General features: G+C 39.9%; 4 protein-coding genes and 5 pseudogenes across 10 annotated transcripts; 6 read left to right on the top strand and 3 right to left on the bottom strand.

Annotated features, from left to right (window-relative positions):
- Positions 1–32,489: 32,489 nt before the first annotated feature.
- On the top strand, positions 32,490–45,676 carry COCH (cochlin). The gene is made up of 11 exons (XM_075531628.1): positions 32,490–32,523; positions 32,616–32,663; positions 34,820–34,976; positions 35,629–35,762; positions 37,836–37,898; positions 38,668–38,712; positions 38,798–38,945; positions 42,959–43,062; positions 43,634–43,860; positions 44,030–44,546; positions 45,501–45,676. The coding sequence occupies exons 1-11, from the start codon at positions 32,490–32,492 to the stop codon at positions 45,674–45,676; spliced, it is 1,653 nt and encodes a 550-aa protein (XP_075387743.1).
- A 5,254-nt stretch (positions 45,677–50,930) lies between these two features.
- STRN3 (striatin 3) lies at positions 50,931–137,892 on the bottom strand. Its single transcript, XM_075532067.1, has 16 exons — positions 137,380–137,892; positions 109,955–110,058; positions 109,479–109,552; positions 105,890–105,971; positions 96,182–96,355; positions 92,452–92,581; positions 90,504–90,645; positions 73,187–73,320; positions 71,628–71,803; positions 71,407–71,454; positions 71,030–71,151; positions 66,977–67,144; positions 65,255–65,395; positions 59,656–59,763; positions 51,660–51,746; positions 50,931–51,576 (listed from the first exon to the last, which is right to left on the bottom strand). The coding sequence occupies exons 1-16, from the start codon at positions 137,659–137,661 to the stop codon at positions 51,407–51,409; spliced, it is 2,142 nt and encodes a 713-aa protein (XP_075388182.1). The 5' UTR covers positions 137,662–137,892; the 3' UTR covers positions 50,931–51,406.
- AP4S1 (adaptor related protein complex 4 subunit sigma 1) lies at positions 137,010–183,095 on the top strand. 2 transcript variants are annotated; one of them, XM_075532068.1, is made up of 6 exons: positions 137,010–137,261; positions 166,707–166,917; positions 169,702–169,788; positions 170,692–170,760; positions 173,203–173,214; positions 182,645–183,095. In XM_075532068.1, exons 2-6 carry the CDS (start codon positions 166,780–166,782, stop codon positions 182,771–182,773), a joined length of 435 nt encoding a protein of 144 aa, XP_075388183.1. In that variant the 5' UTR covers positions 137,010–137,261; positions 166,707–166,779; the 3' UTR covers positions 182,774–183,095. The 2 variants fall into 2 exon arrangements, with proteins under 2 accessions (XP_075388183.1, XP_075388184.1); XM_075532069.1 differs by lacking the exon at positions 137,010–137,261 and adding an exon at positions 137,272–137,375.
- On the top strand, positions 142,732–142,831 carry LOC142427028 (U6 spliceosomal RNA; annotated as a pseudogene).
- A 2,120-nt stretch (positions 183,096–185,215) lies between the features above and the next one.
- Positions 185,216–278,620, bottom strand: HECTD1 (HECT domain E3 ubiquitin protein ligase 1). 6 transcript variants are annotated; one of them, XM_075532063.1, is made up of 43 exons: positions 278,252–278,620; positions 276,730–276,996; positions 257,676–257,910; positions 249,294–249,521; positions 248,014–248,295; positions 247,651–247,921; positions 246,949–247,025; positions 246,743–246,841; positions 245,882–245,996; positions 244,910–245,084; positions 239,714–239,852; positions 239,378–239,548; positions 237,444–237,666; positions 236,665–236,928; positions 236,497–236,573; positions 230,425–230,559; positions 229,777–229,923; positions 228,983–229,077; positions 221,948–222,053; positions 218,170–218,304; positions 215,885–216,024; positions 215,003–215,326; positions 213,524–213,690; positions 213,247–213,423; positions 209,895–210,731; positions 208,954–209,175; positions 205,651–205,778; positions 204,691–204,813; positions 202,443–202,599; positions 201,150–201,372; positions 200,261–200,315; positions 199,861–200,043; positions 199,259–199,466; positions 199,086–199,171; positions 198,744–198,871; positions 194,216–194,417; positions 191,664–191,801; positions 190,811–191,418; positions 189,666–189,744; positions 189,422–189,515; positions 188,554–188,704; positions 186,277–186,421; positions 185,216–186,161 (listed from the first exon to the last, which is right to left on the bottom strand). In XM_075532063.1, the coding sequence occupies exons 2-43, from the start codon at positions 276,867–276,869 to the stop codon at positions 186,024–186,026; spliced, it is 7,827 nt and encodes a 2,608-aa protein (XP_075388178.1). In that variant the 5' UTR covers positions 276,870–276,996; positions 278,252–278,620; the 3' UTR covers positions 185,216–186,023. The 6 variants fall into 6 exon arrangements, with proteins under 6 accessions (XP_075388178.1, XP_075388179.1, XP_075388176.1 ...); XM_075532064.1 differs by having other exon boundaries at positions 205,645–205,778; positions 247,693–247,921; XM_075532061.1 differs by having other exon boundaries at positions 205,645–205,778; positions 278,252–278,619.
- Positions 192,508–193,477, top strand: LOC142426093 (WD repeat domain phosphoinositide-interacting protein 4 pseudogene; annotated as a pseudogene).
- On the top strand, positions 208,019–208,138 carry LOC142426964 (U4 spliceosomal RNA; annotated as a pseudogene).
- LOC142426092 (NADH dehydrogenase [ubiquinone] 1 alpha subcomplex assembly factor 8-like) lies at positions 260,020–268,790 on the bottom strand (annotated as a pseudogene).
- LOC142426246 (E3 ubiquitin-protein ligase RBX1 pseudogene) lies at positions 268,865–269,196 on the top strand (annotated as a pseudogene).
- Positions 278,621–288,358: the final 9,738 nt, after the last annotated feature.

The raw sequence follows: 288,358 nt of genomic DNA, 5'->3' as shown, positions 1-288,358 counted from the left end.
AGACCCAATGTCTATCTGCTACCTTGTACATAGACCTACATCCCTATTTTTATATATTAATATCTTTACAAATATACATGCATATATATATATAGACCTCTATAAATGTCTTTTGCCTTCTAGTTCTTTCCTCTATTTCCTGTCCCACTGTCACGTTTGACCTTCATTCGGCTCTCAGTAATTCCTCTAGGCTACATTGCACTTGATCACACACCCCAGCATCTGAGTGCTTCTTTCCACTTCAGAGAACGAATTTATAATCAAGACGTCTAACTGGTTTAGATCGGAGCATTCATGGCTGACACCGTTACATTTGAAAAATGTGGGTGTGCTGGAATGATCCTCGGAGAGGAGGAATTACAGGTTGAAGCCTGGGAATGGGAAACTCGGAAGAAGTGGAGGGGAACAGATTGCTACCAGACTGTAGCGCGTGCCCAAATTCAAAGTAGCAGAGTTGAACGCCATCTTTGAGCCAAAGCCTGCTGTGTCCAACCCTATCTGCCCGGAGGTGGGCTTGCCTGCAATGTGAGTGCTGCCATGTCTGCTAGGAGGGTGATTTCCTTCCCAGCAGGCCCCTAGCCCATACTTTTTCCCATTTGGTTATTATTCCAGTACACCATACCTTACAAATGTGGCTCCCTGCCAGCTTACACCCATGGCCATGAATGAACCAAGAAGAACTGGTTTGAAGCACTGTTGACAATACTTTTTTTCATACGGAGCATGGGGAAGAAAAGAAAGAGAACCTCTTTAAGGAAGACCGATCGTGTGGCCTCCTCCTAACAGTTTGGAATCTGGGGTATCTGTGTATATTCAGGAACAAGTACCCAAGTGTTTCCATATAACCCTTTCTCAATCCATACAGGTGAGGAACAGAAGCATCCTGCGTGTCGTGTCATTTACACATGAAACAAAATGCTGCCTTTCCCCAAGAGTGGCAACTGAATTGAAGTATTTCTGGACAAAGACATTTCATTTGCTAAGTCATATAGTCAACGTCTATATTATATATCAAAACAGAATGCCTTTTCCAAGTTAAAAAAAATCACAGCTACTTTGTAAACAAAACACTAAGCAAAAACAAACTTAAATATCTCTGAAGGGTGGATCTGAGACCACATTTGGAGGGATTAAATCTATGTATGTTTTAATTGATAAAAGTAATGGCAAAGATATGACTGAAAGTTCTTACATAGCCATAGATTATTCCGCTTCTTGATTATTCCACACAAGGTAATGGATACGAGCAAAGAGAATCACAGTCAATGACTACACATCTACAGTCTTGTGGAGAAAATGCATGAAAAGCAAAACAAAAGAGCAGACAGGGGAAGCAACCCTGCTAAGCACCAGAGATTTAGAATCACTTCATTTACATAAATTTGTATGTCAGGTGTTTCCTTAATTAAGTGAAATGAAAATTGATGCACATGACCAAGATCACAAAAACTTGAATTCAGATATTTCAAAATGCCAGACCTCAAATAGCCAGAATGTACAAGCTTGTCTACTTCCCTAACTCTCCCAGTTTCTTTCCCTCCCTCCATACTCACACCCTCCAGTGTCAGGTAATCTCACAGGACAAGTTCTTTCCTGTTCAGGACAACTGACTCATTTTTTAAATACTTTCATTGGGGGCTCTTTTCATATTGCGATAGTTTGTGCCAGCCTGGCAGATAAACACAAGTAGGATTAATTGAAGGGCGGAGAGATAAATGGCTCGGTGAGCCTCGCCTTGCTTGTCTCTCGTTCTTTAATCATCGGACCTGCGAGTGGCTGCCTTGCTTGTTCTGTGCCTCAATTTAAAGGGTACACTACCTGTGGGATGCCTAGCCTGTGGACTGTGTCACTATAAGTTGAGGTCCCTTTAAGCCCACACGATTGGAATGTTCATCTCTGGAGCTGGGGACTGACAGTTGGTGACCTGCCTTGCTGTTTGCTGCCTGGGTATATATAGCCCAGCTCTCTCTACAGAAAGGGACTGGCAACTGGCGGCTCTCAAGCCTTAAAGGACTGCTAGTGTCTCACTGCGTTATAATTTAACTGTCAATTTCTTGTATCATCTATCTGTATATAATGTAACGGTTCATTCCTTGTGTTATATATCTATCTTTATAAATATATTTATAATTACTAGCAATCTGGTTTTGTCTATCTAGAGAACCCTGTCCAACACACATCTCTTATCACAATCCATACATTCATCCAGTGTGTCAAGCACATTTGCATATATGCCGCCATCATTTTCATTTGAGCCCTTCATATCAGCTCATTCCCCCCACCCGCCCCCACCCATCCTCCCTCATGAACCCTTGATAAGTTACAGAATATTTTTTCCATATCTTACATCACCCTCCATCACCCCTCACCCACTTTTCTGCTATTCATCCTCCTGGGAGGGGGTTCTAGGTTGATCTTTGTGATAGATTTTTCCTTTATTCCACCACCCTCCACTAATCTTCCTGGTATCTCTACTCTCCTTGTTGGCCCTGAGGGGTTTAATCTATCCTAGATTCCCTGTGTTGCTTTTATCTGTAACAGTGTGCATGCTCTGGTCTAATCCAATTTATAAGGTAGAATTGAGGTCATGATAGTGGGGGGAAGGAAGCACCAAAGAGCTAGAGGAAAGTTGTGTGTTTCATCGGTGCTATACTGTACCCTGACTGGATCATCTCTTCCCTATGACCCCTCAGTGAGAGAATGTCCAATTGTCTATAGATACACCTTGGGTCTCCACTCCATGCTCCCCTTCCCCCAATTCACCCTGGGTATGGTTTTATTCTGGGTCATGCCTAATACCTGATCCCTTTGACACCTCATGATCACACAGGCTGGTGTGCTTCTTCCATGTGAGCTTTGTTGCTTCTGAGATAGATGGCCACTTGTTTACCTTCAAGCTTTTAAGACCCCAGATGCTATATCTTTTGGTAGCCGGGCACCATCAGCTTTCTTCGCCACATTTGCTTATGCACCCATTTGTCTTCAGCAATTTTATCAGGGAGGTGAGCACACAATGATATAATTTTTTTTCTTCTGTCAAGAAGGTGAGCATCACAGAATGCCGGATGTTAGAACAAATGTTAAGGGAATATTTTGAGTTGCAGCCCAATGTCCATCTGCAACCTTAATTCTTAACATATTGATATGAGCACATAGTTCTATTCCTCTCTCTCTCTCTCCATATATATATCATATTACATGCCTGTATTTAGGCCTCTATAAATGCCCTCTGCCTCCTGGTTCTTTCCTCTCTTCCTTTTTACTTCCCTCTGTCCCACCATCATGTTTGGCCTTCATTAGGGTTTAGTAATTCCTCACTGCTACATTGCCCTTGATTGAGCCCCACTAGGCATCCCATGACCTTGCTTCCATTGATTTTAGTTCACTAGTTGTTCCCTAGTCCCTGGGTTGGTCCTCCCTCCCTTTCTTTCTCAAACCTCCCCTTCTCCTGCATCTCCCGGAAGCATTGGTCCTGTTTCTTTTCATCTCCCAATTGTTTATCCTGCCTATCTTATCTAGATAGACATGCAGATACATTAATAAGTGCAAAAAACAGGCAAAGACAAACAAAACAAAGGAAGTCAAAACCAAAAAAACCCAGTAACAAAAGCAGAAAGCAAGAACAAAATAATAACAAAAAGAAAGCCACTGACAAAAATGGAAAAACCTATAAATAGTTCAAGGCCGGCTTGTTGGCTTTTACGAGTGTTTTCCAGTCAAGTCTGATGGGGTGTCACACTCTGTCTCCCAAGTCTATTTTTGGTATTCCCCGGGGGTTCTTCAGTCTGCTCCCCCTGTTGCATGCCCTTAGTGCCTCACCCCAGTGTGATGGGGCCAGACTGTGCACTATTCCTACCCTGTGTCTCCAGTGCTGTCCCCCACAGAGCCATGGTTCAGTGAAGGACACCATGTCCTTTTGTGGGGTCAGCCCTATGGTTTTCCATATACATTGTCTGCTCAGAGCAGAAACATCGTCCTTGGGACTGGTGGGCCAGGATGTTCTCCCCTCCCTCTCCATCCCTTTACATTTCTCCCATGTGCTCTAATCCCACACGCCCCTCTCCCCAGGATTACAACTCCCCAAACTCTAATCCCATGCACCCCTCTCCCAGTGCTATCCTCTGAAGTGCATTCTTCTGGGGGCCTTGGGGGGGGGGGGTCCACATACTCACTCACCTTTTCTTTTTGCTTAGGAAACTCTTCCCCCCACTCTCCCTAGCTGACTCTTCCTCTATTTCAGGTTCTCAGCATTAGCAGCACTCTCTTCAGAAGTTCCTCCTCGGGGTTCCAATCCAAAATATGGCCCTTATTATACGTCTTCAAAGGACTCAGTTATTTCCATTTCATTTGTCTTTTTTAAATGTGTGTGCGTGTGTGCGTGTACCCTACGGAGCAGTTCTATTCCATCCTATGTGGTAGCCATGAGTCAGAATCAACTTGCCAACAATTGGGTTTGGTTTTGGTAGTCCCCAATGAGATGACCTGGCACAAGAGTCACAGCCATATACCTCTGACCATGAATATAGCACAGGACAGCTCTCATATATATGGTCACGATGGCTTGGAGTCTGGTCAACAGCAGCTAACAGCCTGTCTTATCTTTTCTACCTCTAAAGCAGTGATCTGACAGAGCACTGCTGGCCTGAGAGCTGTGAGCAAACTTCTCAACCATACCTGGGTGAGTAACTAACAGTTGCTCTAATTCTGTAAGACCTAGAAAGGAACGGGACCGGCTTTGCAGGCCTATGGAGACTGAAGATTTAAAAGGGGGTTGAGTTCATACTTGGATGTCTTATAAACACATCAGCCCCTGTGGTCATATTATATAACAGCAAAATTAACAAGGCCATCCCTGGCATAGATGTGGTCATAAACATTCCACAGAGTTTGGGAAGAGGGTGGGGAGGGCGGTTCTGCCACTGAACAGTAAAACTTTCCACAAGTCCCATTGCAATCCTTACTCACGAAGACATAACCATGTAAGATGGAGTGTCCACCATTGAAGCCCCTTCAGGGAACCCAGAAGTGTAAATACCTTGCTGTGTCATAACAGACTGTTCCTGATATCTCAGCTGTGTGTTCCAATTGCACCTTTTCTCTTATGAATCCTAGAAATAAATACACTTGACTCATTTCCAAGGTAATAGCTGTGTCTGGCCTCTACACCAGTCAGAGCCTACTATTCATTGCTTGTCAATATAATTGTAGAATAGGTTCAGATGTGCTTTGGACTCATACAAGGCATTCCATAAAGATGAATTAGCATAGCCAACTGCTTACAAAGATGAATGAATCCTACATTTTCCTTCTGTAAGAAATGCATCCAATATGGCATTTGCTTTATTTTCAACTTACCCTGTGCCCACAGGTTTTGTATCTTTCAGGGAATTGCCATCTATCAGAAGTGGGTTTTCTGCATTCAAATTTTCATTTCCAAAAATGGAAGTTCAACAACAGCATCATTCTCACAAGGATGTATAAGAACAAAAGAGGTACCTACAGTCTGCCAACACCCTGCAAGCGGTAACTCCTCACAATGAACAGAAGTTCTCAACCATGCAGACCTCCGACTGAGCCTTGGGGCCAGGCAAATGCCATGTTCTGAGCATGCAAAACCCAGGAGATGGAGCAGGGAAGCTGCTATACGAGAAAGGCTGAAAATAAGGCAGTAAAAGCAACCACAAATGTCCGCCATGGTTACGCAGGAAATGCTTCGGGTATGCCAGTGCATTCCGAGGTCTTTTTGCTTTGTTTTTAAGAAAATACTGATAAAGAAACACTGAATTCAGAGGTTTCTAGGATTCCAATAAGTCCAGAGGACAGGGAACATCTCCGCTCCCCACCCCCACACTATCATGAGCCCAATTCTACCTTACAAATCTGGCTAGACCAGAGCATGTACACGGGTACAGATAAGAGCTGGAAACACAGGGAATCCAGGACAGATAAACCCCTAAGGACCAAGGGGGTAAGTGGAAGGTGTGGGGAGAAAGGGGGAACCAACAGCAATGATCTACATATAATCCCCTCCCATGGGCATGAAGAACAGAGAAGTGGGTGAAAGAAGACACTGGTCAGTGTAAGACATGAAAAGATAATGATTTATAAATTACCATGGCTCTGCCCGGCCATCGAAAGAGATAGTGTCTGGGGTCTTAAAGGCTTGAAGGTGAACAAGCGGCCATCTAGCTCAGAAGCAATAAAGCCCACATGGAAGAAGCACACCAGCCGGTGCGATCACGAGGTGCCAGAGGGACCAGGTATAAGGCATCATGCAAAAAAAAAGAATATATATGTGTGTGTATATATGTATGTATGTATATATGTGTGTGTGTGTGTGTGTGTATGTGTATACCATAGTGAATGAAGGGGGAAGTGCAGAGTGGAGACCCGAGACCCAAGTGTCGGCCACTGGAGATCCCCTCACAGAGGGGTTAAGAGAGGAGATGGGTCAGTCAGGGTGCGATGTAGTACCGATGAAGAAAACAGCTTTCCCCCAGATCCTGGATGCTTCCTCCCGCCAACTGCCATGATCCGAATTCTACCTTGCAGGACTGGATAGGGCAGAGATTGTACACTGGTGCATATGGGAGCTGGAGGCACAGGGAATCCAGGGTGGACGATACCTTCAGGAACAAGGATGTGAGGGGCGATGCTAGGAGAGTGGAGGGTAAGTGGGATGGAAAGGGGGAACCCATTACAAGGATCCACATGTGACCTCCTCCCTGGGAGATGGATGGCAGAGAAGAGGGTAAGGGAGACTCCGGATAGGGCAAGATATGACAAAATAACAATCTGTGGATATCAAGGGCTCATGAGGGAGGGGGGTGCGGGGAGGAAGGGGGAAAAAAAGAGGACCTGATGCAGAGGGCTTAAGTCGAGAGCAAATGCTTTGAGAGTGATTAGGGCAAAGAATGTACGGATGTGCTTTATACAACTGATGTATGTATATGTATGGATTGTGATCAGAGTTGTATGAGCCCCTAATAAAATGTTTTTTTAAAAAATAAATAAATAAATTACCATGGCTCATGAGGGAGGGAGGGTAGAATGAGGAGGGGGAAAAATAAGGAGCTGATACAAAGGGTTCAAGTAGAAGGAAAATGTTTGAAAATGATGATGGCAACATGTACAAATGTGCTTGACACATGGATGTGTGTATGGATTGTGGTTAAAAACTCTGAGCCCCAATAAAATGATGCATGTCCTTGTAAAGAAAGAAATGACGTATCCATGGCTTAAGAGGGACTAGATCACGTCAACTAGGAAGCGACTTTTATCTTTCTCTCATGACTAGTTTTCCCAGTTTAACGTTGCACCTGAGTCAGTCTGGCTTTTTATCTCCTTCCTGAAGAGCAGAACACGGAGTAGTTTCTATGAACCAAACTCGTATTTCAAGCAGAAAGTCCGATTATCCTACCTGTGGTCATATGCCTATCCCCTGGCCGATCAATGTGATTGGGGAGACGGGCTCATGCGGTCAGCTGCACACCTAGGATGGGTGCATCAGGAAGGGTGCAAATCAGAAAGGTCAAAACGACCAACGTGCTGATGTTGCTGAACACGTTAGTCCTTGCTTCACCTAACGAAGATCAGAGTTCATGCTTTCATTTTAAGAAAATCACAAAAAAGGAACCTAGACTCCAGTAACAGTCTCGATCGATAACTAACTTAACTTTGTTACCTAACCTAGTTAGTTAACTCCTAAGTAACCTAACAGGTCCTAACTTGTCACTTGTCACACAGAGTCCTAGAGGCATAATGTGCTATGCATTGAGCTATTACCCACAGTCAGCAGTTCAAAACCAAGAGTCACTCCTCAGGAGAGAGAAGACATTTTCTACTCCTGTAAAGATCTGAAGTCTCGGAAACGCACGCGAGCAGCTCCTGCTCTGTCCCTCCGGGTCGCTATGAGGAAGAATGGACTGGATGTCAGCGAGTTAAGATCTTCAAGTGTTTAACCTGTGACCTCATACCTACCCCTCACCCAGCACAACATGGAAGGCCGCACTTTTTCACCTGTCTTCTAAGGACAATCAGACTTCCCCTGTCTCTCACGGGTTTATGGAGAAGATGAGATGTTAGATGTGAGGCTGCATTCATGGTGCTACTCATCATTTGCACAAAAGACGCATCCCTTCTGAATTCTAATTCAGCTCCCCCACTGTTTCTATGGAAATACAAGTGAATGCAAGGACTGCTTGTTGAAACAGATATGTTGGGCTAATTTCCCGAGGTGAACGAGATCGTGTCTGCCATGTCACTACAACACTTTAGAAGCTACATGGTCACACAGCTTGCACAAGGTGGCCCACAGAGAGGGACGTTTCAAGGTGACAGATGAAAATGAACCAGAAAGAATTATGAAAGCAACCTTACCTGAGAAAAGAAAGCCCACTGACGTTAGTAAAGTCTACAGTTCCATGCATCCTCATCCACTAAGGACTTGGAAAATGGGGGAAGGTATCAAGTGGAAGAATTTGGGTTAGATCAAGGGAGAACTTCCTCAGAATGGAGATTGTGAGACATCCCCTATTAACCGTGGCATTCCGATACTCCCTCCCATGCAGTAATACATACATGCTTTGAGAGATGAATTTTGCTGTATTCATCTTCACTTCCCAGGGTCCAGCAGGCACCTGCTAACTAGGTACTCCATGAATGTCACTGAGGACATGAAAACTCAGGCTGTTGTTGTTAGGTGCCAGTGAGTGGGTTCCAACTCAGTCTCTGTACAACAGAACAAAATGCTTCCCAATTCTGAGTGCTGTGTGTAGTTATATAATCTGGTGTCAACTTGAGACTATTAAGAGTGAAGGGGTGGAGTTTAGCCTGCCAATCAAGTCGCAGCATGATGACCTCATTTCTAGGCACAAAAGAGGTAAATAGCTCACTGGAGGCCAAACTCACACTCTCTGCTCCGTATTCCTGTTGGCAAGACAGAAGGAACCATGCTAATGGAGCCAGAGCCCTGGAGCTGGAAGAGCCACATGGAGACCCACACCAGTGCTGAGATGCTTCCACTGCCACTGGATCCACAAGACTTTCTACCCACTGGCCTGTGATCTTCCTGTAGTCAATGTCATTACATGTTTTCTGTGGGTCTGAAGAGGAATGTATGGACTAGTATCAGACATATGAATTAATATCAGACTTATGGACTTGATCCGGACAGGGCTGGGGTGTTTTCTCAATATACAATTGCTCTTATATAAAGCTCTGTCTTATACGCATCAGTCTCCTTGGATTTGTTTCTCTAGTCTACCCAGACTAACAGTCATCTTACAGTCGTTACTATGCTTAAGACCATTGCAACATTCACTGTGTCATCCACCTCATTTAGAGCTTTCTCTTTTTCAATGACCCTCCTCTATTAAGCATGCTGTCCTTCCAGGGACTGTTGCCTCCTGATGACAAGTCCAAATGCGGAATGCAAGCATCACCATCCTCACATCTAGGGAGCATCTGGCTATACTTCTCTCAAGGTTGAGAGTTTGGACTTCTGGAAGTCCATTCAGTATTGTTGGCTAACACTAATTCAAAGACATCCATTCTTCTTGGCATTCTTCATTCACTGCATATGAGGTGACTGAAAATAGCAAAGCTTGGACCAACTACACCTTGGTCGTCAGAGTGACACCTTTGATCTTTAACCCTTTGGAGACGTTAGCAATAGCCATTCTTGTCCCTTCTCTGAGCAAGGAATCAATTCCTTGGTACCAAACAGGAGAAGGTGCCATCTTCTTTACCCTTCTCCTTTCTGATATGCAATGAACTACTTGTGAAAATATGGTTTCTGTGCACCTAGAAGTGGTCCCCCAGTAGCAAATGCTCCACTCTGCATGGTCAGCTCTCAGAGCAGCAGAACACAAAAATCTTACCAGCCAGCTAGCTGTCAGTTTGGTTTGTAGTATGGCTTGTATGCTGCTATTACGGCGCCATCAGTATTTCAAATGCCAGTAGGGTAGCTCGTGGTAGACAGGTTTCAGTGGATCTTCAAGACTAAGACACACTAGGAAGCAAGAACCAAAGATCTCCTTCTAAAAATTAGTCCAATAGAAACTGTATGGATCAAAGCAGGATGGTTTCTGGTATTGTGCTAGAATATGAGCCCTTTAGGTGATAAGGCAGGAGCCCTGACGGTAAGGTCAACAGTTCGGAAACACCAGCAGATCCATGGGGGGAATGAGACTTTCTGTGCCGGGTAAGATCTGCAGTCTGAGAAATGCACAGAAACAGTTCTACCCTGCTCTCCAGGGCTGCTGTGAGTCCACATCAGCCCAATGGCAGGGAATTAACTTTGTTTTCAGGTTATAAGGCACACCCAATACCCCATGGCTGGAACAATAGTCTCCACCTCACCAATAATTCAGAGGATGGTTCAGGGCCAGGCAATATCTTGGTCTGTTGCACATAAAATGGCTGTAAATAAAAACCAATCCAATCGCAGCAGCAGTGCAAAAAGCAGGTCATCTCCCCAAAGCCTCTACCATTTGTTTCAGGTCTCTTAATCTACTCATAAGGGTTGGGCTTAAATTTGGCGATAAATACAGCTCTGTCCTGTCTTCAGGAAAGAGTTTCAACTCCTCACGCATGAGGCACTACGGCTTTCTAGGAAGTCTCCAGAATAATTGACTAGTGCCACCTTGTCATAACTAGTCATCTAACCTGAGGCACTTCATTCAAGTTCATCTGGCCCATTTTCCCATCTGCGACATCAGGGCGTTCAACTACACAGCTTCTACCACACCTCTGTGCCAGCACTTCACAGTTCCATATGGGGCACCAAAGTCCCAAGGAGTTATTACACCTAGAAACATGAAGATATTATTCCGAAGAAATATCAGCAGCAATCATTCTTTTTTTCTTCTGAGGACATTTAAAGTCTGGGTCTTATTCAAAGCCTAAGGCAACACGACGTTAGCTCTGGGGAGGTTGGGTCTATCTTCTCCAAGACACAAGTGGCAACAGCAAAATCATGTTTTTTAATGCAGAGAGAAATGCAGGCTGAACAGGTATAGGACTGCACCCATGAATATCTACAGGTTTGACAGAGGATCCTTCTACATGTGTACTCACCTATTATTGATAGATAGATAGACAGACAGACGGATATTCAGGAGCCCTATTATCCTAACTTGAAGGTCAGCAGGTAAAGCCCACCAGCCAATTCACAGGACAAAGCTGAGTCTTTCTACTCCTATAAATATTTAGTCTCAGAAACCCACAGGAGCAATTCTACTCTGTCCTACAGGGTTGGTAGGAGTTTTAAAGTCCTGGATGGCAGTTGTTTTTGTTTGGAAATATATCCACAAATGTGGTAGAATGAAGTTATGAAATGGGACAAAGTTACGAACATTTGTTGAGACAACCAAGCACCTTGAGGGAATGAGGGGTTGGCCTGTGGACTCGAGCCCATCGAGTTGGGGGGCAACATAGCCAACTGGCAGAGCGTCATCCACAAAGGCAGCTCCTAGATTCTACTTCAGTGAGTAGCGCTAGGGTCCTGAAAGCTCACGAGAACCTCGTATGTGCGGTCTGCCACTGTGACTAAATATTGTTGAACGTTTTCTCCCAACACCACCACCATTGCTAACGGAAATCAGTGTCGTCACTCAAGAGTTTAATCTGTACAAGTCAGCGATCATGTACTGCGGTTCATGGCTCACCTATACTTGTGTAATTTCCTTTTCTTAACATTTTAAATTCTATACCACGGGCTAAATTACTGACACTCTCAATAGAATTACCTTATGTCAAGGAGGTGGGAACGCAGAGGGAGGGGAAAAATGAGGAGCTGTTACCAAGGGCTCAAGTAGAAAGCAAATGTTTTGAGAATGATGATGGCAACAAATGTACAAATGTGCTTGACACAATGGATGTATGTATGCTTTGAAAATGATTAGGGCAAAGAATGTACGGATGTGCTTTATATAATTGATATGTATATTAATGGATTGTGTTAAGAGTTGTATGTGCCCCTCATAAAATGTAAAAAAAAAAAAAGAGTTGTATGAGCCCCCAATAAGCCGATTTTCAAAAATTATAATGAAGTCTTTAAAGTGAATCAGAGACATATAAAAACCATAAATGCATTAATATATTTGGGGCTTGCACTTAATTCTAGCCCCAGTTAGTTCTTACGATGTAGCCCTGCTTGATGCTCGCCCTCATGAAGAGATCACTGAAGATAAGGGTGCCATGGCAAAGTGTGGTGAACAAACTAGATGGTGCCCCGCTACCAGAAAGAATAAAGCCTGGGGTCTTAAAGGCTTGTTTTCAAACAAGCAGCCATCTAAAGGAGGCATCAATCAAGTCCACATGGAAGCAGCACACCAGCCTACGTGATCTAAGGATAATAAACAATAAAATCTGAAGATGAATAAAATCGATGTTTAAATTCTGAAACACCTGGTTTACAGGAAGCTATAGATGACAATGGAAACCCAAAAGTCCATTTGCAGGGTCCACAGATGGATTAAGCCTCTGGTGAATCCCTCTGATCCTAGTGCAGATACGTGAATAGCCTTATCAGACAGAGAACCTTGTTAAGTCAATTACAGTAGAAGTGGTTAGTATTAGGTTAAAATGTATTAACATTTAATCTTCCCTTTGATCCATTTTAAATGTGTTCTAGTTTTTAATACTTTGTTTTCTTTTCTATTGAGATTTTTCTATTTTACTTTGTTGTTCTTGTTAGCTTTTGTTTTTTAGTTTTTTTCTGTGTATGAAATCCAGGAGAGGTAACCTATAGCAACAGTAACCAGATGAATGGTTCCTCAAGTGTATGGCAGGGGAGGTTAGGGGGAAACAGGGAGCTAATAACAATGGGTACAAAAAGGAAGAAAATGTTCTAAAATTGAGTGTGGTAGCAAATGTACTCTTCTTAATGTGAATGAACTACTGAATTGTATGGTTTGTGGATTAGATGCCAATAAAACTTTTTTTAAAAGCTCACGAACACCTAGGATATTGATCTTTACGTGTTCTATAATAATTTATGAAAACTTTCAATTTTCCTAGATCCATACTTCCTACACTCCAGGTTTCATTAATATTGACAGCTGGGTCTCAGCAGCAAAGGAAGGTCCCGGAAGCTTGACTCACGTAACTTTCCTCTGTCACTGTTATTATGGTAGAATCTACTTCGAGAGGACAGCCATCGCCCTTTAATCTGCAACTGCACCTCCTATTGCTCAATTTCCAGCCAAACAACAGACAGGGTCAGATGGAGAGCAATGCTGCTAGGGATATACACACGATTTAGAATAGCAACCATCTGAGATCAAGAAGGTAACAATGACCCACAGGCACAGTTAGGAGTGGAGGAAGAATGGAAACGGGAAGCACAGGAATGGTATAAGTGATGCTACATCATGGAGATTGTAAGGAATGATATATGTATATACTGATCTGTACTGAAAACCTTCACTCAATTCATAATAAAATGTGTACATGTATATATCTGTACTATATATATTTAAAACAAACTTTACTAAACAGAAAAACAGAGCAAAACTCTAATCTATAAACACAGTAACACATGAGCATGAACACACCACAGTTGAATTACTAAAAATTACTAGCAAGGCTAAGCAAACAGACATCACTGAATATAAAAATTATCAATTATGCTGAAATCCAAAACAAAATTTTAGGTGGAAAGAAATGTATTCCCCTGGAAGAAGCACACCAGCCTGTGTGATCACGAGGTGCTGAAGGGATCAGGTATCAGGCATCAAAGAACAAAAAGTTGTATCACTGTGTGTTCACCTCCCTGATATGACCGCTGAAGACAAATGGGTGCATAAGCAAATGTAGTGAAGAAAGCTGATGGTGCCCAGCTATCAAAAGATATAGCGTCTGGGGTCTTAAGACTGGAAGGTAAACAAGCGGCCATCTAGCTCAGAAGCAACAAAGTCCACATGGAAGAAGCACACCAGCCTGTGAAATCACAAGGTGTCAAAGGTATCAGGTATCACCAGAACAAGAAATATCATTGTGAATGAGGGGAGAGTGGGGGGTGGATAACGAAAGCCCACCTGTAGGCAGCTGAACATCACCTTATGGAAGAGTCGTGGGGAGGAGATGAGCCACTCAGGGTGCGATGTAGCAACAATGAAACATACAACTTTCCTCTAGTTCCTAAATGCTTCCTCCCCCACGGCGCTCCCCCCCCCCCCCCCCCACCGACTATCATGATCCCAATTCTACCTTACAAATCTGGCTAGACCAGAGGATGTACACTGGTACAGATAGGAACTGGAAACAGAGGGAATCCAGGGTGGATGATCCCTTCAGGACCAGGGGTGAGAGTGGTGATACCGGGAGGGTGGAGGGAGGGTGGATTGGAAAGGGGGAACCAATTACAAGGACCTACATATAACCTCCCCCCTGGGGGATGGACAATAGAAAAGTGGGTGAAGGGTGATGTCGGACAGTGCAAGATATGACAAAATAATTTATAAATTATCAAGGGTTCAAGAGGGAGGGGGGGAACAGGGAAGGTGAGGGAAAAATGAGGAGCTGATGACAGGGGCTTAAGTGGGGAGCAAATGTTTTGAGAATGATGAGGGCAATGAATGTGTAAATGTTCTTTACACAATTGATGTATGTATGGCTTGTGATGAGAGTTATATGAACCCCTAATAAAATGATTTTTTAAAAAACACAAGTTTATAATAATATTTAAAACTAAGCAGATAGGAATAAGCAAACTTAGCTTTAGAGGATGCAAGAGAACCAACCTACTATTCTGAACTGCTAAATAAGGGTTAAAAAAGGATTCATCCTGCTTCCCTACTGATGATGGCTGGTGAGGGAATTCTCTTTTCAGAAGTATTCCAGCTAAGAAATGAAGAATTATAAAATTCAGAAAATCTCCATTTTGGTTGAGCAATGGCTGGTGACATTGCAAAAGGAGATGTTTTATACTGTGTGAAATTTCAGAGTACAAACTGCTACCCATAAAGTAATCTACACACCAAACCAAACACCTCACTGCCATCAAGTGGATTCTGACTCACAGCAGGCCTGTGCACATAAACACAAACAAAACCACTGAGTCTGAGAAAGCCTCCACAGCTAGCTCCCAAGTACATAACAAGTATAAGAACCAGAGGAACATCTTAATTGACACCATGAAGAGGCAGGCAGCAATATACAGACCATGGTGAACAGAACAATGATTGATGAGACATTTTCCACAAAAATCAGAACAGAGAATGATGATGGCAACAAATGTGCAAATGTGCTAGATACAATGAATAGACAGATGGATTGTAGTAAGAGTTGTACGAGCCCCCAGTAAAATTATTTTTAAAATATCACAGAATAAGAGAAACATTTTTTGAACAAATGAAAGTATAATATTCAGAGCAAAAGAATCAACTGGCACATCAGTCAACTGCAATGTATATACCTTAATCCTGATTCAAACATACATTAAAAATTTTTTTCATAAGATAAATGAGGCAATGTAATCTCTGAGTAACTGAGAATTTAGAGAATTGCTTATCTGTTTTCTAAAGGAGAGTCATTGTGGAGAGAAATCTTTTAGGGATTGAAAAATGCTTAGGATTTGCTTTAAAGGAATCAGGAACAGGAAAATGTAAGTAGTTAAACAAAAAAAAAAGGTCTTTAATTGATAATTTATTGATACCCATCAAGCTGGATGATAAAAAAAGCTCAGTATGCTTCTCCCTCCACCACTACTTTTGTCTATGTTTGAAAACTACTATAACAAAACATCCTCAAGAATGAAAAAAAAATATGAAAACCCGAAGTGCAACTCTGGGACTTAATGTGTCGTTCAAATGAGCTATCTCCATGTAGCAGCTCTTACTCCAGTGTAGAAACTGCTGGTCTTAAAGACGGCTGGAACCTGTGCTTTCCTCCTGCCCCCTTGAAAACGATTTCTAGTACCAGTGACGTCTCAAATAACCGTGCCTTTTCAGGGGGATTCAAAGCTCAGGAGCTCTCGCTGCTGTATCCGTTAGAGGTGCACGGCATTCCCACTCGCGACGCTCTTTGGTATAAAATGTTGGCTATGCAATTTAAGCCAATTCAGTTTCATTTTTCAGTTCCTAAAGATATTAGCCAGATCTTTGCTTCTGGTTGCTCCTTTCAAGCGCTGAAGAAATCAAATGAAAACAATTCTCCTGTATTGTCTTTAAAACTGGTAGAAAACAATGCCTTTTATATTGCCTAGAGCTATTTACGTTCCAGATAAGCAGTTTATATAATTTGGTTCCAGGAAAAAAAACTTATCTTCCCAGAGGGAAATAAATCCTACTACTCATGCAATAAGTACTAACATCTTCTTTGCCTAGCCTTCCAGGAAACTCAAAGTTATGGTAAATTTAATTTTTGTCCTGTTATTTCATGGGTTTCCCCTGACTTTTTATATAACTGACATGTTTTATTTTGTTTCTCATTTTTATTTGGGTTATTCATTATAGAAATGAACTAGGGAACGCATATGCCACTGATTCCTTATCTTATCCACATATTCAGTGCTTCTGAAATTGGGGACCCATCTTAAATCAGTCTTATTTTACCAGGAATATTTTCTTATTTAACATTACATAAGATTCTTACATTTTATTATAGTTTAGATTTGATTGAATATAGTAAAACAGGAAAGGTTAGAAAAGAAGTAATTTGTTACTTTACGTTATTGACAAGTCAATTCCAATTCAATGCGACCCCGTGTTAAAGTACAACTGATCGTACTGCTTTCTTGGCTATAATCCTGGAAGTAAACCACCAGGTCTATCTTTCATGTCACTGCTAGGGGGCATGGAACTGCCAACATTGTGGTTTTCTGTTAAGCGCAAATCGTTTGTGCAACCTAAGGACATTCAGAGATGAAATTATGGTTGTGTGTCACAGAGTAGATTCCAATCAGCAGTGGTTCCCCATGACACAGGAGAACTGCCCTACAGGGTTTCCTAGGTTGTAATCTCTACATGAGTAGATCGCCAGGACTTTCCTACCGCAGGGACTGACAGATTCCAAATGTCAACCTTCAGTTAGCAGCCAAACACTTAAGTATTACGCCATGAGGGCTTACATCTTATTAAACACTTTAATTTCTATACTTTATACTTCAAAGTATCTCATTACATACATGTTCCATAGACTCTTCATAAAATATCTTCAAGGTGGTATCATCTACTTTTAAAAAAAATTATATTATTGGGGCTCATACAACTCATCATAATCCATACATATATCCATTGTGTGAAGCACATTTGTACATCTGTTGCCATCATCATTCTCAAAACATTTGCTTTTTGCTTGAGCACTTGGAATCAGCTCATTTTTCCCCTCCCTCCCCGCTGTCCCCCCTTCCTCATGAACCCTTGATAATTTATAAATTATTTTGTCATATCTTACACTGTCCAATGTGTCCCCTCACCCACTTTTCTGTTGTCCATTCCCCAGGGAGGGGGTTATATCTAGATCCTTATAATCGGTTCCCCCTTTCCAACACACCTTCCCTCCATCCTCCAAGAATCACCACTCTCACCACTGGTCCTGAGGGGTTCATCTGTCCTGGATTCCCTGTGTTTCCAGTTCCTCTCTGTACCAGTGTACATCCTCTGATCTACCCAGATTTGTAAGGTAGAATTGGGATCATGATAGTATGGGGGTGGGGGTGGGGGGAGGAAGAAATATTTAGAAACTAGAGGAAAGTTGTATGTCTCATCATTGCTACACTGTACCTGTCTCCTCCCCGCAACCCTTCTGTAAGGGAATGTCCAGTTGCCTACAGATAGGTCTTGGGTCCCGAGTCTGCACTCCTCCTCATTCACAATGATTTGATTTTTTGTTCTTTGATGCCTGATAACTGATCCCATTGATACCTCGTGACCACACAGGCTGGTGTGCTTCTTCCATGTGGGTTTTGTTGCTTCTGAGCTAGATGGCCGCTTGTTTACCTTCAAGCCTTGAAGACCCCAGACGCCGTATCTTTTGATAGCCAGACACCATCAGCTTTCTTCACTACATTTGCGTATGTACCCTCTGTCTTCAGCGACCATGTCAGGGAGGTGAGCTTCACAGAATGCCGGATTATTAGAATAAAATGTTCTTGTGTTGAGGTAGTACTTGAGTCGAGGTCCTATGTCCATCTGCTACCTTAATTTTTAACATATAGATATAACATGGATCTATTTCCCTAGCGTTATAAATATATTTACACATGTACATACCTGCCTATATTTAGACCTCTATAAATGCCCGTTGTCTCCTAGTTCTTTCTTCTATTTCCTTTTACTTTCCTCTTGTCCCACCATCTTATCCCACCTTCATTTGGGTTTAGTAATTCCTTGCTGTCACATTGCCCTTGATTAAGCCCCAATAAGTATCCTACATCCTTCTCTCCATTGATTTTTGTTTACTTGTTGTTCCTTTGTCCCCGAGTTGGTTGGCCCCCACACCCCCTTCTTTTTTCCCCACCTCCCCTTCAGAGACTGTAAGTGCAAAGGGAGTAGAGAGCCCCGTCTTTCTCACGCAGAGCAGCTGGTGCATTTCAAACTGCTGACATTGCAGATGTCAGTCCAGTGCATAACCGTGCCCACCACCGGGGTTTCAAACCAACTCACTCAGCAACGCTCAGTAACCACACACTTCAAAGAACTGCTTCTCATGCGCCTGCCCTTTAAAATTAACATGCCACTTGTTACAGCTACTTGGAAACGTTTTGAAGTCAGTTTATATTGTATCTCAAAAGAATTATGTGAGGTTCACATTTTCCCAGCACCATTAAGATCTAATTCTCTAGAACCACCTGTACTTGATGCTTCACTTTAGAGCCCAATAGTTCAACATGAGAGAGTTTTCTGGCTCAGTAACTGCAGATAACCTCTAATGTCACCATCCACTGAACAACATATAACCTCTAATGTCACCACGCACCGACCAACCACACACGTCAGCAAAGACCATAGAGTCCCGCAGCATGTGTATCATGAAACTGATTCCTAGAGTAGACGCTTTGAGCAAAGCATCTGAGATCAGCACTCACCCCCATTTACCAGGTATGCTCCAGTATAAGCCGACCCGAGTATCAGCCGAAGCACCTAATTTTACCACAAAAACTGCATTAAAAATGTGCTGGAAAATTCGGCTTATACACAAGTATGTACGTATCTTAGAAGTCAGCTCAGTCACATTAGGTTTTTGCTCCACGTGAACATTTTTTTAGAAATTGAACCTGAATGTGAATATGAGAACTTGCTGTATTTCTTATTGGAATGCATAATACTTCCTAGTTGTCTTGTTATGCTAACCTAGTATTTACATGTTACAGACTCCAACTTCATAGCAGAATTCAGGGCCTATGTGTCTAAACATCACCAGCCATTCTTCATTCAGGAATGTATTTCTCCTTCTTGAAACTCTTATCCTCATCATTTGCATCCCTTCCTGGGACTTACTTAAAATCCTCTGTGGCATTACGTGGCTATTATGAAGAAAAACACATTATAGTCTGTTGGCTAAAGGTAAAGATATAGTAACCTAAATTTGAATCCTGGCTCTTTTTCTGCTTTCTAGCTATATGATCTGGACCAAGTCTCTTAGCCAACTTGGGCATCAATTTCTTCATTTATAAAGTAGATCTTCATCTTGCAGCTACTTTATGGAGAGTCGATGGAACAGGTATGTAATAGGCAGGCAGAGAGTCAGGATCACCACTGTATTAGCATCTGTAGTACACCTATGCCGAGAGCCACACCAATATAACCTCCAGTCCCACATACTGCAGTGGGAAACGATATGCCGTCAGAAACCCTCCGTGACTGAAAGCTATGGAAGGCCCCCGACCTCAGTGACAGAGCACCTACTCTGCACCTTCAGGCACTGTGCCAGTGAATGGGCACAGAGAGAAGTATATGAAACTGCTGTCTTCAAGTAGAAGCATCTGTTGGGGAAACATGCCAGGTGTCACAAAGACCAAGAAAGAGTAAATACGTAAGATGGGTGACAATACAATTCCATGAGTCGAAGATCAAAAGTAATATATGTAGATGCTTCATCTTCAAGGAATAGACCATAGCTCCCTACTCCTTTATGTGGGCTTTTAAAAAAAAGTCTAAATTTACAGTGGGGAAATTGGTAATTTTGTTCAAATTATTAAGACCAATATTAACAGCAATAAGTCATGTCAACAGTCTTAATACAGTTCATATGAGGGGATGAGAAAGTTACATTGTCTCTTTGGTCTTCCTTCCAAAAACACACGTGGTGGCTCAGTGTCCTTGAGTCGGTTCTGACCCACATCGATCCTACGTACGCAGAAGGACACACTGCTCGGTCTGCACCAGCCTCAGTCTTTGCTGTCTGAATCCATTCGAAGCCTCACTGAAGGGCTCCTCTTTTCACTGACCGACTAGTCCACCACACAGGTCTTTTTCCATGAATTGGTCCCTCCTGATAATATGCCCTAAGTACCTTAGAAAGTCTTGCTAGCTTCCTTTCTAAGGCACATTTTGGCTTTGTTTTATTGTTGTTAGTTTTCTGTTGGTTGTTTTTTTAGATCATTTTATTGGAGGCTCTTACTGCTCTTATAACAATTCATACATCAATTGTATCAAGCTTATTTGTACATATGTTGCCATCATTATTTTCAAAACATTTATTTTCTACTTGAGCCCTTGGTATCGGCTCCTCTTTTTACCCTTTGTGCCTTCTTCTGGCAGTGTATGGTTTATTCAGAATTTTTCACCAACAGCATGATACATACGAAACAGCTCTTCAGTCATCCTTATTCATTGTCTAGCTTTCTCATTCATGAGATGGATGGAAATAGCATGACTTGAGTCAGCTGTACTTTAATCCTCAGAGTGCTCTCTCTACCGTTTAATAACTTGTAGAGGCCTTTTGCAGCAGATTTTCCCAATACATTGTTTGACTTCCTGACTCTTATTTCCATGGGCATTGATTGTGAAATGAAATCCTTGATCATTGCCATCTTTTCTCCACTGATCATGTTATCAAGTTGTGTAAATTTTTCTGTCTTTATGCTGATGTGTAATCCATTCCTAGAGAGCCATGACAAGTAAATGCAATCTGACCTCCTAGATGGGACTGGGGAACAAACACCAGGTATTAGACAGGGCCGAAGGAAAGCTGAATGAAGTATGGGCCGTATTTAACTCATTATCATTGGTTTAACTAATTGTAACAATATGCCATGCTAGCTTGAGGTGTTTTTGTTTTATGTTGAGGTATATTCCAAATTAAAGGCTGAACTCTTTCACACCAGGGAATCCTTCAAATCCTCTTTACTTTCAGCATGCAAGGTTGTACCATCTGCCTGCGTATCACAGGTTAATGAGCCTTCCTCCAATCCTGATGCCATGCTCTTCCTCTTATCCAGCTCTAGTCATGTGCTCAGCATACAGATGGTTTGCATGTGGTGAAGAGATACAACCATGGTGCCTGCACCCTTTCTGACTCAGGACCATGCTCTGTGGGAATAACGGATCCTCAGTCTGTGCATAGGTTCTGCACAAGAGCACAATTTACCGAATAAATTCACATATAAGCCGACACGAATATCAGCCGAGGCATCAAATGTCACCACAAAGACCATTAAAATGTGCTGGGAAAGTTGGCTTATACGCGAGTATATACGGTAAGTCTTACAGTCCTATTTGGAGAAACGATTGAAGCTGTCGAGGATTTTGTTTTACTTGAATCTACAATCAACACCCTAGAACGGACAAGTCAGGAAATCAAATGACATCTTGCACTGGGCAAATGTGCCACAAAAGATCTCTTCAGAGTATTAAAACACAAAGATGTCATTTTGAAAATTAATGTGCACCTGACCCAACCCATGGACTATCGTTTCGTGTGTATTATGGTGTTGGCGGAGACTCAAGTATACTACGAATTGCAAGAATGAAAAAATGTGTTGGGCAAAATACAGCCAAGACTGATTCTTGGAAGTGAGAATGGCAAGGTTTCATCTCCCATGCTGTGGACATATTATCAAGAGGGACTAGGACCTAGAGAACAACACGCAAAAGTAAAATGTCCGCAAAAAAGGAGACTCTCCAGGAGATGGACTGACACAGTGGCTGCGGCAATGGGCTCACCAAGGAGCCACTGTGAGGCTGACCCAGGAATGGGCACTGTTTGGTTCTGTAAACATGAGGTCTCTGAGTCACAGCCTACTGACCACCACCAACCACAGAGGCAGTGCAACACGTTACAGGGACACTTAAATGGGACAGGGGTCATAACAGAAGAAGTATTACTGAAAATAGGAAACAAACACTCCAGTTAAAACAGAAAAGACCTATAAACTGAGACCTTATCTGCGGAGATAATGAGCCACATCCAGCTAACTGTGCTATTCCTGAGAAATCAGAATGGTCAGTAGCACGTGACACGGAAGTTTGAAGACGCCACCCGGAGTGCCAGTGTTAGAGACAGTGCCCGCACTCCGGTATCAATGCCAGCCCATTCTGCACTAAGTTAGAACTAGACCCCATACTCAGGGAACATTACTTTTGAAATTGAGTTTTCAACTTTTCTCTTAGGGGTCTGTTTTTAAACGACCATCAGGGCAGGCAATGTGACCGAATTTTATCAAGGGGCCAGAGTAAGCACACTGAAGGTGAAATTTTAATGAAAAGATAATGAAAGAAGAATGAACAATTAGGGCTATTAGTTTAACCTCTAACACTGAGCTAAGTATCATGCGCCCTGAGCTCCACATTAGAATCACCTGGAGAGTTTCCTAATGTCTTGGAACTCTCTCAGATCAATAGCATTAGAATCCGGGGGTGGGGGGGGGACAAGGCAGCGTGGGTACTTCGTCCCAGCCGCATGGGTTCCAGTGTGCAGCCCAGTTTGGATCCACTGCTCTGCAGTCTGAATGCGGAGTGCCCAATATTCGGACTGAAAGCTGCACAAACTGATCAAACACTCGGAGTGCAAGGCCGTGAGAGTGAACCAGCTGAATGCAAAACGGTATCACTGTAAGAGCTGGTCTTTAAGTGTAGGCACCCAGAGTCCTCAGACAGTCCCGTTGTTCTTCAGAACATTCCACGGCCCAAAGAACCATCTCCTACATCCACTAGCCTATGGTGAACGTCAGTCATGAAGAGTCCATTCCTCACACTTCACTCTCCTTCGGCCATTCAAAATAGGAAAAGAAGGGGAAAAGCTAACATCTCTTAACGGCTTCAAAACAAAATAATTAAAATATGTCCTTGGATAAACAACCGTGACACTCAATGAGGCATTTCCTTCATTTTGTTTAATGGCCACAGACTTATTTATGGTTTATCATGAAAATAGCTGCAGTTTGGACCCTGCCAAGTTGTCTTGCGGTATTACACCACAGGAAGGTTGGGCCCCATGGGAGTTCGGAATAGCACAGCCTTTTGGCCATTTGGGCACTAGCCTGCTGATCTGTGGAATGGCAGCCTCCTCCAGGATATGAGCGCTCCCTAATTAGACAGTACGTTGATAAAGCGCCAGGCCTAATTGGTGGAGGTCATCCAACCCTGATTGAGGACACTCAGTAAACAATCATGGAAAAGACAGCTTGAATAGCCCTGAAATCGCTCCCAAGGAAAACATCCAGGGTGGGGGCTAGATGATGGAATTTCTATGAGAGTCAACAACACAAAGTGCCTTTCAGCATCTCATTTTGGAGGTTTATGAAGGATATCTGGTTCTCAATTCCAACAGTTTAATGAAGCTCTAAATAAAAATGCTAGATTCTACCTTAAAAAAGAAAAGGAAGGGTCAACTCTACCAAGTAAGGAATTAAATCTTTAAAGCACCTAGGAAAATAAGCATCTACAACTTCCCAGCCTACAAATATCATTTAATTGGCCTCTTTCCTTTCAGGAGCCACACAGGTAGAAAAGAGAAAGAAATTAGCACTCAGTTGCCTCCGATAAACACTACGTCATCCCCAATCAAAAAGATAGTGGCAAGCGAGAACCAATTGGTTGCCAAAAGGTGGTGGTAGGTTTGTGCTCTAAAGTATGAAAATACTATTCATGTGTAAGAAAGTACTAATATGTAGTTGAATCTTGAACTTATTAAGCAGTTTCAGAGAAGCCAGTCACACACACTGAAACATTCTATTGCTATTAAATAGCAACTCTACTAAAGCATAGAGCCCGGGGCGAGGAGGCATTGCTGATCTGAGTCTGTCGCACTGTGGGGCTTGGTGTTGCTGTGATGATGGGCGAGCTGTCACCGGCATCGCAAATGCTAGTGGGGTTCACCTGTGACGGGCAGGTTTTAGCAGAGCTTCCAGAGACAAATGAAAGAGGAAGACACTGGCCCAAGAAAACATACCACAAACCAAATTCACTGCCACTGAGACAATGCTGACGCATACTGACCCTGGAGGACAGAGAATTGCCTGGTAAGTTTGCAAGACGAACTCTTACAAGAGTAGGAAGCCCATCTGTCTTTCTCCCCCAAACATTATGAATTGTAGCAACAACAATCTCAGATATGCACAGTGAGGGAAGATGAGCCCTCAGTTGAGGAAACAATCAGAACACAACCGAGCAAGAGCTGCTTCCTCAGGGTAGAGTTGGCTTTATGACGCAGTGAACCTCACAGATCCTTTTTGTGAAGCGCTACTTAATGAAAAGAAACAGCTACAAATACACATTAATAGTCATAACATGATTATTGTATTAAGTATGTATTGATGAATAATGCATGAAGTGTATTAAGTATGAATCTAATAAAATTGGCTTTTGTTTTAAAAAAAGCATAAAGATCAAGATCCAAAGTATTAGTGAGATGCTATGGACTAACTGGCTATTTAGAATTAGGCAATCAGATGGTGCCAGGAATAACACATCGAAACAAACAGCATCACATCAGTGATCATGAAGAACATAGCAAGAGCCATCCTGAAGTACAATTCTGTCAGTGAAAATATCAAAACAAACAAACAAAAAAGGTAATATCGATAGGCCTACCAGGAAGGCCAGGCAATCAATATAAGTATTATTCAAATTCACACACCAACCATTAATGTCAAAGAGATAAAGTACTGAAGATTTTCACCAACTCCTGCTGTCTGAAATTAATCAAAGTCACACATCCGTGGACCTCACCAGCGAGCTTACACAGAAATCAAACGGAATGTGGGAAGAGTTGATGGAGAAGCTGAGTGTCGGCAGCCCAAATGAGGCCAGAGCCAAGTGTGGGGCAGCTGCTCACACGCAAGTTTTGGTGGAAGCTGAAGAAAAGGAACCAAATCCGCGAGAGCCCCAGTATGACCTTGAGTACATCACACCTGAATTTCGGAACATTTCAAAAACAGACGGACAGAGGAGCTAAAACACATGAATGAGGAAGCAAAAGCTGAATCAGAAAACCTCCAAGGATGCTGACTGTATAACCCCACTCGAGGGGAACAAGTAACAGACTTGGAGGTGAATGGCTACATTGGATGGAGTATGATATGGCAACACATAAATAATAACAATAATACATAATCAGGGTTCATGGGTGGGTGGGGAGGGAGGGGATAAAGGAGAGCTGGTATCAACCAGTTCAAGAAGAAAGAAAATGCTTGACAATGAGGGTGGCAGAGATTACACAGCTATGCTTGTTCTGAATGAATTATGGATTGTTATAATACCTGTAAGAGCTCCAAATAAAATGATTAGAAAAGAAAAAAGGAAATTTCGACGCACAGCTCTAGAAGACAAAGTTTACAGTGAAGTGTGCAAACTCCAAGAATTAGAAGACTCAAATGGAAGGGCACATTCAGCATTGCTCCTACTGAAAGAACTAAAAAAAATATTCAAGCCTCCAATTACAAAACTGAAAACGTGTCTGAGTAAAATGACACAGGAGTTTTAAGAGAAGATGCGGGGAATACAGCATCTGTCCCAGAAAGAGTTGCTCTACTTTCAACCATTTCAAGAAGTATAAGCAGGAGCCAATGGTACTGAGGAAGATGTCCAAGGTTCACTAGAGAAAAACAAGTACCCCACAATTGAAGAAATAGCAACTACCGTGTTTTAACCAACTGATGCAGCACTGGAAACAATCAAGAGTCCATGCCAAGAAATGTGGAAGACGGTTCCCTGGCCAACTGACTGGAGGAATCCAGATTTGTGCTGATTCCAAAGAAAGATGATCCAAGAGAATGCAGAATTTATCAACCAAGATCATTAATAACACACACAAGTAAACCTTTGCTGAACATAACTCAAACATGGTTGGAGCAGTACATTGACAAGGAGCTGCCACAAAGCCACGGTGGATTCAGAAGAGGATGTGGCACAAGGCCCATCATATCTAACATCTGTTGGATCTTGGCTGAATGCAGTGAATCTGAAAGATGTTTACTTGTGTTCTGTTGACTGTGAAGGCACTGAACTGTGTGGATCACAATAAATCACAGATGACATTGCAAAAAAATGTGAATAATGGGTAACTTGAACATAGACAATAAGCTGACTTACTATTCTAAAAGTTATCTCCAGGTTCTAATATCCATTGCAATGGCTACATAGAACCCGCCGAAAGGCAAATAGATGTTAAAGGGTTTCCTCAGGAAGTTGTTATACTGATGAGAAATGCTCAGAGTTGAGCTGTGAATCAGGATATGTTACAAAGTTCTCTGGGGTTGCCAATAAATGGTCAAAGGGCATGCCACTTCTCTGTAAATCTCAAAAGCATTCATCTCAAGCTCCAAAGGTCAGCAAAGCCAGCTCCCTGAATTAAGTGCCCAGAGGCACCCCCCCCCCTCCAGTAAGCCTCAGCCCAAGACACTCAGTTCCACTTCCATGGGTCAGCAAGTCCAACTTACCCAATTAAGTGCCTGAAGGCATCCCACTCCAAAAGCCAGTGCCCTGAACAAGAGTACACAGCTTTACTAGCTCCTTGGCTTGAAAGTCCGTCATGCTCTGGTTCCTGGTTCTGCTGATGCTCCTTTGATGCTGTAGCTGTTACTGGAATCTAGGAGGTTCACTGCTCTATGTAGGAATCTCAGGTCCAGACGATGTGCTCCACTCCTGGTTCTTGCTGGTAAGAAGATCCTGCCTTCTGTTTCTCAGAGGGCTCATTTTAAACACAGCAGAATGATACTCCAGGGAATCTGGTCTGCATTTACTCACAGGAAAATCCTATCAGTGCCTTCCCTAACCTTTTAACCAGACGCATGCAGGGAAAGGTCGTTTGATTGGGAGGTAGAGACTGTTTGATTGGGAGGTAGAGATATTGGCTGTAAGAGCCACACTGAAATAATTCACTGCCCCTGCAGACAGTACATAAGCAGTCATTTGAACAGGAAAAAGGGGGATAGTGAATGGCTTAAAAACAAGAAAGGTATGAATCAGGATTATATCCCTGGACAATATGAAGCATAATGCAGCATCAGGACTGCAGGAAGATTCATTAACAACCTGTGATATGCAGAAGACACAACTTGCTGAAAATGAGCAGACCTTGAAGCCCTGATGAAAATAGAAGACTATAGCCTTTCGTATAGATTATAACTAAATCAGAAAACAAAAATCACCACAAGTGGACCTATACATAACTTGATAAACTGAAAAAATATTGATACTATTTAAGGCTTCAGTTTACTTGGGTCCACAATGTTCACAGAACCAACATTCAACAAATCAAATGACAGTGCATTTGCAAATGTGCTGTACAAGATCTCTATAAGGTATCCAAGAGCAGGGATGTCATTTGGAGAATTAAGATGTGTCTGATCCAAGTCATAGTATTTTCACTTGCCTCATAGGCATGTGAAAGCTGGACAAGGAGTATGGAGGTATGTGGGGGATTAGACTAGCTATCCCGCATCAAGCTGGGTTCGAAATGAGGCATGCGGATGAAAGGAAAAGAGATATGTACAATCTGATAGACTGAAGTCCCAAGTATATTCGAAGCTTGGTTTTTATACTCTTAACACGGGATTGGTTACAGAACAAACATTCCTAAACTCTTATCTATGCAAATGCTACTTAACTAGTCACACTTTATTAACCTTAGAATAGTAAAAGCACTAAGTTCAAAGACAATCACAGGGATATGCAAGATTCAAAAGAACCTTTAAAAAGATGGTAAATAACTGAGTTATCTCTCAATGCTTTTAGCAGCAAGATCACAAATGAGAGTCATTTTGCAATGTTTTTGTCTGCAAAGGCACAGAGGCACAGGGGACTAATTGGTCACCCATAAATAAACACCTTGATCAGCCAATGCCTCCTACATATCCCTTTTTATTACTAAAAATGAGCAAAGTGGGACTGCGTCTGTCTTAGGTTGGGAGAGGTTCTGATGATCTTACCCGTCATTGGGTCTACTGTTATTTAAAAACAGTGTCCTGTCTTAGGTTGATGCATCAGAACTCAATCCTCTTACCCGTCATTGACTGCCAGTCCTTCAGACTTTGCGGAGGGGGTAACTCCACGAACTCAATTCAACTCAAGGCTGTTCAAATGAACTTGTGCAGTAATATGTGCTAGCATGGTTTGAAGACATTGCAGATAACAAGGTAGTAAAATGCAAAAATCTCCAAAAAATTAATAATAATAACATAGTCCTTATATTCATGCAGAAACAACCCAGGGTCAATTATCTTATTGTTAAGCAAGCACATTAGATACACATATTAACTCTATCTTCTGCCAAGTTAGACATCCTTGAGAAAATTAAAACACCTGTTTTTCCAGACCTTGCGTACTTTCCTGTTCTTGAGTCACAGAAGGAATCACCAAATACTGACACATAAGTCATGAGAATTTTCATCTGCTTGGAGGCTGAATCTTATTGGCCTTCAACATCGCTCCCCTTTTTTTATTTACTGAAGACGTTTTTACTCAAAACGTCGGCAGATGACTGTGTCTGGCTTAGGTCGTCGAGTCCTGAAATCTCCCTTACCCGTCTTCAGTCACAGTCCTCCAGGCGACTATGACCTGTCTTAGGTTGAGAGACTCAGACTCGATCTTACCCGTCTTTGACTAACCAGCCTCTGCCTTACACACCTGTTTGGGGAGGGAGCAAAGTGCACTTCATGAAGTTTTGTTCCTAAGGCCAATTATTTAACCATAACCTTGCACAGTATCATAGGAAGTATGCATAAGATCAACAATACACACACTTCTGATGTGACCATGTCATAAAGAGCGTTAACTTTTTGTTCTTTCTGTCTATATTTTCTTAAGTATCCTACACATTAGTCACATTTTTGGATAATTAATTAACAAAGTGGGAAGTTTGTATGTTTAGTGAAAGTACAATTGCTGCAGTAATAGCAGTAGCAACTAAACTTAATATAGCTAAAATACTTGCTATAAGCAAACCTACAAAACACTTAGGTCTGGTTAATGCTTTCTCAATCTCTTCTAATAACTGTAACCCTCTTTTTGAATACCAACGCCCAGTAATATTCACTGGCAGCTCAAAGCTCCAACATTGGGCGTGATTAATGCGGGGGATTACACCAGCTATCCCGAATCAAGCTGGGTTCAAAATGAGGCGTGCAGATGAAAGGAAAAGAAAGAGATATGTACAAAGCATGGAATTGGAAGGACGACAGTCTGATGGACTGAAGTCCCGAGTATATTCGAAGCTTGGTTTTTATATTCTTCTTAACATGGGATTGGTTACAAAACAAACATCAAAGAACTTTAAAAACATTCCTAAACTCTTATCTATGAAAATGTTACTTAACTAGTCACACTTTATTAACCTTAGAATAGTAAAAGCACTAAGTTCAAAGACAATCACAGGGATATGCAAGATTCAAAAGAATCTTAAAAGAGATGGTAAAGAACTGAGTTATCTCTCAATGCTTTCAGCAGCAAGATCACAAATAACAGTCATTTTGCAATGCTTTTGTCTGCAAAGGCACAGGGGACTAATTAGCCACCCATAAATAAACACCTTGATCAGCCAATCCCTCCTACAGAGGTATAGACATTAATCTAGGGATTTCCATGAATGGGTTGGTGATGAATGTTAAAGGTACCATGGACTGCAAGAACAAAACTCTGTCTTGGAAGAAGTGCGGTTAGAATGCGCCTTAGAAATGAGAATGAGGAACCTTTGTCTCACATGAACATCATCAAGAAGAACATTAGTCCTTGGAGAAGGATGTTGTGCTTAATAACAAAGGTCAGAGGAAAAGGTAACTTTCAGTGAGATGGATTGACACAGTGGGTGTTGAGACCCAACAATGGATTCAAATATAACAATTGTGAGGATGGTGCAGGACCAGGCAACATTTCAATCTGGTGCTATGAGTTGGAACCACCAGGAAGACATCTAACAACAATGTACTCATACACAGAGACCACCAGATAGACCACACAGGAGCCGAATCAATTACATATGTGGAAAGACGATGGAGAAGCTCAATATATCATCAGTCAGAACAGGCCAGGTGCTGACTGTAGAACAGACCATCAATTGCTCATTTGTAAATTCAAGCTGAAGCTGAAAAGAATGAGAGAACCTAAGTACTGCCTGGATTATAACCCACTGAATTTAGAGACCATCCTGGAGTGGATTTGACACTTTGAGCGGGAATGACTCAAGACTAGACAAACTGTGGGATGGCAACAAGGAAATCATACACGGCAAAAGGAAAAGATCATTAAAAAGAAAAGGACTACAATGGATGACAGATGAGTCTCTGAACTGTAATCTTCAGTGTAAACTGACGGTGGGGGGCGTGGTGGAGGGGTAAGAAGTAAAAGCTGAAAAGTTTTTAAAAGCGGGTTCAAGAAAAGAATGTATAGTTAACCCTTGAACAACACTGGTTGAACTGCAGGGAGTTCAGGTGCTTCTTTCATGGGGTAGCTCGGAGGATGAAACCACTGGACAGCATGAAAGAATGACTTGGAGTTGAACGAACATTGGGTTGTGGTCATGGTTGCAATATTCTGTAAAGTTTCTGAAAATCATTGAATTGCACACGAAAGATGGACGAACTTCAGGGTGTGCAACGTGTCAATGAAGCCTCTGTACACCCCTAGATTGTGGCATCTCTCATCATCTGAGGGCTGGCTGCTCAACTGTCCGGACGTTGTTTGTAACCTGCACTCCTCCCTTCTCTCCACCCCCCTCCTACATGAATTCAGGTGTGTTTCTTTCCCATTTCCACCTGTACCAAGTTGAGAGCCTGAAAGAAACAAAACAAAAAACCCACATCTGAGATTCCTCAAGATCACAACCAACACCAGACCCTGACTTTGAAACGGCAAACAGGCAGGCACAAGTCATGGGGGGGGGGGGGGAAGGGTGGCGGAGGCGCATAAAACGCAAATGTAACTGTGGCTTGGGGGTCGGGGTCACCCTAGCTCAGTCCTACTCATTAGCACCAACCGAGCTCATTTGGGAGAATCAGGCTCCAGCAGACACCAAGACCAGGGCCAGCGCCCTAAGACCCAAAGAAAAAGCAATCAGTTCACGGAGTTTGCAACAAAACACACACACACACCCACACACCCACACACACCCACACACCCACACACACCACACACACCACACACACCACACACACCACACACACCGAAAAGGCACGTGTTCACGAAATTAGGGTTGGCTTCACTGGTAGGGTTGGTTATTTCACAGGTAGGAACTGTATCAATGCCCTAAGTCGGGAAGTGTCCCGCTCTGAGCCGCGTGCAACGACCCGTTCACTTTCCTGGGGCCGCGTGAGGGAAAGCCCAGATGGACTTGCGGGGCCACAGCTCGGACTCTGGGGGGCTGTGCTCCGAGCGAGCGCATCACTCCCGGCTCGGGGTGGGTGCCGGCGGACGCCCAGCCTGCGCGCCCTGAGCCCCGAACCTAGGTCTCACCAGAGTGTCTTCCGCGTGTCCGCAGCAGTGCTCCCGCGCCGGTCCCGACGCCGGCCCGTCGGGCCTCCTGGACTCGCACCAGGACCTCCTCGCCGCCCTTGGGGACCGGCCCGCGCCGCGGGGGAGAGGCGCCTCCGTGCCGGGCCCCCCCTTCTCGCGCGTCCCAGGGCGGGGTGGGGGCCTCGGGACGAGCCCCCGCCCAGTGCTCATGCGCGGCGCAGCCTTTATAGCGGCCGCGGGCGCGCGCTCCGGGCACTCGGGCGGGCGCAGCCGGGCGGCTCCCAGCAGGTGCAGACCCCTGACGTCCAGGGCGCGCCAGCAGATTCCGGGCAGCTGTAGGTCCGTCCGCTCGGGCGCTTCCTTTGTCTCTCGCAGTTCCGCGCTCTGCCTTTAGATGGATCCCCCCAGCTCCTTCCCGCTTCCGAGGAGGGGCTGCACATCGACTCCGGGTACCCTCGCCCCCTCTTCTCAGACCGAGGAGGGCGCTGGACCCGGAGCGGCGCCCCGTTTGGCCTCCGGCCGCCTCCCCGGGGCGCCTGGTTTCCGAGGGGCGCAGGGCGGGCGCGGCTCGCGGGGTGCGTGGGGACCCTGGTCCGCCCGGAGCTGCGCTCGCATTCTCACTCTCTCCCAGGTCCAAGCAGTCTCGCGCCCGCCATGTCTGTGGCCTGGATCTCGGTCCTCTGCCTCGGTGGGTACGCGCCCCTCCGCCGCCTGGGCTGCGGCTCCCAGCGGGCGGGCGGGCGGGAGCGGGAGCAGCCTGGCGCTCTCTTCTCTCCGCAGGGGCCGGTCTGCTGCTGCCGGAGCCCGCGGGCAGCGAGGGGGGCGCCGGTGAGTTGGGTGCGCGGGGTGGCTCGGGTGCGGCGGGGGAAGGGGCTGAGGGGGCGCCGGTGGAAGCGAGCGCACATCGAGCCCTGGGACCGGAGGTGGACGGAGCGGTTGCCTGGCGCGCCTGCCGTCGCTGGGAGTGTTTTATTCGACCCTGGGGACCCGTTATACCCTGCCAGAGGACTCCGGGGTCGGGTGGGGCCGTTCCACCCAAGACCCTTCCCTCCCCTCACCCCCACCTCCACGCCCACCCCGGATCGAGGGGCTCCTCCGACGGCGCTTCCAGATCCCCGGCTCTTTGGCCACATTCGAGATGCGGTCGGGTGGGGAGAGGCTCCCGCACCCGGCTCATAACCTGCAGAGCCAGAAGCTAACTTCGCGGTCCCACCTTGGCTGACACCCTGGCCGTGTTTCTTGGAGAAGCCCTTTTAAGGGGGCCTTTGCGGCTAGGTTGCTGTGCGAGAAAGTCTGAGAACAGTTTGTTCCACGTGTAGGTCCCCGGCATGGGTGTGTGCTTAGGACTAGGTGTGCTTTCTATAAAATTCGAAAAGAAAACCTTTTCCTTTCTTTCTTTTAAATTAAATGATCATCTTATTGGGGGCTCTTGCAGCTGTTATAAAAATCCATACATCAATTGTATCAAGCATATTTGTACATATGTTGCCATCATTCATTTCTAGACGTTTACTTTCTATTGAGCCCTTCGTGTCAGCTTTTTTTCTCTCCCAACCCCTTGTGACCTCTTGATAAATGATAAGGTATTGTTTTCATACCTTACACCGACTGTTGCCTCTCTTCCCCCCACGGTTTCTGTTGTTCGTCCCAGGGGGCTGGGGGGGTGGTCGGGGGTGGTGAAATGTTGATCATTGCGATCGGTTTCCCCTTCCTCCCTTCCCCTGCCCACCTTCCCCAATCGATTGTCGTCTTGGGAGTAACAGTGAGAGGGGGTAAATATTCCCCACCCCAGGTAAATCCGCTGCTCCCGGAGACGGTGTTGGCAGTTTCTGGGGCAATCTTTGTGCTGCCCTCCATCCGCTACCCAGCCTACGTCCCCCCATGGGAGGAAGGATTAAGGCTGTTGGATAATGGTATGATTACCATAGCTACTGGTTTTGGCAAGAACCGAAACTTGCTGGAATGTTTCGGAGCTGGTCCTTGGCGCGGTGCCCGCGCTTCCTCCGTGTCCGGGTCAGGGATTGCAGCTCCACACAACGCGCCCCAAGGCGCTGCGCTCTTCCCGAGGTCCTCGTCCGGAGGTGCTGCTCAGATGGAATGCCGCCTCCAGGGAAGGAAATCAACGTGTTTCCAAAAAGCTAGGAGAGCCAAAATTCCCTTGTTTGGGAAACTGTTTACTAACATTCGTTCCAGTTGACTTTTCACTGTACATCGATGGACTGACATGTATTCATGTTGCCCAGGGCTGGTCTCTACCCCCCGACCCCCAAACCCAGCAGCATCTTGCTCAGTGAAACCTTTGATTCCTTCCTCCGTTGCCTGTGTGTAAAATGTGAGCATCTTAAAACTGACATCTGTGTTTCTGAACAGGTCTGGAGCAGTGTAGTGAGGTTTGACTAGGGGAAACGCTCCCGTTCTCTCTGTTCCCGTGGTGCAGGCTTACAGCAGGCTGTGTGACCGCCAGCAGATGAGCCCCAGGCTCTCATGCCCTCGTCTAGCACCTGAGTGCTTGAGCTAGATGGCATTGGGAGAATTTACATGCAATCCGGAGGCACTGCAGTTTGCTGGAGAGAGTAGGAGAAATGGTCCCCCAAAGCTAAGGCCGGCTTAGAGAGGTTTGGGTATGTGGCTCCTAAAAATGGTCCCCAAAGAGTCGCTCCAGACTGACATCTATCTGTACCGTGGACAACTGTACGCAGTGTCATCAGAGTTGAGTTTTCTGCATTTCTTGAACGATTATGTGATCACTGATGAATGCTACTTTCTAGTTCTGAGGTGAAATTCTCATCTAAGACATTGACAGAGTCTGCAAACTAGATGAAATGAGAGAACTAACTTTGGCTTCTTGCTATGAGCTCATATTCTTGGCTATAGAAGTGTAGAAATGAGGGAAGTAAAAGTTATATTGCATACCCTAGTTGCGCCCCCCCCCCCCCCCGCAAAAAAAAAAATTCCTCAGAATGCTTATCACATACTCTCTTCAGTCCCCGTAGCCATCACGTGCTTTACCCGCGGCCTGGACATCCGGAAAGACAAAGCAGATGTGCTGTGCCCAGGGAGCTGCCCTCTTGAGGAATTGTCCGTGTTTGGGAACATCGTGTATGCGACTCTATCGAGCATTTGTGGTGCTGCGCTACACAGGTAAGCCCAGGCCAGGATGGAGAAAGGTGAGTTTCCCCACTTTCGCTATCCCAGATACTAGCACAATTCTCCAAGGTTGGTACAGTGTCACCCCACTGTACAGATGAGGAAACAGAAGTCCAGGAGTTGTCAGATACCTTTTTCAAGGGTAGTTAGCAAAGTCATCCTCATCATCGTCCGCCCCCTCCCCCGCTGGCTCTGAGAGCCTACGTGTGCCTCCATCACCATTTTGCAGTGCCACTATCGAATGGCCAGGGTGGCATTTTAATTTTAATGAAGTCCAAAAGCATGCAGTTAAAGCCGCCAGCTTAGAAAACCAGGGACATTGTTCAGAGCTCTGTCAGTAACCCTGAATCTGAGTTGTCCACCATAGGGTCATTAATTGTATACCAGACTGTTCTTGTCAACACTTACCAGGTTTGACAGTGCAAAACCGATTCCCTGGACAGTTAGTTTGGCCCCACTGTAGGCAGGTTTTTGTTGTTGTTGTTTTTTCAGTAGGCAGGTTTTTAAGAGGCTGGCATCCTTAGCCGGCTTCCCTGCTGAACCATTTTCTTGATCAATCAGACCAGTCAATGCATCCTAGCACAAAACGCCGGCTGGGCACCCCTGGAGAGTGGGGAGAGAGTCTCTGCCATTACTCTTGTTGCAGGGGGGTCATCAGCAGCTCGGGGGGACCGGTGAGGGTGTACAGCTTACCAGGCCGAGAAAACTACTCCGCAGTAGCTGGCAACGGCATCCAGTCCCAATCGCTTTCCAGATGGTCTGCTTCCTTCACAGTGACTAGTAGGTACCACTACTTTGTTCTCAGTTTTGTGTAAATTTCCACCCCCACCCCACCCCACCCTCACCCCAAATAAATGTTTTCTGCCTATCTTAACCCCACCGCCTTGCTCTGATGGCAAAACCTGTGGCCTGAAGAGGTCAACTTTGAGTTGAGAGTCAAGTGCCCACTGGAGCCAACTTTGGGAGAAGGCTGATCTTACCATCAGAACATGGGGATAGAAATGTGAAACTTGTCTGCACTGACACTGCACCCAGTGCAGGCAGCCCCCGGGTTACGAACAAGTTCGGGCCCTGAGTCTGTCTCTAAATCTAATTTATATGTACGTTGGAACAGTTAGATGTGGTTCATATCTAATTTACTCAAATGTACCTTTCTGTACATAAAACATTTGGAAGAAACATTTGTTCTCGTTTTGTTTTTTGTTCATTTGTTTGTTTTATAAATCACTTTAATGGGGGCTTTTTTCCTTTTCTTTTTTTTACATTTTATTAGGGGCTCATACAACTCTTATCACAATCCACACATATACATACATTAATTGTATAAAGCACATCCATACATTCTTTGCCCTAATCACTCTCAAAGCATTTGCTCTCCACTTAAGCCCTCTGCATCAGGTCCTCTTTTTTTTTCCCCCTCCTTCCCCGATCCCCGCTCCCTCATGAGCCCTTGATAATCCACAGATTGTTATTTTGTCATATCTTGCCCTGTCTGGATTAATGGGGGCTCTTAAAGCTCTTTTTTATTTCATTTTTTTCTCTTACAGCTCTTATAACAATCTATACATCAATTGTATCAAGCTCATTTGTACATCTGTTGCCATCATCATTTTCAAAATATTTTCTTTCTTGAGCCCTTGGTATCAGTTCCTCTTCTTATCCCTCCCTCCCCACCTTTGTGAACCCTTGATAAATTATAAATTATTATTATTTTTATATCTTACCCCATCCGCTGTCTCCCTTCACCCACGTTTCTATTGTTCGTCCCCCTCAGGGTGTGTGTGCATGTATGTAAAAGAAAAATTTCTAGATATACTAAAACATATTTAACATAGTACCATGTATACAAATAATAATAATGTTTTGACACATGTAAAAAAGGAGCACTGGATTGTTATTTTGAGTTGATAATGTAATAGGCTTTAAGGCAGCGGTTCTCAACCTGTGGGTCACGAGCCCTTTGGAAGTCGAACAACCCTTCACAAGGGTCGCCTGATTCATAACGGTAGCAAAATTACATTTATGAAGTAGCAACGAAAATAATGTTATGGTTTGGGGGTCACCACAACATGAGGAACTGTATTAAAGAGTCACAGCATCAAAAAAAAAATTAAAAAAGAAAAAAAAATTTTTTTAAACAAAATAAAAAAATTTTTTTTAAAAAGAGTCACAGCATTAGGAAGATTGAGAACCACTGCTTTAAGGGGTTAGTTCAGAACTTCAAATTGTACATAAGCCAGGTGCTCAGAACCTGGAGATTGTATCATGCAAGCAGAAAACTGGTAAATTCTCATTTGATGATCCTCACTGTGTGTTTGGCTGAGCATTGGCATGCTGGCCCCAGAGTCTGCAGCTGAAACGCCCCCAGCTGAGCTGTGAGAGAGAGACTACCTGGTCCTGCACAGGTGCACAGGTTCAGAAACCCGAGGGAACCGTTCTCTGCTCTCCTATAGTTGCTACAAGTTGGAATAGGCTCGGTGGCAGTGTGATTGATTGATTAATGTTTATAAAAATAGCCTCTGAAACTAGCATGCAGCAACAGGTTTTACTCCTGCAGTTACGAACACCCTGTGACATTCAACATCCTCCACTCATGACCGTCAAGTCTACCTTATGGTGACCCCAGAGGACAGAGCAGAACTTCGGCAGGGTCTCCAAGACTGACATTGTCAGGGGGCAGACTGCCACGTCTGTCTGCCACACAGTGGCTGGTGGGTTGGAACTGCCCACCTTTCGGTTAGCAGTCAGGCACTTATCCAGGACTCCTCCATCGGCCTATGGAACCATAACTACACCAAGAAAGCTCAGATCCTGGAGAACCAGGGGGAATTAAGCATCTCTTTGTTTTAACAGAAGGCAAAAGCAGCTCCCAAGAAGCCACAGGACGAGCAGTATCCACAGCACGTCCACCAACAGGTATGGAATATGGAGCCTGTCTCCTAGTTATCTGCCACAGCCTGGGGAAAAAGAAATGAAAAACGGATCTGATAGAGCAAGCAAGTCACCTTAAATTTACTGATATAGGGAAATGTATGATGTTTTATTTAGATGTCCGTAGTCTATTTTAAATTATAGGCTCTGCTAACAATCTTTCTCCAGGTTCAGTGTGTTTATTTTGTTGTTGTTTATTTCTAAAAGAATCCACTTGGTGCTCTGAAACCAACATCAGGCAGGTTTACTCCTGCAATCACCAAACTCCTTGTGACCTTCAGCTTCCTGCATCTGTGACTGTGTTGATATACCACACTTAGGAACTGATCCAAGTCCCGTGGATATGCTTCCTTTGATCCCCTGGATTAGTGCTCTGTCGCGTGAATAAAAAGAGTTGCTGTAATCCAACTTTATTAGCCAGGGACCCCTATTCTAAGACTACTGGTTCAAGTCACAGGAACGAAGAGCATTAGGCTCTCGCTGTTTTCTTTCCATGTCTGCCCCATCACAGGTTGGCGCTTGCAGAGTCCTGGGCTGCAGGCATAGCCAAAGTGTGGAGCTCCAGGAGCCTCGCTGGTGTGAACGTGTTAACCTTGTTGAGCCATTGTTATCCCCATCCAGGAAAGGGTGAAGGAATTTTAAGAAGTCTTTTCAACAAAGACAACAAAGGCTTTTTATGGGCTATTCCCATGAGGGGTTCTTGTGGAAGAGGAAACCCCTTGGCTAATGCCACTCGGTGCTTCCTTTGTTGCAGGTAAAAGACAAAAGAAAACACCTGAGAAGAAAGCCGGCAATAAAGGTGAGAGTCCAGATCATCGGTTTGGGAAAAGGCTCGCTCTTTCAGTAAGACCGATCACAGAAAATTCTTGTTTGAATGTCCGCAGACTGCAAAGCAGACATTGCTTTCCTGATTGATGGAAGCTTCAATATTGGGCAGCGCCGATTTAATTTACAGAAGAACTTTGTTGGAAAAGTGGCTCTAATGCTGGGAATTGGAACAGAAGGACCACATGTGGGCCTTGTTCAAGCCAGGTACCGATCTTGCTTGTTAAGATGGGGGCAAGTTGTTGTCTTGAGGGATGGCAATTGATGGCTCCTCCCTCCTGGGTGCATTCACAGCAGTTCCATATCCAGCTCCATTGAGTTGGGAGTGACCCTTTGTAACTTTATCGAGGGTTTGGGGGCTGTAAATCTCTACAGGAGCAGAGTCTCCTTTTTCTCCCTTTCAGTTCAATATAAACATGTGAACAATCCAGATTACCAAACTAGAAGGTCGGGTTTTAAGACTTCCTGAAAGACAAGGCAGCTGTGCGGGCCTCCTCTTTTGAATGAAGGGATTTAGAGGACTGGATGTGATCTGTTTGAGGACCAGATTAAAAGGTCCTGTTGCTCACACAAGTTGCCTTGGCATGAATTCTCTGCTCACTTCCCAATTTCTCTCTTCTGAAAAGAGCACTGATATGTCAGTTTCCCCTCCCAATTCCAATTTTTAAAAGTTAATTCCATATTAATTTGTTTAGCGACCTGAAGCCTGACCTTTTAATATTAATTTTTAAAGTTTTTGATGTTTTTAGAAATTTAAATAGGCTTAAAGAAGAAAAGAAAACTCAAACTAATAATAGTTTAAACCACCAAGAAAGAAAAAATTTGCATCACAATCTTAAGAGATAAGGAAATGTTTTCTTTCCTTCCAACATTTTAAGAACATATTAGATGGCAGATATATACGTCTTTTCCAAATGCTCAGACTTCAATCATGTATCCTGTTTTTCCTTCCCTGGGGACATGAAATATTATCTCATATCAAACATGACCTTCAAAAACATGTTTCATAATAATCCATTTCATGGTAGTTTAACCATTCAATTGTTTGTTAGCTTGGTTTTTTTTTCACTATCACTAACAACACTGTTAAATATCCTTATGTCAGGTTTGTACATATCATTGATGATTTAATTTGACTAGATTCCTAGAAGTGAGATCAGTGGGTCAAAAGGTTCTGGCATTTTAAAGGTTTCTGAAAGTTAGGCAAATTTAGGTTACCATCAGCAATATATAAATGTCACCAATATTATCCTAAATAATGTATAGATTTCCTTATTCTTATGTTTTAGAATTGGTTTAGTCCAGATTCACTTTTTAAAAAAAATTTCTTTTTTGTAAGGAAAGCCTTTTTTCCCCCCATTTGTAACAATTTATCCTCTTTTTTTTCTAACAGATGTGCTACTTATTCTGATTTGTGATATCACTTTTATATACAAGTTTAGACAAGTCTGTTTCTTTAATGGATATGCTAGTTTTTAGTATCTTTGATTATTATAGCTTTATTCTGCAGTTTAACATTCAATAGGGAAAATTCCCCTGAATTATTATTATTCTAACATTTTTCTTGGCTAATTTTTTTATTTTTCAGTATTTGTGAATTGAATGGAGGTGTAACAGAGTAGATCCATTCATTTCAAACATATTTTATTTCATGTCATTGATGGCAATCTCACAATGTATAACGACCAAATGATCCACTTCCTCTCTGTGCTTCATGTTTCCATTTGTCCTCTGTTCCCAACTTCCTGAACTTTGTCCTTGGGGAAATATTGTCCTTTTGCTCTTAAAGGGTTGATCATAGTAGGGAGTGAACACCTCCCTAGAGTGATTCCCGGGGAGTAACGAATGAGTTCAGGTCCAGAGAAGGGTGGTCTTAGTCTCCAGGGTTTCACTGGCCTCCATCTGAGACAGGATGACTGGCCTTTGAAAAATGATTCAGAATGTGGCCTCACCATCCCGCCCACTCGATCAAGGACTCTCATGTGAGCCCTTTCAGAGCAGTTACTTGGTAGTGGAGGCAGGCACCGTCTAGGTCTTTGATTTCAAAGTTGCAGAGGCTGATCTTGGTTCATTAGCTCACTGGGCTAATTGTTTCCATGCACCTTTGATATTCTGCATCCTTCTTTTGCTTCACACAGGGAGGGAATAGTACACTTCGAAGGTGTACTAAAACCCCACGTCTGCTTAGCAAAGTGCATGTGGCGCGTTGTCTTTTGGATTATGTATTCCATACCCATTGACTTTGCTGTCGCCCAAGACCGTGGTCCCTGAGCCTCCAGGCCCAGCAACTCAATTCCCTCAAGCTGTTTCCGAATTTTCATAACGCTGTCCCCTCTATGCTCTACCACATTTGTGGATATTTTTACAGTATAGGTGAATACATGTATAGAAATATCCTCTGGCAAACTTATATAGTTGTGGGTACAGTCCCACTGTCCCTCCCACACGCAGTCAGCCTGTAGGTCTATCCATGAGACCACCCTTAGATCTCCAGTAGTGCAGTATTGAACATATAGCAGGGTTCTTCTCTGTTGCCTTTAAAATCATTCTTTTTCAAACGAAAGCTATATACCTTTGTAGATGGATACTCTTTCTAAGCTTTGTATTAAGTCCTTTTGTTTGAGGAGGAATTGTTGTGTCCAGTGAGTCACTTCCAGCTCATTGTGGCCCTAGAGGACAGAGAACTATGCAAGAGAATTTTCTAGGCTGACGTCTTTTTCTTTTACATCATTTTCCTGGGCTCTGATCACCATCCATCCATCCACGTGTCAAGCACATTTGTTCATTTCTTTAGGCTGATATCTAAACGGGGCAAATAGATTGTTCTCCTGAGGAGCACCTGGTGGGTTTGAACTCCCAACCTTTCGGTTCACAGCTGAGTGCTTCCCCACATGCCACGAGGTCTCCTTAGGACAGTGGTTTTCAACTTTCCTAATGCTGTGACCCTTTAATTCTTCATGTTGTGGTGACCCCCAACCATAAAATTAATATCGTTTCTACTTCATAACTGTAATTTTGCTGTGAAAGGGTCGTTCCACCCCCAAAGGAGTCGTGACCCACAGGTTGAGAACCCCACTCCCGTAGGCAGAGTAGTAGAATAGATGAACTGTTTGGAGGATTTTCTTTAAGCAAAATAACAGGCTTTATGAAGGTTTCTGCAAAACAGTGACTAATCTCATAAACTGTAAGTTGGGTAGTTGAAAAGTGAAGATTCTCAACTCATGAAACCTGATTTTGTGGCCTAACGTTCCACTAGGCATGCAGAAATCTGACAGAATAAACAACCCATGCAGCACCCGATCCTCACGAACCTTCCCTTAATAAGATGTCAAGATTTAAAATTTTTATATGTATGAAATACTAAGCTAAAAAACAAAACACAACAATTTTTTCCTTAATAGGTTTTACTCAGCATGGTCTCTAAAGAACACAAATTAATTTATAAAAGCGAGGTAAATTGTAATATTAAATATGGAAAATCAAGTCCCAAATGGCTTATACATCATTTTAGTATCAGCATGTGCCAGTGTCACAAAACACCTCAGCTCTCAAATACAGTTCTGTATCATATATACTGCACTGTCGTACTTTTTGTCCTTTTAAAATGCTGGCCCTCGTGTCATTGAAATTTCATCATCTGATCAGAGACAAGAGTTAATACATCTAGGCTGGTGAGTGCTTCTGAGTCTTCCATCCAAGCAGAATTCTTACAGCTTAGTCGGCCTCTGAGAGTAGCAGGTGCTCAATTCTGTAGCCTCCCGTTAGGCAACCCTCCTTTTCACTGATCCATGTAATCTAGCCATGTACTTTGGAGTCAGGCAGACTTAACATTTAAAATGTGGCTATGTTTTGGCGGGTAAATTGTCTTATCTAAATGTTGAGATTCTCAGTTCATTTACTTATACAATTCCTACCTTGTGGCTCTACTCTGCACACATGAAATGAACCCAGAATTGGAGCAGACACAACAGTTAGGGTGACCTGAGATTATGCATTTTCTCAGAATACATTAAGCCCCCTGTCTAGCAAGTGGCCTTGTTATATGGATTTCTGGAATATGCCCAACAACCCAAATGGGGATGCAGTATCTTAACTGATTTTATGAGATTAAGAAACCTTGGGTGTTGTCTGACTTAAAGATATATTTTAAAAGGTATGTGATGCTGCCTGCTTTGCCCTCTGAGTATTCCCTGATTAATATTTCCTTATCTTTCCACTAGTGAACATCCAAAAATAGAATTTTACTTGAAAAACTTTACATCAGCCAAAGATGTTTTGTTTGCCACAAAGGAAGTAGGTTTTAGAGGCGGTAATTCCAACACAGGTATGTAGATGTAAGCACTTGGGGTGTAATATAGAAGATGGGCTATCAGCGACGAGACATGTAAAGCAGTATGACATGATTTTATGTAAACAGGTTTTCATAAAATGTCATTTTAGAAAAGTATCCTTTTACAATGTTAACAGAAGCTAAGATCAATAGATGTATTTGAAGAATACAGATATGGTGGGGGTGGCCTAGAGCAGTGCTGACCCTCTTGTCTGGAGCGATCTTGTCCTGAGTCCTTAGAGGTACTTCCTAGTCCATCCCCAAGAGCATCAGCTAGAGAGCATGTGTACAGAAGTCAGTTTTGTGTTTTTGACTTTTGATTGACGTGAGAAAAAGGAATTGTAAAGTTTCTGGGAGCAGGGAGGGGGGGAAGTAATGTGGATTGTAGACAAAAAGTAGCCTGACGATTAAATTTTCTTGTCTGATGCATCCATTTATTATAGAGCCAATTCTCTACAAGTCAGATCTTTAGATCGGTTGCATCAAGTTGCTTCAGGGAAGTAGAAGTACCATTTCATCAGTAGCAAGTGTTGCTCCCGTTGCTTTTTTGTTTGTTTGAATCTAGGGAAAGCTTTAAAGCATACAGCCCAGAAATTCTTCACAGCAGACACTGGAGTGAGAAAAGGGATCCCCAAAGTGGTGGTGGTGTTTATTGATGGCTGGCCTTCTGATGACATTGAGGAAGCAGGCATTGTGGCCAGAGAGTTTGGCGTTAATGTATTTATAGTTTCTGTAGCCAAGCCTATCCCTGAAGAACTGGGCATGGTTCAGGATGTTGCATTTGTTGACAAGGTAAGGTAGTACAAAGGAGGTAGGGGCTATGGGGTTATGGCACGGACTCAATTCTACACCTTTGAGTGCTTGCTGGCCTGTATCTGGATTAACTGAATAGTCAAGACTGAATGCTCTGTTTTAAAAGTAACTTCTCTTTTTGGATATTCTGTGTGTTCTCGCCCACTAGGCTGTCTGTCGGAACAATGGCTTCTTCTCTTACCATATGCCCAACTGGTTTGGAACCACCAAATATGTGAAGCCTCTAGTACAGAAGCTGTGCAGTCATGAGCAAATGATGTGCAGCAAGACCTGTTATAACTCCGTGAACATTGCCTTCCTAATTGATGGCTCCAGCAGTGTTGGAGACAGCAATTTCCGTCTCATGCTTGAGTTTGTTTCCAACATAGCCAAAACTTTTGAGATCTCTGATATTGGTGCCAAAATAGCTGCTGTACAGTTCACCTACGATCAGCGCCCAGAGTTCAGTTTCACTGACTACAGCACCAAAGAGAATGTTCTAGCTGTTCTCAGAAACATCCGCTATATGAGTGGTGGAACAGCTACTGGTGATGCCATTTCCTTCACGGTCAGAAATATTTTTGGGCCCATGAGGGAGAGCCCCAACAAGAACTTCCTAGTAATCGTCACAGATGGGCAGTCCTATGACGATGTCCGCGGCCCCGCTGCTGCTGCACATGACGCAGGTAAGTCCTTTGCAAGGAAATGGAGTTGAGGAGGAATCCGGGGGACTAAGAAAGAACTTAAAACATGTACTTTACTGAAATATACAATGTGACAGGCACTGTTCTAAGGGCTTTAACCAGTATGAACTCATTGTCATAGCAACCTTACTAACCTCCATTGCAGATAACAAAGAAATGGTAGCAATTTCTCTAAAATCATACAACTAGCGAGAGTTGAGGTCAGCCGGGGCAAGGGGGATGCTCTTAGACTTCATTCCTGGGAGAACTGCTATGAAAGCCAACCACATATGAAGTTGCCGTTCCAAGTACCCATGTTTGGTCCAAACCCGGAACACGCCGAAGTGTCTATAGAACACACATGAAGACCAGAGTGGGAGGGCTAGCTATCACTCGTTTGCAGACTAGTCCATTTCTGCCAATTCAGCCATCTTGGAAAATGTAAACGGCATTTACTTGACATTCTACGGCATCTTTATTGTATACCCAACTCCAATAGAGTAATTGAATTAATGATAATTGGCAGTCTTGTCTTGTACGTCTCAGATCAGATGTTTTTCATTTCATTTTTGAGCCCCTTAACCTGGTAGGTGGTGGTGGGCCTCTGGGCAGATGGGAGACGGGTAGTGGTGTAAGCGATACATGCTCAATCACAGCAAGAAACTTGCAATCCAGTCATTGTTTAGAGTGTGTGCTAGCGGGAATGGTGTTGAATTTTTATCCAATATTTTTAATCAACATGATCCTGATTTTTATGTTGAATTCAGATGGCAGGCTTCCAGTTTTCACAAAAATGAGTTTTTGACAGTCACTGTGATGAGTAGCTTCACCAACTTAGTGTGGGGTTTCTTCAGACATTAGTAAGCAGTCTCTCTGCAACTATGTACGAATGTTTAGAAAACAATTTTATGTGTGAACTGGGACATTTCGATTCACTTTACAATGTTTCCATTGTAGGCATCACCATTTTCTCGGTTGGCGTGGCTTGGGCACCTTTGGATGACCTCAAAGATATGGCCTCGAAACCAAAGGAATCTCATGCTTTCTTCACCAGAGAGTTCACAGGACTCGAACCAATCGTTTCTGATGTCATTCGAGGCATTTGTAGAGATTTCTTAGAATCTCAGCAATAAGGGGAATGACTATTGTGAAAACTGAAAAAGTAGCAAAGGGCTCTAATGCTTAGGTTGCAGTCTTACTTCTGAAAGTGCATAGCCTATTAGGGTCAGACAAAAACCATTAAGAGCTGTTAAAGCAAGTAAGCATCACTAAAAGCTACTACATTCCGATTACTATAGACTTCACTGAAAACACTGCTGAGGCTTTAATTATAACCCTTAGAAACTCAGAAAGAGGGAGTGCCCCAGATGTCAATCTATTTTAACATGCTTACTAAATGTATAGCTCAATAAGGGAACCTGATGCTGGACCGAATGAATTCTAATTATTCTGTATTAAAAAAGAAAAAACTCCAATAGAAATAGGTCCTTAAAACAAACATCCCAAATAGATGTTTTCTTAAAATCAATGAACAGTAAGTTACAAATTCAAGAATTTACAACTAAGAAGTTAAATTTTCGATATGGAAGGGAATGGTGTTTCAAGCTGCTTTGTAGTGTATTTTCACAATAATTTATGATGGAAAGTATCATATTGAACATGATGGCAGGATTGCCTGGTATTTTTCTATTTATATCCTTAATTTTATATGTGTGTAGATATATTTAGCTTCTATTCTAGGAGTCATCCATGTACTGAAAAAAAGGTTAAGTTGGTAAAGCTTTTACTTATCACATGTATTTTAAACATTTAACTTTAAAGAAAAATCAAGCAGCTTTTAAACAATTGTAGTCCGAATATTTGAATAAAAACTAGTAACGTAATGTATGCTGCCTTTTATTATTGCATTTCTTCCCATCTAAGAGGGTTTTACCACATAATCACAAATTCATGTGGAAAGATTCAATCTGGTTTCTTAAAATCATGTTAACGCCAAGAATTTTCTTTTCACTATTTGTTGAACGTCTACTATGTATTAGGAATTATATACAATCAATACCACTAGGTTAACATATGAGAGTGTGAAGACATGCTTCTGTGTATTCAACAATAACATTTTGGGCTGGATACTGTTTATGCTTATGAAATTGATTCCTAGACAGACTAGGTTTCCTAGGACCGGATCTGCCATCACCCCCATCAAACTGGAGAGGCTGACAACTAAATGTTTGGCCCAAGATGTGTTAAGGGTGGAATACAAGGGGTCTACAAAAAGGTCATGGACAATGTGAACTAAATAGTAATGGAACTTTCCCACAACTTTTTGAAGTCCCCAAGGATGTGTACTCTGGGTCTAACAATAGGAAGGCTACACAAAGGGAATGATAGGACTCAAGAAAAGGGAAACGGAATTTGCCCCCAAAACTACATAAAAATTTGGGAAGACAGTTTTCCTGACACAGGAGGGTAGAGGGAAGCCTGTAAACACAATGTAAACAAATGGGTTTAACGTGACAACCCCTATTAGACCACCAGTTCTTGGCTGGAAATAGCCCTTAAAAAATGTATCAATGAACACAACAGCTTCAGCTCTTCAAAACACGTTTTCCTTAATTTTAATGGCTAAAGCTTTAAGGTACTTGAGGTAGCCTGGACAAATGTATTAAGCAGTAAAAACACTTTAGAATTTACTATTTTTATATACTGAAAGGGGGTCAGAAAAATGTTTTAATAGATTACAATCCAATTTTAATTACAGAGTAAAAAGCCCCATCTTTCTCTCAAGATGCAAGTGGTGGTCTTGAACTGCCAACCTTGCAGTTACCAGCCCAACTCCAACCCACTATATCCATATGCATTTTAATACATTCCAAAAGAGGTGACTGTTTAGGCTTTACCAGGTAATCCTCCCTAGAGAAGCAACATCAGAAACCTTGGTGTCTCGTGTGTTTCAGCATGATAGAGGGTCATGTGACCAAAAGCAGCTCCAGGAAACATTTGAGAACTTGCCTCTGGGTGATGGGAGGATTGTATGGACACAGTCTGCAGGACTGTTCACTGTCTGGGCAGGAGATTCCACTTTGCCCTTTCCCCGACTGCCAGCCCCAGCAGACAGGTACGTCCCAAAGTGCGAGAGGAATTCCTTCCCACCACGTCGGCCATGCCTCTCAAACAAATGCCCTCCACGTTTGTTATGGTTTCCATTCATGCAAGTGGTGGTATCAAACCCACTTCCTGGAACTGTAAAAGTGCTGCCAGAATAAATGGTCTAAGAAAAAAAAATTTTTTAAATGATAATCCTATTTGCATTGGACTCTTGAATAAATTAAAAGGTTTGGTATAATTCCTGATGAGGTGTGTGGTTATTTTTCATGTCTCAGTTTGTGAATTGTTATTGTGGTTTCCCATTTAATTGTTAACTGGGGAGAAATTTAAAAAAATCAAAATAGGTCAATAAAAATACAAAGAAATGGTTACAAAGAAATGGTTAAGCCAAAACACCCCAGGAAATCCTAAATTCAAATACTCTTTGTTTATAATTTTCAACATGGTACATGATTAGTCTTTGATCTTCTTTGTGCTGGTCTTAAATCAGTGACATGACAAACGCATTAAAGAGGCACAATCTGATTACATGCTGAAAAATGGTCAGTGTTATCAAGGGTTGTATATAAAAAGAGTAACGTTTATCACTGTATATGGCAGTATTTAAATCGACAAGTGAATCTATATATTTCCAAAAGGTCAAATGTGAAGGCAAACAAAATGAAAAGACATTCTTTTTCCATCCCTCGGTCTTTTTTTTTACATAATTTAATACTGTGGAGAAAATTATAACCAAATTAGAGAGAAAATAAACGTACTAATTTTTATCCATATTCATTGCAATACATTTCAGGTAAAAAATAATGCACTGGTTTGGAAAAGCCATTTTTTAAAGTGCCCCTTAATTTTGTTCTCTAGTTGAATCCTCCGTTTCGAAAACAAAAAATTGGTTTCCCTTAAAAATTTTGCCAATTATATTTTCTCTTGTTGGCTTCTAATTCCACTTGTAATTCCCACTAAAATCTTCAGGACATTATTACTTTGTTAAAGGAAAACGTTTGAAGATATTAATTCTTAATGTTATTTTTCAGGATAACTGAATGAAAAAGTTTTTTTTACTATACAGGTGTGCGCGCTTAAAAACAGGCTTAATGGCCTGAGAGGAAAGACAACTCTGCTAACTGAAATTTAGATATTTTAAAAAATCATTTTATTAGGGGCTCATACAACTCTTCACACCATACATACATCAATTGTGTACAGCACATTTGTACATTCACTGCCCTCATCATTCTCAAAACATCTGCTCTCCACTCAAGCCCCTTGCATCAGCTCATTTTTCCCCTCCCACCCTGTTCCCCTCTCACTCATAAACTCTTGATAATTTACAAACTATTTTGTCATATCTTGCACTGTCTGATGTCTACCTTCACCTACTTTTCTGTTGTCTGTCCCCGAGGGAGGAGGTTATATGTAGATCCCTATAACCGGTTCCCCCCTTTCCAACCCACCCTTCCTTCCACCCTCCCAGTATCATCACTCTCAGCACTGGTCCTGAAGGGATCATCCGCCCTGGATTCCCTGTGCTTCCAGTTCCTACCTGTACCAGTGCCCATCCTCCAGTCTAGCCAGATTTGTAAGATAGAATTGGATCATGATAGTGGAGGAGGAGGAAGCATTTAGGAACTAGAGGAAAGTTTGTTTCATTGTTGCTACATCACACCCTGACTGGCTCATCTCCTCCGAGACCCTTCTGTAAGGGGATGTCCAGTGGCCTACCAATGGGCTTTTGGTCTCCACTCTGCACTCCCACCCTCATTCACAATGATATGATTTTTTTGTTCTGATAATGCCTGGTACCTGATCCTTTCGACACCTCGTGATCTCACAGACTGGTGTGCTTCTTCTATGTGGGCTTTGTTGCTTCTGAGCTAGATGGCCGCTTGTTTACCTTCAGGCTTTTAAGACCCTAGAAGCCTTATCTTTTGATGGCCGGGCACCATCAGCTTTCTTCACAATATTTGCTTATGCACTCTAAAATTTAGATTTAATAAGGCAATATGACATCTAAGCAAATGGCTGAACTGCAGTGGCTTCAATTGCTTACCTTATTTTAATATAAAATTAAAAATCCCAAATAGGGTGATATATATATATGGAAAGGCATTCTTAATACTAGTGTTATCCTGCTTTAATCTTATTAGAATATCATTAAGCAACAAGATTTAAAAGAAGAGCATAAAAATGAAGGAATAAGAAATCATCTCCATTTCTTAGTTTGGAAATGGAGTGTAAAGTATTGCACTTTATTATTTAACACAAAATAATATAGCCAACAGTAACATACAGGTACACAATTTATTATTTATTATATGCATTTTATATACATTATTTTTCAACAGCTGTAGGTTTGCTATGTGGTACAATCTTAAAAATTTATTGATTCATAGTTTGTAAAACAAAAACCTTACAAAACGCATCAAAACTCGCAAACTGATCAGAAAAGTTTTTGGAAGACTAGAAAAAATACTGTATTGTCTTAATCATGCATTACACAAACAAAATCCTTAGTTACACCATAAAATTAAGCACATCTGAAAAAATAAAAACAGGGATGACTAGTCCAAACACAGCAGATTTCTGTCTCTTGATTCAACGATTTTTGTATCACATTTGTAATGCAAATAAAATTTTTACTCCGAATACTTTTAAACAAGATAGTTTGTTTGGAATCATGGTAAATCAAGATATTTCTCTGGGGGTCACCACCGTGGTTTACAACTTAAACTATAAAATATTCCATTTTTAGTCTATTTTAGACTATTCAGAGTCCCAAAGTAGATATACAGGGCCCTTTAGCACATTAATAAAAGGATATAAGGACCAACAAAAAGTGAAATAAATAATAGGCCATTAGCAAGATGGATAATCCTTGATAAATAAACTTGTAAATACAGTAAGATGTACAAAATATCACATAGTGATAGGATGCCAAGATTAGTTTGCTTCTTTTCTTTAAGAGTTCATCTGGAGTACTACACCCCACTGTTTCGTTTTAATACACTTGAATAGTCCTTGGTTTATGAAGACAGTTATGTGGTGATGAAGGTTAGCATCTTTATGGAAGGACTTAGTTGAGCTGTATTAGGTGAAAGAAGGAAAGTGTGTGGTTACACGGCAGCGGGTCAGTGAGATCTCTGTGTTTCAGGGTTGTATAATGCAGAAAAACTTCATACAATCTGAAGCACTGTTGTGACAGGCTAAATATATAAAAAGACTTATAAAAACTAGAATTTTATCCAAACATTTTGTGCAACTAATGCTAAAATATTTTAAGTTAAATTTTCTTTTTTTTTTTTAAAGCAAAATAAATTTAAAAGGGAATCTGGCATTCAACCAATAAACAGAAGATCACTAAGAGATGAGAAAAAGTTACTCTTGGAGCTTACTTCCCCCAACAAGAGCACCACATTCCTAACCCTAAGGCAGCACACAGAGTCCAAAGGAAAAGTCTTCTTGTAAGACCAGACTCCAAATTGGCTTAAAGACACCTAAGAAACAGACATATGCTCAGTCTTCTCCAGCACAGGCTGTAAATACCGGAGTCCTTTTTCTCTGTCCCGCAAAATACCGTAATTACAGCTAATGAGCCTGACATTATTTTTAAGATGTGATTCCCACCAATTTATGTCTGCCCCCCAAAGCCTTCACCCAGGCAAATCACATGTAGTGTCTTATCAGTAACTTTTCGATGGCAGTGATGCAGACCCTCTTTCTGTCCAAGCAAATCTTTCATAATGATACAAGTTTTTGGTGTATCACACAAATACTTTAGCAAGAGCATCAGCCCCTGCACTGGCGATATATGCTTTTGATGGGTGGAAAGCAACATCATAAATGGATTCATCCAATTTCTTCCTATGAGCTGTTATTTCTTGCACACATGTCTTGCTGTCTAAATTCCACAATCTAATGGAACAGTCATGACCTGTAAAAAAAACACCATAAATAAAGTTTGATATTATTAATTCTTTATAAACTTGAAAGGTGACATAGGAAATTTAAACTTACTTCCAGACATCAAATAGATTCCATTAGGATCGACTGCTAGACTTGTAACAGCATCCAAGTGAGCTACCATAGAATGGATCATTTTACCTAAATAAATAAATAAAAATACCGGAAATGGTTGTTTTCAAAAATTGACACGAGATCAGAAACCCAAACACTCCATTTTCAATATAAAATAGACAATCAGTACAGCAATCTACTTTAATTATGGTAAAATACAGGTAACATAAAATTCATTACCTAACCATTTTACAGTACACAAGCCAGTAGCATTCAGCACATTCACAATGTTGTGCAAGATCACAACAACCTCATTCCAGAACATTTCATTACTCCAAAAGGAAGCCCTATACCAGCGGTTCTCAACCTGTGGGTCACGACCCCTTTGGAGGTTGAAGGACCCTTTCATAGGGGTCGCCCATTGAATAACAATAGCAAAATTACAGTTATGAAGTAGCAACAAAAATGTTATGATTTGGCATCCTAACACAATGAGAAACTGTATTAAAGGGTTGCAGCATTAGGAAGATTGAGAATCACTGCCTTATATACCATTGACTCACTCTGGACTCCTACCTCTCCCCAGCACCTGGCAACCACCAATCTGCTGTCTTTTGGATTGGCCCACATGGTATGTTTCATATAAATAAGATCATGTGAATCATTTTCTTTGATGTCTGGCTTCCTTCATTTAGCATAGTCCAATATAGTGGTATTTTGAGAACTTTAATTCTAATATAGAACTTCCCGTACAGTTTCTCCTAAAAACAAGACATTTGGATCTCAAGAATTTGTCATGTCTGATAAATGATGAAAAATACAGGCATACTCCTTACCTAAAGATTCTTGGATCCACACATGATATAATAATCATTATGCTATGAACAAGAAAGGAACAGCGATACTCCAGACAAACCACTTTAGATTTCCCCTACAGTAACCAAAACACTGCTGTGGAAAATATCATTCAAATACCTTCAACAAACAACATTCCACAGCTAAATTTTAAAAGCTGTACTACACTACTTAAGTACTTTGAGAACATCAACTTCTGTAGCTGACAATGTAAGCTTTTGATAAATGGAAAGCAACATCATAAGGTGATTAATATAATCTGGGTTTATCATAGTAAATCCCGATACTTTTAATGACCATAGCTCTATTCAAATGCCTTGAATGCTTCTAATGGGAGATAGATGCCTTCTCCGAAAGTCTAGTTATAATCATTAGCCATGTTTCTGGCTCCCTATCATACTACACTGGAATAAGAAAATAGATTTACTGTAGCTACTCGTCATGGGGCCACAGGTGTGGACTTGAATACAAAACCACAACATACTAAAATGTTTAAAAGCACACTTTAAAAAAGTTAAGAACAAAATTATGCAGTCCCTGCCTAATTCAATTGCTTCTCATTAATACTAAGATTAATTGACAATAATTTTAGAAGTTATTTAGTGATAGCCAAAGAAACAAAAAAACCATTCAACACACACTCTGCTGAGTGCTCAAACTCAAAACTCACACTGCCATCATGGTGATGCCGACTTATCTAGACCCTATCAAGTGCTTAATCCAACATAACCATCTATTAACTTAAGAGTCCATTTGTCTCAATATATTCCTATAAAAGAACTCAGGATAAAACAATAGTTGACTTCCAGGAGGAAAAAACTTCACAAAGCTAATTACCAGGTACCATCAACACTCACTGCCATCAAGTTGATTTAATCCACAGCAACCCTATAGGGCAGAGAGCTGCTCTTGGGGTTTCTAAGACAGTAAGTCTTTACAGAAGCAGAATGTCTCATTGTTCTCCCGCAGAGTTGCTGAGAGGTTAGAACTGTCAACCTTCTAGTCAGCAGACCAATGTTTAACCCACAGTGCCACCAAAGCCCTTTTGGGAATCATTATCTTCTCTTAAAATATCAAATATATAATGCATACCGTAACTGTGGTGCTGTGAATCTTTTGACATGGCTCTTATAACCACATTCCTTTTAATTCATGCCCACATGACTGGTTCGAGACATGCACACTGGGCATACGGAGCTCTAACATGGGGAATGGCTAATTTTGCCACCCAGTGTGTGTCCAATGAGCCATCTGGAAGGCAGGTACAGGGATCTCACTACTATCAAGGAAGGATTACCAGGAATGGAGTGTATCCTTTGGATCCATGATTCCTGTGGGCTAAGACTCTTCAAATCAAGAGAAAGACGTTTGTAAACCAGAGGTGTAATGTAGATGTGGCAAAAAAAACAAAACAAAACAAAAAAAAAACCAGCAGGAGACAGAGCAGTGGGCTTCCCTGCAAAATGGGGTGCCAATGCTCAGGCACTTACTTCAGGGAGCTAAGTTTACTGACTCAGGGAGCCAAGTCAAATATCTTTCGGCTAAGGTTTATGGTGCAGTGCTGTGCCCTTTTGGGTAATTTCAAAGGAGTGCTAGCAACACTTTTTAACACATGCCAAGCAGGGCAGAGGCCAAGGGGCTACATGGCTAAGAGGGCAAGGAACACAGAAGATGTGCACACATATGGCTCCTGATTGGAAGAAATGTATCCTGACTATTTCTGGTTTTGAAGTGTAAGCTGTTAACACTCCTAATAAAGTCTCTAATAGTGAGATTGTCTGTGAGTACTTGTCACCACTGCAATTACCCATAAAGCACAGCAGAAAAGGAAGCAGTGCTCTGGGAGACACATGTCAAAACTGGTTTTAAAAAAACAAAGCGGGAGGGTGGAGGTGTGTCTGAGCTGTGCCTCACAGTAACTGGCTCGGTCTGACACTGACTCCCACCCTCCTACCCCCCTTGTCAAGTCGGAGAAGACCAGCCACTGCCTCGTGCCATTTTACAGTCACGCACATTCACCTACCTGGAGCTGACTTTGTTCTCCTGAGAATTGCTCGATTATCTCCTGTATCAAAACATCCATAGAGCCAAGCTTTCAACCTCTCCTAAGCAGTGAGCTAACAACTGTTCGTACTACCAACCCAGGAACTCCAATAAGGATATTCACAACATGGCAAACCAATCAATCTACATCCAAAGGCAGTTTTCATGGTACAGGAGAGCCACCTGTTTCTTTGAAGGGTGCTGTAATTTTCCCTGCTTCATGCAACCCTCTTGCCTGTGTCCTAACTAACTTCCCAATCTGATATCTTAAAATCAATTCAGAGTCTACTCTTCTTCAGAAGCAACTCGACAGCAGCTAACAACTCCTCCGCCATAAAGTCAATGACCCTTCCAGATGGGAACAGGGACAGAGATGCACGGGTAGACCAAGTGTGATGCTGGGCTTTCGCTGGAGATAACAGAAATAATCAAACTTTCGACTCTTTCATTACTATCACATACCTATAACTTAACACTTTTAACTATTTCACTAAGGATGAATAATTACTATTCATTTTATGGAATAAGATTGTATTAACAATGTAACGAACCAGCAACACCAGTTTATCTTACATACTAGAGTATAAGCCCACCTGAATATCAACCAAGGCACCTAATTTTACCACAAAAACTGCATTATAAATGTGCTGTAAAACTCTGCTTATAAATGAGTATATATGGAATGTGAGTTTATAGTTCATATTTTTAAATGAATTATTTTTCAAAGATAATCTTTGACATCCACATACGTAATAAACACAATTAACTGAATGTTGTGGTGTTTTTGGTTTTTTTGTTGTTTTTTATTACCCACCCCCACCCACCACTCCTGTTGTGGTGTTTTTGGAAGACAAATTGGTTAGTTCCGAATAGCCACTGCTACTACTTTCCTTCCCTGGTACGCCAATCTACCTCCCCTCAGAAAGAAAACACAATCCCATTGCGAACAGCCCATTGCAACACCATGTATTACACACTAGAACTGTCCCCTAACGTGTTCTCTGTTCTATCAACAGTTTACCTCTGTTGAACGGCCACTGATGGGTTTCAACTGACAACCTTTAGTTTGCCATCAGCTGAACACAAACTATATACACAATACTTGGGCTCCTTAAACCTTCCGGTATGGTATGTCTATTACTCAATAAATTGTATTGACAACGTTCCCTTAAGAATGTAAACCTTAATTTATAAAAACAACAACAACCACCTCTTTTTAGAAACACAGCAAGCACAGTGCTCTCTCTGCCTTGGCAGCAGAGACCATTGAACTCAAAACTCACTGTCATCCAGTGTCTCTCAACTCACAGAGGCACTGTAGGAAGGGACAACTGTCCCTGTGGGCTGCTTTATCAGAGTGGGAGGCCTCATCTTTCTCCCACAGAGCAGCTGGTGGGTTCACACTGCTGACCTTGCAGTTAGCAGCCTAATGAGCAACCTCCCCTTCATCGGGCACGCGATGACCCATAAGATCGACACCAGTCTGATTTATTTTAAAAGTGGTTCAAGAAATGATTTGATACGGTGTTAAAATTGAGAATATTCAGTCTGTTCCCAACTTGCTCTACTGAATTTAAATGTAATATGGCCTTAAAGCATTACTTGATTGAAAGGATATTATGTAAGATGCTAAGGATGACTATTTGTCATGTCCTAAAAACTTTCGAAGAGAAACCTGTAATTCTGATCGCCTTAACTAAAAAATTCATTGGCTAGAAATAATGCAGCATCAAACATTTAAGTTTCTTATATGGAACTCCTCCTTCAGTATTTCTGATTGCTTTAGGTTCCTTACAGAATCCTCTTTAGTGATAAACCTTCCCTAGTTAAGAGAAAGTAATATTCTATGTAGTATGCTACATGATTATTAACTAAAGCAGACCTAACCAGAAGGAAATCAAAACACTCCAAGGCTGACCTAAACCATGAATTGACATCTACAAAATTTCTTAGCTTCCTTATAAGAGAGTTAAGAGGGGCCGGCTCTAATCCCAACAACGTGGACACCTGCCCCTCCCCTCATAAGAATTTATTTCAGAGGACAGCACTGAATTGGCAGCTCAGGGAAAGGGACACGTCTGATCAGAGCACACAGGAGCAAATGAAGGGGGAGGAAGAGAGAATGGAGCACATCCTGGCCCACCAAGCCTTGAGAATGATATTCCCACTCAGAGCAGCCAATCCAAAAAAAAGACCTCATGGCCGGCCCCATTATGAGACACAACATGCCTCACTGACCCACAGACCTACGGGGACAACACTGGAGACATAGTGTAGGGATTCCGCCCGATCTGGTCAGACCACACTGAGGAAAAACTCTAAGGGTGTGCAACAGAACAGCAAGGGAACAGAGCAACGAAGTTCCCAGGGAATACCAAAAATACACCTTGGGGCTAGGGTTTAGCACCCCAACAGACTCTACTAGAAAACACTCCTAAAGACCAGCAAACAGTCCTTGAACTAACTACAAGCTTTTCTTTCTTGTGTTTTGTTTTGTCATTGGTTTGTTGTTGTTGCTTGGTTTTACTCTGTCTTGTTTTGTGCATGTTATTATCTCTGCAGGTCTGTCTATATAAGATAGGCTGATTGAACAATCTGGAGGAGAAAACAACAGGACCAACAGTTCCGGGGGGACACGGGAGAGGGAGAAAGGTACTGGTGTTAACAAACCCAGGAACAAGGGAACAACAAGTGATTCAATTCGGGGATGAGGAGAGTGTAGGAGGCCTGGTAGGGTGTGATCAAGGGTAATGTAACCAAGAGGAATTACTGAAGCGTAAATGAAGACTGGGCATGATAGTGGGACAAGAGGAAAATCAAAGGAAATAGAGGAAAGAGCTAAGAGGCAAAGGGCATTTATAGAGGCCTAAATAAAGGCATGTATATATGTAAATATATTTATATATGAAGATGGGGAAATAGATCTATGTGCATGTATTTATAGGTTTGGTATTAAGGTAGCAGATGGACATTGGGTCTCCACTCAAGCACTCCCTCAATGCAAGAATACTTTGTTCCATTAAACTGGTATTCTATGATGCTCACCTTGCCGATGCGATCGCTCAAGACAAAGCGGGTATATAAGCAAATGCGGGTGTAAAAGCTGATGGTGACTGGCTATCAAAAGAGATAACATTTAGGGTCTTAAAGGCTTGAAGGTAAACAAGTGGCCATCTAGCTCAGAAGCAACAAAGCCCACATGGAAGAAGCATACCATCCTGCATGATCACAAGGTGCTGAAGGGATCAGTTATCAGGCATCAAAGAAAAAAACATCCTATCATTTTGTGTTCACCTCCCTGATACGATCGCTGAAGACAAATGGGTGCATAAGCAAATGTGGCAAAGAAAGCTCATGGTGCCCAGCTATCTAAAGATATAGTGTCTGGGGTCTTAAAGGTTGAAAGTAAACAAGCATCTATCTAGCTGAGAAGCAACAAAGCTTACATGGAAGAAGCACACCAGCCTGTGTGATCATGAGGTATCAAAGGGATCAGGTATCAGGCAGGCATCATCAGAACAAAAAAATCCTATCGTTGTGAATTCGGGGGGGAGGGTGCAGAGTGGCGACGCAAAGGCCATTTATAGGCCACTGGATATCCCCTTACAAAAGGGTCTTGGGGAGGAGATGAGCCAGTCAGGGTGTGATGTAGCAACAATGAAAAATACAACTTTCCTCCTCTAGTTTCTAAATGCTTCTTCCCCACCCACTATCATGCACTATCATGATCTCAATTCTACCTTATAAATCTGCAAGTACAGTGGTACTGATAGAAACTGGAAACACAGGGAATCCGGGGTGGATGATCCCTTTAGGACCAATGGTGAGAGTGGTGATACCGGGAGGGTGGAGTAAAAAGGGGGAACTGATTACAGGGATCTACATATAATCTCTTCCCTGGGTGAAGGACAACAGAAAAGTGGGTGAAGGGAGACATCAGACAGTGTATGATATGACAAAATAATAATTTATAAATGATCAAGGGGTTCATGAGGGTAGAAGGAGCGGGGAAGGTGAGGGAAAATGAGGAGTTGATGACAGGGGTTTAAATGGGGAGCAAATGTTTTGAGAATGATGAAGGCAATGAATGTACAAATGTGCTTTACACAATTGGTATAAGTATGGATTGTGATAAGAGTTGTATGAGCCCCTAATACAATGATTAACAAAAAAAAAGATATAGAGCCTGGGGTATTAAAGATTTGAAGTTAAACAAGCAGCCACATAGCAGAGAAGCAACAAGCCCACATCAAAGAAGAACACCAGGCTGTGGGATCATAAGGTGTCAACGAATCAAGTAAAAGGCACCAGAAGACCCAAAACCTGTAGACAATAGGACATCCTCTCACAAAGGGTCATAAGGAAGGGATGAGTCAACCAGAGCACAGTATAGCACCAATGAAACACACAATATTCCTCTGGTTCTTTGAAGCTTCCTGACACCGCCCCCCTCATGACCCGTCTTGCCTCAGTTCTGGCTAGACCATAGCATTTACACTGGTACAAGTAAGAGTGCATGCACATGGAATCCAGGTCAGATATACCCATCAGGAACAAAGATGGGAGTAGCAATACAGGAGGGTAAGGGGAAAGGGGAGGAGGGGAGAAATGGAGAACCGATGGCAATGATAGATGTATAATACCCCCCACGTACCCCAGGGAATGAATAACAGAAACGAGGGGAAAGGGAGATAGTGTTAGGGTAAAATATGAAAATAATTTATCATGCATTGAGGTCACAGGGTGGGAAAAAAAAGGAGCCGATATATAAAGGGCTCAAATAGAAAGCAAATGTTTAGAAAATGATGATGGCAACATATGTACGAATATGCTTGATACAAATGATATATGGAATGTTATAAGAGATGTAAAAGCCCCCAATGATTTTTAAAAGAAGAAATGTGTTTAATGGGCCAAAAGTTTTTCTCTTGATTAAAAAAAATAATTTAACTCATTATAAGCATGTATATTATTGATTTGAAATTATTTTATTTGGTCACCTAAAGCTAAACCTCAATTAAATACAAAAGACTATAATTTTCTGTTGACCTCAGATTTATTAGTAATATGAAAAAGAATATTTAGATAACTTGCTTACCCGTTTTATTGTCAAAAAATTTGATATGTCTATCTTCATGGGCTGTTATTGTAACAGGAAGTGTGGGATGACTTACTACTCTGTTGATGTGATTACTGGATTGTAAACCTAAATAAAAAGAAAGACAATGCATTAAAATTCATACTTTCAATCAAAGGTTGAATAACTTCAGATGATTAAAAAATAATAATTCTTAAAAACTAAAGCATTAGAGTTTAACTAAATCATTTTACATGTATATAACTCTCATATATTAAATTTTAACACATGAATTTAATTTTATATGATACATGGCATTAGTTTAACTAAATCATTTTACATGTATACAAGAACTCTCATATATTAAACACATGAATTTAATTTTATGAGATACATGAGTGCTTCAAGAAATTCATGAAACCAGGACCAATGAGAACAGCGATACCAGGACGGTAAAGAGAAGGTGAGGGTGGGGGAGAAAGGAGGAACCGATCACAATGATCTATATAAAACCCCCCTCGGGGGAACAGACAACAGGAAAATGAGTGAAGGAGACATCAGTCCGTGTAAAATATAAATATATATAAAATCAAGGGTTCATGAGGTGGGGGGAAGTTGGTACGGATGGATAGATGGATTGTGCTAAGAGTTATATGAGCCCCAAATAACATGATTTAAAAAAAAAGAGAAAATGATGGCAACATATGTATAAATATGCTTGACACAATGGATGGATGCATGGAGAGCTGTACGAGCCCCCAATAAAATGATTTAAATAACCAAGAAATTCATGGAAAAATTACAGTATTTTTCAAATCTACTGTCCATTACATTTTGAAAGCACTTGACTATGTGTAAGGATATCTAAATAGGGTGAAGGAGGGATTAAGGGGAAGGAAACTTCTTGGAGGTTTAACTATGGAACTACTTAAAATTTTTATGTAATTGCAAAGTAACCTTTTTTTTTTTTTTAATGAAACTCTTGCAGCCTCTTTGTCAACCTCATCTCTAGAGTCTTCCCTTTTTTGGCAACCCTCAAAGTAGAGTATACTTTTCCATGCACTGGTCCCTCTTGATATGATGACATATCTAAGCACGTAAAATGTGGTTGAGTCTAAGGAACATTCTGGATGTAGTTCTAGAGGAGATTTGCTTCACTAGCAGTCCATTCAAAACCAAACCAAACCAAACTTACTGGCATCGAGTCGACGCTGACTCAGACGGTAAGTGTTTACAAGAGTACCCCATGTTTCTCCCAAGAAGCGGCGGGAGGGTTTTGGAACTTCAGGTTTTGTGGACTATAGTCCAATTTGGAACCACTAACAAAGTGTTCCTTTTTCAGTGCACGGTATGCTTTCAATATTCGTTGCCAACCCCATATATGTCATTAGTCATCCGTCTTTGTTGAAGAGTGTTGTCAAGGATTCCATTTTACATAGATTTATAATCAACGCTAATCAAAGCAATAGTGAAAAAGCCAAACCAGGTACCCCACTGGACAGATGTGCTGCAGAAGACTTCCTTAAAGTATTCAAGAGCAAAGATGTCACCTAGAGAACTAAGATGATCCTTCAATAAGTCGGAGTATTTTAAATCAGTCGTATGCATGTGAAAGCTAGACAATGCATAACGGAAGACTGGGGAAAACTGACATGTGAATTATGGCATCAAGAATATCCAAAAAGAACAAACAAATCCGTTTTTAAGAAAGTATAGCCAGCATGCTTAGACACAAGGATGGTGAGATTTCATCTGAAGTTCTTTGGACATGCTGTCAGGAAAGAGAACTCTGGAAAAGGACCTCGTGTTCAGGAAAGCAGAGGTTCAGTCAAAGAGAGAGGGATGGACCGACACACTGGCTATAACAATGCCTCAAACTAATTGTTAGACTGTTGTGAGGATGGTGCCACACCAGACGGGGGTCCATTCTGTTCAAGTACCACATGCACGAGGAGACTGAAAATACCAGGGCTTGTGTCAGGCACACTTTCCCCTTCGAAGTGACATCTTTGCAGCAAATCTGCCCAATGTACATGCCATTTGTCCAACATGCCGTTTTTATTGTTGCTTCTGTAAGCCATTGTGGATCCAAATAACATGACCCTGATGTTAAAGTTTACCATCATCTTTATCTAAAGGTTCATGCATATCCCTTCTTGGGAAATAAACAAATACAGTGAGTGCTTAAGTTGTTCAACATATTATTTATTACAAATAGGTTGCTGGTCTTGCAATTTGTCACTTGGCACCGTTTCTGTCAACAAGGCCAAAATTTCCACCTTCCCATACTATTCCTCTGTTTCCATCTTTCACATTTCAATCATGACCTTGACAGACTACAGAAGAGGGTAAAATATTCAATTCTTTATATTTGGCATTAGTGGTTGCTGAGTCAAGAGTCATACCAACTGATGGATAAGAGTATCATCTTATTGTTGGTAGCATTATACTTGAAGATAAATCTTGAAATATTCTTTCTGGAAATGATGGTGATGCCATTCCTCTTCATTTTGTCTTTCCTGGCAAAGTAGATCACATGACTGCCTGATACAAAATGGACAATACCAATGCATTCCATTTCATTTTTGTTGACTTCCATTTTTCCTATTATGTATACTTTTCACATTCCATGTTTCAACTATGCGTGGATGTCTCCGGTGGTTTCTTCTCATTTTGTCATGCCAAGCCAGCAAATGAGTATCCTAAATGTTTTACTTAAATTCATGGCATTAAAGTCAGCGTTACTTTCAGGAGGTAGTTCATCCCCAGTCACATTTTGATCATCCTCCAGACTATACATATCAGATATTGTTCTGTTGTAAGGTTTCACTACCACCTTTTTTCAGAACAAGATCTTCGGGTCCTTTATTCTGGTCTGTCTTAGTATGAAAGGTGCACACCACGGTGATCCTGCAGGTATTTAGAATACGGGCGGCATAGCTTTTGACACATAAGCTAACAAAGTACAACAAACAGAGATGAAGGTAGCATGAAACTTTAAAGCACAGTAATTGGATTGTACATCCTTAGTGGGTTATAAATCAGGTACAAACTAGTAATGCTAACTGAACTACTAGTGGTGATATTGGTTGCCATTCTTATTCTGAGAAAGTTGTACAAAAATCATTGGGATGAGTTAACATGAGAAATCGTTGACAGTTTTGTTGAGAATTAAATATTTACAGCATGCCTAAAAGGAGGTAAACAGTTATCAATGAGAGTAATCTGTAATGAATCCCAAATATTTGTATGAATTTATCAAGTGTCTTACTTTTATGAATTTATTAACTGTGAGCAACTGGAAAATATAAAATAGTGACCAGCCAGAAGTCAGGAGGGCCACAAGAACAAAGCAAACAGATTATAATCTCTAGTAACCACTTCCCAGTAAATACAATGGCTCCATCTAGATGAAATACATCAAAGCCCACATGGAAGAAGCACACCAGCCCATCTCACCACGAGGTATAGAAGGTACCAGTTATCAGACATCAAAGAACTAAAAATCATATCAGTGGGTGCCTACCTTCCTGATATGATCAATGAAGACAAACATGTGCATAAGCAAATGTGGTGAAGAAAGCTGATAGTGCCCGGCTATCAAAAGATAAAGTCTCTGGGGTCTTACAGGCTTGAAGATAAACAAGTGGCCATGTAGCTCAGAAGCAACAAAGCCCACACAGAAGAAACACACCAGCCTGTGTGACCAAGAGCGGTCGAAAGGATCAGGTATCAAGCATTAAGGAACAAAAAATCATTATCATTGTAAATGTGGGTGAGTGCATAGTGGAGACTTAAAGCCCATCGGTAGCCAGCCAATCAGACACCCCCTTACTGAAGGGTTGTGAGGAGATGAGCCAGTCAAGGTGCAGGGTAGCAACGATGAAACATAAAACTTTCCTCTACTTCTTAAATACTCCCCCACCCCCCATCATGATCCCAATACTACCTTACAAATCTGGCTAGACCAGAGGATGTACACGGGTATAGATAGCAACTGAAAACACAGGGAATCCAGAACAGATGATCCCTTCATGAGCAGTGGTAAGAGTGGCGATGCCTGGAAGAGGGTGGAGGGAATGTGGGAAAGGGGGAACCAATTACAAGAATCTACATATGGCCTCCTCCCTGGGGGATGGACAGCAGAGGGCGGGGGGAGACGTCGGACAGTGTAACATCACAAAATAATAATAATTTATGAATTATGAAGGGTTCATGAGGTAGGTGAGAGTGGGGAGGGAGGGGAAAAATGAGCAGCCGATATTAACTGGTAACTGGTACCTTCTATACCTCAAGTAGAAGGCAAATGTTTTGAGAATGACGATGGCAACAAATGTACAAATGTGCTTGACACAATGGATGTATGTATCGATTGTGATAAGAATTGTATGAGTCCCCAATAAAATGATTAAAAAGAAAAAAACAATGGCTCCTTAGTGAAATAGTTCATGCCAGAGCTGGGGCACAAAATGAACAAATGTGGCTAAAGCATCTTGTCATATTAGAATGCAAAGAAGCTATCAATGACTGCCAGGTCATGTATGTCAAAAGGAACCCAAAGCCAACTTGATTAAGATCCCACTGGGCAAAGATGAAAGAGAACAGCAATAAAAAACTACAACTGACTGAAACATTATCAAAAATACAAATGTACCTTTAAGAGATTATACTACTAAAAACCCAAACAATCAGTGATCATCTTTATAGGGTGCTTGGAAACCATTTCATTACTTGAAAACTGATAAACAAGGGATTGATCACTTTTCTAGCCTGTCATATGCAATTGCTAATAACTTCCAGAGTCAGATTATCGATAAGGGTACATTCCTTTTAATACAAACATCCCAGCTAATTAATGAAGAGAAAATGATAAAATAAGAAAATCCAAGAGCTAATGGAGCCAGGTAATTATCACCAAGACTCATAATATCTCAAAAAGATAAACTAGATAAAGTAGATATGATTTACATTCTCATAAAAGTTCACAAACTATGTAGTTTTGCCAAATACATTTTTAAAAAGCAAGGAAATACATAAAGGGGGAACCTACCAATGAAAGGAGAGACCTAATCCACCAACCACAATATACAGAACTAGCTAGAGCCCAATTTAAATGAACTGTAAAAACATGCCACACAACCCACCCGTACAACACTGGCCATTGGCAGAAAATTACTGGAACTAAACAATGAGTACATCCAGTTTACAATAGTATTCTCTTTATTTTCATATGTATTTCTATAAAAAGTACGTACATAATTACTGCCCTTGTTTTTACCTTTACATTGCTCCATCCATGGTGCCATCTCACATATCTACCCAAGCTTTAAAAAATGATCACAGGAAATGGCATAACATACGTAAATCCAATTATAATACAGTAAAACTCTGTCATACTAAATTCAGATAATAGCAATATTTAAATTTGCGATTAAGGAAAATCATGACAGAGTAGCTGCAATGATGAGCGCAGCACAGGAACCACTGTGAGCTAGCACAGGACCAGGCAGTGTTTTGTACTGCTGTGCACGGGGCCGCTATGGGTCCGCACCAACTCAAAGGCGCTGAACAACCATTATATTAGCTTTCTGAGGTGTCAACAAAGCGTGGGAAAACTCACCAGAATCTACTTGTGATGAAAGTACCACCAATGACTGTGATGTTTCTAAATCATAAATTATTGTACTACCAGTGTTGAAAGAGGTCACCATATGAGCTGGATCACAGCCTATAAAGTCAACTGACGTAGGTATTCCATGCTCTGAAAGGAGCACAAGAGATACAGTGTAAACATATAAAGTTTGAAATATCCATCTTGTCTTAAAGAAAATAATACTTTATTCTTGAAACAATGTTAATAGTAAAAAGGAAGAAACTATGCTAGGAAGGACATGATTATTTCCTGGCTACTTCAAAAGTGTTTACAACAATCATTTTTAACATATAAGGACAATATAACTAAGCAAAGAAAGGAAGGTGAAGCAGTTGGTAAGGGGGGGGGAACATATTAACTTGGGTTAAAGAAAACAACGTAATATACAAGAGGAAGAAGATCAATGAGAGGGGAGGGGGCAGTATAAGGTATTGAAGGTTTTAAGAAATAGTTTAACTTGATATGAAATCCCTATTCCATTTGCAATAAAATAAAAACTAAGACGAGCGTTCTTAAAGTGAGACTAGACATATGCAAAAAGTATGTTTTATGAATTTTTTTCAGAGAAGACAAAAATTGCTGAGTCTTTTAGTTACTTCTCAATTATAGATACTGAACAAAACCAAACATATACTATACTAACCTAAAATATCTTACAATAAAGCTTTGATTTTTTAAATCAAAGATAGTATTAATAATGTTTAAAAATTACTAAGAAATAAGACTAAACAATATATACATATTTCTTCACAAAGTAGATGCATGTAACCCAATTTGTACTACCTACTTAAGGATGCTATTTCAATGATTACAGCTGGACTTCACATCAATGTGCTTAGGGACATGGTGTGAAAATGTTAACAGGTGTGCTTGAAAAAAGTGATCTCTTCAATTTGGGGGCAGCCTTCGCCTGGAGTGAGTGGCGTGTCTTTCCTGCTGTCCTCAGTGGTAACCTCATTTGCCTACCCCACTAGTACAGCGGTTCTCAACCTTCCTAACGCCATGACCCTTTCAGACAGGTCCTCATGGTGTAGTGACCACCCCCCAACCAGAACATTATTGTCATTGCTACTTCATAATTGTCATTTTGCTACTGTTATGAATTGTCATGTAAATATCTGATATGCGGGTGTATTTTCATTGCTACATATTGACCATAATTAAAGCATAGTGATTAATCACAAAAATATGTCATTACATATTGTGAAATACTTATTTCTAATGACAAATAATTGAACTTTTGTCTTGAAGCATGGTGTATCATGAGTAAGTCTTCACGCCGAGTAATCATATGTGGGCCTATCTGCATGTAGGTGGACCCGCCTGGAGGTAGGTGGAGGAGCGGCATCTCAGTTCTTAAGACCATCGGAAATATATATTTTTCCAAGGCTTAAGGCGACCCCTGTGAAAGGGTCAGACAACTGTCGCAACCCAAAGATTGAAAACCACTGCACTAGTACATAGTAACAGTTTTATTTTTTATATGGGACATGACTGAAGAAGATATACTTGCAAAACACTTTTCTTGTGTAAAAACAACAACCTGTGAAGAAAGACTGTAAAGAGAACTGTAAAATTCATTCAAAATATCTCTTTGGAGCAGTAAAGAAATATTCATCTATTTTGTAATGTCTTTTCTAGTTTTCAAAATAAAAATTGCTGTTCTTCGTTATAGCCAAATTGACTTACCCCTGTTTGCATTGTAAGTGCAAATACATGGCAATTTTTCCTGTGGGTTCCATAACCTAACAGTGCCATCTGCTGAACAAGACAGTAACTGATTCTTTATGCCACTGTAAGCAAGACCCCAGACTGCATCTGTATGAGCAACTAAAGTGCCACCTAAGACATTTGGCTCTGAAAGAAAAACACAAATTAGTTAAAACTAATAATTAAAAAAACTGTAATTTAACACATAGTTAAATAAACATATCACACAATGCCATAAATAAGCCAAAATGTACAAATGATTGCATCTAAATGCTCTTAGTTATTCTTGCTTTTTAATATTTTCCTAATTTTCAATACGGAACACAGTTTTAAAATAGCTTTGAGATATATAATTCATGTATAATCCATACAATGTATAAAAATTAAATGGTTTCTTTACTATGCTCACATTGTGCAATTCAATCAATTACCCAAATCAATTTAATTTTAGAATATTTCTTTCTCCCCTATCACCCCACTACCTTCCCACAGCTCTAAGCAAAGTATGATCTACTACTGTGGTTAGACACTGTCCAGACAGTTCCAACTCATAACAACCACATGCATTAAAACATTCTTTAGGGTCGTAAGTGGGGGGCTAAAGGAGAGTCAAGTGTTATCTTGGGGGAAGGGGAAGGCAATATTCAATAAAGCGGTTGGCAAAAAATGATGGAGGCCAGGAAAGGCAGTAGGAGGAATGCAAGAGTTAGAAGCAATGAAGGTAAATGCTATCTAAGACATAATCGTGCAATAGTAGAGATCTACACGTGAATGCTTAGATAGATGCACAGGCTGCATAAGTGTTTGAGGGAGAGTGGATGGGGTCTATATCCACAGATATATGGCAGGATAGCTGTACAAGTGCAGTCATCTTTGCTGCAAATATGTCCATGAATGTGGTGGCACATAAAGGAGTTAAAAGTCAAGAAAACTTCTTAGACATAACAAGTAGTCTGGGGAGCAGGCAGGGAGGGGGGAAAATGAGGAGCTAATGCCAAGGGCTTAAGTGGAGAGCAAATGTTTTGAGAATGATGAAGGCAACAACTGTACAAATGTGTTTTAAACAATTGATGTATGTATGTATGGATTGTGGTATGAGTTGTTTGAGCACACAATAAAATGATTTTTTTTTAAGGACGAAGAAAAAACCCGCAAGTAGTCTAATGCATACAACTACCAGTCTCTACAACCCTGAAACCACAACAGCTAAATAGGGTTCAGGTACAACTGCCAATTGTGCTAAAAAGGATTACATCAGAAGGTCCTAGGAGAGTGAAAGGAAAATGTTGACAAGAACTCAAAATCATAAAAGCAACCACGCCTACTGTTCGAATGGAGACTAGCAGAGCCCTGACCATGTCCCGCAGCCACTCTTCAGGTCTGAATCACACTCATCTCAATGTGGCACGTATCGAAGAACAAAGTTCAGAGGGCTGAAAAAGGAGGAATGAGCCTCTCTGGGGGGTGGGCAATGGAAAAATGGTCGAAAGAAGGGAGACACCAGGCAGTGTAAGATAAGATAAAACAATAATTTATAAGTTATTAAGGGTTCCTGAGGGAGGGGGTACGGGGAGGGAAAAAAGGAAAACGAGGAACAGATTCCAGGAACCCAGGCAGAAGGCGAATTTTGGGAATGATGAGGACAATAAATGTATAGGTGTGCTTTGCACAATTGATGTATGTATGGATTGTCATTAGAGTTGTATGAGCCCCAATAAAATTATTTAAAAAAAAGAAAATTTATAAGCATACAGCTAGCTACCTTTGAAGGTTTGGCTGGATAAACAGATTTTGATGAATATGAAAATATACATTAGAGCTAATAGGTCTTAAAAGTAGCTTGACAAGAGGATTTCTCTCAGCCTAACTTTTTTAATTTACTCTGTTCTGCATTTAAAAGATGAGCAATTATTGTTACTTTAGCAATTTAGAGTCAATGTGTATTTCCAGTGTGTTTACTCAAAATGTTCAATATTTTACTCTTCCCAAAGGAAATAGCAAAGTGTTTTACAGATTTCCAGTTGTACAGGCTAAGTGAAGTTATACAGAGGGAACTGCTATGGATGAGCTGAAACAAAATGTGTATGAATTGCTAAATATAAAACTGGTGATCTTCCCTCTACACCTTTACCTAATTCACAATAAACAGTTTTATCCTGTCAACTATGTAAATAGGTAATAGAGTAAAGCAAGCACACACAGAAAAGCTTTGCCTACACCAAATTTAAATATATCAATTTTTTTCTGTTCTTCCTTCTGGTCCATACCATGTACATGCACGAGTCAACTGAAATCAATTTTGGGGGAAAAAAAAATTTTTGATAATGACAACAATGTTGCAAAAATGGCCTTACAAATATATATATTTAGAAATCTGCAGGACTTCTAAAACTGGCATATGTGAATCAGCGGGTTTTTATAAATCTAGAAGTTAAAAACATCTTACCGTCCAAAATGTTTTGATTTATACCCCTTACTGCCCCTATTTGTTCACCTTTCCCCTAAATACCACTGAAATGTACAAATTTATTAAGCCTAAAAGGTAAAATTTTTTCAATTTTTTTCTAAGCAGAACAGAAATTAACTTACCATATATACTCGTGTATAAGCCTAGTTTTTCAGCACAAAAACTGGGCTTCTGTGCTGAAAAACTTGGATTCGGCTTATACACAGGGTTAGTGGTACCCCAGGGAAGTGTAACATCTTGCACAGTGATTGCCATTTCTCCGCAGTTCATTCAAAGCCCCACTGACACTGCAGGGCTTTGAATGTTTGTTTACTCACATCTAACCACTGAGAGCCGTCCTATGACGTGGATGGCTCCAATTCGCAGAAGCACCCGCAGTGATTCACTTACGCTGGCAGCTGAACTGGTAAGGATGTGTCTGTGGCTGCGCTCTGTCTCTCCCCTCTGGTCTCTGTGTTAATTCACATCCTGCATTTCCCACCCTAGGCTTATATTCTAGTCAGTTTTTCTGGTTTCCCAGGTAATAATTAGGTGCCTTGGCTTATATTCGCGTACATACGGTATATTTTAAATGACATTTCCTTATTTGGATACCAGAGAGCAAGTTCCAACGCACAGGCGATATACTTACAACATGTAATTTTTCTCTTTAGAAAAGCCAACTGTCAGCAAAGGAAGTGAACAGGGAGACATATAAGTCTGTATAGCCCCTTGTAATAACTCTGTATGTCTAGAACAACAGATGCAGAAAGGACTCAGGAATAGGAGGAAGAAGAAATGAAATGCATGACTAACTGCTTCCATAACAACGGTCTCCTAGGCCAAAAGAACGGATGGTGCCTAACATTATTGAACAGTGTAATACAAAAAATTTTCAAAAAAGTATCTTCACTGAAAGGTTAAAATAGAGAACAAAACTTCAAATGATCATGTATTACAGACTTTTTAGAACCATGGAAGCTGGATGAGTCCCAAAACTACAACCTTTAAATAACCCTTTCAACCAGGGTTCTCAACTTGTGGGTTGCAACCCCTTGGGGGGGGGGTGGGGGGAGTTAATCAATCCTTTCACAGGGGTCACCTGATTCATTACAGTATCAAAATTACAGTTTAGGAAGTAGTAACAAAAATAATTTTATAGTTGGGGGTCACCACAACATGAGGGACTATATTAAAGGGTCACAGCATTAAGGTTGAGAACCACTGCTTTAAACCTTAAATCCAAAATAGTCCCTAAATTCTTCTTAAAACTGAATAGTTTAGCTTACCCAGTAAGAAATGGCTACCTGGTGAGCATCATGATATTTTAACAACTATTTTGATGGGCTCACACTGACAGCAGTTAATCAAAAGATATTAACATTGGGGTGGGACAGAGAGTTTATGTTAACAGAGGAAGAACAACTTAGGAAAAGTGTTTTCACTCAAAGTGAGAATTGCTGCAGGGCGGGGGGGGGGGGGGGGGGGGAGAAGAACCTGAACAATAAAAAAAAGACTTCCCCTGGCCCCCAAAAGAAAAAATCTGACAATATCTGAGGTTTCGAATTTTAGATTCCATCCCTTACCGTATGTATCATATGGATCCACATTCGGGCTCGGCATATTCCACCACTGAATGGTTGCATCAACACCACCACTAAAACACTGTTCCCCATTAGAGCTGAGGGCTAACGACAGGACAGGGCCACTATTACAAAAAGAAAGGGAGAAAGTATAAAGTGTAAGAAGAAATCCATCCTCCCACGTCCTCACTTATGTATGGCTAAAAAGCTTGAGGTAAATATTTATCATTGAATATTGGTAATATTCTCAGTAAGACAATTATGAGTCAAATATAGTATTAATCAACTAATCTGCCCTTTCTAATATAAAACATGAGAAAAATTTTAAGGTTTGTACGTACTTAATAATAACTAAGAATATTAAAAACAAAACAACTTACATGTGGGCTCTAAATGTGTAGATCGGTTCTACATCTAAAGAGGCACTCCTAAAAGGCAATTACACAGTATAAATCGCTGATTGATATTAAAAGTCACTGGGTAAGATCAAATATATACATAAAGACATGAGATTTTCTTTTTTAAAAAAAGAGCAGTAATTTTAGCAAAACTGAAGGAGGGGAAACATATAAAACAAACAGACAAACATTAAAATACTTACTTTTTGGCAGGAACCGTTTTCTGCAAGTTCCAAAGTTTCAGAGTATGGTCCTCAGAGGCAGTAACCAGCACAGGTTCTACAGGATGAAAAGCTAATGCCCGTACTCCATCAAAATGGCTACGTAGGGTATACTTGGGATTCCATGTCTTTCGAAAGGCATCTTTATTGGCAGGCAACTAAAAATAAAGGGAGCAAAACTTGGTGGTAAAAGTAATAAAATCAGCATGTGGAGTTCTTTTTTTGATGTCTTTAAAACATATAAAAACTAGTTTACTAAATTTAATGTCCAGTAAAAAGATAATGTACCTTAAAAACTTTGTAACATAGTGACACAAAAACAAAACAAACCCTCTACCGTAAAGTCAATTATGACTCACAGTCACCTTGTAGAACAGAGTTGAACTGTCCCGTCAAGTCACCAAGACTGTACATCTCTATAGAAAGTAGATTGTACATTCTCTTCCTGGGGAGTGAAGGTTGGAATCTAACCGCCAACTTTCTGGTGAACAGTCAGGCACTTCTAACCACTTCACCAGTAGGATTCCTCATGAAACCCAAACCTCCTATTTACCAATGGATGAATACTCTAACTACCACGGCTGCAATACTTTAAGTAAAAACATTAAAAATGACAAATTTCTATGAAAAACTCCAAAGATATAGTAATAATACTCCAGTTATCATTTGAGAAATCGGTATGAAAAAATTTTAGAGGCAGCAAGATAAAGCCTGAATTAAAGACACTAGGAATATTTTCATCCCACTTTCACTAATGCTGATATTGATAAGAGTGTATAATTTTGTCTCCAACTGTTAGGATAGGCTGTGCAGCCACTTCTAAAGCAGTCAAAATTTCATTGCTTATATATTGAAGGAAAAAAAATTAGTGAGAATAATCCAGCCCATCAAACCTGACCTTTCTCAGAAGCATTCTAACAAGTAAAAAATGACAATTGTTATTTAAAAACAGCCTGGTGAAATATCACAATTTACTACCATAAAATTCCAAACAAATATAGTTAACTCTCAATTCAGTGTTAATTTTCTAGGATAAAATTTCATTCAAGACTAACTTCCCCTAACATTGTCATTTCCCATTTTCTACCTACACCTAAAATGAAAAATTAAGGAAATGATGCAAACAAACAGGTTCCTTAAAAAAAATGGAAGTTAAAAAATAGGAAGTTCCAAAATAAAACATGCTTTTAAAGAAGTATTCTAAAGCAAATAACTGGTTATGTTTTTGTTTTTTCGTTAACAAAATATGACTTAATTGGTATAGATAATTTGAGAGTTAACTAAATATATTTATCTACCAAAATATTAAAGCAATCACCTCAAACTCCTACTTCATCCATCACAATACCTAAGAATAATTTGACCACAAAAAGTAGCTATTAAAAAATACAATATTTCACTTCAAATTAACACAGTGACAAGCTTATTTTAAACTTATCTTTTCCATGCACCTTCACATTTCTTTGTAAGTTAGAAGTGATTCCTAAAATAAGGAGCCTTCTATTAAATCATTAAAAGATTAAAAAGAAAGCTGCACTTACATCATAACTATAGTCTGCATCATTTGTTACCGTCAAGTCTGCAAGGTCTCCAAGGCCCAGTACACTTAACAAAACATCATCAGAACCCATAATAAATGACTTGCCTCCTCCAGATGGAAACGTCATTGGTTCAGCTAAAAAGAACATAACCATTTCTTAAATGCTGAAAAATCAGTACAAGACAAATCAGTACAGTATTGTGGGGGAAAGGTAAGTACTTAACAGTTACAATATTCAGTATATATAGTTTTATTTTCCCACTCTCCCCTCTTTATTCCACCCCCAAAATGCTACTGAGTGGTAATAAGCAAATGTATAAAACTGCACCTTAACCTTCCACAAATACAGAGTACGTATATTATTCTACAGGTGGGACACAAAGACTTTCTCTTTTAAACTCGCCCTCGATCTTCCTTATTTATACATTTATTTCTATGTTTTCAGAAATGGAACAAACTTTAATTGCATAAGGGAGCTGCATTATATTTAAGCGATTCAGATTTCTATTAGCATGACGTAACTGGCTGTTCCTAAATCCTTTTGCTTTGCATCCTATTTTCTTAGACCTGCTACATATGCTGCTGCCCCTTGACACAAGCATAAGCACTTTAACATACATGTTTCTAGAAACCTGCTACACAATGTATCAGCTTGTTCAAAATCCAATTTAGTGCCATCAAGCGATTCCCACTCCAAGCCCCGGTAAGAATGGGTAGAACAATATTCCTGGGCTTCTGAAACGTAAATCTTTACAGGAGTAAAAAGTCCCATTTCTCCTACCAGTTTACAAAAAGGAAGCCTTTAATTGCTCAGGTTCCTTCAGTGTCCTCCTGTCCATGTTATCTTTGGAATTTTTGGGGGGAGTGGGACGACATTTTCAACTTTAAAACTTTGTCTATGGTTTTTATATACACTCCTATGACTTTCACTCAAACAGCATGATACTAAATGATACTGCTAAAATGATGTTGAGTCAACTAAGCTAAAGTAATAAATATGAAGTTATCTGATGCAACACAAAGTATTGCATTTACGGTATGTACTCTTTCAATATTGTATGCGTTGAATCTGAATAATGTGTAATATTAGTGGCTAAAAATTATAAAACAGATTTAATTATGCTTAAAAATTACATAAACTTGATTCGGAACTACGTTCTCAAAACATTTTTAGCCAATACAGAGGATTATTTTCCCTTTAATGTCACAATTTATTTTCAAGACAAGTTAGAACAAAATGCCCCATTACCTCCCATTCACAATTATACAATCATTCACAAACTTAAATTTTTTATAAAGTCCAACAGAAAACATAATAAAATGTTTTTTTGTATTCTTATATACCATCAACCCGAATATCAGCCAAGGCACCTAATTTTACTACAAAAACTACATTTAAAATGTTCTGGAAAAACTTGGCTTATACACGAGTATATTCTTTTTTGCAAGGATTAATTCTGATCAAACTATACAAATTTAGAGGTATAGATTTACTAGTTTGGGTTAATCATATTAAACAAAAAATTAGTATCATACTCACTCCTAATTAATCATATGAATGCAATCTCACCCTAATGGTACCTATCGAAACCTAATCTACTGACCTCAAGTCAACTTCAACTCACAGTGATTCAACAGGAAGGCCTAGAACTGCTCCCACAGATTTTCAAGGCTATAATTTTTATGGAGGCAAATTACTACATCTTTCTTCCACAGAGAAACTGGTGGTTGAAACCACCACCATTTTGATTAGTAGCTTTAAACTATTGCGCAACCGTGGGTCATTATGTATTTATACATTGCAACTATCCTGAACAGTCAGCATTCATTATTAAGTATGTGAGTGGGCTTCAAAGGTTCATAGAAAAAGGGAATGAACTTTGAAAGATTTTGCATTTAAATGGGGGGAAAAAGCCCAATTCTAGTTCTGCTTTCTGTAATTACTAATCAATGTGGCATATGGTAATCACAGTACATACTTTGTTTTTGTTGCTGAGGGAATTAGCTTCAAGGGAATTCACTTCTAAAAAATCATTCAATTAATGTTAATAAAAAATCTGTACAACACAAGGTTACATAAGTTTAAAAACATCATTAGCCAACTTAATGAAAATGATTAAAAGTGATTTCTACTTCAATGATAGAAATTATGACTTTTTATTAAGTAGCCCACAAGCAATTAAATATTTTCAGATTAACATTACTCTTATGGTAATCTGAGGGTCTAAACTAAAGATCCTTTAACAGGTCCTTTTTGTAATTTTGTAACAAAACTTCCTCTGATGGACACTTTATGAGGATAGTATCCTTTCTCCTTTAACTTTGTCATATCTTATGAACCAATTAGCCCAATGATTCTATTTATGCCTGAGGTGCACTGAGATGTCTTAAGACTTTAATAACAATAGTGAAACACTGTAATGAAGAAGCATTCCTTCTTGAAAAGTGGTGTTTTTCTTTGTAAATTGAGGTGTGACGTGAACATCAACAGGAAAGCATAAAGTTGGGAGCTGTCACTGAAAATAAGAGGTCATGAACACGTTTTCCCTTCTTAGCTCTCAGAACTCAATTCTCTTTAAGTAATAAATACCAGGAAGACTTTCATATTTTCAAAAATGTAATCAGGCTCATGTTTACCAAATTCTCCTCTCTATCCTTCCTTCTTCTAACAAAAATGAGTTAGGGGATCAATTACTTAGGGCTTTTGCAAACATAAGGTATAGTGTTGCTCTGGTCTAATATCTCCCCTGTGAGTCTTCTTCAAGAACCTCAACTGTACGTAAACAAATGCATTTACTAGTTTAAAATGATTTCATATTTCCTACAGGAAAATAACTGAATCGTGAAAAAAAGATCTAAAATGGGCTATTTTACTTTTTCTGGTATCATCCATTCTGTAGAACTTTTTAGTTAGGTTTATTACATGAATGATTTTTTAGTTTTCCTTGTATTTCACAGATTAATGGAAAATCCTGTTAGCTTAAAATTCTAAGGAAAATATGCAACCAGGAAATCTTAAAAGAGAATGAGGAGTATTTGGAAAATTTTAATTGAAACATGAAACAAATCTCCTTATATAGCAATATATCTAAATCAATAAAAATCAAATTATAGATCTAAGTAGACAATTATCTAATATATTTCTCATCACATTAACATTTGGTAAGAATTCAATCTAATTATATGAGATTATAACTAGCTACAACTAGAATTATAAGCTACTCAAATATAGTTGGCCAATTTTCAGCTAAAATAAATTAAACAGGAAATACAATACTTTCATTTCCTAAACAATTTTGAACTTTTGAAAACTAATTTTAAGACAATATATATTACTACCATATATTGGACTCCACCCTGCTTATGAAATAATTACATTAGAAAATATGTAAAATTCCAAATACAATGCACAAAATGACTCCTATTATTCATCATTACATTCAAGTAATATGGCAAAATGACTTTTTTATGTTAACATTTTTCTATTTTTGAAATTTACTATTTTCCTGCTACTAGAGCTGCAAGCTAAAGATTAATTTTAAAAGATTTGAATTGACCTATGATAGAAATTCCACCTAAAATTTAAAAAAATGGAATTCCAAAATTTCAAATTGTCTGAAACAACTATGCCAACAGCTTTCACAATTTCTTTCAAGGTGATTTAAAATTCTACTAATCACACTCAAACAGCAGCCATTTGTAATATCGAGGTGTGATCTAGAACTAGCATCTGCAATGCAAATAATAGGGTAGCTAAATTGTGAGCCTTCCTCTGCTCTTGCAACTTCATGGTCAGTCATTCTAGTAAAGGGTGACCTAGACTGATTAACGAGTCTTGAAAAGATGTGGTCAGCTCATCATCTTCCAGATCAGCTATCATGTCGTAAGGTTTTGTCCTGCTGATCCCTCTAAATTAACGTCAGCAGTAGAGGTTCATTTAATGCCTATCATTTGCCTCACTAGCAATCTTTAAAACCAATTTATTAATAAGAGGCTATTTTTTAAGATGTTCTACTTATAAATGTATCCAATTAAGTACCAATGTCATAATTTTCTATACTATTCATCAAAAAAGCATTAAAGGGGTTTAAATATTGAAGTCATCCACTTTTTATAAAAGTACTAGGCTAACAACTGAATCTCCTATTCAACCGAAGTTCTATAAACTTACTGTAAAAATAAAGGAAATTGTTGGTGTTTAAGGTTAATGTTTAACAGTACTAAAAAGAATAACACATGGGATATTCAACTTAATTGACTTTTTAATTAGCAAGTAAATAAATAGAAACTTTTTATGAGGATGCAAAAAACATTTAACTTTCTCTGTGTGGATTTTTTTCCTGCCACATTAGCACAAAATTTCCATTAATAAATAAACCCCAATGTCTCTCAAAATGTTTTTAACTTTGTCAAATCAAAGAAATTGTGTTTGCCATAAACATTTTAATTTTTAATATTATACATTAATTGGTCCTATTTTATAGTAGTCCTTTACTTCTTAGTCACGCTTAAGCAACTCTGCTTCTAGTTAGAAATATGAAATATGCAGCCTGAATTTTCTGTAATCACATCAGAAAAGTCTAGTGCTGTCTGAGCATTTCCCTCTTAAAAATTAAGTAACTACAAACAAATCATTGAACTAACAACTGCCCGATGCACGTGCGGCAGCCATCAGTTAACTTCAACATGGGGAACAGTGGGGAGGCACCGAGGTATATCTTCAAAAAACAGCTCTCTCCTTTATAACTTTTCCACTTCGATGAATAAAACTGTGGCAGTTACATTCATTTCATGTCAACTTGATATACAGGAGTGGAGTGTAGCCTGTCCATCACAACATAGCTCGACACCTCTTGTCTCTCTGTGGTGGTCATCTTCTCATGAGAATTCTTTCTCCCTGGAGGTGGATCACACTCTCTTCTGCTTCACCTTCCTGTTAACAAGCCAGGTAGAGCCACGCTAAGAGACCTGCACCAGCCCTGTGATGCTCCCACTGCCATTGGATCCACAAGACTTTTCACCCCCAACCTGTGATCTTCCTGCATTCTGCATCATTACATGTGGCTGGGTAAGTCTGAAGAGATTTATGTACTAATATTGGGCTTAAGGGCTAATATTAGATTTATGGACTTGATCTGGACTAGGCTGGGATGTTTTCTTGACATGCAATTACTCTTTAATATAAAGCTCTTTCTTATACATACATGAGTATCCCTAAATTTGTTTCTCTAGGCAACCTAAATTTGTTTCTAACACAATAACTATTACTGTTTAAGCTTCTGTTCCTAAAATTCTGCAACTATATCTTACCAACTTTTCTTCTGTTTGTACTAAGGAGTAGGGGAAAGCATTTTTAAAAATCCTCCTTTATATCATTATATACTAATGAATCTTGCTCTCTGTTGACTTCATTCTGATAAAAACTTTAATTTGTATGAATTACTTCAATAGATTCTTAATTGGTGGTGATTATACAACTAACTCATTTTAAAGGTGATTTAATAATAGGGGGAAAAAGAAAATGTTCTAAAATGGATTGTAGTAATGGTTATATAAATTATTGATGTGACTATTAAATTGTGTAATATATGGAAGAAGTGCCAATAAACTGTTAAAAAATTTGAACTTATTAAATCAAATATAGTATATTTGATATGAGAAAAGGTTTTATGTTGAGACAATTTGAAGGCATAAACCTTTTTTACACATAGACTATCAGAAATGAAAAAAAAAAGGAAAATAAGTAACAACATGAAAGTCACTATTCAAATTGGGCATTTTCCCGTAATATACAATTGGGAGAGAGAGAGAGAGAGAGTGTGTCAAAAGGAAGACACACTAGCAAACATTAGTTTCATAGTGTCTAGCTTAGAAAAAGATAAAGCTTGCCTACTTTAATCCTAGTTTTTGAAAAAAGGCTAAAATATTACAGGGTAAATTATAACTAGAAACCAATCTTATGTAGTACTTGTTTTGTAGTTTATATAGTATATAGCTACCCTATATACTAGCTATATTAAATGTAACAAAATTTTAATGAATGTTGCAAAGTTTGATTAGTTATACAGGGAAAATGATGTTTTAATGGAATGGTATTCATACCAAAATTGAAGCATATATTTGAGCAGTCATTAAATATTAAATAAGTAAAGCGCAATTTCCAATCACTGCTAGACGCTTTCAAAAGACGAATACTATTCTAATTCTTATAGAACGTTTTTTACTAAGAATTACAAACTAAAACTCACTACATGTTAATCATGATGACCTATAAAAATGCACATCCCTGTAAAAGACAATGAACGCATACTAACTACACTATATGTAGGAGTCTCTGGGTAGTGGAAATGGTTAATGCACCCAGCTGCTAACAAATAGTTGATGGTTTAAGCACACACAAGAAAGGTGCCCGGATACCTTCAGTACCAGGGGTGTGAGGGGCGATGCTGGGAGAGTGGAGGGTGAGTAGGTTGGAAAGGGAGAACTGATAACAAGGATCCACATGTGACCTCCTCCCTGGGAGATGGAAGGCAGAGAATGGAGGGAAGGGAGACTCCAGATATGGAAAGATATGACAAAATAACAATCTATAAATTATCAAGGGCTCATGAAGGAGGGGGGAACAGGGAGGGAGGGGAAAACAAAGAGGACCTGATGCAGAGGGCTTAAGTGGAGAGCAAATGCTTTGAAAATGAGGGCAAAGAATGTACGGATGTGCTTTATACAACTGATGTATGTATATGTATGGGTTGTGATAAGAGTTGTATGAGCCCCTAATAAAATGTAAAAAAAAAAAAGAAAATGATTAGGGCAAAGAATGTACAGATGTGCTTTATACAACTGATGTATGTATGTGTGGATTGTGATAAGAGTTGTATGAGCCCCTAATAAAATGTTTAATATATATATAATATATGTTTAATATATATATTACATATATATTATCTATATAATATATAATGGATTATATATAATATATATAATGGATTTCTCCCCATGAACTTCTGAAGTACATTCACATATTCAAATGTTTAACATACACATATTTTAAATAAGTCATATTTTATAAAAATGTTAAATTTCGGCTGACAATCTGCCATAATATATAGGGGCCAGCAAATGACAAATACTACTAAGAGCAAGGGAGAAGTTAACAAGATGACTGAGAGGCTGAGGACCACAGAGAGATGTGGCTGCTGGCATGGCGGAGGAGAGGCAAAGAAAGAACTGCTAACTTTAGCCCTGAAATGTTCTTTGATCCTGGCTAGAAACCTGTCACCTTTTCTAATAAACCTCCCAAACTCTGAGTACACTTTGAGTTCTGTGGCCACTGCTAAGTAAATTATAATGAAGAAATGTATTTAATCTATTAATACTTCTCAAAATCAAGAAATGTGCTACAGAAGCTTGAAGAGTTACTTTGACCATCTATGTCTGTAGTGTGCCATCAGAGGGGCAGTTGGTGCTAGAGTAAGGGAAAGGGAAATACTTAGTCCAACTTGTACAAAAGTTGTTACTCAATAAAAGTTCTATCAGAAATAAAATCAGAATAAAAACCAACAAAGCCTGAGCAAGTGCTAAAATTGCTAAGAAAATTTGTGGGGTTATCTCTTCACTTACAATTGTTTCTTGGAAACTGCATGATGATCTACTAGGTGTAAGACCATCACAAATCATAAGCAAGAAACAATAGTGTTTGTATTTATCAAGATTCCATCTTGCTGCCTGGGAATAAGAGTCTTACATACAGTATTCAATAAAAAATTTTTAAATCTAATTTCCACAAAGGAAATGCATAAAGAAACATGGTTAACTATTTTATTTGAGATAATCTGCTGGAAACCTCATTATTATAGAATAAAAAACTGATGAAAGGGTAAGAACCTGAATATGATAGACATGTGTCACAGGTTCTGACTGACCAGGAAGTAGAGCGTTGAGTGCAAACATGCAGTGCTTTGAAAGAACAGCTCTGGGGCAACCCCAAAGTTTTTCCCAAGGTTATTACTTGGTGCTTTACTTACAACCCCAAAAGCAAGTATCAGTCAAGCCAGTGGAAGACACCATCGTCAATTCGCCCAAAGAAAGCTTGTCAAGTGAAATCAAAGATCAAGATGAAGCTCATTTGTTTTTTTGATGTGAGGGAGACAGTGAATTTAGAGTTCATTGCACCAGGTCAGACAGTTTATCAAAGCTTTCTGTTTAGATGTTCTGAAAAGATAGCGTAATAGGGTGCGTGACAAAAAAGGCCTGATATGTATGTAGCAGAGGGGGTGGGGTGAGGGGAGAACAAACACCAACTAACTGTGTTTTGCCACCATGATAATGAACCTGCTCACGCAACGACTTCAGTGTGCCAGGTTTGAGCAAAAAAAAAAAACAAAACAAAACACACCAGTATGCCTCTTGCACCTTAATCACCTAACCTCACTCTGTGACCCCTTTTTGCTTCCACGAATGGAGAGGGACATGAAAGGACAGTGATGTGATGATGTAGAAGAGTTGAAGGAAAAAAACAAGGAAAAAAAACAAGGTGGTCAGTCATACAAACAATTGAGTTTGAAAAATGTTTCCAAGGATGGAATTGCCGATTTGACTAATGTATTAAGCGTAATGGTGAGTACTTTGAAGGTGATAAGGTTGTTTTGTAAAAAAATTTTAAACACACAACTATGTGAGGGTATCTGTTTTTTGGGGTACCCCTCATATTTCTCATTAATAGATAGTATTACAGGCACAAAAAGGGAAACCTTGACATGGCAGCCCCCCTGAGTTTCAACTCTCACAGGTTACACTGCACCTGCTTATATAGGTAACCTTAAAGAAGAATGGAGGGTCGGTAAGAATGAACAAGTTAACCTTAGCCAGGATAAATCCACAAAGTGAAATTCTAAAAAACCATTATCGCATTACAGATACTTATAAAACATTAAGTGAAAACCATTTCAAAACAATATTATTCTTGAAACATTGTTTGGATGGGAATACATCAAATACTGAATGAGGTGTATCTAAGTGGAACGCTAAGTAATATTTACTTTTATCTTCACATAGAAATGTTATTTTTATGATTAAATAAAAAATGGTCCATTAAAAAATATGTAAATGCAAAATTAAAGGAAGAGGCCAGGTAATAAAGTAAATCTAGATAATAAAATAGTACTGAGCAATCTAAAGCCCCAAATCGTGACTCTAAGGTATCCAGACTCTCTGATACAATCATACTAGCTCCCAATGACCTGCTTTATTGCCTTGGATGAAACATCAGGGTTTCTGAGTTACACAACAACAACAACAAAACTGAAAACACATACATAGGAATACTTGTTGGCATAAAGTACAAAATATCTATGAACTATTAGCTTAGTAGACAGATTATAAAACTGTATTTAAAATTTAAATAAATTATTTTTTTCCGATAAGAGATTTTTAAACCAGTTCGTGTTTCTAGTTATTTTTACATCAATAGGCACACTTATAAATTTTTTAAAATATAGGAAAAAATTTAAACTTCAAACTAGGGAAGACTGGAATGATTCATCACACGTTTCTATGTTTCTAAAAGAGATACAACCCCTCGTCGTACTCTTATCAGAAAAACAAAGGGTGTTTCCATTTAAAATTGGAAGCAAGCGAAGACAAAGCGGGCACATAAGCAAATGTGGTGAACAAAGCTGATGGAGCCTAGCTATCAAAAGATACAGAATCTGGGGTTTTAAAGTCTTAAAGATAAACAAGTGGCCATATAGCTGAGAAGCAACAAAGCCCACATGGAAGAAGCACACCAGCCTGTGCGATCATGAAGTGCAGAAGCGTTATCAAGCATCAAAAACAAAAAATCTTATCATTGTGTGCTCACCTTTCAGATACGCTCACTGAACACAAATGTGTGAATAAGCAAATGTGAAGAAAGCTGATAGCACCCCAGCTATAAAAAGGTAGTGTCTGGGGTCTTAAAGGCTTGAAGGTAAACAAGGGGCCATCTAGCTCAGAAGCAACAAAGCCCACATGGAAGAACACACCAGGCTGTGTGATCATGGTGTAGAAGTGATATGGTATGAGGCATGAAAGAACAAAAAAATGCTATCATTGTGAATGACGAGGGAGTGCAGGGTGGGGACACAAAGCCCATCTTTAGGCAACTGGACATCCCTTTACAGAAGGGTCTCCGAAGGAGATGAGCCAGGCAGGGTGCGATGTAGCAATGATGAAAAATACAACTTTCCTCTAGTGCCTAAATGCTTCATCTCCCCGCATTATTATAACCCAATTCTACCTTACAAGTCTGGCTAGACCACAGGATGTACACTGCTACAGATAGGAAATGGAAACACAGGGGATCCAGGGCAGATGATCCCTTCAGGACCAGTGATGTTAGTGGAAATACTGGGAGGGTGGAGATAAGAGTGGGTTGGAAAGGGGGAACCGATTACAAGGATCTACATGTGATTTCCCCCCTGGGGGACGGACAACAGAAAAGTGGGTGAAGGGAGACTTCAAACAGTGTAAAATATGACAAAATAATAATTTATAAATTATCACGGGTTCATGAGGGAGAGGGGAAAGGGGAGCGGGGAGGGAGGGGGGGGAAATGAGGAGCTGATTGATGCCAGGGGCTTATATGGAGGGCAAATGTTTTGAGAATTATGAGGATAATGAATGTACAATGTGCTTTATACAATTGATGTAAGGATTGTGATAAGAGCTGTACAAGCCCCCTATAAACTGATTTTTAAAAATTTAGAAGCAACCAGTATCAAACACTTTCTTTTTTTAATCAAACATTTTCTAAAGAAAAGTCAGTTTATGAATAAAATACATAGCGAATCCAGTAAGCTTTCTTCAAAAAGAAAGAAGCAAACACTCAGAAATTCTAATGTCATTGTGTCATTATTAAGAATCAATTGTACAAAATTCCCATTATATTCAACATGCATAATAGGTAGGTGAGGTTAGAGCTGAACACAGCCCCATCTTTTTTTTCCAAATGCAATAACAAATGCCAGTATAAAAGAAAACTACATTAGAATTGTTAACAAACCCACCTACTAATTTCCTAAGATAAATCATCCAAAAAATGCTTGACTACATAGGAAGTCTTATAGTGCCCCTTTCCATTATAACTACAATTTATAAGTGAATGTATGACCTAAGAAAAATACGTGAAAATTGCCTATAGCTTTGCCTTTGTAATGCCCTTTTCCCACTTAAAGTAAGTTTACAATACAGCAGGACTAAATGAGTAAGTAGATCAAGGTAAAGTTTCCTGAAAGTAAGTTTCACATTCCATTAGTACCAGCATATTTAGTACCATCCAGGATATTTGAGGATGCTTTTCATAAAACTGGTTTTAAGCCTGAATCACAAAATGGAAAATATTTACTTCTTTGAGATAGGTCCAATAGTTGCATTTACACTTTTACAGCACACTGATCCAAGCACAACACAGGGAAAAGTGCATCAGTCACCAAAAGGTACCCTGCCTTTGATCAAACAACTGGGTTCCAGCCCCCATCAGAGGAGCCAGGAAGCTACTCCTCAGGAGGAGAAGCTTTTTTTGCTATTGTTTTGGGTGGGATTAATGCCAGAAAGCAGAAACCACAGGCAGGGCTTTCCTATTCACAGTATGCCAATATCCTCAAACTGAGAAATGCAACCACATTATGACCTGGTATAGCCATAAGATCATACAAATAAAATATAATAAAAATATGTATGCGTTTTCCTTTGGGACAAATTTCTTTTAGTTTTAATTCCAAATCCATTATGCCTTACAATCTGATAGATGTTTTAAAACTTCAGAAAAATCTTGAAATCTCTCCTTCACCCTATCCATATAGTTAAAATGGTTTTCTACTTGATCAATAGTGCAATTCTAAACTATATTCAAATAAATTTGAATTCTACAATAGACAAAGTTCAAAGATGGTTGCTCCCTTTTTGTAAAACAAAAAGGTGTTTGAAAAACAATTGATTTTTTTTCTCAACATTGATATACAAAATTATAATAGTCAGAATCTACACTTACTCTTCACCCCTTTCTTCCCCTTTCATTCCTTCTTGTACTGTTCCTTCAGTTTACCTATTAGTCCCTGGGCTACATCCCAAACCTCAGCAGTTGAGGAGAGGCCATCTTTGTCTACATGCAGCACTTATTAAAAGAAAAAAATCAGCAGTTGACAGTGAAGGCTGATGGCAGTAAACTCTTAAGAGCATCACAGAATAAAAAAAAAAAGAGCTAACAGCATATACGCAAAGTACTTTAAAGGTGCAGTCTCAAGTTTTGTTATTTACAACTCAACTCTAAATGCCCATGTCAAGGAGTTAATGCTAACAACAATTAAACGATACTTCATTTTTATGAATCTCAAATTTAAACATTATCATTCTTCAATAACATTCTTTCAATTGACTGACATTAGAAATGTAATGTTAGAAATATTAGATCACTGCATCTTTATTAAAATGTTAATAAAAAATTATTTGGCCAGCATTTAAAAAGTGAACGAGTGTATTCCATGCAAATTACTTATAAAAATGCAAGCTGGAAAGTCAGCTTTGTTTTATTAATGAAAATGAATATTCATGAAAAATGAAAATGTCAAACTAAATCTATATATACTAATAGTAACAATAACTCAATATAATACATACATACAAGAGGGCTTCAGAAATCTTGAAAAAATCCTACTAATTCTATTTTTCCACAAATTTTTGGAGAAACCTCATTTTATTTTCAGTGTACAATGTCTTTTTTTAACGTACACTGTCTTAAAAAATTCTTTAACAGTATTTATAGAGAACACAAGCTCTCTTCTCCATCCAAGAAGTTCGGTATCACATTATTGGGCTACAAAACTAAGATTAGCAACAACAAGTAACAAAAAAATCCTTCAAATTCCACGAAAGAATTTTATGACTGATTTTTTCAAGGTCAGACAATAGTTGTGAAAAGCACAGACACGAAAGCATATATTATTGGTACATCTGCTAAAGATGACACACTTTGGCTATATTAGTTAATAAATCCATTTGTTTTAATTAAATACTGTGCCAGGAAAATAAACTATACAGTGAACTAAAAGTGGGAGTGAGTATTAAAAAGAAACAGTATAAATCTTTTAGAATTATTTTAAGCATTACGGATTTTTCCTTTTTTTTAAACAGCAAAGTTATTAGGAAGTTTAACATGAGTTTTGTAACCATTATTAAAAATAGATATAGCAAAACACACAGGCCAAGTCAGTAATACATTAACAGTAAGATTTTAGGGGAGTCATTATATTCTTTAGCTTTTTATATTTTGACGTTTAAAATCTGGCAATTAGTCCCTAATAAAATGTAAAAGAAGAAAAGAGAAAAAAACGATTAGGGCAAAGACTGTACAGATGTGCTTTATACAATTGATGTATGTATATGCATGAAATGTGAAAAGAATTGTATGAGCCCCAATAAATTGTTAAAATTAAAAAAAAAAAAATGGAAAAAAAATCTGGCAATCACCTAAGTCTGATTGACAAGCTATAAAGGCAGTGTTTAAAAGCCTTTTATTTATATAGATTGATGTAGTATTAGTGTGTGTATTGAACAAGAGATTCTCTTGTTTGAATGATAATCAAACATTCAAATTTCTGAACCACAAAGTCCCAACTGTCATCTCTTTCTCCCTTATGGACTTACCTATGATCATAGGTAAAGGAGCCCTGGTGGCGCTGTCAAGTATGCGTTGGAAAGCTAACTGCCGGGTCGGCGGTTCAAACCCACTACCAGTTCTGTGAGAGAAAGATCAGGCTGTCTGCTCCCACAAAGATTTACAGTCTCAGAAACCCTATTAAGGGTCACTACTGAGCCAGAATTGAGTCAATGTCGGTGGATTTATGATCATAGGTAGTCAATATGTAAAAATTAAATCCAAAGCTTCAAGTTACTTTGCTAACTTGAAATTAGGTTATTGAAGACAGAAGTTTACAGGAGATTATTTGTCAAATCTATAATTGTAATGGTAACTTAAAGACAAAATATACTTTTTGGGTATTCTAACAATGTTTTTTCTGAAAATTATGTTTTATTAGGTACCTTCCTGTCAATTTATTACGTAAATACCCTTACAAAATGAGGTTTAAAGAATAAGTCATTTGCATTCATCTTAATAAATCTAACAATTCCTATCTTTTACTGATAACAGAAATTGAGGTATTATGAGAAAACATTTAAATCTCTGAGAGACAAAACAAGTGGTATAACCCTTATAAAGAAAAATCTTAACTAGATAACCATAGTTGTTAAAAACCTCTCTAAAAAGAATAAATCTGAGAAAATCAAAGGAGAGTAGAGTATTTTAAATAGGTAAGTTTAAGGGGGAGGGGAAAAATTTAGCAAGCCAAATACAAAAATAGAAAACAAAGGTTCAAATCTAGGAAATGCAGGAGCAGGTAATACAAAGATAATGTTGGTGATTGCTTATGTGAACAAACAATATCCTGAAACTTGCCTGAGAAGTACAGCTGACTGGATATTGATTATAAGAAATATGTAAGAGCAAGAGGGAAGAGGCAGCATAATCTTCCACATGTTAATTCTGCTTTTAAAAAATCTAGGGGGCAAAGGGGAAGAGAATCAAGAAATGAGGTTGAAATCAATTAAGGGAGCATTTTTGTTTAAAAGAAAACAAATATGCATAAGAAGTTGATTTTCAGTAATTCAAAACTACCCAAAAAAATGAAATTCTACTCTGACAATTCTAATTTACTAAAGCAGAATTATATAAAACTAAAATTTACATATATTATAACTAGCTTTATATGAATGTTCAGTGCTTTCTTTATCCACTGTATCTAAATACATTCAGACACTAATTGCACTTTTTGTCTTGTAAACATCCATGGATGACAGTTTCAAAGTGTAGACGCAATTAATGGATCATTAAAATGTCTGTTTTTATGAGAGTAACAGCAAATATCACAAATACTAACCAATATTTTTGGTTATGAGAATTATAAACTACTAATATTAAACTCAGGCTAAGTAAGCTGACAGAAGAAAAACCGGTATCCAAGAGGTTTCTAAAAAGCAGAGGTTTCACAGGAATGTTCAAAATCAGAGGTAAGTGGGCATAGTCCTAGTGTACAAAGTAAAAAAATAACATTAGGCAATGTAGGTAGGAATCGGAATGTTTCATTGGGTCAAGATCATTTATATTTAAGAAAAATTATCTATATTCTTCACTTAATTTTTAAAATCTGAAAACAGCCACCTTCTAGTTTCTAGGAAATAAAATTTTAATAACTTAATAAATATAAAGGTGTATTTGAGTATGTCTTTAATCTGGAAACAATATGGCATCTGTTTGGGGCATTATTATGAACATCAGGAATCCTGCATTCAACAGTTTTTCATTTCTAATGGAAAGTTAACAAGGTGAGCCATTTCATACCTAGAAAAATCCTTTTTTCTTTTCAAGAATTTAAGATGTTTTAAAAGTTGTGATTTGTAGCATATTTAAGCATTATTTGTTTTTTGTTTTTCAATTCTACTCTGTCTTATGTATCTGGGCAGAAGAATCAAGCATTTGTATATAATATGCTCTTTATATTGAAGAAATAATGCTATTACATACAAGTTAAATCCTTAACATTTTTGTGTATCTGTCTGGTAGTTCTTTTTTTTTTTACTTTCCCAGCCCCCCTCCCCCTGCCCCTCCCCGCCCCTCCTGCGGCCACTCTGTCTGGTAGTTCAACATAAAGTTATTTTAGCCTTAAAAAAGAGAAATGGATGTGCCAAAATTAAATTATATGGATATTTGATAAAAATTTGTCACTTTTTAAAAATGAAAATAATCTATGATGTGTGTAAGTAGAGACTTGGTAAAATAAATCGTAGCATAAAGCTATGTAGCATAAAGTTATGCTATTAAAATGATATTTCAAAAAAATGGGGAAAACTGATACTATATGATATGTCAAATCAAAAAAGTGTGGGTTATAAAACAACATATAGTACATTCTTTTTAGTTAAGTAGGTACAAGAGTATTCCAGATAGCTCATAGAAAAATGGAATTAAAAAGGAAATGTAATTTTACCACAACTTTTAAGTTTCCTTGTATGTACACAAGTGCATATGTAGGTACAAGATGGCATATTTTGTATTCAGGAAAAAAACAAGTAATTTAGAAGTTACTGGACATGGTATCTCCAACGTTGTATGAAGTGCACCCAGAAGCTAAAAGTCAGAACAATTTCTACTATCTCCAGAAGAAAGCTAATTCTTAAGAAGGGTCAATGTTCAAAATAACATATTCATCCTTCAAAAAGAAGGGGTACAAAGTCTGAATAGTAATTGTGGAGTTTTCTCTCATGTTTTGCATTAATGTACCTCCTCCTCCTCCTCTTCGCTTTACAAAATAGATGAAGTCAACAATACTTGAGAATTATAAGCAATGGTAAAGTTGTTAAGAAAATTCAGATCTTAAAAGCACTTGAACCATTTTTAAATCGAAGTTTCAATACACAAGTAAATGAGGATTTTGTTTTTAATCCAAGTGTCTTTCATTTCACCAAAGTAGTTTTAAATACCTGATGATAATTTATTTTTCTAGTAACTAAGCAACGTTGTTGTTCATGTGAAATAAGTATAGGTATATTTGGTAACCTCCTTCCAAAATAAAGCCACGTTAATGTGCTGATGTTAAAGGATGATTAAATAAAAACATTTAGTAGGGTTGATACACTGGACTTAGACTATTTTAAAAAGTTGGCAAACTTTCTTTTATTTTCTAATGGTATTTTTACATTACACAAATTGAACTGTTTTGAGCCTTTTTGTACAACTGGATTATAATTAGCATTACATCTCACTTCCAATGGCTACTCTCCAACATACACTGAATAGTATATGCAATAAAGCTTAGTATCTTCACTAAATCTCATATAATTCAGAACTAGTAGCTTTATTCATTTTTAACACTCAGATAACACAAGATGGGCAGGTATAAAAAGTTTTCCTCTTTAAAAGACTAGATGCTTAGTTTTTGTTTTGTTTTTTTAATTGCTGAGGAAAGGAAGTAAATTTCCAAGTCAATTAAATGCTTCAATTTTAAGACAAATTTCAAAAATCAAATCCAACAAAAGCTACATATTTAAGGTCATCAAATCTAAATAAGCTGGTAAAAGAATTTCCTGAAATTATTGCAATACCATGTCCCTTTTCTCTTTAAACTGTCATCACACATTCAGAGACAGACACCTTCCACACATTTGCTAATAATGCATCTGTGAAGACTAGACTCCCACCCCGAGTTCCCATTTCTTTATCACCTTACCCCATTCTGTGCCATCCCCTGAACTCCGCGCTTCTCCAGCTCCTTCCCCATCTTCGGCAGTCACTAAGAAATCAAATTCTTTCAAAGCTTCTTCAGTGTCAGGGTCATCAGTGAGGTCAGCAGCTAAACCTTCATTGCCTATCTGCAAACAACCATTAAGCAAACAATTACAGATTAAATTTTAAAGGTATCCTTCAATGTCTTCATATAATTCCCTTTACATTTACACATCCATTTAAAAAATTCTTTGGACATCAAAGTTTAGACTTTCCACAACGTTCAGAATTCCCAAATCATGTTCTAGATAATCAATTCAACAGTACTCTGCCAACATCAGGTATGATTAGTAATTTGGTATTAATATGATTAAATAAACTAACTTTTCTTCTTATAAATCATACTTGATTTACACTTACACCTATTAAGGTCTCATCATTCACTCACTTGCAATCTGATAATACTATCTTTAATTGATACCAGACACTGAAAATTATACACTTAGTTTTAACTTGTGGCCTGGATAATACAGATATGGCACACCTAGTAATAAATAATTAGCTAATAATAAATAATAAGTTAAAAATATAAAAATAATAAAAGTTAAAGACTGTGGTAATTACAATAGTGCATTATCTAAAAAGAAGTCCATAAAAGGGGAAAACCAATCCTCTATCCAATTGAGGATGCTAAACCTAGGAAATGTGGCAGGAAGGCTGCAAGTGTAGAATGGAAGCTTAGGAGAAAAAAAATGACATGTTCTCCATATTGCTGCAATATTCCAAAGAACTACAAATGACCCTAGCTCCTTTTACAGACTCATAATATACACTACTCTGATAATTTACAAATAATCCAACTGACTTTTGTTACTACGGCTATCCATTATGGATAAAATATGCTGATTTTTTAGATTATGAACAAATTTTCATCTATCCTTCTATACAGGTCTCTAACTCCCACCAAATGATTGGGTATGACTATGTATATTGGGCGTTTGTAAATGAATAGAAGGATTTGTCAATTTTCATGATCACCCCCTGGCTATTAGGATGATGAGCCCTCTTTAAAGCAGCAGCAGAAAAAGACCAAGCCAATGACCTGCTGAGACTAGATGCAGATGTGATGCGGAAACTCAGAGGAGCAGCACTGAGACCGTGGATCTGTAAGACACAGTGACAGGTGAGCTGCCTTCCTGAACCATGGAGGCAAAGGCTAAAAGACAGCATGACGGAGAGACTTTGCGTCTGACTGAAACCAATGACTGTATCCTCACTGTTTTCTCATTCTGACTTGTCTATTAGCTTCACTAATAAACCGCTTTAACTGTGAAGTTGTGACCTGTGTGGTGACTGCAAGAAATTACTGAACCCAGCATAGATGCAGAGTGCTGTGGGAAGAGCAGCGGTGTGGCAGTGGGTGAAGAAAGGCGGACATGGATGGAGGCTTGTCTTACCTAGGCCTCATCGCAACAGGGACACCTGAGGATGTCAGAAACGTCCCCCTCCAGTGCCATTGATTGCACATACAAACAAATGAGAATGCTAAAGCACAGTCACCATCGGAGTATTAGTTCCATGCTCTGTAGACAAGGTTTTCCGTTGAAGTTACAGCTAATTTATCATCTGGTTTATTATCCATGAAGTCATGGACTACAGTTGTGGCAGATGGATTAGGGGAGAGGATCACTTTTTTTTTTTTCAGTTTCGTAAATTTTCTTGCCCATCTAGTGACTATCGTAAATAAGTCTTCCTATATATCAATAATTCAATCAGTGCTAAATATATACACTTTTACAGAAAATTATCACATACAAAAGTCCATCACCCCCAATGGCCACTTAAGATACTTCAAAAATTCCTACTGTAATATATTATTTTAAATACATGCATATGTGTACCTCTCTCAATATATTATCTTAGCTAGTGGAAATACGAAACTGAATTCCTACTTTGTGTTTATTCATCCGATGCTTGTCTTTTCCTTCTGGGATGCCTTCAATCATATCATTTTCCTCATCTTCATCACTGTCATCAGCATTTTCTAAGAAATTGAATGTTTCAAGAACATCACCAGATGGCCTGTTGAGAAGAAAACTGTTAACCCACGTGTTTTAGCGGTTAAATCCAATAATAACTTACTGGTTCTTATTTTAAAGCAGTACTGAAAGTAGCTATAGACTGAAATTACAACTCATTTATAACATATTATTTATCCCACCCCAAAGAAGTTTGAAAAATTATTTATGTTCTAGGATCAATGTGATATTGATTGGTCTCTACAGATTTCATTTCCCTGATGTTTATTGCCAAAAAATGTTTTTGGTTTTAGGCAATAATCACATCACAAATTATCTTGTACTAACAGATACTTATATATTTTATTCTCTCTCAAAATAAAGTCATCATAATCAAAAACCACAAATTTAGCAATTCTTAAAACTTTACAGAATCTCCTAGATCTTCTAGTTTAGCAGCCAAAATGTCTAAAGACTAAACTGGTCTGAGTATCATACTGCCCAGATTTAGAGTGACAACAACAAACCTGCTATAAAATAATGCATGAAAATAAACACATACATACATACTCCACTTCAAAGGATGCCTCAGCTGTCTTTAAGTCATTCAGAACCACTTTCTTAATGAGGTTAACAGTAGACGATCTAATAGTAGGTAATCTATTCTAATTTGAATTCCTAGATGGGGTGTACATAAAGTGGTTTAAAAGTCTAATAGAAGCTACCAAGGGGTGTGGGGGAGGAAACTAGTAGAACATTACGCTGAACAAAGACTCTTAATATGGAGCAGCTCTGCTCTCTTCTATAAGGTCTTTATGAGTTGAAATTAACGAGACAATAGATGTGTTTTTTTTCAATAGATGATTATTTTAAGAATTAGGGAGCCTGGTTAGTTGACTGGTTGAATGAAAACTGCTTTATTTTTGTTTTCCCATATTCTATAAAAACTCTGAATACCAGATTAAAGAAAAAATGGACTTTAATACATGTGAAATTGTTTTGTTTTTTTAAAAAGCCTAAATAAAAGGCTATGTTAACTTCAAAGTTTATAGAGTGTTTTAGATAATTATGTCAAAATATATGAAATAATATTGGTTTAAAAACTGTATATATTACTAATCCCTTCAACTCTAAGTGAACTTGTGGTGAGTTTGCCTTCTCTTCGTATTTTTATTTTTATTCGTACTTTTATTTATTTATTAGTCATTTTATGGGGGCTCATACAATTTTCATCACAATCCATACATACATCCATTGTGTCAAGAACATATGTAATTTGTTGCCATCATCATTTTCAAAACATTTGCCTTCTACTTGAGCCCTTAATATCAGCTGCTCATTTTTTCCCTCTCTCCCCACTCCCCCCCACCTCATGAACTCTTCATCATTCTTAAATTATTATTTTGTCATTTCTTTATACTTGTAAACCTATATACATAAACTTAAAACAATGTCTACAGATAAAAAATGAAAAGGGTCCCACCTACTTGACTCATCTTAATCATGGCACTGGAGAATGAGCATTGTCCCCCTACTCAAACTGCAAAGTCTGAGATTCGAAACCCCAGCTGCTCCGCACAAGAAAGCTGTCTGCTCCTATAAAGATGTCCGTTTAGGAAACCCTATATAGCATTGGTTCTCAACCTGTGGGTCACAAACCCTTTGGGGGTTGAACAACCTTTTCACAGGGGTCGCCTAATTCATAACAGTATCAAAATTACAATTATGAAGTAGCAATGAAAATAATTTTATGGTTGGGGTCACCACAACACGGGCAACTGTATTAAAGGGTCACACATTAGAAAACTTGAGAACCACTGTTACATAGGATCACTGTTAGTCAGAACCGACTTATTGGCAGAGGGCTTGGGTTTGGGGATATGGTAGACAGACAATAACAAAGTGTTGTGGCAAAACCAAAACTTTCATATATTGCTGGTGGAATGGTACACAAGCTTTGGAAACGAGTATGGTAATTCCTCATAATGTTTAATAACGTTCTAAGAAACAGCAATGCGTCTCTTAGATGTACATACCCATGAGAACTGTAACCGTATTATTTCCATGTGAACACAAATGTTCAAAACAAATGCTCAAAAACTCATTATTCCAATGTGTGAAACCAACCTAAACATCCATCAACTGGTCAACCAACAAATAAGCAAAAATGTGCACATCCACAGACCAGAATAGTGTTTGGGAATGAAAAGGAATAAAGAGTGGAGGGAGGGTGGGGTGGAAAGGGGGGAACCGATTACAGGGATCTACACATGACCTCCTCCCTGGGGGACGGACAACAGAAAAGTGGGTGAAGGGAGGCATCGGACAGTGTAAGACATGACAAAATAATAATTTATAAATTATCAAGGGTTCATGAGGGAGGGGGGAACGGGAAGGGAGGGGGGAAAATGAGGAGCTGATGCCAAGGGCGTGAGTGAAGAGCAAATGTTTTGAGAATAAGGGTAACGAATGTACAAATGTGCCTTACACAGTTGATGTATGTATGGATTGTGACAGTTGTACAAGCCCCCAATGAAATGATTTTAAAACTTTTTAAAGTTTTTAAAGGAGTAAAGTACTGAAACATGGTACAACACAGATGAATCTTGAACATAAGTTGTAAATTAAGAAACCAGCCATGACTGACCAGTTCTATAAAACATGTGCATAGAAAAGAGAGTGATGGTGGCTTAGAATTGGAGAGCAGTAATAGGAGGAAAGAAATCCCTAGACAGGTGGCACAAACGATTATCATTTGCCTGTTCATCTTAAGCTTGGTGGTTCAGGTCCTTCTAGCTTGTAACACCATAGGCCTGAAAAGCTGCCTTTATCAAAACTACAGTAAAAAACAAACCAAAACAAATCCTATCAGTTCTATTCTGTAATGCATGGAATCGTCATAAGTCAGAATCGACTTGATAGAGACCAACAACAGATAGAGGCTGGCAGTTAATGGGCATGAAATTTCTTTTTGGGGTGATATAAGTGTTACAAATTGATTGTGGTGATATCAGCATTAACTCAGTAAATACCCCAAAAGATATTGATTAGATTGTATACTTTTGATGGGGCATTTTATAGTACCTAATACCTTAATAAATGTTTTTTAAAATATCTAACTGGAAACTTCCTGTGCTCAAACACAACACAGAGCTTTCTTTCATACTATAACCCAATCAATCATTGCTTATTTTAATTAGTATTTTAATTTCTTGAAAATACTGTACCCCTTTCAAAAATCATAATCAGTATGTTAAAATAGACTTTTTCCGCATGAAATCACCTGAAAAATTCTAAAATTTTTCACCTATTTCAAAACTATTACTATTCTCTTGGTATCAACATTATTACAGATAAGCTTAAAAGTACCTAAATATTAAATGAAGGGACATTATACAGTAAACTAATCCACATTAACTATGGAGGAAAAAAACAAACAATGGAGGCAAGACAATATAAAATGATTATTTTTACAATAATTTATATATTTTTAAAATGGCACCTAAGTAGAATGTGTATTTGCTCTTAACACAATAAGGGATGGGGAGTCCTTAAATCTGAACTCTATTTGCTTTAAAATTGCTAACAGTACCCAAAAGTCAACAAACTAGAATACAATGTTCTTTTATTTAAATTGTTGTTAATCTACAGATATAATCCATACCTTTTAATTTCTTGTCCTTTTGGTTTAGGCGATTCGCCTCCATTAAGGATCTGCTCTAAATTTTTTGTTTCTACTGATCCATTTGGCTCTGAATTGGACAGTCCGAGTAATGACCTTACCCGCTGAGATCGCACATCTAATATTGTATCTGTGTAACCTACTTCCTGAAGATATCTGTAAAAGAAAATTAAAAATATTAAATTCCACTTACTGTTATAGCACCTGCCAAGAATAAAAGTGTTATCAATTTTTAGAAAATATCAGAATTCTATAAAACTATTCTTTGTCTATTCTACTTCTAAGAGAACAATGCCAATTACAAACCAAAGTTTTAAAGAGCTTATAGTATTTAATATTGATTAAGATCCATTTTTTTCCTGCAAACTAGAAAACCTCCGGACCTTTAAAAAGGTTTCTGAAGTTGATTTTTTCCTTTAAAACATACAGAGAGCAGTAGTGTTTGAGTAGAACTACCCCTCAGAACAGGGACGAGCTACGTTGAAATCTGGGATTAACTGGTGCTTGATGTCCTGCTAGCATAGCATTCCTCTAGTTCTGTGATACTCAGAACTCCACATTTAAATTAGTGTGCACTAAGATCCAAATGAAGATTCTTTAAAAAGAGAAGGGGGATGGGAGGGCAGGGTGTCAGACTATGACATACAAATGAGAGGCACTAATGGCTTCATGTGACAAGCTGAAGAGTTTTTCCTCAATATTTGAGTGTCTAATAAAGAATCTCAGTAATGAACCTTAAATACTCCTAGTATTTTATACAGCTGATGTTATAGATTATGTCCACCAAAAAAGCTGTATTAAGTTCTAACTTATAAGTAGCCTTCAAAAGGTTTGTGAGAAAATTCTATTGCCTTTTAATTACATTTTCCCAGGAACTTTCTGAAGCTCCCTTTCGAAAGTGTGTGTGTGTGTGTGTGTGTGTGTGTGTGTGTGTGTGTGTGTTATATTACTGAGGTCATAAAAGAGCCGGGTGGTATTCCAAAGCTGCTTCCTCTGGGTGTTATCATTTAAAAGAGATAAAGACATCTTAGATGTCATGTAAAGATGGAGGCAGTTAAATCTATAAACCCAGAAATGCCAGAGATTATTGATAGCTACTAGAAGCTGAGATTTAAAAAGGGCTATCCCTAAGGCTGATGCTCTAAATTCAGATTCCCAAAGCCAATTAAGTATTAGAAATTAATGTTCTGTGCAAGACTGGATAGAGCAGAGATTGTACACTGGTGCATATAGGAGCAGGAGGCACAGGGAATCCAGGGTGGATGATACCTTCAGGACCAGGGATGTGAGGGGCGATACTGGGAGGGTAGAGGGTGAGTGGGTTGGAAAGGGGGAACCGATTACAAGGATCCACATGTGACCTCCTCCCTGGGGGACGGACAACAGAGAAGGGGGGTGAAGGGAGACGCCAGATAGGGCAAGATATGACAAAATAATAATCTATAAATTATCAAGGGCTCATGAGGGAGAGGTGAGTGGGGAGGGAAGGGAAGAAAAAAGAGGACCTGATGCAAAGGGCTTAAATGGAGAGCAAATGCTTTGAAAATGATGAGGACAAAGAATGTACAGATGTGCTTTATACAATTGATGTATGTATATATATGGATTGTGATAAGAGTCGTATGAACCCCTAATAAAGTGTTTTTAAAAAAAGAAATTAATGTTCTGTTCTTTAAATTCACTCCACTTCAAGTATTTTTTTATTATGTCAGCATCAGGAGGAAATTAAGTCAGCTGATATCAGGGATATTTAAAGTTATCTCTCAGATAACCAAAGAGCCCTGGTGCCACAGTGGTTAAATACTTAGCTCCTAACCAAAGGATTGATAGTTCAAACCCATAAGCCATTATGAAAGAAAAATGTGGCAGTCTATATCTCTAAAATTTTATATTCTTAGAAACCCATTTCAAGATGCTTTTACTTTATTCTATAGGATATCGCTATGGGTCAATCAACTCAACGTCAATGGGTTTGGTTTGGTCAGACAACCATGCAGTTTTTATTAAACAAGTGAGAATATTTATTAGGTACTACGAATTAGCCCAAATGGATGGTCTATTCCATAATCAGCTCCTGGCCTCTTTTTGGCAGCATATATTGAGTTTCTCTATCAATTGCTCACATTTAAGTGCTGGTTGAAGCTCAAAACACATAAAGCATGTCCACAAGAGCTGATTTTCCTGAACATCTCAAGAACAGACACGGCACAGTGAACACTATTGACAGAGACCTGATGAACTGTGAGATGACATCAAGAGCACCCACCATACATGAAGAAAAAAGGTATCAAAAAGACAAAAAATAAAAAAGTAATTGTCACAAGATACTCTGAAACTTGCTCTTGATCTACTAGTATAGCTAAAGTAAATGGAAGAAATAATAATAGAGCGGGAAAGAAAATTCCAAAAAGCAGCACAAGAAGATAATTATAATAAACTGTACAGGAACTGGAGTAAGAAAGCAAAAATAAATTAATAAATAAAAGCCAGGCTCCAAGTTACAGTATTGAGATTCTACAGGCAAAATACTAAATGATGCTGGAAGCATCAAAGATGGCAGGAATACACAAGAGTCACTGTACCAAAAATAGCTGGTTTACATTTAACAATTTCAAGAGGTAGCATCTGATCAAGAATCAACGGTACTGAAGAAAGTACAAGGTACACTTAATGAAGACATTAGCAAAAAACAAACTCCAGGAATTGACAAAACACCAATTGAAATGTTTCAACAAGCTGATGAAATGCTGGAAATACTCACTTCTCTATGCCAAGACATTTTGAAGATAGCTACCTGGAAGATATCCGTATTTGTGCCCGTTCCAAAGAAATGTGACCCACAAGAATATGGAAACCATCAAACAATATCATTAATATCACATGCAAATAAAATTTTGCTGCACATCATTCAACAACAATTACAATCATCCACTGACAAGAAATTGCCAGAAATTAAAGCTGGATATAGAAGACTATGTGGCACAGGATGTGTCATTGATGTCGGGTAATTTTTGGCAGAAAACAGAGAATACCAGAAAGAAGTTTATTTATGTTACATTGATTAGTCAGAGGCATTTGACTGTGGGGATCGAAACACGCTATATGGATGTCCATGGGGAGAAAAGGGATTCCAGTAGACTTCACTGTGCTCTTATGGACCTTACACATGGACCAAGAAGCAGTCATACAGAGAAAAGGAGTACTCCTACATTTAAAATCAGGTAAGCTATGTGTCAGGGTTGTATCTTTCCACCATATGTATTCAACTTGTATACTAAGTAAAGAATTCGAGAATTGGACTACAAGAACATGACATCAAGATTGGAGGAAGGCTTATTAACAACCTGCAATATGCAGATGACACAATATTGCCTGTTCAAAGTGAGGAGGATTACTAATGAAGATCAAGGACTGTAGCTATTCATATGGATTATAACTCAAAGAAAAGAAAACTCAGATCTCTCTTAACTGGACTATTAATAACTTCATGATAAACAGAGGATAAAAGTCAAAGTTGTCATGAATTTCATTTTGCTTGGATACATAGTCAATGCTTCTAAAAGTAAGAGTCAATCAATCACAGGATGTAGTGCATTGGGCAAATAGCTGCACAAGATCCCTGTAAAATGTTCAAGAGGGTTCTAACAGTAGCGGCCTGAGGTGACTTGCCTAGATGGTTCGCTACTCACTCGACCCAGAAAACCCTACAAAATCCTGCAAATCAAGAGGGTCGAACCTCCGGGTCTACTTCAAGAACACGCGTGAAACTGCCCAGGCCATCAAAGGTATGCACATCCGGAAAGCCACCAAATACTTGCAAGACGTCACTCTGCAGAAACAATGTGTGCCTTTCCGACGGTACAATGGTGGTGTTGGAAGGTGTGCCCAGGCCAAACAATGGGGTTGGACCCAGGGTCGGTGGCCCAAAAAGAGTGCTGAATTTTTGCTTCACATGCTTAAAAATGCAGAAAGTAATGCCAAACTTAAGGGTTTAGATGTGGATTCTCTGGTCATTGAGCACATCCAGGTGAACAAAGCCCCCAAGATGCACCGCCGGACTTACAGAGCTCATGGTCGGATCAACCCATACATGAGCTCCCCTGCCACATTGAGATGATCCTGACTGAGAAGGAACAGATCGTTCCCAAACCAGAAGAGGAGGGTGCACAGAAGAAAAAGATTTCCCAGAAGAAACTGAAGAAGCAAAAGTTCATGGCTCTGGAATAAATTAAGTTTAAAATAATAAAAGTTAAAGCACTAAAAAAAAAAATTGTTCAAGAGCAAGAATGTCACTTTGAAGACTAAGGTGCACCTGACCCAAGCCATGGTATTTTCAATCACCTCACGTGTATGTGACGATTAGACAATGAATAAGAAGACTAAAGAATAACTGATACGTTTGAATTATGCTGTCAATATTTCGGAATTATTTTTGAATTAATCTATTTTAGAATTAATCCAACCAAGTTGTTTCTCAGCAGACAGAGGATGGCAAGACGTTGTCTCACACACTTTTCTGACATGTTATCTAACAGAAGAAACCAGCCCCTGGAAGAGAACGAGCATGCTTGGTTAAATGGATTGGCAGAGAAGAAAGGAAGATGGCTAAAGAGAAGGATGTCACAGACAGTGCAACAATGCGCTCAAACATGACAATTCTGTGGATGCTGCAGGACTGGGCAGTGTTTCCTTCTGATGTGTGTAGTGGTTGCTATGGGTTGAAACCGATGTGATGGCACTTCATTAACAATAACCCAGAAAGAACTCTTGGGATCACAACATATAAAAGGCCAGAAGAGTTAAGAAAAACCTAAAAGGAAAAAAAAAAGAAAGGAAAGCACTGAAGAAAGAGAGGGTTGGGGACGCCAGTAGAGAATGGTGTGATTATCAACTGTGTTTTCAAAAAAATGTGTAATGTCAAATGTTTCCAAGAGAACAGGAATCCCCCCCCCTCCTACCAAAAAAAATCTAATGCACATGTTTGCGATGGTAGTTTTCAGAAACAGGCTAGAAGGCTGAGATAAGGATAGGAAGAAAATGTATAGGGATAAACTACTATAGAAGAAGGTTAACTGTAACGTAACGTCTGAGGAAATAAAAGATGGGAACTAAGTTCAAATGATAGGATTAGTCATTTCCTGAGAAAAATACTGCTCAGCAGTTATCTTTACTCTTCTAGGAAATACAATTCTCTTTTGGGAAAATCTATCCTATCACACATGTAACTGTGTGGCCTGTGTAAGGGGCCAAGATCTTACACAACCCAGGAGCAAATTATTTTCTCAAGAGTTATCATAAAATCAAATTAGGCCAAATACCTTGCCTGAAATTATTCTAACTAAAGCGGGAGATCTCATACAACTTGTTAGTGGTTTCTGTCAAGGATGACTGTGAGAGAGAAATGGGGAGTCAGTGCTTAAGGGGCACTGAGTTTCTGTTAACCAATGATGAAAAATCTGGATGGTGATGAGGAATTTAACTAATGGCACTCCATAGAAGGCATAAACATGGATGAGATGGCAATAGAAAAGTGTAATGCTGATAAAAAGAAAACTACAAAGCAGAGAAGAGAATGTATTTCCAGTCTCTGAGCTGCCCGCAGTGTTACTCTAACTTTCCTGATGCTCGGTTGTTTAGCACCTCCTCAAATCTACTCCCCATCCCAGTACTCTTCTAATGAATCATCTGTTTTATTAAACATTCAAGTTTTAATAATTGTTTCTAAGCTAAGATCCCTTTTAATGGAACATCAGCATCTAAGTTAATAGTTAAACAAGCGGCCATCTAGCTCAGAAGCAACAAAACCCACATGGAAGAAGCACACCAGCCTGTGCGATCACAAGGTGTTGAAGGGAATCAGGTATCAGGCATCATCAGAACAAAAAAATCATATCATAGTGAATGGGGGCGGTGTTGCGGAGTGGAGACCCAAAGCCCCTTTGTAGGCCACTGGACATCCCCTTACAGAAGGGTCTCGGGGAGGAGATGAGCCAGTCAGGGTGTGATGTAGCAACGATGAAACATACAACTTTCCTCTAGTGCCTAAATGCTTCGTCTCCCCGCTCTATTATAAATCCAATTCTACCTTACAAGTCTGGCTAGACCACAGGATGTACACTGGTACAGATAGGAACTGGAAACACAGGGGATCCAGGGCAGATGATCCCTTCAGGACCAGTGATGTGAGTGGTGATACTGGGAGGGTGGAGATAAGAGTGGGCTGGAAAGGGGGAACCGATTACAAGGATCTACATGTGATTTCCCCCCTGGGGGACGGACAACAGAAAAGTGGGTGAAGAAAGGCATCAAACAGTGCAAGATATGACAAAATAATAATTTATAAATTATCAAGGGTTCATTAGAGAGGGGAGAGCGGAGAGGGAGGGGAAAACATCAGGAGCTGATGCCAGGGGCTTGGGTGGAGAGTGGATGTTTTGAAAATGATGAGGGCAATGAATGTATAAATGTGCTTTACACAATTGATGTATGTATGGATTGTGATAAGAGTTTTATGAGCCACTAATAAAATGACTAAAAAAAAGAAACTAAGATAATAGATATGAAGCTTAAACACATTTACAAAAAGAAATGAATAAATTTAGGAAGTTGATAGGCATTATGTTTTCATTGAAATATGCTAATCAGAGAAAGAAGGAATGAATCAATATATGGTAAAAGTTTAGAATATCAACTGTGGGCAATGGGAGTGGGAGGTAACCATGGATTCGGAAAAGGGATACTTTTTTAATGTTTAGACAGGAACCTTCACCAAACTGTGTAATGGCATTTACTTCCATTTGTTTTTTAAATTAAAGAAAGAACATAAATAAACTAGAGATAGGAGTCTACAAAATGACCAGGGCAGGACAGGCAGTAAGAAGTGAGCAGAGAGAGCTGAAAGGTATTAGCAAAAGAGTAATGGTGCACAAGGTGTAAGCTGGAGCTCAGGAACACAAAACCAGCAGCAGGGAGAGGAAATACGGAGAAAAATAAAATAGTCACGGCCTAAAGATGAAGGTAAATAGTATGGGTTCTGGACTGGAGAGAGGAAGGATAAGAGATGACAATCCAATCACGGAATATTGCAGATGCAGAGTAATTCTAGGGCATTAACACGGTCAAGGATGTGACCACATTTTGCTGGGTTTCTGAAGCAAGGATGCCTCCAGTTAAGACAGCTGTGATAATTTACAATGGGGCTTCAAAAAATTGTGGAGAAATAAAATAAAGATAATGGAATAATAGAATTTTTTTCCTCAACTTTTTGAAGTCTCATGTAGAGACCAAGAGCAAATAAATGACAACAAACAAGATTTCCCACAGAACGTGCAATATAGCTAAGAATCTCAACATCAGAAAAGTTCCTTTAAAACTTGCTTTTATGCGTCTTTTTTTCCATATGCTTTCTCTTGGGAAAGGGGAGTTAGCTGGGGATGGGTTGACACAAGCAGATAATGGCGCAAGATCTTTATTTTGCTTAGTTTCCAAACCACATATAAGCAGGTAATACAGTCCCTGCAGTGGTAAAAGCACAGGGCGGTAGAACTGCCCGTGTGTACATATCTGCTAGGCATTTAAACAAGGCACTGCTCCTGCATAAGTGCAGGAATAAGGTGTGCCTCACTAGTGACTACTTTCTGACGGGTCTGTCCAGCCAAAGGATATAGTCCTTCCCCAGACTCAGTCTGCAGCCCAGAGTTGCTGAGGTGCTATCTACTGAGCAGCAGAGGGATTTTGGGAAACATCACATGGGCTAATTGTTTCTTCCTGCTCCCTGCTCCCAGCTACCCAGTGTGGGAAATGTATGACAGGTTCAGCTGTGCAAGACCCTAGGGTTCAAAAGAGAGGCTGCGTAACTGACATGGCTGCAACCTGCAGCCACTGGGAAATGTTTTTGTATTTGAGTTCCTGTGGACCCCAAACTAAGAAACCACCCTTTGAAAGAGTGCACTGCAGGGTCTCTGTGGGTGGAGCCTAGTGGCTGCAGAGAGGGCTCCTGATTTGGGAGTGGGGATACGTAGCGGGGAACACAGGGCCAGAAGCCACAGGAGAATGAAGGTGGCTCTGACAGAAGGTATTGAAGCCCTGCCTGGGTTCAGTCTGGGAGACAGAGGTGGGCTTGCTCTTTGGTGAGAGGCTGTCTGCTGCCCTTTCCAATCAGGCCAAAGCTCCCTACTATACTACTCAAGCATCAGCCAAAATGTATTTTGAAAAAAGTATTCCCTGTTAACAAGAATAATTTGTTTATTGAAACAAATTTGGTAATTTTTAGAATCCGTTTGCCACCGAAATGCTACCACTGTTGATGTTTGGTGTTAAATGTTCCTCTAGACCAGTGATTCTCGGCCTTCCTAATGGCATGTTCCTTTAGGACAGTTCCTCAAGTTGTGGTGACCCTCCCACCACAAAATTTTCTTTTTTTTTTTAATTAATTTTTTTTATTTTAACAATTTATTGGGGCTGATACAATTCTTTTCACAGTTCATACATACACATACATCAATTGTATAAAGCACATCTGTACAGTCTTTGCCCTAATCATTTTTTTCTCTTTTCTTCTTTTACATTTTATTAGGGACTCAAACAACTCTTACCACAATCCATACATATACATACATCAATTGTATAAAGCACATCCATACATTCCCTGCCCCAATCATTCTCAAAGCATTTGCTCTCCACTTAAGCCCCTTGCATCAGGTCCTCTTTCCCCCCCCCTCCCTCTCCATTCCCCCCTCCCTCATATGCCCTTGGTAATTTATACATCGTTATTTTGTCATATCTTGCCCTATCCGGAGTCTCCCTTCCCCCCTGATCTGCTGTCCCTCTCCCAGGGAAGAGGTCACATGTGGATCCTTGTAATCAGTTCCCCCTTTCCAACCCACTCACCCTCCACTCTCCCAGCATCGTCCCTCACACCCTTGGTCCTGAAGGTATCATCCACCCTGGATTCCCTGTACCTCCAACCCTCCCCACCACAAAATTTTCATTGTTACTTTTTTAACTGTAATTTTGCTACTGTTATGAATCAGTGACCTCTGTGAGTCATTTGACAGCCCCCCAGGGGTCACGACCCCCAGGTTGAGAACCTGTGCTCTAGACAGCTCAGCAGTTTTCAGTGTGTTTACATAGTTGTTATTTTATTGTGTATACAACTTTATGTCCCTTCTGTACTTGACATATAATCATTTTCCCCACTACATTTAAGCAAACCAAAAATAACCTTTCCTTTACTTCAAATTCTCATGGAAACCAGACACTGAATGAATTTAGATTGTGTGATCTATTGCCTGGAAACATTTTTTAAAATGTCAAAAAAAAAAAAACTATTCCTTTAAGTAATTTTTAACAAAGCAACCAATTAGCTCAATTAAACATTTGCCTTGAGTATTGGATTCTTCTAAACAAAGAAATTAACAGTAACCCTAAAGGGCAGAGAAGGCTGAGTTAACAATGGTAGAACACTGTGGGCAGAGATAGTGGGGTGATGACACAATGTGAAGCATGTACCCTTTGTTACTTAATTGCACATGTAAAAGCTGTTGAACATTTTTTCCTTATGTATATTTCATACATATACATAAGTAAAATGAAAAATATATACATTGTTCCATTACAATTAAATTATTCTGTAATTGTAAAGCATAAGCACTTTTATACATTGAAAATTGAAAATACACTATTACTCACTGTCGTAACAGCTGTCTGCCTTGCTTCCACGTTAGCTGGCTATTTTGAGGTGCTGTGGGAGCCTCTGTGTCTTTGGTTTCTTCTGAAAATGTTAAAAAGTTTCACACACATTATTTCAATTTTTGAAAATATTGTCAAACTTCTCTTAGAAGTTTCCATAAAAATATACCTAAATATTTTATAAAGTATTAAAAAAATGTATTGAATAGAAAACATTCATTTAAAATATATTTGTCCAAATGACTATAATCTCAGACACAAAATGCAAACACAAAGTGTTATTATTGTCAAGGATTGAAAACTCAAAAGGACCAAGCTTTGAATGAAATATTATTAGAAATAAGTATTTTCCCCTTTAATTACTAGAATTATGCTAGAGTGTAATAAGCTATTCAAAGTCAATATTGACTGTATTAGCTACATATAAAAATAAGTGAATCATTTAATTATGAGTCTGTTAAACCATTTAAGAATATTGTATTGCACTGATCACAGCATTTTTTTATTTTTACAACTATGAAAGATCTGCTTTGCTACAGGTAAAAGGTTACATTTTCTCAGGTACAAAAGAGTATGCATTTTATTAAAAGCTGTATAATAAATCATATAATAAGGGGTAAATTGTACTTTCAACAGTTATGCCTACAGTAAAACATAAAATTAAATATTGTGACAAATTATATTATGGAATCATTTCCCAATGGTTATTACATTAAAAACATTAAATAAGGGATTGTGATAAGAGTTGCACAAGCCCCCAATAAAATGATTAAAAAATAAAATAAAATACAAACATGGTGAGATAGAAAACGGTATAAGATATGAAAATAATAATAATTTATAATTTATCAAGGGTTCAAGAGGGTGGGAGGGTGGGGGAGAAAGGAAAAAGTGAGGAGCTGATATCAAGGGCTCAAGTAGAAAATGTTTTGAAAAGGATGATGGCAACATATGTACATATGTGCTGACACAATGGATGGATGTATGGATTGTGATAAGAACTCTAAGAGTCCGTAATAAAGTGATTTTTTTAAAAAAGAGTTGTACAAGTGTCCTCAAAAACATTAAAAATTTAAAAATAATAGTTCTGTTGTACATAAAATTGCCATAAATCTTATCAAAACTTAACAATTGTTAGGACTTAAAAGCTTATCCGACCATATTTTCCCAGCCACAAACATAGGCAGTGCTGGGATTAAGAACAAGGTTCTTTCCTAAATTGAATCTGTACATAAATTAGAAGTCAGGTACATTTTATTTCTAAAAGCAATTAGTTAAAATTAGTTGTTTATCTTTGTATAAAAAGTACCTCAAAGTTTTAATGTAATGTAAGCTCTATAATGTAGGTTGGTTTACATTATAACTATTGGGTATACACTAAGTTGGACCTAAGGTGCCTGTATATACATATATATTTCTGTTGGTTTTTTTTTTAGTGGTCCAATGTACAGATTGCATCCTACGTTATTGTGACACCTATGTATTATGCATCCATGGTAATAAATATAACTTAATAGCCCATAGGTAGTATATATTTAACCAGTCCCCTGATATTGAAACTAGCTCCCAATTTCTAGCTATTATAAACAATGTGCTAATAACATTCAAGTTCATCAGAAAAGTACAGCTTAGTCAATTTTTTTTTTAGCTTAATCAATTTTTAAAACACTAGAGTTGGCGGGTAGGAAAAAAAAATCAGGAGCTGATTGATAGCAAGGTCTCAGGTAGAAAGAAAATGTTTTGAAAACGAGGTCGGCAAAAAAAAGAAAAAAGAAAATGAGGACGGCAACAAATGTACAAATGTGCTTTACACAATGGATGCATGTATGGATTGTGATAATAGCTGTAAGAGCCCCCAATAAAATGAATTTTAAAAAATTCAAGCGAAGTACCCAATAACTAGATGGAGTAAGCAAACATTTACCTGAAAAGCTCCCCTTTGCCCTCTTTTGAACGATTCAACACTCCCAAAAGGTTATCAATGCTATATTGGTTTCTAAAAATTAAAGTGACTTTTGCATTTGATATAATTCAAAACATTTCCATCAGTTTCCAAATACACACATGTGCTAACTTGTAGTTTGTTCATCTTGGTTACTAAATGGCATGCTATGTTAATGTATCACTATATTGACCCATTCTAAGGTTGAAGAGATACTGGGAACACTCATACATGTTCTACAGTGAGCTGGTATATGTATTTCTGGGAATGGAATGACTGAGTGAGTCATGGGGTATGCGATGTCCCTTTAATTGTTCCAGCCAGGTCACATTCAGAGCCGCTATTAACAATTTACAATTCCGACACCAGTGTTAAAGTTGCTCTATATCTTTAACACTTGGTAAGACATTGTAGCTATTCTGGTAGGTATCTAATTATATCAAATGTGTCTCTTTAATATGGCACAGAATTGCTCTTTCTATCTTTTGATACAGCTACTTTTATATGGTAGGTCTTAAGCTATACATATCTTCAGAATTACTAAGAGTAATACATACTACGTTCTATACATTATACTTCTGCCTGACCGGTGTTTTGCAACTTTTCATAATTTAATTTTGAAGAGTGGTATACAAAAAAATCAATTTAATATTTAGCGGCACATGCACTTGGTATAAATAATTTTATTCCATTTTGTGCCCACTCTTTTGGAATTTATTCATTAAACATCCTGACTACGTATTTCTACATTAGCAAACACAACCAATTCTGTTATTTACTGTGTCTTCTGCAGATAACATACTTGGATTGTATCATTCCTTAATTTGAGGAAATTTTAATACTCATTTTTTGTTTTTCCAAGGAAGAGACATAATATATCCCCTAGTATCAAAGAGTCATTGAAAAGTCAAATCAAAGAGAAATCATGCTACTCCCATTTTGGTCTCTAGATTTTATAGCTGATGACAACCAAATGACACAAGAGATTCTGCTATGAAACTAGAATTGGAGAAGACCTAAAATTACCAACAATTGTCGATTTGTAACTTTCAGGTAAATAAGAAAACACACTTTTTCTTGCCTTACAAACCAATATCCAAGAAGAGCATAAGCTTCGATCTGAATGCACTGTCCAAAGCATATATACATGAATTTTAAATATTACTAAGACATAATACTGCCAAATTCTGTATAGTGCAAATCACTAACACCCTTTATGTTTTAAGTGCTTAACTCGTTAAGTGTTAAGTTTCTCCTGATAAGAAAGACTTATTAATTCAAATAATGAAGGATGGATCAAGAAATCACCTACAGGTATAAAAAGTTACTTTATTGCCTTCTACCTCTGATTACTATAAAAAATGACACCCCAGCAATAAAGAGATTTCAGGGTAGAAAAAAACACAACAGGACAAGTAATGTCAGGGTTGGGATGTGGAACAAACTACTTACTGATTTTTATTTAATGTTTTTCTACAATTCTAAATAGTATTACATACTATTTCCCACCCACCAAAAAAATCTAGACAATATAATTAATCATCCTCTAAAAAATACCATTAAAACCAAATGGAAGGTAAAGCAACATGGTTGCTACATGAAAATGAGCATTAAACTGGGTAGAGAATAGCGAATAATCTAGTTTACCTGATTCAAAGGTTGGCATTTTCAAATCTCCTTGGTTCAGTTCTGTGCCATATTTTAATTTGTGATATTTTGCCCTGAAATTTTAATTAAAAAATGTTATTTTTATTGCTTTCTGTAGTTCATTGTCTGTTATTGTATCTTCTGATAACAAAGCACGACGTGAATATTTATATTTTAAACTTTATATGCAAAAGAGGTTGAAGGAAAAAATACACTAGTATAAAGAGAAAAAACATAAGTGACAAAAAAGTAATCTTCAGGGAAGGGGTGGGATATTGGTTTAGAACATTTCACATCATATAACAAAACATTTTAACTTAAGGACTTTAATTTACCTGGGCTTTTTTGTTTCTCTTTTCCCATTTAAGAATCAAACCAAACACCTTCAGCAGAGCTTTATATTTTTTAAAGCACATTGTGCAAGTGAGAACAATATTAGTCTGCTTTATTTATATAAGAAAATGAAGTACACCTACCTTTCTTGCTTTAATGCATATTCTAACATTTTTATTCTTCTTACTAAATCCTTCTTCAAGTTTTCTTGGCCTTTTCTTTCTCCTTGCAAAAATGCTATCCGAGCCTAAAAATATAAAAGGTGCATTTCTTTTTAAGTTTTCCTTAGCAATAACTAGTAATAGGATGAAAAAACAGTAAATTTTCCTGTTTTATTTACACAGTGCGATGATTCTAATCAATTCCACTGAACTATACATGAAAAAACCTAATTATAGTTATATTTACCTTAAGATCACTAATGTTAATATTTAATATTTACATGGTCACAAAAGGAAGTTGTTATGAATAGGATTTGTACCTAATTCCAAACACAAACTACAAAAGAACTGAAAATTAGCGTTATGTTCACAAGCAGATTTTTTTTTCCCCAAAAGAACTCTACTAAGATAACCTCAAAAACATTCTGAGTGTCACTGCACTGAACTCAGGTGTTGCCAGTAACTGCTTAAAATGCCATGTGACACTGGTCATTTACTCGTGGGCAGTTTGTTTCTGCAAAATTGCCAGCTCCCTAACCTACTATCTCACCAAACTGGTGAGAAGAACTGTTCATTTGCAGACAGGAATAGTTTCACATGGGCATTTTAAGTAGCATCACCTGAGCTAAGCTCAGTTCATGAATACCAGGAAAAAAAGTATGAGTGTCTGCAGTTTAAACCTGTGTTGTTTGTTCACAAGTCAACTACACACCAATTTTCGACTGTGGGATAGCTCAACTCCCTTAATCCTTGTGCTGATCAAAGGTCAACTATAAGAGAGAGGAAAAAAGGAAGACAATATTCTATATGATTCACTCTAAATAAAGTTGACTATATGGTTAAACTATGAACTTAAACAATACAAACTTACGAATGGCAATTTATAAAAGAGAATGCAAATAAATGATTACCAAGAAAATTCAAGTGAACTGTCACTTCTATGGGAAAAAGACACAGTGATGACCGGTAAGGGTTGGTTGGGGTTGTTTTTAAGGTTCTGGATCACTCCAGGGGTAGTTTCATGGTTCTCCATTTAACTAGTTAAATGAAAACTTGTTTTATGCACATTTTCTCTAAATAATGAATTCACAATAGTGAATTTTGAAATTCACTATTAAGAATTTTAGAGGTGCCCTGGTGGCCTAGAGGGTTCAGAGTTGGGCTGCTAACTGCAAGATCAGGAGTTTGAAATCACCAACCACTTGAAGGTTCTCTAGAAAGACCGGGCTTTCTACTCCAGTAGAAAATTACAGCCTCGGAAACTCACTTGGGGAGTTCTACCCGGTCCTGTAGGGTGGCTATGGGTCATCATGGCAGTAAGTTTGGTTTGGGGTTCTGCTATTAAAAATTTTATATATGAAGAGCAACAACAGATGGTGTAAGATACAAAACAATGATAACAATATATAATTGATCAAGGATTCATAAGGGTGGGAAGGGAGGGGGAGAAGGAAAGAGGAGGAGCTTATACCAAGGGTTCAAGCAGAAAATGTTTTGGAAATGATGATGGCAACATATATACAAATATGCTTGATATAGTGATGTATAGAATGTTTTAGAGCAGTAAGAACCCCAGCCCCTAATAAAATGTTAAAAAAAAGACATGAAAAAACATTTTTTATCTAAAAAAATATTTTTATCTAGGAGAATATTGTTATTGTGAAGGTCCTTAAAGAGGAAAGATTCATCAATGTGATTATTTCAATGAAGAACTTTATAAAGCATCACAAAATTTCACTTTTATTTACCCAACTCAATTTTAATGTTTTCCATTATTGTATATAAAAAATATACACAGCAAAGAGATCATTAACTTGGAATCTACCACTACATTTTATAAAGGTGGCAATTTTTCAGTCTAACGCCTTCCCAGCTGAGCTATTTTGGCTCACACAAAGGTGGCAACTTTTTTTTAAAATTTATAGTGAACTTTGTGTCTTTGGCTTTTTTTTTTACATTTTATTAGGGGCTCATACAACTCTTATCACAACCCATACATATACATACATCAATTGTATAAAGCACATCCATACATTCTTTGCCCTAATCATTTTCAAAGCATTTGCTCTCCACTTAAGCCCTTTGCATCAAGTCCTCTTTTTTTTCCCTCCCTCCCCGCTCCCCCCTCCCTCAAGAGCCCTTGATAATTTATAGACTGTTCTTTTGTCATATCTTGCCCTATCCGGAGTCTCCCTTCCCCCCTTCTCTGCTGTCCATCTCCCAGGGAGGAGGTCACATGTGGATCCTTGTAATCAGTTCCCCCTTTCCAACCCACTCACCCTCCACTCTCCCAGCATGGCTCCTCACACCCCTGGTCCTGAAGGTATCATCCACCCTGGATTCCCTGTGCCTCCAGCTCCCATATGCACCAGTGTACAGCCTCTGTCCTATCCAGTCCTGCAAGGTAGAATTCAGATCATGGTAGTTGGCGGGAGGAAGCATCCAGGATCTGGGGGAAAGCTGTGTTCTTCATCGGTACTACACCGTACCCTGACTGACCCATCTCCTCTCTTCAACCCCTCTATGAGGGGATCTCCAGTGGCCGACAAATGGGCTTTGAGTCTCCACTCTGCACTTCCCCCTTCATTCACTATGGTGTGAATTTTTTTTTTGCATGATGCCTTATACCTGGTCCCTTTGGCACCTCGTGATCGCACAGGCTGGTGTGCTTCTTTCATGTGGGCTTTATTGCTTCTGAGCTAGATGGCTGCTTGTTCACCTTCAAGCCTTAAAGACCCCAGACACTATCTCTTTCGATAGCCGGGCACCATCAGCTTTCTTCGCCACATTTGCTTATGCACCCGTCTGTCTTCGGCGATCGTATCATGGAGGTGTGCAGTCAATGGTATGATTTTTTGTTCTTTGATGCCTGATAACTGATCCCTTCGGGACCACGTGACCACACAGGCTGATGTGTTCTTCCATGTGGGCTTTGTTGCTTCTTAACTAGATGGCCACTTGTTTATCTTCAAGCCTTTAAGACCCCAGACACTATCTCTTTTGATAGCCGGGCACCATCAGCTTTCTTCACCACATTTACTTGTTCACCCGCTTTGGCTTCAGCAGTTGTGTCGGGAGGGTGAGCAGCGTAGAGTGCCAATTTAGTAAAAGAAAGTATTCATACAGTGAGGGAGTGCTTGAGTAGAGGTCCAAGGTCCTTCCGCCACCTTAATACTAAAAAAGATGGCAACTTTTATGAACAATTTCCATGTGCAATTTCAGTAGATTAATACAGGTTAAGAAATACATATTCCCAATTTTTGCAACTGTTCTCCTTTTGCATACTGGTAAAGGCATTTACTTGGGACCATATTTTTTATATCACCTAAGCATACTAAACAATCAGCACATGATTTATCCCATGAGACTACGTATGTTAATTTTTGGTAGCGGACAACTTTTTAACAGCCACTAGAGGTCGCCATTACAAAACGTTCAACATTGACTCCACTGGTATCAACCTGAAAGGTGATCTTGCAATTACAGTAGTTTCCAATGTTTCTAATAAATTTGTCCTACAACAAAGAAACTACTGGCAGCACCCAGGTTATGAATGATATTAGGTTTTGTATCCTTTAAGAATGTAGGTAAGTTGAAATAGGTTCATACGGTTTTCAAACTAGCAGCTAACCAAAAGGCAAGCAGTTCAAAACCACCAAGTGCTCAGCAGGAGAAAGAAGGTGGCAGGCACTTGGCTTCCAAAAAAATTACAGCCCTAAAAAGAAACTCTACTGGGCAATTTTACGGTATCCTACAGGGTCACTGAGTCAGAATCGACTGGACAGCAATGGGTTGGTTTCGTTTGGTCCAAGAAAAGCCCTGCACCTTGCAGCCTTTTCAATTATTTAAAACCTACATGTGCACAAGTGAGAAAGTGAATGTGTTAAATCTGTGGCAAGTTTGGATGGTTCCATCATTTCAAGGTGAAGGCACTTTTACATAATATGAAAGAGGGAGGAGTTGTCCTTAAATAATATAAATATTCACAACCCAGGGAATGCCTGTACGCACTTCAAAAATTTTTCATTTTATTAAAGAGCTTCTGTATTTAAAAATATTTTAAATACAAACAATAAAAGCAGGTGAGCACTTTTTAACTTAATGATTTAAGAAATGTTTAGAAACTACACCATCATTAAGTATCAAAAATTTTAATGTGTAAAGAATTTTTAAAAAAAAGAATTTTAAAAGATACTATTAAATAACTAGATTAGAAAGCAAATGAGAAACTCAGCTTACAGCAATTAATTATAATCTCAAAACACAATTCACTAAAATGGTTGGTTTTCAACAAATGTTAATACTCTCTTCCCTTAGTGGTCAACTGAAATAACCTTGTGAATGCCAAGCATTTAACTTGAGGGTTGACAAGGTTCTGTTGTATAATTTTAAGAAATATATATAAATAATAAGTTGAAACCCTGACCCATTGTTATTTTATGGAAACTAGAGAATACTCAAAATCTTATTATATCAGTACTCAAAACCTAGCTAATAAGGAGTTTAGTCTTTGTATTTCATCTAGTAACATGAACAGCTCCCCCCTAATAGTGTCTTTTCTGGCTATTTAAGATTGGTTAAAAATTTAATTTTTGTTTCCAGTGGCTTATAAAACTTTTCACAGAATTATTATTTTAATATTTCACATGGGAAAGAATGCCAGGGAAGAAACACTGCCAAAATACTGCTGACAAAATTGCCAATTTGCAGAAGCAAATAAAATGTCTATTTTAAAAAACCCAAACCCACTTCTATCAAATGGATTCAGAGACTAAACTGTATCGTACAAGACAGCATCATCCTATTAAAGAGCCTAAAATACAATTTTTAAATTATCAAAAAATACCACCACCCTCCTTTAAAATGTCAATACCATTTTACTTGACAATTAGCTTAAAGTACTAACAGGACTTCAAAAATTTGGGGGTGAAAAGGGAAATCTATTGTCTTTAACATTTTTGTTAATTAAAACATCATTTTATTGGGGACTCTCAGCTTTTTTTTGGTTTACTGCTCTTGTAACAATTCATACTTCAATTGTATAAAGCATATTTGTACATATGTTGCCATCATTATTTTCTAAATATTTACTTTCTGTTTAAGCCCTTGGTATCAGTTCCTCTTTTCCACCCTACTTTCCCATCTCGTGACCCCCTTGATAAAATAAAAATTATTTCGTATTTTACACCAACCACTGCCTTCCTTCCCCCACGATTTCTGTTGTTCTTCTCCCTGGGGTGGGGGTGGGGGTGTGTTTAGGGAGACGATACAAATTTCAAGGGATGTACATATAATCCCTACCATCCAATCGATTCATAGGGACCTGTAAATCATGGTAATCTGCCCTGGGGATTTCCAAGATAAGAGAGAAGCCTCATCTTTCTTTCTCAGAGTGGCTAGTGGCTTCACCCTGCTAACAGTAGGGTTAGCCAACTTGTAACCATTGTGCCATCAGGGAGGTGTGCACACCTTCAAATATCAACCATCTGAGAGCTAAAGGGCAACATTTAATCAAGGACAAAATTCAGAAAGGGTAGGAAAGGGCAAATAGAAAAAGGAGAACCACCAATGATGCTCACAGCATACCAACATAAAGAAGAGAAAAGGAGGGGCGGGAGGGTGTGGGGAAATGAAGGCATTGGGGGTAACAAGGCACTAATCCACCACGGGGAGGGTATTGTTTATGTCTCTATAGGAAAGGGATGGAGGGACCACACCTCAACCTGGTGTACTATGCTTTGAGGGCAACATACCAGCATGAAGCAGTGAATGGAGAGGTCTGTGGGCTGGATCCTGACCCAGCTACATCAACCCCTTCCTCAGAAGAATGAATACAGAGGACATCACTGAAGATACAGCCCAGGGAGAAGAGCAGGTCTGCCAAGACTACACAGGAATAAATTAACAGAAAGAAAGAGTGGACAGCATCCTGACGCACCAAGCTTCGAGGTTGACATTCCCGCTGAGCAGCTAATGCACAGAGAGGACCACGAGGTTGGCCTCACCACAAGACAAGACAGTGTGGGAACTGTGCCCGGTCTGACGCCCCACCACCACCACGACCACACACCAAGGGTAACATGAAGGGAGCAACAGAGCAACAAGTGGGGCAAAGCAAAAAGTCGCTGAGGAATTCTGAAAATAGACTTCGGACTCAGGGCGGGGCTTGGCATGGCATCACACCAGATGGGAAAACATTCATAATGGTCAGCAGACAGACCTGGAACTATTGTTAGGCTATTTCTGTTTGTTTGTTTGCTTCCATGTCTATCTACATAAAATAGGCAGGATAAACAATCCCAAGGAGAACACAACGGACTGACAGTTCCAGGGGGTGAGAGGAGAGGAGGAGGTGGGGAAAATGGGAGGTGAGAGCCAACGAACCCAGGAGACAGGGAACAAGATATCTAAAATCGATGGCGAGGAGGGCGTAGAATGCCTGGTGGGGTTCAATGAAGTGCAGAGAGCCAAATGAAGGTCAAACATGATAGTGGGACATGAGGAGAGTAAAAGGAAATAACTAAGAGGAAAAAGACATTTGGATATAGGTCTTTCATAGGGTTTAAGTCAGCAGTTCTCAATCTGTGGGTCACAACCCTTGCATAGGGGTCCCCAGATTCATAACACTAACAAAATTAGTTATAAAGTAGCAACAAAAATAATTTTATGGTTGAGGGGGTCACCACAACACGAGGAACTGTATTAAAGGGTTGTGGCATTAGTTAAATATTAAGATAGCAGACAGACACTGTGCCTCTACTCAAGTCCTCCTTCCACACTTTGTTCTAATAACCTGGCATTCTGTGATATTCACCTTCTGAACACAACACTGAAGACAAAATGGGTACAAAATCAGCTAATTTGGTGAAGGAAACTGATGGTGCCCGGCTATCAAGAGAGTGTCAATCGGCCATCTGGCAGGGAAGCAACAAACCCACATGGAAGCAGCACGCCAGCCTGTGTGACCATGATATGCTGATGGGATCAGGTATCAGCTACCAGAAGACCCCAAACAAACAATCCAATGGATGCAAACAAGGGGGTTCAGAATGGAGACACAAAGCCCACCGGAGGACAAATGGACACCCCCTCACAGAAGGGTCACAAAGAAGGAATGAGACTGCCCAGGGTGCAGCATAGCACCAAGGAAACACACAACATTCCTCTAGTTCTTTAATGTTTCCTCCCGCCCATGATCATGACCTCAGTTCTACCTTAATAATACAACTATACCAGAGCATGTCCACTGGTACAGGTAAAAGCTCTGGACACAAGGAATCCAGGAGAGATAAACCCCACAGGACCAATGAGTAGCTATACCTCGATGGTAAGGAGAAGGCAGGGGAGAAAGGGGGAAACAATCACAATGAAGGACTTATAACTACCCCCACCACCCCGGTGAACAGAAAAGTGGGTAAAGGGAAACAGCAGATGGTATAAAATATGAAAATAAAAATTTATAAATTATCAAGGGTTCACGAGGGTGGGGGTGGGGGTGGGTGAGGGAGGGGGGAAAGAGGAGCTGATCTTAAGTAGAAAGAAAATGTTTTGGAAATGATAGCAACGTAAGTACAAATGTGCTTGATACAACTGATGTACTGATAGTTATAAGAACTGTAAGAGCCCCTAATAAAATGATTAAACTTTAAAAGAAGGAAGTGAATTATGCACTGTTTTATAGTGAAGATTTTCAATCAAGGACCTGAAACAAAATGTGTGTGAATTTTTTTAAAAGTTAGCTTGGATGATCTATTATAAGCCCCTCCCAGGGGGATGGACAACAGAAAAGTGGGTGAAGGGAGACACTGGTCAGTGTAAGGCATGAAAAAAAATAAATAAAATTTATAAATTATCAAAGGTTCATGAGGGAGAGAGGGGAAAATATGAGAAGCTGATACCAAGGGCTCAAGTAAAAAGAAAATGTTTTGAAGATGGTGGCACCAAAAATACAAACGTGCTTGACACAATGAATGTATGTATGAATGGTGATAAGAGTTGTACGAGCCCACAATAAATTTATTTTTTAATAGCATGGAAGGACTGTAAAACCCAGCAATCTCAATCCTAAGAATATCCCAAGAAGTAGTAAAAGCAAGGAATGCAAATAGAAACCCATACACCACTGTTCACTATAGCACTTTTCTTAATTACCAAAAGGTGGAAATAACAGAAATATCCATCAACAGATTAATGTATATACAAAAGGTAGTTATGTGCACACTACTTACCCAGAGAAAAATGAAGTCCTGATATACATTGAACATGGAAGAACTAAGTCAATCACAAATGGACAAATACTGTATCATCCCATTTATAATAACAAGCATACAGAAATCAAAGGCTAACAGTTATAAAGGGTAAAAGAAAGTTTTTGCCTATGGAGAAGTGAGTTTATGTTAATGGTGGTGAAATAATTTGGAAAAATAATAAGTATTATACAACTTAAATGTAACCAATATTACTGAATTGTACATGTAAAATTGTTGAAATGGAGTATATTTTGTTACATATATTTTACCACAATACAAATGCAAATGTTGGCCCCACAGTTGAGTGGCAGTATTCAAATGGTGATTCAGATGTAGAAAGCGATTTAAATGATCTATCCTTGCAACTAAAATGCTAAAATGTTAAGATCTTGGAACACTTCAGACTATTTGAAAATCCTGTTCATTAGGTAATTCTTCCATCATATTAATAGTGGAGTTTCCATTTTCTGACAACCCACAATCATCAGGAAGTTTACAAGCTAACTGTGGAATCATCTTTCAGTAAGTTTAAAAATAAATCAAATTCATCTGTCCAAAATAATTCCAGCATGGAAATGAAATAATCTACAAGATAACTGCATTATTACTATTGAAGCATTTTGTAAAGTGAAGTTTCTTAATATGGTTCTTCTATCCATGTCTCTGTGGGCCACACTAAGGAAATAGGGTGGGAAACACTGAATGAGGGGATTGTATAAAAGAGCCACCTCAAAATCAAAGAGAATTCCCAGGACCATCAAGGAAAAATAGCCAGTGGCAGACCATATTTGAGATCCTTCGTTGCCTGAAATGGCAAGGCCACACCAAGATCCGAGGCAAGGAGACCATGACACAGAGCAGTGAAGCTGCACCCAAACTAGGAGACGTCTGTGAGGTAGAGCAAATGGAGGGCTTCCCGGCCAAAGAGGCAAGGGACCGAGTGAGAAGCTGAAGACCAAAGAGAGAGCTGGCTGCTGGATGAGGAGAAGTGCTACTGAAGACCAAGGGCTGTTATCCTTAATGTTTCTGATCCTGGCTTTGTTAATTTCTCTAATAACCCCGCCCCCCACCCCCATATTTCTTAGTGTTGCCTGTGAGTTCTATGTACCCACTGTAATGGATTATCGAAGAGTATTGTCATGGGAATAGTTGGTGTCAGAGGGTATCAGAATATGGAGAGTCGACCCCAAGTCTGACAGCTGTATTGTGGCTTTTGGCCTTCGACTGGTGTAAATATGGAGTCTCCTTCACCCTTCTGTAACTAGGGGTGATCAGGTGTGCAATCCATGCAGTTTTATCACATCTACATACTGTCTACCTAACACTACTTCCAAAATTTCTTGAGCAACAAGATGCCTTTAAAATAATCATCTAGATTTTAAAATGAAACATCTTACTCTATTTCAGAACCCTAAAACTCCCTACACAGCAATTATTTTAAGCGATACAGTAAGTGAAGGAGAGCAGTATAAATAAACACTAGCCTGGGGCTCTGAAAACCTACATTCTAACCCTTACTTGATACCACCATCTTTATAACCCTCTCTTCAGTTTCCTCATTTGTCAAATTAGAGGGCTGAATCAGATGCCTTTTAAAGATCTATTAGCTATACATTCCAACCTATAATTAACATTTCAAAACTCTACAATGACATTTCTAGTTCTAAAATGGTTAATTCATAATTGAGACACAAACATCGAAACCAAACCAGCTCAGCTTTTCAAAAATCCCTTAGGAACAACTGACCATCTTATATCAGATAATAAGCTTCTAAGTAAAAACATAAAAAAAGCTTCTGAGAGTGCTCATGGTAAATAGCCCTCAGCTGTCAGTCTCCTTCAGGAATTGCCTCAGCCTAAAACAGTTGTCTTTCCAAGTTGTTCTCATTCAATGACTGATCAAAACAGGGACAGAGGGTCTAAGTCCAGCAGTTCTCAACCTGTGGGTCATAACAGTACCAAAATTAGAGTTATGAAGTGGCAACAAAAACAATTTTATGGTTAGGAGTCTCTAAACCATGAGGAACTGTATTTAAGGGTCATGGCATCAGAACGGTTGAGAACCACTGGTCTAGTCCCTTGCCCCAACAAAGGATAACTCTGCAAGTCTGCCTCCGAGCAGCAAAATGCACCGTGGGGTCAACTGCAGTCTAGAGATGGCCATTCTAAAGGCTTACCCATTCTGCTTCCTTCCCTTCCCTTCCACAGAATTCTTTCCAAAGCAGCCCAAGCCTCCTGAATACCAAGAGTGGCCTCACAGCCAGCTTCCTGGAAACCCAAGCAGCCACAATTTATGACAGTCGTGGTCCAAGAAAACTAATTCTAACATGGAATTTTAGATCCCCCTGATCACTCAGCAGGCAATGAGAGCTCAACAAAAGCCCCTATCACAACTGCTAAGAACTTTCACTGGTGGTAAACTGCGGAGTTTTCCAGTGGAAGGGAAAACAGAGGTTGGCAAACATTTTCTATAAAGAGCCCAATAATAACTAACTTGGCCTTTGCACCTTGGCACATTCTTTGTTATTCTGAGTTTTAAAACACTTAAAAATGTGTTTGAACAAAAACAGGCAAGGTGGGGCAGGGGTTGGTCTGCTACTTACAGCTACTGCACTAGAAAGTGCACTACATCAGGCATTCTAGAAATACGAAGCAAACGGTAATTAGGAGAATGAAGCTGAGTGGTTGTTGCTAATAGCAATTGACCCTTTGTAACAAAAGGCTGAGAATGAGTAATCACCACCTAAAATTTAAATATAAGAGCCAATTTATTTCCTTGAAACACAAAAAGCCACTCATCTCCAGCAGCAGAGCTCCAAACTCTCAGCAGGTAGAAATGAGCTTAAACTGTAGACTAGGATTGATTAACCCTAAGTACCCAATCTCCAAGTCTCCCTGATTCCTCTGAACATTAAGAACTCCTTCTAAGTGCGATATACGCTTCATCTTTGCTTTAAGACAATACAGAGACGGTATTATCAGCAACATTTGCCAAGTGTAGACCTCAGAAATACTCTCCTCCACCAAAATCAATTAAGAACACTGGCAAAAATTGTCAGTTCAACTTTTCCTCTGCAAAATATGTGAGGCAATCTGGGAAGTACTTATTCAATAAATATGGCTAAGAACAGAGCATCTAAACTTGTCATATTCCCATCATCCCCTTAGTAACCCTGAAAACCAATAGTCTACAATCACTGTGGAAATCAGTGGCTTGCCTGTCACTGAAGCAAGTCAAGTTGTGTTGGAGCTCCTTCAAAGACCCATTCCAGGAGAATTTTCACTATTTGACATGTATGGAGTTTCACTGAAGAGCTCCATTAGAATCATACCGGCATCCAATGTGAATAGCCTTTTCTCAGGATGTCCTGGTTGAAAAAGCAACTGCTAAACATCATGGCTGCCTGAGACTAACATCAGGGCAAACTAAAGACCAAAAGCTGAAAATGTGATGGTCCAGGGGAGCTTTGAAAAGGCTCAATATATTACTAGGAATCTTTAAGGCCCTGCTCAAGGTCCGGGCTGTACACATGCTTAGGAAAACCGTGTGAGGTTAAGCTCTCGCCTTTCACTAACCTTAATGGCTTTGCATGAGCACAAAGTAAAAAGCTAAAGCTGAGTTGTTAACACTACAAAGGCCTTTAGTAAAGACTAGGAGACACACAGGTTCCAAGCATACGAAGAATATTTTTCCCTAATCATTTGCTTAAATCACTAAGCTAATTGAGCAGGCAACTCGGTGACCACAAACAACAAAAAAATCCAGACTGTACAAAATTAGTTCAAAAAGTCACTAAACAATGAAAAGCAACAACAAATATTTCTAGGAAGGGGGTCGGCGGGTAATCTAATTTCCAGAGTTGTCACATAATTCTGAATATCCAGAATTCAACAAAGTATTATGAGGCATAAAAAAAACACAAGAAAATATGGTCTATATACAGAGAGGGTTAAAAAGCAGTCCTCAAAAACTGCCTGAGGAAATCCAATGGTTTAAATTACCCAATTAGTCTTAAATCAGATATTTTAAACATGGTCAAAGAATGAAAGGAAATAAAAATGCCACACCCAATGGACAATGTCAAAATTAAAAATAATTTAAAATTTTGAAGATTAAAGAAAAGGACCAAATAAAAATTCTGGAGCTGAAAAGTAAAATAATTAAAGAAAGTATCTACTAGAGAGGTTCAACAGTTGATATGAACAGGCAGAAGGAAGAACAAAAAAAAAGGTTATTAGAGATTAGTCAGTCTTGAGAAACAAAAAAACAAAGAAAAACTACAAGTCTTAAAGGATTTGGAACAATATTACATGGGGTTAACATGACAGGAATCCTAGAAGAAGAGATTCAAAAAGATCTAAAAAAAATAATGGTTAAGAACTTCTCTATACATCCAAGGTGCTCAACAACTTCTAAGCAGGATAAATTCAGAGGGATCCACACTATGTGATCCATCTATAATCCATCTGTAATCAAATTATAATAGCCAATCAAAAAATGAGAATCTTAAAAGCATCTAGAGATAAGTGACTCATTACAAAGGTTCTCCTAAGACAGCTGATTTCATTAGTAAACTAACACCTGTAGTAAGTGACATATTCCAAAATCCTATGCAGCAAAACTATCTTTCTGAAAATGAGGAATAAACCCAAAGAACTCGATGGTGGTCAGCTACCATCAGTAAAGGTTGTGAGCAAAGATGCTAGAAGCAAAATCTTGATCAAAAGGTGGGAAATGTAGACCAGAACTTCAATTTCACATTGAACCCAGACTTACTGAAATTACTGAGCGTTATTGCCCTTAGATAATCATTAAACCTTCCAAAGATATTCCCAGAAGTTGTCTTTAAACCAAACAATAAAAACCAAAATCATACTCAATCCACTGCCATTGTGTTGATTTCAACTCAATGCAACGCTGTAGTTTCTGAAGATATAGCTATATATAGATATATTGGTTTTGGCTGTAACTCCTCATAGGTGCAGTTTGATCTTTTTCCCATGATAAGTTTGAGCTGCCAACTTTGCAGTTAGCATTCTAACAATCAACTAATCACTGTCACCTGGCCAGCATCACCAGCATTTCTTAAGCCAAACAATAAAAATTCAGCAATAAAGGAATGTCTGTCAGGGATTATGCTCTTTTAAGATCTATGGAATCAAATTTACAAGAGTGCCACAAAAGATTAGAAAGGAGACTATTACGGGAAGTGTGTTTCTATTAATTGGGAAAGAACAATTTGGAAAAGGAAGGTAAGAGAGCAGTTACCCAACTCTAATTAATATTACTGAATTATACAGAAACAGTTGAATTGGTTTATGCTTTGCTGTGTATAATCTCAACAATTTCTTTTTGGGGATAACGTTAACAATAAGAAATTCCAAGATAAAAATGGAGAGATTATGTTGCTAATTTGCTCTACTAGAGTCCTTCAGGCTGAAATGAAAAAATACTAGACTATAAATTAAATCTTTATGAAAAATAAATATCACTGGTATAAGTAACTACAGTTAAATACAGATAACAGGTTAAGTATACAAAAGCAGGCTTTAAAAAGTTTGTAGAGAAATGGAATTTTCCCACACACCTTTGAAAAACCCTGTATTTTTTATGTAACTCAGTTGTTCATTTATTGAAAGATGACTATTTAAAAAGGAACCCTGGTAACATAGTGTTTCCATTGTGGACTGCTAACCCCAAGGTCAGCAGTTCAAAACCACCAGATCTAGCTGGTGCTGTTGACAAACTTGAACTGGCCAGTAATAATAATAGCAGATTCTTGCCTCCACACAACATCCCTCAAAGAGATCAAGTAACCATTTAGTGGCAAGTAACTAAATTGGAAGTAGTCATGGTGGTGTCGATTACTTGTTGGGCTGCTGCCTGGCTGCGGACTGCAAGGTCAGCAGTTCAGAACCACCAGCAGGTTCCATGGGAGAAAGAGGCGGCATTGTGCTTCCAGAGACTTACAGACTCAGGAACAAACAGGTGCTACCCTCTTGTCCACAGGCTCACTATGAGTAAGAACGTACTTGATGGCTGTGAATGACTAAACTGCCATTTGGAACTCTCCCTCACCCTGAACATGCAGCAATGACTCTCTCTTCCTGTGAAGTGAATTGCTGCACGTTCAGGGTGAGCGAGGGAGAGTCAATCTCCTTCATTCGTCTACTTCAAAGACCCTGACTTACTTGAATTCCTGAAGCATATTCTTATTCTGAGGTCTGCAAGCTGTTCTTTCTGCATGAAACAATCTGAATGCTTGTGTAGCTTAGTTCTTTCGGCTTTTTAGCAATGAGCAGGTTCCCTAAGAGCTTTGTTAAAATAATAAGTTTTCGCACATAACCCCTTTTCTGATCGCCCCTCCTGGCTTTTCCTCTATATTGTTTATTGCTGATCTATGATCATGGATATCTATGATATTGATGATAAACTTTACTTTCTCTACTCGCTCGATTTTGTAAAATTCATGAGGTTAAGTTACATCCTTTTATTCCACAGCTGTATTCCCTCCCCAGGGCATGTACACATTAAATGCTCAATGAACAGTCAATAAATCAACAAGAGGTAGAGCGTAAGTCTTAAAGAAATTCTCATTTTAAAAGTGGCAAAAGACATGAGTGTGCACATGAATAATCTGTAGATCTGATGACAGAATATTAAAAAGGCCCCATCCTCTGTTTAGTAGAAGGTAACGACATCTGCTGAGACAGTGGGGAAGGAGACAGGGTCTCCACTTTGAAAGCTTATGTTGAAATTAATGTCTAAATCAGATTCAAACGCTGCTGTCTGATTGAGCACTGTTGCCTTAATATAGCTGTAAAATGAAGTCAATTAACATGGCCCGTCTAGCCGTAATTGCTTATGTTACAGTTATATATGCCTTTGGCTATAATTCCATTTTACAGAGTTCTCTGCCATGTTAATAGCCAGGATTAAGGTGAGAATTAAGTCTTGACCTTAGGAGGCATAGTGGTGACATGTGGAGCTGTGATCCACAAGGTCAGTAGTTCAAAACCACCCGTCACTCCGAGGTAGCAAGACAGGGCTCTCTACACTCTTAGAAACTCACAAAGGCAGTTCTACCCTGTCCTTAAGGGTTGCTCTAAATTGGCACTGACTTGAGGGCAGTGCGTTTTTTTGTTTTGTTTTTAGTTACCTTAGTAGAGTGTGTGAACCTATTTCCTTAGGCGTCTGATATGCTTAAAGACAAAAACCACACCTCTCTCAATGCCCTTTTTCTAAAGCGATTTATCTCTGAAAGAGAGAAAAAGCCTAGGACCATCAGAAGAAGAGCACATTTGGGATCCCTGTCTGAAGTGGAAGGTAGATAGAAGTTTTCCCAATGAAAGCAACGTTAGACAGTCCCTGCAGTCTTTCAAAGAATGAACAGGTGCATTATCACAATGGGAAGCTTCAGAACCTTCCGGGTCGTTTTCTCAGCAGTGTAACTTTCCATTTTCCGAAAATTTCATAACAAGCCCCCTTGACAATCCTGTCCTTCATTAAAATCATGCCATTGGAATTCCGCCTAAAAGCCACCATCACCTTCTGAGCTGCCTTTCTGCCTTAAACTGGCCTAACCAGATTCGCTTAGTAAGATTCCTTATAATGAAGCCAAGAGAGGGGTACTGCTGAGAAAACTTGTCTGTGTATATATTGAAGTACATGTTTATAATAAAACTCACACATATATAACTGAAACTCTAGTAACAATACTGTTTGACTTATTATACTCATATAGCTAACTTGTTCAGAGATTTCCATAGAAAAGGAGTAATAAAGAAAATGATTAAAGATGTAAAAGCAGAAATTTAAAATCTGAGAAAAGAATAAGACCCTATCAGGTAAGTCTGTTGGGGGGGGGGAGGGAAGAGGGTTTCTAGTAATGAAATCTAATACTAGTGAAGCAAAGAATTCTCAGAACTGTTCAAAGACAAGAATTCTAAAATCAAGAAGTATAAAAATTTATGAAAAGTTTTATAAATAATGAAAAACCTCCACTGTCACCAAATTTCTGAACAACCACCATAGAAGCCGAATTTAATGAATTATTTTCAGGTCTTAAAAAAGAAATTAAAAAAAGAGAAATTTTTAAATACTCCATCAGGTAAATAAGGATCCAGGAATGAGGATAATATTTTCAGACAAAGACTCAAAAGTTACCACTCGCTACTATCCACGAAAAAGAGCCTATTTAAAACAATTTTGGGAATTTAAAAATTGAACCCAAAAAGAAAAATGTGAGAAACCAACAGAATCGATGAGTCAAAGAAACTGTGAAACTTTAACTAATGGTTTGGCACACTTAAACCCACTGTCATCAAGTTAATCCAATTTACAAAGACCCTATAGTTGGGTTCCAAGAGTTGTTACAAGAGCAGACAGCCTCATCTTTCTCCTACACAGGAGCTGGTGTGAACCACCAACCTTGTGGTTAGTAGCCCGATCCCTAACTCATAAGGCCATCAGGGCTCCTGATTGATTATATCGCCCAGGTACACCATTTAAAATACAGTAAAAGGAGGATGATCTGAGAAACCCCCCAGTTGAAGTGGCCCATCTGTGCTCATAGTTCCATCCAACCTTTAGTCCCTCATTTGTAACTGTTAACATACAGCCAAAGGTACCAATGTTATTTGAAGAAAGCCTAAAAATAGAAACACATCAACAGAGAAACTTGAGGGGAAAAAAATTTAGGGAAAGAAAAATTCTGTTTAGAAAATCCCAACAGTTAAGAACACTTTTTTTAACTCAAGAAAACATTTTGACAAATTTAGGAGGATTGAGAAGACAGAAGAAAGTACCTCAGGAAACAGATAACAAAGAGAGAAAAAAGAAAAGACATTTTAAAACAGGTCAGGAAGTCCACCACCCAAGAGCTGTAGCAGCACTTCTCCAGGAGTCCCACAGAGGTCATCTGGAAATACCTGGGGACATTTCTGTTTAGTCCAATAACTACAGGGTATGTACTGACATTTAGTGGTCTCTCGCCCTCAGTGTGGCTGACTGTTCAACAATGTACAATCTGTACAAACACATCAAAAATGGTTTCACCTAGACTCCTGCAGTGCTCTTAGTGAGGAACACTGATCTGAAGAGTAAACAGATTCTCTCAATAGATCTATGTGTCTATATTTATAGGTTTAGTATCAAGGTAGCAGAAGGACATTGGGCCTCCACTCAGGTACTTCCTTAATGCAAGAATATTTTCTTCTATTAAATTGGCATTCTATGATGCACAACAATTGAAGACAAAGCAGGTGAATAAGCAAATGTGAAGAAAGCTGATGGTGGCTGGGAAAAGATAATTCCATCAGAAGAGAGAAAGCCGAGTTACACGGTTATAAGACAGAGGAATGATGAGCCTTATGCTGACTTTGTGTCCCGACTGGGAGATGCTATTTCCAAATGTGTGAAGAATGTGCAGGCAGTAAGAGACCTAGTGCATAAGCTATCTTATGATTTCTCTAATAAGCACTGTAAAAATGCCTTGCGCCCCTACAGGGAACAGGGCACGTTGCTGGATTATCTTAGGATATGCAGGAATGTAGAGGCAGAGGAACACAAGGCCAACCTCATGGCAGCGGCCTTGGCAAATTATATCAGACCTAGAAGAGAGTGCTTTAGTTGCAGAAAGACAAGTCATCTTAAAAAAGAATCCAGACAGCACAGGCCGATCAGCCTGGCCGTGAAAAGCAAACTGCGGCCTGCGCCAGAGCATGGGCCAGGGCCACCTAATTCCGGTTTAAAAGAATCTGAACTCTGCCCCCGCTGTAGGAAGGGAACTCATTGGGTGAGTCAATGTCATAATTCAAAATTCAACAGTGAAGGGTTGCCATCAGCAAAGGCTTCCCTAAGGGAAAATAGAGAAAGGAGCTTGATCCAAGTCTCGCCTGACAAAGCTCAGAAGGCAAGGTCTCTGCCTAACCCAGCGAGAAAATCTTTGAAAGGCAGAAATCGCAGTTATCTCGCAGCCTCACGGCAGGAGACCAGACCTAGCCAAACAGGCAAAAGCCCAGCCTCTGTTCTCGCTGCAGTTGGTTTGAGTAACCAAGAGATGGCTCAGAAGCCCTCACAGCAGTTTGCTGATGCTAAAGAACAGGAGCCTCTTATTGAAAGAGTAATACAGTTGTTATCAGGAAGTTTTAACCTAAGTACTCAAGAAATTAAAGTTGCTACTGGAGTTGATCAGAGTTGTGAAGTAAAGTCAAAAGCTATGATTGAATCAGAAATTATTAAGAGTGGTGGTTGGGATTTGCTACCTAGAACTATAGGATGTTTATTAGGAAAGTCTAATGTAAATTCTCAAGGTGTTCTGATCGTTGCTGCAATTATTGAACGAGATTATGAAAAAGTTAAGGCAGTGATGAATTCTGATATATCATGGTTTGTAAAACAAGATCGCTTAAGCCAATTTTTGCTTCCTTGCTTTCCTAGAGTAAAAATCTATATCTATTAGGAAAGAGTACTTGAGAAGTCTGACTACCCTTTAAATCAAGGGGTCTTTTGGAATGCTGTTGTGGGGAAACACCAGCGCCCCCACCTGGAATTAGAAGTTGAAGGGAAAAGGTTTTTAAACTTTGGATGTAGGGTCATTTCTTTAGGGCATTCAGGAGGGACTAAGACCCTCCCATTAACTTCCCCTAATTCCAGCTTGGTAGGAATGAGTGAAGTTAACCAAGAGAGGATTGCAAGATTGTAAAATCATCCAGTGTAAGAAGCCTGAAGGGCAAAGCGGCTTTATTGAATCTGTAACCTTATCAGTAAGCTTGGAGAAAAAATGTCTGTTTGTTAAGTTACTTAAAGAACAGATGAACAAATTTATTAAGAATTTTTTCAGTCTTTCAAAGTATGGTAAGAATTTCTCTCAAATAGTCAACTCTCTTAATTCTCTGAGAGCTGAGAGCGAAAGTTTACATAACAATGAAGGCTATCTAACTAGCCCTTATACTGAGTCAAGACCTAGCAAGTTAACTGAGATTGCTAGCAATGCTTTGAAATCTGAATTGTTAAAACAGAAGGGCAAGAAGAGGAATCTTATGTGTGACAAAGTCTACTTAGTCAATTTAACGAAAAAAATTTTCTCCTTACTAAAAGCTTGTAATAAAGTTAGGGAAGATAAACACGTTTTCAATTCTACAGAGAAAATTGTTCCGAAGAAATCCGAAGATGATGGAAACTGCGTTTGGGATCCAGGGCCATTCTCCTGGAGAAAGGACTATGCATTTATATTTTTACAGAATAAAACTGATGGACTCTCCTTAGAAGGGCGCAACCACGTTTGGAGAAAGATGGACAAGGAAGAGATTGGAGAAGCCACCCAATGTTAATCATAATTCCCTTTTCAGGTTAATGACACCCCGAAGAGAGGGGCTATTTGTTTATATTTTCACAGCAAAGGAGATAGGTGGATTTCTCTTCAGCCAGCAAGGCCCAGAAGAAAGCAGGGAAGCTGATGTGCGACCAGATCCTGTCCTGTTACTGAAGTTATTCAAAATGTCAAGGAGACCTCGCAGATTCCTGAGAATGGCGATTGCTGACCGCTGAGATATTCCGTTGCTGATGCTGTCTAAGAGACTTTGGGACTCTATCATAACTGAACATTTTATACCATGACTGGACTATTACTGCAGACTTTTGCTAGAAGATCAAGATTTTGGACTTGTTAATGTTACAATGTGATTGGAATGTAACTGATTTCTGTAACTCCTTACCTATATAATGTTTCATTGCACGATTGGGATTTGATCAGGAAACATTTGCAAGGATTTAAGGGGAACATTTCTTTAGCTGTTCAGAAGTTAATAAGGATATTTTCTATACATTCAAAGAGAGGCTTGAGGCATCTCCTGGCTATGATATAATTAAGCAATTGGTGAAGGGCATGGAAGGATTGGACCCTCGTGCTTGGGTTCAAAGTATTTCTCATAGCCTGGGTTCCAGCCTAACAGTGCTGCTCATTATCACAATTTTCGTCCTGGCTATCACGTGTTGCTTCTATAGAAAGCAAAGGCATATGAAGAAGAGTCATACGGCCTCTATGGCACTTTTGAAGTTCGTGCATAAGGCAAACACCATGAGGAGCAGAGAGCGGGAAGAGAGTGTTTAAGGGCGAATCCTTCATTGTCTCGCAAAGGAGCCTGGAAGGCTAGGTTTCTAGTGGTCAGGGGGAGACCCCTACCCTTGTGAGTTGTAGGTAAGTCCTAATCACATTCTCATGGCATTATTCCTCAATTTACCTTCCTATATGGTGCTGTTCTAAGGTTGTCTCTTACAAGCACATGGCTGGTTGCTGTGTGGCCGGCGGCTTTGACTATAGAAGCAGACATTCCTATTTGGCTCGATTTCTTCCCGCTGCGGTATCCAATCTCTCATGCCTTCTTCCAATAGCAGATGGGCATAGGGGACTTTTTCCCCAGCGTCTGGATTCAAAATGTTTCTATTAAGCCTGAATTTTTGGCTGTATTAATTGGATCATGAAGTTTTGCCTTGACAGCTTTTAATGTATAGAAAATAACCATGTAGCCACTGTGGCTCTTTTGAATTTTATGTATAAAACAAAAGGGGGAAAAAAAAGAAAAAAAATAATAATAAAAAAACAAAAGGGGGAATTGTGGGATACAGGATTTCTCCCAAGCTGTCTCCCCCAAATATATGCCAGACAGCTGCTTGGGAATGACTATACTTGGAGGTCATCAGAAGCAGGTCAGGGGTTATTCTCCCTGAGAGCTATCAGCCATCTAGAGCAAGTAGTTACCACTGTTTATCCCACAACAAATAGGGCCCACTCCCTTCTGATAAGGATAGTTGTTGTCTATTTCCTTGTAGGAGACCCCTCAGGTCAAACCCGTCCAAGGATGATCAAGGTTAGGTCGCCATCTTGAAGCTAGGGTCCGCCCATCTTGTCACATGTATAACCCCAATCCCTCCCCTTCCTATTGCGTGCATATCCCTAGGCCACCCCCCTCTCATTACTGTATTACCTATAGGACAGCCCCTTCCAGTGACGTATGTCCTCACCTGTAATTAGGGGGCTTGCACGTCCCCAGAGAATATAAAAGGCACCAGGGCTACCATTAAGCTCTCTCCCTCCACGTGGACCATCCATCCAGTGGGGCAGAGGTGAGCATTGCTACCATGAATTGTGACTGACTCCCATTTATTTCAATATTTCTATCTCTCATGCTCTCCACAACTTTACTATGATCTTTACTTATTATCGCTGTACAATTGCGCCTACCGGACCCGTAATGATGTGTTAGGGGCTGGCTTCCCCTGACAGAATAGCTCTGGGGTCTTAAAGGCTTCTCTTAAAACAAGCAGCCACCTACCTAAGTGAAGATCAACTAAGTCCACACAGCAGCCTGTGTGATCCAAGGATTGTAAATATTAAAAAATCCAAATCCAACGAAAGGAATGGTATCAGAGCTTATGTTGTGAACACCTGGTTTATAGAAGGATCTGGGTGGCAGCGGAAGCCCAAAATCTGTTTGCAGGGCTACTCCCCAGTGAGTGCCGGAGAATGTCCCTAGTTGAGAGATGTACACAGCCCTGCTACCAGGAAGAGCATTGTAAAGTCAATTACACAAATGTAGTTGGGTTATAATGTAAAAAATAGCTTATCATTCAATCTCGCTTTTGACATATTTTAAAGTTGTTTCAGTTTATAATGTGGTTTTCTTTTTGATACAGGTTTTTTGTTTGTCTAGGCATATATGTGTTTATTTGTGCTTTGCATTAATTTCTGTGTATGAATCCACGATAGGTATATTTATAGAGGCAGTAACTGGATTGATAATTGGCTATGGAGGCATGGCAAGGGAAGACGGGGAAATGGAGTGCTAATATCGAGTACGAGAAGAAAATGTTCTAAAATTGATTGTGGTGATAATTGTATAAGTCTTAATATGACTGAATGAATGAATCAGATAATAGAAGCAATGCATTTGAATTATAATGAAGAATATTTAAAGAACCATAGACTCACAAAAGGACAAACAAATCTGTCTTATAAGTAAGGCCATAATGCTTTTAGAGGCAAGGATGACAAGACTTCATCTCACATATTTTGGACATGCTGTCAGAAGACTAGTCCTTGGAGAAGGATACCATCATGCTTGGTAAAGTAGAAGGGCAGTGAAAAAGAAGGCTTTCAATAGATGGACTGACACAGTGCCTGCAACAACAGGCTCAAACGAAAGAACAACTGACAAGATGACACAGGGGCCAGGCAGTGTTTCATTCTATTGCACACAGGGTCGCTCCAAGCCAGAACCGACTGGCTGGCACCTCACATCAACAATAACTGTGAAAGAGAAGTCAGTCCTGGGAAATTAAGAGATGAGTAAACTTTCTCTGTACTTTATAACTTTATACAATTTCTACAAATTATTACTAGAAATGCATTGCACTGCGCAACTCGGTTATATAAGACTGCTTTAAAAGCTTTAAAGGTGGGGAGGGGTAAAGGGAGCTGATGATATCAAGGAGTTCAAGAAGGAAGAGAATGTTTTGAAACTGTGGTAGCAGTTGTACAAGACCACTTGATGTGACTGAATTACGGAATGACATTATCTGTTATTAGCTCCCAATAAAATGGTTTTGGAGCGGAAAAATAGGTTTTAAGTGAAAAGATGTCACTTTGAAGATTAATGTGTGCCAGAACCAAGCCATGGTGTTTCCAATACCACTCCTAGGTAATGTACACCCTAGAGAAAGAATGGTGGCAAAACACACGCAAACCTATGTTCACTGCAGCATTATCTGCAATGGCAGAAAGATGGAAGCACCCAAGCCTTCATCGACTGTCAGTGGCTAAGAAGCAAACTTTGGCACATATACACAACGGAATACTACACAACTATAAAGGAAGTCAACAAAACGTGACGCAACTAGAAAACATAATGTAGGTGAATCTGGAAATATGTTCAGTAAAATAAATCAATCACCAAAAAGACAATTATGTGATCCCACTATTATAAAAAGTCAAAAATAAATTTACACACAGAAAGCAACACTCTTTGATGTTTACCCTGGAAGGAGGTAAAGGAATTGATTTCTAAATAGGAGACACTGGTTACTTCTGATGATGGGAAAGACAAGCGCAAATATGGATAGTCAACAAAACTTGAACAAGGTAATAGACACTAAAAAATCCATGAGAAATAGGGGCAATTTTGTTAAATGTTATAATGCATGGCACTTGCAAAAATAGTAAAAATACAACCAAGAATGTACATGGTTACGACAGTAGATACGGATGGACATTATGTATATAGAAAGAGCCACATCAGGTAACAGACAGTAGAGGAGCTCCTGAGACCTAAGAAAATAGAACTGAAGCTATTTCTGCAGGTCATTTTTCAACCAAATAGACTGACTTATAAAACAAACACTATGCTCCAAGCAGTCAACATTTTCCCAAAAGCAAAGATGAGAAGGCAAAGAGGAAACAGCAAACAAAACGGAAATGAGAATGCTGATAGACTGTGCTTCTTACATGCTATCAAATCAAAATTTTTTAGGTTCACAAAAATGTATGGAGGCCGAAAAATCTCAGAATAACAGGGCAGTCTTTATGAAAAGCTCAGTTTCTTATTTTGTTGTGATTTCATTGTAAGTTCATAAAAATGCAATTTTGTGCACTTAAAAACTTTATTTGATAGAATTAAATAAGCACAAAGGTACACAGACCAAAACCAAACTGTACTGAGTCAAAGTCAACTCAGTGACCCTATAAACTACTGTGAGTTTCTGAGACTTGCTATTTACAGGTGTAGAAAGCCTGTTTCTCCCATGGTGGCTGGTGTTTTCAAACTGCTGACCTTGCACTTAACAGCCCCACTCACACCCACTAAGCTATAAGGGCTTGTTGCAAAGGCACTGACTAGACATTTTCAGATCACTCTTCTCAACTACCATCTGAAAAGGGAGTTACATCCTCTCCCTCCCCATAAAAATGGTGATAAGCAAAATAACTCTTATTACCTTACGGGTCTTTAGGTAACATCTGTCATGATAGAACCAATTTCATACCAGTGTGTGCGAGCACTAAGTACACACTTCACTCTTATGCTTGAGATTCAGTAATTTTAGAATGTAAATTCCTGAACTGCATTTTCAATGTATTTATCTATATGGAAAATGTAATCCATAACTTATCAAGGGTTCGTGAGGGAGGCTGGGTGGGAAAGGGAAGAGAAAAGAAAATGCTTTGAAAATGATGGGTACAAATGTGCTTGACACTCTGGAGGAATGTATGGAATGTAGTAAGAGAGGTAAGAAACCCAGATAAAAGTTTTTTTAAAAAGTGTGTTCCTGACACTGCATATAATATTGATATGTAATGTCTTACTTCTGTTCTTTCTTGGAAATTGACTTATTTACAATTAAAATCCACTGACAACTTAAACCCTCACATAATTTTTCATCCAACACATCTCACAAACCCAAAAGCATTTAAAGCAAATTCAATATACTAAAAGCATACCTGAAAGCCTAGTAAATAATCCAGTAAAGACATTTTAGAGAATTACACAGCATACAATCATATACATTTATTCCAAAAGAAATAATAAGAATCTCTGAAAACAACTGTAAAGCTTCAAAACATATAGAGATAAGAATGGTTTTACATGCCTTATTCAACTGATGTATGGATTATAATAAGAGTTGTACGAGCCCCCAATAAAATTGTTAAAAAAAAGAAAAGAATGGTTTTATAAAAACAAGTGTTGGGGAGAGGGGGGAACTTAAGTGCTAATTAATAGCAGCAGGTCAACTGAAAGAAATCTGGAGAATGCAAGCAACAGAAATCTTAAAGGATGTTTTTGCTCTTGCTGTTGAGAGAGCTGGAAGGGCTTGTGCTGGTAGCATAGGTATCACTAACTTACAGGTTAGCAGGACGGTCACATCTTTCGCCTACAGAGCAGTTGGTAGAGTCAAACCACTGGCAACTTTTGGTTAGCTGCCAAGTGCTTTATCCAGTGTGACACTGAAGCGCCTGTAATTTACACACAGGACTTTTTTCCAGCTACTTTACATTAAAGAGCTTGAGTGACTAATGCAATTAATTGCTAACTTCCAGTGTTAACATCCAAACTTGCATGCAACAGTACAAAAGTTACAAACCCTAAATTGGAAACCAGTAAAGAGTTATTTAGTGAGCAGAGAAGCCTCAATGCTTTTGAAAGTACAATTTAATACACAAATCTTTTATTAACCTCACTCTAAGCACACAGAAAATTAGATGTGTTCAAAGCACAATGTACAAGGAAGTTATACAAGAATCCAAACCCAAACCCACTGCCATCCAATCACTCTGACACACAACGCAAAGGGTTTCCAAACTTGCCAAACGTAGAGGGAGCAGACTGCCTCGTTTTTCTCCCAAAGAGAGGCATCTGGGTTTGAATTTGGAAAACTCGCATTAGTTGCTGGATGCCTAATTCAAAAAGGGGACACTAGGCCTCTTTTTCATGCTTATCAACGAAAACCAAACTAGATGCCATCAAGGCCTCATAGGGAAACTCTATATTGTTTGATAAATCACAAGTATTTTAAAGCAGAACTATACACAAGTTAAAAGAAACAGCTAACAATCTGACTTAAACCTTTTAAGTGTCCTATTTTTAATACTGTTTCTCCTCAGATCATATAATCATTTCGCCTTTAACTAAAAAAAAAGTTTACTGTTTTTAAAGGCCAACAGTTTATCATTGAACAACTTAAAAACAGTGACCTAACAAGCACCGTCTAGAATTAATTTACCAAGGTCTAATTAAGTGCGAAAGTACTACAAATTCTTTTAATTTGCTGTTTACTCACTTTGTGGAATCAAATGGAAGTTTACAAGTTCCAAATCAAATCGAAGAGATTCATATTTGAGGGCACTCTTTGAAAGCTTATTCAACCCTCCATCTTTCAAAGCTATCTTCCTAGCAGTTGCCCATCAGATATGGCATATATAATAATGAATATGGCTTACATCCTAAAAATACCCTAATCTGAGGAACAGGTGCAACGCTATTTAGATGCATGCTTCTCTCTCCTAAGCCTAATTTTGCCTCGAAAGGGGTTTAACAGAAACACACAAGCTCAAAAAAGTGGAGTGATCCTTTCCCCAAAAATGCAGCAACTTTTAAAACCAAGACAGAGACCTTAAACTATCAAAAGTTAGGTACCTTACCAGCATCCGAAGTTTCACCTTAAGAGTAATGGAAAAAAAGAAGAAGAATGCATCTGTTCTGGTTCATTCGGAGGCTGACGGGGCCACGCCACGAGGGCATTTAACTTTTCTTCCCTCAGGTCAGGTAGTAGCATGAAAGCAGTTTATGTTTTGCTTCAAGCTAGTACTAAATCTTATCTCAGCCTTTCATAATTATAGTACAAGTAGTCTGGTTTGGTTGCTTTACGAGTTAAGAAGGGGAAGGTGTCAGGTGAACAGCACTCTAAGAAAAAATTTTTAAATGTTTAATGCAATTAGAATAGTAAGCGTGGACGAGTTAGTGAAGAACTGAAAAGGCTCCGAGTGAACAGGGCAACATCCCAGTTAGGAAGGCACTGAAAGTTGACAGGTAGGACATGAAAAGTTCACAGGTAAACCTCAGGCCATTGTGTCCGCTAGGAGACCCAGAGAAGCGTGGCTGTCAAGAGGCAAAATCTTACCAAGTCGGGAGAGGGGTTGAAGCCACATCGCAAGTGGGGAGGGGGGTGGTGTCCGGGGAAAGGTGGTAAAAATGCCCACCCCGTCCTCTTCCTCGGGTTCTCCGCCAAGTGGGGCAAACGGGAGCAGCCGCAGAACCCGGGAGCCACGCTGGACTCTGCACACGGAGGACCTGGGGCTCCAGCCCCGGAGGCCCAGGAAGGCCGCCTCCGGAGGAGCCCCCGCAGACGCCATACTAAAAGCCAAAATGGCTGCCCCGAGGAAGCCCGCACCGCGCAGCTGAAGAGAGTTGGGGAGCAAGCTTCGGCGGGGAACGGGGGAGGGGAGCTCAGGAAGAGCCGTCACCAGAACCGTCGCCCCCAAGCCGCACAGGTAGGTTCCACTCGGGCGGCCGCGGTCGCGGGTTCCGGCGTGGAAGCCGCGGCCCCACCCCCCGGCCGAGAGGTGCCCGCCGCCGCAGACGCCCAGCACTCCGTCCCCAGCGAGGTACCTGCAGTTCGGCCCGCTCCACCTCCCAGTGCGCCCGCTCCATCTCGAAGCGAGCCCACTCGTGCTGGATGTAGTGCAGGATTCCCGGGATAGTGTACTGCTGCGGCCGGGACAGCTCGGGGCCTGCCGCGGGGCCCGCTCCCTCGGCGGCCGGAGGACCTCCGCCGCCCGCGGCTCCATTCCCTCCCGGCGAAAGGTTCATGTTCCCCCCGGGTCCCTGCTGTTGCCGGGGAGGTGCTGCCACCCCCGGACCGCCACCGCCACCTCCAGAGAGCTCGTCCATTGTGTGGGGGGCCCCGGCCGGGGCGCAGAACTAGACGCCGACAGCTGAGGGAAAGGGCCGGGAAGGAGAGCCCCGCGCGGGTGGCGGGGCGGGAGCGGGCCGGGAGAGGGGCTGGGAGGGGGTCGCTGCAGTGTGCTTGCCGTGGGTCAGAGCAAGGAGCTGCCGGCCGCCGCCATTACAGTCCCTCCTCCATCTGCCCGTCTCAGTCACTCACTTTAGGGGAAGGGGGGGGCCGTGGCAGGAGGGGTAGAGGGCCGGGCTGGGAAGGGAACCGACGTAGAGCCGCCGCTCCCGCGCTGCACGCCGGGTAAAGAACGACGCAGCCGTCGCCAGCCAAATAGCCAAATAGAGTCCGGCCTCACCCTGCGCAGGCGCACTGGGAACCCTTGGAGGGTTGCGGTTAGTGGGCGGGGAAAGATCTGGGACCCGCCCCCAGCCCCGCCCCTCGCCTCTCCTGGTGGCTGGGTTCCCTTTTGGGATTCAGAGGGCTACTGTCTTTGGGATAATCCGTTTCCTACCAGCAGGCAGCTCTTGGGGTCGTGGTCCACCAAAGGTTCTCGGCCACGTGGCCTCCTTCGGAGCTGTCCTTTAACTTGGCTGGTCACGCTGGCCGACCTCAGCTCGTCCCGAATTCGTGGCGTTTCTTTTGCATTCCATGCGTGTTTCTGACAGTCCCAGGGGATCGGGCCTCTTTCTCTGCCTGTCGCTCTCCAGCCGGTTCCCGGTGTTTGGGGGACATACTCTTGGCACGTAGCCCAGGTCCTGACGGATGTGGTGACCGGTATTCCCTCCCCCATCCCCTGCCCCCCCCCACTTACCCCTCCCCTCCCCCGACTTCGCCTCGAGCTTTTTTGTCCCATTTCTGGTCGCCTGTCGCAACTTGTTCCACTTTGCGTTCTTTCTTTTATGAGGTTTGTTTGGGGAGAAAGCAGGAACAAATATTTAGTTTTCTTTAGGAGGAGGCTTTAGATCTTGATGATGGTGGATAAAGGAAGAAGATTAAAGAATAAGTTTTTCCCAGACTGCTAATGGCTGTTTGAGTGAATATATACATAAAAAGAAAGTTTGTTTTTTCATGTAGTGTGTATTTTTATGCACTTATTTTCCCAGGACATCTTAATGAACTAGTGATTGAAATATAGGGCAAAAGTGTTTGATAACGTGCTTGACACAGTGGATGTATGTGTGGATTGTGATAAGAGTTATACGTGCCCCCGATAAAATGATTTTTTAAAAGTATTTGACTAATGAAATAAGGAAAAATAAGTTCAATAATTACAGCTATGCTGTGGAAAATTGCATCTGAAATCAGTTGCATTTTTTAGATTTTCTTCTACCGTACAAGCCAATACAATTTTCACTCTAGAAATACTTATACTAGTGTATAAGCTGAGTTTTTCAGCACAATTTTTTGCAGTTTTTGCATTAAAATTAGGTGCCTCGGCTATTTGGGTTGGCTTATACTCAAGTATATATGGTATATGAGCAGGTTTACTTGAAATTTAATTTCAAAGAGGAAACATAAGGCAATGATTTTTTTAATCATTTTATTGGGGGCTCACACAACTCATCACCATCCATCCATCCATTGTCGCAAGCACGTCTGTACATTTGTTGCCATAATCCATCATCGTTCTTAAAACATTTGCTTTCTACTTGAGCCCTTGGTATCAGCTCCTCATTTTTCCCTTCCCTCCCCACACTCCCTCCTTCATGAACCCCTGATGATTTATATATTATTATTTTGTCAGGGGAAGTGATCTTATCATGATTACTTTTCTTACAGTTTTAATCGAGATTTGATTGGACTTGTCATTTTATATCAGCTTGCATAAAGTATATGTCTTCAATGTTATTAATTTCAGGGATCCTTATACCATATTAAAAATTTAAGTAATACCATGCGGCCTCAAAACTTATATACATAAAGTTTTGTGAGTCGGTTGACTGACCTGCATGATGTTAGCATCAAAGAAGAGAAACAATACTAATATTTTTCATAGGCACCTCAAACTAAGACTCAGGGTAGTGGAGGTCAGTGCTAAGTTCTGTTGGCATACTAGTTCCCCGTTGGGCTGCTAACCAAAATGTCAACAGTTCAAAACCACCAGTGTATCTGCAGGAGAAAGATAAGGCTTTCTGCTCTTATAAAGAGCTACAGTCTCAAGAAGCCCACAAAGGCAGTTCTGAGTTTGCTGTGTGTCTGAATTGACGATGCCATGCACCTCAAGTGGAGTCTGTCAATGGAGACATGCATGTTAAAATACTGAACATATTTCAGTGGAACATCCAGACTAAGACAAACTAGGAAGGAAGTTCCAAAAACTTCACGTATCAGAATCCTATGAGTCACCAGGGCACATAAGGTTGCAGGAGTTGGGGGACACACTCAGTGGTAGCTAACAACAAACTCAAGCTCAGACTGAACCTATAATTCCTCTTCTCCCTCACCTTACAAACAACCCAAAGTCTCTGTTCTCAGTTCTGTTTCTTCACACATTGTATCCAAGTCTGGGACCTACCAGTCAGTCCAGGGCTTTCCTTTCATTCCATCCCCACAGCCTATCTTTTTATCAACGTCTGTCATAGAGATTCCATTCCTGCCTTAATTGAAAACTTCCAAGTCAGCACTTCCTCCACTACTACTGACACTACTGAAATGATCTTTTAGAAGGCAAATCCAATTCTTTTATTCCTCCACTTAAAGTATGCAAGTGGCCAGGGAAGCTTTTACAGTGTATCTCAATCGTTTAACCTAACATAAACCAAAATCAGAACAAACCCACTGCCACCAAGCTGCTTTATGTGATATCTGAGACACTACATCTGTCTAGGAGCAGACAGCGCATTTTTCTCCTCCAGAGAGCTGGTGGGTTTAAACCGCTGACCTTGCGAACACCTAACAGGCTTATGAAGGTCATTCAAATTGAAAAGCCTATTCTACCATCATGCTTTCAAATCACTCCACCCCACTCCCCTCTCCAGCGAACTGCACTGTCCTGGGCTCCTGGAGTCATGAAGCTTCCGTCTGCAGTAACTGAGCACATGACGTGCCCCGCTGCCTTTGTTTCCCATCTTTCAAAACAGCTCAAGCAATATTTCCCCAAGAAACCTTCTAGGTCCCTGAATTATTACAAGACGGTCTCTTTTTTTTTTTATAAGACTGTCTTGATAGTATCCCATGGTTACCTCTTATCTTAGTGTTTATTATACTTTATTTATCAGAATACCTAGATGGTGTAAGCTATTAACATTACTATCGAACCAAACCAAACCCACTGCCATCAAGTAGATGCCAACTCATAGCAACCCTATAGAACTGGTTGGAACTGCCCCGTGAATTTCCGAAACTGCCGCTTGTTAAGAGAAGATAGGCCCAGTGTTCTCCGTGGAAGGGCTGAACTTGCTGTTAGCAGCCCTGTGGGTAACCACTGCGCCAACAGCCAGCACTACTTTGTCCAGCTGTTAATTGATCTAAGTCTACTCAGAGTTGCCTCAAAAAAGACAAGACTATCATCTTCTGAAAACTCTGTCCCCCAGACCCCTGGGGAGCTCAGTTCCCTTCTCAAAAGGCAGCTGTTTGGGTTTTGTTTCAATTTAAACCATGAGTGTACTTGTCAGTGGCATTCTGACTAAACTCTTTCAGAGCAAGACTTAGCAAATAATAGGTGCCCAAAGAATCTTTGGCTCATTTACTTATTTTGAGCTATTTGATGGGCTACTGTTTTTCAGATACCCTCCTAGTCCCTGGTGATTCATTGTAAACGAAACACTGTGCCCTCACAGGATTTACAGTCTGGTTTGAAACAGTAACTGTAGTCGAGCTTTTATAACTTGTCAGCAAGGCAATCTTGGCCATGTTACTTTCAGACCATAGAATGTAGCCATTGATCCGCAAGACTGCAGAGTCTTGGAGAACCAGGGCCATGCTCCTCTCAGCAGTACCTCCAGCCTCTGGCGCACCGCACATCCTCTATCAGTGTTGGATGAGTACATTGCACTTAAATAGACTACTGTGAACACTGTTCCTTAGTGACCTTATTCATCTGGTGGCCTAGTGGATTTCATGTTGGGCTGCTAACCAGGTCAGTAGTTGGACACTGTTTTATAGGGGAGCTGTGAGTCAATATCAACTAGATAGCTATGAATTTTTGTTCACTTTTATTAGTTTTTGCTGCCAGTGAACCAACGGTATCAGGGTTCTAAGAACAGAAGTGCCATGAGTATTTGAAGTAAAGGACCAAGGTTTTCTGCTCGGTTCAGACTATTTTGTAGAGTTAATTGAGGTTATGCTCTGAGCCCAGGATAAAACCCTCTGTCCTGAGCTCCTACAATCTTGTCTTTGTTGGGAATGGCACTCCCAGGTCACATTATCACCTCCCTGAAACTCCCTCCCTGAGTCATTTCCTCTTTTCAGTGTCCTCATTGCAACTTCTTTTTTTTTTTTTTGGTTCTTTCATCAGTCCTTATTCATCCCTCCTCTGGGCCCATAAGACTCTCCCAGTTTCAACCTACTGCTAATGATCTTAAGAATCCCGCCTTATGTTTGATCAATTTGGATTTTTAGAATGCTTCCCTGTGTTCCACTGGCTCATCTTGCACATCCGTGTGCTGATTCTATCTTCAAATAAAACCAGACTTGTCATAGTTCACTTACATATATCAGCCAAGGTGTGCTAAGGAACCACAAGCTTTTAAATAAGTCAAAAGTAGTTAACACCCAGATGTTTTCTTACCAATTACTTCAGTACCTGATTTTGGGGGGTGGTGAGGAGGTGGGGGTATGGGAGTATTTCACATGCCTTTGAAAAAAGATACACAAAAAGAAAAAAAAGATACACTCCCTGTAAACTGTTTTCAGACCTTGCTGATCCTGACATCCTCCTCCCTTAAAAATTTAAACTGGTGTACAAACAATAATCTATTCATTTTTTCTGCATAATACACAAGGTTGTGACAAGTATTCTATCTCTTTGATAAGAGTTCTCAGTCACTTCTGTGAGCTCTTAATAGAATAGGAAGTGGCTCCCACTCATATCAGTGAATATATTTGCATATTGAAAAACAAGAGTGCTCCCTTCTGCAGCACATATACTTAACAAAAAATTGGAACGATACAGAGAAGATTAGCATGGCCCCTGCGCAAATTCGTGAAGCGTTCCATATAATAAAAAGAAAGAAAGAAAAACAAGAATAAGTCTCCTTTCACTTAACTGCCCTACCAGTGGGCTCATTGTTGCTACCTCTGGTTCCCAAATCATTATTCGATTTGAAATCTTTTTTCAGGGCGCCCTCGTGGTGTAGTGGGCTGCTAATCAAAAGATCCATGGTTCTAGCCCACGAGCCACTCCTTGGAAGAGGAGGCTGACTCCTCCTGGAAAGATTGTAAGTTTCAGAAACCCTTAAGGGCAACTACCCTGTTCTGTCAAGTCACTGTGAGTCAGAGTCGCGTGACAGTAGTGAGTTTGGTGTGATTTCAGTTCAGGACGTTGTGGCATTTGTGAGCATAAAGAGCAAACAAGCGTTAGAACCCTGAGGAGAGTCTTTGGGAAGAGTAGGTAAAGGAGTGGACTGTGTAATGCAGACGAAACAGAGAAGGAAGGGGCAGCTGTGACTGGTACCATGGCTTCACCTGCCAACTCAGGTCAGATATACACTTGGCGTTCAAATCATTGCCCATGGCTAAGAAAATGTAGAAATACATACGGGACCTTAAACCATTCATATAATCTATTATGTAGAAAACAAAAAGGAAAGGGGCCTTCAGAGATAGTGAAAAACCAAAGCATTTAGGGGATGGCATGCTATATAAAATTCAAGTCCAAGTGCAACCCAACCCAAAATGTCTCCTGAGTAGTGTGAGTCAGAAAGGAGTAGGCCGTGATAACATTGTATAATAACTAGCTCATATAGATGTCAAAATTGGGAAGAGACGGGCTGGGGAAGGTTGCCTGGAGCCAAATCCTTCCTGGACATTGGCTAAAAATGAACAACCAGGTCTGTAAACACGAGAACAAAATGAATGGAAAATATGACTGACTGGGGAATTGCCACAACTTTCCTAGGTAATAATTTAACAGGTTTGGAGTAGCCGGAACATCTCTTCACAGGAGACCTACGCTAGAGTCACTGTTCTGTTTGGAGGATTTTTTAGCCCTGAAAAAGAAAAAAAAACTCATAAATGCAACAACACATTTCATACAGTTTTTAAATGTTATAAATTACCACCTTTAGTTTGGTCTTTGTGTGATTAGACTAACTGAAAACAAGCCTTCCAGGCTCAGCCTATATTTTTCTGCCCCATGCTTTACATATTCCCCTGCAACAAGGAAGAAAGCTGAGGCTTTCTGTCCCAGGAAAGATTCATCGCCGAGGAAATCCACAGGGACAGTGCTGTTCTATCCTACAGGATTGCTTTGAGGCCTGATTGACTAGATAGCAGCGAGTTGGGGTTTTCAACGTCTCAAAACACGAATCCTAAGCCCTTTATGGGTATGGTGTTTGAAGAACATGGCCTCGCTAAGAGATCTCTCCCTTTCCTGGGCACAGCTTCATAGTCCTCCACTGAATAGATGCAGATGTTTCCACTTTTTTGTAGCAACAATATGACAAGTAATAGTTTTATGCATATGCCATTTTTTATCTCTGCCATTCGCAAAAAGAGATTGTGATTGATTTTTTTCAAAACAGGATTGTGTAGTGTCCCTATGTTTGTGTTCCTATAAGCATTTCTATTTTCTCATAGACTTCCTCAGTGAACATTAGTCAAACTTCAGGAATAAAACTTAGTACCTCAATGTGTTCTTCATTTTGATTGTTTGTGCCACGAGCCAGGATGAGTACGGTATCTTTTGATATGCTAAGCGCCACTTGTATTTCTTATGCCTGCTGTGTTCATACCTCATGCGTATTTTAAGAAATAGAATTATTTTTCTTTTCTCAATTTTCAGAAGCTCTGACTGGTCCCAACAACCTGTCCTCAGAACAGATCTATCTTTCCACCTTCACTCATTGGCAAAAGAGGCACCACCGACCTGCTGCGGGTCTTAGATAGGCCCGTGGCATGTTCTCCCTTCCAGTGAGCCTGTGGAGCAGTAACTTGGCAGTTCTGGGTTCCTTGACTACATCGCTGTGGGGTTGACTCTTCACCTTTACAAAACCACTGTCAAAGTTTCTCTGCTTACCTAGCTTCTACCCCAGTGTTTCCTTGTGCTCCCGGTGTTCATAAAAACAAACTCACTACCATCAAGTTGATCCCGATTCATAGTGATCCTATAGTCAACGCAGAGATGTCCCAGTAGGTTTCCGAGACTCTACACTTTACAGGAGTAGAAAGCCTCATCTTTCTCCCAAGGAGCAGCTGATGGTTTCAAACTGCTGGCCTTGTAGTTAACAGGTCAAATGTTTCGTCACCTGATTTGGGGCAAAAGTGTAATTCCCCATAGGTGTTTTCTTTTACAATCTAGTGGCTCTAATCATTTTTGCCAGAGGATCCCGGAAGATTCCAAAACTATTCTGCCATCATCACTGTCTCTTCCTGCTTGTGTGCTGTTGGGTTTTTTTTAGTGTTAAATTGCCTGCTGTTTAACCTGAAATTACTACAATTGTTTTAAGTTAAATATTGTTAACTTGACCACTGTTAAAATGATGTGATATGTTTATTCTGCAAAGATGGTGAGGTATGAATTTGAGTATTGATACCCACTGGGCAGCAGTTGGGCAGGCTCCTACCTGACAACTTCAATCTCCTATGTGCATTTTTAGCAGGAGCGCTACCAGGTTGCTGCCCTTTAGTCCCTGGCATCCAATCTGCATAAGAATGGTACCAAAGACAAATGTCAGTAAACTTGCCTTGGACAGCATTGTATGATATGTTTTATTTATTAGAAATAGGAAGGTTACATAGAAATCATATTTCAGAATATGGGAGATTTAAGAACTCATATTAAACATATTGTAGTGAATGTGATAGCATGACCTTCACTGACCTAGTATCTGATTGGACCACTCCTTAGGCTTTCTTGCTCAATGCTGAGTTGGACAAAGTCAAGAACCCATTAGAACTGTGCCTGTTGTGATGTGCTCCAGGGTCAAGACTGAATTTGCCCAAACCCAGTGTATCCAGTAAAAACTTTTGTACAGGGGGTACAGCTGTCCACAGCTAGATTTACTTGAGAGACTAGGCAGGGGAAATGTGCCTCTGTGATCGTATTATATACTGAATTACTAGTCTTGAGGCTGGGCTGGGGGAGGGGGCAGCTGGAAAGGAAAAGCAGCCAGTGAGAGCTTAGATGCTGAAGCCAGACTACCTGGAATCTGCTCTTTGTTTACTTTACCATGTAGCGCTATCCATGATTTCACATCTATAAATTAGGGATAAAGAACAATATTTGGGGGCAAAGGTAAAATATGAAAATAAAAATAATTTATAAATGATCAAGAGTTCACAAGGATTGGAGGGTAGGAGAGGGAGGGGGGGAAAGAGGAGTTGATACCAAGGACTCAAGTAGAAAGAAAATGTTTTGGAAATGTTGGTGGCAACATATGTACAATTGTGCTTGATATACTTGATGTGTGGATTGTTATTAGAACTGTAAGAGCCCCCAATAATGATTTCTTTAGAAGAAAAAAAGAGAAAACAGTATTTTATAGAGAAGTTATAGACCGCGCTTGGCACCATCTACAAGTTTTTTATTGTTATTAATCCTCTCTTCCCACGATGGTTCCTTGGGTGATATTAACATGCTTGTGACAAAGTGTGAATAATGTCTCGTTGTAGCAGGGAAGCCTTTCATGACCATCACCAAGCACTGGGAGCAGTCTTTTACTCATTCAGAATATTAATTGTAGCCAGGTCACTAACAAGAAATTAAATCCTGTGGGGTAGGTAAGCTGATCACTAAATGGAGTTTAATACGAGGGACTTCAAAAAGTTCATGGAAAAATAGAAATAAAAGATAGTGGGATTTTCCATGAACTTTTTTTTTGTAATCCATAACTTTTTGAAGTCCCTCATGCAGTCATTTTTGTATTTCGGTGCTTCTTTCAGAGAATTTATCTATAAAAACTACCCATTATTAGAACCATGATTTTCTAAATGACAGTCTTAGGCCCCACAAATATGAATGTATCTTTTAGTAATGCTTGATTTTTAACTTAAGGAAATTTAAATAAGTATTTGAATTTTATTTAGTTATAGTAGGAAGACGATAGTTTTAAATAGTTTTGTAGCCAGGGGGAACCAGTGACAATAATCTACATATAACCCCCTCCCAGGGGAACAAACAACAGATAAATAGGTGAAGGGAGACAGCGGTGTACGGCTTGAAAAAAAAATGTGTGTGTGTGTGTGTGTGTGTATATATATATATATATAAATTATCAAGGGTTCATGAGGCAGGGAGGATGGGCAGAGAGAAAAATGAGCTGATATCATGGGCTCAAGTAGAAAGAAAATGTTCGAAAACGATGAAGGCAACATGTGCTAATGTGATTAATACACTGATGGATGTATAGATTATGATAAAAGCTGTACGAGCCCCCAATAAAATGATTTTTAAAAATAGTTTTGCAGCCCTGGTGGTGCAGTGTCAATTCACATTCGTGGTCTGCAGTTTGAAACCACTGGCCCCTGCACGGGAGAAAGACATTTTCCACTCCCATCGACAGTCTATGAAACCCACCCACTATGAGTCAGCCTTGACTTGATGGCAGTAGGCTGAGCTGAGAGCTAGCTCCTCTGAATGCACAGCTGTGGTTTCTTGGGAGTCCCTGGGTGATTCAAATAAATTCAGCTGCTAACACAAGGTTGGAGGTTCAAGTCCACCCAGAGGTGCCTCAAAAGAAAGCTGTGGCAATCTTTCTTTAAACTACATAACCTGGGGTGGGTGGGGGGAGCTAATACTAAAGGCTCGATAGAAAGTAAATGTTTAGAAATTAATGATGGCAGCATATGTAGAAATATGCTTGATACAATTGATGTATGGATTTTTATAAGAGCTGTAATTGCCCCCAATAAAATGATATTTTAATTGAAAAATAAATGAATAACAAAAAATAGACTACATGACCTACCCCCACCCCCACATTCTAATGATAGTCAATACCTCTCCAGCAAATGACTGGTGCACTGTTTATTGTCAGCCCCTGCCCACCACACCACACCCCCTGAGATGAGGAATGAATAAAAATAAAGTATTTTCAATCAGACAAGGTAATAATGGTCTATTAATAGTATGTAAATTCCTTATCCTCCGTTTTTTGAAATAGGGCTTTCTCCTTAGCTAGAATCACACTGCTGAAAAGATTTTTTAAATTATTAGTTTATCACCCTAATTTATGACAGAAAATCTGTTATGTGGACTTCCCCAGAAATATATACTATAGAGGATCTTATGCCAGGGGCTTAGGTGGAGAGCAAATGTTTTGAAAATGATGAGGGCAATGAATGTACAAATGTGCTTTGCACAATTGATGTATGTATGGATTGTGTTAAGAGTGTATGAGCCCCTAATAAAATAATTTTTTAAAGGAAGAAATATGTACTATACTCTTATTAAATCTTCCAATTTATCTTTTCTTTCATTCTCTATCTCTAGCTCTCTCTTTATCACTAGCTCTAAGTTTGTATTTTTATTTCTTAGGTTTGAACGGAAAGAATGCGTTTATTGAAGTCCAAAGTGTCCTTAGCAAGTCTAAAACGGCCTGTATATATTTTTAAGGCTAGAAATAGCCACACTTATCTGCTTACCATGTGTCTTAGACCTGAAATTTATTTCACTTTTTGATAATTTATCAAAATGGTTTTAGATCAAGATCTGGCAGTATAAGGCAAACTAGAAAGTGTTCAGCTATATTGCTTGAAAATAGTAGACTAGTCCACTAAAATCTGCCCTCAAAGTAGTTCTCTCATTTCTCTGCCAGTTAGCTTCAAGATTTCCACAAATCATGAATTTTCTTGGAATCTCTCATTTTTTAAAAAGCACCTTGAAACTATATCTTTTTTTTATTAAAAAACATTTTATTAGGGGCTCATACAACTCTTATCACAATCCATACATATACATACATCAATTGTATAAAACACATCTGTACATTCTTTGCCCTAATCATTTTCTTTTTTTAATCTTTTTTTTAAATTTTTTTATTTAATTTTAACAATTTATTAGGGGCTCATACAATTCTTATCACAGTTCATACATATACATACATCAATTGTATAAAGCACATCTGTACAGTCCCTGCCCTAATCATTTTTTTCTCCTCTTTTCTTTTTTTACATTTTATTAGGGACCCATACAATTCTTATCACCATCCATACATATACATACATCAATTGTATAAAGCACATCCATACATTCCCTGCCCCAATCATTCTCAAAGCATTTGCTCTCCACTTAAGCCCCTTGCATCAGGTCCTCTTTTTTTTTTCCACTCCCTCCCCTTTCCCCCATCCCTCATGTGCCCTTGGTAATTTATACCTCGTTATTTTGTCATATCTTGCCCTATCCGGAGTCTCCCTTCCCCCCTTCTCTGCTGTCCCTCTCCCAGGGAAGAGGTCACATGTGGATCCTTGTAATCAGTTCCCCCTTTCCAACCCACTCACCCTCCACTCTCCCAGCATCGTCCCTCTCACCCTTGGTCCTGAAGGTATCATCCACCCTGGATTCCCTGTACCTCCAGCCCTCATATGTACCAGTGTACAGCCTCTGCCCTATCCAGTCCTGCAAGGTAGAATTCGGATCATTGGTAGTTGGGGGGAGGAAGCATCCAGGATCTGGGGGAAAGCTGTGTTCTTCATCGGTACTACCTCGCACCCTAATCAACCCATCTCCTCTCCTAAACCCCTCTATGAGGGGATCTCCATTGGCCGACACTTGGGCCTTGGGTCTCCACTCTGCACTTCCCCCTTCATTTAATATGGTATATGTATACATATACATATACACATATATACACATACATACACACACTTACATCGTTGTTGTTTTTTTTGCATGATGCCTTATACCTGGTCCCTTGGCACCTCGTGATCGCACTGGCCGGTGTGCTTCTTCCATGTGGGCTTTTTTGCTTCTGAGCTAGATGGCCGCTTGTTCACCTTCAAGCCTTTAAGACCCCAGACACTATCTCTTTTGATAGCCGGGCACCATCAGCTTTCTTCACCACATTTGCTTATGCACCCATTTGTCTTCAGCGATCCTATCATGGAGGTGTGCAGTCAATGATATGATTTTTTTGTTCTTTGATGCCTGGTAACTGATCCCTTTGGGACCACTCGATCACACAGGCTGGTGTGTTCTTCCATGTGGACTTTGTTGCTTCTGAGCTAGATGGCCGCTTGTTTATCTTCAAGCCTTTAAGACCCCAGTCACTATCTCTTTTGATAGCCGGGCACCATCAGCTTTCTTCACATTTACTTGTTCACCCACTTTGGCTACAGCCGTTGTGTTGGGAGAGTGAGCATCATAGAGTTCCAATTTAATAAAAGAAGGTATTCATGCATTGAGGGAATGTTTGAGTAGAGGCCCAAGGTCCTTCCGCCACCTTAATACTTGACCTATAAATATAGACACATAGATCTTTTTAAAAGTAACACACCTACAAAGGTGCTAATACCGTCTTATATGTCTACTAAGTGAGCTGCCTGAAGCTAGCAAATTTTGAACCATAAGGAGAGATTGTGAAAGAATTTGACAGACTAGGTGGGGTGAGTAGATAGAAAAAGGCAGAATGGATCCCAGGTTTCTTGAAATTTCAGTAATTTTAGGACTGAACTAGGAACAACCTGTGAAGAGCACTTACCCCACCAGCTGGGTGAAGCAACAAGAAAAAGGGGGAGTCTCCTGATTGCTTGACATTGCCTGTGTCTCATTTCGCTCTCACAACAATTCCTCCAGCTGCTGCTGTTAGTGCGCTGGTTTTGACTCACGGCAACTCTGTGTAACAGGATTAAACATTGCTGAGCCCTGGGCCCTCCTCCCGAAAGCATGTTGGTGGTATCGGGCATGACGTGGACAGCTGCGGACGGCAAAGTCAGATGTTTGAATCCACCAGCTGCTCCCAGGGGTTGAGATGAGGCTTTTGGTTCTCTTAAAGTCTGACAATCTCAAAACCCCAAAGGGGCAGGTCTACACCGTCCAATCGGGTCACTAGGGGTTAGAACTGACTCGATGGCGGGAGTTTGGAGTTCTGACACCATCCTCACAGTCATTCGTACGTTTAAACCCATTGTTGTAGTCACTTATGGCCATCCACTTTTTGACAGGGTTCCTGAATTTTGCTGACTCACTACTTTTCAAGGATGGGATCCTTCTCAAGGGACTGGTCTCTCCTGATAACATGTCCTAAGTACACGAGGAAAAGTCTTGCCATTGTTGCTTCTAAGGAACATTCTGGACAGATTGGTTTATTCTTCTGGCAACCCATCTTATATTCAATATTTTTCACCAACACTGTAGTTCAAATACGTCAATTTTTCTATGTTCATCCTTATTCCTGTCTAGCTCTTGTATGCATCAGACTCTAACTCACGGCCGTCTCGTCCGTTTAGACTCATAGCAGCCCTACAGGACAGAGCAGACCTGGCCCTTTGGGTTTCCTGGGCTCTCAATCTTTAAGAGAGTAAAAGATGTCATCTTTCTCCCACTACATGCTGTTGCGTTTGAACCACCAATCTTGCAGTTAGCAACCCACTGAGGCCAAAATGCCATGGCTTAGTTCAGGCTCTTAAACACAGAAGACTATAGTCATGTAGCGTCATCAAATCTTCAATTTCCTGATAATGGATCCTTCTTCATAGAGTCTAGCTTCTCGTATTATTTGGTCAACATACAGATCGTTCCCCAAAACTCATCTGTAGACAATAGGACATCCCCTCACAGAAAGGTCACCAGGAAGGGATGAGCCAACCAGGGCACAGAATAGCACTGATGAGACACAATATTCCCCTGATTCTTTGAGGCTTCCTCACCCCCCACTATCCTGACTCCAGGCCTGCCTTTCACTGCGGGCTAGACCGGAGCATGTACACTTGTACAGACCAGGGCTCATGACACATGGAATTCAGGTCCGACAAACACTTCAGGAACAGAAATGGGAGTAGTGATACCAGGAGGGTAGGGGGGAGGTGGGGAGATGAGCAGAGGAAGGAGGAACCCTATCACAATGATTTACACATAATACCCAACCCCAACCCCCGCCCAGGGGGATGAGCAACCGAAATGTGGGTGAAGGGAGAAAGTCAATGTGAGATATGAAAACAATAATAATTTATCAAGAGGTCATGAAGGGGGAAGGAGAGGGAAGAAGAGAAAAAAGAGCTGATACCAAGGGCTCAAATAGAAAGTAAATGTTGATCAATAATGATAGCAACATATGTACAAATATGTTTGATACAATTGATGTATGGAATGATATAAGAGCTGTAAGAGCCTCAAATAACATGATTAAAAACAAATAAACATACAGATTGAATAAGTATGGTGAAAAGGCACAGCGCTGACATAGCCTTTCCTGATGTTAAGCCCCACAGCACCCCCTGGATGTTCAGACGCAGCCTCCTAGTCTATGGACAGATTGCACGTCGACACAATGGGGAGTTCTGGAAGTACCATTCTTTGTAATTGTGTCCATAATTTGTTATGGTCCATGTAGTATAATGTGTCCACACAATCAGTAAAGCATAGGTAAACACCCGGCAGGTATCTGTTTTCAGCCCAAATGTATCAGATAGCAACAATGAGATAAATCTCATAATTCACAGTTGACAGAAAAGAAGACTGAGTCGTTGTAGAATCCAAGTAAATTCTGAGGTGGACAAACACACTATTAGTATGTGTTGTTGTTGCTTGCCTTCTTGTTGATTGTGATTCATGGCAACTCCATGGGCAGGATGGAGCGCTCCCTAGAGTTCTTAAGGCTGCAACCTTCCAGAAGCAGATCCCCAGCCTGGTCTTGAGAGCTTCTTCAAAGTGCTTGAGACAGTAGGATGAGTACATGATGTATCTGCTCTTAGTGAACCAGGCACAGCGCTGATACTGCCCCAGTCATGTCGCTAGGTGAATTATAGGTGTACCATCTCACCTCCCGGCCGAAAAATGAGACGTTCTACCCCAGTTTAGTGACAGTTTCAAAATCCCACTAGGTTACTAGGAAGTCAGCCTGGCCAGAAGGCAGTGAGTTTCCTGTGGTTTGGTGAGAACCTTACATTGGACCTGGTCAAGACTTACATTTAGGAGCTGACCTGGCTGGCTGCATGTCCCTTTGGGTTTTGTTTTTTAACTTGTTATTGTGGTTTAGGTGTGTGAGGGTAGGGTGGAGAGGAGACACTATATTCTTTATTTTATAAGAAAATTGTTTTGCTATTTTTATTCACAGTTTTATTGAAGTATATGAGGTTTTTGTTCATCGTCTTAGGAGCCCTGGTGGCATAGTGGTTACAAGTTAGACTGCTAACCGTGAGGTTATCAGTTAGAAACCACTAGCCGTTCTGAGGGACAAAGATAAGGCTTTCTGCTGCCATAAGGAGTTCCAGTCTCAGAAAGCCTATCCTATAGGCCACCATGAGTCGGCATTGACTCCATAGCAGTGAGTTTGGTTTGACTTTACTGACGTGTGGTTTATAGAACAAAATTTACCCATTATAAATGTGCTACTCAGTGGTTTTTAGTAAATTTACATTTGTGAAAATATTACCTCACTCTGTCACTCTGGCATTGGAACATTTCCAACTTCATTCAAAAGAAAAAAAAGCTTAGCTTTTTAGCCATCCCTCCTCATTTTCCCTACACAATCTTCCCACACCACAACCTAGGTAACCTCTAACCTTCCTGTCCATAGATTTGCCTTTTCTGGAAATTTCATATAAATGGAATTATACAATATATAACTGTTTGCACCTTACAGTTTGCACCTTACAGTGTTCGTTCACATTGTAGCAAGTATATAAGAATTTCATTCCTTTTTATAGTTGACTATTTCATTGTATGGATATACTATATTTTCTTTTTTTTTAAACATTTTATTAGGGGCTCATACAACTCTTATCACAATCCATACATATACATACATCAATTGTACAAAGCACATCTGTACATTCTTTGCCCTAATCATTTTCTTTTTTTCTCTCTCTTCTTTTTTTACATTTTATCAGGGGCTCATACAACTCTTATCACAATCCATACATATACATACATCAATTGTATAAAGCACATCCGCACATTCCCTGCCCCATTCTCAAAGCATTTGCTCTCCACTTAAGCCCTTTGCATCAGGTCCTCCTTTTTTTTCCCCCTCCCTCCCCGCTCCCCCCTCCCTACTATATTTTCTTATCACTTCATAAGTTGATGAACATTTAGGTTGTTTCCACTTTTGGGCTGTTAAAGAAAACTGTTTCTAAAAATGTTTGTGTAGAGGTCTTAGTGTGGATGTCTTTCCATTTCTCTAGGACATACACCAGAATTGCTAGTTAATTTGTGCTTGACTTTTTAGGAAACTGCCAAATTGTTTTTCAAAGTGGCTGTAACATTCCCATTCCCGTTAACAATGTATGAGAACTCTAGTTTCTCTACCTCCCGGCCAGCGCTCATTATTGTCTGCCTTGTTCTGTATACCCATGCGGTGATTTTAATTTGCATTTTCAGAATGATTATTGCCATGAACCATTTTGATGTGCTTTCTCTGCCATTCATGTTGTAGTGTAATGCATTGCTCTTTTTAAAAAAATAATTAAATCACTTTATTGGGTGTTTGTACAACTCTGATCACAATCCATACATCCATCCATTGTGTCAGGCACTTTTGTACGTTTGTTTCCCTCATCATTCTGAAAACATTTGCTTTCTACTTGAGCCCTTGGTATCAGCTCCTCATTTTCCCCCTCCCTCATCGCTCCCCCACCCCTTCCCCCATCAACCCTTGATAATTTATAAATTAGTATTATTTTGTCATGTCTTACACTGTACGATGTCTCCATTCACCCACTTCTCTGCTGTCCGTGCCCCAGGGAGGAGGTCACATGTAGATCCTTGTAATCGGTCCCCCCTTTCTCCATCACCTTCCCTCCACCCTCCCGGTGTCACCACTCTCCCAACTGGTCCCATTCTACCACCTTGTAACTCCCATCAAATGATCGATGAGTGTGACTATGCAGCTAAGGCGCTTGTGATTCACGAAAGGAATCGGACAGCTTGCTAATAATAAAAACAAAGTGTATTGCCCCCTCGTGGGGATAGGGCTAGGTAAATGAGGTGCATAGAACCCCAAACAGAGGATTAATCAGCTTTCTGAGACTTCATCTCATGTACTTTGGGCGTATTAAAATGAGCCATCCCAGAGGTGAGAAGTGGGGGACCTCACCACCACCGAGAAAGAAGAGCCTTTCGAGCCAGGATCCCTGAGTCGAGAACCTCCTAGCACAGTCAGAGCTCTGTAGCACTGGAGGCGCAAGGGGAGGGTCAGAGCCGCAGCAGGTGCAGCTGGGCCATGGCTGAGGCTGGCTGGGGGCCTGAGGTGCCTCCAGCTGGACTCACTGACCCTGGCTTTCTGGTGGGAGGAGGTGCCCCAGGCACGTATCAACAGAACCAAAGAACTTCTTGACACTTGCCCAAGCAGAGAGCTGACCATCCATGAGGCCTAAGGAGCCAAAGGTCAAGTGGCCAAAGACCAAGGAAGAGCCAGCCTGTGGCATGGCCTAAAAGCTATCCTGACTGAAGTATAACCTGTACAATTCGTGATCCTGAATTGTGACTTGATACTTCCCTAATACACCTCACCGCTGTGAGTGCTGTCTGTGCGTTATGGGTGACTGCTGCAATAAATTATCGAGTCCAGGAAAGGAGTGAAGTACTGTGAGAGGGACGGCTGGTATCATACTTGGGGGAAAAAAAAGTTTGGAGAGTAAGGTATGTCTGACCGCCCCCTCGTAGGAATCGGCCTTGGGCTGTTGGTGTTTATTCTCCTTGCTCCTGGTAATTTTAGAGGCCAGATGCCCACCATGCACTGGAATGATGGTGCTGGTAAACAATATTCCCAGTCCCATGGACAGCCAGAAGGACAATTGAGTCTGTCCTGGAAGAAGTGTGGGGGAGGGAGAGGGGAAAGAGATGAGCTGATACCAAGGACTCAAGTTGAAAGAAAACGTTTTCAAAATGAGGATGGCAACCAATGTACAAATGTGTTTGACACAATGAATGGATATAGGGAGTGGGATAAGAGCTGTATGAGCCCCCAATAAAATATTTTATAAAAAAGGGAGGATGAGGAGACTTCTCACGGACTTGGGCATATAATTAGGAGAGAGCAGTATCTGGAAAGGGCAGTCACGCGTGATGAAGAAGGACAGGATAATACAGAGCAAGACTCTCGATGAGCTGGCTTGACATCGTGACTGCCACACTGGGTTCAAACATGAGCCAGGTGGGCGACGATAGGGCCACTGGGCAGGAAGCAACTCAGCAGTACCACAAACAACCCTGTTGATAACTACAAAGCTGTAATCGTAGGTTCAAACCCAGCAGTCATTCTGTAGGAGAACAACGAGGCTATCTGCTCCTAAAGATTCACAGTCTCAGAAACCGTAACGGGCAGTTCTGCTCTGTCCTAGCAGGTCATTATCAATTGGAAGTCACTTAGTGGCAGTGGGCAGGGGGATATTCTTTGCTTAAATAACCATTTAAATTCATTTCCCATTTTTAATTGTGTTGTCTTTCTAGTGTTGAGTTGTAAGAGTTCTTTATATATTCTAGATATGAGTCATTTCTTAGATCTGATTTGCAAATACTTTCTCATTTTTATTTCTTAATGATGTCTTAAAGTACAAGTTTAAAATCATTTTTAGTCCAATTTATTCAGTTTCTCTCTTATGGTTTGTACTTTTGGACTTATATTCATATTTTCTAAGTTAGGGTTTTTTGTGTATATGTATGATGTGACATGAGAGCTCAAATTACTTTCTTCATTCTTGCTAAATGTGCTACATGAATTACGTATTTTACCTCTTTTAATCTTTACCACAACTCAGTGAGGTAGATACTATTCCCAGTTGACAGTGTGAGGGCTGGCCGCAAGAATCTACATCAGTTACAGCCAGAGGACAAATACCAAAGGTCAAGTTCTGGAAGATTGCCCAAGCCAGAGCTGGAACGAAACTGGGTCATTAAGAACTAAGGCCAGGAATAGAATGGGAGCAAGGAACGGAATCAAACTAAGAGAATAAGGACCCAGGAAAGCTTGTGCTAAGTTGCTTAAATGTGAGATTCTTGGGTGAATTCTACAACTTACCTTTTTTAGTGACCTTTGCTAAGGTCAACCAGGACTTTTGTGGGGATGCTCAGGCTCATTTAAAGGGGCCAAAAGAGAATAGACTCTGGCCAGTATAAGATAGAGGGGAAATATATATATAATTTATTAAGGGTTCACGAAGGCAGGAGGATACAGAAGGAAGGGGAAAAAAGAGCTGATATCAAAGGCTCAAGTAGAAAGATAATGTTTTGAAAATGATGATGACAACATATGTACAAGATCGCTTGATGTAATGGATTGTTATAAATATCTGTATGAGGCCCCAATAAGATAATTTCTAAAAGAGAATAGACACTGCTTGATGATATAGAGCTTATCAGTCATATTTATGTTTAAAAATAAAGTTGGTGCCCTGCATGCTGGCTTGCATGTCAAATAAGGAGAAGCCATAGAAGAATATGCACTAGACTACAGCAAGTGGGGACCAGGACGTTTTACATGTTGGCACCTGCGTTGTTGGGATACTTAGATTCTAAACAAGAATTTAGAGTAAGAAATAGTCTCTATCCACAAACTATTCTAGTTTGAAAAACTTAGTCCTTGAGTGGGTCCTAAACGTAAAAAGCTATGGATTGTATTAGATTATAGCCAAACTATAAAATAATTTTTAAATCCATACAGTCATAAATTATTAAATACATTAATAAGGATAAGAGATAACTCTTCTATGGAGATGGAATGTAATCTCCCACCCCTTAAACACAGTCTGCATATGGTGACTTCCAAACAGTTTAGTATGGAAAGTGGGTGAAGAGAATTCTTCTGTGAGGAAACTAACAAACACTACCGCAGCCAGGTGGTCATAGTCAATCTCATCAGTGTGTAGTCATTATGACCGCATGTACCTGAGATGGCTAATTTGATGTGTCACTTGGTTAAGGTATGGTGCCAATTATATGATCAAACACTAGATGCTGTTAAAAAGATTAACTGCTAACCTATTGCATTACTTATCTAAGAAATCCACATTAGTTGGTCTTGCATAAGGTGGGTTGCCCTCATTAATATGGGTGGAATTTATCCAATCAATTGACAGCATTGAGAGGAAAATGAGAGTATCCTCCAGGGTATATTCTGCCTCCAGACTATATACAGACCTTTAGCTAAAACCCTCTGACGCCCCTCTCTTCCCATCTGCTGCCCTGCAGATTTGGGGACACACATTGTCATCTGACCTACAGCTTCTGGACTTGCCAGCTTTCCACAATCCCATGAGGCAGTTCTTTAGAGTAAATCAATCTTCTCTTTCTCTTTATATAAACCTAAACCCCTGTCATCCAGTCAAGTCCAACTCATAGTGCCCTCATAGGACAAAGTGAAACCACAGCTTTGGGTTGCTAAGACAGTAAATCGTAACAGGAGCAAACAGTCTCATCTTTTTCCCTCAGAGAGGCTAGTGGGTTCAAACTGCTGACCTGGCAGTTAGCAGCCCAGCTCATCTACTGTGCCTCCGCCAGGGCTCCTATCTATGTATATTTACCTCCCTTCCTATCTACTGGCCTTAAGAATTTTGCTGGGAAACCTTATGCCCTGATCTTGCTTCCTCAGACCCAAATTCAAAGACCACTGAGTAGGAGCACACTTGAGTTCCTCGATAATGCCCTGACTGCCTTTCGAGGTGGTCTAAAGTGAAAAACGAAGACCTGTTAGGGAAGTGTTAGTCGGATGGAAATACCACCTTCAGAAATGTAGAGATCTAGATGGAAGATAGGTCAAAAGATAAGTACTTGATGTGCTTGTTTAATAAAGGTTTCTGTGGTGTCATAGCAATACTTCTTCATTTATCCTCGTATCTATTTCTTAAATGGTTCTATTTCTGAGACCCCTAGGATGGTTCCTTTGATATGATATAATGAAAATGGAACTTACCTCTGTTTCATACTCCCAAAATATAAACCCCACTCTAACCATGAAAAAAATAAGCCGGGTGAATAAGCAAATGTGGTAAAGAAAGATGATGGTGCCTGGCTATCAAAAGATATAGCATCTGGGGTCTTAAAGACTTGAAGGTAAACAAGCGGCCATCCAGCTCAGAAGCAACAAAGCCCACATGATGGAAGAAGCACACCAGCCTGTGCAATTATGAGGTTTCAAAGGGATCAGGTATAAGGCATCATCAGAACAAAAAAATCTTACCATAGTGAATGAGGGGGCAGTGCAGAGTGGAGACCCAAAGCCCATTTTTAGGCCACTGGAGATCACCTTGCAGAGGGGTCTTTGGGAGGAGATGAGCCAGACAGGGTGCAATGGAGCAATGATGAAAAATACAACTTTCCTCTAGTTCCTAAATGCTTCCTCCCCCTCACTCCCCGCCCCACTATCATGATCCTAATTCTACCTTGTAAATCTGGCTAGACCAGAGGATGTACACTGGTACAGATAGGAACCAGAAACACAAGGAATCCAGGGAGGATGATCCCTTCAGAACCAGTGGTGTGAGTGGCGATACTGGGAAAGTACAGGGAGGGTGGGTTTGAAAGGGAGAACCGATTACAAGGATCTACATGTAACCTCCTCCCTGGGGGACAGACAACAGAAAAGTGGGTGAAGGGAGACATCAGACAGGGCAAGACATGACAAAATAATAATTTATAAATTATTAAGGGTTCATAAGGGAGGGGGAAGCGGGGAGGGACGGGAAAAAATGAGGACCTGATGCCAGGAGCTTAAGTGGAGAGCAAATGCTTTGAGAATGATGAGGGCAATGAATGAACAAATGTGCTTTACCAAATTGATGTATGTATGGATTGTGATAAGAGTTGTTTGAGCCCCTAATAAAACGATTTAAAAAAAAACAAGCAAATGTTATTTTAGCATATATCTAGCATCTATCCAACCATGAAGTTATCTCAGTTGTATGCATTTTGGAGTAAATGCACTTTCCCTAAATACTTTAATATGTTTATCATTAATGAGAAGATATGTTATTGTTCATTTTCTTCTTATGTAAAATGCACACATTTTAATGTACAGTCACTGGGTTTTGACAACTCCGTACATCTGTATCTCCTATACTTATCATATCCAGCATTGTCTCCAAAATGAAATCCCATGGAAGTTATCAACTTGCAGTCAGTCACTCTGATATTGTGGTATGGGTAAGTATTGTTCTGTGAATTTCTGTTTCAGATATTTGTGTGCTTGCGTACTGGGTCACAATGTAAACTATAGCCCTTAACTTACAATAAGAAGTGAAAACCTCAGAGCAGCCAATGCACAGTGAGGACCATAGAGCCGGCTCCACCACAAGCCATGATGTCTGTCCCTCACTGCTGCATAGCAAGCTGTGGGGGACAACACCGGAGATGGTACGGGAATTGTGCCTGATCTGACTCCATCAAACGGGGGCGAAACACTAAAGGCATGCAACAGAGCAGCAAGGGGAGCAAAGCAATGGAGTCCCCGGGAATACCAAAAATAACTTTGGGGGCCAGGGGGTGGCACCCCATTAGGCTCGACTGGAAAACACTCCTAAAGTTCAACAAACAGAACTGGAACTATTTATAGACTTTTTCTTTTTTGTCGTTTTATTGTTGTTTTGTTTTGTCTTCCTTTGTTGTTTTGACTTTGTCTTGTTTTTATGCTTATTTTTGTCTCTTCATGTGTATCTAGATAAGATAGGAGGGATACACAATTCATAGGAGAAAACAATGGGACTCACAATTCCAGGGGTCACAGGAGAGCAGGAGGCAGGAGAAAGGAAGGGACAAAGGAAAAATAAGTGATATAAAATCGATGGAAAGAAAAGTGTAGGATGCCTGATGGGGCTTAATCAAGGGCAATGTAACCAAGAGGAATTCCTGAAACCTGAATGAAGGCCGAATGTGATAGTGGGACAAGAGGAAAGTAAAAGAAAATAGAAAAAAACCCAGGAGGAAAAGGGCATTTATAAAAGTCTAAATGCAAGCATGTACATATGTAAATATGTATACATCTACATAATGATAGGGAAATAGATCTATGTACATATATTTTTATATGTTAAGTGTTAAGGTAGCAGATGGACATTGGGCCTCTACTCCAGTACTCCCTCAATGCAAGAACGCTTTGTTCTAATAATTTGGCATTCTGTGATGAACACGATCGATAAAGACATGTGTGCATAAGTAAATGTGGTAAAGAAAGCTGATGGTACCCAGCTATCAAAATATGTAGCATCTGGGGTCTTAAAGGCTTGAAGATAAGCAAGTGGCCATCTAGATGAGAAAGTCCACATGGAAGAAGCACACCAGCCTGTGATCATGAGGTGTCAATGGGATCACATATGAGGCATCAAAAAATCATATCAATGTGAATGGGGGGAAGGCAGAGTGGAGACCCAAAGCCTATCTGTAGACAATTGGACATCTCCTTATAGAAGGGTCACTAGGAAGGGATGAGCCAGTCAGGGTGCAGTATAGCACCGATGAAACATACAACTTTTCTCTAGTCCTTTAATGCTTCCTCCCCCCACTATCATGATCCCAATTCTTCCTTACACATCTGACTAGACTAATGCATGTACAGTGCTACTGATAAGATCTAGAAACACAAGGAATCCAGGACTGTTAAACCCTCAGGACCAATAATGAGAATAGAGATACCAGGGGGGAAGGGGAAGGTGGGGGGAGAAAGGGGGAACTGATCCCAAGGATCTACATCTAACCCCTTCCTAGAGGGATGACAACAGAAAAGCTGGTGAAGGGAGACAGCGGTTGGTCTAAGACATGGGGGAAATTTTTTATAAATTCTCAAGGGTTCATGAGGGAGGGTGGGAGAAAGGGAAAATGAGATGGTATCGAGGGCTCAAGGAGGGAGAAAATGTTTTGAAATGATGGTAACGTGCAAATGTGCTTGACACAATGGATAGATGGATGGATTGTGATAAGACATGTAAGAGTTCCCAGTAAAATTATTTTTTTTAATTGAAAACCACTAGTCTGGTAGGGGAGTTTAACATATAATCTGATACAAGTCAGGATGATAGGTTTTATAAGATAAAGCGATAGTTTTAAAGGAAGAATAAACAGCTCTCTATGAGAATTGAAAGAGAGGATTGCAACAGACTTGTAATGACTCGATATAACAATGGCCAGTTCTTTAAAGCGCTCACTCTGAACTGACAGCCAAGCACTGTCGTAAAAGCCTTCTCTGTAGCAACTCCTTTTATCCACACCACCCCCACAGGATGCCACTGGGTACCACCCTTCTCCCCACTGTACGGGAATTGCACAACTAGATCAGCGTGCGGGGGATCAGGTAGCATGGCTAGTAAGTATTGAAGCCTAACAGTCAAGCTCCAGGTCAGGCTCCTTGCTAGTAGACTTAACATTCTTCCCGTGGAGTCTGTCCTATCGCAGGGGTCATGCCAGGGTTCCGTTCTTATGATGCTAGTTCTGTGCATTTTCTTTTCCTTTTTTTATCCATATATCCATCCATTGCGTAAAGCACATTTGTACATTCGTTGCCCTCATCATTCTCAAAACATTTGCTCTCCACTTAAGCCCTTGGCATCGGTTCCTCATTTTCCCCCCTTCCTCCCTGTTCTCCCCTCCCTCATGAACCCTTGATAATTTATAATTTTTTTTTCATATCTTGCACTGTCTCCCTTCACCCACTGTTCTGTTGTCCGTCCCCCAGGGAGGAGGTTATATGTAGATCCTTGTAATCAATTCCCCTTTTCCACTCCACCCTCCCTCCACCCTCCCGGTATCGCCACTCTCAGCATTGGTCCTGAAGGGATCGTCTGTCCTGAATTAGTTCTGTGCATTTTCTAAGGAGTCCTGGTAGCACAGTGGTTAGGCGTGGACCTGGGAAGCAAAAGGCCAGCCTTGTCCTTTTCCTGTGGAGTGGCTGGTGGGTTGGACCTTGTGGTTCAGCAGTCCCAGGCCTAACCCACAGCACCACTCAGAATCCTAGGAGGGACATTAGCAATCGTCCAATATCATTTTAACTTCTAGAAACCATGTACTCAATTTTTAATGCAGTGAGGTGTCTGTTATTTTGTAGATTGTGTAGTGACATTAGAAACTATTGACTCCAATATATGACAAAATAATAATTTATAAATTATCAAGGGCTCATGAGGGAGGGGGGAGTGGGGAGGGCAGGGAAAAAAGAGGACCTGATGCAAAGGGCTTAAGTGGAGAGCAAATGCTTTGAAAATGATGAGGGCAAAGAGTGAACAGATGTGCTTTACACAATTGATGTATGTATGGATTGTGATAAGAGTTGTTTGAGTCCCTAATAAAATGGTTGTTTTTTAAAAAAAAAAAAAAAAGAAAAGAAAGGGGAAAAAACCCAAAGAAAAAATAAATGAAAACAATTGAATAAAAAGAAAAGAAACTGTTGACTCCATTTTTCCGAAAGCTGCTTCCAGCTGATGCTTATTACACTGAAATGACCATTTAGTGACCCTAGCACCCTGAGTGAGGCAGAGGCAAGGTGATGAAGTCAAGAGTGTTGTGTGTCAGGAGACCAGAATTCAGGTCTTCACTCTGCGTCTCTGACTGGCTGCAGAGGAAGGTTGTGCACCTGGGCAGTGACAACTAGAAGGTGCCTGCGCTGCCCTGATGTCCTCCGCATGCTCCCGTCATGAATCCCGCACAGCCTCCTGCTGCTCTACATCCTGGAAGCAGCTCCAGCATCCTCCTCATCCTCGTGGTTCAGGCGTCCAATACCGACACTCAGTTGGCACCCAACCTGAAATCTATTTTCCATCTTTGGGAATGACAGTCTGTAATGATTTTTCCAGTTCTCACTCCCAGAAATATGAAAGCTGTGCCCAAGTCCACGTTTTGCAGTCTGACTTTTCTCTGGGCATTCATTAAGTTGACATCCTGGGCGGTTCTGGAAGATGGGTCTGTGAATCTGTGAAACCTCGCCTCTGTGAGAAAGCCACCTAAGGACAATTCTTGTTCAATTCCTGCTTTTATACCATGAGTGTCCCAACAAAGCCTCTATTCTTTCCCCCCTCCTTGGATCATCTTTACATATTCACACAGGTCCTTAGGTGCGGGATCTCCTGACTTCTGACCTTTAAGTCCTTTTCCCACCTTGTGTGTTGTTGAAAGCAAGAAGCGTATAGACAGGAAGTTCATACGTGTGCCCTGACCTCTCCCAGCACTTGCCTCGGCATATTCCTCCTCCCTGCTCTCTTCACGCTCCTCACATTTGATCCCCCTCCTCCCTGATGACTAGTCACCAGGAGAGGTGCCTAAAGCCTTCCGCATCGATTCCTAACCATGTATTTTCTCGGAGTCTCGCCATCGGATGTGTTTGCGTTGTGTGCTTAGAGTAGCAATCGTTTAAGCTGTGCTATTCCTCTGCGTCACCACGGTGGCTCCGACAGGAAAAAAGTGTGTAATTGTTATGCGTGTGCAGGAAGAGCCTGGGATACAAGTCATTAGACGCTTCCAGCTACTCATTTCCAAACATGCCTTCTACTGAGACTCAGTTCAACAAGTCCTTGTTTGTCGTCCTTGCGCCTGAAGTCAGGGGGAAGGAATGCTGGGCTTCTAAGGTGGAAACCAATTTGATCCCTTGCTGTACCGTCCCTGCCGGATCTGCTTACATCTCACTTTACTTCCTGATACGAGCAGGCACTTACAGGCAAAGGTTGAGCTTGGGTGCCTTGGGAAACTTTGAGGGTGTTTTTGGTTGTTTTTAAAAAATACTTTTATTGGGGGCTCTTACATCTCTTATCACAATCTATACATTCCTCCAGTGTGTCAAGCACATGTACACATATGCCGCCATCATCATTTTCAAAGCATTCTCTTCCCACTTGAGCCCCTGATATCAATCAACTCCCCATTTCTTCCTCCTTCCCCTTCCCTGGAAACATCGTTTTTTGAACACTTCCCTGTCAGGGGGAATCCAGGCGACAGGATTGCACTTGCTAACTGTGTAACCTTTCTAAACAATCATAAAGGTGTGGTTAAGGTAACTGCTGAAGGGGACTAGAAGGAGGATCATCTTAACTCACTAACCAACAGCCATCATTTGCTGGCAATAATTCGTCGGGGGGATAAAGCAGCATTTAATTCCAAGTGATTGCGCATGAAGAATATGTGGCAGGCCCACCGGCAGCAGTGAGTTTATCTTTCTGGAAGAGGGGAGTGACCACAGTCCTCCCCCATGACCCAGCTGTCATACCCCCAGCCAATCTGGTCTAAATGACACCCTGCCGGCCTTGGGCTCCCACCCCGAATGAGTTGCAGCAACCCCAGGCCTTGCCACACTGGCCCACGCTTTAAGCAGCCTGGCCCGGTAGCCATCAGTGGTGGGGACTGTGTGAGCGAACGGCCTGCCTGAGAGGGTGTAGGAAATAGGAGCTGAGAGGGCAGAGGACAGTGGTGTGAAACCTTGGTCCACGTACACAGTGTCACTGAGTTGTCCCTGTGAAGCAGGTGGAGGATTTATTGGGCAGAGGGCATTATCCCATTATTCTGTTCTCTCCAGTTGCACCGAGGAAGTCTTAATGATACCCCCCACCTCCACTGTGGTGAGTGGACTCTTCTGACGGACCAGACTTGGAGCTGGGTGCTGTTTGTATGTTACCTCAATGCACATACCAAACGGGTTCAGAAATGCCAAACAGATTAGAGTCACAGGGCAGACAAGTGTCCCAACCAGAGCTGTCTGACCCAAGGCCAAACTTTTAGCTAAGACGCTCTCATGCTGCTGAGAGTGAGCAAACCCACAAGGTCCCTGCTGTTCAGGCAGTGCTGACACAGCCACCCTGCGGGACAGAGTACAACAGCCCCTGTAGGTTTCCGAGATGGTAAGCAACTCCTTCTGCGAGTAGAAAGCCCCTCTTCCTCCCCCAGGTGAGCAAAATCCCCAGAGGAGGGCAAAAACACTTTTGGTTTCCTGCTTGATTTCCCTACAGTGCCAAGTACACAGGCGGGCCACCTCTATGATGCAGTGGCCCTGGCCCCTGTGTCCTTAGCTCGGACCCTGAGCAGTTGTGGGCCCACTCAGTCTCACGGGATCCAATTCTCCCATGCAGGCGGTTGACCTCATTCGAGCTCAGTTTGTCAACATGACACATGAATACAGGAGAGTCGGCCCCACCCTTAACGGGCACTGATGCCTCATTCCGAACATATAATTAATGCTTTGTGCTCAAAGAGCCTCTGAAATTAATGGAAGCCTGTCAGTCAGGCTCTACTGCTATGGTTCCTCCAGCTGAGTTCTTTTGCAAGCTGATTCTTAAGCTGACACCTTCAGCCTTTGTGGAGATGGCACAAAACACACACCTGGGCTGCCTTTCGTTTTTCAGGGTCCTCAGCAGGAAGTTGGGAAACTGATCTTAGTAACTGCAACTGCTGGAAGTGGCAGCTAACACTCGTGGGCCAGCAGGAGTGGACATCAAAACCAGATTGTTACCAATATTCAGATCTGCTCGATTTACTGTATTCTGCTTCGTTGATTCATTGTCGATGCATGTAGAGTGCCCTCTGTGTTCCAGATAGCGAGAGAGCCTTGTCTGGGAGAAATAAAGCAATCCTGATCAGCTACTTATTGTCCAGGGACCTTCGGGGTCCCCGGGGAGGCAGCAGGAAGATAACTAACGAAGATGTATGTTTCGCTGGTATTTATTAAGGCGTCATTTTGTTCATAGGAGCGAAGACCAATGTTATCAGGGGATATTTTATTTAGTCGATCAAAGAGTCATCACACCGTTGCTATGAAATATGATTTAATACTGCTCTGGAGGAAATTTGATCTCGTCTTCTTGTTGTTCTTTTAACCTCCAGGTTCGTTCCAGTTACAACCAGCTTTTGCCATAGCTTTTTAATTCTAGCTGGAAACATTGGCCAAGGGGAAAAGATGATAAAGTTTTTCCTCATGGTAAATAAGCAAGGGCAGACCCGACTTTCGAAGTACTATGAACACGTGGAGATTAATAAGCGTACACTTCTGGAAGCGGAGGTCATAAAGAGCTGCCTGTCTCGATCCAACGAACAAGTGAGTGTCTGGCAGATGTGCCATTACTGAATCTCAGGGACCACCTGTTCTTTCAACAGCTATTAGGGAAAATAAGGAACGGATGAAACGAACCCCGACCATCACAGCCTTCGCCTCCCTTAAGGACAATAAAGCACGAAAAACCTGAGGTTCTTGTGTCAGCGTGTTCGCCTGCGTGCCTCCTGGAAGTAGCAGCTCAGAGCCGCTTCTCCCCATGACGTCGTTCCTTGTTTTATTGATGCGCCTGCAGACCTTGGCGCTCTCGCCAGTCAGAGTCTGCTTTGTGGCAGAGGATAATAATATTCTCAGGTAGTCTGTTGCTTATCTTTTTGTTATCAATATACCAGCAACATAATACTGGATCTGGTGATTTTAAAACCAAACCAAGGTCATTTGAACCTGCCGTATTTAACCATGCAGATGGGAACAGTGGAAGTTAAAAATCCAAATGAAACAACAAATCTGTAGGCTACACCAGAAGGATCCGATTTGGAAACCCCAGGAAGTGAACTTCACTCTACCTTAAACACCCCTCTAGAAGGTTAAAGGAACTATAAAGGTTAATACTCCCTTGGGTTTAAGGCTGAAATGCCCTCGTGTGAGAAGCAGCAGACTTCTAAGGTTATGGATTTGGAAGTCAGTGGACTTTGGTTCAAATCACTTGCTTTGAGGATGCCCAAACAATGGCAATGGCACCTCAAGACCATCATAAAAACAAACAAACCGCTCAGGTGGGAAGAGAATGCTTTGAGAATGATGATGGTGGAATGTATGCAAATGTACTTGACATATTGGAAGAATGTATGGATTGTGATAAGAGTTGTAAGAGCCCCCAATAAAAGTATTTTTTTAAAAACCACAAATCTGGCCCTTCTGCTGAAATAAGGGTTCAATATAAGTATTTGGCAGAAAGGCAGATTTCTTGACATTAAAATAGTAAATACAGTTTGTTTATATCAAAATAATCTAATACTATGATTTCTGTTTAAAGGAATAATAAAGATGCTTTCTTTTTAAGCCCACCTTTTCCTTTTGATTTAAACAAAGAACTTTAAGTGGAAATTTCTTAATTCAGATTGAAAATTCAAGCCCACTGGAAATTACTCAAGAACTGAGGTAAACAAGAGCTTAGTTTAAATCCACCATTAATGTGGTCCGTTCTCAATTTCACTGCCTCAGTAGGAAGACTGCCTGTGGGAACCACTGCTAAGTCATGAAATATTAAGCCACATCAGTGCTCTGAATTTACGCAGGGCAGCTGTGTTTCCCTTGGCCTCTAAATTGATTTTCCAGTCGGAACATCCCAGAGGTCCTGTTTGAGTTACCGCTTTGGCCCGCCACGGCACACACTGATGTGGCTGTCCCAGGGCTGCGCGCGGTCACAGGCCATAAGGAAACGCAAACACGCTCCCGAAGCAAGCCTGTCTGAATCTTTCTGTAGAATGCAGGCCCACCACGATTTCAAACAGGATTCTCCCGGAGAGTTTCTCCTTTGAAATACCACCAGCTTTTGAATGGAATCTACCATCTGATAGATTTGAGGCAGTCGAAACTTATTTTAGATTTTAGAAGGAACCTGGTGAGCCTCTGGCATAATCAAGCACCATCTCCGCTTATTCACAAGAGTGCTTTGATACTTTATTTTTCCCACTGTCAGTAGGGCATGAGAGGCTTTGGAAAGGGTTCCTCAGTTCTCCCAAATAGGTTGTTTTCCCTTGAAAGTTCCCCCCCCCAAAAAAAAGAAAGTTCCCAACCGAGCAGACATCGCCCTGGCTCCACAGTGAGCCAAGATTTACAGAATGACCCTGCACTTAGTACATTCGTCCTACTGTTTAAAAAGAGCCTCAGATCCCTCTGTCTGCCAGATGGTTTTTCCTGCATAAGAATCCCACAGTCAAAACTAGCAGCTCACTCCCTAGGTGCATCCAGGCACCCAAGAACAATGTATCCCAGAACAGGGAAACCAGAGAGTTCATGCTCAACTGCCCTTGGTCAGATACACCCAATGGGCCAAAGGAAGGCTACACTGTGCCTTTGGCTGGCTGACCGATTCTTGTCCACCCAGTGCCTTCCCATTACCTTTTGTACCCTGACTTTAGGCAAGAGATGACCAAGAAAGGGGTTGTTTCATCCACGAGTCTATGGTAGTAAGCTACTTATTAATTCACATGAAGTAGTGTTTACAATGGGAGATTTTGTTCAGCATCTGCCACACAAAGGCCATCTGTAAATAATTTATAAAAGAAAGCATCTACATCGATTCTTTTCATCTCTGTAGGAAAAAAAATCAAGATTTAAAAACATAATGCATGCTATGTGTGCTTGCTTCCAAAAGAACTAGGGGAAACAGAAGGGAGAAAATGTCTTTATTGTGTTTGCTTATTTTCACATTAGAGACCATTTTAAACAGTGGTTATTCATTAGTTCTGCTTGCTGAGTTCCACACAAAGCTAAGCAAAGGAGTGAGAGAGAGTGCTTAGGTTGGAATGCAGGCAAACACACTCTTTTTACCCAGACAACTTCTCCCCTTCCCACAGAGAGGGCTGCTTCCCTGCTGTGAGAAAGAGGTGGTATGACACTTGTATGTTATGTTTTTATGTTATATCTATACTTCCCCCCTGTCCTCTAGGGTTGCTCGGAGTCAGAATGGACTCAAAGGCAGTGAGTTTGGTTTCTAGTACCCACACTTCTTGGTGCTAACTGAATCAGACGGTAGAACTCTGCGCGCTGTTTGGAAGAGCTCTGTGGCATGCATAAGAACTAATATTTGTGTTCTCTGTCTAGTGTTCCTTCATTGAATATAAAGATTTCAAGCTGATATATCGGCAGTACGCAGCTCTCTTCATTGTGGTTGGAGTTAATGACACCGAGGTGAGACAACAGAAGCACCTATGGAGGATGCAAGAACTTCGAACAATAACAGCCTGCCTTTGATTCCTCTTTAAATTGGCCTTTTCCTATTTGCCTCCTTGAGAATTATCTGGACTCTTTTGAAGGCTCCCTCGGCTTCTGATGAGGAGAGGGAAAGCCGTGCGCAAGAGAAATACCTAGACTATTTCCTGGGTTCGGTCAGTTGCCCTTGGAGGGAAACACCAAGTGCAGCTGCCTTCCTTGGCTCTACCAGCACCCGCCCATTGCGGTGCTGCTCTTGGGCACCCTAGACAAGCGTGGCACTGAACACAGACGGGCACACCAAAGGCTAGGACTACGACTGCCTTGTGGTGACATCGCTTCAGGTTTAGTCTCTCGCTTCGGAAGTGTCAGTTCCTGATCAGTAGCACATCTAGCCATGCATCCCCAGAGGGTGTTTACGATCTTCATGCCATGAAAATACGGCGTGTCATATTCTGAAACGTCAGTGGATTCTCTTTTATCTCGGAACCAAATGTTAATTTGATTTCCCCCATTGTGTTCCATAGATGGAAAAAGAATGGCATGAAGAATCTGACAAAATGACCTCAGCCAATTGGCAGTGAAACCAGGGAAGAGAGCTCAGATGTGAAACACGAGCCTCTTAAGGTTTCGGTCCATCTCGATTCGTCCTGGACTTTTAAACATCTTTTGGAGGCTAGAGCTTTCTACATTTCCTCCACTGCTAAGCTTCTTTTAAACCAATGAGCAATGGGACTATTCTCAATATTTGTGTTGGTGGAAACTCCTTTGCCCCCAATTTCTGCGCACCAGGCCACAAGCTTTGAAACCTGAGAGCTGACTGGCGTCTAACTTATACATGGCTGAACTAAAATTAATTGTACCCTTCCTCTGTGTTTTTAGAACGAGATGGCTATTTATGAATTCATCCATAACTTTGTGGAAGTTTTAGACGAATACTTCAGCCGAGTGGTAAGTCTAGTGGCTAAAAGTGGCTTTCTCATTCCAATTTATCAGCAAGCGGATCTCTTTGGGTCTTTATCAAGAACTTGACTTATAGAGAGCTTTTTTTTTTTTTAAGATCATTTTATTGGGGGCTCTTGCAGCTCTGACGATAATCCATACATCAATTGTATCAGGCATATTTGTACATGTGTTGCCATCATTATTTTCTAAACATTTACTTCCTATTTGAGCCCTTGGTATAAGATACCTTTTTTCTCCTCCCTCACCCATTTCCTAATTCAAGGGTTGGAGCTGGGAAGTTGCCTCGTGGCCGCCTCGTAGCTGTGGAAAGTTTGGTTCCTTCCGAGGCTGGAAAGAGGGCGGTGGGATAGCCGGGAAGGACCTGGGAGCATCAGGCTGGCTTTAAGGGTCGCCTTTCAATGGACAGCCTCGAGTTGCACCGTGGCTCATTGCTCTCCAACCGAATGTTCTGCGGTGACAGAAAGGCTCTCTAGCTACTTACTGTCCAATATGGCACCACGAGCCACAGGTGGCTCTTGACATGTGACTAGTGAGACAAAGGAGGTGACTCTTTCAGGTCCTTTCTTACAAGCTCAAGGGTGACCTGTGGCTGGTGGCTGCTGTCTACCTCTGGCTCTCGCTTATCTCGCTTATCTGTCCTTTGGACAGAGCTTGCAAGTCAAGGTCTGTGATTCAGAGCTGGTCATGGTTACCCACTTTGAGGCGGCACCCACGATGAATATCATTTCCCAAAATAACATTGCTCTAAGCCTGGAAGAATACAAAGTGGGCACCAGCACTATCATTGCTTAAGTTTTTGTTTGTGGCTTTAATTGTTATTATTATATTTCGTAACTGAGAAGAAATAGCAGCTTGCTGCTCTGTGACTGTAATTTAAGGGAGAGAGTCAATGACTACATAAGCACAGAAGGAAAGCTTCAAATCTCATACAAACCAGGTGATTATGCAGAGCAAGGGGAGGGTCCAGTGTAGCACGACAACAGGAGGACGAAGAGGAGTACCGTTGCTTTGTGCCCTCAAGTCTATTAAGCTCAGACCTGTCCACGGGATCCAGTAGCACTAACTGCCCCTCAGGGTTTCCTTCCGTCCGGCAGGCCTTTCACAGGTGGGTTCACACTGCAGGCCGTTCAGTGCCCTGCTCGAGCTGACTCAGGGCATCCCTAGGGCTCCCGCGCTTGCAGGAGGGTGGTGTGAAGGCACTGACTCATCTTCGCAGCCGAAGCTCTGATGGAAGTCTTGCTCCTGCCAAGGAGTGCCATGGGAAGGAACATAGGATCTGCCCCACTCCCAGAGAATGCCTTGTCACCGAAGATTTATTTTTAGGTTTTGAGTTTTAAGCATTCCTTCTGGGACCCATCTTCAGCCTCTAGAGTTTCTGAGTCTTGCATTCAGAAATGCGACTCATGTTGTTGGACTGAGAGCAACAGCGTGGCATCACAGTGTCCCACAACAGGCCAGCCCAGTTGGTGTCAGCAAAGACGGGCCTGGCAGGGCTGCTGTTGGTTAAAAGCAGTGGAAGCGGGTTTCCAGAGCTCTAGTCATTGCACAAAGCTTCAGTCCTTTCAGATAGGATATCATTCCAGTTTTTAACCGAATACCTTTTTTGGGTAATATGAATTAGGTGAAGGTAATTCTGTTTTCTTCTTTTCTCTGACTTCGTGATATAAAATGCCCATTTTCATTGTAAAAATCATGAAAGTGCATGTGTGTGTGCACACAAACAGAAAAGGCATGTGACTCCTGGAAGCTGGTCACCTACTGAGTGGGGCAATTTCCACTAGACTCTTTGTGCTGTCTGTCTGTCCCTGCCCACCGCTAGCTAAATCTCTCTTCTATGTATAGATCCAGACATAGATTGCTTAATAGCAGATATACTATTTCTGTGACTCGCTTTTTAATTTAATAATGTCAGCACTTATGAGAGGACTTCAAAAATTTTATGGAAAACTGGAATTGAAAGGTCATGGAATTACCTCACGAACTTTTGGTTTGCCCCTCGGATATATCCTGCGCCAACAGATGATTTCGGGGATGCCCTTCCTGGCGCCCACAGTGCCCAGAACATCCTCATCATGCACCCTTGTGCAGTGATGAACTGTATCTTCAGAATTCATTTCCTGGGGAAAGCGAATGGCCACAAAGGGTATGCGGATTTTTAAGCTTAGGATGTTGTTGGCAACAGTGCCCATTTAGACTCCATGACCCTGCAGGACAGCGTGGCTTACACGATCTGATTGCCTGTAAAGCTTGAGTAAATTTATTCTGAAGATGAAGCGTTGGAACCTGTAAAATGCCCCGAATGGGCGGCTTTCTTCTCTCTCTTTTTAATCATCACAATCCGGGGCTCAGGGTTTCGGAGGTGAACTGTGCTTGTGTTCTGGGGACTCCGTCTCACCCCTGCCCTCTCTCTCTCTCTCTCTCTTCCAGAGTGAATTAGATGTATCCTTTTTCAGTGCTGAGTCCGCTCCGCCAATGCATGGGGCAAGCACCCGCTAGGCCTGACTCGCTTAGTGCCACGTGGCCGGAAGCGACGCAGCAGGATCTGGAACGCTGATCACCTCCGACTGCGACAAACCAGCCAGGTTCAAGGGCGCAGTGGAAACCCACCTTCCCACCACCCCGCTCTCCTCCCCCAGGGCCACTCTCATTGTTTCTTGCCCTGCCCCTCCCACTGCATGATAGTTACCAGTAAGTGTTCTATATTAATGTATCTTCCTTTAATCACTCAGAATAGGCACAACCAGGAAAGACGCAGCTCCCCTCCCGACGGGAATCCCCTGCCATGTCTGGGGAGCCCTCCCTCATGATCCCAATGAGGATTGCAGGAGTGACCGCGGGGGCGGTTGGTTCTTTTCTCTTTCTGGCTCTTCTTCCCACTAACTTAAGTGTCCAAGGGCCCCACCCCACCCCACCCACAGCCCGTGGGCTTCAGCAGGGTCCCCAGATGGCGAGCACTCTGGAGGCAAGTTGGCCTTTAACTTCATTTTTCCTTCACAAAATCGGCGTAGTGCTTAAAAGCAGGAAGTGCCGGAGCCTTCTGGGGACACTGACGGCTTGAATCTAAGATAATCATCATTAATGATTATTCTAGAAATACCTCGTAGTCATACTTCGTGGCCGCCGAGTCGATCTCAACGCATGGCAGCCCCGCGTGCACAGGTGGAACTGTACTGGTTCGTGGGTTTCCCGTGTGCAGGTTGAACTGTACTGGTTCGTGGGCTTCCCGTGCACAGGTGGAACTGTATTGATCGTGAGTTTCCCCTGCACAGGTGGAACTGTGCTGGATCGTGGGTTTCCCTTGCGCAGAGGGGAACTGTACTGGTTCGTGGGCTTCCCGTGCACAGGTGGAACACTGTACTGGATCGTGGGTTTCCCATGCACAGGTGGAACTGTGCTGGATCGTGGGTTTCCCTTGCACAGAGGGGAACTGTACTGGTTCGTGGGTTTCTCGTGCACAGGTGGAACTGTGCTGGATCGTGGGTTTCCCTTGCGCAGAGGGGAACTGTACTGGTTCGTGGGCTTCCCGTGCACAGGTGGAACTCTGTACTGGATCGTGGGTTTCCCGTGCACAGGTGGAACTGTGCTGGATCGTGGGTTTCCCTTGCGCAGAGGGGAACTGTACTGGTTCGTGGGCTTCTCGTGCGCAGGCGGAACTGTAGGAGATCGTGGGTTTCCCGTGCGCAGAGGGGAACTGTAGTGGACCGTGGGTTTCTCGTGCGCAGGCGGAACTGTAGTGGATCGTGGGTTTCTCGTGCGCAGGTGGAACTGTAGGGGATCGTGGGTTTCTCGTGCGCAGGTGGAACTGTAGGGGATCGTGGGTTTCCCGTGCGCAGAGGGGAACTGTAGTGGATCGTGGGTTTCTTGTGCGCAGAGGGGAACTGTAGGGGATCGTGAGTTTCCCGTGCGCAGGTGGAACTGTACTGGATCGTGGGTTTCCCATGTGCAGGTGGAACTGTACTGGATCGTGGGTTTCCCGTGCGCAGGTGGAACTGTAGTGGATCGTGGGTTTCTTGTGCGCAGAGGGAAACTGTAGGGTATCGTGGGTTTCCCGTGCGTAGAGGGGAACTGTACTGGATCGTGGGTTTCCCGTGTGCAGGTGGAACTGTATTGGTTCGTGAGTTTCCGGGCAGGGTCACCATGCCCGTCTTCTAGGCCATCTACGGGTGACTTGGACCACTAACCTTTTAGGGGGCAAGCGAGTCTCCCCATTCTGTGCCACCCAGAGAACATTTAGACTTTATACACAGATATGAAGAGCTGGTATATTCACATCCACGGGGAAAAACAGCCCTTCACCTTTTAATATTGATAAGAAACCTTGATATATTGATGAAATCCTTTTGCAGGCTGTATTAAGAAACCTCTTCAAATGAACTGGGGAACTGAGTGCCCTCTAGTGGTGTGTGACCTAAATCGCTGATCCCTGTGACCTCCAGACCCTGTGTTCAGATGTGTTTCCATTCCTCATCTAACATTCCATTTTTATTTAAGTTCTTTAAAGCAATTCACAACCAATCTCTTCCCACTTCTACTGGGAACTAAAGAGATAGGCCTCTTGGTTTCAAAAGTCATCAGTAGGAAAATGCCAAGAACGAATGGGCGTTTTACTGGGAAGCCCCTCGGTAGATATTGGCCACTGAGTATACTAGACAAGATGTAAAATTCTTCGAATGAAAATGAGAGAATTAGACTAGAAGAGCTGTAAGGTTCCTTTGATCCTTAATATTTGATAGCACTGTACTCGCAGGTAACTGAGCCCAGTCACTTTATCCCGAAAAGCAAGACGAGAAAAGTCTTGCAAGGCTAGATGACCAGAACATGAAAGTGAATCAGCTAGATCATGGTATATGCTTTACAGCTGGATGCGCGGGGCTGATGTGCCTTGTGTTGATGTGACAGATGTGCCTTCTGTTGATGTGACATCTGTTAGAGGTGGAGAAGGCCATTTGTTATTGTGCCCTGTGGTGTGTGGCATCAGGACACGTACTGATCTATAGCATTCCGGTTTGAATTTCATTTCCACACCGACACACAATTGGCATCTTTTAGCCCTCATCTCATTTGGCTTTTTTTTTTAAGCTTTCCTCTTCTAATAATAGCTACTACTCTTAAAATTTTCTTGGGTATATTTGGTAAGTTAGGACTTGGGCATCATTTGGAGAAGAGAAATCAATCTTTTCAGAGCTTCAGAATGTGGTTTAATTCTGCTTGCACGGCCAGTGGTCCAAAAAGCAGCAGGTGGACAGGCAGCACGTGGGCAGCCTCCTACTAGTTACATTCCTGAGGGTCCCACCCTCGGTCAGCTGAAGAAAATCAAATGAAAAGCCCATGTCTCTCTCTCTGTTTTGCCTCATAGATAGTTCCTTCTCAGCCCACACGGACTAGAGCAGATTTCAGGGCTTGGTTTTGCTGCACCACCAGGAGGCTCTTGTCCAAACGTCAAGAAACGCCCTACACAGCCTATCTCCTGAAGCGTTTTGCCATGTAAAGTGATGGAGTCTTCCCAGTCTATGGGGACTTTGAGAAAATCAAGTGCCCTATTTGCATTTCTCCCAAGTATGTGGTTCTACTTCTAGTAAGAGTAGCATCAAAAAACAAGACAGATGGGATTTCACAAAGACATGACCTAAGCACGAGAAATCCTGACTGCAATAAATTCCTGTTCATTAGCATCTCTTCCACACAAGAAAAGGCCTCAAGGGCAAGGGTGGCGGGTGGGGCAAAGAAGCCCAGTCATTGAAGCCATGCAGTGCTGTGAACAGACTCCTGTGCGCTCTTCCCTCTCCACGCCAGCACTGGACTAATGCTGGCTGCACACAGGGAGGCTGTGATCCCGCAGGGCACGTTTGCCCAAGCCCATACCTTAGTAGACTGGTGACGATTTCAGATTCCATGGATTAAGATATCTTAACTGATCAGTTTCTGCAAATCATTTGTGGAGCCGCAAGTCTGCAGAATTTCCCAGGCAGTTCCAAATTCAGAGGTCCTGTCTCTACTTCCTCCTGGAATGGCACTGAATTCACTAGCTCCTCTCCAGCTCCACGCACAACTCGTCATGTGTCCAGCCACCGTGTCAATTCCAATTCATAGCAACCCTATACATACAGCCTAGAGCCTCGCCTTTCTCCCAGAGCAGCTGGTGGGTTTGAAATGCAGGACTTGTGGTTATGAGGCCAACACTTACCACCAGAGCCACGGGGGGCCCCTTAGTGTGTATGTAAAGTATAGGAGGACCTTAATAGCCTTTTAAATTAATACTCAGTGCCTTTAAAGGGCCTTAAAAGACTTGGATCTTTAGACCTGGGCCACCAGGGCCTCGTTCCTAGGCCCTAAACCTCAGAGGGCCCCTCTCTGGCTCTCCTGTTAGCGCCCCTCCCAATTGGGCAAGGATGCCCACTTGGAGCTAAAGTCACCCCCCCTCCTTACTTTTCAACCATCCTCTGGCCCCAAGAATTCCGTCCAGACAGCCCATGGCCTGGTGCAGGCATTTCCTCTGTGACCCAGACTTGGTAAAAGAATGACAGGGAAGGTGGGATGGTGACTAGGGTGTCCCACATTCATGGAAGAGAAGTGGGGGACAGGGCCCCTCCCTCACACATGTAGGGTGGGCCAAGTCACAATGGATTTGATTTTAAAACGCTCATGTTTTTAATTTTATAAACAGGCCAGAACAATTAATTCTAGACCCCTAACCATTGTGGGTGTTATGAGAGCACCCTACACTCATGGCCTCTTTTCTGCAGTTGAAAGTGGGGTCCCAGTTAGGACTTCAAACTGGCCTGTGTGTGACTCAGCTAGTGTCACCCACGATGCCCTGGAGGAGTAATAGCATGAAGGCAATAGTGAGTCCCGCAGGATTTGAGCCAGTTGAGCCCCGAAGACCCGGAGTCCTTTCTTTCCTTCCCACCTGTCCTCAAATGCTAGCTAGGAGGCTAGAGCTTCTCTAACCCAGGATCGAGTCCCTTCTGACTCATCGGAACTCTGTTGGACAGGAGTTCCCTGTGGCGTCACCTTCCTCCAGGGACTGGCTGGCGGGTTTGCAAAGTTAACTTCAGGTTAGCAGCCCAACACGTACACCCACTTTGCCACCAGGGCGCTGAGGAGGAGGAGCTCATTCCAACCAGTCTTAACGAGCCATTGCACAAGTGTGGGTTCAGATGAGGAGCTATGGCAATACTGGTGAGCGCAAGGATATTCTGCAGGAAAGCCACCCAGCAGGGAAGCAGCAGCTTCTACATGAACTAGTTTTCTGGATGCCCTCTCAGAAGGCTAGGATAATTAGTGACACCGTTACAAAAGGATTTCTTTCTTTGTATGCTGGAGCGTGAGTACTGCACGAATGTCTTGCTAGTAGCAGAGAAGAGTGAGCCACCTTCCCTCTCCCCGCAGGTTACTGTTAGTCATGGGATGAATGTACTCTGGAGCTGGAAGAACACAACCCAGCCAGCTGGCTAAAACCGCACACACCCCAATCCAGAGCTGCTCTGGAACCAGCCTCTGGGCTTCCATTAGGCAAAAGGTTCCATTTGATACATGTATCTTAAAAAATAAATCATAGCCATCTGGATTAGACTGGAGATTTGGCCTCTAACCAATGACTTTCATAGAGCGCCTGCCACCATGGTGGCCTGGACTAGCCGGGAAGTTTTTTCCTGAATTAGAGAAATTATAGGGGAAAACTAGCAGTCTTTGGTTGGAGGAGTCAGGAATGATGCATATCTTCATCAAAGCACCCTCTACAAAAGTTCATACCGAGTTATCTAAGCAGCTGTTTTTACTTTGGGAAATCCATGAAAGCAAGGCTGTGAGGGGGTGTGAGCGGACCTGGAGCCAGAGGGCAAGTGTGCGGCCAAGCCCCAAGCCTGCTCCTTCTCCAACAAAAGGCTTTAGCCAGCGCTCTCATGATGGAGAGTCAGGATCATGTTCAGAATTATGAACCTTCCCCAGGGGAATGAGCCATTCACTGAGGTGAGATGTGAATGCTGCAGATCAAACAGTCCTGCCTTCCACAACGGCTCCCACCAGCACTGGCCATCCAGTGTGTTCTCGGAGTGCTCCACAGGGCACCGTCAGCCACTCCTCCTTCCACAACTCCCACGGCTCCTTTTCGCCCAGCCCGCTGGTGTCTGTCCGAGTCAGGAAGTGATAACCAGTTAAGAGAAAGGCAGAACCGAACCATCACTGCCATCGAGTCAGTTCTGACTCAGTGAGCCTACATAGGGTCCCAAGACAAAATCTCTAGGCGCCATCTTTCTCCCAAAGACAGCTGGTAAGTTTGAACTGCCGAACTAGTGGTTAGCAGCCTAATGCTTACTCAACAGTGGCACCACGGCTCCTTATGAGAGGGGGAAAAAAATGACAGCTTATTTGACCTGTAGCATTGTTAGTTTTACAATACCGCATAGAAATTGTAAGCAAAATGACACTTAGGTCTGTTACTCTTAAAATGTGTCCTTAAGCAAACCTGTTTAAAAAACAAACAAAAAACCCCCACTATTCAGTAGCCTAATTAGAGAGAGAACATCTGGCCTGGAAGTAGACAGAGGCTGTGTTTTATGGGCAGTATATTCAGGGGTTTGTAGAAGGATCTTCATGATGGTCTTCTACCATCATCACTACCATCACTGAAAAGAATCTTTTCAGTGGCCCATGAAAATGTACCCAATTTCATGAAGAATTATAGTACAATGTAACTAATGAGAACAAGGTCCCCCACCAAAAAACTGTTCAGCTAGACTGAGTCTTAAAATAAGAAATCAAATCAAAAAGAAACTAAAGGGTCTGAGCCCAAAGCCGAGTGGGCCGCTTTAGTGTCGACTAGGCTGTCCTGGGACTGCTCATGTCTGTTGCTCCGGTTTCTCGTGTATTAAGGATATTACCAGATCAGCAAAAATACCAGATGAACAAGAGTTTCATGATCCAGAGATCAAAATTCCAATATAGAAACCATAGGCATTATAATCACTTTAATAATGAGTGACTTCAGGGTGGCACTGATATTACGGGGGCCCAGGGGGTGCAGTGGTTAAAAGCGCTTGGCCTTTAACCAAAACGTCAGATACTAGAGCCAAGAAACCATCCCATGGGAGGAAGACTGGCAGTCTGCGTACACCTCTAGAGAATCCCCAGGACAGTTCTGCTCTGGTCTGTAGAGTCAGAGTTGGAAATGACTCCAAGGCCCTGAGTTTGAGTGGTTTTACAATGTTACAACTCTAACCCATGAAGCAAAAATCAAAGTTGCTGCCATCAAGTGCATTCTGAGTCATGGCAACCTGATCAGACAGAGTAGAAAGCCTCCACTTTTCCCCAGGGGAGTAGCTGATGGTTTTGAACTGCTAGCCTTGCGCTTCACAGCCTAACACGTACTCCTGCCCATATTACAAAGAAATTCTGAAAGGTTCTGTTTCCGGGCTGGGAGACAGCGGGGCTACTCAGTGAGTGTTCTCAGCTCACCACTCTAAGAGGTCTTCAGGCTGGGTAATCTCCCTCCCTCCCAGTCCAGGTATCAGGGTTGAAGTGTGTTTGCCCATGCTTATTACTACGTGGTGCTTAGCAGAGGGCATCTTTTCACCACTGCTCTTGGTCTGGCTTCACAGTATGTGCAAGTCCCTCCTAACCGAGTCAAGATATCTCTAAGAGCTGGATTCTCAATCCCCAGGGGAAATCCAGTTTCAAACCTTTCTTTGCCTGGCACGTGGGATAGGGTTTGTGGCTCCCCCACATAGTGCCAATATTGCATGATTATTAAGGGTCTGAACCACATACTCAGTCAGGCAGCAATCACATGCCCATGGTTCAGAATGATCTCATTAAGCATCATGTTTCCAGGATGTTGGGAAAGTCAGTGTTACTCAGGCGTTGTCTTCCTTGCAGTGGTTATTCTGTTGAAGCAGTGGATGCTGTTGTTTTGAAACAATTGACCAGTTGCTCAAGCAGGTGACACGCAATCCAGGTTCCTTGATCCTATACTTGCCAAAAAAAGACAGAGCCTCCCTCAGAGTGGCATATCTAAACCGAGTCACAGAAATTAAAATGAGATTTTCCTCCACTCCAGAGAAAATCATCTGAGAAGGTGAAGACTTCAAAGGCTAGCAGTCCCCTTGAAATGCAAAGGTGGCTGGGGTGGCGGGGAGGCCGCGGGCTCCTTCATCTGAAGGCTCTCCAACTCTGCTTCTGTGTACCTGTCAATCCTATTTTGTGATTTTTTTTTTTAAAGTTTAGGTTTTAAGTTCGGTAAACGGGATTGGTCAAGGACTTGGCACTCTAGTATTCTAGTCCTGGTTTGGCCATTGAACAAAGCTAACTATTTTTAATTCCAAACTTATTGCCGAAGAGTTGATTCTGACTCATAGTTACCAACCAAATAGGACAGAGTAGAACTGCCTCTGTGGGTGTCCAAGACGCAATTGTTAGGGGAGTAGAAAGCTTCATGTTTTTCCTTCTGAGCAGTTGGGTGGTTTAGAACTGCCGACCATGTGGTTAGCAGCCCAAAGAATAAGTCACTGTGCCACCAGGGCTCCATTTAAAACTGAAAACCCCAAAACCAAACCCTTTGCTGTTGAGTCACTTTTGACTCAGCAGTCCTGTCAGACAAAGATCTGCTCGCTAAATTTCCAAGGCTGTAATTTTTATTTATGAAAGCCAACTTTCTCAGAGTGGTTGGGGGGTTTGAACCACTGACCTTCCAGTTAGCAGTTATGCATTTAAATGGCCTCACCAACAAGGGCTCCTTTAAATTGGATGACCTTAATAGGCACATTAAAATTCTGTGGGGTTTTTTTTCTGGGTCATTTAAGGACAGATCCCACGAGCCCCTAAAACAGTTTATTCTGCTGGAAGACTTCACACAGAGTTTAATGAGCAATTAACACAAAGCTTAATAGAAACTAAAAGTCATTCACAGAGTTGTCCCATTCTTTGTAGATATACTTCACTAAGCAAATACAATATGGACTTTTGAGCACCAGAAATTATTGAAGACCAGGTGGGAATGATTTACCTTAGAAAGATTTCCTAATTATGGATCCCCTCGTGCACTTAATTATTTCACTGGTTGAAGTGTTTAGCTACTTGACTCTGCTTTTGTTTTTCAACAGTCTGGGACCGTGCTCCTGAAATGAAAACTCCAGGGACTAAAGTGTAGACCCCAGAAACACTCCACCATTGCCATTATTCCATTCAGCTCTCTTTCTCATCAAAGAAATACATGCATTCAAAGTTCTGGGAGGGAAAAATAGTTTTCTGGTTATGTTTCCACATATCCTATACCAACTTGTGACTCCGTGATGAGTATTTGTAGAACTGGTCTTTTTTCCTACTTGGGAATTGAGTCAGCAGGCCTTGCTTTCTTCAGCGTGTCTCATGGTTTCTTCCTTCAGTTTGGCTGGCAGAGAAAATGGGTGAAGGCCAAGGCTTTAAGGGACTTGTTGGGTGGTGGACAGGAAGCTGAGGGAGGGTTGTCCATTGGGCAGTATCAGGCCTTTCCCGAGAAGCCTGAGCGTACAGAGTATTCAGTAACTCTGGGTACAGTATTATTATGACAATGCCAAGTTTAATTCTTGCCAAATGTTCCTCGCTTTGTTCCCCAGCCTTACTGGATCCCCTTTTCCTCTAACACCTTATAAATGTTCCATTTCTATGCCTACTCCTTCAGTTAACCATGGGGAAACTAGTTGTATGTACATGTGTATGGTCGTGAAGGCAGGAATTTCTATCGTGGGTATCAATTTTAAACATAATGCTGGATTTCTACATTTAAATCTCATGCTTAAGAGAATTTAGAAAATTGTACACTGTAAGAAATCTAGGCAAAGTCCTAACTGAATATTTCCTGTTTTCGCAACTCTTAATTTCCTTAATACGATTTTAGATAATGTTTAATCTGGATAAAGTACACATCATTTTGGATGAGATGGTGCTAAATGGCTGCATTGTGGAAACTAACAGAGCAAGAATTCTCGCCCCTCTACGAATACTTGATAAGATGTCAGAGAGCTGACTCGTAGAAGAGCCCGTCTGATGACACCCACTTACAGAAAATGTGAGTGCCACGGGGTCTGCCTGAATAGTGGAAGTCCACACATGGCAAAGCAGGGTATCCTTCCAAAGACTCTGTAGGTGTTTGCCACAGTTCCTACATGTGAAACAACACTATTTCACAAGACCATGTACAAAGAACGTTTTATCTCAACTGATAAGTTTAAATTCTTTTTAAAATCACTTTCTTCCCCTTGCAACAAATTTTGTTGAGTACCAAAGTAACTATTTGGGGGCTCTGCTTCCTTTCGCAAACTGAATAAAGAACCTGCAAAGATAAGGTAGCAACTTTCTACCAGCCTCTTAAAACTTACTTATTATTTTGAATAACAGTGTTCTGAATGCTATCTTTTATTCAAGGGATTCTTAAAATACAAGGGAACTTAACTAAGTCTGTAGAAAATTGGCATTGAAAGATAATGGAATTAGCACACTAACTGGTGAAGCTGCCTTGTATGCTGTTGCTGGTATGTAGGGATGGGAGGCAGATGCAGTGGAGGAAGTGGAACTATATTTAGTCTTGGTTTCACCTACACTTCTGCCTCTAAAGCAAAACGTTCTGGGCCTTGATAATCCCTTCCTGGGTCTGCTGGTTTCCGTCTCACATCAATCACTTGTGTGTGTGCGCGCGGACTGGAGGGGAGGTCGTGGTTTCCACTTTCTATCCCTTTCTGAAGTGTCATCTTCTGAAGATTCAAGTTACCTGGAGTTCTGGCCTGTGAAGACAGTGAGTGGTACAGGATTAAGCAGCCAGGGTTCTAGGGGAGCCCGTCGGAATCGAGGTGCTTTGGAGGTCTAGCTGACACATGTTATTTGGGAAACACTGTCCTAGATGGTAGGCACTAATCAGTAGCCTATTCAGGTAACAGCTGAAACTGGTACACAGGAGGTAGCTAGGGAGTGAACAAAATTAATTTTGGGGTCACACCAAAATAGCAGTTAAAATACATCTTGGCACAGATTTGAAAGTACCTTGAGAGTAAAGTAACACACAGAGGGGAAAAAACAAAACACAACTCAGCAGCTTTGGGATGTGTGGAGACCCCATTAGATGTCCTGTGATACAAACTATAATGTGACCATTCCCTATCTACAGACTGTCATCTCACTAAACGATTTCCACATTCAGGAGCTGTAAGCCTCAGACTGGCCAGCTTTACTTTGCTCTCAGATTTATCTTGCACCGAGATGCCTGACATTTTCAACTGGGACTCGCTCCAAAAGGCTGATCAATTTACCTACTATAGCCACTTGCTAGACCAGGGGCCAGCAAATGTCTCCTGTAAAGGGGCAGAAAGGAATTATTTGAGTCGTTGCAAGCCATGGTTTTTATTCTAACTACTCGATTCTGCTGTTCTGGTGAGAAGCAGTCATAAATAATATACAAGTATGCAAATTAATGACCTTGACTGTGTTCTAATAAAAATTTATTTATGGACCGAAATTTTAGTTTCATAATTTGATCTTTTCCCATTTATTTAAATATGTTCAAATCACACTATCTCATGGGCCACAGTTTGCCAACCTCTGTGCTGGAGTGTCTTGGTAAAAACTGGCCAATGGCAAGACATTTTAGAGCTCTTATCAAGGCAAAACCACAATGTGTACATTGGGTTTTAATTCTAACATTAGTCACCCACATAAATTGACTGAAAAAAACAAAAACCACCACCATTCGTTTTTGGATTAAAGCATAGGTCATACATTTCAATTCGGCTATTGTGTTTTATTTTAACTTATTCTCACAGAGAACTGTGACACTGACAATGAAGTGAAATACTTAACTGCTGCCTCTGATTACAGTTACAATGTTCTCATGCAGCAACCAAGCACAACTACTCAAACATCACTGATTGTAGTGGGAGCGATCTCTTCTAATGTAGAAAGGGAGCATACCTTTTAAACAGGTAGATAATGGGCAACTTCAAAACATGCTTTGGCTCCTTTAAAAGCCACTTGGTTAAAGCAGATCTCGTAACAGTTCTACCACAGGTGTGGTAAACAGAAATTTGGAAAATGTATAAATACCCTTCTTCAAAATCAGGAAATATCAATTTCGTGGTTGCTTCCTTCACATTAATACAACATTCAGAGATTATTCCAGCTCTCAGCCTTCCAGATCCTGCAGGTACAATGGTAAGCAGCTCTGCTGCTTAACAAATGAACACAGTAACGTGGCTGTTTCTGGCTGCAGAACACTTTACGACGAAACACCACATCTGGAGCACAAGGACTGAACATACATTTCTTCTCAGACTTCTCATCTCAGTAAGTGCATTTACGATAGACAGACACATTTCTTCTTATAGTGATCTAGAAAGCCAAATCCCAATGGCTCAAAAGGAAAGTATCAGGTTAAGTTCATAGGTCTGCTGAGTGGCCGTGAAACAGTCACATGACACAATTTTGTACGCTGCAAACATTTTAATGATTATTGTTGAGCTTACATTTTGGAAAATTTTTACCAAACTGCAACAAGTTAAATAAATGTTTATAATATACAAAGAAAATACAACCAAAAGAAAAACTTGCTTAAAGTGTGCCTTGCACCTAGACCAGTGTTGTTTCCCCACTAATATATCTTTATTTTTGAGCTGCACAAACACACTTAAGAATTTGATCTTTATAGTACGGTATTTAGGAAATAAAAATATACTCCCACCTCAAAGAAATAAAAAGGTTGTGCATGATTATTTGCCAAACAAATGAGAGAACACTAGAATACTCTGATAGTGCAGGCATCATTAAAAAGGAAGAGAAAAGGCTTGAGATGCTCATTAACTCTATATTTTAAGGAAGCGGGATTTTTGACCAAGTAGCTTAAAAAGCCAGCAAAACAGGGATCAGTGACGGCAACTGTAGTGTACGGAGTATGAAATGACAAACTTTACACAAATACACTGTTAGAAATTTCCCATAGAACACTGACGATCTGAGAAGCTGCTCTTTGGAACAGTCAGTGGGACCACCGTATTCCAGTCACATAAGCCCTTGTAACAACACACAGTGTTCCTGTGCTCTCTACTTGCTGGCTGGGTAAAGGATTGGTTTCATCATTAGCAGCTAACAGACTTAATCCACATTCTTAAAGCCTTACAGGTGGAAAAAAAGGCAGGTATCAGCGTGGAGGATCATACATGTCTCTGCACACAAACACGAGGAGGCTTCACTAGTATTTTGAGTCTTGGGTGTCTCCCATTGCACTTAAAAGATCAATTGAGATGAAAACCTTTTTCCATTGTAGCAGCTAACAGGCGCTCTCTCATGATCTCCTCGGAGGAATACTCGGGCAACTTAAGATAATGCACACAAGTATTCACTGATGGGTAGCTTGCGTCTGTAGCATCAACCTACAAAAAGTGAAAATGTCACAAGATCACAAAATGTCAGAAAATCAGAACTGTATTTCTTTAAATCCTTAAAAAAACGAATTCTATACGGATTCTTCGTGAGCTAGGTTTGTACCTTGCGTACAACTGTGAGCCTGGGATGTAAGTTAGCCAGTCCACCCGGGGGTAGAGTTGAACAGCCAGTCGTAAACTGTAAGAATGCTTTCCTTTCGTCTGAAGACATGCCACACAAAACTCTCACGAATCTTAGGAAGCCAGGGCTAAAAGAAGGAAGAGGAAATTATATATATATATGTATATTCATACATACATATGTGTATGCTGATTTAATAACAGATTCAAGTGTAAAACATAACTATAACTTTGTTAAGCTGGCAATAAACAATTGAAAAAACCAAGAACACTATATCCATATGTCAGAATAACACCACTCTACAGACACTCTTTGTATTAAATGAGCTCATACAAGCTATTTCAGTACTGTTGGCAATGATGTTAAAAGGAGAAAAAACTCTTCACTTCTAAGTGGTCTAAGAACAGAAACTGGTGGAATATCGCGATCAAACATCCTGCAGTGAAGCCAGCAAATCAAGGAAGCTCAAGATGCATTTGTGTAATTAATCCAAATATAAGTATGTTATCAAATGGTACTTGGAAGGCAGCTATGCACCTGTAATGATCCATTATCATAACAAAATGATTAATTTTTGTATGGAATGGAACACTATGTCAATGCAGTGAACTATTACTATAAGTCACAACGTGAATGAATTTCATAATCATAATGTTTAATGAAAGAATCCAACTACTAATGTTAAACACAGTTCTCAGAATCCGTAGGGGAATAGAGTTCAGGACACCATAATCTGTTGAAGCTCAACTCCCTTATATACAATGGCATAGTATTTGCACATAACCTACACATCTTCCTTTACACTTTCAATTATCTTTAGATTACATAATATCTAATACAATGAAATATTATCACATGAACAGCACTTTCTGCTCCCTGTTAGTCTTTGAGGGAATGTTTTACCACTTAGTTGCTTTTAGGAGCAACCTTCCCCCAGTATTTTTGGTTTGTTGGTTCAATCCCTGGATACAAAGAGGGTCAACTCTTATTACATGGGTTCATTTTTAGAGTTCAAAAACAGACAAAATATATTAAACTAGAACATGTTTAATGATTAGAAAGGTGTAGTCTCAAGTAGTTACTGGAATGGGTTCTGGGTACCAGTGACACAAATGTGTTTATTTTATGAAAATTCCCTAAGTTGTATAAATAACTTATACTTCAATAAAAGTCTATTTAAACATCATTTATTTAAACCATGCTATTTAAATACTTATTTAAACCATGTTATAACTCATGATACTCATAAATTTCAGGGTGTACATAAAACCAACTATAAACAGAAATTTCCTTGCTTCATTTACATTTATTTGGAGATTTAAAGTTTAAGGAAATAACTTCAAACAAAAAGACTGTGAGTAGTTTACAGGAGTAGAAAGCCCATCACAGCCCAATGCAGAACCACGAGGCCTCCAGTGCTCCCAACTGAAAAGCCATCAGTTAAACACAAATTCCTGGGACCAGAGTCAAAGGCAAACCAGTTATCACAGACCTTACTGCAACAACACTCACAAGTGGAATACAGGCTATGAATGAGCTACTTTTGACACAATAGTTAAGCACTTTCCTGCTAAATGATAGGTGGCTGATCAAACGCATCAACCGTGCCATGGTGGAAGAGATCGGGCAACCCGTTCCTATAAAGATTTCCAGCTCGACAGCATACAACATGACATCATGAATCTGACAGTTCACATGGAGCCATCATCTGGAAAATCCATGTTCTCAGGAAAAGTTTGAGAGAGTAAATGGAACATGGCATATCTTCAAATGGTTCAAAAAAACAGCACGTGTATCAAACAAAACCAAAACTCTGCCACTGCGGCACTCCCCACTCATAATAACAACCCCACAGCAAAGGATAAGATTGCCCGTGCGTTTCAGAGACTGTTTATTCCTTACCAGCGGAGAAAGCCCTGCTTTTCTCCTACAGAGTAGCTGGTGGTTTCACACTGCTGACCTTGTGGATCACAGCCCAATACATAACCACACCACACCACCAGGGCTCCTTAGCCTATGTGTATACACATATAATAAATTATATATATGTACACACACATATTCAAAAATATATATTTCAAGGTTTTTTGTGTGTACTCTAATATTATGAATAGATAGCATCTATTTGCATGTTGGCAATTATGAGACAAATGTGGTCTCTCGTTTATGAATAACATTCACTGAGTTATTCTGCAGAGATCTGTCATTTGATTGTGGAATATAAACAATTTGTCGTTCTTAGAGAATATCTACACACACCTGTCGCGTGTATAGCCCAGCTTAGGTTCTGTGTAATTGATGATATCCTCTGCTGCCCAGGATGGTGACTGGTTTCCACAAAGAATCATCTGCACTTCTTCGTGGCTAAAAGAACTTAATTTCTCCATGGGAAAAACTTTATTGAAACCATCTACATTATACAAAAAAACAAAGGAAAAAGAATACACAAATCACTTGCAATTCCAAAATACAAAGTTCAAATTGAAATATCCATTACCAACTGATCTCAGAAATACTTGAACAAGTAAAATAAAAACTGCTTGAAATAAAATATATGCAAGGGCTTTAAGAACAGTACCATAAATCTATAGAGACAATAGCCAGTCACCGGTCCAGTAGCCAAATCATCATACTACCCCAAACTGGTGCTCCCAAGCTATATGTCACACAAGTCAGTCAAACTTGTGTTTTCAAGGATTACATCACAATAAAGGATTATAATAGGGGAAAAAAAAGTTGTGTTTTCACTTCCAAATCTACTAAGTGGCAGCCTGATATGCTTTGCTCCTGTCTTTACCTAAATAACTAGGGTCCTCTTGTCATTAAGTCATAATGGTCTTGTAATGTGCAAAGTAGGATGTAAACAGATGGAGGCAGTAAGAGCAAGCTGAGGGTATGAAAGTTACAGCTGGAAACTGCGTCAGACTAAAAAGACATCACAGCTAAATGCAAATTATTGGTATCACAGGCAAGAAATGCTGCCAGGAACATTACTGGAACAGCAATCTTCAAAACAGTGGCAAGTCTACAGAAGGTAACAGCTCTTGACCATAGCACTGGCCTAATTTTAATTATCCCAAAGTGAAAGGGGAAAGAAGAAACAAACATAAGATAATTTTAAAATTACCTTTAAAGGCTTCCATCTGTTTCTGAATGCCTGTGTGCATGCAAAAGTCAAACATCAGGTCCACATACTCCTCGGCATTATCCATTGTTATCATCTGCATAGAAGAGTTCCAAGGTTACTTACTGTTAATCTCTTGGAGTGTTTTAGTAGTGCTTAGTTTGACTGGTCTTAAGAAAATGTTTTGCACTTTCAAGGGTATCAAAAGTCTTTTTTTTGTTTGTTTTTGGGTATCAAAAGTCTTTACCTCATCTTCACCACTTGGTTTGAGATCCACAGCTGTAAAACCATATATTCTTGAAGAAGGGCAGAACTGGAAATTTAAACTGGTAAAAGAAAAAAAAGGATCAGATAAACTGATAAATCTGTTACTACCAATGTCTGAATTTTATTAAAACCCCACTGCCAAATCAATACAGCAGCTTAGATGTATTTATGATTTGTGTCTTTCATGCAAAAACATGATGAATGACAACTATCACGTCAGCTGTTAGCAAACCTGTTTAGCTCTGCAAAGATTGAATGTCACCTTCAAGATCAGCTCCCGTTAACTTTTCCCTTCCTTAGGGCACAAAACTAACAAACTAAGACTTTTATAATTGAATTATGCATATACTATGCTGCCCTTTCTTCCCCAAACCAAAGTTATCCATACTGTGTCTGAGAGAAAAACAAATAAAAGTAAAATATGTATTAATAGAGAACCCTCATGGGCCAGTGTTTAAGCACTGTTGGTAGCCAAAAGGTCAGTGGTTGGAACCTACCAGCCTGCTCTGTGACAGAAAGTTGTAGCAGTCTGCTTCTTAGAGATTTACTGCCTTGGACACCTGGTTTCTCTGACTAAGAACCAACTCAGTGGCAATAGGTTTTGAATTTTCTTTATAATATGTAGCCAGTCACAACTAAACAACTTGTCAGCAATTTTCTTTTTTTTTTTTTTAAAGAAAGCTTAGCAATGAACTCAAAATATAGGAACACTTTCTGAAGGTATGTACAACAGATCATTGCATGTGAACAAATTTTTGTAAAAGATCTGTAGTATCACCAATAGGGATAACATTTACATACAAATGCATTTTGAGCCAATTAAGCTAACATGTATTTCCTATACAAGCTATATGAGGGGGCTTTAAACAGTTCAGGGAAAAGTGGAATTTTCCTACGAACTTTTTGAGCCCCTTTGTACATTTATAACACTAGATAATCAAACCAATCTTCCAGACATGAGGATTAATAAGCCACACTAATAGTTCCATATTACCATCATATTAACAAATCACAGGTCCAAAATGACAGTTTACTCATATATTACAAATCAGCGGAGACAAGGAAACAAAAAAGCGTTAGGACATAGTCATGCACTAAGATAAACAATGTATACTTAAATCTTACCCTAAATCCTCGATGCTAAGTGGAGGCCCAGAACCGGATGGATTCTTCAAGACTAGTTCCTGTAACTTTGTGTTCTTCTCATCTTCAGAAAGACCTTTGTTGCTTAAAATCTGGCGTCTCTTGACAGCAAGGTCCTTAATTTCTTTTAAAAACCTGGCTCTGTGCGGGTTAACTAGTTCAAAGTCTTCCCAAGTTAAAATCCCATTAAACCACGCTGGGGGTTTCGGTTTGGGAGGATCAAGAATAAACTCTGACTTTGAATCCTCGTCAAAGCTTCCTACAGAGAGGGAATCCTGACCTTCTTCTGTCGAAGCTTCAGACTGGCTCTCAGTACAATGTAAATCTCTATCTCCGCGTGATTCATAAATTAGCTTACTCATATTGCTTTTTATGTCACCCATACACATAAGTTTAAAGAAAGGTTTAGAAATAGGCAAGTCCACAAGTCTGTTGTCTTGAATACACTTGGCCAAGAAAATTCCAAGGAAGTGGAAGAGTTTTGTGATTCTCTCGAGCTCGTCGCTGTCCTGTGGAAACGGCGCCGTGAACAGTCCACACGATCTCTGTACATAATATCCAGGAGGTTTCAGTCCACCTCCAAGATCAACCTATTGTTTGTAAACAGGGGAAATGGAAATAAAATTATAAAAAAGATAATAAATTACAAAGCAGCTATGCTTTTTATAACTGGGGTAGGGGTTTGGGGAGACAGAATCAATAGACATTAAGCCTTTCTATGAATTTAGCTGTTCAAAAGTACTAGTATTTACAGTTTAAAAAATAGGTTGTGGTAACTAAAGTTTGTCCTTTAGAAACAGTCACATTCAAATTACAAAATGAAAACCAATCTTACATGACGAGACTCATCATCAGGAAAGTTATCGTCACAAAGCCAAGTTCCCAAGTCAGTTCTCTGGAATTCTGCTGCCACCAAAGCATAAAACTCTAGGGTAGGTCCCAAGCCAGTACCTTCTTCTCCTAAGAATTCAACCTACAATGTGAACAAAGAAATCACCATCTGATCCTTCCTAGGTGTTGCATATTTTATTCAATAAAATACCATTAAAATAGCACTGTCACATATTGAAAAAAAGTATTGATTGTTTTTTCTGAAGAGATCAATAATTGTACATTATATACCTAAAAACTGTGGTGAGCACTGTATAATATTATTCACACCTCACAACTCTGATAAAACAAATGACCTATTAAAAGATTTTTACCCATTCTCTACAATGTTCCAGAAATGACTTGCAGGAGTTTTTTTTTTTAGAAAAAGGGGGGAAAAAAAGTGATAGTGCATGGTTAAGAAAAATGTAAAAACAACTGAGGATGATCTAGGTTACACCAGGGGCTTTCAAAATGGTAATGGAATAATTCTATTGTCTTTTCCATTTTTCCACAAACTCAGTGATGTATCAGCATATAGAGCATACAGAATAAAATAAAGGCAACAAAAGTTTGCATGTCAAGTAAAAATCATGTACATTTTTTGTAGAAATGCATTACTTGGTTCTTAATTTCCCAGATGACTAAACAAAAAATGAAGCATGCACTGTCAGTGACCAGGTAGTTCAGATTTGTGAAATGAAGGCCATTTGCCCTACTGTTCCTTGTATGTGGCGTACTCAACAATATCCACAGGTCAGAAAGCTGGACTGCGGGCAGCTCCGAGAACTAGAACTGGGATTAGGGACATGCGGAGGCAAGGAGAACAATCTCGGACCACGACTCAGCAACCACTTCGAGGGATGACCAGCCTTAGTGTCAGCCAAGACCTGAGCTATTTCTGCTGTGCCAAGGAGACGGGCATGCACATCTACAATGTGGAGCCAATCGTGGAGAAGGGGCATCTGGACCATGAGCAGGTAGCAGCATGGGCCTGGTGGAAGCAGCCCTAAGTTCTCAGAGATCTCAGTAGTACTGATCTGGGAAGAAGCCAGAGAAGGCAAGGGCACCAAGGACAAGCTCGTGCTGGAGTTCACCTTCATCAAGCCACTGCTGGCGGTGCGCATGCGCCCTGCATGACAAGACCGTGGACCTCTGCCTGACATGGAGAAACAACTATTAATGTTCTCGAGACACAAGTGCAGGGGCCTGCAGCTGGTGGACCAGGCGAACACAAAACCTGGTCCTTCATCTGCTCTGTTTACCATCCACACACATCAGAGTGATGTAGCCTACGTGTTTCTGACCCAGTCAGGCTCTGTAGTGGCCTCGGCCTCCCAGAAGGACACCCGTATTCGTCTTTCTGACACACAGTCCAAGGAGAAACTGGTGGAACTGCGCCGAGGAACAGACCCTGCAACCTTATAAGTGCATCAACTTCAGCCATGACTCCTCTTTCCTCTGCACCTCCAGTGATAAGGACACGGTCCATATCTTTGCTCTCAAGGGCACCTGCCTCAACTGCCACTCAGCGCTAGCTCAAGGTGGGAACCATGATTGGGTAGTACTCAGACTCTCAATGGAGCCTGGCACGTTTCATGGTGCCTGCAGTCAGCCTACATCTGCGCCTTTGGACACAATACTTCCAAGAATGTCAACCCTGTCACTGCACTGCCATCTGTGTAGATGGGACCTTTCACAAATATGTCTTCACTCCCCTGGAAACTGCAACAGGGAGGCTTTTGACGTGTACTTGACATCTGTGATGATGACTTTTGAGGACATGGGGGCTATGCTAGGGACCTGTACTAGCAGTTTGCATAGACACACCTTGGGGGAAGGATTGATGTGGAAGCCTAAGCCAGCAAGCATTAATTGGGGGTGATCAACTGTCCCTAAACAGCAAAGCACTTCTTCCTGACTGCATGCCTGCAGGGTCAGGCCAAGGAAACAGCCTACTTACTCCCCAGGCTCTGAGCCTGGAGAAGACCCAGAGGGAAGGCCCTAATCCAATCTGAAGGGCTTAAAGAAGACCTCCAGGAAAGAATCTCTGATGTGGTGAATGTAAATAAAAACCAACAACCAAAATAAAAAAATAACAGGGCTCCAGAAATAAAGTAAATTCTATACTAACACTTGCTGGGACATCACTAAATATATACCAGTGATATAATACTGAGCATCATTTAAGTCAAACAATACTATGAAATGACAGAACAACGTGCCAGCCTAATGTAGGCATGTAATAGCATAATTTCACAGAGGAAAAAGATTTAAAGTATAAAAAAGAATCTGTTCTCCAATATTCCAAGTAGTTTTCCACCCCAAGAGTCACGAGAAGCACAAGCCCCACACCTCTAAGGATAAGGCTGATGGCCTTTCATGAAGGAGGCTCTGCGCTGATGATGGGGAGTTCCCTCTTTAGTATTTTATCTACTGTGGTTTCTCAACAACACAAGACAAGATTGGGTCATTCTAATCAACCCTGTTCCCAAAAGGAAAACTTATAAGGTGTACCTCAAGAACTGATTTTCGATCTGCATGTATCTGCATGACGTTCTCCGCCCATTCCATCAGCGATTCACCACGTGGCACTTTAACTCTTTCATGCTTGAGACGACCAACTCGAAACTCTCCAGGATCATCTCTTCTTACACTACTTGTGGTTCTTGTTCGTTCCACAGTGGCTTCACGTCGGTTTTGTAACCACACTATTGCTCTGAAATAAAGTAAAAGATATATAGAAAATGTACAACATACATCAACAATTTAATGTACTATTAACCAGCAATAGAATTCTAATATTAAAACGGTAAAAGGGTTATTGGATTTATATGAATATTCCTGCCTCTATTAATAAAAACACACACACAACCTTTATCACAAACTGCCATAAACTGAGAAAGTGCTGAGTCTGTATTATATTATTTCAGCAATTAACAGATCATAATAAAATTGTCATCCAAGTCCCACATAATACATAAAAATATAAACAAAACATTTCCTACCTATCAGAGAAAGTGAAATAAATTTCATCCCTTTTATTACTATAAATGTAATAAAAGTAAAACAAAAGTAAAGTGGCCATCAGAATGGTTATTGTGATTTTAAATCATTTTTCTTCTAACAACAGACAGCCCAGCTAGCGTGGGAAAAAGAATCACAATCAGGGTTCAACTCTTGTATGCTACAATCTATTTTTTTTGTTGTTAACTCACAAAAACACATTTTTAAAATAAAAATAACAACCAATGTCATTTAGTTTTAGTGAGGCTCAAATAGCAAGATATATAGAAATGTTTTATAAGTAGGGTAAGGCTGTGGAAAATAAAACTTAAGTGAAATTTCTAAGAATAATAGGTAAAGCTTTAATATATAGAGTAGGTATATTTGTATAAGACAAATGATCCAGTAAATAATGGGCAAAGGACACAAATAAACATTTCTTCAAAGACATAAAATGGCTAAGACTCACAGGAAGACATTCAACCTACTAGTCTTTCAAGAGATGCACACCAAGACTACAGTGAGATACTGTTTCTCACCCACCCTGAGGGCTATGTATCTATGGGTGGAAGGAATGTAAAACAGTGAATGCTGCTGCTACAGAGAAGCTTGGTGGCTCCCTCAAATTGAAATGACAAACTACCAAATGATGCAAGAAGTCCACTCCTAGATATAAGCCCAAATGAAATGAAAGCAAGGATCCAAACCAAACTGTACACTGGCGTTCACTGCAGCATTTTTCATAATAGCCAAAATACATTTTCTAAACCATCTAGGTCTGCACACTTCCACGGAACCCTGGTGACAGGCGTAGTGGTGGTGCAGTGAGCTGAAATCTGCAGTCAGCAGACTGAAGCCACCAGCCAGCTCCTAGGGAGCAAGACGGTGCTTTCACCTCCCATAAACCGTTCCAGTCTCAGAAACCCACAGGGGCATTCCGCCCTGTCTAATAGAGTCGCACGGGTCACAACTGGCACGATGGCAGTGAGTCTGGTCTTTTGGATAGACACTGAAGGTGATGCTCCCATTACGCTCCCTTGTTCTGCGCTCTTCAATTTACACCTATTCAAAATGGCAGTTTGGGCTTCCTTGGGAATTAAAATTGTGCTCCTTTCCTTTTCAATGTGTTTTTGTTTTTCAGTTTTAGGAACAAACAAAATAGTCTCAAGAAGCAAAATCAGGGCCGTAGGGTGGAGGGGGGAAGAATTCCCAATAAAATTTTCACAGGAGAGTCATTGGTACCCTCAAAGCATGGGCAGATGCATTGTGATGGAAAGTTTCCTCAACTTTCCTGGCCTTTATCACACCAGTTTTTGAAACTTAAGAAAAAAAATTTCATTCTACTGGGGGCTCTTAAAGCTCTTATCACCATCCATCTGTCGTGTCAAGCACATTTGTACATATGTTGCCATCATTATTTTTTTAAATCATTTTATTGGAGGCTCATACAACTCTTACCACAATCCATAAATATAATTGTGTCAAGCACATTTGTACATTTGTTGCCCGCATCATTCTCAAAACATTTGCTTTCTACTTGAGCCCTTGGTATCAGCTCATTTCCCCCCTCCCTCCTCATCCTGCCTCCCTTATGAATCCTTGATAACTTATAAATCATTATGCTTTTGTCAAGTCTTACGCTGTCTGACATCTCCCTTCACCCACTTTTCTGTTGTCCATCCCCCAGGGAGGAGGTTATATGTAGATCCTTGTAATCGGTTCCCCCTTTCTACCCAACATTCCTTCCACCCTACAGGTATCGCCACTCTCACCACTGGGGCTGAAGGGTTCATCTTCCTGGATTCCTTGTGTTTCCAGTTCCTATCTGTACCAGTGTACATTCTCTGGTCTAGCCAGATTTGTAAGGTAGAATTGGGATAATGATAGTATGGGGGAGGAAACATTTAGGAACTAGAAGAAAGTTCTATGTTTCAACGTTGCTGCACTGTACCATGCCTGACTGGCTCATCTCCTCCCCACAACCCTTCTGTAAGGGGATGCCCAGTTGCCTACAGATAGGCTTTGGGTCCCCACTCCACACTCCCCCTCATTCACAATGATATGATTTTTGTTCTTTGATGCCTGATACCTGATCTCTTCAACACCTTGTCATCTCCCAGATTGGTGTGCTTCTTCCATGTGGATTTTGTTGCTTCTGAGCTAAATGGCTGCTTCAAGCCTTTAAGACCCTAGATGCTGTATCTTTTTTTTTTTTTTAACATTAGGGGCTCATACAATTCTTATCACAATCCATACATCTACATACATCAATTGTATAAAGCACATCCGTACATTCTTTGCCCTAATCATTTTCAAAGCATTTGCTCTCCACTTAAGCCCTTTGCATTAGGTCCTCTTGCTGTATCTTTTTTTTATAACGCTCTATTTCTTGATAGCCGGGCACCATCAGGCTATCATAATTTCAAAGCATTTTGTTTCTACTTGAGCCCTTCCTATCAGCTCATTGTTCCCCTCCCTTTCTCCATCCCTCATGAACTCTTGATAATTTGTTGTTTTTTTTCTTTCATGTCTTACAATAACTGCTGTCTCCCTTCATTCATTTTCTGTTGTCCGTCCCCCTGGGAGGAGGTTATATGTAGATCATTGTGATCAGTTTCAACTTTCTCCCTCCCCCACCTTGGCCTCCCCTCCTGGTATTGCTACTCTTGTTATTGGTCCTGAGGGGTTTATCAGTCCTGGATTCCCTGTGTTGAAACACTCTTAAAATGTCTGCATAATTACATTGACACCTCTTTGATCATCCTCCGTCCTTTAAGAAAAAAATTATCAAGATTACCAACTTTTGGGGTTCTGCACTGACCACTGTGCCTTGAATTTAACCAGCCAGCAGATTCCCTTGGAACCAGTTTAGACTGGCCCTCTTTTTTCCCCCTCTTTTTGGGCGGTGGAGGAAGCACCTAAGAGCCAAGTGCATTACTGAGATAATTCTTAGGTAGTTATCAGTTAAGCCACCACAAAGACATGCTTGAACATGCTTTGTTCAAAATAAATCTGTGCAGATAGGGATTGGATCCTAGGAGCAATGTTTTCTGACTTATCAGCCTAAGAAATCCTGACATATGCTATAATGTGAACTCTGAGAACACTATGCTTGGTGAAGTAAGTCAATTACAAAAGGACAGGTGCTGTGTGTTTCTACTATAGTCATCTAAGTGAAATACCTAGAAAAGTCTACTTCCTAGAGGCAGAGCTGGAGGTTCTGAGGGGTAGGAGGCAGGTGAAAATGAAATCTTTCTGCTCAGTAGGGAGCAGCGTTCTGTGTGTGGTGACAACAAGCATTCACAAATAGCTGATAGCGAAGGTTCCACTGTAAATGTAATTCATGCCTCTGAGTTGTGTGGTTAAAATAACAAAATTTGTGGTATATACCATCATGCTTATAAAAAGAAAATGGCCAAAAGGAAAAAAAAAAAAAAGCAAGCAGCAACTTATAGAAGGAAAACAGCTACATTTTAAATAAGTTTTTAACACCTGCTGTTAAATATTATTCTATTCTGAGTACTTAAGCACTCAACAAATATTTTTGAGCACCGATAGCAGTGAACAAGTAAAATTTAACAACAAAGTAAGTTAGTGAAATAAACAGTAAGCTAGATGGTGGCAAGGTAAAAACAAGGGCAAGGGGAAAAAGATAAATGTTATCAATCTTACAAACGTTACCAAAGCTATTCAATACCAGCATTCCATTTCAGCTGCTAGTAACTTAAGTAAGCCACTGGAGAAATGTGTACTATTAGTTAATGGAAAGATTTGATTCAATCCACTGTTCCAACAGAGCATACATAATAGAGAGTCATTCTTTAAAATAATAACAAATCTTTAGAAGAACACAAGGGAAAATGAAGGGACTTCAAAATTTTACGCAAAAAAGTCCATTATCTTCTAATTAGATTTTCCCATGAATTTATCGAAACCCCTTGGTGTAACCCCTTCCCCAAGCATGACAACAGTTTACTTTTAAGGTTACATAACTCTAAAAACCATTTACTCTACAAATATAAAAAGATACATTTCCTACCTTGATGCACCAAAGGCTGTACATGTGAAATAAAGCTGCCTAGTTTCAAAGGGTATCAGAAAAGGGCACTTGCTGGTTAACTGTTCACACCAATCTGGCAGAGCTCCACTTGCCAGCGCTAATGGTTCCTAAAAATTAAACACAACTGTTTTCGGCTATAAAACAATGTTAAAGAGATAAAAAGTTAACTCTTGTACACATGTAAACATATGCAATGGCCAAACAGCCAACATTACTGAGTCAGAGGGGATGAGAGATGGTGGGAGGTAGAAAAGGAGAGACAATACTTTGAAAAGTCCAGCCGCCACGAAATGAAGATTTCAACTGTCGGGACCGTATTACCTCAATCTGTTGTAAAATTTTTGTTGTTATTTTTTTGCTAGTGAATTCATCTGGTGGGAAAGTGAACTGAAGCAGCTCTTCACCTTCTGTAAAATTAATTAATAAAATTAAGAAAATGCAAGCTGGTTGGCTACTTAACATGCTGTAGAGATGGAGCAAAGCTTCTTACAGACCTTCTTGGGATATTCTTGAATAAGGGTCACTTGCAACTATATACAGAATGCGCAGAAGCTGAAGGACATCTTCTACTCCACAAGGGTTCTGGCCATTGCCTGCCTTGGCCTGAGGCTGTTCTTTCGTCAAATTAAGAATATCACTGTTTTGAAGAGTAGAAATGGCCCCTTGGTTTAACCCAGACTTCGTTCCATGCTCACAGAAATCCTGTAGGAAAAAGTGGCCATTATCCCCATTTTCAAAAATAATACATTATTCTGCTGCATCAAAGCGGCTGAAACTGTTTAGATTTTCTTCTTTTTAAAGTAGAAATCCAGCATTACAACAAGCCAGAAACCAGTGTGACCTACAAAATTAAAATTCCCAAATAAAACAGAAGCATTATCAGCAACAGTTAAAAGTCTGATCGAATGCCACAAGTCATATTTGAAATTTTAGCATTGGCACATGAACAATGTTAATTCAACTGATTTTTTTCTTTCCATGTTTTGGGTCATACATTCCAATGATCCCCTCTTCCTTAGGAATCTTTAGAAGGTGCAAAACCAAGCACAAAGCCATTCCAAATCAAAATCATGTTCTGAGGCTGATATATATGTACCTTGTATGCAGCTATGAGCTGAGAACAATTTCTGTTTTTCCTAATACTTTTATTAGTGCCAGTTAATTTCCAGTGGCGCAGGAAAGCGGCGTCTGCATTCTTCTGCAGGTAGGTTATCAAGTCATTCTTTGGTAATTCATCAGTGCCAAGGTATTGTTCCACATGCTCTACAGACCAGCATCCCTACAACAGGAAAAACCAAATGTTGGTCTTTCCTATTTATAATCTAAGATATTTCACATGCACTACCTGAGATAGCTTTACTATCATGCATTTATTCTCATTTAAACAGAATTCTGTGTTAGAGTTGGCTTGCTCAAATTTTTAATTTTAACATGTTAGTTTTTCTTTCTCTTTACTACATAGCCCAGGATAAGTCTCATTTTCTAAAACAACATACCATTTTTCCATTTTCCTTTTCTTTGTCAGAATCCTTCATTTCTCTGTACATGATTCTAAATGTAAAGATATTATTCAAATTAATTTATAAATTAAATGACTTGTGGTTATTGCCTGCAAGGTTTCAACTGTGATTATACACATGGCTGCCATTCATTTAGCTGTGCTTCCGTTACACATTGAAACAAAAAACCTCATTTGTTAATCATATGGGTAAGGAGCAGAAATCATGTTTAGAAATTCAGTATCACTGAAAAGTGAGCATATATCTAACCAAATACTTTAAAGATATGAATCTGCTATATTGTTATAGCCTTAATGCTGTTAATGAAATAAAAAGGACGGGATGAAAATCAGTTTACTTCTGTGTCTAAATGGAACAAAGGATTAAAAATAACTGACTAGTAGAGCTTATATTCATGTAAGATAGTTGAAATAAAATTTTAAGCTTCATTAAAAATTGAATGGAAAGGAAAAAAAAACTGTACAGAGAGACAATACCAGAAAGAACTTCTGTTCTAGCTCAAGAGGAGTTAACTTATTTTTACGTATCAGGCTATAAGATTATTAATGATGTTAAAAGAACATTAGAAAAATACATAACGAAAGTAAGGAACACAATGCTGAACATATAGAAAATAGCAAATACTTTGTTTAGATAGGATGAAAATGTTTCATATATTAATTTATCAATTTGTCAGGGTTGTAAACCAACAGAAAAGAGCCAAATGTTTTGTTACTATGAAGCAAACTTTAAAAATACTACGCTCCTCCGCTTATATATGAAGGGTCTTTGAAAAGAATTTTATTACCTTTTTGTTCATTTTCATCAACTTTTTGAAGCTCTGTTGCTCTAAAAAATATATCTACTTAAAACAAAAGTCTCTTACGTGTATGTTGGTTCCCAAATACGCCTAAGTTTATCTGATTTCACATTGCCATTACAGGACAACTGAAGCAATTTCTGCACATAGTAAAAGATGGTTGATCTGAAATTGGTGAGTGGTAATTCAACTTCGCGAGTTGTTCCAAGACCTGTAACTTTCAACGTAAGGGCTAATCGCGGTGACGGAGTACATTCAACTTCTTCTAAAAGCTCTGAATGTGGTGTTCCTAAAATGTGAAACACAATTATGTATGTATTTAAAAGTAATCTAGAAAGGCTGCATGACACCGAAAGTGTTCTGCAAAAACACGGAGGTTTCAAAATTTCACGGAAAATTCTCAATGTCCTTTAATTCTATTTTCCATGAACTTTCCCCTCCCCCAGGAACTTTTCGATGCTCTTTATATTTGCTAAAGGATTAGCAGTTATTTTTAAAAATATAAAATAACTTTAATTACATAAATTTTCATCTTTAATATTTTTTAGTATTTTCAATCCCAGGCATGCATGGTTTTGTTTGTGAAAAGCCAGCACCAGCACAGAACGTATGTATGCCGTATCTCACCCTCCCTGCCCTGCAGTCGATCGGACTCCCAGTGACCCACACGATGGGGAGAACGACCCTGTGAGCTTGTGCGACACTCACTCTTTACAGGAACAGACAGACTCGTCTTTCACTCAGGTACATAATACAGATTTCACATTCTTATTAGGAAACACATGCTAACTTCTCAAATTATCTAAGAAGCATTTTAGTTGTATAAATAATAAAAGTTAAAATTTTAAATAAATCCTAAATAAAGAGAAAAACCACATATTCTGGTAAATGACTCATCAACCTTTAGCTTAGACTAAGTGAGTGAGTCATGAAGTAAACATATACACACACTAATACAATTAGGTTCAAAGTGTATTTGGTTGTTAATTCTATTTTATTAGTTCATGAATCTTTTTCTCCTATCATAGTAAGCATTATATCATATTCCAAGCTAACTTTTCCCCAGCACGGTATACAATTATACCCAAGGTGAACCATATTCTTGTTATTGGACATAACTGAGGTCATTTCCAGTTTCTGACAATATAAATAATACTTCTGCAATCATCAATACATGTAAATCTGGGTGCAGAACATAAAAATTAAAATCTGTAGTTTTTTTGAAGGACTTACAAGTGATATATAGTTTTTCCTGAAACTTACTTTATAGCCAACTGTACAAGCAGCAACTAATTTAACCACATCCATCTTATTGCCCCCTATTAAAATTAAATTTGAAAAACTGAAAATATACTGTACCTGGGGGTGGAATTTCTAGATCAGTGGTCTGCTGGACATTAGTACGCCCAGGCCTAGGATCGAAAGCAGGAACCAGAGCAGAAAACTGCCGCTTCAGCACATAGTCATCATCCCATGTTCTCCGGCGTCCTCCTTTAGTCTCATATTCCTCTTCTTCCTATTAAACACAACCCCACTATGGTCAGAGAGTATGAGACGGTGAATTTCGTTACTGCAAAAAGTAATGTGCTATCTATAAATTAACACATGTTTTAAATAGTTCCCTATAGCTGTTTTAGCTATTTAGCAATATTTAAGCATGAATATATATAAATACACGTGTATATATCTACCTAAGTATATTAAATTTTTAGTAATATAAATGTACTTAAATTCAGTTGTACTTCTGATGGTTGCCTCATCTACATGTGGCCAAATAACAAAGAAACATATAATCATGTATCAATTTCCTGGTTTTTATTTTATACTATAATTATATAAGATGGAACCAGGAGAAATGGTGAAAACACAAAAGACTTCTTACAATTTCATATGAAATTTTAAAAGTAAAAGATAAATGTTTACAATGAAAGTTTTTAGGCTTGAAGTTAAACAAGCAGCCTTCTATCAGGGGAAGCAATAAAAGCCACATGGAAGAAGCACACCAATCCGTGTGATCACAAGGTGTCGATGGGATCAGGTATCAGACATCAGAAGACCCAAAGCCCATCTGTAGACAATTGGACATGCTCTTACAGAAGGGTCACAAGGAAGGGACGAGCCAACCAGGGTGCAGCACAGCACTGACAAAACATACAACATTCCTCTAGTTCTTTAAATGCTTCCTTCCCTACCCGACCCCCTCTATCATGATCCCAGTTCTATCTTACAAATCTGGCTAGACCAGAGCAAGTATACCACTTACAGATATGAGCTCTCAACACACAGAATCCAGGTGAGATAAACCCCTCAGGCTCAATATTGAGAGTAACAATACCATAAGGGTAGCAGGAAGGTTTTTTTTTTTTGGGGGGGGGGTGAGTAGAGTGAAGAAGGGGGAGAAATGGAGAACTGATCCCATTGATCAACGTACAACCCCCCACCCCCACCCCTGGGAGATAAAAAACTAAAATGTGGGTGAAGGAGGACAGTGGACTGTGTAAAATATGAAAATAAAAATAATTTATAAATTATCAAGAGTGGAGGGGGGGGAAATGAGGAGCTGATACCAAGGGGTCAAGTAGAAAGAAAATCTTTTCAAAATGATGGCAACATATGTACAAATGTGCTTGATGTAACTGATGTATGGTTGTTATAAAAGTTGTATAAAAATGATTTATAAAACAAATATAAGTAAATGAAATAAAGTTTTATTTGTGTTTCTAAAAAATCTAAGTTACAAAAAAAAAATCTAAGTTACAGGACATGGTGAATTAAAGATATTAATGATGACAATGACTGGGAGTCGACTTTAAGTTACTAAGGAGTAAATAAATCAAACTGAACAGTGTTTATAATTTAAGATCAAATAATGCAAACATGGAAGTTTATTATATTGTGGTTTTTCCTGGGCATTTAAAAAATTATTTATTTTTTTAAAAGAGGACAGTTTCTTCTCAACTGAAAAGCGATCAATGAATTCAAAGTATCTGGTATATTTTAAAATAACAATGATAAACGTATTTCTGCACATATATAAATTCCCTCAATATTTGAACTGAAAATTAACCTTTCTAACAGATCAAACTGACAGGCAGCTCTGTCAGTTTGGAATGTCTGGAGCTAAAATTATAAATTAAATAAAACCTTTAGCAATTACTTTACCTGAAAAACAGGGCAAATAATAACTCAAACCGTTAAGGCACATTTTAAATCATGAAAAGTATTCAAATAAGTATCCAGGGAGTAATTACTAGTCAGCAAATATGAACTAATAGACTACTACTCGTAGTAATTGCTTCTTTTCTTACTGCTATTACAACTACTACTACCATCACACTAATTAGTAAAAGAACAGCTCTTAAGATGACACATATTAACCCTTCCGGTGTATGCTGTTATGACCCACAGGCCAAGCAAAGGGGCCTCAAGTTAGAAAGGCCTCCAGCCACTCTCTCACAGCAAGCCTGGAAGCTTGCTGCCTGCTGTGCGAAACCCAAGTCGCTGGGCACATTTCCTTTGTGGTTTCCTTCCCTCTTCCCTCTCCATACCCTTCTGCAGTTTTTTGATAGACATTTTGGTTGGCGTTTTCCTGTGAGAAAACAATTACCTGCTCCCCAATAGGTCGGCTCCCTGCTCCAACAGGGACCTGTGGTAGCTGCGATGTGACAGCATGGTGAGTTACATCAGAGCGAGAGCCGGCTCGACGCTGCAGGGATGGACGTCTCAGAATCTACATTTAAAATCACCTAATTAGTTTACACGTCTTGGCTGAGACTTGTCCAGAAACTATATACTCGTAATGGAACTGTCTGTGCAAAAACTTGATCTTTGTTCACTATCTTCAGAAGTTTAAAATCTATTGTGCATTTTATACTAACCTCTTTCACAGAGGAACACAAAGCAACATATGCTGAAAGTATGTTTTAAAACATACATTTAAAAAAGTTCTTCGCTCCTTTAAAACCAACTTGTCAAATTACTTAAAATTTGGAAACATTCTATAGAGCATTTTATAGTATCTAGATGTTACCCAAAAAGAGCATTAACTTACAACACTATCACAGTCATTAAACACAAGCAGTTCTGGCTCACAATTACTACCTATGCTTGGGTTCCACTTTTCTACTTAACCCTGTTAAAGCACTTTTCCCTTTCAATGCCACCACCGAATAGTTAAAACGAGGCAAACGAAGAGCTAATACATGGAAGAGACTTGCCAAATAGCAGGCAAAAAGAGATTCTAACCATAATCCTTGTCCAACACCATGGTAAGGGCATACTCGAGGCCTAGGCAGTTCTCCAACTTCACCACTTTAAAACCTGCTAACACCTCACCATGTGACAGGTAACATTTTTCAAATAAAACAATTTGCTTTCCTTTTAAAGAAGAGTGACTCAAATTCTTAGGGGGGGGGATGTGCTCTTAACTGACCAAATTAATGACACCATCATTGTTATTATTTCCTTGTTTCAAGGCTTAATCATGATTTAGCTTTTCATCACTTTGATTTAATCATGACTATCTTATCGTACTAAAGAAAATGGGAAGCACACTCTCTACCATAACCTCCTCGTATTCTTGGTCCTCCTGATTGTCATCTTCATTTTCATCATCTTCTTCATCTGGTTCAGGCAAATCTTCATCATCATCCAGCTCTGCTAAAAGAGTGCTGGCCCGGCAGCTATCAAGAAAATCTAGAACACAAAGCCAACCACTTACTGTCCACGCACCACAAAGTTACTTTACAACTCCCCTAAATCCAGTCCAATGCCATTGAGACGATTTCGACTCATGTTTTACCAGCCCATGTGTTATAGAATTGAAATGTTTTCTTTGCCATAATCTTCACTGAAGCAGATCACAGAAGTCTTTCTTTCTGAGTGGGCTCAAACAGCCAACTTATTGCCTAGAGCAAACAAGTGGCGCTACCCAAGGACATATGAGTTTTACAAACAATGATAAACTCTGCGAAAGGCAAGCATGAAGATCGTACTGAGTGGTAGCATTTTTCCACCACTATACAGGTTGAGGAACAAGCGTGGCAAAAAACACCACAGGACAACAGATAATCAGAAGCTAAACTGGAACCTACAGAGTCATATGAAACATTAACTAAACGCATGAAGTTGAAAAAATAGTAACAACTATATCACTGTTTTCTGACTAACACTAAAAGCATAATATGGTGAAAAGAGAAGATTTTGGAGTTATTCAATAACAGTATGTCTTTTATGCCAAGAATAATGGTAGATACCAGTTATATAGACACAGCCTGAGCATGAATGGAGTTTATAAGGGTGAGAGGCATCTAACAAGCATATAAATGAGCCCAAGAAATCTAAAAATAATTTTTTAAGACAAAAAAAAAATTAAGAAAATCAGTCAGATCTAACTTAAATTCCGTCATTTACTTCGTCTATGACCTAGACATTTAGTTAATGGCATTTTTATTCCCATAAGATTATGTAACATGTGCAGCATCTTTTATTATCTTGCATATAAGTTCAGTAAACTGTATAGTTTTAGTTCCCTCCTCATCATTTCTCTCCCTCATCTCCAATGAACACAGAGTCCAATCTACATTACCCCAGCAAAAATCAACAAGCAGCTCCAAACTCCTGTTTCTCTATAGAAACATTAAAAATTACATAAAACCGGGTACTGTCAGAACTCTGGAAAACAATAAAGATTTACAGGATCCATACAAATGCTGAGTCAAGAAAAGTGCAACTCAGCAACAGCAGGAAAGCTCTGTGGTGCTACTTGACCTCGCCTTCCTCGCACAGTGGCAGTCTTAAAGAAGACAAGACAGCCCATGTTCTGAATGTGTGAAACTGGGCAGGGAGCGCACTGCTTAAAACACCGTAAACTGATCAAAACACTAACAGCTCCATGGAGCAAAATACTGGTTGTGATAGAATAGTATAAAGTATCAGAAGAAAACAAGAAAGTTTCTGTGGAAAACTAGGGAATTCGTAAGCACTAAAAAAAATCTGGTTAAAAAAAAGGGGGTGGGGGGGGATGAAAAAAAAATCTGGTAATTTACAAAGCAGCACGCAGGTCCAGGATAGGACATATGGTCACTAGTTGAGCTACAGCTGACAGGCCCACGCTTGTGACGACACTGTGAACAGCCTAAGCACCACAAGAGTGCAGGGCCAATCCATAAAAGCAGAAATAGATTTTTTTTGTTTACTTAGATTTGTTCATTAAGCTCTTTGTGCTCAAGGAAATGTTAGTCAAAACACGAACTGAGAAATCCTTTAGCATAATAAAAAGCATGTAGAAAAAAACACAACAAACATCATAATCACTAGTGAAACACTGAAAAAGCTATCTCACTAAGATTAGGAACAAAAGAAAGACACTTTCAGTACTGCTATCTCATATTACACCAGAAGTTCCAGCCAGAGCAACGTGGTAAGGACAATAAATAAAAGATATGCAAATAAGGAAGGCAAAAGTAAGATTGAGTATTTACAGATGACATGATCCTATTCATCCATTCCTCACTTATTAAATGATTAAGCTTCCAAAACCACGTTGTTTTCTAAAATTTGGGGTTATGAAAACAGAGGACAGCCACATCATATCACAAAATGGAGATTGAGAGAACATTACCAAAGAAAAACTCATTAAAAAATGGACAAAGAAGATGAAGAGATTTCTCCTGAGACCATATATAATTAGCTAATAAGCAAATGCCAAGATGTTTAAGGTTCTTAACATATATGGGAAATCCGAATCAAGATCCCAATGAGCTCCCACTGTGAAAAGAGTAATCAGCATCATTTTTTTGTATCGAAATTGTTAAAAAGGAACCTAATTTGTTGTGTAGACCTTCACCTTAAAAACAACATATACGGTTTTTATGAAATGGTGGTTATCTCTGCAATGGGAAGATTAGATGATTTTAGTTTTTTCTAGGAGTTCTAGCTTTGCACTGTGGCAGTATCATCGCCAGTGAGGTTTATTCAAGGAGCGATTATTGCAAATTGAAAACTTTTCTATGGGTTTTACAAAGTATTTTCCATTTAGAAATAATAAAATGATTAAGCACACATATTTCAATCTAATCAAATAGTTTATCACCGATTATAACATGGGAAACATGATTTAACTGGGGAACTTTCTAACAAAAAATTTGCTAGCTATTTTAAAAACTCAAAGGTTACTTCCGTAAGGAGTTATTCCCAAAAGACCTTGGTAACTCTACAGACTATCACTTATTTGTTTTGATACAGGTGTCAAATAGTTTTGTTTTTATGGTGCTTCCAAAAATGCTATAATAGAGAAGGAAGGGGGAACCTATCACAATTAATGACACATAAAACCCCCACCCCCTGCTCCTGAGGGTGACAAACCACAGAAACGTGGTAGACAGTGGATGGTGTAAGATATGAAAATAATAATTTTAATTTATCAAGGAATTTCAAGGTTGGGAGGGCAGAGCGATTTTAAAAAGTGGGGCTGATACCAAAGGCCCAAATAGAATGTCAATGTTTAGAAAATACTGATGGCAACATATGTACAAATATGCTTGATACAATTGATGTATGGATTGTTATAAGAGCTGTAAAAGCCCCAAATAACATGATCTTAAAAAAAATTGTAATAGTAACCAAGGATAACAAAAAGGTCCTAGATGTGTGCTTTATTTATAATCCAATAATTTCCTAATCCTTTTCACACACCAGTTTTCGATCATATGTGAAATGCTGTATTGATAAAAGAGGATCATTATTTTCTAACCCTAATATCTCTCTCATTCTCTCTTTCTCAAACACACACACACAGAGAGAGAGAAAATACAGTAAGGACATGTACTACATCAATCTTTAAATATTATCATTTTAAACTGTAACTTACCATATAAAGAGTACTCTGCTTCCTGACCTGGGTCACTTTCACTAGAGGTTGAGGTGAGGCTGGTGGTCAAAGTGTTACTTAATGACTGGCCCACTGATAAAACTGCTGTTGCTGTTGCGACGTTGCTGCTACTAGTCACATTGGATGTTGACATAGTCACCGTGGAGGTAGTGCCAGGGGTGGTCAAGTTAGGGAAGCTCTGTGCACCCATAAGAGGAGAAGCTAAAGAAAACATGAAGCAAATCACCTTAAAAAAGTAGGTTTTATATTAAGAAAAACTAAAAAGGTCATGGCCTTGAACACACTAATAGTGAAAAGGTTTAGCGAATAGTAGTAACTTTGATGATCCAACTGAAATCCAAGTAAGTAATCCTGATTTTTGTAGCACTATTTTTTTATTAAATACTTTTATTGGGGGCTCTTATAGCACTATTATTATTGTTAAAGTAAACGAAGCTATTTAAAAACTAACTTTCTAATCAGTAGACAATGAACCAATTCCCAGTTGTTATTTTACAAAGGGATTACTTTGACCCACTAATACCTTAAATGAGAGCAACCTTCAAAGGCCAAATCAATTTGGGACCTAAGTAAAAGCCATACCAATATAATGCTCTGGTTTCAACAAACTATGATATTTAATGGTCATCTTACTTAATCACACATCTTTACTCAATCATTTATCACATTAAGAATTAAAAGCTTATTTTAGTATTATTTTCTAAGAATAAGAGGCCTTCTTCTCCTAGCTGATCTGAATTCTTAACAATCCTGATTCTTTCAAACTCAACTTCACATTCCTAGAAAGGTTAATTCGACACAGTTGTAGCTAAAATGGTCCATGATCTAGTTCAAGGTTGTAGGAACACTTTTCAGGAGACCTGACCTTACATCATTCAGGGTGAAAATAGCATTCGTCCCATAAGGAAAAGCTCACTTACTTGCTGTGCTCATCACATTCCTCCCCAAAGTATTAGTGTTGTTGTCACTGCTGCTTCGGCTTAGATTCATGTTGTTCGTGGCATTAGTCCGTGCTATGTTCGCTACTCTCCTTACGAAACTCTCCAGGCTGGATGTTTCCCGTGAGGATAAGTTAGGTACACTTGCACTAGAACTCATGGGGGCCCCGGCAGCCAACAAAGAACTCACTGACAGTCTGTTACTTGCTGAGGAGCTAAGAGGTCGCGGTGAAGCTGCTTCTTTATTAGTTAAGTCAGATACTGAACTAACATCAGGAGAGCTAACACTAACAATCCCCATGGATATTGCACTAGATTCTCCAGGAGTACGGACAGAACTCTCAGGACCTAACTTTCTTTCAGCATTTTCACTTCCCGTTTCCGCTGTTAAGGTGCTGGTGCTCGCACTGGAAGACGACCCTACTTCTGCTTGAGGGACGTTTTCAGCAGATGAAAGAACAACAATCGGTTCATGGACATCAGCTCCTGAAACTATACTGTGCTCCATTACAATTTCTGATCTCCGTTCCGTTTTGGTCGAACCCAAGCTGATGTCGCTGCTACTGGCCACGCTACACACAGAACTGCTGCTTCCTTTTCTACTTGAGGAGCCTGCAGCAGCAGATGTCTTGTCTGGACAGTTGTTTTTCACCAAGCTGCTCCATGATTGCGTTGTGCCTGAAACAGTGGATGAAACAGGTTTGGGTGATGCCACTGTATCAGGGTCGTACCCTGGTGCAAGCTTGAGGTCAAATTTTCCTTCTGCGCCCATACGGTAAGAGTTTGAGCCACCAGCATCCCAGGTGACATCAATCCAGCCTGGAAAGGGACAGGAGTTTGTGAGACCCACAGAAAGTATATAGGAGCGTGTCACATAGTAGCTCCACATTTGGGATCAGCTTTTCACCAGTGCTGTTTTTTTAAATTTCTATAGTCACTTAAGGTCTGCCAACTAAAATTAATTGTGATCTATTTAATCTAATCAATTCCTTATTTAAATGATTAGGCTAGCTATCTGAAAACTAGTATTATCTGATTCTTATTTGAAATCATGTAAAGAAAAATATGTACTGTATACAAAGTTTCTGGGAAACAAAAAAATTATTTTCATTTCCCTTTTTTTAGGACTACTCACTCTGGTGATATATAAAACAATGTAAGGATTATGTTTGCATCTACTGAGGTATCTCTAAAATGAAAGAACTGTTTAAAACTTAAAACACTTAAACCAGAAAGTGGACCCAAATAGGAAAATACTACAACTTCAGCAAGGATAGATGTAGACTTACAAAAAAATTTTTGTTTTTTGTTGTTTTAATTATGTGGTCAAATTTTATTTCTATTAAAGTACTCATTCACCACTAATTTCTTTTTATAAATTTTTAACCACTAATGTTTATGTTTGTACTACAGCCTCTAATCGACACATTATATTGAAATATCAATGTAGTCCACTAGCTCAATAAAATACTAAGTTAGTATTTCGGTTTTGTTCTCAAAGTTTAGTAGTTACTTGGAGCTGTTTCAATTGAGTATAATAAATCTGAATGAACCCAGTCAATTGTAAAAATAAAAACTAAATAGCATGCTAAGCTTTTAATTACAACTTATTTGCTAGTAACCGATGAGAATAACATTCAATTTATGTTTACTTCTTTTTGAAAAAGACAGTCTTTTTTGGGAAAGAAATAAAAAAAAGAAAACCCCAGAAAAAATTTGCCTATTAAAAGGAAATCAAAAAACATTTTATAATCTAATTTTAGTGTCATAAAATTATTATTTCAGAGGGGAACAATAACATAAATAATGCTTTGTTACATGAAGAAGTTTTCATAAATTTTGTAACACAAATACATACATACAAACACTGACAAGCCAAATTCGCATATATACACACACACACACACACACACACATTTGATGGAGCTCAGAGAGGTATAAGTAATATTGAATTACCTGTGAGTAATAATGTATACCAGTGCTCTAAAAGGAAAAGTGACTCCCCCAAGCCTACATAAGTAGCTTTCAATTGCCTCAATTTATTCTGTATGCTGAAATACCTCTGAAGAACCCACTTCTCTTCTGCTACATGGAGAAGTGTGAGAAAAAGTAAGGTTCAAAAACATTCCAACCTCAAATAAAAATGACATCGGTATGGTATTAACTAGTCAAAATTATACTGATGATTTATTTCAGAGCAGTTGTAAACTTTGTTAACTGTTTAATTATGTGTTACAAACAGGGAAGCAGAAGATCATACTCTTGCTGTTAACTGTTTTGTGTAAAGTCTAATGAGGTAACTTTACATAGTATGGTCAAATATTTAAGGAATAATCAATAAATGGCTAATCCTTCCAATGTAGATTCTTGAAAAACAAACAGATTTAATTGCTGTAGCTTGGTTAAAACTTTTTAAAAAGCAAACAAAAAACCTCTCATACTAGAATTCGGGGTGTTTTACCTCAAACGTAGGCAAATTAATGTTTAAAGGCCACAGATATACTATACATAACTGTATAAAACCCACTGCTTCTCTTTTCACAAAAACATAGGTTTATAAATAAGTAAAAGTAATGGGCATTCATTATGGGAAGTAGTTGGCACAACTATTTAGAAAACGATCCTCTCCGATAAAGGCTTTTTAAAGCACGACTTAACAGCAATCACCATTTTTGTCAGCCAGCAAACGCAAGTTTTTCCTGATGCTAACTTGTGTGATTAAAACTGTACATTTCCTAATTTATTAGACTTCCCCTAAAATAGACAGCAAAAGTAAGGATAAACTTAATTTAAAAACAATGATCTTTCACATAGCTTCAATTAGAAGCCCCAAGAAAAGCTGACAAGAAACACTGAAATAATTCATAACCTACTAATGGATAAAAAGGCTAGAATTCTTATCCTATGCTTTATTGAAAAATGGCAATTAAAAATGATGTCTTGTCTCCTATGTGATTTTTAACACAGTAAAAAAACAGTATTGCCTAATTCCTGTGATACTACGAAGACAAGGAAAAGTTAAAAAAATTAAAATAAAATTCATAAGTAGTAATACGAAACTAAAACAAGGTAGCGCCCAAGAAAATGTGCTTATGCTAATTTATGAGTCACTTCAAAACAGTGGTAACATGTCTAATCAAAGTCCATGAATATTAAAGTTGCTCTTATTTATAAATACATGTCAATTCCATTATGAATGTGAAATAAATAGTTCAATTCTTCTATGTAGTGTTGGGTCAGTGACACAGATTTACCCCAAAGTAAAAAAAAAAAAAAGGCCAGTGTTTCCACCCTTGATTTCTCTATTGCAAGTGCTAATAAGCACCTTACTCACCATTATGTAATTCTCCTGTGACAGTGCCTTCTCCCTGTGGACTGCCATCCTGATCTCGCCATTTCCAATCAAGGCCTCGGATCACGCGAGCTCCTGGGACCATGTATTTCAGAACCTGGGAGCGTACTAGACGTCTCTGTCTTCTAAGATTAGCTTCTGCTTCCTTAGCTGCCTTGCCTGTAAGGTAGAAATTGGTTTAACTCCATAAACACAATCACTTTGTATAAACTGAAGTAATAACTTAGTAAGTTATGGGAACCTTTTATCAGTTCTTTACCTAGCTGATCTTCACATACTCCATTCACAGTGCCATAAAGTTCAAATCCAGACAGTGAGAGGTAGTGTGTTTGCCCACTGGCATTCTTCCCCATCTGTTTTATTCTTACATGTCTCCACCCTTGTTTCTCATCCTTTGGTGGATCAAGAGGCCAGGTTGCTGTTGAACTGTAAATGTGTTAGCAGGGGGAAAAAAGTGTAATGAAAATCAAATTTAAAATGAAGAAAAATTTTAACATAATCGAGAAGCATAGGAAATATAATTTACATATCTAGTAGATAATTAATAATAAAAATCAAATAAATAAGAGGAAAAGGACTCCCAAAATTTTAAAAATAGGTTTTTAAATGTATACTACCTAAAATGACTCATTAATTTATGCTTAATAGAAACTACAATAGTAAAAAAGTTTAAAAGAATAATAAATACTTTTATAATGTAAAAAGATTTTTAAATTTCTTGCAAAGCTTTAAATTTTGTATTAAAATTTTTATTTTAAATTTTATTTTAAAACAACTAGCAATGTGAAGAAGCTTCTTCCACAATACGGCAAATGCGGAGTGATAAATAACGCTATAGCTTACCCCTAAAAACATGCGACAAACAATATACAACTTAAACTTTATTAGAATATTTTAGAAATGAAAAAAAAAGACTATTTTAGAAATAACTGGAAGGCCTACTTAAAAAAATATTACCGATAAACAAAGAAATGTATGGGGGGATGGGGAGGGTGGGGAAAAACTGAGGAGCCGATATTAAGGGCTCAAGTGGAAGGTAAATGTTTTGAGAATGATGATGGCAACAAGTGTGCACATGCGCTGGACACAATGGATGTATGTATGGATTGTGATAAGAATTATACGAGCCCCCAATAAAACGATTAAAAAAAATGTATATAGGTTAAAAAAAATCCAGCTTAATTCCAAAACCTGCAAAAATCATGGTTAATTTTGACTATGCCTATGTATGAAGAAAAGTTTAGTAAAAACAAATTTGTTATTTTTAGTATGATAAACATATCACACAGATAGCCATACATCAATTATACATATTACAAGTTAAGTTTTCAAATATTCAATCTAATATTTTTGACCAAATTTTTCATAAAACTAGTACTTTCAATGTTTAAAAAATACTTTTATTAGGGGCTCTTACATCTCCTATCACAACTCATACGCTCCTCCCATGTGTCAAACACATTTACACATATGCTGCCATCATCATTTTCAAAGCCTTGTCTTCCCACTAGAGCCGGCTATCAGTTCCCCATTTCTCCCCCCTTCTTTCCCCGCCGGTCTTCCCTCACAAACCCCTTGATAAGTTATAGATTGTTTTTTCCATATCATATTTTCAAATTTTAGTGCTCAAATGATAGGATAGTTGATGTTTAGAAAGAATGTGAGAGTACACCATTATAAATCAAAACAACAACACAGCTCTCATGAGCTTCCCAACTGCAAAGGTTCCTCCACTAACCCTGGTTCATTGAGACTGCAGTCGTCAACATGAGTATATAAGGAAGTCCAGTTCTGTCCATCTTTGGATACCTGGAAGACCCAATTTCTCAGAGCAGACCTTCCATAGCCACGAGCATGACGAAGAGTATATGCTGATGGTATTACCCACAGACCGAGATCTACAGCAAACCACGCGTTCTTATCATCATTGCTGTGACAATTTAAAGCTGAATTATCACGACTTAAAATGTCTTCTAAGCGGCCATAAGGTAGATTTCTTCCTTCTGATGATGTTACTACTACAAGTCCATAAGCAGCTGGATTTACCCATTCATACGCAGTTCTATCCAGGGAAAAGGGGGAGGGGAAAAAAAGCAACTCATAATACTGCTGAAAACTTACATATTACATTGTTAAATATAAAACTGTAATGATTTAAATAAAATTCTGAATGGTACACTATAAGCATTTTTTTCCTTCAAAAGAATTTTAGATTATTTTCAAGTTAACCTATAAGACTTACACAAACATGCAAACGAATGAAGGGGGCTCCAAAAAGTTCCTTAGAGAAATTCTATTATCTTTTAATCCCATTTCCATAAACTTTAATGCACGAGTGTGCATGTGAGTGTAAAAACACATTTATTCTACTGTCTAGATTTCTTTTTCCAAGAATGGAGTGAGGGTGGGCTACTGGTTAAGTGTAGATTGCTAACCACATGATCCGAGATTGAAACCAACCAGCCAGTGAGCTCCACAGGAGATGAGGCTGTCTGCTCCCATAGGATTTATAAAGCCTCACACACAAAAAAAAGGGTGACTGAATCTGAGTCGGAATGGATGCAGTGGCGGTTTAGTTTTGGTTTGGTGGTAACTCTAGATGAAGATAGAAATGACTTACTTGGCATTTGTCCCTATCCAGTAGATAATCCCATTTTCATCAAAATCATGCTGGTGCCGAAATATAAAATTTTGGCCTTCTCTTAATTTTCGAACAAAAACAAATGAAGATCGGTCAAAATCATACCATTGCTTTGCTACCTAAACCAAACAAATTAAGACATTAAGTTTATTAAAGTGTGATACTTTATTCACCATAGTCTTTTTTTCTTTTCTTTAATCATTTTATTGGGGGCTCCTACAATTCTTATTACAATCCATGCATACATCCATTGTATCAAGGTGTGTACATTTGTTGCCATCATCATTTTCAAAACATTTGCCTTCTATTTGAGCCCTTAATATCTGCTGCTCATTTCCCCTACTCTCTACCTCATGAATCCTTCATCATTCATAATTACTTTGTCATGTTACACTGTCCGACGTCTCGCCCTGCCTTCCTCTCTGCTGTCCATCCCCTAGGGAGGAGGTTATACATAGATTCTTATCATTGGTTCACCCTTTCTATACCACATTCTCTCCACCCTCCAGTCATCGCCACTCTCACCACTGGTCCTGAAGGAGTCATCTGTCCTGGATTCCCTGTGTTTCCAGTTGCTATCTGTACCTATGTACATTCTCTGGTCTAACCAGATTTGTAAGGTAGTATTGGGATCATAGTGGGGAGGAGGAAGCACTTAAGAACTAGAAGAAAGTTTTATGTTTCATCGTTGCTACCCTGCACCCTGACTGGCTCATCTCCTCCCCAAAACCCTTCAGTAAGGGGTGTCCGGTTGGCTACTGATGGGCTTTGAGTGTCCACTCCGCACTCACCCACATTTACAATGATAAGATTTATTTGTTCCTTGATGCTTGATACCTGATCCCTTCAACAGCTCGTGATCACACAGGCTGATGTGTTTCTTCCATGTGGGCTTTCCTGCTTCTAAACTAGATGGCCACTTGTTTATCTTTGAGCCTTTAAGACTCCAGATGCTATATATTTTGATAGCCGGGCACTATCAGCTTTCTAAACCACATTTGCTTATAAACCCTTTTGTCTTCATTGATCGTACCAGGGAGGTGGGCACTCATTGATATGATTTTTAGTTCTTTGATGCCTGATAACTGATCCCTTTGGCACCTCATGATCACACAGGCTGGTGTGTTTCTTCCATGTGGGCTTTGTTGCTTCTGAACTAGATGGCCACTTGTGTATCTTCGAGCCTTTAAGACCCCAGACGCTATATCTTTTGATAGCCGGGCACCATTAGCTTTCTTCACCACATTTGCTTATGCACACGTTTGTCTTCAGTGATTGTATCAAGAAGGTGGGCACCCACTGATATGATTTTTAGTTCTTTGATGTCTGATAACTGGTCCCTTCTATACCTCGTTGTCAGGCTGGTGTGCATCTTCCATGTGGGCTTTGATGCTTCTCAGCTAGATGGCCGCTTGTTTATCTTCAAGCCTTTAAGACCCCAGACGCTTTATCTTTTGATAGCCGGGCACCGTCAGCTTTCTTCACCACATTTGCTTATGAACACATTTTTCTTCAGCAATAGTGTCGGGAAGCTGAGCATCCTGGAATGTCAATTTAATAGAACGTGTTCTTGCATTGAGTAAGTGCTTGAGTGGATGCCCAATGTCCATCTGCTACCTTAATACTAAACCTATAGATGTTTGCACATAGATCTGTTTCCCCACACTCATATATTTACCTATCTACATTCCAGTCTTTAGACCTCTATAAATACCCTTTGTCACCTAGTTCTTTCCTCTATTTCCTTTTACTTTCCTCTTGTCCCACTATCATGCTCAGCCTTCATTTGGGTTTCAGTCTTTTTTTCAATATGAATTGTTTGTTTTTATTTTATTATAACAAGGGCACCTTAAAGAATATTTCTAAAAATACAAATTAGGAAGACCCACAAATCCCTCCAATATTAATTTAACAGAACATTTTCTTAATTTACCATTTCAGTGCATAGAATAGAACAATGTCTTTATTAAAAAATTTTAACTATCTTATTTCATATATTTTAATACCTTTATCATAATCGAACAATAGAAAATTACTTGATATTGTTTATTAGTCGAGGTTTTGCTCACTATTTCAGTACTACAAATAATAATAAACACCTTTATGGAGGAACCATTTGTTTTATAAAAGGCTATTTTCATAGAATCGATTCCTAGAAATAGAATCAAATGATATCATCATATTCTCCGACTAGTTAATTTTTCAAATTCTCTGAAGAGTTCTAAACTGCAGGAGAAAATGCCATGCCTTTGCCGTTCGCTTACCATTTTCAAGAGATACTGTTCTAAAGATTCAACTGTGGCTAGGGGTTCCATCTTCAACATTCTGCCAGTCCTATCTATCAAAGCAGTTTCACCAGGTGCACGCTCCAACCGAAACCTTAATCTTCTTGTAAGTATCTACAAAGAAATAAAAATACTTCAGAAAATATCTTGCCTTTTTATCTTAGTATTAAAAAAATGAACACAAGTCTAATCAAAATGGAAAGATTTGTCTTCTATTAATTCTAAAACAGGGATTCCTAAATAAGTTATAATGGCTAGAATTTCTATATAACCTAAATATTACTTTATATAAAATTATCGTAAAATATTTTAACAGAATTCCATATCTAATTGATAAGTTTCAATCTTCCTGATTAATTTCTGTAATGAAAAAAAGAAATTTTTATAATGAAGTTATATTGCGCTATTTATTATCTTCGAAGCAAGACTGAATTAAATAACTTATAGCTAATAAATGGTCTTTAATACATTTTAGCAAAAATCAAGCATGAACGAGCAATTTTAGGTAGTTTCATTTCAGCACCAACCTTAACTAATTCCTGAAGACACATAATGCAATACCTTTATATGTGATATAAGGAACTCAGGTAGCACCCTGCTTAAGCACTCGGTTGCTAACTGAAAGTTAGGTTGATCAAACATACCTATGTGTTCCACATGAGTAAGACCTGCCAAACTGCTTCTGTATAGATTACAGCCCAGGTCACCCTATGTGGGACATGAGTCAAAAAGTGACTTGGAGGCACACAATAACAAAATGTATGTTGGTAGCATTGTAGACTGCAAAACTATCAGAGCACATTCCTGGTGTTATCATCTTTGGACCTTGCATAAATGCCTACACATGAAAAGTGCTAATAAGTGATGCTGGTCCTTACAGGACTTTAAAAGCAGCCACATTCTAAATTTTTGTGTTCTATGAGGATTTGAACTTCATTGGTGTGCCTCAGGACAAAACAAAAACAGATGGACTATACACATAGTCCATTAAACCCAACAAACCCTCTGCCACTGAGTCAGTTCTGACTCATAACGATGGTATGCCGGGTTATTAAGATTATGAACCTTTACAAGAAAAGAGCACATCTTTTTCCCAGAAACGGCTGGTAGGTTTGAACCACTGATTTTGTGATGAGCAGTCCAATGCCTCACCTACAGTATCACCAGGGCGCCTCTTATAGTCAGTCTCCTAGCGCGTCTCTATCAGTCAGTACATCTTTTTACATCACATTTGGTATACTACATTGTATCATGCATCTACAGTGTTATGCATATGAAATTATAACTATATAGCCCCTAGTCTGGGGTATAAAGGCTAAAAAAAAACACTACTGAGTTCTCAGGCAAGTTTTGTTCACATAAGTAGGCACTATTTGAGCAAATGTAGAATCCTAGTTAACTATAAAATCTTCTGTATTTTAAGAATCTATTCCACAGAATGTAAGGCAGGACAGGTAGGACAAAGGCAAAATTCAAGACAAAAGACTTGTTAGAAATCACTGCAGCAACCCACAAAAGATATAATAACAATTTGAGCGGGGCTGCTAGGAGTTTGCATGTTTTGTTAGTTCATATCACGATCATATCTTCTAACAAAAGAGTAAGTGAATGAGTCCTAACAAAATAATATCTATAAAGAAAAGAGACGATTAAAGCCAAGTAATAGTGGCTGCTTTCACAGGTCTGGCAATGGCACTGTTTGAGATCTATTAAAACATTTTTAAAAGTGTGTTTATACTATCTACTTAAATGCTAATATACATAAAGACAAGAAAGGGACTTGACTCATATTTCCAGACTAGGAAAACTCTATTTTCTGTTTTCTCCATCATTAAGATAAATCATTTCTGACTTATGAGGTGACCACAAAAAGTTCTTGGGAAATTTCATTATCTTTTAAAAAAAGTTTTATTGGCACATAATCCAGTTATATCAAGATACAAAATTATGGTCACAATCAATTCTGAACATTTTCTTCTTTGTTGTATTCACTGTTATTAGCTCTACATTTCCCCCAAAATCTCCCCGTCATACACTCAAGCAACCATTAATCCAGTTACTATCTCTATAAATTTACCTAGCTTGGATTATATACAAAACAACAAACCAAATTTAAAAAAAGAAAAACTAACAACAAAGTAAAACAGAAAACTTCAAATTAAAAGAAGTTAAAAATACTTTAAAAAACTAGAACAAACTTAAAAAGGGTCAACAGAGTGATCAAATGATAAGATGTTAAAATTTTAACCTAATCACATCTGTATTAATCCACTTTCCAATGCACTGTGGTCAGAAGGGATGAGTCTTAATCTGAGTGTATCTCCTTCACTTTTTTCCCTTAAAGTAAAGTTACTTTTAAATGGGTCATAATCTTTCCCCCCAACAGTTTTACAGACGTGTACAATTCAATAGAAGAGCTGTACAATGTCAGCACACTTCGTTTTAGAACGTTTTCTTCAATCTCATACTCTTCATCATTACAGATGTATTATAGATTTATCTATCCTACATTTCATAGGCAGAAAACAATTTAAGAAACTAACAATAAATAATGAACTAAAACACATAAAAACCTCAAAGAGGAAACAGAAAATAGTGAACTACGAGGAGAAATTCAAGTGACTCCTAAGAGAGATCAGATGATAGGATGCTCAACTTTAGCTTAACTGCATGTGCAACAATCCGTTTTCCAAGGCACTCTGCATGTTCACAAAGCTATTCACATCCATGTTCCATGGTCAGAGGGGATTCACTGAGGACTTAACCCATGGGTGTTTCCCTTCTCTTCAAAACGAACACACAAACCCTCACGCATCTTAAAAATAAGTCAAAAGGCGATCAAATGAAAAGATACTGCATTTGGACCTAATGGCTTCTGCCACCATGGACTCTACAATGTTCATTGACTGATAACAAGCCTCAATTATGATCAAAGGGGATTCACCCCGAGGCTTAATCCATGTGTGGACCCTTCAAATAGATTGTAGGTTTCCACTCCATCTATAGCCAAACCAGAAGTTTACAATTTAAGCTCTGATGCCATTCCCTCCTTTATATTATTTAAAATTCGTGGATCATACAGACTCGGTGTGCCGGCTGCTTGTTTGAAAACAAGCCTTTGAGACCCCAGACACGGTTTTTTCTGATAGCCAGGCACCATCTGGTTTCTTCACCACACTTTGCTGTAACACCCTTTATTTTCGCTGATCTCTTCAGGAGGGCGAACATCAAGCAAAGCCATATCATAAGAACTAACAATCCACTATCTTTTTTTTTTTAGAAACTCAGCACCCCAATAGTTTATTTCATGTTTAAAGACTGACCAATGGTTTTATTGTAATCCACTATCTTTTTATGCAACTTTTCCACAAACTCTTTGAGGTCTCCACATGGTTAATTATTTCCAATATTTTTTGAGTAAATATTTCCATCTCTTCCCGAGGTGATTTGATTAAACAAAATCAGCTGTAAACAGCAATATATTCAAATTAATAAAAAGATCATCAATTTAAATCAAAGCTATAAATAATTTGTCAGAAAAATTTTAATCTAAAACAATTTTTTGAAGAATAAGACCACTTCTAACTACTTTCTTTTAAAAATTTTTAATAAATCATTTTATTAGGGGCTCTTCCAGCTCTTATAACAACCCACACATCAGTTGTATCAAGCACATTTATACATGCTACCATCATCATTTCCAAAACATTTTACTAACTACTTTCCACATAACAGCTGCTGTATTGTTCATGGTTACCTGGAGGTTATATGTGGATCCTGGTGTATCATACAAATGCAGAGGTAAACGCTCAATAGATTCTAGTACAGCAATTAACTTTCGAATTAATGCAACTGCTGGTCGACTGTGAGGGAAAAAAAATTGTTTACATCAAACAAAAGTTCATGTAACAATTACAATAACCAATCTCAGTATCTATTTTGTTGATGAACAAATAGAGAAGCTAATTTTTGTTTTAAACTACTTCTAAGACACTGATGATTTAGTGGGTTACGCATATGCCTGCTAACCACAAAGTCAGCAATTCTAAACCACGGAGAGTGTCCAAGCTTTCTGCTCACAAAGATTTATTGCCTCAGAAAGCCACAGAGGCAAGCTATTCTACCCTATAAGGTCACTATGAGTATGAACCACCAATACAGAGGTGAGAGGTTTTTTGGTTTACAGAAATACTTTAAGGAGACATGATGACATAGACAGTAAGCATTTGACTAACTGCACGGTCTACTGTTCAAATCTTCCAGCCACTTGTAGGTAACAAGAGGAGTCTGTCTGCTTCTGTATAGATCGACAACCCCTTTGGAAGCCCTATCCAGGATCACCAAAGAGTGACAGTGGGCATAAGACATTTCATTTTTCTAATGAAATCTCTGTATTAACAGCATTCAAAACAGATGTTTTTAGTTTAAGCAACTTTATTATGTAAAATCTGACATAAACAAAATATAAACTAGTAAAGTTTCACAAATATAAGTTTTATATTTGATACAAGAGTGAAGTACTCACTGAATCAAGTCCATTTACAACTCACAGCAACCCTACAGGAAAGAGAAGAACTGCCCCTGTGGCTTTTCCATAAAGATGTAAATCTTTTCCCTGAAGTATATAGTGAGACATACTATTCCACAGTATCTTGGTTAAATAATAAACTGCGATAAACTTTCTGGAAGATAATATGATTATATATTGAATTATGAAAAATTATAACCTTTGATATAATACTAAAGAAGTAAATTTATGTAAAGTGATGCCATTCTAGTTGTTTTTTTTTAAATTTTAACAGTTTATTGGGGCTCATACAATTCTTATCACAGTTCATACATATACATACATCAATTGTATAAAGCACATCTGTACAGTCTTTGCCCTAATCATTTTTTTCTCTTTTCTTCTTTTACATTTTATTAGGGACTCATACAACTCTTATCACCATCCATACATATACATACATCAATTGTATAAAGAACATCCATACATTCCCTGCCCCAATCATTCTCAAGGCATTTGCTCTCCACTTAAGCCCCTTGCATCAGGGCCTCTTTTTTTTTTCCCCTCCTTCCCCTTTCCCCCCCTCCCTCATGTGCCCTTGGTAATTTATACCTCGTTATTTTGTCATATCTTGCCCTATCCGGAGTCTCCCTTCCCCCCTTCTCTGCTGTCCCTCTCCCAGGGAAGAGGTCACATGTGGACCCTTGTAATCAGTTCCCCCCTTCCAACCCACTCACCCTCCACTCTCCCAGCATCGTCCCTCACACCCTTGGTCCTGAAGATATCATCCACCCTGGATTCCCTGTACCTCCAGCCCTCATATGCACCAGTGTACAGCCTCTGTCCTATCCAGCCCTGCAAGGTAGAATTCGGATCATGGTAGTTGGGGGGAGGAAGCATCCAGGATCTGGGGGAAAGCTGTGTTCTTCATCGGTACTACCTCGCACCCTAATTAACCCATCTCCTCTCCTAAACGCCTCTATGAGGGGATCTCCATTGGCCGACACTTGGGCCTTGGGTCTCCACTCTGCACTTCCCCATTCATTTAATATGGTATATATATATATATATATATACATATACACATATATACACACACTTATATCTTTTTTTTGCATGATGCCTTATACCTTGTCCCTTGGCACCTCGTGATCGCACTGGCCAGTGTGCTTCTTCCATGTGGGCTTTTTTGCTTCTGAGCTAGATGGCCGCTTGTTCACCTTCAAGCCTTTAAGACCCAAGACACTATCTCTTTTGATAGCCGGGCACCATCAGCTTTCTTCACCACATTTGCTTATGCACCCATTTGTCTTCAGCGATCCTATCATGGAGGTGTGCAGTCAATGATATGATTTTTTGTTCTTTGATGCCTGGTAACTGATCCCTTTGGGACCACTCGATCACACAGGCTGGTGTGTTCTTCCATGTGGACTTTGTTGCTTCTGAGCTAGATGGCCGCTTGTTTATCTTCAAGCCTTTAAGACCCCAGTCACTATCTCTTTTGATAGCCGGGCACCATCAGCTTTCTTCACCACATTTACTTGTTCACCCGCTTTGGCTTCAGCAGTTGTGTCGGGGTGGCGAGCATCATAGAGTTCCAATTTAATAAAAGAAGGTATTCATGCATTAAGGGAGTGTTTGAGTAGAGGCCCAAGGTCCTTCCGCCACCTTAATACTTGACCTATAAATATAGACACATAAATCTATTTCCCCATCCTCCTATATATATTTGCATGTATGTCTTTGTCTAGACCTCCATGAATGCCCTTTGACTCCTAGCTCTTTCCTCCATCTCCCTTGACTTTCCTCCTGCCCTACTACCATGCTTCATCGCCACCTGGGCTAGAGTATACCTCTTCTCTAAGCAACCTTACCCTTGATCATTTCCCACCAGGCCTGCCACTCCCCCTTCTCTACCATTTGGGGTCCCATGTTTTTCCCTTGTCCCTGGGTTTGTTAACACCACTTCCTTACCCCCCCAACCCCCCCCACTTATAGGGGGCTCTTACAGCTCTTTTAACAATCCACACATCACCCCCAGCCAGTCCTGGGGGCTTGGGGGTTGGCTCAAGGGGAATCCCTCTGGGACATGGGGGTACAGTGAATGGTAAGACCCTTTGCTGGGCATGCCTACACAGTAGGGTATGCTGGGCCCCGCTAGGGTTTCCCATATGGGCTCCAATAAATTTCTTCCCTTTTGCTAAAAAAAAAAAAAAAATCCATACATGAATTTTATCAAGCATATTTATACATATGTTGCCATCATCATTTTTATAAACATTTATTTTCTATTTGAGACCTTGTTATCATCTCCTTTTTTCCTCCCACTCTGTCCCCACCCTCTAAAACCCTTTATAAATTATTACTATTTTCATATCTTTTTAACACTGATTGCTGCCTCCCTTTCCTCACTGTTTCTGTTGCTTGTCTCCCTTGTGGGGAGGGGTGGTGGTTATGTGTTGATCATTGCCATTGGTTTCCCCATCCTCTCTGCCTCTCCACCCTACCCTCATGGTCTTGCTACTCCCATCACTGTTCCTAGGGGATTTATTGCTCCTAGATCCCCTGTGTTGAGACTCTTATCTGTACCACTGTACATGCTGTGGTCTAGCTAGCTTTTAAGGCAGAACTGGCGTCATGACAGAGGAGTGGAGGAAGCACTAAGGGACTAGAGGAATGTTGTGTGTTTCACTGGTGCTGTACTGCACTGGATGGCTTGTCCCTTCCTTGTAACCCTTCTGTGGGGAATGTCTACTTATCTATGAATGGGTTTTGGGTCTCCCCTCTAACCCCATTCATTCACCATCCTAGTTTTAACATTAGTTAAGTAGGCAAAAAAGCTGAACTGGTCAATATAGTAATCTTTCATTAAGTTAGTATATGAGTGTTAAGTGAAAAAGTATTGCTATAAAATCACAAAACCTCTATTAAAAAACTAAAATGCCAAAGTGTGAAGTGTCTGTAAGTATCCTTCATTTAAGTCTATATACCTCTGAAGGCAACCAACATTTCCATCTATCTAGTCCGGGGGTCCTCAAACTTTTTAAACAGGGGTCAGTTTACTGTCCCTCAGACCCACTGGAGGGCCACACTATACTTTTAAAAAAATATGAACAAATTCCTATGAACACTGCACATTTCTCATTTTGAAGTAAAAAACAAAACGGGGCAAAAACACCCGGTGGGCCGGATAAATGTCCTCGGCAGGTCGCATATGGCCCACAGGCCGTAGTTTGAGGATGCCTGATCTAGCCCTTTCCAAAGGATTCTGTGTTCATTGATTAACATCACTTCAAAATGGCAGTTTGTGTATTTGTGAGGGTAATCAAATCATGTTTCTTTTCAACATTGTTTGAATTTTCAGAACCAAAGGAATGTGAGGGACAATCATCAGAGCTGTAGGGTACAGAGAATACAATTTTTAACAAAATTTTCTCAGAACAGCCCTTGTTGGTCAATTGTTATCATGACAAATTAAAAACCCGAGTAAAACTTTCCTGGCCTTAGGACACTTACAGATTCACTTTTTGAACGAACTGAACTTCACACAATCATTTTGGCATTCATTGAACTGATAGTTTGCTGAGGCCAAGAAAGGACTTGGAAATTAAAAATGACTAATTCTTGCACAACATGCTCCAAAGGCCGTTATCAGAGTGCTATGTGGAAACTTCACTAGGTGAGCTAAGCTCTACCTCAAACACACTGTAACCTGAGGACTTAAAGACGGAAACTACACTGTATTTTAAGAAGCAGAAGATAGCTATATCAAGAGTACAGAACTGCTGGTAGGCAGACTAACATTTACTTACTACTTCAATGCCTTACTTGCTGTATTAAGATATATATTATTCTGGCAGACCTGTCTGATATTGTCAGTGAACATTACTGTAAGTTGTGCTTGACTACCAATTCCCATTTTTTCTGTAAACAACATCCAGTAAAGTAAGGATTTACTCTGTGCAAGCCAATAATCCATGTATTACAATTTGTAGTTAGCCTATACTTGTTCAATCTTCCTCTCTCAGTAGTGTTTCTAAATTAGTACCGTGGGCTAATCAATGACACTATAAACAGAAGGTCCTTTTGCTCCAGGGAGATGAATGACAACATTCTGTACCATAAAAATAACAAAGATGTGTCTAAGTTGAACCAGAGACAAATGAAAAAATGTAAATTCATTAATGGATTTTAGACTCACATTTAATCCTAGCTCCAATCTAAAAACAATTAGTTCTTATGACAGGGCCTTACTCAATATTCACCCTCATGATGGAAACATGGAAGATATAGGTGCCATAGCAAAGTGTGAAGAAATTAGATGGTACTGGCTATCACAAAGAATAGCAACTGGGGTCTTAAAGGCTTGTTGACAGGCAAGCAGCCTTCTTAAGTGAAATGTCAACTAAGTCTACAAGGAAGAAGCACACCAATATCTGTGACCCAAAGATTGTAAATGACATAATCGAAACCCAAAGGAGGGAATAGTAATAGAGCTTAAATTGTGGGATTCTGCTGTGAAGAAGGCCATGCATGGCAGTGGAAGCACAAAATACACTTGCAGGAGCTACCAGGGAATAAGCCTCCAGTGATTTACCTCTAACCATAACTGAGGCATGGGAATAACCTGGTACTCAGAATATTGGAAAATGACTCTAGTAGATTAAAATGATAAATTTAACTTGAATTGTTAACACCTTATCACTTAATCTACCTTTTGATACACTTTGTGCTTGATCTGGTTTTTAATATTTTCCAGATTCCCCCCCACCCCCACCGCCATATTGGTGTTTATCTCTGTTGTATTGTTATTGATTGCTGGTAGACTTCTTGACCCTGTTATGTATTTTTCTATGTTTTTTTGGTAGATGAAAGCCAGAATAAGTGAATCTATAGAGACAATAATTAGAGTAAGGGTTTCTGGGGGGGTCTGACAAGGTTGGTGAGGGCTAAGGAAGAGCTGACGTCAAGGCGTTCAAGGGAGAAAATGCTTTAATTATAGTAGCAATTGTACAAGAGTGCTTGATTTTTTTGAAGTATGGAATGGTAATGTCAGGATAAGCTCCTAATAAAATGGTTTGGAAAAAAACCGAAAAACCCAACTTAAGTAGCTATCCTCTCAATGCTAATTCAATGGCTTTCTCCTACCAGTTTCTGGACTTTTCACCACAGTTTTTTCATTTGTCAAAGTTGACAATCTTTCCTCTCATCTCACCTTTGAAGTATTCTTTTCTGAACCTTCCTTAAAACAGTTGAGCTAAAATTATTAATTATTGTAAACTAGATGCAAAGTTTCAACAATTTCAGATGTCCACTTGAGCTGTGTTTAAAATGTCACATTAGTCCTGAATTCAAATCACAAAATTATCTTTTTTTTTCTTAAAGGTATACCAAAGGAATTCAGACAAATGTATTACTTTAAGGGAATTTTTCTGTAGCCATCCACTGATCTCAGTGACACAATTAAACATATTCTGCCTGAAATAAACTCACATATGTATGAACTAGAACCCTATTAGCAATACATCTAGACTTAGCTTTGTATGTATGAAAAGCATAATATGCGCTCAGCAAAATGTGATTTTAAATGAATCGAATTAAGTATAATTTATTATGAAGAAGAATCAAAGGTTGACGAAGCAGAATGATGAAACCCCACCAGCCAATGACTCAGCATCTCAATAATGAAGTACTGTCTTGATTATCGATCTGTATCTATCTAGAGCCCACCTGCTTGTCTGCTTCCCCAAAACTTTTAAGAAACCACCACCCACTGTAGCATTTCATTTGGACATATTTTCAGTTTTCATTAAAAAAAGAGTATTCTCAAGAAAGAACCCCAGGCAACGAATGTATAGGGGTGCTTTGCACATGGATGTATGGATTGTGATAGGAGTTGTATGAGCCCAAATAAAATGATTTATTTAAAAAAAAAAAAGAAAAAAATTTTTTAAAAAGAACCCCAGTTATATCAATATTAGTATGATAAATAATCAAATTATTTAATGTTAGCAATCATTTTTCAAATTTCTAATTGTCTCTTCAACAAATATAATTTAAACTTTGATCAGCTGTACTCATAACTAACACGTAATTTAAACTTATTTTATTCCATTTGATTAAGAAAATACTTATCAAATATCACCTCTTATGAAAACTATACATTATTTTTCATTGAACAAAAGTTTCAATTGTGTGTATAAACATTATATTAGTCCCAATTTTTAGGAGATAAACTATTTGGAAAAACTTCAAATATTAAAATAAACAAACATGAAATTTTACCTTTCGTCATCTTCATTTTCACTAAAAGCTGTTTTGAAAACATTTATTCTTTCTACTAATTGACTACAGTCTTGTTTCATATCTAAATCCATGCTCTAAAATAAAGAAGGGCAGAAAATACAGAAAACTTTTAAAACAGAAAATAAAAAACTCATGGAGAAATGAGATTTCAAAAATTAAAACCTATGTAGAAACATTATTTCCTTTCAAGTAAAGTATCATTTTTCTGTGTCACCAAATGCACTAGCTAGCACAGATGTCTTTCTCCTTCAAACTGTAGTGAGAAGTGATTTGAAATATCATTTCCTGCTTTAGGAGTACATCTGACGGAAGGGACTTTAGTAGAAAACGTTAGCTACAAAGCTAACATTTAATGCAAACTAAATTGAAGAGAAATATGAGGCTATTAACAAATACATTCGTTAAGTACTCATAACTTCCTAAACTACCAATGTCCATAAATTAATTTTATGATATATAAACTAGGTACTAAAGAAGATCTATAAAACTAATTCCTTTTACATAGCTTAGAGAAATCAGCAATGAAAAATAACATAAAAACTTAAAGTGGGTGTTTTACTTAACAAAGCCTTCACCAGATTACAACTGAGAAACTTCAAAACCAAAACTCAACTAATTAATTCTAGCTAATGATACAACTCAAAGGAAAGGTTGAAGAAATAAACATTAATATTTATTACTAAGTGTTTTAGTATTTCTGACAAAACTTTCTAAAAGTCCCCTGCTAGAAGTAATCTTCAAGCCACACTTCCTCTACTACTTAACAAACTTACATTGTTTAAAACCGTAAGGAGAGCTTGGACCAAGCCACTACTGCACATTTCATATGGTGAAATTGTGTTTTCATCCTTCAGAAGTACTATTAGGTTTTCTAATGCGGTCTTCATTAAATCTCTCCAAGTGTTCTCACCCTCAATACACTAAAAGGGGGGGGGGGGATGAAGAGAATAAAAAAATAGTTTCTCAAAAGAATTTACACCTTAAGATTATTAATTAAAAAAAAGTTAGATCACACACAACATTAACAAGTCAAATAATTAAAACAAATCTTCTCCACCAGGAAACAGCAAACTTTTATGTGAAGGGTCAGAGAGTAACTATTTTAGCAACTATTGGGAAACAACCCATACAGGACATATAGTCTCCTGACGGTAGTACCCGAACAACCACAAACAATATGTAAATGACTGTGTTCCAAGAAAACTTCATTTACGGACACTGAAGTTTTATTTCATAATGTTTATGTGCCACAAAAGTGCTTCTTTTCAAACATGTAAAGATAGGAAAATTTTCTGGGTGCGTGATACCATACAAAACAGGAAGTAGGCCTGATTGTGCCCATGCACAGTATTCTGCCAACCTGAGTAACCACAATATAAATTAGAATCACAGTTCTAGAAAGTCTTAAAATTTGAACCTACTTGTCTATTTGTATGAAGCTCCCAAGAGGACTCTAACTGGGTTGCTATATTCCTGAGAGTTACCACTACTCCACGAGGCATACTTTCAACGGCTTTAAAGTGGTCATCATACAAATCTCGAGCCATCGTTCGTACCTATCAAAATCGAGGAAAAGGGGAAATTTTTACTATAATAATTTTAACAAATATCCCATTACATGTATGTTGCAACTTGTAGAATTAAAATATTTGTGCCATACGGAATCCAGATCAGAAAAACTCCTCAGGAACAGAAATGAGTGTAGCAATACCAAGAGGGTAGGGGGAAGGTTGGAAGCGGAGGGAAGAAACCATGGGGGAAGGGAAACAGTGTTCAATGTAAGATATGAAATTAAGCTTGGGGAGAGGGGCACATCTGATTAGAGCACACAGGAGAAACGAAGAGAGAAGGAGACTGAGAGGAACACATTATGGCCCACGAAGCCCAGAGGACAATATTCCTGCTGAGAGAAGACAATGCAGAGAGGATCATAGGGCTGGCCTACCATGAGACACAACGTCCCTCGCTGAACCATAGCACTATGGGGACAACACTGGGGCAACAGTGCTGGGATTGTGCCCAATGTGACCCATCACACGGGGGCGAAACACGAAGGGCATGCAACAGAGCAGCAAAGAGATGAAATCCCAGGGGAATACCAAAAATAGACTTTGGAGACAGAGTGTGGCATCCCATCAGACTCGACTGGGAAACACTCCTAAAGGTCAAAAAGCAGACCTGGAACTACTTGTACGCTTTCCCTTTTTTGTCATTGGCTTTCTTTCTCTTTTGGGGGCTTTTTTGTTGCTGTTGTTACTTTGGAGTTTTTTTAGTGTTTTGTTGGTTTTATCTTTGTTTTGTTTGGCTTTGCCGGTTTTTTTGGCGCTTATTAACATTTCTGCATGTCTATCTAGATAAAACAGGTGGCATACCAACCCAAAAGAGAAACCAATAGGACCGGAGGTTGGTGGTGAGGTGAACACAGGAGAAGGGGAAGTGGGAAAAAGGAAGGGGGGCGGGAGAGTTAATCAACCTAGGGACAAGAGAACAACAAGTGAACTAAAATCAATGGAGAGAAGAGGTAGGATGCCTAGTGGGGCTTAATCACGGGCAATGTAACAGAGAGGAATTATTAAACCTGAATGAAGGTAGAATATGATGGTGGGACAAGAGGAAAGTAAATGAAAACAGAGGAAAGAACTAGGAGGCAAAGGGCATTCATACAGATCTAAATACAGGCATGTACATATGTAAATATATTTATATATAACGATAGGGAAACATATCTATGTACTTATATCCATCTGTTAAGAATTAAGGTAGCAGATGGACATTGGGCCTCGACTCAAGTATTCCCTCAACACAAGAACACTTTGTTCTAATAATCCAGCATTCTGTGATGCTCACATTCCTGACACCATCATTGAAGAAAAAGTGGGTGCATAAGTAAATGTGGTGAAGAAAGCTGATGGTGCCCGGCTATGAAGATATAGTGTCTGGGGTTTTAAAGGCCTGAAGGTAAACAAGCATCAATCTAGCTCAGAAGCAAAAAAACACAAATGGAAGAAGCACACCAGCCTGTATGATCATGAGATGTCGATGGAAACAGGTACAAAACCATACCAATGTTAATTTGGAGGAGGGGGGGAGAGACACACAAAGTGGAGACCCAAACCTATCTGTAGCCATCCCCTTACAGAAGGGTCACAAAGAAGGGATCAGCCAGCCAGCCATCAGTGCAGTATAGCACTGATGAAACATACAACTTTCCTCTAGTTCTTAAATGCGCCCATTCCCCCACTATCATGACCTCAATTTTACCTTACAAATCAGACTAGACCAGAACATGTACACTGCTACAGATAAGAGCCCACAACACAGGGAATCCAGGATAGATAAATCCCTCAGGACCAACAATGAGAATAGAGACACCAGGAGGATAAGAGGAAGGTGGGGGGAGAAATTGGGAATCAATCACAAGGGCCAACATATAACCACCCCCCCAGGGGGATGAACAACAGAAAACAGGTGATGGATAAAAGAAGACGATGTAAGATATGAAAATAATAAACTATAATTTATCAAGGCTTTATGAGGTAGGAAGGGCGAAAATGAAGAGCTGATATCAAGGGCTCAAGCAGAAAGAAAACGCTTTGAAAATGATGGCAGCATATATACAAATGTGTTTGACACAATGGATGAATTTATGGATTGTGATAAGATATAAGAACACCCAATAAAAATATTTAATAATTTTAAAAGGTATGAGATTAATAATAATTTAAATTTATCAAGGGACCACAAGGGTGGGAGGGTAAAGAGAGGAGCTGATACCAAGGACTCAAATAGAATGTAAATGTTTAGAAAATACTGATGGCAACATATATACACATATGCTTGATGCAATTGATGTATGGATTTTATAAGAGCCTTTAATAAAATGATCTAAAAAAAACCCACAGAAAACTGTTTGTGTCATATAAACTTTCAAAAAAATTTAACTACTTCCATGCCAGTAAAGTCAAAATTCTGTTTCAAAAGTCTCTTAGTACACTGGAACAGCATGTTAATAAAAATAAATATAAAGCTATCATTTGCCCTTAAACTTTATATTAATATAGCAAATAGGAGTTTGCTTGAACTAAATAAAATTTATACCACCTGTAAAATAAAGTACTGTGCTTTCTAGAAAGATAACCTGGTTAGAGTAACCAAATTGGGAAATGCAAGTAAATAAGAGCAATAAATTAAACCACTTGTAATCCCATTAACAAAAGCCAATCCTTTAAAAATTCTAAGTGAAACTTAGCTTTTGTTTTTCTATTTACAACTTCATAGATAATGCATATGACACAAATATCTACATATTTCACTGCAAGAGGCAAGAATGTATTTTATGTATAATAGACACTGATTGCTTTTGATTCAAATGAAAATAAAAGAAACAACCCATATATCCTCTAGGCTTGAAGCTGATGAAATTTGATACATAGCACCCTCTTGAAAATGTAAGTTTACCTAGTGAATGGTGGCCCAGGACTACCATATACTTACTATTTTAATGCCATTCTTGCTTTGTTAAGAGATCTATTAATCTAGTAGGCTTGATTCAGCCACTATCAATAAATATTACTGAAAGTTTTGCCTTATTGCTAACCCCCACTGTTTGTGTAAAATAGTATCCAGTTAATTAAGAGTTTATCTAATCAATTAAGAAGTTAACAAGTCAATTCATGTACTGTGGTTCAGAGCCAGTTTATACTTATATAAGCTCTTTTCATTAACTGGGTTTTAAATTCTACACCATTAGCTAAATTAATGACAGTATAAACAGGGTTACCTTATTCCTCAAGATGATTGATAATATTCTCTAACATAAAATGACAATGATGTCTCTAAGATGAACCAGAGACGTATATAAGCCCTAGATATGTGAATGGATTTGGGGATTCCACTTTAATTCTAGTCCTAATCTAATAAAAATCAGTTATATGTCACAGCCCAGCATGTTACTTGCCCTCATAGAGAGATCACTGAAGATAAGGATGCGATAGCAAAGTGTGATGAACAAACTAGATGGTGCCCAGCTATCAAGAGAGAATTGGTCTGGGGTCTTAAAGGATTGGTTTCAAACAAGCAGTCACCTAAGTAAGATGTCAACTACGTCCATACGGAAGAAGCACACCAGCCTGTGCTCCATGGATTGTAAACATTATAATCCACATCTGAAGGAAGGAAAGGGTTCAGAGATTAAACTGTGAACACTAGTTTGGAGAAGGCTCTGAATATCAGTGGAAGTTCAAAATCCATTTGCTGGGTCCACACATGAATTAAGCCTCTGGGTGAATCCCCTCTGACCATGGTTGAGAGATGTGAGTAGCCTTGTTATCAGACAGCCTTGTAGAGACAATTACAGCAGAGAGTTAGGTGAAAATGTATTAACTTATTTTCATGATTCCTTGACTCAGGGGGACAGGGCTTGGCACCTCATCAAACCTAATCAGAAAATACTCATTGTAAGTGTCAGCACACAGATCTGGAACTATCTATTGGGGGTTTTTTCAGTTTGTTTTTTATTTTGCCCTTTGTATATCTATATAAGATAGGCGGACAAACTTCCCAAGGAGAAAACAACAGGACTGGCAGTCCTGGGGGGACATGGGAGAGGGGGCAGGGAGGAGGAGCAAGAAGTCAACAAACGCAGGGATAAGGGAACAACAAGAGATCTAAGGCATGTATATATTTAATATATTAATTTATAATGAATGGGACAGAGGCCAATGCACATGTATTTATGTTAAAAGTATTAAGAAAGCAGACAGACTTTGGGCCTCTACTCAAGGCCTCCCTAAACACAGGAAAACTTTGTTCTAATAATGTGGCACTCTTTAGTACTCTCCTTCCTGACAAAATCACTGAAGACATAAATGGGTGTATAAGCAAATGTGTTGAAGAAAGCAGATGGTGCCCGACTATAGCATCTGGGGTCTTAAAGGCTTGAAGTTAAACAAGCGGCCATCTAGCATAGCAGGAAAGCAAACCAGCCCACATGGAAGAAACACACCATCCTGTGTGATCATGAGATGTCAATAGAATCAGGTATTGGATATCAAAAGATCCAAAACAAACAATAACATAATTAATGTTGATGTGAATGAGAGGGGTTGGCATGGAGAGCCATAGCCTGCCTCTAGATTATTGGGCATCCACCCACAGAAGGGTTACAATGAAGGGACGATTCAATCAGGGTATTGTATAGCACCGACGAAACACATATTCCTCTAGTTCCTGAATGCAGCCTCCCCCTACTACCATGACCCAGTTCTACCTTACAAATCTGGTTAGACCGGAGTACAAACATTGGTGCAGATAAGAGCTCTCAACACATGGAATTCAGGACAGATAACATCCTCAGGAAGAGTAGTGGGAGTAGCGTTATCATGAGCTTAGGGGGATGGTGGGAGGGGAGGCAAGGGGAAGAAAGGAGGAACCCATCACAAAGAAGGATACATAGTCCACACCTCCAGGGGCAAGAATAACACCAATATAGGTGAAGAGAGACAATGGACCGTGTAAATAACAACAATAATAAATAATTGATAAAGGATTCACAAGGATGGGAGGATAGTGGAGGGAGGGGTAAAAGAAGAGGTGATACCAAGGACTCAAGTAGAAAGAAAATGTTTTGGAAATGTTGATGGCAACATATGTACAATTGTGTTTAATAAAATTGAATTATGGATTGTCATGATTCGTAAAAACGCCTCAATAAAATGACTAATTTAAAATAAATAAAAGAAAATCCAAGCCAAAAAAAAAAAAACCTCTGGCTTCACACTCTTTTTAAACACAACCAGGAAAAATAATGAAAACATGTCATTTACATTAAAAAAAAATGAAATCAATTTTATTTCCCAAGGACGAGCACCTGGCATTATCTTTGGGAGGACCCAGCATACGTATCAACAACTAGAACTAAAGATATAAATACTTACATCTAAAAACAGTATTCAAAATAAAATTTAGTATTCCAAAAAGAATCAATTATTACCACTTTTAAGGCTAAAGTCATAAAGATCATAAGAAACCGTCCCTAATCATACACATCTAAAAATCATTATTCATATAGTGTATTAGAAATACTATTTGTCATCAGGAAACGCTGACTTTATGAGACTATTTTTCATATAATGTAACAGTATATAAGAAAGGGCATAAATCAAGATAGACACATACATAACTGGTAGACAGAACTTACAATTAGTATGGTGCTTATGAAAGTGAGGCTAATCTTTTTCAAATAGCATTTTTATCTAAGATGTTTTTAAAACCGAGCATCAACATAATCTGAATCTAAAACAAAGGACTGAATTTTCTGTTCACTAAGTAGTAGTCAGTAGAAGACTGTAAATTATAATGATGCATTTTCAATTGTATTTATCATTTGAAAAATTACCACTAATAATAATTTCAGTGTGGGTTTAAATTTGGGGGATATTAATAACTCAAACAATTAAAAAATTATTATCATCTCCATCTTGTGTTAGTGTTACCTTTTGCTTTGTTTTTTCTAACTTAGATTTCAGTTTTCTGCCTCGTTTGCCAGTCCAGCCAGTTACAAATTCTGAACCTTAAACAAACAAAAAAATATGTACTTCATAAAACATATTTTATGCATTTAGCACACACATTTCTTACCTGCTAAATCTATATATACTTACCCAGAGACGTTTCTGCAGTGAATGAATGTTTAGTTCCTCTATTGGATTCAAATACAAAACCAGGTAGATCTTCTTTTAATATTGTAGCTTGCTGACCATCAGAATTGTGAATAGCAATTTCTCCTTCTTTCAAACATGTTAGTGACCAGTTGCCAACCGTAAGTTTGGTGGGTCCTGGTGCTGAGAGGATGGGTTGACTTGAAGTAGATGGCTTTACTTGGCCTCGAGCTCTCTGTAATTTCTCTAGGAATTCACTTCTGCTTTCTGTAACGATAAAATGTTTGTTGTTACATAACGCTCATGGCCTTTCAAACACTGCATGTTTCAAAACAAAGGAAATTAGCTACTCAAATGCCAAGTTTATAAAACAAAAATGAATGAGTTTAGTTCTTGGGTATCCTCCAACCAATTGGGTCTACAGAGTTTTAAGCACAAAAGCAATCCTACTGGAATACTATGAGAATTTAGGGAAAAGAATCTGGGACAGCAACATACACACATACACAACAAAAGGCAGCTTTGCCTAGAGGGGTGAAGAAATGAAAAATAGATGCAACTGAGCCCAAAAAAACACTATGTAACTCTGGCTTCTTGTCTCAGAATAAAAGCGCATTTGTGAAACATTTTCATGATGCTTTATAACATTTCTTATCGTAAACAAGTTGGTCATCTAATCATCAAACATATATATATTTCTATGACAAGAGTAAAAGTATGAGTAGAAAAATATGGCAGGAACTGGAGAAACTAGTAACATTTTCGCTGAAACAAAGCATTACCAGAGCTATCTGATCCACCTTCGGGACTACCACTTGAATACATGGTGGCAAGTTTTCCGTCCAAGATAAACCGGAACCACCCGTTACTGCCATTGGACAGCTCCAAGGCTGCGGCATCACTCCAGATGTATAAGCAGTCCCTTCCCCTAATGATCGACCAGTCTCTCCAGTGATACGGCTTTCCTTGCTGCAGTTCTTTAGCATCTTCCTGTGGCTCATCTTCCTAAATGAAAGAAATCATTTAATGAAATAAGGGAAATAATATCCACTTCAAGTGTTCAGAAGCATTTTAAAAATATGATCATGAATCAAACTATAAAAAATAAAACTCCCTATACATTCCTTTAAAAAGTTAAGGCATTCCACCCCCAGTCAGTCCTGGGGCTTTGGGCTTGGCTCAAGAGGAGTCCCTCTGGGACATGGGGGTACAGTAAATGGTATGACCCTTTGCTGGACATGCCTACACAGTAGGGTATGCTGGGCCCCGCTAGGGTTTCCTGTATGGTCTCCAATAAATTTCTTCCCTTTTGCTTAAAAAAAATAAATTAAATTAAATAAAAAGTTAAGGAATTCATGTAAGTAATGTTGTTGCCAGACAGAGCGGTAAGAAGACAAACAGATTAGTTTCATTCATAGATTTAAATTTAAGAGTCTTTTTTAGTTAAACATGAGGAGGCTTCCAAAAAGTTCGTGGAAATTCCAATTTCTTTTAATATAATTTTTTCACAAACTTTTTTGGCATATATGGTATGGGTCAAGGTTCATTTGTTCACATGTTATCCAATTGTTCAAGCATTACTTTTAGAAAAGATCTTTCTTTCCCGAACACACTGTCTTAGCAATTTTATACTGACAAAACCAATTGTTATCTTTGTACCACTATCACACCTTTTTTACTATAGCCTTATTATAATAGATCTTGAAATTTGGCAGAGTATATTCTGTTCCACTAAACTATGTGTCTACGTTTCTGCCAATGACCCACTTCATTGTCTGAACTACTGTAGCTTTCCAAGAGCCTTAAAACCTTGATACATTTCTTTCAAATTGAGTTCCTTTTCAAGGTTGCTTTGGCTTACTCTAGGTACTTTTCATTTCAAATTAAATGTTCAAATGCTTATAAAAGTCCACAAAAAACATTGGTGGCATTTTGGTTAAGATTTCTGTAACATTATTTTCTATTTAAAAATTCACTCTATGAAAGAAAGCATCAGTGTAAGACATGAAAAAATAATAATTTATAAGTTAACAAGTGTTCATGAGGGAGGTGTGTGGGGAGGGAGGGGAAAAAATGAGCTGAAGCCAAGGGCTCAAGCAGAAAGAAAACATTTTGAAAACAATGATGTCAACAAATGAACAAATGTGCCTGACACAATCGATGTATGTATGGATTGTGATGAGTTGTACAAGCCAATAAAATGATTTTAAATAAAAAAATATGTTTGTAGACTAAGGCAAGAATCATTAATGAATACTGAAAAATTGGGTGAAAATTTAAAATAGACATATTTACATAGGCTAAAGTCATCCTGAACAAGGTACTTATTAATTACAAAAAGGGGAAAAGAGTAACTAACTTTAGAGTTATCAAAAAGTTAGCAGCAACAACCTTAGACAAGTGATCAAGTTCCTAACATAAGCAACAAGGCAGCCAACATGTGCCACAGGCATGTGATGGATCGAGGACACAGCGTGCAGCACCTCTGTGGGGTCCCTGCCAAAATCACAAGTGTTCGCCTAAACCGAATCATGAGGTAACACGACACAAACACAAACTGAGGGTCACTGGCCAAAAAAACTCCTCTTCAAAAATGCCAAGGCTAAGAGAAACAGAGAAATGCTAAAGGAAATGCTATGACTTCTCAGGGACATGAATGAAATTGGAATTTGAAAGAAGCCCAATTCCCAACTCCAAAGCAATTTGGATCACTTACTTTTTCTGGTTTTGACTCCTCTTCATTTTCATCATCCGAGGAAGGACCCGCCAAAGTTGATACTTTGCTAATTACACCAAGTCTAGCTAGCTGATCCAAAAATATATCACCGCCTTTATCTACTAAATCTCTCAGGATCTGCAAAGCTAGCAAGTGCCCGTCATCGTCATCCTGAGGAAAAAGAACGCAAGTGGCAGCAGGGACATTAACAAGTGTACACGTCAGAGCACACAAATGCAACAACTTCCCAGAGACAAACCATTGCTGAAATTGCACAAATATAATTACTTTAACATGCAAGGCAAAGTCCAGTGGAAAGAAAGGTAAGACACTCACTTCTTGATCCAGAACAGTTGCAGTGATTTCCACCAGTATAGTGGGCAAATTGTGACCAACATCAGAATCACACACTTCTTTTAGCAGTGCTTCAGAGCAAAAATGAATCATTTTTCGAATTAGAGCAAGACTTGCTTTCCTTGAGAAGTAAAACAATAAAGTTAATAAATGAAACAAAACAAAAATAATTCAAAATGCAACTACGCATTAATAAAAATTAAAAGTCAATGCTATCTCTCATACACTCTGCTGAAGAATACCATATATACTCAAGCACAAGTTGACCCCAATATCAACCAAGGCACCTAATTTTACCATAAAAAATGCATTAAAATGTGCTGAAAAACTTGGCTTATACACAATGATGTACGGTATTTAGAAATTAAGTCAATATCAGCACTCAGTTCATGTATACCCTTTTTTGGTTCATTTTATCTAGTTCCTATTATTAGCAAAAATAAGTACTTTCCTAATTTTCTGCCATTTGCTAGTCTCCCTTACATTCAACCAATACAAATGATAACCTGCCCTGACTTTAGAAAATCAAATGAACCACAATAAAATGGTATACAATTTGAATAACATGAAATTTCCTATAACCCCACTTTTTAATATAATTTTATTGGGGGCTCGTACAGCTCTCATCACAACATACAACCATTGTGTCAAGCACATTTGTTGCCACCTTCATTGTCAAAACATATGCTTTCTAAACCCACATTTTAAATGCCAACCTAAAACATCTTATTTTTTCAGGAAAAAAATTTACTAAGAGGCCCCAGCAATGAAGTATAGGTATCTGCTTTTGCAGAACCCCTAGGGGAGGGGTATGGTTTGCTTTGGGAAACGCTGGCTTATCTGTAAAATAAATTTTAATTTAGTCTTTTTATTCCTTTTCAGATTTAAAACCTGTACTCACTCTACCAATATTTTCATATGAAAATTAACAATTCTAGTAATCCCGAAACATGCTTGCTGTTAACTTAGCAAGCCTTCTTGGCTTTCTATTCACCCAGAGCTTTGCTTAGAACATAGAAGACGTTTAATGGAAATGACTCAAAGAAACGTCATAATAAGCAATTGGTTCTTTAAAAATAAATACATACATATTTAAATTATAATAGTTAAGGGAAGGCTGATCTACAACAGAGCGAATAACTGATTCAACTGAAAAGTATTATCTACCTCCAGTTGATTAGATGCTCAGAAAATAGCAGTATCCTTGGGGTAACTTCCAGAATCCAAAATTGATAGTAATATCAAAGATGGGTGAAAAAATATATATATCAGACTCCACAACCCTGAGACAAGAACTGGATAGTGCCTGGCTAACACACTCTCAGGAAATTTGAAAGGTCCTGGACAGAATCGGAGAAAAATATGGAACAAAACCCTCAAACACTAAAGAGACTAGGCTTACTGGCCCCAAATCACTGTTCAAATCCGGAACTGAGATCACATCTGTTAGAATAACTAACCACTTATGATCAAAAGAGCAACATCTATCTAAGCAAAAAGTACAGAGGGTTAGGCGGGGTGGAAATAACAACAGGGTGGAGGTAGGATACATGATGCTGGAACACAGAGGTGACTGCACTGGCTTAGTTGAAATAAAATGTCTATGAACTGTTGAATATGAAACTGATAGTATGCTCTGCAAACCTTCACCTAATTTTTTTTAAGCACAAAAAAGAAAATGGGGTAGGGGTGGGAAAACTACCATACTAAGATTAGTTCTTTCCAGTTTTTGTTAATGGTTATTTATACAGCTATAAAATCATTGTTTACATATAACAGTTTAATATCTTGATTTATTTCAATTAACAGCATATGGATATTTGTTATCTAGCTAAAGCTATGTCATATCTGAGCTCTTACTAGAAACCAAGTAATCCATATAACCACCTAAATGATGTTTTATCATGTTTTACAGGTGAAGAAACCCAAAGCCAGAAAGGTAACTTTTTAAAAATTTAAAACTTGTTATCATCAAGTGGTCTGCAACTCTGAGAGTGACCCTCTGTAGGACTCCCAACACTAAATTTCAAGGGAGCAGCAGCCCTATCTTTCTCCTTTGAAGCACCTGGTGTTGGAACTGCTAACCTTGCAATTAGCAACCCAATGCTTAACTTGCAGCTCCAACGGGGCTCTTTACTAATGTTACAAAGCTAGTAAATTTATAGCCTAACCCTAAACTCAAATTTATATCATAACCATTATTATTAATATTCATAATATAAAGATTCCTAAGTGAATATTAAGTAACAGGCTTTGTAGAAATAGTTTTGAATATACCACTACTTGACTATATACCAGAAGTAAATCTGTGCTGGCAAAATGGCTCATAAATAGCTTTAAACAGTTTGAATTACCAGATACATAAATACTATTCCACTACACTATCATTACTCTTTTTTACTTTGACATGTTAATCAGTGAAAATGACATCATACCTGATTTGTCAATGATCTAATGTTACTAGTTAGGGAATACAATTTATTTTGTTTGTTTCCGTGGGTTAATGTCATTGCCTAATCTACCTAAATAGGGTCTGAAAAAAAACATTTTTTTCAGAACCAATAACATTAATTTTGTTATACTATTCTCAAAACTCAATGCTACAGAGACAATGCTGACTCATAGTGACCGTTGGCCATGTGTGTGTCAGACACAGTGGCCCGGACAGGAGTAAGGAGTCTCCCCTTTCCCCAGCGAGCAGCTGCCGGTTTCAGACAGCTCATCTTGTGGACCACAGCCCAACAAGTAATCACTACACCACCTTGGCTCCTAGGTTACCCTTGGTCATTGCCTATTCAATGGCAACTAACAATATGCTTGGAAAAGTAAGCAGCTTGCTACTACAAAGGTAGAGGGGTTCTGGAGGTGCAGCAGTTAAGTGCTCCATTTCAACACACCAGTCTCTCCTGGGGAGAATAATGCGGCGCCTGTGTAAAGACGGAACCTTTGGAACCCTAAGCGGGATAGCTACAGAACAGCTATAGTTCTAATGGACACCAACCGGCTTTGTTACTGCCACCAAACGACCTTCTTGCTTCCCTGATGGGCCTGGGTACAAAGGTGGGGGAAGACACTGATTTGATTATGTGATTGGCTGTGAGTTGCTGTTAGCAGGATGAATTGTGATGGCCTCCCTGCTGGGTATAAATAAGCCCTCTCAGAAATTTTACTTTTTTGCTGCCAGTACAAGAGAAAAGCAAGGAGTGGAGCACATCCTTCGGACCTCAAGAGTCCTGGGCATCGAACCTCCTGGAGCCAAGAGACAGTTGGAACACCAGGAGTGGCAGAGGAGCAGCAAAACGAGGAGCCAAAGCATGAGCCAGGGCAGTGGACTTCCCAGTCCACTGGCTGAGGCTTACAGCAGAGTGGCAATATCCTGGGGACATTAAATGGCAACCATAAAAGAGCTTCCTAACACTACCACAGCAGCGTAGAAGCCAGGCCAACTGGCTGAGAGCCACAGAGGCCTGGCAGAACAGAAACTATCCTGACTGAACTGTATCCTGAGCATTTCTCACCAAATTGTAACCTGTTAACTTCCCTAATCAACGCCACAATCATGAGCATTGTCTGTAAGTAGTGTGGCCATGGAAGGAATTACAGAATCCAGAAGGAAAGCAGTGCTGCGAGAGACAGAACAATCAAAGTAAAGAGCACTGTGGGAGACACAGCAAAAGTCGACTCAATCTTTGTTCAGGTATTGACACCAGCTACACAGCTGTTAACCTGCCAAACCTCTTCAAACTTTAGTGTAGCACGATTTTTAAATGAAGTGGATACAGTCTCAGTCCAATTCCTTACAGAGGAAGGTATTTTTATAAACAATGCCGATATTAATACTGCTAGACTAGGTTTGGAAGACTCCACTACATAGATTGTCTGCCTTTATTTCATGACAAGACTGTGCACAGGCCAACACAAACAGATAATGAATGTCAACATACAGACATCTATAAACTCTCCTTCAACTGTTCTCATCAGAGCATGTACACCTACCAAAACACTCAATTCAAACTCACTGTCATTGAGTCCATTTCAACTCACAACAAGCTTACTGGGCAGACTAGAAAGTCCCTATGGTTTTCTAAGTTTGTAACTTTTTAGTGGGGTATAGAACCTCCTCTTTCTCCTGTTTTCTCACATGTACACTTCCCACCACATTTTAACCTGAAGTGGTAAAAGAACTTAGGTTGTTAACTTAGTCTTTTGTTCGTAACTCTGCTAAATAATTCACTAATATTTTCAAATTCTAGTACACTAGGCAACTATGCTAAATGTACTACATCTAATTTTCATATTCCTGAAGAGACTTATGCATAGTTAGTTATCCCCATCTCAGCTATGAATATAATGTGATCAAAAGTTTAAGAGCTTGTTTGTGGCCCATCATTTCAGACAAGAGCCTACTTTCAGCTGACTATAGTCTGGATACTTAAGCAAAACATACAGTCTTCTAGCCACAATTAATGTGTCTAATTGTTACCTAGGAGAATGTAGCATCAACCATGACAAAACTTAAGACATTATGTTTAGACAACCTCTAAACATTTAAAAAGGTGACAGAATATAAAAACACAATAAAGAAAAAAAACACAATAAAGAAACTCGGCAACATGGTGCCATACCAATTATGCACAATTTTAATTTTCTGATATCCTTATCATGAAACATTTCTATTTGAAATTTCTCTTAGGATTCGTTAAATGACATAACTGCTTGTTTTGTTACATTGCCATTAAGTGCTGAAGAAAAGGTACGGGGGCCATGTCTGACCTCTTCTGCCCACGCTAAGGCCCCGGAAGGAGCACTGGCCGTCACATGCATGCAAGGGCCCTTATGCAGAAGTGACACAGGTCTTACTCTGTCACCAACTAGCCTTCTCACAACACGCTGATCCTACCAACAAGCTTCTATGAAGCTCAATAAATGTTTGATGTACACATCAAAATCAATTTCTAGTAATAAAAGTAACAAATAATGTCCTAGAAATCTTTGAGATTTTAAAAAATACTTCTCTTCATAAGTCAAAAATTCAAAGAAAAGATGACTCTCCAAATCTAATTTATACTTTTATCGTAACTTTTTAGTGTTAAACTATAAGTCTTTCTGGAAAGGGGGTAGAAAACTGCGTAACTAGCAAAATTGTAAGTAACAAATACACATCAAATTAATATATACCTTATTGAAGGCAGCATAGTTTGCAGAAATGTCTGTGCAAATACTGGCAATAGCCTTTTTAAGTATATGGGTGCCATTTCTGGATCTCCTTTGGGCTCATTGCATTCTTCTTCATCTTTGTTTGTATCTTTCTTTTTCTTATCATCTCCTTTATTAACTGGACACATCCAATCCCCTGCAGACAATAACAATGAATTAATATTTTGAAAACTTTTTCTTTCAAGGGAAAAATCTTAAAATGAACACAAAACCAATCTCTAATAATTAAATTAAAATCAGAACACTGTATATATCAAGATACTTTTAAAGATACTAAACAGCACTAGCACCCCCAAAGAGATGAATCACAAATTGAGGAGACAATTTTGAATAGCTGACTCCAAAGGAACTCTGGTGCTGAAGTATGTTATGTATAAGACTGCTAACTATTAAAGTCAGCTGTTAAAGCCACCTATCAGCCACTAAGCAGGAGAAAGAGGAGGCTTTCTTTCCTGTCCTGATTTAAAGCATTGGAAACTCACAGGGACAGTTCTACTCAGTCCTACACGGTTTGTGTAACTCACAATCAACTCAATAGCAGGGAGTTAGTTTTTTTGTTTGGTAGTTTAGTCTAAAAAAGCTTTCTCAGAGGCCTTGCATTCATCAACTCAGTGAAAACTTATAAATTTGGTCAAACTACTCTGTCTACAAAACACACAACAAATCTTTGTGACAGGCACACCCTCCTGAATTTTTTATTAGAATATTATGGATTCATGCAACTATCACCTCAAAAAAATGGAACAGTGTGACAGCATAGGTTTACCAAATACAAGGATGTGACTACACAATTATCTGATGCCATTGGTATAGTCCATTGAGAAAAAAGGAACTGTTCATTAGTATAAAGTTAATGTATCTGCCAAAAGCGATTTTTATGGATGAGAAACTAAAAATGGCATAAAGGGTAAAAGGAAAGAGTTTACTACTCACCTGGAGACTGAAGAATAGCTACCACTTCACTATGGCCCCTTTCTCGAGCTTTATCTAAAGGAGTTTTCCCATCTTCGTCTCTCAGGTCTGGATTCGCACCATGCCGTAACAAAGTCTAGAGAAGAGCATTCCATTTGGATACAACTATTAATAACTTATTTTGTGATATCCAATTTTGCAATATTTTCTAGAGCTACCTAATCTAGAATTAAGTCAATCTAATTATCTGCCTTGGCAACTTCAGCACCTTGAAGTGATATATTCATATCTTGAAAAAATGACACACTAGTTTCACCTGGTACTTTCTGCAACAAACCCCTCCCCACTTTCCTTTCACAAAGATACTATTGTTCAGTTTGTAACCCAAAATTAAAATGTAGAGTCTAACAGCCATCTGCATCATTTCTGTAAGAAGTCAATTGCCAAGTCATGATCTGTCCTTCATTCTCTCATCTCATTGTTACCGATCCAACCCTTTAAGGATATCATGCTCGGATTATTTATTCATTTGCTAATTGATCTGTCGTTGGTCTTTTATTCTTTAATATATTCTAACTAAAATAATTTGGCAATTACTTTAGTATTTCACATATATTTTTCTAACAGTAGTTAGTACTTCACATTTATTTTTTTTGGTAACAAGAATCACACTAGAAATGTAATAGTGTACCTATTCAGAGGTAGGCATAACTACCTGGCACATGAATGAGCTGAGACTTGATTGCAGGTGTGCCTGATTGAAAAATGGATTAAAATTGTACTGTCGCAAATTACTTCAGAGCAAGAAGATTCTAGAGACCTGTATCATATATTTGTCTTGACCCTTTAACACCTAAAATAATTTTAACTCTTGGATTTTACCTTTGCTACTTGAGGTCTTCCAAAACAAGCAGCATAATGTAATGATGATGACCTCTGACCTCTATTAACATCAGCACCTCTCTCGCAAAGAAATTCTACCTGTAAAATGATAATCATAAAGTGCCCTTAACATTTATATTTTTATCTGTTTTTATATGAAATTTTAATCTTTGATTTAAAATACAAGCTACTATTTGTTAGCTTACCATTTCCTGAGTTCCAAAAGCAGAAGCCCAGTTTAACAGAGTCTGACCCACATCATCCATAAAATTTACTTCAAAGGCTGGGAGTTTAGAGGGGGAAACAAACAAACACAAATTTTGTTTTTAAAAGGTAATAAATACTCAAAATTTCTAAAACTTGAACTACTTTAAATATTAACAATTCACTAACTATAGAGCCAAGGGACTGTTTTAAACAATGAGACCTATTAATACCTACTAAATTATTAGCAAGCCGACTGTTTGCCAAGAAATGCATCCTAGAATTTCTAATCCAAGATCCCTAAGACCCTTACGCAGTTAAAAAAAAAATAATAATGTAACACAACTCAACAGAGTACTGGTTCTATCATGCCTTTAACTGTGGAAAAGAAAATCATGTTTCTAATCAAAATAACACTGCAACATTTAAATTTATAATGTTCTATGTCATTCAAGTCAGTTTCCATCAATGTTGATACACTTCAAGTTTTACAAAAGCTTTACTCATTCAGTAAGCATTTACTGTGATTTTACCATGTACCAAGCTAACAATTATGCATTTATATATATATATGAGTTGGCAGAGTATCACAGGGGTTGGTCATTCTGCTATCTGGCATAATTGCTGAGAAATTTAGCTAAAAACTAGAAATTGCCTGTGCAATTTCTTATGCCATTTTTACTTGTTATAAAATATTTTCCGACCTCCTGTGTCAATTGCATCTATAAGTGCATCGGTATCTTTACTTCGAATACAGTCTATAAGCTGCCGATGTGAGCGCTCCCCAGAGCTATCCAGTCTCCGAAGTCCAGGGATTCTCCCTGTTGATCCAGCACTAGACTTCGGCAGAGCCTTTCGTCCTTCAAATAACAGCACCAAGAGAAGATCCACCAAACGCATGGTATCAAGGACACATCTTTCATCACCCTGCAGTGCACTCTCAATTGAATCTGGAAGCTCTGACCTCAAAAGATCCTAGAAAGAAAATTGGGAGGGAGGTTAACGTATTTTTATTCTACAGAAACACTTTTTTGGAAAGATTAAGAAAAAGTTTAAAATCTCCTTACATGTGTTACTACTGGAGAGCCTCTGCAAAGTGTTGACAGCAGACTTACAATTGTTGACACCTGGTTACTCAATTTGGAGTCTACCGCTGTGGAAGGAGCTCCTGTGGTGCTCCGGCCTGGTTTGCATGCGGAGGATGGCCCTGATGCAGTGCCACCAGCAGCAGCCATTCGGGATAACAGCTCCTCAGTTAATCCATGTTTGGCTAATGGAGCTGGGTCAACACCACGACGGGTAAATCGGTCAGCTAGTGATGCAAAACATCGCAGAGCTCCATCTGACACCTAATGACATAAAAAAGAAGCACGTTGACAAAATCCACCTAAGAAGTGCTGATCATTCCAACACTGAGACTACACGCAATGAAAGGCAGTTGTAGCAAGGAGGGGAAATAAACAGTCTGCCCGGAAATCCCGGCTCCACATTCCGCTAACTGCATGATCCTCACTGTTGAAGGCCGCAGTCCCCTCTGTGTAAGATGGAGATAATAACAAAACCCGTAACACATTTAAGGAGTCCTGGTCGCACAGATTAGGCACAGGGCTGCTAACCACAAGGTCAGCAGTTCACAAACCCACCAATCATTCCACACAAGAAAGATACAGCTAACTGTTCTGGTATGATTTAGTCCTGGAAATCCTGTTCAGGGTCACCGAGAGTCAGAATTGACTCCGTGGCAGTGGATTTGGTTATGATATAGCTCATTTATTTCCATTTAAGGGAGGTGATACAGATAAAAAAACAAGACAAACAGCAAAAGCTAAGATACTGATTATGTACTTTTCCAAAATAATCTATGAATACCGACAGAAATAAAATCTGAACAGTAAAAAGGCATTAGAAATCAAGTTATTACCTTTCTAAAGTATGTCTATTCAATAAAAATTTACCCAGATAACACTATATAAGCTTTGTACTTCCTCAGCAAGACTGCAACAAAATTAAAGGTAGAGAATGTCTAAACTTAGTGCAAGTTCGGCATTAAAAATATTTATTCCATAATTTTCATATTTTTTAACATTTTATTAGGGGCTCATACAACTCTTATCCCAATCCATACATATACAATTTTCATATTTTAAGAACATGTGCCATTATAATCATAAAAATGTTTCATTGTGCAAAAACACAAGATCACCACAGAGATATAAAATAAAGAGAAGATAGAATTACTTCTACAGCATCAAATGAATGTTAATTAAAATTAACACTGGACCGTAATTACACATAGGAAATGCTATAGTAAAACATGTTGAAAACAAAGTATGTAACAGCAATTTACCTGGTGATCCTCATGCTTTAATAAACTCGACAGAGACTCTACACAAATTTCTAAAGAAGAATCTTGAGGCTCCATTTTGCCACAGAGTCTTGACACCACAGCCATGGCAGAGTGCAGGGTATCTTTATGAACTAAGTGTCCACTGTCACGAATAAACGTCAGCACACAATTCAAACCACCAGCCTCAAAGACAGCTCCTGACTCACGAGTACATATCAGTTCTAATACCTACAATAATGGGGGGGGGGGGGCAGAACAGAGTCAGTGAATTTACATTATTTCCTTTAGCCCAATATATTCAAAACACTATCATTTGAACATGCAATAAATATAAAATATTGAAAAATTTTCACATTCTTTTCTTCCTAATGTCTTCAAAATTCAGTGTTTTTATACTTGCAAGCGCTGTCAGTTTCAAGCTGCCACATTTGAAGTGTTTAACAGTGCTATGTGGCTATCATACTGAATAGTGACGGTTTACATGGTGAATCCTGCATGGCAAGCTGAAGCAGCACAAGTAACTTGCCAAAAGTTTACCATCTCCTATTTTAAGAGTTCAGTTAAGTGCTATTAATTACTCATATTGATCATACGCTCACTGAATCAATGAATATCAAAAGGTTAAAAATCAATATTGATGTTTTACATTTTGTCAGGAATTTTTACTTTCTGCTTAACAACAGTATTTTAACCAGGAAATAAAATGCTCATACTCCCAAGCGGCTTCACTGGAGAATTCTACCATTCGGAGGGTTGATGGAGGAGGTTAGACTATTGTTAGGACTTTGGAGAGCAAAATACTTTCAAAATAGCACAGTTGGGTGCCGTCGCTGTGCTGGGCAGGTATTTGTTTCAAATACTAGAGGCACCAGATTTGGTTGCTATGCAGCCTGTGCTCAGTCTTTGTTTACAGGGCAAAACTAAACTGTTTTGAACAAAGCCAAAGCTCTGCTAAAAATGTACAAACAGCAGAAGTCAAACTGGATAAAGACCACCTAAAAATTAAATATTTGAAAAAAGTATTTGTGCATAGCAAAAATCTCCACCACATGAGTAAAAAGAATCTAGAGTACAAAAAAATTTCTGACAAGGGTCTAATCTCTAAAATTTATAAAGAAGTCCAACACCTCAACAACAAGAAAAAGACAAGTAATCCAACAAGAAAAGGAGCAGAGGGCCTAAACAGACCCTTCCACCCAACAGATGTTCAAGTGGCTAACAAACACAGGAAGAGATGGTTACAATCGCTTTAGAGATGCAAATGCAAACAATTGAGATACCATCTGGAGGAGCTGATACCACAGGGCTCAAGTAGAAAGCAAATGTTTTGAGAATGATGCGGGCAACAAATATACAAATGTGCATGACACACAATGGATGGATGTATGGATAGTGATAAGAGCTGTACAAGCCCCCACTAAAATGATTATAAGAGAAATGTGTGTGGTTGTGTGGGTATGTATATATACACACACACATATATGTAAAGATACCATGTCACCCCCAGAAATAATGACACCTATCAAAAAACATATGAGGAATGACTAAAAATAATTTTTTAAAATTCCTATACACTACTGGTAGGACTATAAAATGTAAGACACCACAGGAAACAGTATGGCACTTCCTTAAAAAGTTTGAGATTACAATTTCTTTTTCTTTCCCGTCGTCATGATTGTACAACTATTTTTTTTAAAAAAAACGTTTTATTAGGGGCCCATACAACTCTTATCACAATCCATACATACATCAATTATGTGAAGCATAATTGTCTTAGATGTAACCAAAAACCTCAAGGGACTAAACTACTGGGCTTGAAGGCTAAAGTCCACAATCCAAGGACATTTAGAGCAATTGGAAGAACAACAAAAAAAAAACAAACGAAAAACAAATCACTGCTATCCAGTTGATGGTGACTCATAGCAACAACACAGGACACAGCAGAATTGTCCCTGTGAATTTCTGAGGCTGTAAATCTTTAAAAAACATAAGGCCCCATCTTTCTCCAAGGTAGAGTAGTAGGTTCAGACTGCTGACGTTGGCTATATCAGTCCAACTAGTAACCCACTACATAGAATGCTCTACATTCTAGTTTGGTGAATGGCATCCAAGGAGAAATCAGTCAAAATAAGGACTTGCCCACATGAATCATAGCTTCCTTTAGCTGAGAGAACCACAACTAGATGGTTTCTAACTACCACTCCTGACAAGGGACACGACAAAAGGTATAGATTTGGGGGCTAATGTAGAGCAAAACTCAAATTCATTAAAAAAAAAAAAGACCAGAGCTCATACCCTGGTAAACACCAGAAGAACCAGTCTTCCAGTGCCATTCTATGTGGAATGGAAAGGCATTCCCAGAAGCCACCTCTCACTCAAATAACTATAAAATAAACAGTACCTCTGATGAGAAATATGTTCCTCAGAACAATCAACTACCCAAGACCAAAAAGGCAACATCTGGCCAAAAACAAATATAAGAAGGTGAGGAGGGGCAAGGAACGCAGACAAGTGGGAACCAGGAACAGTGGGTGGAAATTGGAAGACTGTTGACACACTATGGACATTGTAACCAATTTCGCAGAACAATGTGTATATGAATTATTGAATGGAAAACTAATTTGCTGTGTAAACTTTTATATAAAGCAAAATAAAATATTAAACACACACAAGAAACCTTAAGGGACCAGTAAAACCAGTGCATTCCAGCCCCATCAAATTGTGGTAATAAATTTCAATTAATAAAAATCAGAATAATAAAGCCCATAGGACAAAATTCCTGTTCAGAGCTGCCAATGCACAGAGAGGATCACAGGGCCAGCCCCAACAGGAGACACAAATATGACGTCCCTCTCTGACCCATAGCACTATGGAGAACACTGGAGACAGTGCAGGAATTGTGCTGAGCTGACCCTATCACACTGGGGCTTGTAACTAAGGGTGTGCAACAGAGCAGCAAGGGGACCTGGGGGTGGCAAGGGAATGAAGTCCCAGAGGAATACCAAAAATAGATTTTGGGGCCAGATAATGGTACCCCATCAGACTTGACTGGAAAACACTCCTAAAGGCCAACAAACAGACCTGGAACTATTTATAGGATTTTGTTTTTCTGGTGTTGGCTTTTTGTTGTTGTTGCTTTGGATTTGTTGTTGTTTTGTTTTGTCTTGTTTTTGTGCTTATTATTGTCTCTGCATATTGTCTCTAGAGAAGATAGATGGGATAGAGGGTGGGGTGGAAAGGGGGAACCAATTACATATAACCTCCTCCCTGGGGGACACAGAACAGAAAAGTGGGTGAAGGGAGATGCCGGACAGTGTAAGATATGACAAAATAATAATTTATAAATTATCAAGGGTTCTTGAGAGGGGGCAAGGAGGGAGAGGGAAAACTGAAGAGCTGATGACAGGTCTTAAGTGAAGAGCAAATGTTTTGAGAATGATGAGGGCAACAAATGTACAAACATGCTTTACATGATTAATGTATGTATGGATTGTGATAAGAGTTGTATGAGCCCCCAATAAAATGATTAAAAATTTTAAAAAAGAAAAGAAAAAGCAAAGGCAGCCCACAGCCTTGAACAATAGTAATACTATTATAAATGCTATTTACCTGAATTGACAATTTAAAAAAAAGATAGGCGGGATAAACAATCCAGAGAAAACAACAGGACCGACAATTCTGGGGGGGGACACAGAAGAGGAGGCGGCAGGAAAAAACAAGTGGGTGTTAACAAACTCAGACACTAGGGAACAACAAGTGATCTAAAATAGATGGTGAGGAGGGTATAGGAAGGATGCCTGGCAGGGCGTGATCAAAGGCAATGTAGCCAAGATGAATTACTGAAACCCAAATGAAGGCTGAACATGATAGTGGGACAAGAGGAAAGTAAAAGTAAATAGAGGAAAGAACTAGGAGGCAAAGGACATTTACAGAGGTCTAAATGCAGGCATGTACATATGTAAATATATTTACATATAATTTTAGGAAAATCAGTCCATGTACATATATTTATAAGTTAAGTATGAAGGTAGCAGACAGACATCAGGCTTCTAAGAAGTACTCCTTCAACACAAGAACACTTTGTTCTAATCATCCAGCATTCTGTGATGCTCACCTTCCTGACACAATTGCTGAAGAAAAAATGAGTGCATCGCAAATATGGTAAAGAAATTGATGGTGCCTGGCTATCAAAAGATACAGTGTCTGGGGTCTTAAAGGCTTGAAGGTAAACAAGCTGCCATGTAGTTGAAAAGCAACAAAGTCCAAAGGAAGAAGCAGACCAGTCTGTGTGATCATGAGATATCATTGGGATCAGGTATCAGGCATCAAAGACCAAGAACAAAACATCCTATCAATGTGAATGAGGGCAAACATGGAGTGGAGACCCAAAGCCAATCTGTAGACAATTGGACATCCCTTGACAGAAGGGTCACAAGGAAGATACAAGCCAGTCAGAGTGTGGTATAGCACCAATGAAACACACAACTTTCCTCTAGTTCTTTTTTTTTTTTTAAGTCATTTTATCGGAGGTTTGCACAACTCTTATCACAATCCATACATACATCCATGTGTCAAGCACATTTGTATAATTTGTTGCCATCATCATTCTCAAAACAGTTGCTTTCTATTTGAGCCCTTGGTATCAGTTCCTCATTTTCCCCCTCCCTTCACGCCCCCCTTTCCTCTAGTTCTTTAATGCTTCCTGGCCCCCACTATCATGACTCAATTCTACCAATAAATCTGGCTAGACCAGAGCATGTACACTGGTACAGATAAGAGCTCACAACATAAGGAATCCAGGACAGATAAACCACTCAGGACCAATAATGGAGTAGCAATACCAGGAGGGGAAGGGGAAGGTGGGGGGGGGGGTAGAAAGAGGGAGCCTATCACAATGATCATCTACATATAACCTCCTCCCAGGGGGATGGACAACAGAAAAGTGGTTGAAGGGAGACATCGGACAGTATAAGACAAAATAATAATTATTTAGCACTTATCAAGGGTTCATGAGGGAGGGAGAGAAGGTGGGGGAAAGAGGAAAAATGAGCTGATGCCAAGGGCTCAAGTAGAAAGAAAATGTTTTGAAAATAATGATGGCAACAAATGTGCAAATGTGCTTGACACAATGGATGGATGTATTGTGAAAGAGTTGTAGGAACCCCCAATAAAATGATTAAAATAAAAGACATTACCAAGAGGAAAAAGAGAAAATCCATAGGGGAAATTTTTTGCTAATAACATATTAGACAAGGGACTAATCTCTAAAATCTAAGAAAATTTCAACACCTCAACAAGAAAAAGCCAAATAACCCAATTAAAAAATGAGTAGAGGATATGAAGAATCAAATTCACCAACAATATTCAGTGGTCAACAAACATGAAAAAATGCTCGAGATCACTAGCCATCTAAGAGATACAAATCAAAGCCATCATGAGAATGACCTCACCCCAGCAGACAGCAGAGTTCACAAAACTAGAAAATAACAAATACTGGAGGACGTGTAAGGAGATTGGCAAGTTCACACACTGTTGGTAGAACTGTAAAACAGTACAATTACACAAACAAATGGAAACGGGAATACCTATGACTCAGCAATAGTGCTACTTGGCATACACCAAAATGAAATAAAGAGCACAAGGTGAAGAGCTATATGTACACCTATTTTTATCACAACACTATTCAAAATAGCAGGAAGATGGGAACAACCTAAATGTCCATGGGTGGAAGAAGAGATACACAAATTTTGGAATATACACACAATGGAATACTATGCACTGTTTAAAAATGATTATGGAACAAGTCATGACATGATGGATTTGGATGACATTATACTGCGTTAAATTAGTTAAACACAAAGTAGAAAAATGTATGATATATAATTTTTTTAAAAAAATCAAGAAAATGTGTCATACCAAAAGAAACATACTTTAATGATTACTAGGGCTGGGAAAGGAAGAAAACGATGGGGAAACAACAGCTAGTGGGTAGACAAGTGTTACTGTGGGTGAAGTGGAAGGTAATAGAGAGAGAGAAGGAGAAGGGAGGAAATACCTGGGGGCAAGGCTTTTTTTGGGGGAAGGGGTATAAACTGTTTAAGTTATTGAATGAAATAATGGTGATTGATAGGTAAACCCTGACCTAATTCACAAAACATTTTTAGAGGAAAAAGAATGAAGAAACATCTGCAAAGGAAATAGAGAAAGCACAATGTGAAAGAATCCAAAGGGAAAAAAAAAATCCAAAGGTTAAAATTTCAAAATGCAGGAGTTGGTTAGGAATGTCAAATATGTTTGATATACCGGGGTCAAAAATTTAAAATTACAGAGGTCATAATGTGGTAATATGCAAGTCATTGATGACCTTTATCGCTGCTGCTTCAGTAGAGAATGGTAGAAGTAAACTTGATTTCAATGCTTGTAAAGTAATCGAGTGTAAACCTCCTGCTACTCTTTCCAGGAACTTGACTATAGGTAGAAAGAATATTTACTAACAAGATTTTAAACTGAAATTATTCATAAGCAAATACATAATGTAGGACACTCTACAAGACACTTAGACAAGACTCATGAAAACAGTACAAAGTACTATACTAAACTAAATTATAAAAATAAGAACTACAAATAAAATTACTCTTTAATTTGCAGGCATTAAAAATAAAAACAATAAATAAAATGTGTGAACTCTGACAGCTCCTGATTTTTAAGAAAAACCCATAAATGACATTTTAGGAACCACTGTGCCTTAGTAATATATGTACACAATCTTGTGTGTAGGAAAAAAAAATAGAGCTGCTAACAATTGTTGAGTCTGGACAAATGACATGCAAATGCTAACTCACAAGTTAGCCAAAATGTTAGGTCTGAAACTCTTAAAACCTTCAGGAAGAAAAACCAAACACACAGAGAGTGAGAGAATGGGAAAGAAAGATTATGAATATATGAAAGAAAGGGCCCAAGATTTTATTTATATGCTGGAAGTAAGGATTCAGATAAGGTTTGAAAACTCAATATTTAAGCAACAGAGGAAAATCCAGTCCTAGAAGAAACATGAAGTGATGTGATCATAATAATAACAAAGGGAAGAAAGCCTGCAATATGGAAAGGATGCCCTTCCTTTTGATACAGAGAAATCTACACATATAGTGGCAGAAAGTCAAGGACAATAACATCTAGAACAGCACCTTTCAATATGTAGTCCAGGGACCCGATTTCAAAATCTTTCCAGGAATCTTTGAAGTTAAAACCCTTTTCACAAGAATACTAAGACTGTATCTGCCTTTTCCTCACTCACATCTCACAAGTGTAGGTGGCATTAGAAGAAGCTACATGAAAGCGACAATGCAGCAAACTAAAGACAGAAGCATCTCAGATGGCGACCCAATTGTCTTCTACTAATCCAGACGTTTTTCAAAATATCTGGAAAAACAAAACAAAAAAACCCACCATTCTTCTAGCTTTACTTTGGAAATGTCTTTTTTTTTAATTAAAAATGCTATATATGTTAGGTAATGGACTGTTATTTTCAAAAAGCTAAGTAGTTAAAAGTCCATGTTTTTGGTATTAAATAAGATAGATATAACTAGATACAGCCTACATAAACAAAGGCATACTGGTAGTCCTCATAATCTAAGTCTTGTAAAGGAGTACTAAGGCATGTTTGAGAATTGCATGCTCTATAGCTTCTATTTGCTCAGTGAAGCAGGATCATAAAGAGAATCATTTAAATGTAAATGTGTTTACCTAGTAGTCCTAATAAACTACTAATCTCATACAGATATTCTGAATTGAATAAAGTTGAATTAATTCCAACAAAAAAATAATAAAACACAACAGCTAACTCTAAAAGCAGCACAGCAAAAATAGTTAAGTCCCTGGGCACTAGAATGATCTTGGTTCTGCTACTGCCTCCCTATTACCACCCCAAGCAAGCTACTTACCCTCTCTATGCCTTAGTTTTTTTAATCTGTAAAATGCAGATAATAATTCCCCCTACCTCAGAGAACTGTCATAAAAATCAGGTTGAGTAAAAGTGCTCAGGATAATACCTGGCATCAGTGACCAATGTTAACTGTCATGGTGGTGGTAGTTCCTACCAGCTTCATATCACATCAGTTTGGGAAAGAACAGGGACAACTCATCCAGTTGACAGTGTTGTTTACCAGGTATACAAGCATACCAGTGACCTAGACCTTTCCTTGAAAGATGAAATGTCTTTTTTAAAACCCTAAAGAATTTCCTTTGGAGCCACAAGGACTTTGATTTGCACTATGCTCAAAATTCATCAATCAAGTAGAATGAGAAGGGGGGAGAAATTTAACGAAATATATACTTTATTCCCTATGTACTATTCAAACAGGCCAATAAGCAGTAAAAACTTACCTTTACACATTGCTCAGCTAAGTCTCTGCTGGTCCTGTTGTTAAGTTCAACTACAACCAAACGATTACAAAGTGCTTTTATAGCTCCATCTACCCCAACAATCCTTCGGGTGCATTCTGCTGACACGTCCAGGTAATACGTTATGGCACGGGCTGTCACCTCTAACACGTTGTCTGGAGCACTTTCATCAAGAAAAATTTTGCAAAGGGCTGGTAAGAAAGTGCGAGGGGGACATCTGTAGTGGAAGAAATCACATTACATCTAGGATTAGTACATATGTAAATAAGATACTAACAAATAAAAGACTTTAAGAATGTACTCAATGCTACTTATGAACATTAGGTAATATTCCTCACATAGTTTTTCTCCCGTAATACTCACATGCTTTTATTTCATCATTGCTGAAAATATCAAATGGAAAGAGTTTAAAATAGTAACATTAATGGGAAATCATGCTAAAAAAAATTCCTGTTCAATATTCAGCTCAAAACTCTACTGTTCTTCAGGACCAGTGGTGTGAGTGGCAATACTGGAAGCGTAGAGGGAAAGTGGGTTGGAAAGGGGGACCGATTGCAAGGATCTACATATAACCTCCTCCCTGGGGGATGGACAACAGAAAAGTGGGTGAAAGGAGACGTCGGACAGGGCAAGATATGAAAAAACAATAATTTATAAATTATCAAGGGTTCATGAGGGAGTGGGGAGAGGGGAGGGAGGAGGAAAAAGTGAGGACCTGATGCCAGGGGCTTAAGTGGAGAGCAAATGTTTTGAGAATGATGAGGGCAATGAATGTATAAATGTGCTTTACACAACTGACATATATATGGATTGTGATGAGTTGTATGAGCCCGTAATAAAAGATTAAAAAAAAACCTCTACTGCTATGAAATCTTCCCCAAGCACTCCTTACTGTTAAAGGGGGACTTTCATGTTCCAACAATCTCATAAAAACAGTTCCTACACTGTTTAACCTATCATAGTTTTCCTTTGCTTATATAAAGGCTCTGAAAGCCAAGAAACACTGTTCAAGTCATGCTTTTGGGAACAACTAGACCACACCAGACCAGGACAGGACAAAGCACAGCAATTCTGTTGATCTTTTTGATCAGGTGTCCTCATTTGTAAAGCGAAGATAATATATAAACAATATCTACCTTGTGTGGTTTTTTAAAATCAATGAAATTATATATATTAAATACTTACCTGCGTATTTAGCACCATATTGCACTAATTAACCAGAGTGCTCTGTTACTTGAATAGTCTAATGCCTACTACATAAATCTGTCTAAAATTAGTTTTACTAAAACCAGTATTTCTGAGATATCAATAGCATCTCCACCAACATTTAAATTATCAGATATAATCATTTACACTTGACTGGAATCTCAGCTACGTGACATCATTTTCCAGCTTCTCTGCATAGACTGAACTGTAGATGACTACAGGAAACAAAAGATACTTTGAACATTTCAGTGTAATTACTCTACCTTCAAATTTTAATATGTACAACCGATAAAAGCTTCTAAAAAATATCTGTATTAACTCCAAATTCTCTAACTCTACTTCTAACCCAGTTCCTGTCCAGTTGATTCTGACTCGTAGAGATGCAAGCAGACAGCTAGCCCTGCCCCAGAGGGTGCCAAGGCTGTAATCTTTACAAAAGCCACGCCTACCTACTGAATGTCTACTGGGTCTGAAGCACGGACCTTTTGCTTAGTAGCCAGGGTTCTTTATTTAGGTGATTTTTAAGGGGTGCAGCAACAGAAATAATGAACATTTCTGGGTTCAGTGAATAAACTTTCACGATTAAACATGGGTAAATTGTTTTCTTCTATTAGCCATTGCCTTCTATCCAAACTGACTGTAATCAAGAGTTTCTGACATTCTAAATCTTTATAGGAACAGACGGCCTCCTCTATCTACCATGAAGGGTTGAACTACCAACCTTGTGGTTAGCAAGTCCTGTGCCGAACACACATCACCAGGACCCGACATTTGACAACACATTCCAAAAAACAAATTGCCATCAAATCCATGCCAGTTCATAGCAAGGTTACAGGGCTGAGTAAAGCTCTCTTCATCAAAGCAACAGCCACATCTTTCTCTCTCTCTTTTTTTTTTGCCGGCACAAGTACATTTTATTCTATCTCAGGACAAAGCGCTGAGAAGGCTGCCTGGGCACACACATCCGGGAACCTGGGTCCCCTGGCTCCAATTTCTGACCCTGTGTTGATGGCCACCACGCGGCGCCATCAGCAGGGCACAGCCTGGTTCTGCGGTGGGGGCAGATAGGCCTCAAACCGATGGGGTCTAGCGGCTGGATGCAGGACGGGACGGATCGCTGCTAGCAGCCCTTCGTGGTCTTCTTAGCCGCGGCGGAAGCAGCTACGCAGGGCCTCGAACTCTTGGGCGCAGAGGTCCTTCCTGAGGGTGCCGCCCGCGGCCGCCAGGCGCACAGGGAAGGTGCGGAGGCGGGCTCGCACATGACCCCACGCCGTGCCGGGAGCCGACAAGTGCGCTTCCACATCTTTCTCTTATAGAGTTGCTGGTGGGTTTCAAAACCCCCAGCCTTTGTTGAGCAATCAAGCACAATGACCATTGCACCCCGGGCTCCTTCTGTAGTGCACAGACACTTACATTATTTTGTAACAAAAGCAAATGTTTTGATACTAGGTTACAGGAGCTATTGCAGGAAAGAGATAGATACACCAGAGGAAAGAGATATGCTCAGTATGGTCAGAATCAATTTTGTTGTTCTCTACATATGCACGTGTAAGGACCCCTGATGGTGCGCTGTGGTAAACAATGGGGTGTTATCCAAGAGGCTGGAGGCTCAAACCTTCTCTATTCCTCTGTATAGTCCTTAAAGACAAAGGTGAAAACAAAACAAGTAAGTGCCTGCGGTTCTGTAGCTAGCTGGTGGTGCACTAACAGCCTGGTTCAGCATTCAACTGTTAACGGCAAGCCTGGTGATTCAAACTTGCCAGAACTCTGTGGGAGGCTGACACTTTTATAAAGCTTTACCAACTCTGAAATCTAAGGAATGCTTCTTCTACTGTGCTAGCCTGTAGGGCAGCACTTCTCAAACTGGAGGTCCAATGACCTTCCACAGGGGTGGCCCCGGTCATAAAAGCTGCAAAATGACAGTTATGAAGTAGCAACGAAAGTAATTTTGTGGTTGGGGGGTCACCACAACCTGAGGAACTGTATTAAAGGTTCACAGCATTAGGAAGGTTGAGAACCAGTGCTCTCCAGCCATAAGTCAGAATGTAGTGGGTCTATATACAGATATATAATAAGTACCAACTGAAGCAACAAGAAATAGTAAAAAAACAGTAATGCTAAGGAACAAAACCGTCTAAAAAGGTGATGGCTGTTCTTTACATAGTCTTTAAAAAAATCATTTTATTGGGGGCTTATACAGCTCTTATCACAATCCATACATAGATCCATTGTGTCAAGCACATTTGTATAATTGTTGCCATCATCATTCTCAAAACATTTTTTCTACTTGAGGTCTTGGTATCAAGCTTCTCATTTTTTTCTCTCCCTCTCTCCCTCCCTTCTCCCATGAATCCCTGATACTTTATAAATTATTATTTTTTTCATGTCTTACAATGACCAATGTCTCCCTTCACCCACTTTTCTGTCTGCCAGGGAGGGGGTTATATGTAGATGATTGTGATCAGTTCCCTCCTCCTCCCCGCACCTTACCCTTACCCTCCTGGTATCGCTCCTCTCATTATTGGTCTTGAGGGGTATATCTGTCCTGGATTCCTTGTGTTTGAGCTCTTAACTGTGCCAGTGTACATCCTCTGGTCTAGCTGGATTTGTAAGGTAGAATTGGGATCGTGATAGTGGAGGGGAGGAAGTATGAAAGAACCAAGAGGAAAGTTGTATGTTTCATCTGTGCTATACTGCACAATCCTTGTGGTCATTTGCCTACAGATTGGCTTTGGGTCTCCACTCTGCACTCCCCTCCTCATTCACATTATGATTTTTTGTTCTGGGTTTTTGAAACCTGATCCCCATTGACACCTCATGATCACACAGGCTGGTGTGCTTCTTCCATGTGGGTTTTGTTGCTTCTAACTAGATGGCCACTTGTTTATCTTCAAGTCTTTTAGATCCCAGACGCTATATATTTTGATAGCTGGCACCATCAGCTTTCTTCACATTTGCTTATGCCCCATTTCGTCTTCAGCGATTGTGTCGGGAAGGTGAGCATCAAAGAATACCAGGTTACTAGAACAAAGTGATCTTGTGTTGAGGGAGTACTTAAGTAGAGGCCCAATGTCCGTCTACTACCTTGATACTTAACATATATATGTACATGGATTTATTTCCCTAATGTTATATATAAATATATTTACATGTGTACATACCTGTATTTAGACCTCTATAAATGTCCTTTGCCTCCTAGCTCTTTCCTCTATTTCCTTTTACTTTCCTCTTGTCCCACTATCATGTTTGGCCTTCATTCAGCTTTCAATAACTCCTCTCAGTTACACTGCCTTTGATCAAACCCTAGCAGGCCTCCTACACCCTCCTTGCCATGGATCTTAGACCACCTGTTGTTCCTGTGGGGTCCTGGTTTACAACTGCCGGCACCAGCACCATGACAGGCTGTATAAAACAAAAGTCTGGGGCAGGCTTAAGCTCTAATTTCAGATTCCTGGACACCGAGGTAATTCTGTCATAGAAGGCATCATCTGTCCCACACTGACCAGTAGGGTGCAACGACCACCACCCCCAATTGACCAGTCAAGAAAACACAAGTGAAACTGCTCACCAACCACCACAGGACAATGCTGAGGCCAGAAGTTTTCTCCAATAAGTTTAAAGAACAGCAACTAGACTGCCCCCCTGTACCTGGCCCCATAATATCCCAGGGAACAAAGAACTCGGGGCTGATTCCCTTTTGGACGCTGGGTCCCCGCTGCGCTGGGCAGTGGAGGGAGGGAACCCCTAGCTCGAGCTAGCAAATAAACTCCTTTTGCCACTTTTGCATCTCAACTGGTCGTAATTCTTCCGTGGGCCCAAGGTGAGCTCTCGTTCCCTTCCCCAATCTAACATTCCCTTGTCCCTGGGTTTGTTAACACCCACTTCTTTTCCCCACCTCCCTTTTCCCATGTCCCCCCAAACCATTGGTCCAGTTGTTTTCTCCTCCAGATTGTTTATCCTGCCTATCTTATCTAGATAGACATGTAGAGACAATAATAAGTACAAAAACAAGGCAGAGCAGAACAAAACAACAAAAGAAAACCAAAAATCCAAATAACAAAAAAAAAGAAAAGCCTATAAATAGTTCCTGGTTTGTGTTGACCCTTAGGAGTGTTTTCCAGTAGAGTCTGATGGGGTGCCACACTCTGGCCCCAAAGTCTATTTTTGGTATTCCCCAGGGACTTCATTGCTTTGCTCCCATTTACATAGTCTTTGAATAAAGAACGAAATGGTTAAATTTGACAGTCCTTACATCAAATAAGAGATATACCATATGCTTTCTACTGTAGGTTTCCAAACTAATTTAGCCCAATCCCCTTTTCAGGTTAAAAAAAAAAAAGGTTGCTCACTTTGAGAAACACGTATATTAACACTAGGAAAATTATTCACCTATCATTCATATCCAGTATGAAAACAGCATGCTAAAATGAAAGTTAACAAAATAACTAGATGGTGCTGAATTTCCATTAGATTGTTCTGATCAGGATCACAATAGAAGGTCATGGGAGAAAAATGTAGAGTGAAACTCAAAATCATCAAACTGACAAAATTTACAGATCTGAGAAAGACTGGTGAAACCAAGGGCTGTGGCCCTTCGACACCCTCGGACCTACAATTAAGGTCACCACTGAATATCTATCACCTTTCAGTCAAAAAACTGACAGGCCACCTCCCTAATATCGAGTCAATGCTGACTCATAGCAACCCTAAAGACCAGGGTAGAAGTGTCTATGGGGGTTTCTGAGGCCATAACTCTTTATGGGGGTACAACATAGCCCACTATCACACTAGGGCTTCTTTAGGACACCAAAAAAGGCAGCATTTATCTATTAATAAGCCCCAGGAAGCAAGAGGAGCAAGTAAGAAGTAATAGAAACAAGGAAGCCAAGGAAGAAGTGGAAAAATCGCTGTTACATTGAGGGGAATGCAACTTTAATGTCAAAAAACTAAATGTGCATAAAATTTTTAATAGAAAACTAAATTAGCTCTGTAAATTTCACCCAAGCCAAATAAATGAATGGATGTTATACATTACAACACCTAATACACAACATGGATTCCATATTTTATGAGGCAAATGTAGTAACTGCTGATTTGGGAAATGTGTATGGTCCCTTCTTTTGCTCAAAATGTAAAGTCTGAAAAAGTATGGTAAAGGTCAGTTTTAAAAAACCCACAGATAAATTTCTAAAGCTATAGGTCCCCATATTTTAACTGTGACCAGTTTTATTTCTAAAAGAAAAATAAAGATGGGCTGCATATATGAGAGCTTAGTTTACTCTAGGTATAATAGTCGAAACCATGAGTTCACACATACTCACACATACCAACAGTATAAACATGGCACAGGACCCGGCAGGGAGTAGTTTGCTCCGTGATAGGAGTCCTGGTGAATCACTGTTGGGGAAGAGTTGGACTGATACCTATGAGATTAGCAGTTCAAATCTACCGGGTGCTCCAGGAAAAAGATGAAGCTATCTTGCTCCCATGAAGATTTACAGCTTCAAAAACTATATAGGGCCACTCTGAATTAGAGGTAATTCATTGGCAAGTAACAACAATATAATAAAATCTATTTCATGAACTTGGATAAGGTATAGCATAAAACTGGTACTGTACTTTTGCTACTTAACAGGACAAAAATAATCTGTTTTTCTAATTCTGGGGTTACGGGTTTTGTGTGTGTGTGTGTATGTGTGTGTGTATAAGAAAAAGATTTATATACAAGAGTAATTGAACATTGAGAAAACATGCCAGCCTAGTCTAGACCAAGTCCATGAGTCCGATTATTAGCCCATACGTCCAATGCCAATATATAAAGTCCTCTTCAGACTCACGAAACACAGGCAGTGACGCTGAATGTAGAAGATCACAGGCAAGTGGATAGAAAGTCTTTGGATCCAGTGGCATTAGAAACATCTCAGTGCTGTCAGGGGTCTCTGCATCAGGTGGGTCCATGTGTCTTGTCAGTTGCTATGTCGCCCAGGGTGTGAGCAGAGAGTCTCCCACCTCCAAGGAGGAAATACCAGATTTCCCAGAATTCTCAGAAGGCCATGCCCATACAGAGGTCTCACTGGCTGTTCTCTGGGGTTACTTTTTCAACCCTGAGGAAGTATTTAAGGCTCATTCTAATACACATGATTGAAGTATAAATGGTTTCAAAGAAAACCAAAGTACAGATACTACACTGCTATTAAACTACTCATGACAATGATTTTTTCTTTGTACCTTTTGTTAATAACAATAAGCTATTATTGTACATGGAGTTCACTATGAATCAACACCTAACAACAGCCGCAACAACTATGCTACATATATTAAATAACAATCCAAAGGTATTTAAGAGAACTAGATTAACCCCCTTTCACCATTTGTTTGAATTTCCACTGTAATAACAATAAAACTTACAGTAAATACTTTAGTCTTTAAAACTAATATGGAAAAAATTAAAACCATATATAAAAATAAATATAAAAGACCAAATAGAAATCTCCCCAAATTAAAGAAATTCTGTGTAAAACTTATCAATCTTCTGTCAACCAAGAACAGTGTGTGTGTGTGTATAATCTGTGTGATAGTGGTTTAGAGTTGGGCTGCAACTATAAGGTCAGCAGTTCAAAACCACAAGCAGAGGGAGAAAGACGGGGCTTTCTACTCCCAGATGAGTTACAGTTTCTGGAACTTCCATGGGCACTTGTACCCTACACTATAGTCACTATGCGTCATCTTCAACTCGATGGCAATAAATCTGAGTTTTATGTAACATTTTAATTTAACATGTAATGATATGGACATAGTTTTTACTGTATTTTATCTTAGTAAAATTGTTAATGCATCTAGATACCTCTCATAATAACCCTACTTGTATGAAATAGTCTGCTCTAAAGTTTGCTATAAATTCAGTTGTTAGCAAACAGGTGTTAAAGAAAACCTCAAGTTATTCGTCAAGACTCAAAATTTTTCTTAAAAATCAATTAATTCCTAAAATGATGAGCTAGCACAGCAAATACTTTCCCAAAGCATTAAATCATACCACAGAGAACTCAAGAAAGATCAACGTTATCTAAGGCAAATAATATAACTCAAATAGACAGCTTAGTTTTCATAGGAAAAAATTCTATTCCGGACAATATAATTGTGGAGAAGTGAAATTTCTTAATATGATTCTTCTACTCATAATCCCTTTTGTGAAAATTATAAAATGTAGCCTCCATGCCGTGGTTATAACCCAATTTTGCAGGGAGTTCTCTGTGACGCTAAAGGATAGGATTAAAGTGGATTGCATTGAGTCCCCACCTTACTAGGAAGTATGAACCAAATCACCACCCTTTGTTTCCTTGGGGGTGTGATCTGCAGAAAGACAAAAACCACACCTCCATCAAAGCCACTTCTGTTTATAAGTCAGTCATATCATAAGCAGGAAGAGACAAAATTCCCCGGACCATAAAGAAACAACCACTAGCTGAACTCCTCCTTCCCTGTCTGATGTGTTGGAGGCAGTAGAGGCCAAGACACACAAGACCAGAAGCTGAGGCAAGGTGATCATGACACAGAGCACAGGAGCAACAACAAGATCATAAGACTATGAAGCTGAGCAGCAGGTGATTTTCCTGGCCCTCAGAAGCTGAGGCCTAGGAACTATGAGGCTGAGGATTAGAGAGACTTGGCTGGTAGCTGAGGAGAGGCATTGTTGTGGACAAGACTTTATCCTTAATGTTTTTCTGATCCTGGCTTCTGGCAACTAATTAACATCCCTAATAACCCCTTATTATTTTGAGTACTGTCTGAGTTCTGTGTGGTTAATACGATGGATTATCAAAACCCATCTGAGAGGCAGAGTGCTATGAGAGGAACAGTTGCTGCCAAGACAGAGTAAGAAGGATGAAAGGTGAAGGGGTGTCTGGCTCCTGGTGGCAATCGATGTTAGGCAGGTGAGGAGTTGCAATCTTCTTTTCCCTTGTGCAGCCAGAGGATATCAGATATCATGCTGTTTACTCAGACATGTTTTATAATTATTCCCATCATTTTGTATCATTGATGGACAACTTAAAGCTCACTAGGATCCTTTAAACGATAAACTTTTAAATGAGTATAGACATACCAATTTGGTGAAAATAGATTTATCATCTTACATAATTCTAAAGAACTTTTCTTTTGAAAATATATGAAAAACTCTTCAAAAAAAACCCCACTATTACAGGATTCCTAAAGCTTTTCTTCAATTAAAATATAGGATAATGGTATTTGCTCAGAGACAGACATTGGGCCTCTACTCAAGTACTCCCTCAACACAAGAACACTTTGTTCTAATAATTCAGCATTCTGTGATGCTCACCTTCCTGACACAATTGCTGAAGACAAAATGGCACAGTGCATAAGCAAATGTGGTGAAGAAAGCTGATGGTGTCCAACTATTAAAAGATATAGCATCTGAGGTCTTAAAGACTTGAAGATAAACAAGTGGCCATCTAGCTGAAAAGCAACAAAGCCAACATGGAAGAAGTACACCAGTCTGTGTGATCATGAGCTGTCAATGGGGATCAGGTATCAGGCATCAAAGACCCAAACAAAAAAATCCTATCAATGTGAAAGAGGAGGAGCATGGAATAGAGACGCAAAGCTCATCTGTAGACAATTGGACATCCCCTTACAAAAGGGTCACAAGGAAAAGACAGTCAGGGTGTGGTATAGCACTGAAGAAACATACAACTTTCCTCTATTTCTTTAATGCCCCCCCTCCCCAAACTATCATGACTTCAATTCTACCTTACAAATATGTCTAGACCAGAGCATGTACACTCGTACAGCTAAGACACACAGGGAATCCAGGGCAGATAAATCCCACAGGACCAATAATGCGAGTAGCAATACCAAGAGGATACAGGGAAGGTGGGGATAGAAAGGGAGAACGAATCACAATGATCTACATATAATCCCCTCCCCAAGGGGGCAGACGCATAACTTTCCCAGTCGTAAACCACACATTATTCCCTGTTTTGTATGGTTGAGTGTTTCTTGGTCTAGACACAGATTACCCATGAGCACCATTGAAGTCTTCTGGGATTCCTATTCTTCACAATACTATCCATAGTTTGTTATCATCCACAAAGTCAAATACATAGTTAACGAAGCACAGGTATTTCTGGTATTCTCTGCTTTCCAATAAAATCCATCAGACGCCACCAATGTAATCCTTCAATGAGTATCTTCTTCTGAATCGAGATTAAATTTTCCAGAGTAAAACAAACTGTAAACCCTAGACTGGAACTCATATTGCTCTCCCACATTCCAGAACTGCTGAGCCAACTGCCTCCCCTCACTAACCCATTGATACCTGGAGATATCTTAGGATTCTTCAAACAACCCAAGCATTAGCCAAAAACTGAACAAAGTGTCTCTACCCAAAGTCATACCACCACTCATTCTCAAACTACCATCCACCTAGTCACTCAAGTAAAAATTTTGAAATTCTTCTGTTGATTCTCACTTTTAAAACATGAAATGCAAGACCCTGCTGTTTCTACTTGTATCTCCCTCCCTTGAACTCTACTCTTGCTTTCCTAGGTTTCTACAAAAGCTTCCTAACTACTCTCTACATTCTCCAGTCCATTTTCTACTCTAGCAGCAGTTATTTTTCTGAAACACAAATCTGCTAACACTACATCCTTTTTTAATCCTTCATTAGCCCGATTAACCAGGAATGTGCACAATGCTCTTCATAATCTGGCCTGTGGCCAGGCTCACTCACTGTTTAATGCACACTCACTCCTGCTTTACCAAAGTTCCTAATTTCCACTTGATTCGAAATTTTCAGACCTTCATGCTCTTGAACATGTGTTACCTCACCAGTAACATTATCATGTTTCCTCCTCCTCTTTTTTTAGCCCCCATTCCTATTACTTTCTTACGGTCATTTAAAAAACCAGTTGAGCAGTTGCATAAAAAAATCTCACTATAGGTGTGTTTCCAAAATGGCGGCAGCGATGGACGTGGATACCCCGAGCGGCACCAACAGCGGCGCAGGCAAGAAGCGCTTTGAAGTGAAAAAGTGGAATGCAGTAGCCCTCTGGGCTTGGGATATTGTGGTTGATAACTGTGCCATCTGCAGGAACCACATTATGGATCTCTGCATGGAATGTCAAGCTAACCAGGCATCTGCCACGTCGGAAGAGTGTACCGTTGCCTGGGGAGTCTGTAACCATGCTTTTCATTTCCACTGCATCTCTCGCTGGCTCAAAACATGGCAGGTTTGTCCACTGGACACAGAGAGTGGGAATTCCAAAAGTATGGGCATTAGAAAAAATGAATTCTTCTATCAAGCTTAAGTGTTTGGTTACTCATTTACTGCCTTGCCCTCCTGTTACTTAATTATAATTAGATAGAACCATGTCTTCGCTGCCTTGTCTTTTCAGTTTGTCGTGCTCATGCAACCATATCGTGTTCTGTGTCAAAATTCCAGTTGGATTCAGAAATGGAAAAAAAAAATCTCACTATCATCAAGTCGATTCTGACTCACAGCACACCAGTAGTACAGAATAGTTACGGTGAAATATATATGCATCTGTGTGCATAATATACATGTGAAAATAAAGGTGTACCTGTAGGCACAAATACATGAGGGTTACCTCCAAAAAACCAGAACTTTCCACCCAAAACAACCGTATCACCTTCAAATTACTCCCCTTTACACTTAATACATTTGGCAAATCGGCAATTCCATTCTTGAAAACATTCTTCAAACTCATCTGTTTGGATGGCTGACAGCACACCTCCCTTGGTTTTTTCTTTACCTCTTCTATGTCTTCACATTCATGGAAACAAAAAGAAGTCCCAGGAAGTGAGATCAGGTGTGTAAGGTGTGTGGGGCAAGAGAGGCATGCTGTTTTTTGCCAAAAACTGGCACAGTGAGATGGCTGCATGAGCAGGTACATTGTTGTGGTGACAAAACCAGTCCCCCATCTGCCACAAATCAGGACTTTTTGTTACACATTGTTATGCTATCTTTTCAGAACCTCTAAATAGAGAGTTCGATTAACAGTCTGACCTGGTGGGATGAACTCCACGAAGTCAACATTTTTGTCCATTTAGGAAGTTGAAGCATGAGGTTTGTCATCAATTGACATTTCCCCTTTCTGAAATGAGGAAACCACTCATACACTTAAGTTTTTCCCATAGCACTGTCTTTGTAAGCTGTGCTCAACATCACTAGTTTCTGCAGGTGTTCCCCCAGTAGGAAACAAAATTTCACAGCCACAATGTTGTTCTCTTAATTCAGACATCACAAAAAACGAGGTTCAAAGATAACTGCTTTTACCAAAAAATTCACTAGGACCAGAAAGAACCTTCCCAGGAGACGTCACTGTGTGCACTAACTCAAAAGTGAGTTGCTCGCTGCTTGCCTAACAGGAAAAATGTGTACTATTTCCATTTTGTTTTTTTGTATCCCTCATATATACAGGTGGCCCCCAAAAGGATGTAGATTTCCATTCCCATGACTTCCTTTTTAACTTGATCCTGACCTAAATTGAATATATCTTTCCCATTATTATTGCCTATTATTATCAGTATCTTTATAAATCCAATCTTTTGTCTTTGGAAGTTGGCATGGGAATTACAGCAAATTATGTGCTGTAATACACAGTAACACATATTACCTTATGTATTTAAAGGATAAGTATAAGTGTGGTGGGTAGTAGCTCAAATATTCAAGTTACTACCAGAGAATCACTACTGTGATTAAAACTACAACTTCTACTACGACTACTGTTTTCCTATTACCAAACCCAGTAACTGTTGATGGATACATATATGAAAATAATTCCAGTCATATGAAATCCAGTTTAGTGTGGAAGATTATTAAGTAAAAATAAATATATATTGTACTCCACTCATTGCCATCAAGTCGATGTCAACTAGGGATCTCTGAAGGTATACAGATTTTTTTCTGTCTGGTAAAGAATCTGAAGGTTTTTTTTAAAGGGAGTGATACAATCAAATCAATATTTTAAGATTATAACTCTGGTTACTTAGCTCGGAGGCAGATAGATCAGTTATGAAACTACAGCAGTAGAGTAGCATATTCGTTTCCCAAAACCAAATCTAGGTATTACTATCTTTTTAAATTTCCCACTTCAGGAAGTAAAGAAGTCACCCAACAAATCTATTCAACGTCTTACCATGAAACCTTAAGTATCTGCATTTTAACTTTTCCATGTTCCCTGTTCTACAACAAAGGGAGTACACTTCTTCCTACACAGAACTCAAGAGTGGGGTTCTCTACCCAAGAGCTTCAGCAGCATCTGGGAGTAAATCACCTTGGGAGCCCTATCCAATTACTACAAATTGGAACTCACTTGGTGGTAATGGGTTTTATTTTTTAGGAGCCCTGGTATCTCAGTGAATTAAATATTGAGCCGCTAACTCAAGATCTGTTGTTGTAACTCACTCAGCCATTCTGATGGAGAAAGATCAGACTTGCTCGTAAGTATTTACAGCCTCAGAAATTCTATGGAGCAATTCTACTCTGTGCAGTAGGGTCACTATGCAATAGTAGGAGTCAACTCAACCACAGTGGGGTTTTCCTGTTGATTCTGACTCATGGCAACCCCACTGTGCGCCAGAGGAAAACTGTTGCTCCCCAGGGTTTTCAAGGCACTGAACTTCTGGACCTCGGGCTTTCTTGCGAGGAGTCTCTGGGTAGGTGTGAACAAATAAACTTTCAGTTAGCAGTTGAGTGCTTAACCATTTGTGTTACCCAAGACTCTATGGGAGTGTGTTAATACAGAACAGCAAACCTCACTCAGACCAATTGGCAAGCCACAGGTAGTTCATATGTATATTCAAGTTTAAAAGGCACTGTTGTAGCCAAGAACCAATTCTCTTCAACTATCATAGGACGCTTACATTATAGATGATCTCTTCTCTCTTCTATCTTTTGACCTTTAAAAGAAAAGGTCTCACACCTTTCCATTTCAACTTCTTTAGTTTCCTATACTTCTGTTTCCATTTTTCCCTGCCCGACTCACTCAACTGATTAAAAGCTGTAATGCATTCACTACACCACTCAGCTCTCATTAAGATCAATGACCTTGAGAATGTTGTTTAATCAAAAGGACACCCTTCAGTCTTCACCCTACTTGACCTTCACCAGTACTGAACAACACTGGCCTTTCTCTCTTTGAATCACAGTCTTTCCTGTGTTGACATGTACAAATTCATGGTGGATAAAGCTTCTGGTGCTTTAGAAGGAATCAAGGCAGTGGAACTAAGTTTTACTAGGTATGTATTGTTCACTGATACACACTGCATGGGGAGGGAAGCAAAAACAATTTCACTAAAGAATAATATTAAAGCAGCAAATTATTAATTATACAAAATTATATCCCTTCAGCATATATATGGGTGAGTCAAAAAGACTGCTACAAAATCATAAAAACCTGTATTTTAAAAAAATATCAAAATGTGAAGCTATTGTTTCTCAATATCCTACATATAGCTGGGTCTGTGAAGGCGGTGGTTCAATCTATCATTTCCCCCAAAGACTTCTTCACTAATTTTAGTATCCTCAAAAATTTAAAACTCAAACTCACAGACATCTAGTCAATTCCAACTGACACCAATCCTCCAGGCAGAGTAGAACTTCAGTTTTCCAAGGCTGTAAGTCTTTAAGGGGGTAGGAAGCCTCATTTTTAGCATCCAGGAGGGACTCAAATCCTGTTCCTTTCAAATGTTGAGTTTCGGAAATAAAAGGAAGCCTGAAGGAACCATATTAAGACTGTGGGGTGGAGGGAGTCAAGTTTCCCAAGCAAATTCTGTGGGAACAGTTGCTGCCTCAAAGGATGAGCAGGTGCATTAATTACTGTGATGGAAAAAATTCCTCAGCCTTTCCAGCCTGGCCTTTTTCTTAGGGATGTAGTTTTTAATTTTCTGAAAACACTCTAAAGGAAGCCCTTTGATTGGCATTCGAGGGAGATAAAGTCACATCAGCCTTCTGGGATGACCTCTGTGCTGATTTTAACTGGTCTAGCAGCCTCTCTCAAAAACTGCTGTTTTGATTGGACCTTGTTTCCCAAAGGTATCCCTCTGAGACTAAAACAAAGTTATTACTGAGAGAACTTATCTACAACCACTGATCAGTGTCAAATGTACATGTGTGAACCAGAACCCTCACAGGAATACTTACTGATGTACTCTCATACTAACAGATGAGATGTTTTGATGCTATAGAATGGCACGAGGCAGTATTTCGAACAGCTGCAAAATTCAGTAGATCAATAATTTCCTAACCATCAATGCAAGACTACTGAACATTCACCTAACAAAGTAAGACAAGTCACTGGTGGTGTCCTGTGTTCTGAGTTGAGCACTAACCAGAGGTTCTACACGGGAGTGGTGGCATGTGTTGCACTTGATGGCAGTAAGTTTGTTTGGGTTTTGAGAATCTAAAAGCACTACATGTAACATCTCAAAGAGATCTTCTAGGATTCAAGATATAAATTAAAATACAGTATCTGAAGTTTTAATGAGAATCATAAATGTTCAGAATTTACCTCTTCAGAACATTACTGTGTTGGTTGCCTGTTTCGATATAGAAGTGAATGTGCTCATTAGATAATAACTCACACCAAATCTTGGAACTCAATGACATACCACACTGAAAGCAAACACTAACCTAGAATCCATTTTACTTTATAGAATGTTGTCTTGTATATTCAGGCATTAATAAGGGCAACCTGGCTTTGCAGAAAATACATATTCCTTACTTTCAAAAGGTAAGTCTTAAAACTTGTTCAAAACATGGTGAGCCAAGTGCAACTCAAAGTTTAAGGAAAAGAAACACTATTGAGTGAAAAGAACTATGCTAGGCATTTTCAATGTATCACCAACATAGTAACTCTTTTTGGATGGAACGAGGTCCAAAAGTCTATCATACAACTATTCAGCAGTAAAGGTAGTTATTGGAACCTAAGATCTTCCCATTTCCAAAGGTTACTATTTTCTCCCATACCACTTGTCTTTCTAAACTCAACAGACATCAAGCTATTACGCAGACCAAAACAGTCACTGAATAGTATCAACATCTTTCACTTTGACATAGCTGAGGACTGTATGCTGATGAAAACAAACTAATACGAGCACCAGTTTGCTTTCCCACCTGCCTTACTTGTTAACTGAGAATCTAAAAAGAGTTCTGAAATAAAGTTGTAAACTAGTAATGGAATCAATGAGTAGCCCACTTTATGCAAAACAACTCACTTTCCTTTAATCCTTACAAGAAACCCACTGGGAAAAAAATACTGCCATTTTACAGTGGAAAAAAAGAGTATGGCTCTCCACGACTAAGTAACATATAGTCAACCAAGAATGTAAACCCAGGACTCTGACATCATTCCAATTTGATATACTCTTCTACTCGAAGCAAACAGCAACTCACTTAATTTTAATTTCATCTTTTTTAATAGTATATTAGATATGAATAAAGACTGAGAAGAACCATGGGGAGGGGTATATTTAATGTTAGGATGCTGTTGTCATTAGAGGCTGACTCCTAGTGATCCTATGTACAACAGAACAAAACACTGCCCCAATCCTATACGAACATCACAATCGCTGTTACATTTACGCCCACTGTCCCAGTCATCATATCAATCCATTTCAATGAGCGTCTTTCTCTGAATAGTAGGAGTCATATAGGAATTAAAGTTACATTTTTAAAAATACTTTTAAAAGCATTTTAATATAAAAATTACTTTATGTCCTGACAAGTATATACCTCTACCATATACTAGTTCTAAATAAAATGAAGAAATGGTTGTTCACTGGCAAGTATGACTTAACTTTTTAAAAAACCAAAGTAATTCTCAGGTTAATGAAAACCTTTTAATAAAATGTATGAATATTTAAAAATCGAGGGCCTAAATTATCTTTAAGAAATACGTTTATCGGAGGGAGGGGAAAAAAAAAAAAGAGGACCTGATGGAAGGGGCTTAAGTGGAGAGCAAATGCCTTGAGAATGATTGGGGCAGGGAATGTATGGATGTGCTTTATACAATTGATGTATGTATATGTATGGATGGTGAAAAGAGTTGTATGAGTCCCTAATAAAATGTAAAAAAAGAAAAGAGGAGAAAAAAATGATTAGGGCAAAGACTGTGCAGATGTGCTTTGTACAATTGATGTATGTATATGTATGAACTATGATAAGAATTGTATGAGCCCCAATAAATTGTTAAAAAAAAATACGTTTATCAATAAACAGCTCTGCTGGTGTAGTGATTACATGTTGGGCTGCTAACCACAAGGTCAGCAGTTTGAAACCACAAGCTGCTCCTTCGGCAAAAGGCAAGGCTTTCCACGCCAATAAATAGTTACAGTCTTGAAAATTCAGAGGGGCAGTTCTACCCTGTCCTATACATTGCTAGGAGTCAGAAGCAACTTGACGGCACAGAGTTTGATTTTTCGAATTTATTAATTTAAAAATACAGCTGAAATAGATGGGCCAATAGCTGCTGCTGTTTGTAAGACATTTTATTATAACAGTTGTGGAAATTAGTTGCTGATAAGTCAATTCTGACTCATGGTGACCTCCACTTTGTCAGGGTAAAATTGTGCTCCATAGATAGAGCTTTCAATGGATGCCTTTTCAAAAGTAGATCACCAGGTTTGGATTGCAAGGTGCCTCTGGGTGGACAACATCTCCAACATTCTGGCTAGCAGTCTGCCACATTTAGCTGTTTGTACCACCCGGCACTCCTTTGTGCTAGCACTATTTTAATGGCAATGACAACCAAGGATTATTAAACAACCAAGATGAAAACAATTTAAGATACTGTGTCAACTTTAGTGAAGTCAATTCCAAACTGCCATAGCAACTCTATGCCAGGACAGAACTTCCCCAAAGGATTTCAAGCACCATTTATAGGAAAGCCTCATTTTTCTCTTGCAAACCAGAGAAACAGTTTGGTTTCAAACTGCTGGCCTTGCTGTTAGCAGCCCAACAGGGATCCTCAATCACATGGCCTTTATTCCCACCTCAGAGAAAATAAGACAATTACATGAAATTGTAGGTCAACATCCATTTTCTAGTGACTATGTAACTCTAAAAATAAACTGTAAAACGTGTTCAAAAAAACCCATGTGTTCAATATTCACAAAAATGGTTAATACACACAAATAAGCAACATTTATATAAGAAGAAAAATAGGTCTTCCACATAGTATTGAGTGCTCTTTTCATATTTTTTCACAAGTCCTAAATTGTAACACCTGAAGAAAACTGCTTTCACACTCCAACTTCAAACTACTACTCTCTACTACTCCATGAAATATGCTAGGTGAGTAACACCCAATGTATATCCTGAAAATTACAAACCGACGCCTTTAACAAAATTCTAATGCCATGTGACCTAATTAATAATGATGGATTGGGCAATTCAAAGCATATGTTCATTATCATGTATGTTATTCGATTAAGACAATTTAATAGTCCAAAAATAGAATGCCCTCAATGAGGATAAATGTTTACATTTTTTTCCAATTTACAACATATTCTGAAAACGAATCAACCAAGCTCTACGTTAAACTTAGTATTTCCTACTAATTTCTAGTTCAACAAATATGCAAGCATGTCATCACAATTATAAGTCACTGGCATTACTTCATCTACCAATTCTATTTCTCTGAGAAGTATACATGCAGCAAACTAGTAATTTTTTTTTCAAATGGTCTAAACATCACTAGAGAAATTTCTAAACAAACTGTGGTCAGCAAATGGCTGAAAACAGATGTCACCACAGCTACTCTGGGGGAAGACTGTGAAGGGATGTACTTACGTTTCAAAACACCGATCCACGTTGTCAGACATCAAAAGCAGCATGCATAGCTGTTCCAGGGCTATTAGCTGCATGTCCCTTTCATCTCCCTGTCCCATCTGTAGCCATTCCAGCAATGTATCTGGATCCACATCTGCCATGGTGTTTTCAAAGCCTCTTTGCTTAAACTTACAAAAGAAAGCGATCCTTCAAATGTCCAGAGTGATCAGCTTGGGTTTAAGAACTTTTCTTTTACATTGGCTAGAACCAAATATTCGTCTTGTCGTCCTAGAAATTAGAAAACACTCATAAGTATGTTTGGACAGAGTGGATATTAAGTTGTTCAACTTTCCTTATTCCTCGGGTTTAACATTCGGATAACATACTAAATAAAAACCAGTTTTGCATAAAAGCTGATTAAGTTGCTGCTTAACTAGAAACCAGAGCTGCCTTTGTCAGACACAGTCAAACTGGCTTTGGATCCCACTACTGTGCCAACAAGGCAAAGAACACCTACTCAAGGACCCCTCCCCGCTTTTTGTTCAGCAAACTTCTTCCTCCCTCCCCCAGTCATCCTTAGATAAAGGTCGGCTCCAATTTTGAATAGATTCTAGGAACTGTGGTCCCCCGCCCCCCACGAAATTGATGTTCTCCTTTAAGGTTCCTACAAGTTTACACATTGATTTCTCAATTTACTCACCTTCTACAGATGCCCAAATATAAACCATAATTACAGAGCTATCTGTAAGTGAACTTGATGTAGGAATTTGGGGAGTCTTGTCAACTATCCCCAAAAGTTGACGGCGATATGCTACAAGTAATGCAGCCGACTGACGGACACGTTACTGATCGGAATACAGGCCAATCTACGGAGCTCCTTCCCCCACCCCCACAGGATGCAGGAGGGGGCAGTTGGTTAAAAATACTTATACAAAACAAAGGTGCGGAGCAGCTCTTCCCAACAGCCCAGACCCCGAGGCCGCCCCTGGGTCCCACCTAACCCAAGTGCAGGTGTGTGAAGCCAGCGGCGCGTCCGGGTGGGCACCCAACGGCGGCAGCGAGCGGGGCTGCCCCGACACCCGAGCCCGGGCACCCCGACGCCGAGACGCTCGGGTTCCCCAGCATCAGAGTCCGCTAAGTTAGCTACCTGCGTCGAGAAGCAGGGGGAAGTCCGGAAGGAGAAGCAAGCCTCCGAGGCCGCCGCCGAGCGAGGTCCGGCGGCCGGTCTCCCGGGCGCGGCGTCCGGAACTCCGAGGCCCGGCGGGACGCCCCTCGCCCCTGCCGGGCGGCGAACCCTTCTCAAGGGCAAGGGGGGCCTGCCTGGGGCCCTGGGTTCGGCTGGGTCCGCCGGACAGCGCCGCGGCAGGGCCGGAGGAGGGGAACAAAGGGGCTAAGCAGGGGAAGGGGCAGCAACCCCGCCGGCCTCAGCCGGCAAGGAGGTCTCCCTGCTGGCCCTCCGCCGGGCGTCCCGGCTCCCGACCCTCGGGCGCGGCCCTTCCGACGGCCCGCGGCGCTCCTGCGCTGCCTCCCCGCGGCTTCTTACCCGGGCGAGACGTCCCGGACTGCGCCGGTCCAGTTCCACAGCAGGCCGCGGGCAGTCAGGCCCGGCCGCGGCCCTCGAGTTCCCAGGAAGCCGCAGGCCGCGCGGGTCGAGCCGGGCAGGCGGCACAGGAAAAGCCGCGCCCCGTCCCTCCCCTTCCTCCACGGGGATCTGGTGACAGCGAGGCTGGGGCTTCTCCGGAGGGGCGGCAGCCAGCACCGGGCCCGTCCGCCGCACGAGGCTCCCGAGGCTCTGCAGCTCAGAGGCCCGCGCGGGGCTGCCGGCGGCGGCGGGAGGAGGCCGCGTCCATCGCGAGCCGGGAGGGGGAAGGGAGGAGGGCCGAGCGAGAGCCGGGCGGGGAAGCGGCCGAGGGCAGCCGAGCTCGGCGGGGGCGGAGCGAGTCAGCTCTCCCGGCGGCGACCCCGCCAGCGGCCACCTGGGGCGCTGCGGAGGGCCCGGCCCACGGCGCCGGGGCGCCGACCGGGGGCGCCGGGCGGCCGGGCTCGCCTCAGCCGCTGCGCCGGCGCTCTCGGCCCCCGGGGCCTCGGGCTCCCGCGGGTGTGTGCCGTCGTACGGCCGGCGCCCCGGCCGCTCCGCTGTCAATCAGGGCCCCTTCCCAGCAGCCCGCGCGCACGCACGCTCAGCGCGTCGGGCCCAGCGCGTCGGGCACCGCGGCCTCGCACGGAGGGTGCGGCCCCGGCCGCGCGTCAGAGCTGCGGTGCGACCCTTCCGACCCGAGTGCCCGCCGCCCGGCCGACGGCCCCCGCCCCGCACTGGCCACCCCAGGGTGCACGGAACTGCGGGTTCCGGAGGAAAGAGGACTGTGGCCGCCGCGGAAGGAGAAGCGTCCCCCTTCGGTACCGGAGCACAAAGCGCTCCGCCGTTCCCTGGACAGACACCCTGCAGATGCAGCCTGGGAGGTATTGTCAAGTGTTGTCTCCGCGGTGCAGACGAAAGAATGCAGACACAGGAAAACGTAAATTCAGACAAAGGCGTGCCAGAAGGCAACCACGCTGAAAGCGGACCGGGGAATGCGTTTCCGGTGGTCTATCGTTACGTCTAAGGAGCCCTGGTTACATGTTGGCCAGCGGTCCCACAGCTCACCAGTTCGAAACCCCCAGCTGCTCTGGGGAGAAAGATGGGTCTTTCTACTCCTGTAAAGAGTTACAGTCTCGGACACCCAAAGGGATACTTCTACCCTGCCCTATAGAGTTGCTATGAGTTGGCATTAACTCAGTGGCAGTGAGTTTGGTTTTTATAATCATTCCAAAATTTTAATTTTGTACTCCTTGAGAATACAATGTGCCTGCTTTATAAGACATCTTTTGAAACATGATGTAATTAATTGGAAATATCAATATAGCTTTTTTAAATCAAGAAATGAATTTAGTAAACCCATGCCACCTAGACTTTAATATGCCCTTTTTCATCATTTCGATTTAAAAATGCATAAAAGTAAGAATATTTAAGATATGTTCCTTAAGCAATCACATGAACTGTTAAGTATGTTTCTATAACTACTGTTTTGGAAATCGCAGATTTGCGCTTCATATACCTATAAGCACATGCCCCACTGTTGTGGGTAATAACCCCCATAACAACAACAACAAAATCCACTGCCATCAAGTCCATTTTTTTTATTTTAAATCATTTCATTGGGGGCTCATACAATTCTTATCACAATCCATACATCCATTGTGTCAAGTGCATGTGTACAGTTGTTGCCATCATCATTCTCAAAACTCAAGTCCATTTCTATAGTGATCCTATAGGACATAGTAGAACTAACACATAGCATTTCCAAGGCTGTGATCCCCGCCTCCCAGGGCTGTAAATTTTTATAGATGCAGACTGATGGTAGGTTCAACCTACCTACCTTTTTTTTTTTTTTAACATTTTATTAGGGGCTCATACAACTCTTATCACAATCCATACATATACATACATCAATTGTGTAAAGCACATCTGTGCATTCTTTGCCCTAATCATTTTCTCTTTTTTTTCTCTTTTTTTACATTTTATTAGGGGCTCATACAGCTCTTATCACAATCCATACATATACATACATCAATTGTATAAAGCACATCTGCACATTCCCTGCCCCAATCATTCTCAAAGCATTTGCTCTCCACTTAAGCCCTTTGCATCAGGTCCTCTTTTTTTTTTCCCCTCCCTCCCCGCTCTCCTCTCCCTACCTACCTTATAAAGATGCTGTTAGCTGCTGAGAGCTTTAACCACTGAGGTCTCCTATTAAGTCAAAGAACTCACAAAGTAAAGGATCACACTGCTTTGTTGTTCGGCCCATCACTGCCCATTTGTACAGCAGAAGGAAACACTGCCTGGGCCTGCACTATTTTCACAGTGTACCGCTGGCACACTGTCTTGTCACAACTACCACAAACCCATTGCCGTTGCCATTTGAAAGACATCTACCTGACTTGAAGACCTCTATTTGTGCCCATTCCAAGGAAAGGTGGCCCAAGGGACAGTTGTTTGAACAGAACAAGGAGCAACTCTTGATTTAACATCAGGAGAGACGTGTATCTTTACAGAAGCAAACTGCCTCATTTTTCTTCCACAGAGGGACTAATGATTTCAACCACCAATCTTTTGGTTAAAACACAAGCTCTTAACCATTGCACCATAAAGACCCTCAGATCTATTGTCCAAAAGAATAATTATTTGTGACTTAGAGCTGCCAGAAATATCTTCAGGAAAGAAGTAGTGCTTCCTCTGTATCTTGGAAGAATGCATAGAATGGAAACCTAGTGTGTTTGGAAATAAAGGGAAGGCGACCTGTGTCTTCCATAAAGAACCATTTGGTGACCACTGGAGCCAGAGATGAGATTGAACTAGGCAGAGCCTTGACTGCCTGATGCAGAAGTCAGGTGCCAGCTATGTGACTGATTCTGGACTACAACACTGACTGGAAAGACGAGTCTGGAAAAAAACTATATATGGTAAGAGTGTCCAAAACAGTTCAAAGGAGTTGTCTAGATAACGAGATTATTGTGGAAGTTGTTGAAATGCTTTAACAGGGGATAAGGAAGGGCCTTGTTATTTAGAGGTATGAATGGAAAAAAATACATCTAAAAATACTTTTAAATTAAAATAGTAAAATAGATAAATTTTTAAAAATTAAAATATCAGAATTTTTAATTTATTAGTTTGTTTATTTTTAATAATTTTACCACCTAAAACTCACATATCATACATTTCAATATCTGTCACATAAGAGTTAGGCAAACATCACCACAATTGATTACAGGACATTTCTTCCCGTTATTGGTACTCATTATTGTTAACTCATTTCCCACTAGCCTCCCCTGCTATATCCTTTTGATTCTATTAATCCAGTGGTTGCCTCTATAGGTTTACTTAATATGGATTTCATATACTGAAGAATACAAAATCAAGACAAAATACAAACCAACAGCTCAAGAACAATGCCAGAATGAAACAGAAAACCTCAATCAAAAAACAAGCAGAAAAGATTAAAAACTAGAGCAATTATGCATTATCTCAAGAGGGAGATCAGTAATAAGGTGTCAACTAATTACAACTCCAGTAATGCACCCTATAATGTACTCTGTGTGATAACAAGGCCTTTCCTATCTCTGGTCTATAGAGGGAATTCATCTGATGTGTAATCCACATGGGGGACCCTGCAAATGGGTTTTGGACTTTCACTGTCATCTGCAGCCTTCTGCAAACCAGGTGTTCAGTAGCTAAACTGATAACATTTCCTCCTCTGGGTTTGAATTTTATTATTTGCAGTTCTTGGATCACACAGGCAAGTGTGCTTTTACAGTGTGGGCTTAGCCTAAGTCTCGCTTAATGGCCGTTTATTTCAAGATAAGCCTTTAAGACCCCAGATGCTATTCTTCCTGATCGCCTGGCCCCATCTGCTTTCTTCACCACCCGTTTGCCATAGCACCCATATCCTGTGATCACTTCATAGGGGTAGAATATACCAGAATTTAACCAAGTAATTTAACTGTACTTTTCCACCCTCACCTGCAGAGAGGATTTAGAAGCTATGAGAAAGACAGTACTATTAATAGAAATTAGGAAGGTACTAAAAGGGACTTATCCCTTCATCTCTTACCTCATGTCCTATCCTCATTTCCTACCATTGAAATTAATAACTGCATTATGCTTTAAAGACAGTTTATTAGAAAAATTCTGACTTTTTGTGCCTTTTAAAAGTTTTGTTATTATTGCTATTTTAAATTCAAACATGGTAGGGGAGGGTGGAGATTCAAGCATGGGCTCCCAGAACAAGAATATACATTTTAAACAGGAAAGAACAAGATATCAAATGCAAGATTCTGGTCTTACTAAATATATGTCTCCTGAAACCAGGAAATGTTTACATGGTGACATTTTACTTTGATGGCAAAATCAAAAATTAAGGACCACTGAGAATTACTATGTGGCAGGCATAGTGAGTAACTCAAAGATCTTCTGAATAAACTACAAAAGTTTCAGGGAAGGCAGATGTAACCCCACTTCCTCTGTCTGCCTTCTTCATAGCATTTGTTTTATAGAATTTTGCCAGGTACACTCTGGCAACATCAAGAAGTAAGTGTCAGCATGACCCCAGTTGTATCTTACAAATCCGGCTAGACCAGCGCATGTACACTGGTACAGATGGGAGCTTTGGACATGCAAAATGCAAGACAGATCACCCCTCAGGAACAATCATGGGAGTAATGATACCATGAGGATAGGAGGAATGTGGGGGGAGAAAGAGGAAACCTATGACAACGATCAACATACTAACACATACACCCCACCAGGGTGATGAACAACAGAAACATGGGTGAAGGAAGATAGCGAATGGTATAAGATATGAAAACAATAATTTATAACTTATCAAGGGCTCATGAGGGTGGGAGGGCGAGAGAGAGGAAAAAAATGAGGATCTGACACCAGGACTCAAGTAGAAAAGAAAATGTTTTAAAAAGGATGATGGCAACATATGTACAAATATGCTTGACACAATGAATATATGGACTGATGTAAGAGCTGTAAAAGCACCCGATAAAATTATTTTTAAAAAAGAAGAAGTTAGTGTCATTTTGGAAGATTTCAAAAATGATACATGAACTAGGTTTCAACAGGTGAGTCAGAGCTGGCCAGACATTGGGAAGAATAAATACAGAGGTGTCAAGGACCCAATATAGAGGAACCAATATAGAGCATCCTCCTGGGGGCAAAGGGAAAACAGGATCCCTTTTGACTTAAGCGCTGCCTTCATGAAATAGCTTCAGTATTCAGACAGGCACTGGCATACACCCAACAGGACCAAAACAGGGAAGCTATTCCACATGTACTATGAGTTAATTTTTAAATAATTTCTAGAAATAGTTTATGAATAGTACAATTATGTGGCAATACGATTTTTATGTAACTATCAATTTGTTAGATGTAAACACTTAAAATGTGCCACACACACACCAAAAATGCCTCGTCAACTCTTGCAGTTTTCTTTCTTTTTTTGAAGACTACCCTCTTCCCGTGTACAACTCTTCACGTTTTCATGGGAAATGTGTGTGTTCCTGGCCTGTCTCCAGTTCTGAGTCTGAAAGAAGGTGTGCTATTATGGAACAGTGATAAATTAAGGTTGGCTGGTTGGTGTAAGTTGGTGAGTAATAAGATGGCTGGAACAAACCAATTTACTGCTCAGATGCCTACTAATCACCATCCTGTAGAACAGAGTAGAACTGCCCCTGTAGGTTTCCAAAACTAAGTCTCTACAGGAGTAGAAAGCCTCTTGTTTCTGCATAGGCGGGGATCATGGTTTAGAAATGTTAACCTTTTGCTTAGAACCCCAGCTTATAAGCCACTATGGCACCAGGCCTTTTTAGAAGAGAGCAGTAAGATTATTTGGATACAATTTGCTAAGAGTCTTCAACATCATGCTAAGGAGTTTGGACTTTGTTTTTGAGCAATGGGGAGCCTTTGGACGTTTTAAACAAGGGGGAGTTGTATTCGTGTTTTAGAAATATTAGTCATTTTATGGTTAAAATTGATTTCTATAAAACCTACAGTACAGTGGCATATACTATTTAATTTTCACAATATATAAAAAATTACTTAAGAGTTAACATGGGTGTTATCTGTATTTCATTAAGAGATAAAACACAGAGAATTAGGTGACTTGTTCTGGGTCTTACAATTAATAAGGTACAGGTCTGGTTCTCAATCTCAAATCTTTAATTCATTATTCACACCGTTTGGGGCTCCTAAGAGTCTAAAGAAAGGTTAAAGATAATCTTCTCATTTTGTTTTGGAGGGGGAAAAATGTACCTGTACAATCTGTCTGTACCATCCTTGATTTGTTATCCAGTCTCATCTATATTTCTCTATTTCCTCATAAGACAACTCATTTCTCTTTGATCTACTAGCTCAAATGTTTGATAATAATTGGTGAAAATAGTAGACACAGGGTTGGGGAGTGGGGAAAAATGAGCTGACACCAAGGGCTCAAGTAGAAAGCAAATGTTTTGAGAATGATGATGACAACAAATGTACAAATGTGCTTGACACAACGAATGCATGGATGGATTGTGGTAAGAGTTGCACGAGCTCCCAATAAAATGATGTAAGAAAAGAAATTAGTTGGCAGACCAGCATTTGAAACTAAGATCCTTGTCTTTCTAGCTGGGTAAGGTTGGGAAAGGCATTTCACCCCCTCCAATCCTCAGTTTCCGCATATGTAAAATGAGGATAACCACACTTACCTCATTTGATAAATTAGATAAGACTGAATGTTGATAAATGTTGTTAGGATTGAAGTAGGCTATGTTTGTGGAGTACGAACGAGTCTAGTAGTTCTCCATCTTAGACTCACATCAGATTCACCTGAGAAACTTAAAATTCTTAATGCCCAGGTCACACCTTAGCCTGCTCTCTGAATCTCTGAAGGTGGTGTTTTTTACAGGCTCTAAGTGATTCCAAAGTAGCCAAGGCTGAAAGTTCCTGGCCTAGATCATTATAATGATAACAACAATAACAGGTAAATTTAAACAAGCAATTATTATCTCAATACTCTTCTGAGTCTTTTATAAGTGTTAATTCATTATGGATGCCGCCTATTTTAATCTGTCTATATGACCTTGGGCAAGTCACCTAACCTCTGTAAACCTTGCTTTCCTAATCTGAAGTAATACAGGGATAATACTAGTAACTGTCCCATTCATGCATGTGCTCTGCTGGCACGTCAGGTAAACATTGGACTGCTAACCACAAGGTTAGCTGTTCAAACCTACCAGGGACTCACTGAGGGAAAAGATGAGGCTATTTACTCCCATAAAGATTCACAACCTCTGATGCCAGGGGCTTAATTGGAGAGCAAATATTTTGAGAATGATGAAGGCAATGAATGTATGAATGTACTTTACACAATTGATGTATGTATGGATTTTGGTAAGAGTTATATGAGCCCCTAATAAAATGATTAAAAAAAAAAAAGATTCACAGCCTCAGAAATCCACAGGGGCAGTTCTAGTCTGTGCTACAAGGTCACTGTGCGGAGGATGGGCTCAAGGGCAGTGAGTTGAAAGTACCTATTAATACTCCAAAGTACCAGATACTAATCTTTTTTTTCAGATATTAATCTTATCACATGATAAGTTCTGATTTCTTCTATTTCCATAGAACAGGTCCCCAAACAATGGAAGATACCAGTCATGTTCCCTCACACCCCCTTATCCAGGCAAACATCTAGCACTTTTTACTACTTGCCTGTCAGGTCCACTTCTCCTGGTGTTTCTTGTTGTTTCTAACCTTAAAACAGTGCTTCAGATGGATCAGGCCTGAAAAGAAGGGTGCGGATTCAGGTGGATGTGTTGCAAGGGTAGAGTCGTCACACTCTTGGCTCACCCAGAGCTTGCAGTAACCGAAAGCCTTCATCTCATTCCCTGAATTGTCGAGCCAGTTTTTCTTCACCTCTTTAATTTAGCAGTTGATATTCTGGATCTTTATATTTAGAATTATGGAAGTTTATATTGTTTCAAATTCCTTGCTGCATACCGTTGCAGCCTTACTGAATTCTGACAGGGTGGTACAATCTATCAGCCATCCCTCCAGTCTTTATCAGTAGCTACCAGATAAAGGATCTGGTTTATCGTGACAATTTTTTTCTTAACCAATGGTTATTCATATATCAAGTGCATTTTATAGATTTAGTTATTGGAGTGACTACATTATCTAATATCATTAACACCCAACTCACATCTCCTCTTCTTGGGAATTTGAATGAAAATACTAGCAAAATTAAAATAATTGCCCAAACCATCAAAAGTATGATTCAGAATGTATGTATTCAGTTCTAGATTTTAACAGAAATTCTGGCAAATGACTTTTTGAAATATATCCACTTTGACACCTTCTACCTTCTCCCCTCCTCCCAGACCAAAAAAAAAAAAAAAGACAATTAAGAAAGCAAGTTTGGTGGAAAATATATGGAAACACTTTTTTATGAGTTTTGAAGCTTGTTTTTTGTTGTTTTTTTTTAAGTCTGAACTTATTTTAAAATCAAAAGCAAGAAAAACAAATATAAGTTTAGCTTGAGATGATTTGTAATGCTGACATCTAAGAATCACTGCTCCTTTTCTGGAGATCTCAAAAATTATCTATTTAAAAATAAATTCTAGAATTTTGACAAAATTCAAAATAAAGATCTCATTCATTCAAAAATAGGAAACGATTGGTGTTTACTGACTGTATAATTTGCCAATTGGAGTAACGTTTCAGCTAAAGAGTAAAACGTGTGCTGCAGATTGTCATAAAAACAGGGCCGGAACAGTCGTGGTCATGGTGGTGGCTTTGTTCTTTTTTTGTGTGTAACTTTTCATTGTCATTTGGGGTAAAGTTTACAGAGCAAATTGGTTTTCCATTCAATCATGCATACATATATGGTTTTATGACATTGGTTGAAATCTCCATAATATAATGTAACACTGTGTGGGATGCAGAAAGATTTCTCCCAAGTTGTCTCCCCCAAATATATGCCAAATTTAGCTGCTTGCTACACATGACAAATGACTATACACTTGGAAGTCAACAGAAGTAGGTCGCAGGTTATTCTCCCTAAGGGTTATCAGCCATCTAGAGCAATGGGGTGGGGGTCCGCGCCCCTTTTGTTTGTTTGTTTTCCCAACCCCTTCTGATAAGGATAGTAGATTGCTTCTCTGAAGGAGAGCCCAGGGAGGTCCAGCCCACTGAAGGATGATCAAGGTTAGGCTGCCATATTGAGTCTAGGGTCTGCCCTTCCTAGTCCCTCCCCTTCCTATTACGGGTACACCCCTAGCTCATCCCCTTTCTGTAACGCTTGTGCCTATTGAACATCCCTTTCCTGTGATGTGTATGCCTATTGTACAGCCCCTTCCTGTGACCTGTGTGGTTACCTGTAATCACGCCCCCTAAGTATATATGGGCCTTGGCCAGAAATAAAGGAGACCCTCCTGCCCTCTCGGCCCGAGCTGTGCAGGGACAGAGCTGGTAAGATCATGGCCGTCTAAGGTGAGCATGCTACTATGAAATGTGTCTGACTCCTTTATTTTACTCTCTCTCCTGGCTCTTCTATTCCCTGTGACTTCACTATAACCAGTATATATCTAACCGTACAATGCACTTACCAAACCCGTGGTAGTGTGAGGGGCTGGTTTCTCCCACATCTTAGCACTTCCTCCCTATGTTTACTGTTTCTATTTGCCTTTTTCCATCCTTCCTTCCTGGGCAATGGAATTCTTTTGATCTCATGTGGTTGATTGTTCCAAGGAGCCATCCCTCCCTGGTGTGGTTCACCTTATATGCCAGTCTATTATTAGGCTGATAGTTGAGCCAAAGGGATGAATTCCGTTTCAGGCCTGAAGGGTGTTTAAAGGCCGTTTTCTCCAGTTCCACCAGTCTCTATTAGACCAGTAAGTCTGATCTTAATCATAAGTTTGGTTCCATAAGTTCCTCCTCCTCTATCCAGGACCTCCTGTTGTGATCCCTTTCAACGCAGTCAGCAGTGCTGGCCAGCACTGTCTGCAGCTTCTGGTCTCATGGGCCTGGAGACAGGTTCATGTGGTCCACTATTCATGAGGGTGATTATTA

Source organism: Tenrec ecaudatus, chromosome 14 (genome assembly GCF_050624435.1).
Source record: "Tenrec ecaudatus isolate mTenEca1 chromosome 14, mTenEca1.hap1, whole genome shotgun sequence".
Lineage (NCBI taxonomy): Eukaryota > Metazoa > Chordata > Mammalia > Afrosoricida > Tenrecidae > Tenrec > Tenrec ecaudatus.
This window is presented reverse-complemented; position numbering and strand designations above follow the sequence as displayed.

Bases quoted from the DNA above. Each gene is read 5' to 3' on its own strand.
- COCH (XM_075531628.1), top strand. From the start codon at position 32,490: ATGTCTGTGGCCTGGATCTCGGTCCTCTGCCTCG. The intron at 32,524-32,615 runs GTGGGTACGCGC...TTCTCTCCGCAG, and splicing joins GATCTCGGTCCTCTGCCTCG to GGGCCGGTCTGCTGCTGCCG. The intron at 32,664-34,819 runs GTGAGTTGGGTG...TACTCTCTTCAG, and splicing joins GGGCAGCGAGGGGGGCGCCG to TCCCCGTAGCCATCACGTGC.
- STRN3 (XM_075532067.1), bottom strand. From the start codon at position 137,661: ATGGACGAGCTCTCTGGAGGTGGCGGTGGCGGTCCGGGGGTGGCAGCA. The intron at 92,582-96,181 runs GTATGGATTATA...TCTTCTCAACAG, and splicing joins AAAGGACAAGAAATTAAAAG to GCCATCTGGTGATGTTCTTG. The intron at 71,455-71,627 runs GTAAGTATTTTA...ATTGCCTTTTAG, and splicing joins AAAACGGTTCCTGCCAAAAA to GAGTGCCTCTTTAGATGTAG.
- AP4S1 (XM_075532068.1), top strand. From the start codon at position 166,780: ATGATAAAGTTTTTCCTCATGGTAAATAAGCAAGGGCAGACCCGACTT. The intron at 166,918-169,701 runs GTGAGTGTCTGG...TTCTCTGTCTAG, and splicing joins TGTCTCGATCCAACGAACAA to TGTTCCTTCATTGAATATAA. The intron at 169,789-170,691 runs GTGAGACAACAG...CTGTGTTTTTAG, and splicing joins TTGGAGTTAATGACACCGAG to AACGAGATGGCTATTTATGA.
- HECTD1 (XM_075532061.1), bottom strand. From the start codon at position 276,869: ATGGCAGATGTGGATCCAGATACATTGCTGGAATGGCTACAGATGGGA. The intron at 257,911-276,729 runs GTAAGTACATCC...CTTCCACTACAG, and splicing joins GTGGATCGGTGTTTTGAAAC to ATGTCCCCCTCGCACTTTCT. The intron at 246,842-246,948 runs GTAAGCTAACAA...ATCATTTTACAG, and splicing joins CTTTTGGAACTCAGGAAATG to GTAGAATTTCTTTGCGAGAG.